This window comes from Thunnus maccoyii, chromosome 17, assembly GCF_910596095.1.
Source record: "Thunnus maccoyii chromosome 17, fThuMac1.1, whole genome shotgun sequence".
NCBI lineage: Eukaryota > Metazoa > Chordata > Actinopteri > Scombriformes > Scombridae > Thunnus > Thunnus maccoyii.
The window spans coordinates 5,682,928-5,970,517 of record NC_056549.1 but is presented as its reverse complement, the minus strand read 5'-3'; the positions used below and the strand labels follow the sequence as shown (position 1 = coordinate 5,970,517).

The window sequence follows — 287,590 nt, the reverse complement described above, 5'->3', positions numbered from 1 at the left end:
TGCACAGTATGTAATTCCAGTCGCTAGGGGTCTTTCAATCAAAACAATACCAAAAGATGGAGTGTGATGACGGTGTGAAGTAGCAAGGGATCATGGGAGTTGTTGTCTTCATTCCAGCTTCTACAGGATAGGATTACTCCAGTGTTCATTGTTCAGGATGTTTTTGCCGGGAGCCAATTATCCACAGAGGTCTCCTCCTCTCCAAAACAAACGGACCTGGTGATTACAGATAAAAACACTGAATAAAGCAGTTTCACCTGAAAAATCAGTGTCTCTCAGCAAGCACCTGATGTCCAGTAGGGGCTGTTAGCTGAGCTGCTGCTAACATTTGCTCTGTTTATTTCTCTTATAACGTGAGATCCAGACGTTCGGCAGGTTTCTACCGGGAGCCGAATTATCCGCAGAGGTCTCCTCCTCTTCAAAGATAAACGTACATGCAGATAAAAATCGGTAAAAATACTAATTAAAGCTGTTTCACCTAAAAAAATCGGTGTTTCTCCGATGATGTTCGGCGAGCACTGGACTTCCTGTAAGGGCTGTTAGCCAAGCTGCTGCTAACATTTGTCTCCATTTCATCCATTCCGTTTCCACAATGCAAATTAATGAGTTATGATAGTTTCCGCAGTTCCTTCATGATAATCTTCACGAGGAGCTAGTGTTTTGCAAAGAGCTTCCCATGAGAACAATGGCAGATAATGTAATACGCTGCCTTAATGATTTCCTCACCAAAAAAGGTCTTGAGTGGAAATGTGTGTGTATCCAAAGCCTGATATAATTTATACTTCCATTGTTGTCCAGAAACTATTAAAAACACATCAATGAGCCAAACCGCTGCACTGGGTGACATGTTCCTTCATTATGAAGACGATGGCAACTGTAGTTTGTCCCCGGAGAGGATGCCATACAAGGCACACTGAGCATGTGCGGGAACACGGTTCTGTTTACAGCTTCACTAACTTGTTGTACTACATATCACAACCTGCAGATTTTAACTCTCAGGAAAGATGTTCCTTGTGTGGCAGATGCCACTCAGCATGTGTACAATCTCTTGACTTTGTACTATAACTTCAGTAAACAATTACAATAGTTTTTGGACAACAATGGAGGTCTACAACAGAGAGGAATAAGATATATCAGGCTTTGGATGCACAAACAATACGTGTTAGTAAATCATTAATCACCAGCCATATTCTTTGAAATTCTTTCCGCTTAACAAGGTCATTATCGGTCCAACTGATCGGTGCAGTGAGCACAAAAGCCTTGGGATGTTTGTTTTTTTCTTACCTCTGAGATGTTGTGATTTTTTTTAAACATAGATGGAGCAGTTCAGTGCAGACGTGGGTATCCCAATGAACTGCATCTTCCCCATGAAAAACTACTCTGAAGAAATCGACCTCAACGATGACACTGACTCACTGATCCTAAGCGCGCTGAAACACATCATCAACTTCGGAGAAGACTTCATGAACCACAAAATGAATCAGGCTGAAGATTAACACAGATATACTTGAGGACAGCATAAAAAAGGCTGTATGTCATGACAAATGCTTTATTATCAAACAGGATTTATAACAGAATCTACATTACTTTATTACTTTTTGCTTGTTTGTATGAGGTTTCATTTGCTGTATTAAGACTATTATATGATGACTGATCGGTTTCACGTTGTTTTGCCCAAACATTGTTGAAACCCACAGAACTTTGTATTAATTTCTACATTTGCAAAGATACCCAATATATCAGGCTGAATTTCAAGGAAATGTGTCTAAAATGCTGAACATCTAGCATATTTCCATTTGATGTTGTGTTTTAATATTAGCATATTCACTGTGTAGCTTTAATGAAGAACTGGAACAAGCTGACAGACAATAAATCTGCTTTTTGAACCTTCAGCACAAATGTGATTATTGTTACCATTAAAATGTATTTTTTTAAGTGACATCTGGATAAAGGTACTTTATTTGTCAGTATTTCTGTATTTGGAAAGCCTTTTGGACCCTTTTAAATGGTTGTTTATCAGCTGGTTTGGCATTTGATTACCATCTAAACAACAGTCTATATAACAAATGCATGTCATCATTTTTCTAGCATAAATTCACCTCTACCAACAATAAAATAGTCTGTAATTAAATATATTTATATTTCATTTGTTTGACAAAAAACAGCTCAGAGTGTTAAAATAATTTTTAAAAAGTCATGTAACTGTGGGAGGTTCCATTAACTTATTAATATGGTATCAGAAATTAGTCATTCAAATAAATTTAAGCTTGGAGAAATAAAAACTCTTCATGACGACTTTTGATGAATTCAATCTGTAAAGCTCAAACAACATCCTCTGCCTCAGAGTTACAGACTGGAATACATCATGGCAATTTAAGAATGATTTTCATCCCACTGGTTGATAAATGCATTAATAATCTTTCAGCTTTTAGGGACAGTGCCCATCACAAGTAAACAACAATGTTCCATAAAATAGCATAAACCTCTTTCACTAGTCTGGTTCAATATAAAATTACAGCTAAAGCATTGCACTTACACTAATATACTTGAACATACTTGAAGGTGCAGCTTACCGTTATTTTTTAGTCGTGGAGGTTCAGTTTTCAAGGGCTGGTAGTGTGGAAAACAATAACACTGATATTTGGGATGGATTAGAGTGATGCTGGAGAGTCCAGCTTCATTAACTCTGTTAAAAGTGTCTTAGAAGGCAGAATGTGCAAATTGGCCATGGCGGGCAACACGGCACATGACTGTCTCACCAAAAAGGTACAGTAAGATTGATTGTGTTGATATTGAGAGTGAGAAATCATCCTGAATTTATCTAATATAAAACTTTGCCAAAGCACCAAATAAACTGTTTAAGGCCACCAATCTGTTGCTGTAGCAGCTTCTTTTTAAAGCACTACTGACTTCCTGTCTGTTGACAGGGGCCTCAGCCCCGAATATTGTTGGTCCTCAAAAACTAATATTTTTATGTAACAAAGCAGAATTTAACTTGGAAGGGTGAGAGATATGGCGCAGCACACAAGATGCATACAGGCCATGGTAATCAGGAGAGCCCCCTGTCCCTGTGTAAGAAAATGACAGTTCAATTTTGGCATTGAAAGTAAAACCTGAACTGAAAAAGGAAACACTGGTATTGAAACAGTTGAATTGGAAGAAGTTGTATTGGCACTGAAAAAAGTTCCCCTGAAAAATAAAACACGGACATTAAAAAAATTACAATCTCTCATGTTCCCTCACCCATGAAGACGGTGGTTACCGTAACTTGTCTAGAAACGGCTCCAAGAGTACGCTTTTTTTCTTGCAAAGATTCAGTTTTAACAATTATTTAAACAAAACTATGACACATTTTTTTATTATTGTGTGACACAGAATATAGACATACATTACATTTAAATGGTCAAAATCTGCATCTATGGCTGGTTAGTTCACTTATTGATGTTATCAGAGATGAGTCATTCATAAAAATGATGATAATAAGCTGTTAGTAAAGTTAACTTTCTGATAAATTAAATCAGTAAAGCTCAAATAATCTCCTCTGCTTCAGAAATGGACTTCTCTGCTCATCACAGGGTCACAGCACCACCCACAGGCTGAAATACATCATTACACCTTAAGAATAATTATAAAGCAACTGGTTAATAAATGTCATTAATTACAATTCAGTTTTTAGAGACATGATACCCCTGAGTCTTCTGCACTATGTACACATAGGGAATCAAATTTTTAAAAAATATGTAGCTTATGATACTATTACAATGCCCATCACAAGTAAATAGAGACGATAGTAAAGTCTTAATTATACTCAGCAGTGTTTTCTTCAGTTATTGGTGTCGGGGCTGGGAGGAGCACATTTGGTTATTAGCAATAATTGATCATTATCAAAGGTAATTCTTAATGATTAAATCGATAAAATTATTAATACGGATTAATAACATGCATAAAACAACAGCTGTAAACACACATGCAGGTGAATGTGTGTGTGTGTGTGTGTGTGTGAGAGAGAGAGAGAGAGAGAGAGAGAGAGAGAGAGACAAGATGGTGGACGTCACGTGAGAGTGAAGATGGCGGACATGACTACGGGAGGGAGTCACGTCACACAAGAATCAAAATGGCAGATGTGACCGCAGTGTTTTGGTTAGAGACAATAGCTAAGATGGCGGTGCCTACTCAGCATGGGTCTCTAGTCGCAAGATGGCGCCGACTGGAGGTTGGAGACTCTGCAATCACCCATTTCAGGGTGTGTGCTAACAAATACACGTCTGGTGGTAATATGGCGAAGGGCAGAGCGTCCCACATTATCTTTCCACCAGATGTGTGAATGGGTGTGAGTGTTTATGTGCGTGTGTGCGTGTAAGAGAAAAACGCCAGCTCACGGCTGAGTTCTGCAGCTGTGGGGAGAAAGCTGTAGTTGCTTTCTCACATAGAAAAGAGCATATATGGACAGTAGTCTATAACGCACGTTGTCTTGACTGTTGACCAACAAACCAACCTGCTGTCTCGCTTGTGGTGCCACAATACACAACAGTCCTGAGTGGGACAACACATATCAGCTTAGTGTGGTGAACACAACTAAACAAGCAGCGAGCATCGATGCTCCTCGGAGCTTAGCAGAGCAAAGGACTCGGAAGCAGAGCTTCCTGCGGCACGGCTAAAATGGAAAGGCAATGGGTATATCTGTGCGGCTGGCACTTATAGCTGAGGTGATGTCATGGCTGCATTTCCAGGACTGTGGTGTTTGAGCATCTCTGCCAATGAGAGACGAGAGTTTGGGCTATCCGAGATCTTGCACCAAGGTGCTAACTGCAGGGCAGGCTGGGAGTTGTAGTCTGTGTGAGCAGCCTTTTGTCGCTCTTCCTTCGTTACAGGGATTAAAGGGAAAAGGCAGCCTTGTGGTCATGTTTCCAAATTTACAAAGTGGGCCTGCCTTTGTCTGACCACATGGTTGAGGCCCAACAATGGGATAAACTACTTTGGTTGATATGTTTTTATGCTAGTGCTAGTTTATATCTCCTAATTGCAAGAATTTTTACTGACTTATGACAGTGAACTTTAGTTTGACTGGATTTCCTCAACAGAGCCACAGCAGGATGTATCATCACAGAGCTCCAGCAGAGGGCAGCATGCTGCCATTTTCTTAGTGCTCTGATTAATAGATGTATTCTTTGATTTTGAAACAGTAGCCTAATGTTGTTATTTAGCCTTTCTGAGGCTATTACACAGTTAAATAAATTAATTTTTTTGATGAAAAACTCATCACTTCATCCTGGCACCGGGCCTGCAGCTAACATCATATCAAACTAGCCAGCATGGTGTTATCACCACCAGCATGCTACTCATCCCACCAATCAACAGTCACATAATCACCCTCAGCTACCTCATCTTAAACCGGGCTCAGACTGCAGAAGTTTTAAAATCCTAACTGATTTTGAAAGTGGATTGCATCATGCATTTAAGAAGACAAACTAACCAGGAGTCTAACAATATGTTAAGCTAGCATGAAGTTTAGTGGTGATAATAAAAATCAATGTTGCTTCCTCTTTGAGTTTTACTGAAAATGTGTCCCACTATCTGTGAGGTTGTTTCGATCTGCAACATATCAGTTCAGACACAAAGACAAAACATCCTGATGAAAATGAAACTGAATGTGCAGTTTGTGGTCTGAAGAGAACGAGATGAACGTGTCTTCTGTCATGTGAGTCTACAAAATACAAGTACAATAGGAGTGGGAGGATCATTTAATATGTTAATTACTGTACTGACGTTACAGGAGACTATAAATTACCACACTTAGTCCAAGGCTCACATTCAGTCTTTGACTTTGTTCCAGCAGGACAACAACAACAACACAGGTAGAAAGTTTCAATCACATTTATCCTCAAATGTGTGATTAAATTATTGTTTCCTGTGAAAAGTTTTCTTTGTTAAACTGTTTTATGTTTGTTTTAAATATCAATATTGTGCTTATTGGTGAATAGAAAAACTAAACAAAATATGATCATTGTAAGAATAACAGGACAAAATTAAGTGTATTTGAAAAAGCTTTATAATTTTGACATTTTGGGTCTATTTAGTGTAATTTACTTTAGTTTGATTCATTTAAAGTCTGGTTTTTGGTCATTTCTTTTCTTTAGTTAATCATTTTTCTGATGATGAATGATTTCGATGTGTTTTATTCAGTGTCACTCAATATGACAGTTAATAAAACTGATCACATTTTGTACACTGATTAAGTTTATTAATTTGTACTATAACTGTCGATGGTTTTAATCAACTTTGAACCTGCAGCTACATTCTAAGTTTTTTAATAATGTGACTTTTTATATTTGCACTCAAAATGACACTAAAACATTTTTTATTTAGGTACAGAAAGATCTAATTTGCTGTTGTAGCATATTAGTAATGTTATTACAAGTAATTATTATTAATTAATTTTTTCCACCAAAGTGTAGCTTTACAGCAAAACCTAAATATTTTCTTCAATGATGAGTTTAAAACTTTTTGTGTGACTGTTTACTCTCCAGCTATGGGATCAAAAGGCTCTAAATCACCTACGCCGTCTCCATGTAAGACTATTTTTTAATTTTTAAATTCAAAGAAAATTGCTCATTGCTGCATGATGAAGGTATTTCTTCATAATCTTTTGTCTTATGTGAACTTGTGTCCTATATTTGTCAGTTCTCAACACACCATGGAGAGAAATAAACTGGAGGTAAGTGTGTCTCCACCTTCACAGCACAAACTGCACAAATTAACTCTGTAAAACTGCACTTTAGTTTAAACTCTAATGTGATGTTTCCTTCTCTGAGCAGTGACAAACAGAGCGCTCTGCAGTATGTGAAGAACTACAAACCTCACATTGAAGGTCGGCAGCTCAGGATTCTTCTTCATGGACCAGTTGGAGCTGGAAAGTCCAGTTTCATCAACTCTGTTAAAAGTGTCTTACGAGGCAAGATGTGCGCACTGGCCTTGGTGGATAGCACCTCTGCTGGCTGTTTCACCAACACGGTATGAAGCAAGTTTGATTGTGTTGATAAAGTAAGAAAACATCCTACAGGTAGTATGTCTTATAAAAACTTTGCAAACCTTTATGAAACTTGATTTAGCCTCTTGGCTCCGTATTATAGCACTGATAATAATAGTATTAATAACAATAATAAGATGTATTTGTAACAGGGAAATCACACTTTCTATCATATGCAAGACAACAATAGAACAATCCAACAATGCAACTATTACTCAGAAAGATGAGTCTATAAAAATGTGCAGCAGTGAAAATGCTGCACATTTTTATAGATAAGCTTTGACTGCTGAAGCAGCTACAGGAACCCACTGACTTCCTGTTTATGAACTGAACATCCTAAAGTGTTATAAAAGCATAAATCATACATATCATCTGCTGACATACAGGAAATTATTCTTCTGCCTCTGTGGTCTGGTTAAGTGTAGGCAACTAAAACAGCTTCAGTTAAAAAGAAAGAGAAGGTAGGAAAGAGTAGGTCTGTAAAGCACAGCTTCATACGTCCATCCATCCACCCGACTTATCAGTGGTAAAGAACTTGCAGCTGAGCACAAGCAGTGGACCGTCTGGAGACCTATGTCCACTGGAGGCCACTCGTCAGGAAAAATATTTTAGGTTCTTGAACAAATGATGAGTGCTGTCATTTCTTGTTGAGATCAGACTTACTCTTCCAAACTTCAGATTGAACCATTTAAAGCTTGTTACTCAGGTCTGAATCTCCAAACTGAACAGTGCCACCAACAGAATAGAGGCATTCACAGCTTTCCCTCATCAATGGAAACTTACTTCTGTGTTCTTATTTATGTTTGATGTTTTTTCTTTCTCTGCATAATTTTGACAATGATTACATACAAACAAGTGACCCAGGATTTTACAGGGAGCAGACCTTCTCATGACCTTCAGGGTGCTTTCACATTTAACCTGTTGACATGAACCTTGGGGTGTTTTCCTGTTCGGTTCGTTTAAGCTGTAGTGAGAGCTGTCAATCAAACTCTGGTGTTGACCAATTAGACCAAGACCACCTGAAAAGGTGGGTCTGGTTCCAGTTGGGCTTTGGCATGCTTTGTTTGTGGTGTGAAAGCAAACGGGACTATTTTGTGATGGTAAATATGTGATTTTATATGAGATAGAGAAGTAAAATTCAAGAAGTGCAGTTTATGGAGAAAGTAACAAAATAAGGAATATGAAAGATATGCTTGAGAAAAAGTGGACTTTGGTTAGGATCAGAAGTTTATTTATCAGCTTGTCCACCTCTTCAAACAGACAGGCGACTATATTACTGATGATGTTATCTGGCTGCTTCCTGTAAGTAGCATATACTCTGATGTGTGCATACACACACACACATGCACATATATATGCATAAATGTGTGCAGTATCCAAGCCTGTCATATCTCCCCCTTTTTTGTTTTTTTGTTGTTTTGTTTCTTTTTTTGTTTGTTTTGTTAACAGACAGACAAGGAAGGTATTTTAAAAAACAAAAAGATTCAATATTGCTTATTCAATTTTTCTGTGTTTGACAACCGTTAACAAACCCCATATCCCATAAGTCCACATGTGGCCTCAGAACATTATTTTACTTGTCTTCTGGCAGCAGTTTGCATCATACAAGGTATTTTTGAGATTGCACAGGTGTTTACTGTTTGACTGGGAACTGTGCCCAGCTTTTCAGAAACAGATCTACAAATATGGCCCAACCGTTGTCGTCTGCACTGTACACCACTGTAGAAATACTGGATTTAAATGTTGGTTTCTCCCCGGGAAAAGAGGTTCTAATACCAGGCAGACAGTAAACACCCGTAAGATCACAAAAATACTTGTGAAGTCAGTTTATGATTCCTCATTCTGTGGTAACTGAACGAAGTGTAGAGAGTTTAAAGGACCAGTGTTTAGGTTTTAGTGGCATCTAGTGGTGAGGTTGCAGATTGCAACCAACTGAATACCTCTTCCCTCAACCTCACCCTTTCAACTTTTCTACTGTAAAAACATGGCAGTGTAACATGGTGGGCACCGTGGAAGGGGACCCACTCCCTATGTAGATATAAAGGGTTCATTCTAACGTAACAAAAGTACAACAATTTTTAATTTCACGTGATTATAAACTAATGAAAACATACTTATGAATATTATATTCCATTTCAGTAGATCCCCTAAATCTTACACACTGGTCCTTTAAACCCTAAAAATGTGAACTAATAAAATTAAACCGATTAATCCGACACACTGAACTAATCTAATACTATTTACTTTATGGTAGCTGGGTTTTGATGTGTCTATTCTTGCTCTCTAGTGATCACAATAACTTCTCTTTTCTCCATTTGTGGTTGACAGTACACAACCTACAAGATCGAAAAGGAAACCCCGAACACCTTTCACCCTTTTGTCTTCAATGACATCATGGGCCTAACCGAAGGCAAAGGTGTCCTTGTGGACGATGTCAAACTGGCTTTGAAGGGACATGTGAAGGAGAATTACAAGGTATAGTCACTGCAAACACTGGAGACATTCATCAGTATAATTAACAAGATTATTTTGAATTAGAGAACCAGTTAGAAGTTTGGACACACTTTCTCATTCAAGTGAATGGGAAAGCGTGTCCAAACTTTTGACTGATACTGTATATGTTTATTATATTTGATCAAACATATTGCAGCTGCCATTATTTAGGTGGATTTAACTTTGTTTTCCAGTTCAATCCTGAATCTAAATTGTCAGAAGGCGACCAATTCTACAACGCAACAGTAAATCCCAATGATACAGTGGATGTCCTGGTTTGTGTCATTCCTGCCGACACAGCACATCTAATGACAGACAAAACTCTGCGGAAGATTCGGGAAATCAGGACAGCAGCCAGTCGACTAGGTGAGAGCACTAATCAATATTTCTACATGTAAGATGAAAAACATCATCTGAATGTGGTACCAGAATTTTTAAACACTCACCTGTATGTTTGTTTGTAATTTCCTTCATCACAGAGAACAGCAGCTGTAGTCAGTTTAAACTTATGTCAGTTATGGGACTCATTAGTTTTCCGTCTGTTGTCTTGGCAGGGATTCCTCAAGTGGCCATTCTCACCAAAATTGATCAGACCTGTCCTGAGATCAAAGAAGATTTAAAGATAGTCTACAAGTCCGCCGTCGTGAAGGAGGAGGTACATTAAATTCAATTTAAAAAAATATTTTGGTACTGTTAGCTAAACAAAAATGACATTGTCAACACCTTCAGTTTCACAGTAAACTGCCTTAATTTTAAAAGTACATGTCTGGCGATTTTCTATATTTTTCTTATTGTCAACAAATCTCATGTTTGGAACCAAACCAGCAATAAATTGATCTACTAACAAGTATTGTGTGAGTATCCAAAGCCTGATATATATTATTCTTCTGTGCCGTTGACCTCTGTTGTTGTCCAGAAACTATTAAAAACACGTCAATGAGCCAAACCGCTGCACTGGGTGACATGCTCCTTTATTATGAAGCCAATGGCAACTGTAGTTTGTCTCTGAAGAGTAGTTGCTTGTATGGCAAACAAGACTGAGTATGTGTGGGAAAGCACACACAATACTTGTTGGTAAATCATCAATCGCCAGCTATATTCCTTGAAATGATGGATTGATTATGTCTGGCCAATACCCTCTCTGCTTAATAAGGTCAATATCAGTCCAACTGATTTGATCGGTGCAGTGAGCACAAAAGCATTGGGGCTTTTTTTTTTTGCATCTGAGATGTGATTTTTTTATACGTAGATAGAGCAGTTCAGTGTGAACGCGGGAATCCCAATGAACTGCATCTTCCCCGTGAAAAACTACTCTGAAGAAATCGACCTTAACGATGACACCGACTCACTGATCCTGAGCGCGCTGAAACACATCATCAACTTTGGAGAAGACTTCATGAACCACAAAATGAATCAGGCGGAAGGTTCACACGGATATGCTTGAAGACAACATAAAAAAGGTTGTATGTCATGACAAATGTGCTATTATCCAGCAGGATTTATACATTAAAACAAACTACATTATTTGTATTACTTTTTGCTTGTTTGTATGCATTATCTATATGGTATCAGAAATTAGTTAAAAACTCTTCATGACAACTTCGAATGAATTCAATCTATAAAGCTCAAACACCCTCCTCTGCCTCAGAGTTACAAACTGGAATACATCAATGAATCAATGAATTACAATTTAGGGATGATTTCCATCCAAGAGCAAGCAGTGTTGAGGCGGTACTCGTCACACCAGAAAGTCAAATCAAATCTGCAGGAAGCTTTAGCAGGAGGCCACCACCGCTGGGTGGTGAGGACACTGGAAGTGTTGCTGGTTTTTCAGCAGCACTTCCAGTGTCCTGCTGTGCTTGTCAGCCTTCCAGAGGATCAGAATTTACATCAGGAATGGCTCAAATTAATTTTTGGAGACAAACTCTAAGCTAGTGACAGCTTTTGGAAAGCAATATTGCACTGACTTACTAATTTAAAACTAAAATCAATATTAATCTAATATAAATAAAGTGCACTATGTCTATAGTACCCTTAAAAAAAGAGTTACAAGATTCTCCTAAGAAAGAAGTTACTTTTATTGCACAGTTTTAAAATAATTTTGGCACATCAATCTAATGATCAGGCCTTCAGAAACAGCCATACAGTTACATGTACTAATTGAGCATAACTTTGCTAGTTAACATTCGCAAAGCTCACGTACATGTGGCTTGCAGTTTAGCATTAGGTTTAAGTTAACTGTGAAGCTTGCTTGTATCAATGACCACAAAAACAGTGTACCTGTTATATGGACTTAAGTGTTGGCTTCTAAGCTCAGCCCACCACATCAACCTGCTGGAGCTCACAGCAGTTCAGAAGATGTTTCTCCACTTTGCCCCAGAGCTGAATGGAAAGCATATGATGGTGAGGTCAGACAACATCACAGTGGTGGCCTACCTGAACAGTAAAAATACTAATTAAAGCTGTTTCACCTAAAAAAATCGGTGTTTCTCTGACGATGTTCTGCGAGCACTGGACCACCTGGAAGGGCTGTTAGCCGAGCTGCTGCTAACATTTGTTTCCATTTCATCCATTCCATTTCCACAATGCAAATTAATGAGAGTTATGATAGTTTCCTCAGTTCCTTCATGATAATCTTCACGAGGAGCTAGTGTTTTGCAAAGAGCTTCCCATGAGAACAACGGCAGATAATGTAATACGCTGCCTTAATGATTTCCTCACCAAAAAAGGTCTTGAGTGGAAATACTGTATAGGTGTTTGCACAGATGGTGCTGCATCAATGGAATACATTGTGGTGTTGTCAAACTGATCCAAGAGAGGGCGCCAGACGCCAAGTGGATGCACTGTTTCTTGCATAGGGAAAGTCTAGCAACAAAGGCCCTATTTACATCTGGTATTAACATCCATCTCGGGTGATCTGATCACAAGTGGACAGCTCTAAGTACATCTGTTTACACCTGCCATTAACGTCTCCATGCATCTCCACATGCGTCCTGAGTGACCACTTGTGATCGGCTCTCACTTCACCGCTCTATATGCAAATAGACACGTATATCATTTCATTTTCAAAGGCCAAATTTGTTCATTATTAACCGGCGGGAAGACCGGGTGTCCGCTCCGTCCAAAGTTGTGTTCAATATGCAGTGTACTCCCTCACGAAAATCAAATGCCCATCCTATCAATTTGCTCTAGTGCCGCATTGGAATGTGTATATATATACATATATATATATATATATAGAGAGAGAGAGAGAGAGAGAGAGAGAGAGAGAGAGAGAGAGAGAGAGTTGAACAGCTTTGGAAATCCACATTAAGCTTAAAAACACACAAATATAACACATAATTATTTGTTTTGCACCTATTAATATATAATAATTTAATGTTTATTCATTATCTAGTATTGTTTTTAATTCATAGAAGTGGCCTGAAAAAGATGTCTTTTCAACTTTGATTTTCAACCAAATCCAAATGTCATTTAGACGCCGGGTAAAGACGTCTCTTCAGTGATGTCTTGCTGGGTTTGATGGCATTTTTCAGTACTGTTACCTTTTAGCAGGTCTACAGCTCCTGAAAAAGACAGAAAAAGAAGTAACACGGGCTACAAAAGTGGGAAATATAAGCTTTCTTTCAGTACTGTATTCATTCAGAAAAAAACAAATATATCAAGTAAATTTTGACACAGTAATATTTTTATTGGCCAGCCAGCTAAATAACACACAAGCAAATTACTAACACTAACTAACAAGCTAGCAAAGGTAGTTTATTCATCAGTAAGGTTTAATAAATGTTGACAACCAACTATGGAAATAATTTTAAGTCAAAATTTTGGTGTTGCCAGTTTGAGCTGAAATGGTCACTTCATTAATTAATTTGTCAATCGACAGCAAATTAATCAGCAACTATTCTGATCATCAATCATTTGAGTTACTTTTCAAGCTAAAATGACAAACATTTGCTGTTACCGGCCTCTTAAATGTGAATATTTTCTGCTGTTCTCTGTTTTATATCATTGTAAATTGAATTTCTTTGAGTTTTGGGTTATTGGTCGGACAATTTCACATTTCTTTGTATTTCTTTATTATGTCAAATTTACCCCCATACACATTTCATTACCTTGCTGATAAATCCATAAAAAGAAAATAGGAGTTTACAGAAGTAGGATCATATTTATTTTCAGTTGCTGATTTATGATCTTGGAATAAAACGCAAAATGAACTTCTGTGTGTTTTCAAAATTAAAAACATCTGAATGTCACTGATTCAGACCAGCTGAGGAGCCTCTGGATAATAAAATTATCACAGTTTTTCTTTGTTAACAAATAAAACATGTCTGGATTGAAAACGTCACTGGTCTTCTGATTTTATTCTTGAAATCAAACATTATATGTAATATCAGGCTTACACCACATCGACTACATTCAGGCACTGCATTTGAGTGTAGGTCACCCATGTTTTTCACCAAGGGTATTGCAATTTACAGTGGCATTACACATACAGCCCAGTTTATTTTTTCTCCTTTTCTTGTCATGTTATTTTCTTTCTCGTTTATTTGGGGAAGTGGTCCTCAGATTTTTTTAACAATCAGAAGTGGGTACAAAAGATACAAAAGGTTGAGAACCCCTACATTAAGGTCTTTGTAGACTGTAATTGGATGGTCAGGGAAATAAAGTCACATTTGTTTCCACCCAATGTATTTAAAGTCTAATATCCACTCTCATTTTAGCTTTCGTTGGGACATTCAGTTCCCTAAATTCAAGGGAAATGAACTTGTCAAGTTGACAAGTTACATGGTTTAAAATAAACGTGGTTAAAAAAACCCAACACACTTTTCTGTGTATAATGTGTAAATCACACCTTCAAATAGAAAGTTCAGAGTAGAGACATTACAGTAGTGAAAATTAAACTGTGTTGTGTGGTTTGTGGTCTGAAGAGACGTGTACTTCAGTCACACCTCAGATTTTTAATCAAAGTGAAATCAAAAACAGGAGAAGTAGAATAATTTCATACTGTTTTTAAATTACACATTAGTATTTTTAGTTTACTCTTTTATTGTAGACATTTCTCCGACCAGTCAGAAGGCTCAAGATTCTTTCACTTTGTTCAAGAACACCACAGGTATGAAGTTTCAATCATCTATGTTGTCAAATTTATGGTAAATTGTGATCCTTGTGCTTATAAACAATGGTTGAACAAAACAACAACAAAAAAAATGATCATAACCAATAATCTGCAGTACTACATAGTGTTATACTCATGGATGTATTATAAGAGCTCTTATTATACATCCATGGTTATACTGACTGTAAAGGCTGTCGCTGGTGTCTTCACCATAGCAACGATCGCTGAGAATCATGGGTAGGCTAATGTAGTCGCTTCCGCTGTTGTACAAAAACAAAAAAGGGAAACAAAAAATGAATAGATCACGTGATTTTGTTTTTCATTTTAGGTTTAAAATGAAAAAAGGAAAAAACCATGTGACTTCCGTTTTTGGTTTCAAACGCAAAAACAAATTGGCTGAATGTCCGCAGACCTGTGCAATATTCAATCCAAAAAGGAATGACGATAAAATGAATCGGCAAAAACCAAAAACCGGCCGGGTTTGATTTTGTTTTTTGTTTTGAAACAAATAACAGATTTACCGTTTTTTGGGTTTTGAATTACAAATGAATTACGAATTATCCGATGATACCTGGACTGATACTGATAATGATAATGATCATGATAATGTTCGCTAGCGAAAAACAGGCCAAAAGCCATTAAAACAAAATGCACTGGAAAAACTGAACATCCGACTCATTAGTAAGTCTTTTATTACAACCAAACGGTGAACAAGACTTTTTTAGGCGCCCAAAATATTACAATTAACTTTCACTGAAAACACACTGTGAAATAGCAGCAGCTACGCCTATACGCCATTGTTACGTTACGTAATCAACATTGTCGTCATGGTAGCAACTTGCCAACAGGAGAAGCAGAAGAATCCATGTGAAAAATGTCAAACGGATTCTTAAGGGACATGTAAAAGACGGCTACACGGTACAGTTACTGCATTATTAAACTGACAATATTTAGTTAATCGTTTAAAAACAGTTATTAAGTTTGTTTTCTATTATAAGTGTATATATTATAATTCTAGTAACTGTGATCTTTTAATTAGATTTGACTTTGTTTTCTAGTTCAATCCTGAATTGAAGTTGTCAAAGGAAGATTGTTACTACACCAAATCCCCAAATGCCAACAACAAAGTGCATGTTCTGGTTTATGTAATTGCTGCCAACACTCTATCTCTGATGAATGATCGAAGGAAGTTTGATTTTGTTGATTAAGTAAGAAAACATCCCACATTTATTATGTTGTATAAAAACTTTTGCAGCAAAAGTTCTGGACAACCCTTCATTGTCTTGCCAAGCCATCGGTGGCACACCCACTGCATCAACACAGGCGGGACATTCAATTCAATTCAAACTTTATTAAGGACACAACTCATGAGGGGTCCATAGTAGGAATAAATACACCTATGTACATGGGTATCTACATTGCACCTGCTCAGACTAAAGTGTGTGCCCAGCCCCACTGGCTTGATAGGCAGCTTCATCTGAATGTCATGGTCCACTCAGTGGTCCAACACCGATCACTGTATTACTGGTTCCACTAGTTTTACCATTAGCCATTAATTAGATACTCCTTTGTTGTGAGAACTTTTCTTGACTTACATCCCTTGACCTAGGTTAACAAATGGGGAACATATAAGTTTTCAATATGAGTTTGTGTGTAAGTGAAAGAGTGCCGTCAGCTCCTTCTCAATAACTGCTGTTTGGTTGAACTGAACCCATAACACTGGGAAGACTCAACTGGGAAGACTCAACGTGCACCCACATACTCTGAGCCTACAAGCTTTAAGCATTGCCTTTGAGCTCTGGGAGGTAATATAGAGCACTTCTGGCAATTAAGACTGTATTTAAGAAGTCCTTCATCCCAAATCTTAACTCTGCAAAGTGACTGATGAGATTTAAGCCACAAACATGAACTGTTTTGAATGTGTAATGTGATCTTGTCTCTGTGTTTGTTACACTGACTGGTTCATTGTCTCTTTCTCAAGAATCATGTGTAGTGCATCTTCATGTTTTGGTGAGCTGAAGACAATGTTCCACCCTGGTGGAGAATAAAGATATATTTTATTCTATATTCACTTTTGTCTATAATATCACTAGCTAATACATGCTAACCAGCTAACTGGGCCTGGTGCCACAAGGGGGCTTAAGGGGGCTTAGTCCCCTCAGCTGTATTTTTTGACCCCTTTGTTTAAGCTGAGGAAAGGTAAGAAAGAATTTTGCTGGTTTATTTTGTAAGAATTTCTGCTGGTTTGGTGTGCAAAAGAATTACTTTGCCAGTATATTTTTAGGCTATTTGCTTGGGCTGCGCTGTCCATAGTCCTGAAACTGATCAGAGGAGATTGATAGATAGACAGACAGAGTTCACATCACTTAGTTCAGTTTCTTAACCTGCTTGCTTTTCAAGGTTGTAAATAGAACTTTCAGGCCTAATTAAATTTTTCCCCCCATTGTAGCAATCCACAGACAGAAGGGAAACAACAGGGAAGTGAAGGGACAGTCAACAAGAGAGAGAGAGAGAGAGCTGTAAGTTGCAAACAGCTGTTTCTACACTAATTCATAAATTCAAAAAATAATTAGCGCTCTGCTAGTGCTACGTACTTATGTGAGTGCTCTGGTCAATAAATGTATTATTTGCTTTTAAAATTGTTTTGCATCATGCGCTTAAGAAGACAAACTAACTAGCATGCTAACAATATGTTAGGTTAGCATGAAGTTTAGTGGTGATAACAATTAAAATCAATGTTGCTGCCTCTTTCAGTTTTATCAAAAATGTATCCCACTGTTTGTGAAGTTGTGAGCATGTTAAGATCTGCAACAGATCAGTTCAGACAAAAGACAAAACATCTTGATGAAAATGAAAATGCAGCTTGTGGTCTGAAGAGAACGAGGTGAACGTGTCTTCTGTCATGTGAGTCTACAAAATACAAGTACAATAGGAGTGGGAGGATAATTTAATATGTTAATTACTGTGCTGACATTACAGGAGACTATACATTACTACACTTAATCCAAGGCTCAGTCTTTCACTTTGTTCCAGCAGGACAACAACAACAACACAGGTAGAAAGTTTCAATCACATTTATCCTCAAATGTGTGGTTAATTATTGTTTCCTGTGATTGTTAAACTGTTTTATGTTTGTTTTAAATATCAATATAGTTTTTCAGCTTATTGATGAAAAACTAAACAAAATATGATAATTGTAACAGCAACATGACAACATGTATGTGCTTTATAATTTGAGATTTTGGGTCTGTTTAGTGTAATTTACTTTAGTTTAATTCATTTAAAGCCTGGTTTTGGTCATTTATTTTCCTTAATTAATCGTTTTTCTTATAATGAACAATTTTGATGTGTTTTATTCAGTGTCACTCAGTATGACGGTTCATAAAACTGATCACATTTTGTACACTGCCCAAGTTTATTAATTTGTACTATAACTGTCGATGGTTTGAATCAACTTTGAACCTGCAACTACATTCTAAGTTTTTTAATAATGTGGCTTTTTATATTTGCACTGAAAATTACACTAAAATATATTTGAATTATGTACAGAAAACCCTAATTTGCTGTTGCAGCATTTTAGTAATATTATTAATTATTATTAATTTACTTTTTCCACCAAAGTGTAGCTTTACAGCAGAACCTTAATACTTTCTTCAATGATGAGTTTAAAACTTTTTGTGTGACTCTTTACTCTCCAGCTATGGGAGCAAAAAATTGTAAACCAAATCAGCCGCCTCCATGTAAGACTATTTTTTAACTTTTTACAATTCAGCTCATTGCTGCATGATGAAGGTATTTCTTCATAATCTTTTGTCTTATGTGAATGTGTGTCCCGTATTTGTCAGTTCTCGACACACCATGGAGAGAAATAAACTGGAGGTGAGTGAGTCTCTACCTTCACAGCACAAACTGCACAAATTAACTCTGTAAAATTGTACTTTAGTCTCTACTCTAATGTGATGTTTCCTTCACTGAGCAGTAACAAAAAGAGCGCTCTGCAGTATGTGAAGAACTACAAACCTCACATCGAAGGTCGGCAGCTCAGGATTCTTCTTTATGGACCAATTGGAGCTGGAAAGTCCAGCTTCATCAACTCTGTTCAAAGTGTCTTACGAGGCAAGATGTGCGCAATGGCCTTGGTGGATAACGAGTCTCATGACTGTTTCACCAAAATGGTATGAAGCAAGTTTGATTGTGTTGATAAAGTAAGAAAACATCCCAAATGTAGTATGTCATATAAAAACATCACAAACCTTTATGAAACTTTATTAAGCCTCTTGGCTCCTTATTACAGAACTGATAGTAATAGTATTAATGTCAATAGTAAGATGTATTTGTAATACTATTATTTAATCATTATTAAAGTCAGCACACTGAACAGGGAAATCAAAGTTTGCATCATATGCAAGACAACAATAGAACAATCCAACAATGCAACTGTTACTCAGAAAGATGAGTCAATAAAAATGCGCAGCAGTGAAAATGCTGCTGCGAATAAAGTGTTAAAGGCCCCAAATCTACAGGAAGCTTTGACTGCTGCAGCAGTAACAGAAACCCACTGACTTCCTGTTTATAAACTGAACGTCCTAAACTGTTATAGAAGCATAAAATCCAACATATCATCTGCTGACACACAAAGTTATTCTTCTTCTTCTGCCTCTGTGGTGAAGCTCTGGATATGTTTAGGCAACTAAAACAGCTTCAACTTCTCAGTTAAAGAGAAAAAGAAACCTGCTTTGACTATTAAAGGAAGTAGGTCTGTAAAGCACAGCTTCATACGTCCATCCATCCACCCGACTTATCAGTGGTAGAGAACTTGCAGCTGAGCACAAGCAGTGGACCGTCTGGAGACCTATGTCCACTGGAGGCCACTTGTCAGGAAAAATATTTTAGGTTCTTGAACAAATGATGAGTGCTGACATTTTTTGTTGAGAGCAGACTTACTATTCCAAACTTCAGATTGAGCCATTTAAAGTTCATGTTACTCAGGTCTGAATCTCCAAACTGAACAGTGCCACCACACCATTTGTCTGTTTTTTTGGCTACTGTACGGGGGAAAAGGACCTGCTCCCTATGTAGATATAAAAGGCTAAACATACTTATGAATATTATATTCCATTTCAGTAGATCCCCTAAATCTTACACATTGGTCCTTTAAACCCTAAAAATGTGAACTAACAACTAAATTGATTAATCCGACAGCGTGTGGAAAAACCTAATTAATCTAATACTGTTTACTTTATGGTAGCTGGGTATTGATGTGTCTATTCTTGCTCTTTACTGATCACAATAACTGCTCTTTTCTCCATTTGTGGTTGACAGTACACAGCCTACAAGATGGAAAAGGAAACCCCAAACACCTTTTACCCCTTTGTCTTCAATGACATCATGGGCTTAAGCCCAGTAAAAGGTGTGCTTGTGGACGACGTCAAACTGGCCTTGATGGGACATGTGAAGAAGGATTATGCGGTATAGTTACTGCAAACACTGGAGAGTCAAAAGTTTGCACACACTTTTGACTGGAACTGTATATATTTCTTATATTTGATTACACATATTGCAGCTGTCATCATTTAGGTGGATTTAACTTTGCTTTCCAGTTCAATCCTGAATCTAAATTGTCAGAAGGCAACCAATTCTACAATGAAGAAGTAAATCCCAACGATAAAGTGCACGTCCTGGTTTGTGTCATTCCTGCCAACACAGCACGTAACATGAGAGACGAAACTGTGCAGAAGATTCGGGAAATCAGGATAGCAGCCAGTCGGCTAGGTGAGAGCACTAATTAATATTTCTACATGTAAGATGATACTTGAAAAACATCGTCTTAAAGTGGTAACCAACATTTTTAAATACTCACCTGTATGTTTGTTTGTAATTTCCTTCATCACAGAGAACAGCAGCTGTAGTCAGTTTATGTTTATTTATCTCAGTTATAGGACTCATTAGTTTTCCATCTGTTGTCCTGGCAGGGATTCCTCAAGTGGCCATTCTCACCAAAATTGATCAGACCTGTCCTGAGATCAAAGAAGATTTAAGGACAATCTACATGTCCGCCAATGTGAAGGAGGAGGTACATTAAATTCAATTTAAAAAAATATTTTGGTACTGTTAGCTAAACAAAAATGACATCGTCAGCACCTCTGGTTTCACAGCAAACTGTCTTAACTTTAAAGTGTATATCTGGCAATTTTCTATATTTTTCTTATTGTCAACAAATCTCATGATTGGAACCAAACCAACAATGAATTGATCCACTAACAAGTATTGTGTGTGTATCCAAAGCCTGATATAACTTATTTCTCTGTTGTTGTCAATAAACTGTTAAAAACACATTAATGAGCCAAACCGCTGCACTGGGTGACATGTTCCTTCAGTATGAAGACAATGGCAACTGTAGTTTGTAATTTTTAGACATCTATTTGTATCTCGGCCCCACAGCTTTCAGTGGCTTTATCTCAGCTACTTCAACAAATGCAGTAAATTTAAACATTGTCACTGAAATGCTGTTAAAACACATTCAGATTATGCTCCCTATTTAAAAACCTCACTTTCAAACTAAATTCTGCAACTGCACCACAATCCTGCTAAATAAGCATATTAACATATAATCTCCAATATTGTAGGAATTATGTTCCATCAGTGCGACCAATCACATCATGACTGATAGAGATAATTATTCATTGATCCCACGGATCTAAAGCTTCATACCAATTGTTTAAATTTAAACTGCGATTACACATTATGTGCAATAAAGATTTCAGGTCAGGAGATGCTCTAACAAACTGACACCTGTCTTGTGCACAGAGTCACAGTGTTATAACGGAAGGACATGCAGAGGTTTCATTCTGAGCTGAGGCTGAATTCATGCTGTGTAATATCTGAATGTGAGTGAAAAAAATGCTGTTCAAAGAAATGACTGATGCACATAAAAGCGGTAACTTTAGAAAGTCCTGAGTAACTAAGCTAATATCCAACCAGGATTTAGATTCTGACAGATAGTAAATCTCCGCTAATGAATGCGGTTTGATGCCATGGATGTATAAAGAGAACTGGATACAGCATCGAAGGCGGGGCCCTGTTCATTCCTATGAAAGTTGCTCAGTGGCGCATGAAGCCAAAAAAGTTCAACTTCTGTGTATAAAATAACCCAGATCTTCTGGAATCATTGGGCCCATAGAGCAAGCGCACTAGTGACTTTCACCGGCCAAGCTGGCTACTTCCTGTTTAGCCCTCTGGCTAACTTGAATAGGGATATACAATTCAATCATGCAGCTCTTTTAGGCTTTCGAAATGCGGACCGAATGGATCAAATTCTGATGGTGTGGTGAGTCATTTCACGGGGGTTGTGATTCTCAAAAAAAATTTATTCACTGATTTACGGATGTCTCTTTCACAATGTAAGTCTATGGGAAACAGTCTTTTTGGGCCCAATAGCGTCACGTGATGTTGTAATTACACAGTTTGGCCACTATGTCAAATTTGGCTTTACAGCCCGGTGCTGTTCCTGGGGGCTTGTTTGATACGGACTGAATGAATGAGGAAATGAAACAGCGTGTCTGGCTCTGTACGAGGGAGGAGACAGAGAAACGTTGTTCGTTGTTGACGAAAACTCAAAGTTTTCATTAAACCCGCTTTCTGAAACAGGCCACAGCTCTATGTGAAAATTGCCGAGATAACTTCTGTTGTGATTTGGCGATATATATAAAACTGATGTGAATTGAACCTGCAGATTTTTTTAACTCTCAGGAAAGACGTTCCTTGAATGGCAGACGCCACTGAGCATGTGCAGGAATACACAACCTCTTGACTTTGTACTATAACTTCAGTAAACAATTTTAACAGTTTCTGGACAACAACGGAGGTCTACAACAGAGAGGAATAAGAGGCTTTGGATGCACACACAATACTTAGTAGATCATTAATCACCAGCCATATTCTTTGAAATGATGGATTGATTATGTCTGGCCAGTACCATCTCTGCTTAACAAGGTCAATATTGGTCCTACTGATTTGATCGGTGCAGTGAGCACAAAAGCCTTGGGGCTTTTTTCTTTTAGCTCTGAGATGTTGTGATTTTTTTAAACGTAGATGGAGCAGATCAGTGTGAACGTGGGTATCCCAATGAACTGCATCTTCCCCGTGAAAAACTACTCTGAAGAAATCGACCTCAACGATGACACCGACACACTGATCCTGAGAGCGCTGAGACACATCATTGACTTCGGAGAAGACTTCATGAACCACAAAATGAATCAGGCTGAAGATTCACACAGATATGCTTGAAGACAACATGAAAAAGGCTGTATGTCATGACAAATGTGCTATTATCCAGCAGGATTTATAACAGAATCTACATTTCTTTATTACTTTTTGTTTGTTTGTATGCAGTTTCATTCGCTGTATTGAGACTAATATGTGATATAGTCTTTATATATATTATAATAAATTAAGGCTGATCAGTTTCTCCATCTCTCAAGTCACGTTGATTTGCCCTAACATTATTGAAACCCACAGAAATTTGTATTCATTTTTACATTTCCAAAGATACCCAATATATCAGGCTGAATTTCAAGGAAATGTGTTTAAAATGCTGAACATCTAGAATATTTCCATTTGATGGAGTATCATGTTTTAATATTAGTATATTCACTGTGTAGCTTTAATGAAGAGCTGGAACAATCTGACAATAAATCTGCTTTCTGAACCTTCAGCACAAATGTGATTATTATTACCATTAAAATGTTTTTTTAAGTGGTGTCTGAATGTCAAACCATTGGACTCTAAGGTAATTTTTCCATTTTTCATTCATTATTACCAGGCAACAAACGTTAATTTCAGAATGTAATAGGAAAGCCTTTTGGAGCCTTCTAAACAGTTGTTTATTTGCTAGTTTGGCATTTGATTACCACCTAAACAGTAATCTATATAACAAATGCATGTCATCATTTTTCTAGCATAGATTCACCTCTACCAATAGTAAAATTGTCTGTAATTAAATATATATATTTCATTTGTTTGATAAAAAGTAGTACAGAGTGTTAAGATAACTTTTAAAAAGTCATGTAACTGTGGGAGGTTCCATTAACTTATTTATATGATACGAGAGATTAGGTATTCTAATAAATTTAAGCTCAGAGAGTTGAAAACTCTTCATGACGACTTCTGATTAATTTAATCTGTAAAGCTCAAAAAAACCTCCTCTGACAGACTGGAATACATCATAACAATTAAGGGATTATTTTCATCCAACTGGTTGATAAATGCATTAATAATCTTTCAGCTTTTAGGGACAAAAATGTAAGTATGTGCCATTTATAACTATTATTGCCTTTAAATAATTTAGCTTCTAAAACCATCACAAGTAAACAACGTTTTCTTCCATAAAATCTAGCATAAATCTCTTTCACTAGTCTAGTTCAACATAAAGTTACAGCTAAAACATTACACTTACACTAATATACTTGAACATACTTGAAGGGGCAGCTTACCGTTATTTTTAGTCGTGGAGGTTCAGTTGTAAAGGGCTGGAATTGTGGAAAACAGTAACACTGATGTTTGGGATGGATTGATGTGATGATGGAACCTCCTGTGCTGTAAAATTACTCAGTTTTATCTCCTTGCTCTTTTGAAGTTATTTGAAATTTTGAAATTCGTGTCTCAAGAGTGAGGCAGCATTTGTCACACCAGAAAGTCAAATCAAATCTGCAGGAAGCTTTAGCACGAGGCCACCGCTGCTCAGCGATACGTTGAATGCTTACGTAACTTCTGTAGTTGGAGTTTGCATTTCAGCAAAGACAAGCAAAACAGGACACTGGAGGTGTTGCTGGTTGTTAAGCAGCTGAAAAGTCTTTTCAGCCTTCCAGTGGATGGAACATCAGGAATGGCTGAAATATTTATATTTATAATTTTTGGAGACAATCTTCCTTCTGCTATCGGCAAGTGGTTGTTTGTGTGTTTGGCACATTTTAAAGCCAACCATCTGCTTAATGAGACTCAGAATGCTGCAGGATTTTCATCTTCGATCTTTGGATGAAATTTTAAAACATGGTTTCTTTCTGTTACTCAGCTAAAGGAATATATCCATGCTAAATCTAAGCTAGCGACCTCTGGCTACATTTGAAAAAATGACTTTTACTTTAAGAGGAAATTTAGACAAAATCTTACCATTCTGAAACATCCTCCCGTAAGGGAACTTGCATTATTCATTGGGTAGCATGGGTAGGTATGGCTGGGGGTGAAGTGGGGTCACACCCCCAGCCAATCAGAGTAGGGGGTCTTTAATGCCAATTTTATGTAAATAGCTTCGGAAACAGCCCACTGCTAACTTCTGTTTGAATAGCTACTCTAAGCAATATTGCACTAACTTACTAGTTTAAAAACTAAAATCAATATTAATCCAATATAAAGAAAGTACACTGTGTCTATAGTGCTTTATAAAAAAGAGTTACAAGGTGCATTTTATGTACTTACAACAGTAACTAAAGTAAACCAGAGTTAGAGCCATAACCTCAGGTCTCCTTACTATTCTATCACTCCATGATACAGCAACCTACTGCTGGATAACAGCTGAAAACATAAAACCTTTCTCCTAGGAAACAAGTCACTTTTATTTCATGGTTTTAAAATAATTTTGGAACATCAAACTAATGATCAGGCCTTTAGAAACAGCTATGTGCTAACTAAGCATTACCTTGCTAGTTAACGTTAGCAAAGCTCACGTACAGGACGCTAGCAGTTTAGCATTAGGTTTTCTGTTCACTAAGTTAACTGTGAAGCTTGCTTGTATAAATGACCAGAAAGAACAGTTTACCTATCAATGTTGTATGGACTTAAATGTTGACTTCTGATGTTTTCTGTCTGATAAAACTGCATTACATGTGTTGAAAACTGGTACTTATGTATTGGCTGGATCCTCTCAGTCCTGCTAACACTTCACATGCACAGATGCATGGAGGTAAATGATTTAATTTTGAGTGCATAGTTGTGGAAACTAAGGAGGGCATTTAGTCTGCATGATAGTTTCTTTTTTGCACATGCTCTGCCCTCTAACAGGCTTCACTACTGAGAACAGATCACTGCGAGTCAAGTTTCACCATCCAGAGAGCTAAACCAAAACAGCTAAACAATGAATTGAAACTCACTATAAAGCTCTGTAAAGATTTTCTGTAGGTTCATCACTACAAGACACAACCAACACATTACACACTGACCGCTCAGACATTATTATCATGAAAAATATTGATTTAATCTAAGCTGCTTTAATCTTATTTTTGTTCTGGAAACAAATGTACTATCAGGGCAGGATTTCTGAGATGCTCTGTGTGGTCACCAGGTCCAGCTGTTGATGGTCTGTAAACAGCTAACAATAGCAGTTTTTCCCGCCTCCAGTCTTTTTGATATAGACTAAACATGTCCTGGGCCTTTCTCTGTACTGTATGCACAGAGATGAAACTCCATCTTTTCATACCAGTATTTCCCAATAGACTATGCAAGATTATTCCTAAAACACAAGGAGTAAGATGCAAGCACAACACATATTTAAAAGCATTTTCACACCCTATTTACATTGGATAATCCTTGAGTCTGTTGTATTGTTGGGATACATGTACCAATACCTGCATAACCTAGCAAGCACAGCTCTCTTGTGGTCAAAGAAGGTACCTGATGAATCCAAAACATGAAAAATATTTGGAGGTTTAGACTTTGTATGTATAAAGGCAACATAAGGTTCAAATCTTCCTGGCAGTACTTACATGTTACTGTGACCTCTAAATGGAGAATTACATAAATTCCTTGACAATGTTTAGTTTGGCTCATGGATTAATATTGTCAGAGAAATTACAGAGAGGTTCATTAAGTGTGCCTGTACTATCTAATGCCTGAGAGTACAGACTTAAGTTACCTTTAAAAGGTCAGAATCTGCATCTGTGGCAGGTTTTATTTAGGTTGTGAAAGTGTAAATTGTTCATGAAAACTATGAGAATAAGATTCTTATTTTGATCACTTAAATCTCTGAAGCTCAAACATGCTCATCTTCCCGAGAATTTGACTTTTCTTCACGTCACAGCGTCACATCAACACATCATTACAATTTTTAAGCAACAGGTTGATGATCAACATTAATAATAAAAATTCAAAAAATTGTGTCGCTGTATTTTTTACTTATTTCTCAAGTTATAGTAAAATGGTTGGCTTTCCTTTTATATATACTGTATATACTGTGTTAAACTACTTTAATACATCATATATGGCTCTTTGAATACTTTCAAATGTCGGAAAGTTCTTGGTATTGCTTGGATTGTTGTTGTCGTTCTTTGTCTTATGTCTAAAGAGTATCTGGATATCAGAAACTGCAACACCTACAGCAACCTAACTTGGAAGATATGTAACAGCTCAAACTAACTGAACCTTAAGGCCTGTAATGTGAACGTAGCCTAAGTCCCACCTGGACATCAATCATTCTCTGATACTTGCTGTGTTTTTGAGAAGGTTGAACGCAGACTTTATAATTGATGACATGGCTGTGTCACTCTGATTTAGTGGATGTGTTCTCATCTTGTGGTGCAGGCCATGGCCATTTTTGCTTAAGTCAAAAACACTTAAAAGTTTTGACATCCATCAAGTTTAATCCAATTTTCACCTAATTTCACACATGAAAAGTTTGGATCAAGCTGGACACAAGCTGTATTTTGAGTTTAAAGTTGTGGTGATGAAGCAAATTTTACATAAACTCTCACAAATAGCACAAAAGTTTTCTTTGTGCTATTGTAACCAAAGTCGGTGCACATGTTCACAGTCTGGTTCTGAAAACTCCCTGCAAAATCATTCTGCCTCAACACAAGGTCAAAAAAGGTTATATCTCATAATTAACTGAAAGATTTTCTGTTAAATTAATTTGGACGTGGTTGTGAATGATGGAAGCGGGTGGAATTTATATGCAAATAATATGAATTTTAGCAATAGTGCACTTGTAACCTCAAACATTTGTCAAGAATCATCTGCAGGTCATAGAGATCTTACAAAAGCTCAGTCCTACTAACACAGTGGATTTATTTAGACTGTGGCCTTTCAGAAAAACCACAACAGGATGTATCATCACAAAGCTCCAGCAGAGGGCAGCATGCTGCTATTTTCTGTTGGTTTTCAGTTGCTGCTGCTGGTTTAATCTTCTTCCTATTATCATAAATGTGCATTTGAAACTATGAACACACATTTCTACTTTAGAGGGAACACAGTCAGTTAATTGTATAATTTAAACCCCTTAATTATGGTAGATTGTGTTTATATTCTATCTTAAAGAGCTAAAACATTAGGATTTGATCTTTAAAAGACCATCGAGTTCATAAATGTTAAGCCAAGATCCTTCTTCTTGGAAGAACAAAAATACTCCAGAGGTCAAATTTGCACAAATAAAACACTGCAAAGATTTTTCTCCTGTTCAATGAGCACATGTTTCAAGATTTAGTGTCTATTTCTGAACTAGATATAATTTTATCATAGATACAGAAAACCTAAGGAGCATGTTTCAGCTTTTCAGAACGACATTTACTCAAGTAATTATTGTACTTATGTAAAATTCTGACTTTATACTTTATTCCACCACATTTCAGTTGGAAATATTGCACTCTTTACTCCACCACATTTATCTGACGTATTTTTAAAAATCTATAATTATCAAATAAAATACACTACATTTTTATATAGTAAATTAAACCACCCAGCAGTTAATATTAAAAATGACTACAGCATTAAAATGTAGCCTACATGTTACTGTATCAATAATATATATAATACAGTAGTTTAATATATAATAGTGTAACATTTTGGCTTCATACTTTCATAGTAGAGCTGCAACAATTAGTGGATTAATCAATTAGTCAATCGACAGAAAATAAATCGGCAGCTATTTTGATGATTGAATAATAATTTTTTTGGCATAATTTGGTATAATTGCCAAAAAAATGTTGGTTGCAACTTCTCACATGTGAGAATTTGAAGCTTTTCTGTCTCTTTGGGTTTTGGACAGTTGGTCAAACAAAAGTAAATATTTAAAGTCGTCACTTTGGGTATTAAGATATTAAAAACAGGCATTTTTCACTATTTGCTGACATTTTATAGACAAAACCATTACTTGCAATACATAAGTTGCAGCCTTATTACATAGTTTAGTATATTATAGTTATGGTTATATCTCTAGTCTCTACCTCATTGTTTTCGTATTTTGATTTATGTCACGTGGCTGCCGTAACACTTTAATTTCCCTTTGGGATCAATAAAATATTCTATCTATCTATCTATCTATCTATCTATCTGTCTATCTAAACAGTTTTTAATTTTTCCAGCAATATTTATATTTACTTAAAGTGAGATTTTGAATGCAGGACTTTTAATTGTCACAGAGTATTTTTACAGTATTTTTACATTTATACTTTTACTGCTGATGACCCATCTTACCTGTTCAGAGGAAGTGAAACTTCACGTATTGAACTGACTCACAGGAAACACAAGACACTGAACTGAATAAATGCACCGTTGCTGCAGGTATTGGCCCCATATATCAGTCTGACCCTGATTCGTTCGGCATGTGGTGTTTTCAGCAGCAGAACACTGTGTTTTCATGAGTATGTTTCTGAGAGCTGCTGCTGCTTTCTGACCCAGTTTCCCTGCTTGACTTGACTGGGTTGTTTCCAGCGCTGCTGTGGGAGGTCCCTGCACACAGCTCAGCATGCTCTCTCTCTCTCTCTCTCATGTGTAGGCAACGCTTCCCTTTTTTACTCCTGAAATTCTGCCTAAATGTAGTTGGTGTTTACGTGCTGTGACTGCAGTGAGTTTGATCTAATCCATGACACCAACTATAATAATAATAATGACATACAAGAATTAGGAACATTAGAGCATCACGTAGCACTGAGCCCATACATAAAACAGATGAAAGTGCAAGTGAAATGTATATATAAATAAGTAAAATGCATATAAAAGAAATGAGCTCATATAAAGGTAAAATTTAAGTAAAAGAAATAACCACAGTTGTAGACAAATAAGATGCAAATAAAATAAATAAGCTTATGTAAAGCAGATAGAATGCCAGTAAAAGAACAAACCTTGAATATAAAATAGATAAAAGTGCAAAATAAATGGAAGTGCATTTAAAAAATAGTAAAATAAATAAAACCACAAGTAAAATTGTAGTGAGAATGAAATAAAATAAAATAAAACATCATACACCATAAAATAGTAATATAAAAAGAAAATATAAAAGTGATGCAATAATGTAGAGGGATAACATTGTTAAGTGTCGTCCATCTTGTAAAAGTGAGTTAACATAACCTCATTACTCTTTATTTGTCCTGAATACATGCAAAGCACAAACATGTAAAGTATAGTAAATCTGCAAGTATTTTTCATGTCAAGTTCAATTCTGGTGAATGTTGACCAATAGCAAGCTGTCTCGGTCCAAAATGGAGGAAGCTATCGTAGCTTATTAGCTGCGTGTCACCATCAAGTGGCAACTACCGTGTTTTGAGGCTGAAGCACCTTAAATTGCCACCAACGGCTGCTAGATGCTCCTACTGACTCCCATTCAAAAAGCCTTACCAACATGCTTGCGTTGTATCAGCTCTCAGATATGTGTTGCTTTGGATAAAAGCGTCTGCTAAATGAAATTGTAAATTGTAAATTCTCTCTAGAAATACTTAGTCAATAATTTTTTCGACGAGTCAATCTCTAAATTCAGGCCCTCTAATAAGTGTGCTGGTGGTCATTTTAGAAATTATTGCTCCGTCAATAAGATTTGAAGACTAATAGTAGCTTCGATGTATGCTATGTGGGTGTTGATTGACAGCTGTGATTGACAGTTGGCTCACCTGCTGCTTTCCCCAGCTCCGGGACTCGCACTGAGTCAGACTATTGTCGCTGTTCCACTAAGTTTAAAGATGCCCTCCATCTACTCCTAATCCTTCTCCCTTATTGAAAATTCCAGTCTATAAATATGCAAATTTTTCATTTCAGAAGTTTAAATGTTGGACACAAGATGTCTCCTATTTTCACTGTGATGTCCATTCTCAGTGTTTGTGCACTGGAGGCTTCAGGTTTCCACATCACACTTGTGTAAACTGAATATTGGACCAGGATTGCATTCAAAACTAGTTGTGATATCACAAATCATGCTTGTAGGCCTTCCCCTTAAAATCAGATTTTCAATGAGCACAGAGAAACTTTCCACCTTCAGCAGATGACGGATGACATTCTGCACAGAGAAGCTCAAACATCTAACTGTAATAGGAAAAAGAAAAACAGTGGAGGGGGACTTTAATGTTACTTAATTACAATACCTGTGCTGTTAGCACAATTTAACCAAAACTAGCCGACGTTAGCCCAAGTGTGCACTGCTCAGTGTTCGCAGTAAGCTAGCGTTAGCTTCGGTCCGAGGTAGTTGGGCGTGTTACCAGAGTGTGAAAGGCAACACCTCGCACTCCTTACTTGGAAGGTCCTGTCTCCAAACGGAAAAGATGGCTCTGACCAGAAGCTGCAATGACTGGGCTTCAAACCAGCTCCAGTGAAAACCAACAAATGACACTTCGCTTCATCCATTTTATATATAGTCCGTGGTCACCATCCAGTCTTATTTAACCTCCTTTATCGGAGTATAAACTACTACACATGAGAAGAAACGTTTTCAATCAGTTGATGGTATACAAACATCTTCTGAATAGACTGTGTGAAGTTACTGTCCATTTAGCAACTGAAATAAGCTAATGAGATTTGCTAACTGACATTTAGCAATCTCAATAGCTCGGAGAGCTTTATGTTCCCTCTTCAATAACCTTTTATTGAAGAACAAGAAAATAGAGAGAAGCTCCAGGAGCTATTGTGACTCACTAGTGCTAACATGTTAGCAGTTAGCTGACCAGCTACAGCAGTTCACCAACTAGCCCTGCGACTAGTCTCTGTCACCAATCTTCCAGACCTCTTCACACAGACGAGTTAATGTCACTTTGTGGTGTGAGTGTTGATTGACATGTCATACTGGGTGTAATTAATAACGTGTTTCAGGGTCCTCGTATTGTGCATACTGATTTATGGTATTCTGTTATTCATATCCTGTTCTAATATCAGATGCTAAAAATGGTCAAAGTTCCAAAACTTATGGTGAACATATGTAGAAATGCTGCCTGCAAGTCAAAAGCCAGGGCTTCAACCTGCTCTCGACGCTTTGTTTTCAGCATTTTTTTCTACTTAAAAAACTAACTTAAATGGCTGTCCCTTCTGTCGTCTTTGTTGCTAAGGTTGTTGCTAAGGTGTTTCTTTGTGTTATTCACATTGTCAACTCTCATTTTTTGGATCAGATTCAGCTCCAACATATATGGATGTATTTGAGAAATTTTCATTTTGATAAAGGAAAAAAAGGAGTCAAATCCTGCTGCTATAGTTTGTTTATGTAGTCTACAGAGCCAGACAAAGCTTCCTGAAACTGACCAATCAGAACAGAGCGAGCTCATCAGGAGGAGGGCCTTAAAGAGACAGGAGCTAAAACAGCCTGTTTCAGACAGAGGCTGAACTGAGGCGCTGCATAAAGGGCCAGTATAAGATAAATAAGAGTTTTTATCCAACCCAACTACCAGACGTACTCTGCGAGTTTGAGCTTAACGGCTCCGGTAGCCAGGTGTTCTTTGCATGCTGGGATGTGAATGAACGAATTTCACAGTTGCTAGCAGCTACCCAGAGAATTAATTGAGGTCCGACCTGGACTAGTGAAACGAAGAACATTGTTTTTGGCCAGACGAACTTCTTCAGGACCTTCTTCCTGTGTTTATGTTCTCAATCCCACCCTAGACAAATCTGACTTTTCGCTGTGTGAAAAGAAACCAAACCAACGGGAAAGCGCACCGCGTTTACCAACTCATCCACTGATTCCTAGTTACAAAAACCGTCACACACAGACCTTCGCCCCTTATTACGGTCATTAGTAAGAAGGTTTCAGGCACTATTAAGGCCACAGTTTGCTTCAAACGAAGTGCTTGTCGGATCATCTGACAGCCTCTGAATCAGGTCTGACAGTTTAGTAACTTTTCGAAACTGACAATCACAGCCAATTTGGCAGTGACTCTCAAGCTGTCTTTGTTCATTCTTAACACAACTACTGCTGTCTCTTTTCATGTAAACTGTGAATGTCTTCTTGCTTTTTCACTGTTATGTATGATTGAAGTCTCGCCCCTCTTTGTGACAACACTTTCACCTTTAGACGTGGTCAGACGACACTTTGTACGAACTACTTTGTTTCGAATCTGACTTTCAAATACGCTGTTAGACAATTCAACAAGCACTTTGTTTGAAGCACTAAGGTCTTTACACTCTCCGAAAATATCATCATCGTATAATAGTCCTATAGAGACTTACAGTGTCTCATGTTACCCGGTAGTAAGTGTGCAGTGACCTTTCAGTGCAGTCTGGGGAAACGTGTGCGTAGGTCTGACTTCTAATACTTCTAATGGAGTTTTATGAGGTTGAAACAGTAAAACGTCCCATTTATCCGTCCATTTATCAGGCTGTGAAATTTAAGGAAGATGGAGGGAGCCAGTGACTCAGTAAAAAGAGGAGCGCAGTAGGCAGAGCATGATATGGGTCAATATGAGCTCCATTAGGTATATACTGTATATACTTATGATGAAAGAGTTATCCACATAGCACCTAATGTGTTATGAGGAGTTCAACCAAGTAAACATTGCTTCATTTTAAGGAGCCACAAACCAAAAAGGAAGGAAACCTCTGATGGGTATTTGCCTTTTGTCTAAATCTGCAACATTTACATCACATTTATGTCAATTAATGTGTATTTGAGGGCACAAAAAACGTTTACTTTAATCAGTGCTGATACAGTCAGTGGTGAAAGAGGGTTCCATGTTCCCTCGACTCTGAATACTTTATATTCTGCTGGGTTTCATCTATAGCAATGAATCATGTCATTAAGATGAATAACATATGTGGTAAATTTTATATTTGTATTTAATATGAGGATACGATATAGTATTATGTACAGTATGTAAGTATGGTCATACACATGTTCCACTTCTGATGATTTTTGAATAACCTCCTAATGGATACTGTATAGAAAAACAACTTGCATTTAATAGTGTAATAGTAATGTCAACATATGTGTAATAACATGTATGTATGTAGATACATATCGGTACATATGGAGGGTAAATATTCTGTGTATGGGTTCATGGAGGTTGTCAATCACAGCAGAAATGATTAGTCGAGTAACCGATCAAAACAAAGGTAATCAATCAGTATTTTCAAATTAAAAATACAAATAAATAACCAGTTTCAACTTCTCAAATATGAATTTTTACTGGTTTTCTCAGTCATCTATGAGAGTAAATGTAATATATTTGGGCCTTAAACTGTTGGTTGAACGTTTTCTAACGTTTTTATGAAAATAATCTTTTATTACAGCTTTAGTATGAATTCTACATGGTATGTGTGGGGGCACTGTATCTTGTTCATGTTTGGCACATGTATGGGGATTATTTAAGAGGTCATGGGACGTGTGTGTGTGTGTGTGTGTGTGTGTGTGTGTGTGTGTGTGTGTGTGTGTGTGTGAGTTTTCTGCCAGCAACCTCACTGACAAGACAGTAAAAGAGGGAAAGAAACTAAACTGATTTCAGGAAAAGCATTCTCTTGAGTATTAAGTTGGACTTTTAAGTCACATTTTTTCCACTTCTCTGAGCTCCGCGGTGCGTGCGTGCTCCAAGTCCACCGGGGTGACCGGGAGCAGCTGCCCGGGCCATGTGCACCTGTGCATGGCCACGCAAGTGGCATCAGCCCTGGTGTCAGACGGTGAGAGGGAGTCGTTGATGTTTCCCCAGACTGGGAGCACTGGTGCTTCTGCTGGAGCTGCACCATCAGCATGAATAATGTAGATCCTGGAGGAGATCCAAGCCCAAACACAGCTGCTGCAGAGGGTGAAACAAGGAGGGGAAGCGGGGATAAAAGTCCGGGGTCCATCTCAAATGTGACCGTCATGGAGACAGGGATGCTCAGCGGGCATAAAGTGAAAAACCTCGGCAGCAGCGGCGTCGGAGGTGCTCCTCCTCCTCCTCTTCCATCATCATCATCATCATCATCATCATCTCTCCACACACCTCCGCTGTTCGGCCAGTTCATCCAGCAGCACCATCACCACCACCACAACAACAACTACACCATAAACAACAACAACAACAATAACCTCCAGCAGGGCCAGAGAGAGAGACAACATCATGGAGGGGAAGAAAACATCCTCCAGGTGGGGAACATCCATCACCAACACCAGCTGAATAAAAGTAAAGAGGAGGAAGAGGAGGAGGAGGAGGAGGAGGAGCAGGAGCGGATGGATGCCAGCCTGGGATCAGTCACCAACACCACCAACAGCAACCCTCCTCCATGTGGGACCAGCTCCGAGTTTAATCATTATTATGGGAATGGAAGAAGAGGAGGGCCTTGCTTTGATCAACATGGCGGACAACAAAGCGCAGGGACTGGGGTAAAACCGGCGGCGCACTCGGTACACAGCACCATGGATCAGGTTCAAAACTCCCACGAAGGGTACAACAACAACAACAACAGCCCGTACAACCACTACCCGAACTACCGCCCTGGCTACGGGAGCAGCGGCTATGGAGGCATGATGAGCCCGTCACGGCAGGGGAGTAACCTGCTGGGCCCGGCCGCTGCTAACAGCAGCAAAGCGGGCATGAATGCTGCTAGCACCCCGGCTGGAGGTGGAGGAGATGGCGGCGGCAACAACGGAGGATTTCAGCGGTTCCAGCAGCAGCAGCAGCACCCGTCGGGAGCTACACCGACTTTAAATCAACTATTAACGTCTCCGAGCCCGATGATGCGGGGTTACGGAGGTGGATATCCAGATTATAATAATCCTTCTGCCCCGCAACAGCCGAGCATCGGTCCGGCTAAAGACACGGGCTCCCCGTACGGCTCGGCGGCTCACGGCTGGGGAGGACAACACAGAAACCACCCCGCCATGAGCCCGGGGAACAACGGGCAGGGCAGCGGCAGGTCTCAGGTGAATAACACGTTATTAAACTACAGCCTGTTGTAGTTGGCTGCTAATAAATGAATCTGAATAACGAGAAAGAGTCATTTTATTACGGCTAACCTGCGAGCTAACGTTATATCACAGTTAGCCGCTATGCTTCCACTGCAGATCATTTAAACAGCTCCACACACACACATTTGGGCATTTATTTACTATTAGGCAAATAAAGACTCGACTTTAATTAATAAGTTGCATAATCTACAATAAATTACAGCCATACTAATTAACAGTAAAGTAGTAAAGTCAGTGTTTCGATTCTGTGTCCAAGGTGACTCCGTGCGTAGCTTGCTAGGCTAAGCTAATATTAGCATTTTAGCTGTTGTGAACCGAGCCGCACAGGCCCGAGGAGGCTGTATGTATGTATATATGAAAGGCAACACGCTTTATTGTAAGCACCGTGATATACACTGTGATTACAATTAACTGTCATATTGTTAGATAAAGTTAGAAAATAGTGAGATATCTTGACAGGAGTTGACAATTAGCTGCGGCCGCCTGTCGTGTTTTGACAGCTCCATTCAACTCTGACATGAATTCACTAATCGCCTCGCATATGCTAATTATCTCTTTTTGAAGTATATTTTAGGTGTCTAGTTGTTTCCACAGCTGTTGTTTCTCTCTCTGTGATGCTTATAGAGGACCACAGAGAGGTAATTAAAGTTATATCAGCGGTGTGTGTTCCTGCTTCGCCCTCTTAGCTTGTGATCTGGCCGCAACTTTAGTTGGCAGGGAGCCCATTATGTCCCCATCTCCACACAGGAGCCCTGACCTTCACACATGCAGATTAGCCATGTGCCCATTACCGCCGGCACAACACTGGAGCTCAATATTCAGTATGCTCCAGCTGCTGCAGCCCGGGCCTGCTGGAGGCCTCAGCCTCGGTGCACGGCTCATGTCACCGGTCATTCTTGCTCAATCTCAGAGACAGATTACCACGACTGCTCATTAATAAATAGTGTCTTAAAACAATAGTTAAGTGCCCAAATGAACAGTGAAACATGTTTCTCTTGCTGTAATCATTCCTCCTGTTCATACTGACCATTAGAGGATCCCTTCATAATGCACTTACAGTAAACTGAATGTCTTTGAGTTGCTGACTGTTGGTTGCATCATGGGCTTTGGGAAACGGTGATTAATATTTTTCACCATTTTCTGACGTTTTATAGACCAAACATCTAATGGAAGAAAGTCATTGACTGATAAATAGATAATGGAAATAATCCTATACATTTCTGAATGCTTTTCTACAAAAATCTGCTCTGACTGAAGATGAACATATCAAACTCCAAGTCTTTCATGATAATGTTATTTGGGATATTTACAACCTTAAAACCTTAAAGGAGGGGTTCAAAAATTTTCAAGTCTGTCTTAAAACAACAGTCAGGAGCTCAAATGAACATTGAAACAGGTTTTTCTTGCTGTAATCATTCCTCCTGTTCATACTGACCATTAGTAGATCCCTCCATAATGCACTAACAATGTAAGTTATGGGGGACGAAATCCACAGTCCTTCTGTGCTAAAATGTATTGAAACGCACAATAGGTCATTTCTGCCGCTATGGGTCTCTCAATCAAAACAGTAACCAAAGATGATGACGTTGTGAAGTAGTGTGGGATCATGGGAGTTGTCTTCATTGTTAAACAACCACCATTACTGTCATCGCAGTCAGCTTCACCCGTTTAGGCTTCCTTTAGTGTTCATTGTTCAGGATGTTTTTACCAGGAGCCTAATTATCTGCAGAGATCTCCTCCTTTCTAAAATGTATGGACCCGGTGATTAAAACCAGTAAAACCAGTAAAAACTGAATAAAGCAGTCCATGTTAAAAATCAGTGTTTCTTTGACTCTGTTAAGGTGGACACAGGACGTCCGCAGGGGCTGCTAGCCAAGCTGCCGCTAACGTTTGATCAGCTTGTTTTTAGCTTAGGATTCCCTCAGTGTTCATCGTTCAGGAGGTTTTTACCGGGAGCCGAATTATTCGCAGAGGTCACCTCCTCTCTAAGACAAACGGACCTGGTGACTAAAACCAGTAAAAACACTGAATAAAGCAGTTTCACTTTAAATATCAGTGTCTCTCCGATGCTGTTCGGTGGACACAGGACGTCCGCCGGGGTTGCTAGCCAAGCTGCTGCTAACGTTTGCCTAGCATGTTTCTCTGATAACTTCAGATCAAGACGTCCAATGACTAAAATCCTTCATCCGATTAAAAGATTTCTTTACAAACAACCAAGATCTAAAAAGTGTATCATAAAAATGTGGCTTAAAACTGGATAAAAAGTCAGTTTATGACAGCCTCTGGCAGACAACCACAACGCTGTAAATGTGGCAGATATCCACTTGATATGACTAACTCAGACTGGTGAAGCCTCATATAAACTTCAAATAAAGTTTTAAACGCATTTTTATACAAAATGACTGTGGACACACTGTGGATTTTGTCCCCCATCACTTACATTGAAAGCTCATTTGAATGGGATCTTTTAATACCTAGTATGAACAGGAGGAATGATTACAGCGAGGAAAACCTCTTTCACTGTTCATATGGACACCTGACTGTTGTTTTAAGAGTTATGTTTAGTGTGTATGCCTTTTAATTTCTGTTAAACCGTTAGTCTGAGTTACCGTAATAAACAAGAATGCAAGACGCTTTTTCAAACACTTACAACAGATCTGTTAAAAACACCTGGCAAGATTCAGAGGCAATTATAGATCCAGTTTGTGCCTGTCGTGTATTGATTGACATTACAAGCCACCAGTCACAGTACTAAGCATCTGTTTTACTGAGAAGTGAATCCCTAACGATGATTTTCATTATCGATTAATCTGCAAGATGTTTCATTTCATTTCAATTCATTCATTCATTCATATTGAAACTCAAAGTGCTACAGTATTAATAACATAAAACACACATCATAAAGAAAATAGCAATAAGAGTTAAAATGAAAAAGCCTTCCTGAATAGAAAGGTTTTTAGGCCTTTTTTAAAAGAGACTAGGGTCTGTGCTGCCCTCAGATGGTTAGGAAGGCTGTTCCTCAAGCATGGTGCAGCAGAACAGAAGGCTTGATCCCCCATGGTGCGGGGCTTAGTACTGGGGGCTTGGAAGAGCAAGCTGATGGCAGATCTGAGGGTGCAGATGGAGGTTTTTGGTATGATCAGTTCCTGTAGGTAGGGAGGCGCCTGTCCGTTGATGGATTTGAATGTGAGTAGCAGGACTTTGTAGTCAATCCTGAAGGAGACTGGGAGCCAATGCAATGAAAACAGAACTGGGGTTATGTGTTCTCCCATCAGGATCCTGGCAGCGCTGCTCTGAATATACTAGAGCTTCTGGATGCTCCTGCCAGGGATCCATGTGAAGAGCACATTGCAGTAGTCCACTCTTGAGGAGATAAAGACATAGACAAGTTTCTCTGCATCTGACAAAGTTAGAGAGGGGCAGAGTCATGAGATGTTTTTGAGATGGTAGAAAGAGGTTTTGCATAGATGTCTTATATGGTCATCAAACATCAGCTGAGGGTCAAACCTCACACCCAGATTAATGACTGAGGACAAAAGGGGGATGTCCTGGCTGTCAAAGGTGAGATGAGTTATGAGGCAGTGTTAGTTTTGACAGAAAATTTTGATTTAGTTTTAATCATATATTAGTCATCTGAATTTTAGTTTGTATAGTTTTAGTTGAATAAATCTACAGTAGATTTAGATTTCGTCGACTAAAATCTAACAGGTTTAGTTAAAGTATAAGTGTATTGGGTTATTTAAATGTATCTCTAGAATTTCCTATTTATTTTCTTTATATACATCAACTGTATATGAATATGGACATCATGACAGCTCCCCAAAAGCGAAGCCAAAACGTCTCCATCGCCCCCTGGTGGCTGGCTGCAGTATAGGTCATAAATCCCGCCCTCTTCATGTTAGCGGATGGGACATGAGCCAAACTAAAAAATTAAAGTACACATCAAATAAGTTTTTCCCAAAGATAGTTTCTATCATTTTAGGTAGTTCTTAACATGCTGATGTTTGTCCAAGTGCTCATATTTCTGATAAGTTCATTTTTAATTAGTTATCTGACGACATAAAAGGGGGGGTGTGATGTCATGATTGACAGCTGTGATAGCCGCTCTCAAACCTCCGTCAGGTGGTGGGACGTGTCCCGCGGGCCGCCATCCCACGGCTCGACTCTGCTGTGTCACATAAGCAAGATGGCAGCTCCTGAAACGATATTTTGGCGTCACTTTTGCATAGTGGTAGGAAGTGGAGACACGTTGTCCATATTTATATGAAGTCGGTGATTTAGAGAGATTGCTTCACAAATGCACTATAGAGTCCTGGAGGGAACATCTATTTACCTGTTATTATGGAATGGTATTAAGGTTCGAACATGTAATACAGAAAAACAGTTTTAACTTTTGTGATATGAAACATGTCTCTATTTATCTGAAAATCAACTACAAATAAAACCAAGTCTCATATAAAAGAAACAAGAATATGGCCTTGCTTTTTCGCAAAAGACCATCTCAGACAATAACAAAATAACACCAGTGAGTATTAAGCCTGCTCTCCCTGAATAATTAGATATACTCTATTGTCTCCATCATTAGAACAAATTCCTCATCTTCATTCATTGTGACCAGTAAGCCTGTGCACCCAATCCGTGTTACTATGCCCTCCTCCTTGGTATGTTGTTCTTTAGAAGCACTTTTGTACTTAGGAGCACATAGAAGAACTGTGGAAATATTCTGCTGGGATGCTCTAGCATTATTTGCACTTAGTGGCCCATCCTTGTCATCGGAGGTCTTCTGTATCTGTGAAGTTGAATAGGGGGAAAAAGTTAGCTTTGCTTTTACTGGTGATTGTCACTCTGCACGGTTTACAAAGGATCTCGTTTTCCTTGACATCAAATGTGAAATTTATCCATATGTCTGATATCTTCCCAGCTCGTCTGTCCTTAGCATTTTGTCTTGTTTTTATTTGTTGATGAAGGTGTCCATAGATTTTGTAATAATTTTTTTTTATCTTCTTGTTTTGTCATTGACTGAAACTAAATTAACGAAATTAACTAATTAGTATGGGGGATGACTGAATCTGGTGTGGAGTGCCAATAATAAGAGCTTCAGTTTTGCTGCTGTTTAAATGGAGGAAATTTGTGCACATCCAGTCTATATCTCCTTAAGACAGGTGCTGAGGCCTGACATGGCTGCAGAAGGGCTTGGGGCAGTTTTGATGTAAAGCTGGGTATCATCAGCATATCATTGAAAGACATCCCATCTTTGCTGATGATACATCCAAAGGGGAGCATGTAGAGGGGGCCAAGAACTGATCCATGCGGAACACCACAGGTGACAGGGAGGGAAAGGTTGGACTGAAACCACTTAGGTGCAGAGTCTGACAGTCCAGTGGTGGTGTGGAGGCGCTCTAAGAGGACCCTTCATCCCCTGCCATCAGAGGGTCATTCACAACCCTGAGCAGAGCTGTTTCAGTGCTGAATGAAAACCTGACTGAAAAATTTCAAATAGGTTGTTGCTGTTTGCTGTTTTGATGGTCCTGAAGTTCAAAAGCAACCATCTTCTCTAACACCTTGGACAGGAAAGGGAGGTTGGAGAACTTCTGGGTCCAGGGTTGGTTTCTTGAGGAGGGGACGGATGACTGTGACCTTGAGGGCAGATGGAGCACTATCAATTTAAAGGGAGAGGTTGACAGTTTGGGTGATCAGGGTCTGAGAATGGGGATGTATGATTTGAGCAGAGCTGTGGGAACGGGGTCCAGGGCACAAATACTTCCTGAGGATTTCCTCAGTGTGGCTCTGCCTGATGCCAGTAAAATGGAGTAGAGGCGGCGAGCTACCCAGACAAAGGGTCGATGACAGGAGGAGGCAGAGAGGAAGAGCCGGACATCAGAGAGCTGATGTTGTTGACCTTGGCTGTGAAAAAGCTTTTCCAGTTCTGAAAAGGCATTTGACACTTAGGTTTAGTAGGGGATGACAGGAATGTCAAATCCATTAATTGGTCGGACATACCCAGATCATAGACCTGTAGGTTATTGATGTGGGTGGAATCAGTGATGACCAGGTCAGGTGTACCCCCTGGTGTGAGCAGGGGCATCAACATGCTGCTTCAAGCCAAGACACTCAATCAGACTCAGGAACTCCACTGCAACATTACAGGAGGGGTTGTCAACATGTATGTTCATATCAACAACAATGTCAATGTTGGTTGTCACGGAACAGATTGAGGTGAGGAGGTCATGTATCTCAGGGAGGAAGGATGTTTGGTTTTGGGGGGGGCCGGTAGATGAGAAGCACCGTCATGGAACATGGAGGTTTACATTTTAGAACAAGGCATTCAATAGAAGAAAGATCAGGCATTTTTGATTAATTGAGGGGTCGTTTCGTCTGTAAAAATGTCAGAAAATAGTGAAAAATGGACTTAATAATTTCCCAATGCACAAGTCGATGTCTGGTGTGGTGTGTTTTGTCTGAACAACAGTCCAAAACCCAAAGACATTCGGTTTATCATCATGAAAGACAAAGAAAACCATGAAATCTTCACATATGAGAAGCTGGAAATGGCAAATGTTTGGTATTTTTGCTTAAAAAATAACTAAAACCATTATTAGATTATCAAAATCTGTAGATTTCACATTTTCTTTATCTAAGTATACAATTAAATTTCAGCTAAGTTTAAGTTCAGTTAAATTTCAAAACTTCTCCACCAAAACATCACAGTTGTAAGAAAAATTCTCTTTGTGTGGATTGATTATCGATTTATTAAAGGTAATGGAGCTTTAATCTCTTACTAATAGAGCAGAGTTTTATGACTTATCTGAGATTCAGTCATTTCTCACACTGAGCATCGCTGTCAGCTGAGCCCCCCCTCTGTTTACATCTGGATTATTGATCAGGTCTTTCACAGCTGACCGTCCTTTCTGACAGCAGCCAGCTGTGTGGACTTGGCAGAGCTCCCGACCTGCTTGACTTGTTCTTATTTTTATTTACTCTCCTCAGCTGACTGATGGAAATGTGTCATCCACACTCACAGCAAAGATTAAAGAAGGAGCTTAAATGTCTGGATTTTTTGTGTGTGTGTGTGAAATTCATAAAAGGTTTCTATTTTTAGCCACAGCCGTCTGAGCAGCAGAGAAAACATCTGTTCTCACGGAGTCACTTCACACCTACTATTATGTCAGTGTGTCAAATACACTGTGTGTGTGTGAATATTAAAGCGTGCCCAGGCATGACTGTTGACTCCAGTTTGAAGTGGCCTCACAGGCTTTTGGATTGCTCATATTTTGTCTAAGTGCTGCTTCAGCTGAATCCTCTCTGACAGGAGAGTTTAGTCTCGGCTGTCATTTTTTGGCTCAGTGAAGCCCCCTGAGACCCACCTGATGGTACATTAGGTTGTGATGTGTTTACTGTCCTCCAGGGCTGCAATTAACCGCTATTTTCATTATCGATTAATGTGCAGGGTATTTTCAATTCATAGCTGAGTTGTTTTTTTCCATAAAATAGTGGAAAAATGGCCGTTACAGTTTCCTACAGCCCAAGTTGACGTCTTCAAATGTTGTGTTTTGTCCGACCAACAGTCCAAAACCCAAAGACATTTGGTTTACCATCACAAAAGACAAAGAAAACCATAAAATCCTCCCATTTGGGAAGCTGAAACCAGCAAATGTTTGGCGTTTTTGCTTAAAAAACTACTAAGCGGTTATTAGATCAGTGGTTCTCATACTTCTTCACATCAAGAACCCCTAAACTGACACAAATAGACCACAGACCCCCATTTCATAAGATTTTGTCCCAGGGTCCCCCATCTGGTAAGACTTTTGCTTTTAGATGTTTTATTACAGAAAGTGTATGAAACCCATGACCAGTATAGTCATACCCTTAAAACAAAAATGCCAAAAAAATTTGCTGGTTTCAGCTTCTCAAATGTTAGGATGCTTTTCTTTGGCATACATGACAGTAAACTGAATATCTTTGGGTTTTCGACTGTTGGTCGGACAAAACAAGACATCTGAAGACGTCACTTTTAACTTTATAAAATGATTGAAAAATTTATTTGCGCTGCAACTAAAGATTATTTTCATCATAGATTCATCTCATTCATTTTCTTGATTAATTGGTTTGTTGTTTGGTCCATAAAATGTCAGAAAATGATATTTTATAGACAAAACACTTAATCAAGAAAATAATTGACAGATTAATTACAGTTGCAGCCTTAAATCCATCCAATAGCTGTTGAGACATTTCACTCAAAACACAAATGTTAACCGCATGGCGGTGCTAGAGGAAAAGTCAAAGGATCATCAAACTCAGCAGGATTCATCCTTTGGGGGACCATGAATGTTTGTACCAAATTTCATGGCAATCCATCTGATAATTGTTGAGATGTCAGTGTTTAATAAAATGTACTGCGTAGCTAAAAATCAGACTGTATACCTGCATCACTGACAGATTAACTCATCGTCCAATCGTTTGTCTCCTTCAGGTGCCGCCTATGGACCCAATGACGATGAAGCGCTCTCAGCTCTACGGCATGAGCAACAACCCGTACTCCCAGCAGCAGGGGGCGCCGTACCCCGGCCAGCCCTACGGCTCCCCCTCCCCACACAGATACCCGATGGGCATGCCGGGCAGAGGGCAGATGGGGATGGGAGGGATGCAGTACCCTCAGCAGCAGGTAGGTGGCGCCTCGAAAAAACAGTTTAAACTGTGAACAAAATGTTTGTTTGTTTCTTTTAAGTTGAAGATGGTCGACTAGAAATGACTTTAAATGCAGCTCAGTGTCCGTTACGCTTAGATTTATGTATTTTTTCAGATGAAATTGATTGATTGATTGATTCCTGCACATGCTCAGTGGTGTCTGCCTTACACAGAACTACTCTCCGGAGACTGTGATCGCTGTTATTAGTCTTTGGAGCCGTTTCTAAACAAACTAACGTGACCAAACTCTTCATAATGGAGGATCATGTCACCCAGTGCGGCAGTGTGGCTCATTGATGTGTTTTAAATAGTTTTTGGACAACAACGGAGGTCTACGGCACAGAGGAATAAGATATATCAGGCTTTGGATACACACACAAGACTTGTTCAGTTCATTGTTGGTTTGGCTCCAAACATGAGCTTCGTTGACAATAAGAAAAACATAGAAAATTGCCAAAATAACCCTTTTTAGAAAGTCATGGCTACCTCAAGCTGCACTGACAGTTTGACCAGTTGAAAGCTCCTTCCTTGTGGCAAAACAAAATCAAACTGCTAATGAAGGCAGGAGAGCTGCTGTGTGTTCACAGTGTCTCTTGAAAACAATGACAGTCACGATTATGGAAATAGTTGGTGGTGTACGTAGTTAAAACTGTATACCGGCACAACTCTGCCATTGCATCTGTTTGCTGCCGAGCTGTTTTCTTCTTTCTGAGACCTGCTGTTGTATCATATGAGTCGTCACAGTCTGTCATGTTTGACTTCTTAACACTTAGAGCCACAGTTCGTCTGTTGTTCTCTGTTGAAACAGTCGAAGTAGTTTGTGTTTTTTTGACCTCAGTGTTTCCTGCCACAGTGAAGCTGGTATGAATGTCAGAGTTTCAGCTGCTGATTCATCTGCAGCGTCACCGCAGCACAACACAGCCATTGATGGTGACAGACCACATGGCTGCCGCAGAGCGAGCCAGGCCGGGCCGGGTCAGGCTATTCCTGGTGCAGACTGGGCTGAGGCTATTTTTAGACTCCAGACTGCTGGTTTGAGTCTCATGCTGAAATCTCTTAAGTTCATCAGGGTTTACTAGCGAACAGTGGTGAAAGAAGTATTCAGATCCTTTACTTAAGTAAAAGTATCAATACAGAAATGTAAAAATACTCCATTACAAGTAAAAGTCCTGTATGAAAAATCCTGCGTAAGTAAAAGTACATAAGTATTATTAGCTTGATGTAGTTAAAGTATTGCAGTAAAAGTAGTGGTTTGGTTCCTCTGGCTGATATATTATTATATATGACATCATTATATTATTAATACTGAAGCATCAGTGTTAGAGCAGCATGTTACTGTTGTAGCTGCTGGAGGTGGAGCTAGTTTCAACTACTTTATATACAGTTAGCTAGTTTAGTCCAGTGGTTCCCAACCTAGGGGTTGGGCCCCTCCAAAGGGTCAGCAGATAAATCTGAGGGGTCGTGAGATGATTAATGGGAGAGAAAAGAAGATAAAACAAAGTTCTGATACACAAATCTGTTTTCAGTTTTTGGACTTTTTCTCTAATCTTTGATTTTTGGTGAAATATTGGATCATTTGAACATTTATTGAAATGAAAGCATGTGAGAAGTTTAGAGGGAAAAATCACTATTTGGTGGAGCTGTTAACAACTCATAGACATGTGAAATGTGACCCCGACTACACACTGCTTTTTGTAAGAAGTCAAAAGCCAAAAAGGTTGGAAACCACTGGTTTCATCTTTAACAATGTGTTGTATTTTAAAAGCTTGTTATATTATCCATTGTGTCAAATCATCATCTGAAAAGAAACTAAAGCTGTCAAATAAATGTAGTGGAGTAGAAAGTACAATATTTCCCTCTGAAATGTAGTGAAGTGGAAGAATAAAGTACCATCACATGGAAATACTCAAGTAAAGTACAAATACCTCAAAATTGTACTTAGTTACTTTCCACCACTGCTGCCTCTGATGCTTCACAAACAAGAACATAAAGCAACATTTCTTTGGAAATGATGAACCAGAAAGAGAAATAATTTTCTCTTTGTCATGTGTTCATGTCTTCTTCAGACAATTTAAAATCTTAATAAAAATTCGGAGAGAGCTTTGTGAAAGTATTGGCAACACGCAGGCCTTAACATGAGTCTCAAAATCAGGTATGAACCACTTCCTTCCTGTAGAGTTGAAAGGTCGCTGTATGACAGTAACAGTGGATTTACAAGGTGGAAAAAAAAAAAAAAAAAAGTATTGAATCTTCCACACAAACATTCCTGCAGCACACTGCAATATTTTCCACCTCAGCGTGTGTTTCCAGGTGTTTTATGTGTAAAAAGTCGTATAAAGCCCTTTGTGTCTCCAGAGGGAGCTGATGTCACTGATGATGTCACTTGAGTCAGCGTCGGTCGGGGCTGAAGACTACAAAAGTAAAAACATCTGGGGATGTGGAGTTAGGAAGAAGTGAGGTTACCAGACCTCTGTAGCCCTGTAGCTGCTCATCTCTGCTGGAGGCTATGTAGATGACACTCCACAAATCTCCAGGTGCATTGTGGGTAATGTAGGCACCAGGTTTTGACAAGGAAGAATAATATGTGGAATAAAAAAGACGATATCTCTGGTTCTGCTGCATCAGTTTTTATTTTATTTATTTTTCATCCAAGGCCACATCTAATAATTATTTACCTTATCGATTAATCTCTTGTTTATTTTCTCAATTAATCGGTTTTTAATTTAGTCTCTAAAACATCAGAGTGAACAGTGTCCACCAAAATATCTTAGAGCACAAGGTGGTATCATTAAATGTTTTTTTTTTTGTCCAATAAACAGCCAGAAACCCCTAAAATATTCAATTTACTATTATGTAAGAGCAAGAAAAGCATCATATTCTCACATTTAAGAACCTGGAACCATCAAATCTTTGGCATTTTTGTTCTCAAACGATTATTTGATTATCAAATCAAACTCAAATCAAAGTTTATTTAGTGATTCTAAGTGCTTCACATATAAAAGCAAAGATTAATACACTAATAAAGTACAGGAATAAGTTAAGAATCAAGAGAGAAAACCCCGCCAAAAAAAACAGCTGCTGATTAATTTTCTTTTGATTGACTAATCAATGAGTCGGCTAATCATTGGAGCCTTAATTTCATTCTTTTTAAAAACTGTCTATAGTGACAAATACAATTCTAAATCTGTCTAATAAACTTTTAATATTCTTGCTTCAGACACTTCTGTTGTTGCTGAAATCGGAGGTAAAATGCATAATTTTAGACTCGATGATCGTCTTTCACACAATCATTATCCATCGTGGCTCAGCGGTGTACAGTGTGTCACCATGTAAACACAACTGTTCTGGGTTCAGTCTTTTCTCGTCTCTGTTTCCCTTTTAAACTTTCTAGTAAAAGTTAAAATACTAAAACAAATAATTTTCAGACTCGAGGAAACCTGACAGTTTCTGCTGTTGTTGAGCAGATTTCAGGTGAATCCTCTGCAGACAGTTCCTCTCGTCTCTGTTGTAGTTTCTCTTCCCCGGTCGTAGATTATACAGATCTGTCCCCCCCCCCCCTCGCCCGCCCCGCCCCCACCGCCCCGGAGCTTTACCACCTGCGATCCTCTGATGTCGTCTCACAGATTCCTCCGAACAGAGATTGTCATCACGGAGTAACGGCGCCGTTATTACATCATTACAAGCTGACAGCTTTGTTTCGTTCAGCCCGAGGGAACCGGTGTCAGTTTGTCATCTCTGCCGGCTTTCCCACCAGACCGAGGTAGATGAAGACAGCCGCAGAGGCACACAGAGAGAGAGAGGAAATGTAATGACTTTTATCTGAGCGAGGGCCCCAGATGGCCCCGGGACCGCTTCTTCATTAACTCTCTGATTCCAGATGAAATTGGATGTCGACCAGTCGGCTTCACCGCTCCACAGGTCAGATTGATTCTGGTTTCAGGAGGTTTTCTTTCCTGTTAGAGAACATTTAGAGACTCCGACACAAACCTTCCTGTGAATTCTTCCTTTACTTTAAAGGAGCAGGCTGACATTTTTGGGGAAATCCTCTTGTCTTACCTCTTTAATGGTCTCACCTAATAAAAAAGCACCAAAATCATATATTTATTTTCCTTTTTTTCCCAACAGAATCATGAAAAAACAGCTCTCAACAAGCACTAATGCAATCCAACACAACAGCTCTGCCATAAATTCTACTTTTATGAACGTTATACATTTTCAGTTTTTGTTGACATTGTCAGAAAGGTGATAATTCTACTTTATGTTTATTATTGAGGTCATAGTGGGTGGTGATGGTGGTGTACTGGAGGGGGGGGGTTGTCTATGTCAGAAGACGTCCCGACTCTTTGATATTAAAGAGTTTTGTTCCTGGAGCATCGTGGAACAGTGTGAGGCTTATTCCTGACAGAGACAGACGGAGAACACGCTGAACTCTCAGGGGAAGTCGGAGCTTTTCAGCAAATTAAATATTGTATATAGGTCGTTTTCCAGGAATACAGCAGAGAGTTCAGCAGAGTGGAAACTTTTAGAGAGAACATTCTCCTTTAAATCTGTTTTAATTAGAGCCTGAATGATATATCAGCTGACTGATATTATCGACCAGTATCAGCTCTATTAATATGTATGTATTAATGTGTATTACGCCATGATCGCCTTGGATTTTACTCACTGAACAGTCTGTATGTTGCAGCTGTTGGGCTCTACATCAAAATGTGTCGGCCAAATGGAGCAGCAGTACCTGACAAAACACTTTAAATCGTGTTGTGGAAGGAAACGACGTTAGCTTACAGCTGCGTCCCCTTAAACCTGGGATTTATTAATGGAGTCTGGCTGGACGCTCTTTGGTTGTATGATTGGTGGTTAGAGAGTTTAAACATATAAACGAGACAAAGTATTCATACAGGTGTGTTTGTAACTACCGAGCATCAGCACCGACCCCCCGGTCAGCTCACCCTGGCTGGGAGCCAGGTTAGCATGTTAGCCTGTTAGCCTGGATGCTAGCTGAGGGGGGCCTGTGCGAGCCTTGGTGGAACTCCAGGAGCGAGAACTCAGTGCACAAGTGGAGGAGCTGCTGGACATTTAATACACATGCGCTGAAGTGTAAAACAAGAGTTACCTCATGAAAAAAAGAAAAAACATGAACATAGCGTGGTCATGGCGGTTGCTCGCCATCCACCGCACTTGGCTTGGTGTCACAGTTGAGTTCAGTGATGCTCATTTTGCTGACGTGCATTTCCACTCTGTCGTCTTGTCTCCTCAGATGGGTTCTCAGTACACTCAGCAGCAGAACGTGGGCGGTTACTGTCAGCCGGGTCAGCCGCCATATTTCAGCCCCCCGCAGCAGCAGCCGGCGGCGCCCAGCCAGCCGCCGTACATGCAGCCCCGCCCACTGCCGCAGCAGGTACGACCACACTGAGACGCTTCTCTTTTTTTTTTTTTTTTTTAACACACACTCTGTTTTCTCAACTCTATGTTTCTGTAAATTAAACTTCCTGCAGATGTTTCACAATAAAAGCCTTTATAGGGAGGAGATTGTTCCCTCTGAACTGTTGAAGGCTTTTAATGTGAAAGAGATGGAAAAAGCTTCGAGTTTGCTTTAAAAACAATATAGTCAAATATGAAACTTAGATTTAAATAAAGGCCACTGTTATTTTGATATCTAACAATTCAAACAGGATCGACGGTGATGGACTCAGGCTCTGGTCAGTCAGTCTCTTCTCTCTCTGATCACAGCTCTGATATTTGTCCGCCTTCGTCCTTTGTCGCCGAGTTTCTGCAATTTTCTGGACCAGGCTGAAATAAAAGCGGGTATTTCGGGGGGGGGGGGGGGGGGGACGGCTCAGACGAGGCCTCCGGAGAGTTTAAAGTTACTGCTGGCAAGGCCGTCAGCTCTTCCTGCGGCGTCTTAAAACCCCAGAGACCTCAACAAGGTCGAGACATCCCTGACCGCGCTGCGAAAAAATGTCTTCACAAACCGATTTTGTCCCTAAAACGAGCAATGAATTCCACCAGTAGATTCAGATGATTCAACATCTCAGAAGCCTCCTTTCATCCTGTTACTTAATAGATGCTTTTATGCTGGAATAAACTGAAAACTGGGACTGATAGAGGTGAGAAACATTCAACACACAATCGATTATCGATCAAAAACAACTCTTTATTCAATAAATAGAAGAAGGAAGCGCTATCCTTAGCGCCTTCCTCTAGTTGACTGACTGGCGCCTCTGAACTTCGACACGAACCATCAGAGTGAAGCTAACTGGTGTCGATGAACGTCACCGTCTGACCAACAGTCTTCTGCCTTCATGAGAAGTTTCATTTATTGACGAGCATCACCGCGTCAGTCTGTGTAGTAAAAACACTAGATGTTGTTGTGGGTGTGATGGCATCAGAGGAGGGAAAGTTGTGTCAAAATGCCAAAAATATGATGGTTCCAGGTTCTTAAATGTGAGTATTTGTTGCTTTTCTTCATCTTAGATTATAGTTAATTGAATGTTTTGGGGGTTTTGGGCTGTATGTCGGACATTTTTGTGATGTTTTACAGATCAAACCGTTAATTGATTAATCGAGAAAACAATCGGCAGATTAATCTGTTATGAAAATGATCTAATTTATTGTCTCAAATGAGAAGGATTACGCTTCTCATGTACATATAAACATGCCATCAAATATTTTACTTTACTTAAATAAGTGGGATAGACAAGTAGCAACTAAAAAGTGGCCAAAAGCTGAAAGTCTTAATTTCTGCAGGACTTAAAACACAACAGATGATTCAAAGTGAGAGAAAAGAACACAAGCAAGCAAACTTTTTTTTTTCTGTAGCACTTTTAAAAACAGAAATTACAAAGAGGAAGGAAACGTGAACACAAGCCGAATATTTGAACTGATGATGGAGGCTGTAAGATTAAAAAAAAAGAGAAGAAAGAGAGAATAAGGAAAATAAAATCATTCATACAGGAGAAGAAAACGTCTTCGGTTAAATATATTTAATCAGTCGGTTCAGTTTGTGTTGCAGCTGCAGTGAAGTGTTGATGAAGGGGAAGTCCTGACCTTCAGCTGCTGTTTTATCTTCTTCATCAGCCCGCAAGACCGTATAAGCAGCTCAGCTGAGCAGAGACAACAACATGTAAAGGAAGTGAAGTGAACAGCATCAGTAGTTAGATTCACATCAACAGTTATTAACAGAATAATCAGCCTGCAGTCACACTGGAGGGAAAACTGGACCACAACGCACGAAGCTCGCACGCAGTCTGTGTTCAATCTTTAATGACTCTTTAACATCTTTTCACACCACGACACCTCGGCTTTACAGAGCTTTATAACGAGTTTCAGCTCATTGTTTAGCTGTCAGGCTGCAGTTTTACTGTTCTGGTTCACTCTCAGAGCTCTCGGCGACGTTTTCGGGCCGCAGCAGGCGGCTGTTTTCAGAGAAGAAGCTCTAAACACTCACTGTGCACTACCTGCTCAGCACCAAACGGCAAACAGACACAGTTAGCTGTAGACTAGCTGGTGAACATAGTGGAGCATTTAGCAAATAAAGAGCCAGATATTTCCCTCAGGAGTTGGTAGAGAGCAGAAACAGAGCTAAAAGAGAGTGGATATTAGACTTACAAGTTCAACCCATATCAACTTAAAAGATAATATTTCATCAGTGTTTTGTTAACTACTTGTTTCTGATAAAAACTAGTGGACGAAAACAGTTAATCTAGATTGAAATTCATAATTTTATCAGGCAGACCCATACAGCGGTCAGCGAGGGAACGTCAAACCAGATTAAAAACTCTGTATGCTGTGAAATACAGAGAGGTTTATCTGGTGGTGATAGGCTTAATCAGCATCGTGTGAACTCGTTTGGTAAAGGCTTGAATGTAACGGACGTTCATTTATATGTAAACTGCAGGTTTAAACAACGTTTTTGTTGTACGCGCAGAAAGAACTACAGCTCTCATTAAAAGAACTACAACAACACTCTCCTCTAAAGTCATCGTTCATGTTTGTAGCTGTAATCTGTGTAAAGACTTGTACAGTGTTCACTCCTCTCCGTCCTGCTGTTATTACAGACGTGTCTGAACTCGTCGTGACCCCTCCACTCACTTACGGACTTGTCTCCTCTGTCGAGCCTACAAATGTCTAGGATTTATGGGAAATGGTGTCTTTTAAAGGCTGCTAAAAGTATAATTATTGAATAAACAACAATATTAGATTGTTTTTCAGAAAACGCCCGTCCTTATCTGACCGTACGGATCGAGCCACACGAGATACTGTCTGGAAAAGTCTGGATTTTTACTTATTAGCAGAGTTTTACATGTTAATGAGATTTTTTTAATGAGGTTTTCTTACTTCTGGAGCAGAACCTGGATGTTCTGGTTTGACTTCAGCTCTCTGTAGTTGATTCCAGTGAGAATAAAAATGTTGCTCCAAGTGTTTCGCAGTCTGAACTTTTCCTCCCTTTCGTCTGCTTCGCCGCAGGAGGTGCCACAGGAGGCGTACGGGGGGCGGGGCCAATCCGCTGCAATGACTCCTGGGAAACCGAACCACGAGGAGATGAGTCTGAGCCAGCAGGAGAGGCCGTCCAGCCTGCCGGTGAGTTTTAAACCACAAGCTGATTTTCAGTTTTCACATTTATGATCGTATTCGAGTTAAAAACAACTGCAGTCATCAGAAGACGACATTTAAAAAAAATTACTGTGACAATGCAGGGTTTCAGCATTTTAGCCAAAATTAGAGCTGCAAAGATTAGTCGATTAATCAATCATCATCATCATTAATCATTTTCAACTTAAACCTCCTGAGGTCCCAGCAGCAGACAAGAGAAAGGCTTTTGTTTTGAAATTCCTCACAGTGTTTATGTGGTCCGTCAGTTTTCTTCCTCAAATCACCAAACTTTATTTTCAGCCCTGTTTGAGCCTCTGAGCTCTGACTTCCTGTCCTGATTCAGATAAACCAACATCATAAAGGGTCAAAGACAACAAATGTAAAGTTATGTCAATATCATTCACAAAAACTATGACGAAATGTGTTCGTCAATGACCAAGACGAAACTATGACGAGACAGCATCGACGTCATTAAACACTGTGATTATATCAACATGCAGTATTGTTTAGGAACAAAGGGGAGTAAAATGTTGTGTAAAAAATAAAAACTTTACCCAAATCTCTCTTTATTTTTGTTGAGGAGAGGAGACTCACAGGAGTTAGCGTTAGCAGCACGCTAGCAGAGCAGCAGCGATGCTCCATCTGTGTTTCTACACTGGAGGCGTTCAGGTGCAGTGTTGAGTGTAGGTCACCCACGTTTTGGAAGCATTCAGAGCCCAAAACACACTGACTGTAGTTACACGCATGAAAAGGGAAACAGACTTGAGGTCGTGTTTACGTGTATATAGTGCGAGTGAAACGTGAGCCATGTACACAGCTGTATTGATTAAAATAGTATTGTATAATGTTACTTATCATAGTTGTTGTTATTCTAGCAAACCTTGCCCTTTTTAACCTTTTAATATTGATGCCATGTGAACTAGCTTGCCAGACAGCAATTTTGTTAACCTTATGTCATTATTATGGGGCATAATTTCACTGACATCAGATCTATTTATTTTGTTATTTAATGCAAGCAGATCGCAGTGTGTGTGTACAGTATTCTTTTCAATTTTATGACTGAACTACTTTTATTTCCCTTTTTCAGAACAGAAAGGTAAGTTTGTCATGCAGAACCAAAAAACTGATTTGAAAATGTTTTATTGTTTTTTTTTTTTTTTTTTACAGCTCTCGTTGTTTTATAATAGTTTTAAAGGGAGTTTTGGGGCCTCAGTTGTCGAATCGTGTCGGTTCAAAATAAATATGCAGATCATTTCCATGTCTGGATGTTTTCCTTAAATTGATCCCATCAGACCAGACGCTTTCTGCAAAGCTGCCTTCTTAATCATTCAACCTGTGTTTTTTATCATCAGATAATGATGAGATACAATCTAATGTGAGAAGAATGACTGAAATGTTCAATATAATCTGATGGATAAAAAGCCTAAAATGTTGACAGTTTTCATTGATTAAAACTATACTTAAATACTTACTAATAGTCACTTTTATTCAACTAAAACTTGACTAAAAAAACAGTTTGAGGTTAACTAAATATGATAAAAACTAACAAGGACATTTGATAAAGGACTAAGACTAAATAAAGCAATAGCTGACAAAATTATAAGCATTATGTGAACAGAGGAGTTGTTTGTTTCCGTCAGACTCGGTGTTTGTGATTCAGACTCTGACTGTGCGACAGATTGAAGGGGTTTCAGACCTCTCCGCTGCCTGCAGACGCTGATTGCTCTGCAGCTCCTCGTTGTTGTCGATAATGTCGTTCGTCCTCTTTTCTCTGAAGCCGCGGGGATCACGCTCCGAGCGCCTGATGCGTCCCGCTGGCTCAGATCGGCTGAAGTGAGATACCGACGTGTCCTCTGTGACCTGTGTGAACACTCGCTGATCTGTCGTTTTCATTTAAAACATGTTTATAACGTGTTTTCAGCCCTGCGTTTACATGTGTTTCACTGAACCCTGAGCACAGGCTGTCAGGAGAGTCCTTAATTAATTTTTAATCTTTTTGATTATTCATTTGGTCTGAATAGAAAATTAATCGCTGACTAGTTTGATAATCAATTGATCGTTTTGAGTATTTTTTTAAGAAAAAATGCTGACATAATTTTTTTTTCAAGGTTCTTAAATATGAATATTCTCTGGTTTCTTTAGTCTTCTATGACAGTAAACTGAATATCTTCGTGTTGTGGACAAAACAAAACATTTAAGGATGTAAACTTGGGCTTTGGGAAACAGTGATCAATATTTTTCATCATTTTCTGATCATTTGTAGACCAAACAACTGACTGATTAACTGAGAAAATAATCAGCAGATAAATCGATAATGAAAATAAGTTTAGTTGCAGCCATAACAATAATAATAATAAAGTTAATTTATATACTGTAGCACAGTACAAAGTGCTTTACAAGAGCAGGCGTAAAAAGAACAAAGGATGAGATTAAGAAATACCCTAAAAAACACATACAACTCTGCATATATAACATTAAAAATGAATTAATAAAAATATAGTATATAATATAAAAATATATAATGAAAATATATAAATAACATGAAATAAATAATATAAAAAGATTATTAGACAGTTTTATAGTAAAAGTCAGATAGTCAAAAGACAGAAGACTATTTGCAACTTGACTAAAGTTGAAGGAAAATGTGTTTTTTAGATGTCTAGACAGCATCTCTGGAAGGTAATCAGAGTTGGGAATGCAGACGTTAAACAAAATGCTGCCCAAAAGTTATGATTTTTGCAATAATTTGGATGATTTAGGATAATTTATACCTATATCTCCATTCAGACAGGATCAACATCACAGGGAGGAGTTGGGGAATGAAATAATTGAACTCGTGGTTCTGGACGGCATTTTAACCGACAGACATTCAGCAGGACAAAGCCAAAAGAGACAAATGTCAAAACTCGTCCTCCTTCTCGGAGTCGTAACTCAGTCAAATCAGAACAAACAGACATGAAACACATATTGATATGATTCAGTGTGACTTACACTTCCCGAGGATATCATTATCTCTGATGTGCATCACCAATAAACCTCCATAAATCCGCTCAGGAATCAGAGAAAAGAAAAGAAGCTTCTGAACTTGCCTGAGAATCACCACATTTCTCAGTTTTCTTCAGTATCAAAGTGATCCAGTGATAGTTGTCTGTATATCCATGGCTACGCTGCAAACAGGAGCTGCTAACAGCTAATTCAGCAGACTTTTAATGGAGCCAATTAGACGAAATGTTAACAAACACAGTGTAAAAAAAAAAAAAAAAAAAAGGGCTTAAACTAGCGAGTTCGTTGGAAAAAACTAGGTAATTACAACTGTAATTTATTACTGGGATGGAGGAAAAAACCCAGAACAGTACAACAGACATACTGCATGTCTGTACTACAATCAGAATGATGTAAAGTTGACCATCTATTAAAATTTCTTTCCCTCTTTCACATTTATTTTTTCTCCTCTTCCATCTTTCTCTTCTTTATTTCTTTCTCTCTCTCTCTGTTTGTCTGCTCTTTCTCCCTCTCTTTCTCTTTGGAGCATCCCTTTCTGAAGTAAGGGTGCTGATGCAGTTGCCATGGCGACATGCAGAGAGGAAAATGGCTCGGTCGCAGGGAGAGAAAATAAATAAAAAAAACTTAGCAGAAGTCGGCTGCACCCGAAGGCCTCACAGACACTTTAATAACTTCACAATCTTCAGCTCCGACTAATGTTTAATTTCTTTTTAGTTTAAATATTTCTAACATGTGAAGCTGCCAGCTGATTGGTGGTTGGTTTAGTTTCGTTGACTGTCTCTCATCATCTCTGCTCAGATTCATAGTAATAGAATAAAAGCTCCATGTGCCCTTTCTCTGGCTTTAAACTGCATCATCATTATTTTTCATTTTTTCATTTTCATTTAAATAAGAATTCAAACTTCTGTTCAAACTTCTGTCTGCATCTGCAAATTTTATTTAGTTCAATTAACCCTTTAAAAAAAATGTAATGCCCAATTAGGATTAAAAAATGATCTCCAGCTCCATCAGTGTCTCTAGAAAATGAACCTGTTAGCATCTCATTTTGTTTTGTTTTTTCAGTAGTTCTCTCAGTTACAAAAGAAAACTGTTTGGCGGCTCGTTCAACAAGTGAAGTTGCAGGACAAGATGTGTGTTCATGTTCGTAAGTTAGATAAGTTAGATGAGAAGGAGACTTTAGCAGGAAAGCTAATGTGGGTTGTTGTTGAGAGTCTGTGGTTCTTGTGTTGTGTAGCAGGATGCAATCAGGCTCAGTGTGACCGTCTGCTCTGCTTATGATAGAACAACACGTTCATTCATGCAGAGATTTTATTTGCTTTATTTGATTTTATTTGCTTTATGGAAATAAGGACTCCAACTACGTAAGCAGATGATGAAAAGATATTTAATTGTAAAAATGTAAAACTAGGGGGCGCCATCATGAAATCCAAAAATTTAATATAAATTTCTGCCTTTTTGGTTTTGAGATTTTTTTCCTTAAAGGAGAACATAGGACGAGATTTACAGAGCAGATATGTTGCTGTAGTAGATAAAAAAAGCTGCAGTTTAATCGCAGTATGAAGTTATGTTGGTTTTTGTCCACACGTTTACCTGCCTGGTTTCTTTAGTCCTCTATGACAGTAAACTGAATATCTTTGAGCTGTGGACTGTTGGTCGGGACAAAACAAGACATTTGAAGACGTTGTCATGGGCTTTGGGAAACAGTGAGCAACATTTTTCACCATTTTCTGACATTATACAGACCAAACGACTGATCTATTAATCGAGAATATAATCAACAGATTATTATTCTTATACTTGCCTTGATACTTATTGAACTGGCTGAGTAGCAGCTGAAAATTTGAGAGATTGTGGCTTTCCTGAAATTTTAAAACTCTCTTTGATTAATATTCGTTTTTACAGACTGACTGACTTTACAGTTTTGATTTTCCTCTTTCTTTCATGGACACGTTCAGTTGGCAGTGTTTCCCCTAAGTTGACGGCTGAGATTGACACTAAAATGAGAATTAGCTGGTCCGCCTTAAAGGTTAGACCACCTTAAGTGAGCCTGGTCAGGTTAAGCTAACTACGGAGCTAACCTCCTTCACTTTCCCAGCAGTTGGAGAAGCAACAGACTTTTCTTGGTCTTGAGCATTTATTAACAGACACTCTGCAGCCTGTACTGAACATTTACTGCCAGACTGACAGCTTACCACTAACCTTTTCCTCTGCTCCTCGTATTCACCGTCACTTTTCTACCGCTCGCTCTACAACTCGCTCAACCACACAGCTACTCTTACAACAGCACCTTTCACGTAGATGTCCTCTGAAGAATGAAGAGACGGAGGAGATGACTCAAAAAACGATTCCACAATAACGTAGGATGATCGTGTGAAATTTCACCATGAATACAGGAAGAACACTGGTTGGTGCCGGCTGGTTTTTAAAGGATATATAATGATAACCTGTATTTATTTAATAGAAATCAAACCAAGTTTCCTCCGTCTTTACTGTCTGTGTCTCTCAGCTCTGAGCTCATTGGTTCCTCCTGAAGACGTAAATCTTTAAAAAACACCTCATAAATTATATAGTTTCATGTTTAAAAATATATATCAGGCTTAGGATACACTCTCAACATGTGTTAGTTCATCAACTTACTGTTAATTTTATATTTCATATCTGTGTTACTGTACGTGAAGGGTTGATAATGCTGCAACCACACACACACACACACACACACACACACACACACACACACACACACACACACACACACGCAGTGATTCATGCGCTCTCAGCCTGCATCCAGAGCCGCTGTGACGCAGAGCCAAGAGAAATATTTAAATTACAAAACAACAGTGGCTGACTAACAGAGGAGAGAGAGAGAGAGAGAGAGAGAGGAGGGATGGAGGGATGGAGGGATGGAGGGAGGAGAGAGGAGGAGGAGGTGTGGAGGCTGATTAAAGGAGTCTGGATGGAGGAAAACTGAGAGCTAAATCAATCCTGAAAGTTTCAGAATGACAGGAGGAGAGGAAAAGGAGGAAACTAAGAAGAAGGAATAAAGAGAGAAAGAGGAGGAGGGATGGAGGAGAAGGAAAGGGGAGGAGGACAAAGGAGGACAAGCAACAAAGGGAAGAAGGGGAATTGAGGACAAGGAAGGGAGGAGGAGATGGAGAATAAAGGAGGGGGGGTATTGAGGAGAAGGAAAGGAGGAGAGGAGGTGAAGCAGAAAGAGGGGGGGGGGAGGAAGAGAAAGAAGGCAGGAGGAGTGGAAAAGGAGGATGAAATAGGAAAGGGAATAGCGGAAAGAGGGAAAAGTTGATGAGGGATAGAGGAGAGGAAAACGGGGAGGAAGGAAGGGTAGGAAAAGAGGAGAAACAAGAGGAGATGAAAGAGGGAAGTCAAGAAAAAGGAGGAACATGACAAGAAAGGAGGTGATATCAGGAGGAAGAGATGAGTGAAAAGGAGAAAGGAGGAGGAGAAAGGCAGCAGGAGGGGAGGAAGAGAAGGAGACGAAGTAGTGGAGGAAGAGGAGGTAAAGGAAGAGGAGGAGGCACCAGGAGAAGAACAGACAGAAAAGAGGAGATGAATGTGAGAAGAGGAGGAGGACAAAGGGCAGGAGGAAGAGCAGAGATGAGGAGGTGAAGGAGGAGAGATGAGGAGGTGAAGGAGGGGAGGAGGAGGAGAGATGAGGAGGTGAAGGAGGGGAGGAGGAGGAGAGATGAGAAGGTGAAGGAGGAGAGATGAGGAGGTGAAGGAGGGGAGGAGGAGGAGAGATGAGGAGGTGAAGGAGGGGAGGAGGAGGAGAGATGAGGAGGTGAAGGAGGAGGTGAAGGAGGAGAGATGAGGAGGTGAAGGAGGAGAGGAAGAGGAGAGATGAGGAGGTTGCAGAGAAACTATAATTAGAACACACCCGTGTGTGTGTGTGTGTGTGTGTGTGTGTGTGTGTGTGTGTGTGTGTGTGTGTGTGTGTGTGGTAGCAGCGCAGCAGCTGATTGGCCGAGCTGTTGGCAAGGGGCGGAGGGAGGGAGGATGGGTTACTGCGCTGTGATTGGCTGGCCCAAAGCCCAGGGGCAGATGGGAGATTTCAGCGCAATGCTGCTCTCCTTCTTCTTCCTCTTTGACTCACCTCATCTTTTCTTTCCTTCCATCGTTTCTTCTTTTCCCTTCCTCTCTTTCATTCCTCTCCCTCTTTTTCTTTGACTCCCATCCTTCCTCCTTTCCTTTCCTCTTCCTCTTCGACTCTCCTCATCTTTTCTTTCCTTTCCTCATTTCCTTTTATCTTTCCAACTTCATCTTTTGACTCTTCCTCCTTGTTTCGTTTCCTTCCTTCTTCCCTCGTTTTCATTCCTTTCCTCCTTCCTCCTCACCTCTCCGTTGACTCTTACCCTTTCTTTTCTTCCCTCCTTTCTTCTATTTTCTTTTGCTTACCTTTCCTTTCCTTTCCTTCCCTTCCTTCTCTCCTTCTTCTTTGACTCTCCTCATTTCCTTTTCTCTTTCATTCTGTCCTCTTCTTCTGACTCTTCCTCCTGCCTTTTCTTTCCTTTCCTAATTTCTTGTCCGCCTTCCTTTTCTCCTTCTCTTTACCTTCCCCCTTACTTCTGTCCATCTCTCCTTTTCTCTGACTCTCCTCCTCTTCTCTGTTTCTTTCCTTCCTTATCTGACTCTCGTTCTCTTTTCTTTCCTTCTTTCCTTCATTATAACTTCAGGTCTTGACTCAGATTCAGACTTTTCCTTCCATATTAAAGTAAAGTTATTTTAGTCTGTACACAACAAACAGAAAGAGAATCATATTTCCTGGAAGCAACGATGTCATTCGGTATAAATTATATGAAAACAGACGTTTCTGCAGTTTCCTTGAAAGAGGAGTTCCATTTAAATCCAATTAAATATGAATTAATTATTAGACTTTATTATTTCTGCATGTGTGTTGACTTGTTTGTCGCCTGCAGACAGATTTCAGCTGCGTTCGGCCTAAAACACTTTTACAAATTAATTGGAATACGTTAATTGGAAGAGAACCAATTAAACACTGTCTGTACGTTTCATTTTCTCGTTAATTAGAAGCTAATTACGTCCTGAAACCATCCTGAGAAAGTACAGCTGCGTGTTTCCAGGAAATTATTACTATTATTAGAAAGTGTTGTTCTGCTTTGACTCCGTAGCTCAACACTTCGTTATATTTTAATTATTAGTTTATCGCCGCGTGTCCCTCCGCTCGCTGCTTGATAACTCCTCCATGTTTAATTGTTTAATTGGTTTGGCGAAGAGGCGGGCGGGGGAGGAGCGAGGATGATTCGCTTTCCGTGGAGGAAACACGAAGAGCGTCTGTGCTTCTGTACGTCGTACTGTGAAACACGGCGATTATCACCATAAATCACACAAGCTGCACGAGAGCCGCGAGAGGTGGGAAGAGTTCTGAAGTCGTTCTTTTGTTTCAGAGCTGAAACTGAACCGATCAGCTTCTTTTCCTTCTTTATTCTCTATTATTTTTCTTTCTTTCCATCTTTGTTTTTTTGTCTTTCTCTTTCACTTGCAGATGAGACACTTTATGTAGCTGATGTCCTTTGTCTGTGTAGCTTTTGTAGTGTTCAATAAAGGCCTTTGTAAAATCAAAAATCTGTCTTTCCATTGTTCCTTCTTTCTTTCTCGCTGTCTGTCTGTTTTTCTTTCTTTCTTTCTGCCTTTCTTTGTCTTTCCTTCTTTTTCTATTGTCTTTCTTTTTTTTAGCTCTCCATCTGTTTCTTTCTGTCTTTCTAACAGGGCTGCAACTAACAGTTATTGTGATTATCGATGAATCTGCTGGTTGTTTTCTCAATTAATCGTTTTAATTCTCTTTCAATTAAAAAAAAACAAAAACCTACATCCTCAATTTGTTTGTTTGGCCGACCAACAGTCCACAAGCTAAAGAGATCAATTTTCCGTCCATTGATTAATGTGCAGCTCGATACCCGAACACGAACAACCCTTCAGTCGTGACAGAAGCTGGATTTGAAACTTCTCCCTCACAGCTGATTTCATCGTTAGCCGCTGATGTTTTTTTCTGCATCGAATCCGACACTGAATCGCTGGAAAGTGCAGAATCAGAGCAGCAGCAGAGTTTCCACTCGGTTCTGTTGGGTTTTGGTTGGACTGTTTTCACCTCCTCGGCTCATTTAGGAGCTGCCGAACGAGGCGTTTATGATCCATCGCTGAAGTCTGGTCGGTGATCCTCCTGTAAGTCCGTTACGCCGTAATGTCGCGTTAAACGATGACTCAGAAATCCCACCACCCCGAACCCGCCGGATCAGACCGGATATATGTTAGGAAAGAGTTTAAACACAGTTCCATGACGCAGTAAATAAAATAAAACGAGCAGGTGTGTTGACGTGTGTCTCTTCTCTCTCTCAGGATCTTTCCGGCTCTATCGATGACTTGCCGACCGGCACCGAGGCGGCAGTGAGTTCAGGAGCGTTGGGTTCTGCCGGCGCTCAGGGCGACCAGGGAACCCCGACCCGCTCTCCCTTCTCCCCTCATGTCTCCCCCCGACTGCCCCCGCCCGCCAGAACCGGACCCTCCCCCTCCCCCTCGCCATCACCCGCCGGGTCGCGATCCGGACCGCTCTCCCCTGCTGCCAGCGGACCAGGTAGACCAGACTATAAACCTGAGATCAGGTTCTTTTATTAATCCGTTGAGTCTCACAGCTCATCGTATTAACACTCTCTCTGTGTGTCTCAGGCTCTCAGCTGACCCCTCAGGTCTCTGGTCCAGGATCAGATGTTGGTCCTCATTCTTCCCAGTCTGCCATGACTCAGGACAGAGGTAACACCTGTGTTTGAACATTTGAACATTTTGAATGACCTGCCAGAGGAGATCAGGGAAGTGAACACATGATCTTCTTTTAAGTCACTTTTATAGACTTGTCTTTTAGTTTACTGTTGAATTTATTATCTTTCATTGTATTTTATCTGTTTATTATAGTATTCTATTCATTGTTAAAAGTTAAAATTCGGGGCCAAGGATGTATCAAGTAAACAAGGATCCTCACAAGTATAGAAAGATAAACGTGTGTTTATCCGTCTTTCACCTCCTCTTTTATCTGTTGCTGTTTTCTCAGGTTTCCCTCCCTCCATGCAGCGTAGCACCCCAGGGCCCCAGTTTGGCCCCCAGCAGTCAGCACCACCCATGTCCCCTCACCCAGCACCTGGGGGCCCCATGCATCACGGCTCCTACCAGCAGGGAGGCCCCTCCTACAGCCAATATGGACCCCCAGGTACACACTGTGACCTGGAGGGAAAAACTGTTGTAAACATGACAGCCGACTGACGAATCAGCTGATAAATGACAAGAAGTTGAAGTTCAGAAAAGCCAAAGATATGTTTTGAAACTGTGTTATTCAAAATACAATCATCCAAATGTAAGAACTGCAACAGCTGCACATGGTTGAGGAGATGTTTGATAGAGAAAAACTCACAATAATCAGAGTTTATTGAGAAATGGGACAAATGGACTTCTGATGAAACCCTTTACAAAGACATTACCAGAACCTTTGTATGAACACTGAGATATATTGATCTATATTAAATATAGAGATATATTAATTTATATTAAATTAAAATCATTACTGGATTTTCTAAACTTTCAAATATCAATATCAGCCTGAAAAATGTGTCTCTAGTTAAAAAAAGTAAGAACAGTGAAATAAATGAGGATTTTATCAGTTTGTTTTCATTCTAACTTTATTTAAAGTATGTCAAGCTGACTGTCGTTACAGTTAAATCCTGAAACTATCTGATGTGTCCTCCATCTTGTTATCGTCTCTCCTCAGGTAACTTTCCCCGGCCCCCCCACTACGGTGGGGCCCCCAGTGCCAACTACAGCGGCCCCGGCCCGGGACCCGGTCTGGCTAATAGCCTGGGGTTGAACGCCAGCAGTCCCATGCACGGTCAGGGCCCCTCTACTCCGGCAGGTCGCGGACCCGGGCCCGGCGCAGGGGCCCGGCCTTACCCTGCCGGAGGCAGCGCCATGGCCCCCACCTCCCCCGGTATGCCACAGCCCGCTGGGCAGGGCATGGGGCCCCCGGGGCCCAACGGCAGCCGCAAACCACCTGAGGTCGGCCCCAACGCCGGGCCGAGTGCCAACTCTTCCTCCACCGCCGTTGCTGCCGCCGCCGCTGCCGCCGCTGCTGCTGCTGCTGCTGCTGCTCAGGGCAGGTGAGTCAAAGACAGACGGAAAGTCCAGAACATCCAGAAAAATTTAGGAACTTCACAGAGTCAGTTTAAATATTCACAACATATCAAGAAAAGTAAATGTGGTCGTGTGAAAAATGATCTTGCTATGATAAATGACTGTACAGTGTTTTTACATTTCAGTCTGTTTTAGAGGTTTTAGATTGATTTCCTTACCTCAGGGCAGACGTTGGTTTATTTAAAATCTATGAAAATCTCCTTGCAAAGACTTGAGACTTGCTTCAGAGATAATCCAACCTTTTATCAGAGAGCAGAGACTGTTCTGAGAACTCTTCAAGGATGATCTGAGAGATGACAAAGAACCAAATTTATATTTTCATTTTCAAAATGTCGACATATGAATCTTGTGCATCTTCTAGGTTTTATTTATCAGCAGCTGACTGTTAGAGCTCATTATTTGTATTGTTTTCAGGATTTGTACTAAATTGAAGACGTCAGATTGTTTCTAGTTTGATTGTTGAAGAAGTCATAATGTGGCCTGATAGTATTAATAATAGGGTTTGATAGCTTTTTATCAATCCCTTTATCAAATCTATTGAGGTTTAACTGAATTTCAACACTTTGAACCAAATCATAGTTTTTGTTGCTTCTTTACTTCCCTCCATCCCCTCCTCCAGGCCTCCCTTTGCTCATTCCCCCGTCTACCACAACCAGTCCTGGCCCGGGGGTCGACCTACCCTCTCTCCTACCCCTCACCCCTCTCAACCTCCTCACCCTCGCCACCATCATCCTCCTCCTCCTCCTCTTCCTCCTCATCACCCTCAGCAGGGCTCCAATTCTCAGCCCCAACCCGCCGTGCAGACCCCCCCTGAGCATTATGGGTAGGTTTGGTGTCGGATTGTCGGAGCCTGACGGATACAGAAAACGCAAGCCAGGTTTCCATCTAAATTTAGCAGAAATTTCAAATAAATTTTGAAGAATATTGGCAAAAAGAAAATTCAAATTGTTGTGTGGATATTAGGAGATAAACAGCTGGTGGCGCTAGTTCTCTGGTTGGTGCCTTTAAACCGTCGCAGAAGAAGAGGATACAACGAGATGATGTCATTTAAAGAGCGTCAGTTGAAGCCCAGCGATGGAAAACTCGTCGGGAATATCATCACTCCACAGAGATGTTTTTGTCAGTGACGTTTTAAGTCACATGCTAGTTTGTTTACATTTGCTTTTTATCCACACAACTACTTTTATATCTCAGACAACAGGAAACACTTTTTTGTTATGTTTGGATATTCTTCAATCGTTTTTTTGTTCCTTCAGTTGTTTTTTTTTTTTTTTGAACCCAAATTGAAAATCTGAATAAAAACAGGCAGGTAGAAACACACTTGCAGCCAGTCATGACAATTCAGTAAAGTCCAGAATTTTTTCTGAAGTGGCGCCTCATTTACCATCTTTGTTATTTGTAGTGTGTTGTCATTTTAGACAGAGCTGCAACAATTAGTCGATTAATTGATTAGCTATTTTGATAATCCATGAATCATTTAAAGGACCAGTGTGTAGGATTTAGTGGCATCTAGCGACTCTCCTCACCTCACCCTCCGCATCCAAACATGTAGGAGAAAGGTCCTCTCTAGAGCCAGTGTTTGGTTTGTCCACTCTGGGCTACTGTAGAAACATGGCGGGCTCTATGGAAGAGGACCAGCTCCCTATGTAGATATAAAGGGCTCATTCTATACACTAATTAAAACATACTTATGAATATTATCTTCCATTTCTGACAAGTCTGTTCTGCTAGATACCACTAAATTCTACACACTGCACCTTTTAAGTAATTTTTCAATCAAAAATGTCAAACATTTGAGGATTTCAGGTTTTCAAATGTGAGAATTTGCTGCTTTTTATGGTTCTTCCACTATAGTTAATTCTATCTTTATGTTTTGGACTCTTGGTCAGACAAACAAGACATTTCAAAACGTTACTTTGGGCTTTAGGTTTGGGTTTTCTTATTTTTTTAGACAAAGCCTGTTTTGAGGTCATGCGTCAGAACGTTTTCAGTACTAACTATAAGAAACTATGAAACATATGCGTACTGTTTCACTACGATCCACAAAACTATTCACAGGTGACCTGAGCTGATGTATTTGACGGTATAAATGATACCACATGACTGTTATCGGTCAACTGATTATCATCAACTATTTGGCCCATTTGGTTTATTCTCAATGAAAGCTGGATTCCTGGTAGCGCTGTGTGACGAGTATGTGTCAGGCTCTGGATAGACACAAAGAAAAGTGTTTGGGATGTTTTACTAACCAGACCACTTCCTGTCCTCTGACTGGTACTGCATGGCTTCAGAGGGGCTGCTGATGATGTGTTTCCTGCATCAGGAAATAAAACTTTTATTTTATCCACAGACGCTAAAGCTTAATTTATACTCAGTCAGAGTAAAACTGAACAGAAACTCTGAACAGTTGTGTCTTGACAAAGCAGAGACATAAACAAACATACAAATTTACACCTATAAGCCATTTTCTACTGCAGGAAATAAACAATCCTTATCCTGGTACTTCCCATAATCTTAATTATTAAGAACTCTGTGAGTCTTCAAGTGTAACAGTGACGTCTGTCCTGAAGCTTGGCAGCTATTGGTATGGTTTGTAAAATACAATGGAAAAGGAAGGCCGAATGAACCTCCTTTGCCCTTTGTTGTGATATTATGACGTTACATCTGCTGGACCAGTCATAGTTGACAGCACTGCACTTCCCTTGAAAGTACCTGAACTTGGATTTACTGAAGTATCAGAGATCAACTTTAGCTCCAGGAAGTCCCAAAGACGTCACCAGAGCGGATAGAGAACAGTGAAAACGAAAGCAGAACCAGTGACAATAGATAAACCTCACGTCAAGTTTCATAACAAAATTCTGCCTACGTGACATTCTCCATGAGTCTTATTGAAAAGGCTTAATTTCTGTTGAGATATGGGAATGAAATTAAGCTGAACTGATCAACGGCTGATCACAAAAACAAAATGATGCAGCTAAATCATAAAATGTAAGCATCACTCAGCTGGCAACCTGAGACGACCATAACAGATCAAATAAACTCTTCAGTTCTTTCTTTCTCTCTCTTTGTTTCTCGGCCGTCATCCAGCAGCACCTTTTGTCTCCTCTAACTGCACGGAGTCCCGGAGACGGACGCTTTATTCCTCATCTTCCACAGCGTAACCTTCTGCATGCGAGCCACTGCCTCCTCGGTTTGATAATTAAACCTACTTTTTCTTCTGTGGTGTTCAGGCAGGGCAGCTTCCCGGGCATGGCACCAATGGGAGGGATGGGCCCTGGAGGCCCAGGAGGTCCAGGAGGTCCTGGAGGTCCCTTCAGCCAGCAACCAGGCAGCAACTCTGGGAGGATGACGCCACAGGGACACCCCTACAATGCCCCGTCCTCAGGTAAGATTGTACAGCCCACTTCCTGTCAAAATTGATAGATGTTCCCTTTCATAAATAAACTCATAATTTATCTTTCAGGCCCCATGATGATGCCAGCGGACGGGATGGGCGCTCATCCAGATGCCAAGCAGAGGATGGAGCTCAGCAAAGAGGGCGTCGGTCCTGCCACTGAACCACCCAAACCCAAGGTGCGTCCTTTGGCTTTTTTTTTTTTTTTTTAACCTATCGCAGCAGCTGTTCGCTCTCACTGTGCAGATTTTTGCTCTTCTAGCATGCTCTAACAGATGCATGTGTGCTGAGGCGAATGCAAGAATGCATCTTAACAGCACTGAGACAAGTTTTTGGGAGATTTTTTTGGTTTTGACTTTGACCATTTTCATGCCAAAAACAACTCAGTATTTTCCCCACAATTTGATTTGACATTTCAGATGATCATGTAGAAATATTTTTGTATTCTTGTGAGGAATCGAATCAGAATCTATCAATCAACGTGCAACATGGTCACAACAATTTAAGAGCAGAAATCCAGCCACTTCCTCGACCTCTTCTTGGAGGATCTTCTTGTTTCCTGGCCTGATGGGACATTTAGTCCCACCCGTATATTCTGGATCTGCCACGTTGATCTAGGGTGTCCTCCTTGTTCCCAACCTGAATGGGGCAATCCTAAGTCTTAGACTTAAAGGTTCTGATCCACATCCCAGCTGCTTTACATGTTGTCAATCACCCCGGACCACGCTGGAGGTCACAGGTCTATGGAGTCAACCCACAGGTACTCCCTTAAGACACTGGGGGGGAAATTTTCACAAGCCTTATTCAAGTTCACAAAATTCATGTAGACTAAATGTGCAATCTCCCATGACTCCTTCAGTATCCTTACAGGATTTAAGAGCTGGTCCATTTCCTAAGACAGAGTCTGCATTTCTCCTCCCGAATCTGAAGTTTACCAATCGACTGGAGCCTCTTTTGTGGCACCATGGCTTTCCCTGAGCAGTGGTATACCCCAACGGTTGGACCAGATCCCCCGGTTCTGTTTTTTTTTTTTTTTTTTTAATGGGAAACACTAAGCTTGCCCAGTGTGAGCTGGGATAGGTTCCAGACCCCTGCAATCCTGCACAGGATAAGCAGGAATAGAAAATGGATGGATGGGAACCATCAACCCCATCTGCCAGTGTATAAGCACTGTCCCTTACCTCCATGCAACATGGAAGAGGTGTGTCAAGAGAGCCCAGCAATATCCAGAGAATTCAGTTTCTGAGGGTGAATCTCACCCAACTTTGGCGCAAAATGTACCTCCTGCACAGACGGCACATCAATCAGATTCAGGACATTTTCAGGAGTGTTGAGGTCAGCAGTTATCTGCCTAAAGATCACTTGGGCAAGATCTAAGGTAGGCATCTATTGTAGCGTTGTCAGAACCTCTTTCCAACCAAAAGTCCCTCTCCATGGCCTCCTAGAACTCCTCTCACACCTGCATTTTTCTTTCTGTAAATGCAGAAGCCTCCTTTGACATCCTCCTCTACATTGGTGTCAACCAGCATTTGTTTTTGGCACTAATGGACCTCTGATGACAATTCAAAGCAGATGCGTCCACAACGGAGGATTCAAGCAAGGCCTTCCCCAGGGGAGGTAGTTAAAGACCTCATGGACAAGGGCCTCAGTTAAATCCCCCCAACTCAGGTCTGTCCTGCAGCCTCCCCCATCACCTGATCTGTCTTAACATCAGGTGGTGATCAAATCACAACATCACTTGTGTTTTTCACATGTATATCCAACTTATATGTCCAAAGATAGAGTGATAACCCCACTTCACTCCAACCTTTGTAGTTGCCAAGAGCACCACCTTTGCATGCGGTCCGACTGACAATACATCGGACCCCTGCACTTTGCCTTGTAGGTGTTTGGCCCACATGACTGAAATCTGAATGAATTCATCGTTAATAAATGCATTGTGTGCATCGTTAATAAATTACCACATGAACGCCACACTTCAATGGTGATGGCAAGAATAGCCTGCATGGCGGTATCTTTATTAAAGTGAATTAGTGATGAATCACCCTCATGCATGAATCATACATTAACAATAGCCTAATTTTACACATTTGATCCATGATGATGAAGATACAGAAAAATAGAAATTCATGGCAAAAATAGAGAGACCCCCCAAAACTCCACAGATCATGTTTTCAGGGGGGTTCATGTCTTATAAAGAGGAGCCAATCTCCCCCTCCATCCCCCGTAGTTCGCACCCTGCCCACACTTTCTGTGACGAGGGAAGCCAACAGGTTAATGGCAGAAAGAGACGTCGGCATGACCGTAAACAAGACTCAAAGAGAGATTTTGAGAATTACAAAAACAGCTTCTGTCAGACTTTGTAAGCAACTCGTAGAAGAAAACTGTAACTCAGGTTGACATGTGAACTTTTTATTGTTCCCACCAGGAGAGGTTTCACGAAGAAAATGATTCCCCAGTGCTTTTTTTTTTTTTTTTTGTATCTTCCCAGTTGGTTCTCTTCATTATAGTCGACAGTATTGATCAAGGTGTTTCCAGCAGCCTGGTGTTCGTTACACCTGTCATTACTGCGTTTGGATTTGGCTGGTTTGGAAGTGTTGCATGAAACCAAAAATAACCAGTTTCTGCCATAAAGACTCAGTTCCTCCAACGCTGCTTTCTGTTTGGATTTTTCTTCTTCTTCCCCTGCTTGTTTCTTGTTTTTCTTGTTCAGTTCACACTCAGCTCAGCAGACTTCTCCTCCTCGCTGCCTTCTTTTGACTTGCCTCTCCTCATTATCCAATAGTGAAGAGTCGGCCTTGATCACAGATCCGTGTGGCGTTCAGGGTTACGCGAAACGACTTGACTTTGTCTCTGCTTTGACTCGAGTTCACTGGATGAGAACTGGCTGCTTTGTGTCTGTAGTTTATTGCCGAGTTGCTGCTCATTTCTCCAACTTTCTGTTTTGTGCTGAGGCAGTTTGCTCATGGTTTCATACTCCATAAGTTAGGTGTGTGTGTGTTTTTTTTTTGTGTGTGTGTGTGTGTGTGTGTGTGTTTTTTTTTCGTGTCAGCTGTCAGAATAGATGTGAAACAAGAGGAAATGTGAGCAGTACAAAAGTTCAGCTAGCTGTTAAAGTTCACAACAATTTCACAACAGTTTCACTTTGACTTTAATTTAATTCTGAACTACTAAAGGGATTTAAAACACTCATTTGAACTGTGGCAATAACTCTCATTTAGTCTCACATTTATTATAAGAAAGAGGCCTTTATACCTTAAAGGTTTTCTAAACTGATCAAGGTGAAATGTAAATAAAGTCATTTTAAGGGATTTAAAACATTTTTTTAGATCATTAACAGTCCTAAATGTTGCTTTAGCTCCTCACTCTGCTCTTATATTAACGACTAAAGGCTGTAATAAATTAATTTAAGGTTTATTTAAACAGTCTGTCCGCTTTCAAATTAAAGTTTGAGACGTTAAATACAGAAGTTTATATTATAACATTATTATAACATTAATGCATTTTCAGGCTTTTTAAGGGAAGTTTGTTTGCCAGTGATTGTTTTTAATCTGTTTTTATAATGAAGGCGTGACATCCATTGTCCAAAATACCTAATGACATTTAAGAAGAGGTTAATCCAACATTAAGATCAACTAATTGATCAAAGTATCTATATGATAACACCACACATAACACATACCGTGAAAATAAAAAAAAAAAGAAATGTTGCTGTAATCTATAATTTTTAAAACAAGTTTAAAGGTGTGAGGAGGTTTTTTCTGAGACTTGACACCTGCAGCCATGACTGCTGAATGGATTATATGTTTGCATTGTAATCTAAAGTGCCGAAACAACACAACAAAACAGTGCAGCGACGAGACAAAATAGTGCAAAGACAAAACAAAACAGTGCAAATACAAGAAAAAAACAGTGCGGAGACAAAATGGTGCAAAAACAAGACAAAAACGGCGCCATCAGTGCAAGTATGTAGGATGTCAATATTGTGAAACATGTCAGAATCATCTCTCGTGGTCGGTTTTATTTTATTTGAACAGTAAACTGCTATTAAAAGTTCTTCAGCGAGTTATGAAGATGTTCAGACCAGAAACAGCAGCTGTTAAGTCGTCGTTAACCAGCCTCAGTCAGACGTCGTGAACCTGCTTGCCGGTGGTTGCTTCCTGTCTGCTGTGTGATGTCACGAGGCTGTCAGCTGACCTCCGGCGCTCCCAGCTGCTAAACGCTAACGCCGCTCTCCTGAGCTTCTGCTTGTTCGCTCTGTGAATGTCCAGCTGTGTGTTTGCTCTGCGAAACATGAAAACTTGAAAAAGAAGAATTATTTTTCTTACTACCTGGTCGCCATGACTACTCCCCCTCACCACTGGATTATTTCTGTGTGTGTGTGTGTGTGTGTGTGTGTGTGTATGTGTGTGTTTTGTATCACAGGACAGCTACAGGTCTCAGTGTGTGTCCCAGCCCCCCACCCCCTCCCCCATGTCCCCCAGCTCAGCTAGTCTGTCCTCCTGTCACGGGGAGGACAGTGATAGCATTAGCAGCCCTGCCTGGCCCAAGACACCGACCAGCCCCGTAAGTGCCGCAAAAGCACAACATCCATTTTTCTTATTTTTTTTTTTTTTTTTTTGGTGTATCTTTCAGGGTTCTACGGTGTCTAAATATGACTTTTATGCTACTTTTTTTTGACAGTTTTTGCCAAATTTCGGTCACCGTAGAGCCCTGTGTATTACTGCTGCTGTGTGAAAACCTCGTAACTCCAGATTCCTTTGTTTGCAGCCTCAGTTCTAGTTTACATGGTTTGTTTCGGTTATTTAATGCACCTGAAGTCAGTGATCTCTCTCAAAACTCTTCAGGTGATGTTCAATCTGATCAATTTGATATTCTCTATTTTACAAAATGTGATTTTTTTTTTTTTTGGAGATGCAAGGTTTTCATCGGACTAAGCAGCAATGTGCTTGCATCTGGTCTTTATTTTCTGTTTCCTTTTTTGTAAATATCAGAGTCCAAAAGCTGCTGTGTGATTGTAAATGTTTTGCATCTACTGTACATGTGATTGTTTACATGTTAACTGTGAGACTTTCTTATTAAAAGGCAGCGAAATCTTTAAAAACTAGACTTTTTTTTAGGTTTTAATCTGCTGTTAGATGAAAGGGACAAAGGTTATCAGCATCAGGAAAAGTGAATAAAACTGTAAATGGTGTATTTGAGGTTTTGAAGGACGGTTCACAATTTTTCCAGGTGTGTCTTAAACCAGCAGTCAGGAGTCCATATGAACAGTGAAAGAGGCTGTAATCATTCCTCCTGTTCATACTGACCATTAAAAGATCCTTCAAATGTGCTTTCAATATAAGTGATGGAAGCCAAAATCCACAGTGTGTCCACACAATCATTTAAAAGTTGATGTGAAGCTTAAATGAGGCTTCAGCAGTCTGAGTTAGTCATATCAAGTGGATATCTGACACATTTACAGTCTTTTTAGCATCAAATTCCCTCTTTGTGTTTCCTCGGACAGTGTTTCCCTGTTGAGCTGCTGTGGAAGTATAGTAACAAAAAGAGGGACTTTGGCACTAAAAAGACTGTAATTTGAAAGATATCTACTAGATTTGATTCATTTGGATGCTGGAGCTTCATATTAGCTTCAACAGGAGGAATGATTACAGCAAGAAAAACATGTTTCACTGTTCATTTGGGCTCCTGACTGTTGTTTTAAGACAGACATGAAAAACTGAATGCATCCTTTTAAGGTTTTTGAGGTTGTAAATGTCCAAAATAACTTTCTCATGACAGACTTGGAGTTTGATATGATCCCCGTCTGTGCAGAAGAAAAACATTCAGAAATGTTAAAGATTATTTCCTTTATTGATTTATTTGTCAATTACTTTTTTCAGTTAGACTTTCGGTGTATAAAATGTCAGAAAAATGCTGATCACTGTTTCCTAAAGCCCAAGATGCAACCTAAAATTTCTTTTTTTGTTCCGAGCAACAGTCCACAACCCAAAGATATTCAGTTTACTGTCAAAGAAGACTGAAGAAACCAGAAAATATTCACACTGGGCACAAACACACCAGAGCTTGTGTCAGTCTCATTCATTCATCTGTGTTAAATTAACGTTGGCAGCAAAGAAAATCAACTTGACAAACATTGTCACTCAGATTGAAGCTTGATGACAACAGCGAAGCTACTCTGAGCTCTCCGACTGGTGAAGGGAAGGTCGCGTTCGAGAGTCAAAACAGGAAGAAGCCGTCACTTATGTGGGTTGTATATAATCATTGTTTTGCAGGAGAAAATTGATGTTAAGGCCTCTGCTTGGTTCTGTCCGCGGCTGAAGATTGGCTCCTGGTCTGTGTGCGCCCAACATTTCTTATCAGTATTCTTTTGTCCAGAAAACACAATCTTCATATTTTAAACTGCCTCCTGAAGGGTAACAATTTAGAGGAAATATTTACAACATGTCTGCTGTTTTTAAATTGTGGTTACAGAGTCTCATTTTTCAAATCCTACATTTAAAAATAAAGACACTGTAGTAAGTTTTTTTTCTTAAATTAAATGTACAGGAGTCTGTGGGTTTTTCCAGGGTGACTTTCCAGTTTACTTGTTATAAATTTGTCCACAATGCAAATCATACTTTCAGAGTTAAGTGGCTGCGAAAGCGTGACTACGGCTGCAGCAGATAAGGTGTGCACCACCACCACCACCACCCACTACGACCTTGTTAATAATCATAAAGCAGAATTATCACCTTTCTGACAGCGTCAACAAAAACTGTATAAACTTCGTAAAAGTTGAATTTATGGCGGAGCTGTTGTGTTGGATCGCATTAGATTGAACAGGTGCTCCAAAGAAAGTGCTCAGTGAGTGTGTGTGTATATATCACAATATTAAATTAAGTACGGTAATAGTGGCTGTTATACAATGTAATGCAATCCAATACAACAGCTCTGCCATAAATTCAACTTTTACGAAGCGTCGACATTTTCTTTGGCTTTGTAAAAGAATTCATGGCAGAGCTGCTGTGTTGGACTGCGTTAGGTTGCACAGGTGTACTCGGTAAATGTATTTTAATAATCGTTCCAGTCGTTTTTCAAGCAAAAATGCCAAATATTCTCTGGTTCCAGCTTCTTAAATGTGAGGATTTCCTGTTTTTCTTCCACATATATGAATATTTTAAGGTTTTGGACTGTTGCTCAAGCAAACTGAAGGCATCATGTGGGCATTTTTCTCAACATTTTATAGACCAAGCAGGGAATCGAGAAAATGAAAATTGTTACTTAGTTGCTGACCTAAATGAGAAAGTCTCTCTGACTGTCGTCCTCCATGTTTCAAGCTCTTGACTGTTGGTTTCTGTGTGACTCTGTTCAGCTGGGATAAGTGTGGTCAAACCTCTGGTTGGTTGGTAAACTGTTTTTTTTTTTTTTCCCCACGCTGGCTGTGACATGATGAAAACCTTCCTTTGAAGTGGCATAATGGGTGGTTTTTGGTCGTATCGTGCCGTCTTCTCTTGTGTTTCGATCGATAAACTCAAACTGACTGTGGTCTCCGTGTCTCGGTCTCTCCAGAAGCCCAGCGTGGCCACCATGACCAACGAGAAGATCACTCGGCTGTATGAGATGGGCTCCGAGCCGGAGCGGCGGCTGTGGGTGGATCGCTACCTGTCCTTCATGGAGGAGAGGGGGACGCCCGTCCCAAACCTCCCCGCTGTCGGCAAGAAGCCGCTGGACCTCTGCAGACTCTACCTGTCTGTCAGAGAGATCGGAGGGCTGGCCATGGTGAGATATCTGGAAAACTTTTTCATTTTATCCTCCTTCACTTTCTCCTTCATCTCCTTCTCTCCTCCCTGTTTTCCTTCATTTTTTTAAATAAAACTTTTGGACCTTATCTAGTGTATTTACAAAAATATATATTTGTTTTTGCCACATTTGAGTCATTTGATTATTGTTAGTTTTAGTCAACAAAAATGAAATACTAGAACTTTAACTAACGATTGCTACTTCTCTCTGTTTTATATCACTATAAACTATATATTTGTGGACTGTTGCTCAATGAAAACAATTTGCAATTTGAATATCTCACTTTGGGTTGTGGGCAATTTGGTGGGCATTTTTCACCATTTACTAACATTTGATACACAAAATAATGGAAATAATTGTTTGTTGCTACACTAATTCTAAGGCTACAGCTGTTTTGTTGCCTCTCTGTCTAATTTTCAGTGGGTTTGTGGATGAATTTAGTCCATAAATTTATTCTTTCATTCTTCATCAGGTGAATAAGAACAAGAAGTGGAGGGAGTTGTCGTCCCTGTTGAACGTGGGGACGTCCAGCAGCTCTGCCAGCTCTCTGAAGAAGCAGTACATCCAGTACCTGTTCGCCTACGAGTGTAAGGTGGAGCGAGGGGAGGAGCCTCCACCTGAGGGCCTGGGGCCCGCAGGAGACGCTAAGAAACGTCCATCACCCCAGACCAAAGTCCAGCCTCCCTCCCCAGGTAAGGAATCTCCTGTTCTCTTTTAGTCCTTAACAACTGCACAAAATGACTCTCAAGAACCCTGTGTGGGGTTTTGGTACAATGTTCTTACTCCTGTTTACAGGTACTAAAAACTGGAAGTGTATTGAGGTGGACTCCTCCTCGTTGGTATTAATACTTTCTAACTCTCCACAGTTTTCCAGCAGTGGACCAGCTGACAAATATCACCAAGCATTGTGGCTCTTTCTGTAAATATCTCATCATGCTTAACAAAGCTGCAAGCAGCATTAATGTAAAAGACACCTCTGAATGTCAGACAGCCAGCAGTGGACCCAACAAGTACTAAAAACAAGAAATATATGAAGGTGGACTCCACAAGCACAAAGAACAAGAAGTGTATTAAGATGGTCCCCACAAGTACTAAAAACAGTCATTGTAATAAGATGTACCACACAGGCACCAAAAACTGGAAGTATATTTAAGGTGGAAGCCACAAGTACTAAAAACAAGAAGTGTATGAATGTGGTCTCCACAAGTACTAAAAACAAGAACGTGTCCCCACAAGTGACAAAAAAACGGTGCAAAAGTTCTCTCACATTTAGATTTGAAATAATATTTATGTTCAACAGCTGGGGTTGAATGTTTTTTTTTTTCAGGCATGTGTGACGACTGGAAAGACTGGTCCTCATAAAGTCACCAAAACACAGTTGGTCCCCAAAAATGGGAAGTGTGTTTGTGGTTGAATATGTGACTATAAATGTTCTGGCAGTTTTACATGTCGTCTAATGTTTGAATAAAAGCCCTTAAAAGTCATCACATCGATCTGATGAGGTCGAACCTGTAACCTGTTCTCAACAATCTGAACTGAATGTGTCACATTAACATAAAGACTACAATTACTATATAAATACTATTAAGATAACTGTAATAAATGTCTTACTTAAATAAACCAGGAAAAGCTGTCAATGACCCATTTTACATTAGCAGGGAGTTTCTTCTCAATTCAAAGCAATCTGTAAAAATTATTTTTTTACCGTCACGATGCAGGAAAACAAAGGTATGAGAAGAAAACCAGTTGCCTTCCCCCTCTTTGCTTTCAATTTCCATCCGTCATTCATATCCAGTAAAACACATATTGCATGTGAGCAGATAGGACTTACATTAACATCCCAAATTTAATGTCTAATCATTACGTTGACGTTATAAAACAGGAAGCAGAAGCCTGTAAACTAGAAACTGATGAGAAAATACAAATGCATTTACTGTGAGAAGAGGAGGCGAACATTGCTCACGCTCATGATGATCATTAATTAAGGCTTCGACATCAAAATAAGTTTTAAAACCTGTCAGTGATGCAGCCTGCGAGAGAACCGAGAACTCTTCTTCTTCGTTTGTATTAATACATTGCAACAGTGACAGCGTTTCCTTTGACAAATATCACGAAGCGCTGTGGCTTTTTCTGTAAATATCCTGTAATGTTTTAATAAAGCTTCAAGGAGCATTAATGTAAAAAGACACCTCTGAATGTCACAAAGCCAGCAGCGTTACAGATTCACTGTGTGAAAAAGGGGCTTTAATGATGTCAGATTGCCACCGGTAGGAATCCCTTCATCACACACACACACACACACACACACACACACACACACACACACACACACACACACACACACACACACACACACACACAACGCTGATTATGTAACTGAGAAGCAGAGTGAGTTGTCAGGCGGGGGAGGAGAGTGTGAATATAAACACCAGTGACCTCAATCTGACCTAAATTCCCACGATACCTCCCTCCCTCTCCCTCTGTCTGAACACATACTGTACAGCAGCGGCTCTCAAACTTAGTTTACATCAAGAACCCTTTAACCTGATCCAAATTAGACCACTGACCCCCATTTATTAAGACTTTGTCCCAGCGTCCCCCATCTGATGATAAGATTTCTGCTTTTAGATGTTTTATTACAGAAAGTATATGAAACCGGAGAAGACAGTGGAGAAAATGTATCACATCTCTGTCCCGACAATCCTAAACAAACGCTACAGTCACACAAGTATAAAACACTATAAACACGTTAAGAGTCGATCTGTAAAAACATCAGTCATGAGTTCATATCTGAATAGATTTTAACAATATTTTAAGTCTGATTTTAAAAATGCTGTGTGCAGCGTAGTTCCTTATTTCCATTGGTATTCCAAATGTAATTTACACACACATTTAAAAACATATTTTTAACTTTTTTTTACATCTTACCATATGAAAATGAAATGTGTTTTTTTGAGGAAGAGAAAATAAATGCATGTTGAAACCAAACTTCAATGACCGCACTCTGGCCAGTTAAAGGACGGTTCACAATTCTTCAAGTGTGTCTTAAAACAACAGTCAGGAGCCCAAATAAACACTGAAACATGTTTTTCTTGCTGTAATCATTCCTCTTGTTCATACTGACCATTAGAAGATCCCTTCATAATGCACTTACAATGGAAGTGATGAAGGACAAAACCCACAGTCCTCCTTCTGTGCAACAAATGTATTTAAAAGTTTATCTGAAGCTAATATGAAGCTTCAGCGTCCAAATGAGTCGAATCAAGTAGATATCTTTCAACGTTACAGTCTTTTTAGTGCCAGAGTTCCTCTTTTTGTTACTATACTTCCACCGCAGCTCAACAAGGAAACACAAAGAGGGAATTTGATGGGCACCTGACTGTTGTTTTAAGACAGACTTAAAAAAATTGTGAACCTATTCTTCAAGGCTAGCTGGTGGGATAGCCTTTGCTAAAGGTAGTTTACACAGTAATTGTAATTTCTTGTTTTGTGTAATTGTAAAAACTTATATTTAACATCAAACATCTTAGTTATTGAGTTTGTTTTGCTATATAAATTAAAAAAATAAATAAAAAACCTCTGTTTCTGTAGTTACTGCTTTCTGTTTTTGTACAGCAGGATAATGCTGCAGTTATGATCTAGTCTGCTGGTCTCCAGGAAGTTGTTGGTCCCTAGAAGGATGGGGGAAAGAAAGTGGACCCCACAAGAAATAACCATCCTGTTGCAAAAGTTCTTCCAGTTGTTTAATATTGCATCCGCTTATTTCTTATTTTTAGGCATGTCTGAATAACTGCGGCGTAAAATTACATGATGACACGTAACCATTGTTCTCAGCAGGTTTTCTGTCTGGTCTGTGTCTCTGCAGCCAATTCGGGCTCCCTGCAGGGCCCCAACACCCCTCAGTCCAGCAGCAGCTCCCTGACTGAGGCCCCCGGAGACCTGAAGCCCCCGACTCCAGCCTCCACCCCCCACAGCCAGATGGGCCCACAGCCTGGAAACAGGTAAGGGAGAGGCCGAAATCTCACATTCATCTGGTCAATCTGAATGATTAATTCTGGAGTCACTTACCAGCACAGGAACACATATCTTTATCTCTTTGTCCTTTCTCTCTTATTACTACATTTTCTGATGTATCTTGGTTCAGTTTGAAAAAGATACAAACTCTGCAGTCTGATGTCAGAGATACAGTTCATACAAAAGTCAAAGTAAATATATTTGAGCTCGTTTGACAGAGATATAAAGATGAATGTCATCTGCATATCAACAACTGGCAGTAATATCATGCTTGCTCTAAAATTAGCACATATAAACTAAACTGTAGAGGACCCATGGTCGAGCCTTGTGGCACACCGCATCTAAAATAAACACAGATGAGACACCCAGAGGGACAAAACTATTCAGATTTTTAGGATAAGAATTAATGTGGGTATAAAATGGAAACATGAGGCGGAGTGACACATATTAGTTTACCTCTAAACAGTAATTTTAATGGTTCCCATCAAGTTGCCTTATTTCAAAATAATGAATATGTTCATAAATAAGCTTTTATAACACTGCAGCATGTTTTCTGCATCCCTGCTGTGCACACAGCTGTTGTTTTAGAAACCCAAGAGAAAGCTTGTCAGTACAATACTGAATCTGCATGTCACAGGCAAAACACCTGTCATAGAGCTGCAACTATTAGTTGATTAATTGATTAGTTGCCAACTATTAAATTAATAGTGAACTATTTTGGTAATCGATTAATCATTTGGAGTCATTTTTTAAAAATTCTTTGATTCCAGCTTCTCAAACGTGAATATTTTCTGGATTCTTTAGTCCTCTATGACTAAAACTGAATATCTTTAAATTGTGGACGTCACCGTGGTTTATATTTTTCACCATTTTGTGACATTTTCTGAACCAAACAACTAATCGATTAATCGAGAATATAATTGACAGATTAATCAATAATGAAAATAATAGCTAGTTGCAGCTCTAGTTTTGGACCAGACATTTTGAAAAGTCACGATGGGCTCTGGGAACTTGTAATGGACATTTTACAATTTGCTGACATTTTACAGACCGCACAGATAATCAGTTACTTCAGAAAATAATCAATAGATTAATTGGTAATGTTAGTTGCAGCCCTAGTCTACAGTGCAAATTTTTCAGCACTGCAGAAAAAATATCGGCATGGAAATCAATGTCCACAGTGACCTTCATGTATCTGGAAATTCTGCGATTAGGTTTCAAAATCCTGAGGGAGTGAAACTCTCAGCATAAAAAAACCCTCTAATTTTGTTCTGTGCACGTTGTCTGAATGTTGTCTGAATGTTTCTGCTGTGGTTTATGTTCAGGAACATGGGAGGAGTGAGCGTCCAGGACCCGTTCTCTGAAGGAAGCGATCCAGCCTTCCACAACAAGCGAGGCCCGGGACCCGGCGGCACCCCCTACCAGCAGGGAGGAGGTCCTGCAGACCCCTCAATGAGGATGCAGTACGACGCCAACAAAGACCCGTTTGGAGGACAGAGGAAGGGTGAGTATGCCATAAACACAAAATGCTGAATGTCCTGTTGTTTCCAGAACGCAGGTTATAAACATTTTACACAACAAACTTTAAATGTGTACGTATGAAACCCTTTATTAAGAAATGAAGAACGTTGTTTTCTTTTCCTGAAGAAGAGTGGAAATCATTAGTTCAGTAAAGAGAATCATTAATACTTTATACCTCAACTATTTATCACGAATAATCAGTATATAGATAGTTAATAAATTGTATGTAACACACTATAATGTAAGCTATAATCTGTCCTCCTGTGGACACTCAGAAGCGTTTGCTGCTGCATAAACAGAGAAACAGTAAAACACAGTTGTAATAATATAAAATATGTATTCATAGGAGAAGTTGAATTGTTGACAAGTACTGTAAATGAATAAACACTTATAATTAGTTCAGTTTTCATGTCACAAGTGCTGTGATTTAAATCATAAATTCCGTAATTAATACTGTCTTAACAACCTGTAGGAAATTAAAGTTTATGTCTGTGACTATTTGATTTTACTGGCTACAAGAACATCTTTCACCTGCAAATGTACTCACCGTAGTTTATTAACATTAATTCAGTGAGTTGGCCAAAAAATAAAACACGAATCTCAGCTGCTGTCTTGTTAATATTCTCTCTATTTCTGTGGTTCATCAGTTTTTTTTCTATATAAAGTGTGTTTAACATTTTTAAAACGGTGATAAAACATGTAAAGTCCCACTCGTATGTCAAATGATGGCTTTTCTGAATAGTCTTAACACAGTGGTTGGCAAATAGTGGTCCTCAGGCCAATTCCGGCCCTCCAGAAAAAATATGTGGCCCCCCAGCTCTGTGATTGGTTGTCCCTCCAACCCCCCAGAGTGAATCTAACATTGTTTTAATTCCACAACTTCAGCCTATTTGAACAGATTTGTCCTTATAAAGAGACAAATAGATGGCGGTCTTTGAATGTTGTGTTGATGCCTTTTTTTTTTGCCAGTTCATATATTCACTGTATGAGCCCAATTAGTGTTAAATGAAGCTGTTACTCCTTTAGCCCTCAGTTACAAATGGGGAAAAATAAAAATGAACAAACAAAAAATAGAAGCTCGGTTCCACTGTGGTGGTTAACGGCCCCACAATGAAAAATCCTGAAAGAAGTGGCCCATAGTTGAACTTTATTGCTGATCCCTGGTGTATCTTATCCTGAAAATAACAGTACTTGTAGTGAGTCAACCATAAATATATAAAAGGAGCCAGTAGAAAACCAGCAGTTCTCTGCTCTGGCCAGTAAAGTACCAGTTTCAGTTCCAGTTTCCTTCATTGTTCAGTCACTGGGAATGACTGAACTCTGCTGCTCCCTGGTGGTCAAAGCCTGAACCGTCTTACTGTCAGGTTCATATCAGGGTTGAAGAAGGTTTTTCAGTTTTTAGTTGAACTCATATTGCATGAATGTTACATCACCGCTGAGCGTTTTCTACATCAGGTTTTAGATTGAGTTTCTTTCTTCCAGGCAGCCGATGTTTCACTGCATTTCTGTGAAAATGAGCCAACAGACATTTAAAACTTACTGCAAAGAGATCGACCGCAGTAGCATTTTAAAATTACATAATCGTAATGTGGTGACGCACTTGTGAGTGTAGTAAGTCTCATAAATTTACTACACATCGACTAAACATGAAGAAGATAAAACATTTACAGGTGAAGACGAAAAAGATTAAAAATAAAAAGGTCACAAATTAAAAATAAAAGTAGTGTATTAATAAGAAAACATGCTAATAAAACTTTTTTTTAAATTATTTTTAAACATAAATAGACGAGGAGGGAAAGGGGAATCAACACAGTACAACCTGAATCACATCATATCATCCTCACATATAATATATATACATATAACGTCCTCCAGGCAAAACAATACAAACTACTGGTAACAAACAGAAAGAACTCACCGCACATTAATAATTAACACTGATAGTTTGTACCAGAAACTAATAAACTAACACAGAAACACAAAATCAGAAAAAAAGGACAAGAGAAAAGAAAATACTCATTTTTAATTTGCACCAAATGAAGTCATCTCTTCTTCCCTCTCCCTCTTCAGGTCCAGGACCCGGCGAGGCCTTTGGTCCTGGCCAGATGCCCAGCGGTGCCATGCAGGACATGTACCCCCGCGGGCCGCCCTCGGGGCCCCTGACAGGGATGGGCCCCAGGCCCCAGTACCCCTACGGCCCCGGCTTTGAGCGGAGGTAAGATACTCACACTGAGGACTTGAAGTTCAAAGTAGACTCTGATGTCAATCAAGACTGTAAATGTAAGAAGTGCTCAGTTGAAAATGAGTCGCTGTGTTTTAGAAATTCTTTCTGCAACTTAAAGCTGATTTTTTCAAGACAAAACTTTATTTTCCTTCCTCTGAGAGATTTGGAAAGCAGGTAGAGTTTATATGAGAAGTCGTGTTGCCTGAATAATCCTCCCACTTCTAAACTCTATATCTGTATCTATATCTAAAAGTAATGAACCGTTTCTTTAAGTTCCTGTGTGCGTTTGTGTCCTACAGACCGGACCATGCGATGGGGCCGGAGGGAGGAGGGCAGAACAGCATGGGTCCCTCTGGAAACGAAGTCGGCATGTATCCCGCCAACAGATACCCCCATCAGAGGTAAGAGATGAGCCGGGAGAGAAGAAATGTGTTTTTCAAGTTTGTTTAGTTTTGTTTTCTGAGTTGTGGAGTATAAATAAAGTTTGAATATAGTTTTTTTTCTGACGTCTCTCCATCTCTTCAGGCACGGACACGACGGCTTCGGGCAGCAGTTTCCTCACAACATGGCCTACGGTTCCCATCAGCCCCTGTACTCTCAGCAGCAGGTGAGTGCGACACGTCCGACTTTACAAGACAGTAGCTGAACAATACTTATAATTGTATATTTATTTATATTCTCTAAATCATTTAACATAAAATCTAAATGTTTCTAAGTCAAAATGAACTTTCCCAACATCACCAGTGCAGAAAAGTAGCTCTGCGTCTCGCCCTATCAGGACGTACTTTAGCTAGTAGCGAGGTGAAATATGTCAGGGAGCTCTGTGATTGGTCGTCCCTCCAATATTAGTTAAGGAAGCCACAATCTGGCTACACTAACACTAACCAATAAGAGGAAGAGTTCTTATATCGATAAATGAGGAAGATAACAAGACTAGCGGCCTAAGAAAGTGTTTGTCTTCACTGTTTGTCTGCAGGGCTACAAGCGTCCGATGGAGGCGATGTATCCGCCCGCTAAGCGTCATGAAGGCGAGGCGTTCGGCGTGCAGCAGTTCGCCTCCCAGCAGCCCGACATGTTTGGCCCCTTCGGGGGAGGAGGAGCTGGCTACATGGGCCCTGAGCGGCGGCCGGTCCAGGGCCAGTACCCGTATCCATACAACCGAGAACGCCAGGGCCCCCCGCAGCACAGCGTGATGGGCCCAGGAGCTCCGGCGGTGTCCAGTGGACCCGGAGAGGGGCCACAGGCCAACATGTGGCACCCCAGGACAGATATGGGCTTCCCATACAGCCGGCAGGGCCAGGGGCCCCCCTACCCCGGCATGGGCCGAGGGGACGACCAGGAGGGCAGGGCCCCCCAGGACAGCCAGTGGCCACCCAGTCACCCAGGGCAGCGCCAGCCACCGTACCCCCCCCACTCCTCATCCGCCTCCTCTTCCTCCCCGTCCATGCCCCCCCTCCCCTCCAGACAACCCCCCTCATCCTTCCAGGCCACGCCCATCGTCCCTAACCATGTGACCCGCTCTCTCAGCCCCTCCTTTTTCCCCCGGCCCCTGGGGGGCTCCCTGTCCCCCAACAGCGCCCCTTACCTGCCCTCCATCAAGAAGCCGGCCCCCAGTCCAGCACCCGGTCAGGGCCCGCCCCCCCTCCACAGAGACGTCAGCTTCCCCCCCGGCTGCACCGAAGCCACGCCTCCCAAACTGAAGCCACGACGCCGGCTCACCGCCAAGGACACGGGTCAGACCAACATACACGATCAGACCAACATACATGATCAGACCAACATACACGATCAGACCAACATACACGATCACACCAACATACATGATCACACCAACATACATGATCACACCAACATACATGATCACACCAACATACATGACAGGTGAGATACTGTTAATGACTGCCTTCTGTCAGCTGAAGTTCTGAATTTGTCCTATCAGGGACCCCGGAGGCTTGGCGGCTGATGATGTCACTGAAATCTGGCCTATTAGCAGAGAGCACCTGGGCTCTGGACACCATCAACATCCTGCTGTATGACGACAGCACCGTGGGCTCCTTCAGCCTCACGCAGGTACGACACACAACCAAAGCATCACCATAACCATAAACCAAGTCTTCACCCAAAATTTAATGATTTACGTTGTGAGGACTTGATTTTTGTCCTCAAAAGGAAGGCGAGTCCCCAAAATGTCCTGTAAACAGGTTTATGTTCCCATAAGTCATGACAAATACACACACACACACACACAGTTACTGTAAACTGAAGACGCTGTTCAAAACATCAAACTGAATATGTTCTCTATGTGATAATATTTAATTGTTTCCGTGTTAATTATGAAAGACAACAGTCGATCACAGTGAGGACGCTTTGTCTCAGATGTTTTCGTTCTCTCCTCCTGCAGCTGCCCGGTTTCCTCGAGCTCATCGTGGAGTTTTACCGTCGCTGCCTCATCCAGATCTTCGGCATCCTAGGGGAGTACGAGGTGGGAACGGAGGGTCAGCGGACCCTGCTGGGACCCCTCCCAGACCCTCTCTTGGAGGAGGAGGCCCTCAAGGAGCCACCAGCCAAGTCTAACAGCCAATCACAGGAAGATAAGAGGATAGCGAGGAGGCCGGCGGAGGAGATGGAGGAGCTTCTCCTTCCCGCTGCACCCGCCATCAGCACCGAGGAGACGAAAGACGCAGCCGCTGTTGTCAAGGAGGAGCCAGCGGAGCCTCGCCCCCAACAGGCCAGCAAGCACGACAAGCTGCCAATCAGGGTGGAGGAGACGGGGGAGGAGTGGCAGCAGGTGGAGGAGCGCTGGGCCGAGCTCAGCCGCCCCAACGGCTTCATCAGCGGCCTCCTGCACTGGAAGGCCGGAGGAGGAGACTCCACCACTCACATCCAGACACACCTGGAGCCCCGAGTAGGAGGCTCCGCCCCCCCAGGCCCGCTGGAGAGAGAGGGGAGGGGGGGAGGAGAAGAGGGGAGGAGTCAGGAGATGGGGGGAGGAGCTGCTGGACAGGAGGAAGCAGAGGAGGGAGGGGAGGAGAAGAACCTGCCACAACAAGGTAAAGGGGGGGATGATGTCAAATGATGCCTTGATCAGATATTTTCTGATTTAAGTCATTATTATTTTTGTGTTAAGTCAAAGTTTTTGTACAAAGCTGATATGAGGTTTGACTTATTTTTTGTTCAGTTTTTTGTAGACGAATCGGGTATGAGATAATATTAAAAATATGATAACTAATAATACTAATTACTAATTTATTGTTGATCATTTGATTGATGGCACAGTGTTAGAAAATATACTGTTTGTTGTAATACAGTTGTTGCACCACTAGGTGGAGCGCTAACTGTTTAATGAGAGTTAATCTGAAGTCTGTTCATCAACGTCAGTAATTTATCACCCTTGAAGCAGGCGAATTGTCCCTTTAATGGTGCATCGTCACTGGAAACCAGTGGTGGTAAAAATGTGAAACCAGTTTTGATTCTTCATTTTAAATTTTAGATATCTGCAGCACTTCTGTGGTTATAAACATTACGTCATCAGTTCTCTTACTTTCTTCTATGTGTTCTTTGTTTTTCAGAGTGCAGAGGTCAGAGGTCACCGGCGTCTCAGAGTCCCATCAGCCAGCTGGAGGACGAGCCTCGCTGCTGGGACGAGGCTCCGCTGTCCACCGCGGAGTCCTGGCAGGACTCGCTCACCAAACGCTGCGTCTGCATCGCCAACATCGTGCGCGGCCTCTCCTTCGTCCCCGGCAACGACGCCGACATGTCGCAGCACCCCGGCCTGGTGCTGATCCTGGGCCGGCTGGTTCTGCTGCACCACCACCACCCCCGCAGGAAACGGACGCTGCCCACCTACCAGCGGGAGGAGGAGCAGGGGCTGGCGTGCAGCCGGGACGAGTGGTGGTGGGACTGCCTGGTGGCGCTCAGGGAGAACACGCTGGTGACGCTCGCCAACATCGCCGGCCAGCTGGACCTGTCGCAGTACCCCGAGAGCATCTGCCTGCCCATCCTGGACGGGCTGCTGCACTGGATGGTGTGCCCGTCTGCCGAGGCCCAGGACCCGTTCTCCTCGGCGGGCGGCTTCTCCTCGCTCACGCCGCAGAGACTGGTGCTGGAGTGTCTGTGCAAGCTGAGCATCCAGGACTGCAACGTGGACCTGCTGCTCGCCACCCCGCCCTTCAGCCGCCAGCAGAAGCTCTTCTCCACGCTGGTGCGCCTCGTGGGCGAGAGGAAGAGCCAGGTGTGTCGTGAGATGGCGGTGGCCGTCCTGTCCAACCTGGCGCAGGGCGACCCTACAGCGGCGCGGACCATCGCACTGCTGAAGGGCAGCGTGGGAACTCTGATCGGCTTCCTGGAAGACAGCGTGGCCATGGCTCAGTATCAGCAGAACCCGCACAGCCTACTGCACGCCGCTTCGCCACACGAGCCACCCAGCATCAACATGATGTGCCACGCTGCCAAGGCGCTGCTGGCCATGGCGAGGGTGGAGGAGAACCGGACGGAGTTTGTTCTGTACGAGAGCCGGCTGCTGGACATCTCGCTGTCAGCCGCGCTCAGCTCCTCGGTGGCAGCCATCATGTGTGAAGTACTCTTTAAGATCGGCCGCTCGTGACACGAACACCGCCACGGAGCATGCTCAGTGACGCTGGAAGCAGCTCTGCCCATGTGACGAACTGGCTCCTATTATATTTTTATTTAAAGAACAGAACGCAAAGGTTTTTACATACAAATGAATATATATAGAATATATAAAGTTCCTCGGCTCCATCTGCAAATGTTTATTTGGGATTTTTAAGTAATTTTAATACAAAAATATTTAATACTTGTATTTTTAATTTTCTATTCTTTTGTCAGTTTGTTTTTTTTGTTTTGTTTTAACCAAAGTGTGTGACGGTGGAGAACGCTCGGGTTCTGGCTCTTCGATGTTTTTTAAACAGACGTGGTCGTTTCTTTATGTTTGCGGGGCTGTTTTTTTGGGGGGGGGGCGGGGTTAGTTAGATTCTGGGGGCGTGGTCAGATTTATTTAAATAGTGACACATGTTGTAGATAGGCCTCTCTTTTCTCATGTGGTGTGACAGAGAAAACACTGATGTTCAGTCATGTACTTTGTTCTGGTGCAATAGGACTTCTCGGTTTGTTTTGGGGATTTAAATGTGAATTATTTGGCCATCTGCAGTTTGACCATCAGTATTTTGCCGAACCACAGCAGTATCCAGCGAAAAGGGGGCTGCGTCACTTTTTTTTCTGTTTTTTAAGAACTTTTTATGTCTGCTCCACCAATCAAATCTAAATTTCCCTCCACTGTCATTGTCCTCCTGTAAATAGAAGATGTACATTTGAGCTCCAGCAGGTGGTGTCATGACTCTGACGGTAGCTGGATAATTAATTAACGGTTGTCATTTATAATCACAACTCTGCTCACCTGAAGATTCAGTTTCTCTCTTCCCAGCAGGTGGAGACATTTTCTTTTTCTGTATTTAAAGTAAAAAAAAAAAAAATCTCAGTTTCAGGATGTTTTTTTTTGACAGATGATGTGGGTCTGATTTGATGGACTGTATGTACAGGAGGTCGGGGTGCGGGACTGTACTCATTGCTAACTGACACAACTTCAAAACAGTTATAACAAATGTAAAGAGAGAAAAAAAAAGAAAATCTCTACATCCAGAACGTCTCCTGTTTGATTTGACCGTCTTGAGATCTTCAAATGTTCCACAACATGTTAAAGAATAAACGTACATGAACTCTGGTTGAGCACTGTGAACGCAGCTCTTGGCTGGTTTTGTGAGCGGGGTCGAACAAAATATTTACTTTATAGTTGAAATACAGAAAGTCTTGATTTATTTCTGTCTTTAATCCTGGAACTAAAAGTCTCCAGTCACATCAGTGGAGGCCTCATTACACATGAAATAATACAATTTATAATTTTACCAAAAAGTTGTAATATATTTGAGATTATTTTACATATAAAAAGTCAATATTTTAAGATTAAAGTTATACTTTTAAAAGTAATGTCACATTGAGAATTGTTATAATTTTAAAAGTCATATTTGAAGAATAAAGTTAAACTTTTAAAAGTAAAATAAACATTTTTAAAAAGTACATAAATTTACACATAAAAAGTCTGTATTTCAAAAATAGTCATAAATCTACATGTGAAAAGCCATAAAATTTTAAGAATAAAGTTATTCTTTTAAAAGTAATGTCATATTCTGAGAATAGTTACAATTTAAAATAATAGACATAATATTTGAAGAATAAAGTTAAACTTTTAAAAGTAAAATAAACATTTTTAAAAAGTACATAAATTTACACATAAAAAGTCTGTATTTCAAAAATAGTCATAAATCTACATGTGAAAAGCCATAAAATTTTAAGAATAAAGTTATACTTTTAAAAGTAATGTCATATTCTGAGAATAGTTACAATTTAAAATAATAGACATAATATTTGAAGAATAAAGTTAAACTTTTAAAAGTAAAATAAACATTTTTAAAAAGTACATAAATTTACACATAAAAAGTCTGTATTTCAAAAATAGTCATAAATCTACATGTGAAAAGCCATAAAATTGTAAGAATAAAGTTATTCTTTTAAAAGTAATGTCATATTCTGAGAATAGTTACAATTTAAAATAATAGACATAATATTTGAAGAATAAAGTTATACTTGTAAAAGTAAAATAAACATTTTTAAAAAGTACATAAATTTACACATAAAAAGTCTGTATTTCAAAAATAGTCATAAATCTACATGTGAAAAGCCATAAAATTTTAAGAATAAAGTTATACTTTTAAAAGTAATAAGTCATATTCTGAGAATAGCTACAACTTTAAAAAATAGTCATAATATTTGAAGAATGAAGTTATACTTTTAGAAAGTGAAATAACATCTTCAAAAAGTACAGAAATGTACACGAGTTATATTTCAGTCATAAATCTACATGTGAAAAGTCATATAAGACTAAATTCACTTTTATGTGTGAAAAGTCACATTTTTACACAAAAAAACTATTTTAAGAATAAAGTTATAATCTTACAAATAAAAAATCAATATGACAAAGTTGTAATTTTATGAGGAAAAGTCATAATATGTCTGTTTTATGACACAAAATTACTGGAGAAAGTCATAATTCCATAATTCTCTGATAAAGTTACGATTTGTCAAGAGAAAAACTCATTTGGAACGTAAAAGCTGAAAGACTCACCTGTTCACAATTAAAATCTCAAAATATTACAACTTAATTAGTAATATTAAAAAAATCTTAATGTTGTGGCATTTTTCTCAAAATTATGACTTTATTCTCCTGACATTCCTCTCAAAATATTTCAATTTTAGTCTTTATAATGTTTTTTTTTTACTCTCACAGTAGTCATAAAACTTAACTCTCTGTACGGTGGCCACTTTAGGACATTTTAGGCTTAGCTTGTCAGGCTTAGTTCTACGCTATCAGACTAATTTTGACTTTGTCAGGCTCGTGTGTGCTTTTGGTTCAGCTTTGTTTGAGCTGAATGCTAATGTTGGAACATTAAGATGCTAACATTTGCTTCCAGTTTAAATCACAACAGAGGTTAGCGGGCTAACAGGCTAATGAGGCTCAGCTGTGCTTTGACCTGAGGTCCAAATTAAAACACTTTTCTTTATAGTAGAAACACAAAGTTAGCGAGTGTTAATATTAGCATTGGATGCTAAAGTTAGTATTTTAAGATAGTCACAGTTGGCCTGTTTATCGTAATGCAACACTCACATCCTAGCTTTGTATGAGTATCATGGTTAAATGCTAACATTAGCTTATTAACATGCTAACATTAGCTAGTTAACATGAACTCACTAATGTTTTTATTGGAGTTTTGATCACTGGGGATATTTATACAGCTGCTGTGATGAACTTCAACCCTCCTGAAACTTTATATTCTTTAAAATAACGATGATGAAAAAGGAAAATATTTGCTTTCATCATTTTTTCACTCCTCCAGCTCCTGTTTGTCTCCACAGATCTTCAGTTTCATCATCAGTCTGTGATCTTCAACTCGCTCCTCTCCTCGTAAAATCAGTCTACTTTCAACAAATGGAAATTTCTTACATTTCCCAGAATGCCTTTCTAGCACCAAAGCTCATAAATGTGACGCTAATTCTCAATTCCTGAATAGTACATCAACTAAACACCAGGATGTAGAAGAATAAAAGCATGACTTCATGTGTTCAAACGATGGCTCGTTTAAAGAGTTAATGAGATAAAATCTTCACAATATATTTCCAGTCCAGACCAGTGACTAAGTACATTTACTCAAGTAGTCTACTTAAGTACAATCTGGAGGTACTTGTACTTTACTTGAGTATTTCCATTTGATGCTACTTTATACTTTCACTCCACTACATACATAGTACATATACTATGTACTACATATGTATACTATATATATCAGTCAGAGGGACCAAACCACTACTTTTACTGCAATACTTTAACTACATCAAGCTCATAATACTTATGTACTTTTACTGTAGTAAGGTTTTTTATGCAGGACTTTTACTTCTAATGGAGCATTTTTACATTGTTGTATTAGTACTTTTAGGGAAGTAAAGGATCTGAATACTTCCACCGGCAGTTCAGACACGACATGTAAACACCAACATGTTTATATTTAGAGTCGTGTTGTTATCAGTGTGAAAGGTCATCACTTTGATGTGAGACTCGTCGTGACGGCGTCTTCGTTCTGTCCGTCTGAAGACTGAACGCAGCAGCAGCAGAAATAACTGCATTTCACACTGCTGCAGGCTGAAATATTTATAAACCAGACTATTTCTGTGAGGCAGGTTTCACTTTGCAGCTCTGGAAACATTTTTACTAAATTAATCTGATGGTTTCTACAATTTAAAAAAGTTTCCAGGTTTTTTTTACAGTATGGAGACAGTTGATGGTGGAAGAAGTACTCAGGTCAAGTAAAAGTACCAATACAGCAATGTAACAATACTCCATTACAAGTAAATGTACATAAGTATTATCAGCAAAATGTAAAGTATTGCAGTAAAAGCAGTGGTTTTGCAGAAAATCGTGTGGCTGGTATATACGTTTAATAAAGTATATTATTATTATTACTGATGAGTTGGTGTATAAGCAGCATTTAATTATTATTTGTTCTTCTGAGGAGCTGCATAAACAGCCGATATGAGACAAATAAGGAGTTTTTAACTGTAAATCATGCAAAGATATTCCAGTAGAAATATAAATAAGAATATAAATATAGACCTGGAAGAATGTGTCCTTTAATCCTTCTATACAAATGTAATAACAGCAGTTGGTCAGCAGATGTCACCAATTTGAGTATCTAATGCTTCTCAACAGTGATTTCAACTCAACTGCTTCATTTTGATCCAGAGCTTCAAGAGAAATGTGCTGAGCAGTCACTATTATCATTATTATTATTATTATTATTATTATTATTAAATAAAGTAAAGGCTTCACTTTACAGTGATGTCATAGCTTTAAAAACAAACCGCAAGAAAATGTGAATTGTGAAGCTAAATTTGATTTATTTTATATTTATTGAGATATTTTAGAAAAAAACTCCAAATAGAAACAAACCAGCTCACAAGTGAAACATTCAGAGACACAAAATTAACACATTTGTCATTAAAATAAGAAATGTTTTTATATTTATTACATATTAACATTTTAAGATGCCAACATTAGCTTTACAAGCATCCAACAGACTTTTAACTTACAGCATGAACCAGTAACAATATTCCAGCTGATCAGCTTCCAAACTATCAATCACATTGATTTCTTTTTGTTTATTTCTATTAAAATCAGTCTGTGAAGAACTGAAACTTACTGACGATTACATCCACTTTTATTGTTGTCAAAATTACATTATTGTTGTTTGGCATTTTCTTCGTGGTGCGTTCAAGGACACGCAACGTGTGGGAAATGATACCCGTCCTCTGAGAAGATGGGAAACATGACAGTTGTGAAAACACTGATTTGTTTTCAGAGAAACTTCATTTGTCAGATTTTACTCGAACACACCACAAGTCTTCAAGCGACGCGTTTCGTCCTTTCAGTCCGACAGTTCAATCTTCACCTGTTGAAACCGACCAAAAGACACCGACCTCCGAGCCGCGAGAGCTCAGTCAGACAACATCTTTATAAACTGGAGAAACACTGGGAACCAGAAGTGAAGATAAACTGGTCCAGAGGATTCTCCGGTTTCTGCAGCCTCCACAGAAATCAACACAAACAGTCTGAACAGCTGCTGCAGCTGTAAATTCTGTTGTTTTCAGTCTTTGTGTCTCGTTCGTTTGTCACTTGGACTTGAAGACAGAGTCCCAGTCCAGAGGTTCAGATCCAGCAGCCTCGGGGGTCTTCGGGATGGACGGGAAGAAGGACTGCATCTTCTGTCTGAACTCTGACAACTGAAGAGATGAAAATCAGTCAGAAAACTACAAACTTTTGTCTTTAATTGGTAAAAATACGTTCAGTAAACGACATCACTTCTGGTTTTGGCTGTTAAACACAATTAAATTTCATAAAATCTATTTTATCTCTTTAGAGATGTGAGAACGTGGTGAACTGATCCTTTAAGTTCAACTTGTTTCTGACGTCATTTTTATCAAAATATTTTCACTTTATTCTTCTTGAGAATTACAGCTGAAATTTTCACAACTTTTCTTGAAATATTTTGACTTTTTTTTTCAAAATATTTTCATTTTATTCATATTCTTGGAATTTTAGGATTTCTCGAAATATTCCAACCTTTTTTTTTCTTTAAATATTTAAACTTTATTTGTAAAATTTTACATTTCTCAAAATATTTTAATTGTATTTTCACAATTTACTATTTTTTTCTTTAAAACATTTGTACTTCATTCTTGAAGTTTTTCCTCTTGAAATATCAAGAATATCAACTTTATTCATGAAATTTTATGACCTTTCTCAAAATATTTTGACTTAATTCTCATTCTTGAAATATGAATATATGAATATATTAAATATTACAGCATTTCTTTAATGTACTTTATTCTTGTTATTCTTAAAAATGAAGGACTGTAATCTTGAAATATTTCAACTTGATTCACGATGTTTCTCAAAATACTGACTTTAAAAATATATATTTTCTCTATAAACCATCTTTAAATTTCTGGACTTTTGATCAGTAAATATTTCAGCTGTATTCTCACAATTTTACAATTTTATTCTTGAAATATTTTGACTTAAAAAAACAGATTTTTACTTTATTCTTGATATTTAATTCAATGTTAGGACATTGAAGTATTTCATCTCTATGCTGGAAATATTATTATTTATTATTATTATTGAAATTGTTTGACTTTTTTATTAAAACATTTACTTTTCTTGCAGTTTTACAATTTTTCTTGAAATATTTCAAATTCAGTCTTGAATTTTTACAGCTTTTCATTCTTTTTTAGCATTTAAAAGTGTTTTAATAGTATTAAAATATTTTCTCTTTAATCTTGAAATCTCTTTTTTTAGCAGTGGTTTATTTATGGGATGTTTTTTTGGAGTAATTATTGTTGGCACCATGAAGAGATAAAACTGTCAGCTGGAGGTCATTTAATCCTCCACAGTCTGAAGACTGAAGCATGAAGCGTCTGGTCGTTTGCAGACTAACGTGTTACATAACGAGTTGCTGTCTGACAGTAACAAACACATCAAATTCATTACTGCAAGAACACATCAGTGAATTGTGGGTCTGCTGATACGTACGCTGTGAACTCCCAGGGCTTTCCACACACTGAAGCTGAGCAGACCGACTCCACACCAGGCGTACAGAGAGCCCCAACCCAGAGCTCTGAGGGCCAGAGACGCCCCGCTCTCCGGGACCGCCGCCGTCGCCATGACGCCCTGCGGAGGAAACAACGACATCAGGAACCAGAGAAATAAACAGACGTTTAAATCATTTCTGAAAACTCACTTTCACTAGAACAAATAATGTCATCAGTAGTTCTGTATCTAATTTTTTAATAAAAGTCTCATCAGGACGAAGAAGAGGTCAGAATATTTGCAGCAGTGATGGAAGAAGTACTCAGATCCTTTACTTCAGTAAAAGTACCAATACAGCGAAGTAAAAATACTCCAGTACAAGTAAAAGTCCTGCATGAAAAATCCTACTTAAGTAAAAGTACATAAGTATTATCAGCTTGATGTAGTTTAAGTATTGTACTTAAGTACAGTACTTAAGTAATGTTACTTTCCACCACCGATTTACAGACACATAATTAACTTTTAATACGACATTTTCTGTGTCTCAGAGGTCAAAGGTCAGATTCCACAGAGCTGAGGAGGAAACATGTTTTACATTCTGAGCTTCATCAGGCTGAATGTGATTAAACTTCATCAGTTTTCTGAAGAAAAAAAAAAAAGTTCAGTTTCTGGAGTTTTTTGCTGCTTTTTGAGTCACATGAATACAGAGTCTGTCTGTGACCTCTGACCTTTGACCCTGACCCTGGTATGTAGCAGAATTATTCTACTGTTGACCTCATTTTAGGTTTTTATTTTAGCTTCAACTTGACTTTTCTTAACTAACTACATCTGAAGAAAAGAGCAGCAGAGAAAAAATAAAACAAGGCAGAAGCAGAAGAAGAAAAAGTTCATCTGCAGTTTAAAAGTTTAAATTTTCTATATATCAAATATAGAAAACCATGTGCATTAACTCTCATTCAACAACTCATTAACTCTTTCATATAGAAAAATATAAATCTAACATGAACAAACAGCTATAAATATATAAATGAAATATAGAACAAATGATGTTATGACATAAGATGGAGCAATAGTGTAATAAATTATTTTAATGTAGGATAGGGTAGTGGTTCTTAAAGATAATAATAATAATAATAATAATAATAATAATAATAATAATAATAATAATAATAATAAAGATTAATCGAATACATTTTAACCTTAACAGGAGACTTAATCGAACAATAAATAACAGAACAAACTCAGAGCAACTAATACAAATAAAATATATATAAATATTAAAATTTAAAAATACAACATAATACAAATAAAAAGTGGGCAGCACATTTTCACCATGATAAAAAATATAAAAAAATATTTACTTAATATTCCTTTCAAATATGGATTATAAAAGTGACAAATATCCACTAATAATTATTACTCTTGATCAATAACGCTGGTTATTCAACTGAAAGTGTCAGTTGTACGGAGGCTGAAGTGTGTCACTAGAATAATTATAGACTATTGTGTCAATTAATTGATTCATTAAACTAGCATTTAAATTAAGTATGACTAAACTCTGAAAAAGTAGAATAATAAAAAATATAAAATTAAAATAGTTCCAGTTCCTCATTCTGTCTTTAATTGATAAATTAATAATTACATTTTAAAATTGAATCACAAAACTTAAGACTTTACTTTTTGTTATTTAATTTCCTGATTGTGTCTGAACATCATTTTACATCTTTTGTTTCCTGCTTTTACATTTACAGTTTCTATTTTAAATATAAATGTAATTAAACTCATTTCAAGATTCGTGTCCAGATACTTTTGGCCACATAGTTGTTATAAGACAATGTTAATATATATAAATATGTGACTCAAACACTGTCATAAAGTCTTATTGTCCAAACTGTTTAAAATCAGCAGTTTTCATGAAGCTCCAGTAGAAGCTTCAGAGGCAGAAGTGGAGCGACGCAGCGACTTCGACACCACGTGCGGCTCCACGTTTAATCACATTTCACATTTTTAAAATTTTAGCTCAGTCCTCCGGGGGCCGAGGGGCTTCGACGTAGACGACAAAGACCAGTCTGTGACGGAAATAGACTCCGGGAACAAGCGCCCCGTTGTCCCCTGACGCTAAGTTTATCTCGGACACAAACAGGCCGCTGGTGTCCGTGTGCGTCATGTTTAATGGGATCCTGTGAGCAGCCAATAATCGCACGGTTCCAGTTAACAGGATGAGATCAAGTCCCCCAGTTTGAGGCCGTGGATTGAAAATGCTGAAATTTCATGGAAAGTTTCTTCTGCGGACTATTTTCGGGTCGACCTCTGGAGGAATGTGTCGCGACGTTTTTTTTCATCACGTCTGCACCTGATGAGTCAGGAGGTTAAAGCAGACGTCATCGCGGACGCTTGTTGTTGTTTCCAATCATTCGACGGCGCTGCAAATGAGAAAAACTAAATCACACGGCGGCGTCAATAACTCGCTGAACTCCATGTAAACAACCGTCGTTCGCTTCTCGCACACAACCGTAGATACTTCAACTATCAGCTTGTGCTGCCTGAGAGAATTAGTCAATTAAAGGATTAGTTTGATCAGTTTAGTTTTAATTAGCTGCAACTAAAGATTATTTTCATTCAGAGCTGAAACAACTAATAGATTAGTCAATCAACAGAAAGTGAACTGGCAACTGTTTCCATGATCAATTCATCGTTTCAGTTATTTTTCCTGGTAAAAAATGCAGAATTCATCGTTCCCAGCTGCTTTATTATGAAGTTTTGTTGCTTTTCTTTGACATAAATGACAGTAAATTGAATATATGAAGGTTTTAGACTTTTTGTCGGACAAAAAAGGCAATGTGAAGACATTTAAACCAAACGATTAATCGAAAAAATCATTGACAGATGAATCGATAGTGAGAATAATCATTGGTTGCAGCCCTACTTTCATTATCGATTAATCTGCAGTTTATTTTAGTCAATACAATGTCCAGCTCCGACTCCAATGTGACGTCTTTAAATTCCTTGTTTTTCCTGAAATCCCAAAGAAAAGCAGCAAATATTCACATTTCAGGAGCCGAAACCAAAGAATTTTTAGCTTTTTTGCTTGAAAAGTGAATAAAATGATTAATAAATTATCAAAATAGCTGCTCAACTAATTGTTGCAGCTCTTAGTTAATTGATTAATACTTCAAGTCATTTCTCACTATTTTCTGACATTTAATAAACCAAACGATTAATCGATTAATTGACAAAATAATCAACAGATAAATTAATAATGAAAATAATCATTAGTTGCAGCCTTATTTCCATTATCTGCAGATTGTTTTAGTCTATATAATGTACCAGAGTCCAACGTGACGCCTCGTTACAATCATATAAAACAGAGAAAAGTCCTCAAACTGGAGAAACTGGAGGCAGAAAACGTTTTGGCATTTTTGCTCAGAAAACAACTGAGATAATTCACAGATCAATAGTTGTCGATTAATCGTCTGTCCATTGACTTTATCAATGAATGTTTTGCACTCTAATGTTTAATGATACAGTTCAGGTAATCGAGGAACATTGACGATAAAGCGTCCGTCCATCAGTCATCAGAAAAGCTAATTTTGTCATCTGTGTAGTAAAAACAGCAGGAAGGATCCTCTTATAATGTGGAGCAAATTCTGAATGAAAAGCGACAATGAAGACTTGATTTTCTCAACACTCCTGCAGGAGGAACTTTACCTTATTAAACCAGTTTGGGCTTTTTTTTTTGGCCAGCGCTAACGTGGAACCGAATCCTGCCATCATCCCTGCAGACGCCACCGTGGTCAGGAACGCTGCACCTGCACACAGGAAGTCAGGTGAGAACTTGAGCGACACTTTCAGTGAAAGGAAATCTGTGGAAACTCATCCAACTCTTTTCTGGGAACTTCAGAAATCCTGAACAGAGAACATGATATGACAGGAAACAGTCAAAAGTCATAGTTTAGGGCTCATGTGGTTCAGTCCATAACCAAACAAACATTAAATTGTACAGTTTTTGAATGTAGTCTGGCGTCACAGTATCTCTCCATGACTGGATAAAGAACATACATGTGCAGAAGGAAACTACAACCATTAAGGAAATAACATATCAAATGAAACCAACTTTAATAAGATGTGAATCTGTCAAGACTCCATTACAATATTTGACCATTAAAGATCCCTTGGAAAGACGTCTGACTTCACAAAACATGATACCAAACTGGTCTGCAGCCACGTTTTCATTATGGACTCACATAATTGAACAAGCAACACTTCCTCCATTGAGAAAATGTAAAAAACTGGTAACCAGTGCTCTGTCCAGCACAGTGTATCTTGGCGAAAAAAGACTTGGATGAACAGAAAACAATACAGATATAGAAGCTGAAACAGTATTATAATGAGGACTGCTTGGTGGATTATACTGAGCCGAAATGAGCAGAAGAACTTAATGTTTCAGAAATAAAGTCTAGTTATATTTTATGTCTCATGCGGAATTTTTGACAGGTACAGAAACCTTAAACTGTGAAAGTTTTAAATGGAGTTTGGCGTCACAGTCTCTCTCTGCACGACAAGAAGAAGATAATCTGTGTAGGAGGAAACTACAAATCCAGAAACGACCCTCTGATGTTTTAACAGGTTATGTTTGTTTCTCAATAACCAAATATACATTAAAATGCAAGATTTTTACGCGGAGTTAGCTGTGATAAAGAGGGGACACACACAGGTCGACATTGCAGTGACCTCAGAGTGAAAAACGCTGTAAAATCACAACAAACGGCGGAACCTGCCGACTGCTGACGTCAATATTAACGACAAATTAACCGGTTAATTTACTATCTTGCCTTTTAACATCTGTAGTTTGGCCTCGTCGTCACTTTCTGCTCCATCTCCCACATTTAGAGCCGTGTTTTCATTAACGGCTGTCATGTTGCTTCGGGTCCGTCTGCATTAAATGTCCGGTGAGAAACAATCCCGCTAGGAACGTGAGACCGTCGTGTTTTTACTCAACAATAATCTGTAGGCTGAGAGTAGAAAGTGTTGACTTACAAAAATATATTTCTTCTTACTTTATGAAGAAGAAAATACAGCATGTGTTTTATTTTAACGGTTTAAATCGAGTTTCTGTTTAAGAAACTCTGATTCTGTTAAAAGAATCAGAGTCCTGAATCAAAGATCGTCTATAAAACAGAATTTTGCTCACAAGAGGAAGAAACAAAGAGGTCTCACTCCGTTTCCAACAGCAGACAGATTTAAGAATTATTACAGAATTAGTGTTAGTGTTTATGAAATGACAAACATAAACTAATATTATAATAACTTTATTTGTATAGCACCTTTCATGCAAAGAAGCAGCCCAAAGTGCTTTACAAATCAAAATCAAATGAAAATAAACAATTAGTAAAAAACTTTGACCATAAAAATAAACAATAAGTGACAGAAAAAAACAGTGTGATCAGAATACAATAAATTAACAATGATCTGCATGATTTTTATATTGTGTAAATAACAATAACAATTTCAAAAAATAGTAAAATATTGTAAAACATTAAATAGAATATGATCACATAATGTGGGTATATGCATGGCTTTTGCAAGAATATATTTTTAATAATTGATATGACTTTTAAATTGAAAAATGTAGCTTGTTCATACATTTTATAAATTTTGTATTGTAATGTGAAAAGCGTAGGTGTGATAACCTCTGACATCAGCCCATAAATACCTTTTCCATCATTATTATCTCTTTTTTACATTGATTTACTGGCTGTGTAAACACTTGGGAAGATTTCTGTGCTATTTATCAAGTTAAAAAGCAAAACATAATGGAAAATGTGCCACTTTTCTCTCTGTAAACTGAATTTCTTTGTAGTTTTTTAGACTGTTGGTCAGACTTTAAACATCACTTTTGGGCTCCGAGTGAATGATGGTTAGCGATGGCAGAACTCAGATCCTTTACTTAGTAAAAGTATCAATACAGCAATTTAAAAATACTGCATTACAAGTAAAAGTCCTGCATGAAAAATCCTACTTAAGTACAGTAAAACTACATAAGTATTATGAGCTTGATGTAGTTAAAGTATTGCAGTAAAAGTAGTGGTTTGGTCCCTCTGACTGATATATTATTATATATGACATCATTAGATTATTAATACTGAAGCATCAGTGTTAGAGCAGCATGTTACTGTTGTAGCTGCTGGAGGTGGAGCTACTTTCAACTACTTTATATACAGTTAGCTAGTTTAGTCCAGTGGTTCCCAACCTAGGGGTCGGGCCCCTCCAAAAGGGTCACTATATAAATCTGAGGGGTCGTGAGATGATTAATGGGAGAGGAAAGAAGAAAAAACAAAGTTCTGATACACAAATCTGTTTTCAGTTTTTGGACTTTTTCTCTAATCTTTGATTTTTGCTGAAATATTGGATCATTTGAACATTTATTGAAATGAAAGCATGTGAGAAGTTTAGAAGGAAAAATCACTATTTGGTGGAGCTGTTAACAACTCATAGACATGTGAAATGTGACCCCGACTACACACTTTGTAAGACGCCAAAAGCCAAAAAGGTTGGAAACCACTGGTTTCATCTTTAACAATGTGTTGTATTTTAAAAGCTTGTTATATTATCCATTGTGTCAAATCTTCATCTGAAAAGTAACTAAAGCTGTCAAATAAATGTAGTGGAGTAGAAAGTACAATATTTCCCTCTGAAATGTAGTGGAGTGGAAGAATAAAGTAGCATCACATGGAAAACTGTACTTAAGTACAGTGTTTGAGTAAATGTGACTTTGTCACTGCGGTTTCCTTTTTTCTCTACAGTGTGGTTCATCGCGTCAATAGAGGATCTGTGCAGTCCGGGACGCGGAGCTCCAGCGGCTCTGCGGAGGATCAGGATGCTCCACACGTCCTCCTCCTCCTCCTCCTCCTCCTCCTCCGCCTCCTCCTCCTCACCGACAGACACCATCTGAACCTCCAGCCGCTGCCTCCTCCGCTCCGGACCGTCCGGCTCCGTCTCACGTTCAGAACCGGATCTTTTATCCCGGGATATAAAAGCCGGATTATGTGATCGGGACGCAGCTGGGCACGAGGCGGGGGTGTTGTGGTGGCTCGCGATTGGATTTTTTTTTGGGGGGGGGGGTGGGTTTGGACCCTCGCGCGCGTGCATCAGACCACGAGTTGGTGTTTGTTTACAGAAAATTACAGAACAACAGCAGGATTCATCTGAAGATTTGCGGACCCTGAACGCACCATATTACCTGTAATCTCTGCGGTTATTCACCTGTCTGCTCACCTGTGAGGACACATGTCTCAGATGCATCATGCGGTTCTGGAGCAGCAGCAGCAGCAGCCGGGTCAGTACAACCAGATCTGCACCCGCAGCAGCAGCAGCTCCTGCCCGGCCACCGCCGAGACACTGGAGCCGTCCTGCCCGGCCCAGAGGAGCCGGAACCCCCGCAGGAAGTGGCAGGTGTTCCCGGGGAGGAACCGGTTCTACTGCGGGGGCCGGATCATGATGGCGAGGCAGACCGGGGTGTTTTACCTGACCCTGGTGCTCATCCTGCTCACCTGCGGCCTCTTCTTCACCTTCGAGTGAGTCAAACACACACTTTTTTAATTTTGGGATTATTATCTGAGATTTAAACCCAGTTTGTGTAAAAAAAAAAAAAAAAAAAAAAAAAAAAATCTCTCTTAAAGTCTCAACATCAGCTGTGTGACCTTTGACCCCAGCTGGAGGTCATGATGTCAGACAAAAAAGAAGTTAATAGACAGATCTTGATGTAAATGGAAGATGTTTATAGGATTATAGGATTCTGATAAAATATTAAATATAATAATAATATTCTGTGATGGAAACTGATTTTTAATCTTAATTTCTCTTCAGGAATTCAGACTATTTTTAACAGATTTTTTATTATTATTTATTTATTATAATTTAGTCCATAATCAGATTTATTTGTTTATTTTACTGTTTTGTTCTGGGGGTTTTGTTTATTTTATTTTCTTTATTGACTGATGACAAGTTTTTCCACTTGTAAAAAAAAATTATTCTGAGGGGAAAAAAATATTTTTTTATAAGAATTCACTATTTTCACAGAATGTTTATTTTATTTCCATAATCTGATTTTGTGTTTATTTTTCTGCTTTATTCTGAGGTTTTGGAGTTTTAAAAAAATCTTATTTATTTATTTTTTTGTTTGTTTTTTGTTTGTTTGTTTTGTTTTGGTTACAAGATGGTAACCCGCTAAATCTTTCCACTTGAAAGAAAAAATGTTCACCATTTTTTTCTTACCCATCTCTCACGTGGAAATGAGGCTAAATCCCCAAAAATCTGTATCAGATCTCTTATTTATGTTCTGATATTTCATGCACAAACACTATCGACTAAACATATTCACAAGTTTCAGTAAGTATAATTAATATGCATCTGGGAAGGTGGAAAAAATAAACAAGTAAATAAATAAAAAGGGAGGAGGGGAGAAAGGTAAATAAATATGCATAAACATCATCATGAAGATATGATCAACTGTATACGAATGAAATATAAAATATGAACGTCTAAATCAAAAACTTATGATGTATGTAAATTTGCTTTGTTACAGTATTTTGCTTTTGAACAGTGAACAGTTAATTAACGGTTATTTTAATGTTACTTGTGCTCATGGGGTGAGTTTATAATGTTTATGATGACTTCATCTCACATGTCGTCTTCACTGTTGTAAACAAACCGAATCTGAATCTCTGCAGCTGCTTATGATGAAAGTTAAATGTCATGGAATTAACTTTATTAGTTGTGTATTTACTTTATATCTTCTAAAATAGCTTGTTGTTGTTGTTGTTGTTGTTGTTGACGTTAACCTCATAAACCATCAGATTAATATTTCCATCAGTCGTCTCATTATGTCGCTGTAGACCAAAACTAACTATTATTTTCATTATCGATTAATCTGCCGTTTATTTTCTCGACTGATCGATTAGTTGTTTGGTCTGTAAAATGGTGAAAAATGTCTCAAAGATCAACACAAACGTCCTCAAATGTCTCATTTAGTCCACAACACAAAAATATTCAGTTTACTGTCATGAAGAACCAGAAAATATTCACATTTCAGAAGCTGAAACCAGAGAATTTTGACCTTTTTTTTTCTTAAAAAGTGACTCAAAACGATTAATCGATTATCAAACTTGTTTATCCAGTTAATTTAATAGTTGACAACTAATCAATTAATCAACTAATCATTGCAGCTTAACTGCAGACATGATGCCAAAACATCCAGTGAAGAAATCTGCAAATTAACTTTAACTATGAAGTCTGCTTTTATATAAATTAGTATTTAAAAGGTGAAAAAGTTATTTTTTACTTTGCTCCAAGTTATTTAACCTGCAAAAAGTTGTAAAAAGCTTCAGAAGTCAGAAACAGGTTTATTAAGTAGGTTCACACATACAAGGAATTTGCCTTAATGTTGTTGCATAATAATCAAAATATATACAAAAATCAAGAAATCGTAAATAATATGAAATAGAAATTTACATTAAAATATGCAAAACATGTTCTAAATGGAAAAAAAGCAAGTTTAAAGTTTAGATTAAAGAGATGAAATGTGCAAAATATTGAGCAGGAATGTGCAGATGTTCATAGTGTAAACAGTATATACAGATGTGCAATTAATAATAATAAAAGTTTAACCTAATGTGCCATGTTAGAGGAAATAAATATAAGATTATGTGATTTTACGTTAATGTAGCGTCCAGTGTCTGTGAGAGGGAGAGACTCCATGTCAGTCGTCCTTAGAAGGTTTTTAAAAGTTGTATCAAAAGTGTTGAATATCGTCTGTTTCCTGCTGTAAACAGAAACATTAGTTGTTTTTTGCAGCTGTATGTTAGCAGGCTGTCGGGAAACGTTCCACATCTGTAAAGTGAGACCGCTGACAGCAAACACTGTCACTACTGCAGCTAGCGAGTTTAGCTAAAACTTCAAAAACAGATCAACTAAGACAGAGTTTTGTTCTTATATGCGACACGAACTCCGTCACAAAGATAAAACAAGAAACAGAAATCTTGATGTTTGTTTTATTCTGTGAAAGCTACAGTTTTTTTTTTTCCCTTGCAGACTGTGTTTCAGTTCTCTGATTTGTTTCAGTGGATTTATTCACAACAAACACGCCGACACAGCGCGTGATTGATGTTGTGTGTGTGATCAGGTAAAGGTTGTCAGTTTCAGCTCCGCCGCCTCCATCATCAGAGCTAAATTTACCCTCCGAACGTCAGATCAGTGCGAAGACGCTGTTTCTCCTGAGACGCTCAGATCTGTTCTGGGTTTATTCTTCTTTAACGGACACGTTCACAGTTTCTCAAATGTGTCTTAAAACATCAGTCAGGTGTTCATATGAGCAGTGAAACAGGTTTTTCCTCCCTGTAATCGTTCCTCCTGTTCATACTGGCTGTTAAAAGATCCCCTTCAAATGTGCTTTCAGTATAAGTGATGGAGGCCAAAATCTACATTTTGTGCATTTAAAAGTTGTTGTGAAGCTTATATGAGGCTTCAGCAGTCATATCAAGTGGATATCTGACACATTTACAGTCTTTTTAGCATCAAATTCCCTCTTTGTGTTTCCCTGTTGAGCTGCGGTGGAAGTATCGTAACAAAAAGAGGAACTTTGGCACTAAAAAGACTGTAACGTTGAAAGATATCTACTTGATTTGACTCATTTGGACGCTGAAGCTTCATATTAGCTTCAGATAAACTTTTAAACTTTTAAACAGACTTGAAAAATTGCGAACCTGCCCTTTAAAGAAGCATTTTCAAATAAAAGGCAGCATTCAGACTGTCTGTTTGATGTTGGAACAAGAACGGGCCCCTGAGGTGAAACCCCCCGCCGTCCGTGACCCCCCTTGAGTATTTGTGTTTCATGAAGTCCTGAAAACATCAGAGAGGCTCACGTGATTGGCCGAGACCTTCAGGAGTGTTTTGATTGGTCCCCGTCTCTGTGTCTGCAGCTGTCCCTTCCTGGCGTCCAACCTGACCCCGGCCATCCCGGCGGTCGGCGGCGTCCTCTTCATCTTCGTGATGGGGATGCTGTTCAGGGCGAGTTTCAGCGACCCCGGTGTCCTGCCCCGAGCCACGCCGGATGAGGCCGCCGACCTGGAGAGGCAGATCGGTAACCATGGAGACACACATAAACATACACACACATTAGCTCTGGACTGTGCTTTGAAATTAGAAATATTCTCATTCTTGTGTGGTTTTTATCTGCAGTCGTCGCCTTAAATTGACTTACAAGCTGTTACTTTTAATATTTTGACTCTTCATCAGTTTTTTTTAATCTTTACTCTTCATCTCATCGTCACTTATCTTGATTGTTTCTTTTCTCGCTGCAGCTTTTAATCGCCGTCACTCATAATTTCTTCACATCGCCGTCAACATTCATCACCGTAAAGCTGGATTCATGCCCGACGTAACAGAGTAACCCATTCACCCAGACGTATCAATCAAAGTAATTATGATGAAGACTTATCAGTAATTAAAGTGAGAGTGATGGAAAATGTCAGTGAGACACTAACTGACAAAAAAAAAGTTTGTATGAAAGGAAACATTATCGGTGAATAAGCTGCGTCATGTTTGGTCTCTCTGTGCTGATTTGCATCAAGGTTTTCATGGGAAAAACATATTACTAAGATAAATTTGTATGTGCAGAAAATTCAATGATAAATAAATGGTTTGACTTTGTTTGGATTAATAAAAAAGGTCATTTTGGCGTAAGTGTAACCTCAAAGTGTACATATACATTCAGAACAGGTCGTATCTGATGGTTGTATGTGAAAGAAAACCCTAGAAAACCAACGTGTAGACATCAATTATATGAAAATAGCATTTCAGAAGCAGAGATACACACTTCTCTGTGTGACGCTGTGACATGAATCCACTAAGTTTATAATGTTATACTTTTAATATGATATTTGGATGTCTCTGAGGATCACGTAAAACCACAGATTGATTGGACTATTAGGTTACAGACTTGAACTTGTGACCAGGAGGTTGTCGGTTCGATCCCTGGAAAGTGAATAAGCGGCGCTGTGAAAACTTACAGTGATGATAAAAAAAAGGAAAAGTAATGAAACATATCGTAAACAGTGATTTAAAAAGTTTCAGCGTGAAAAGTTAAAGTTTGGCCAAAAGACAAAGTTAAACTGTTCTCGTCAAACTTTCTTCTTCTTTGTTACTTTAATCGCAGTTTTTATACTTTTAATCGTCACTTTTAATCCTCGTTGTTCTAGTTTACGTGTCTGTTGAGGTTTTTTGTTCTTATCAGATGTAAAAGTCTGTAGATGAGCTGGAGAAGCTGCTCTCTAATGATACTGAGTCATCACATCCACTCACCACCTCCTCCAGACACTGTGTGTGTGTGTGTGTGTGTGTGTGTGTGTGTGTGTGTGTGTGTGTGTGTGTGTGTGTGTGTGTGTGTGTGTGTGTGTGTTCAGTCACATGTCATCTCTCCGGTATTCAGACCTCCGCTCTGTCAGAAGTCTGTCTTGGCGAATCAGTCGTTTCCACAGAAACTGAACGTCACTGCTGGAAACTCTCTGATCCATTTCTGGAAACCTGTTATTATTTTTTTTTTTCTCGTTTGTTTGTTATTTATTTATTTTCACGGCGGATACAGAATCTGCGGAGCTGACCGAGCTGTCAATCACCACAGAGCCTGGAATGACCAAATATGGTCCATGTCTGGGTCTGTCGGCAGGAAACGAGCTGGATCTTAAACACACACAGACGCAGGATAGAAACAGTTTTATAGAAGTTATACTGTGACGCAAAGCTTGAAACAACATCCTCACTTCCTGTCTGACAAACTAAACTTAAAACTGATTCCCAAGTTTCAGCTCATTGTTTATCTGTCCGGCTGCAACTTTACAGTTTTGGTTCACTCTCAGCGCTCTCATAGCGTCGTTTTTGGCCGCAGCAGGCAGCTGTTTTCAGAGGAAAAGCTCTAAAAAGTCACTATACACTACCTGCTCAGCACCGAACAACAAACAGACACAGTTAGCTTAAACTAGCTGGTGAACATAGTGTAGCATTTAGCAGCTAAAGATCCAGATATTTCCCTCAGGAGTTGGTGGAGACCAAAAACAGAGCTAAAAGAGAGTGAATATTGGACTTACATTCACCAGGTGGACAGAAACACGACTCCAAATGAATCATAAAGTTGCTCCATAACTGCTGGATGTGGAAATAAGCAACTGTTAAAAGCTGATGATAAGTCAGTGTTGTGTTCACTGCTTGTTTCTGCTGAAAACTAGTCGACCAAACTTCAGTTAATGCAGGTTTTAAAGTTCAAAGTAGAAAAATGCAAGTTAAAAACAGTGTGTTTGTGTTTGTGTTGTTCAGACTCGGCAGGCTGCAGACCGCCGCCCCGCACCAGAGAAGTTCTCATCAACGGTCAGACGGTCAAACTGAAATACTGCTTCACCTGCAAAATCTTCAGACCGCCGCGAGCGTCACACTGCAGCCTGTGTGACAACTGTGTCGGTCAGTTTTTATTCATCTTCTATGTTCCTTTCCGCACAAACAGAACCTTTGACTTCTATGCTCACGCTGAACTTAAAGCGGTCGGCTTGTCCGCTAAAATCTATTCAGACAAGACGTCCGAGTCCTCAACAATGTTGACAAAAAGAGAGACAGGCAGCGTTACTTTCTGCAGTTCTATAAACAGAAAGTAAAGATGCAACAATCTGATGTGAGGTTCAGTTTTATATCACAGTGTCTCAGTCACACTACAGTTTAACCACAATATGTCAAACATACTCCTGTTGCTGCTCAAGCTGCAGACAGACATTAAAATTTCAAATCTGCCAGATCGTTGATCGAGCAGATGATTAAAGGAAAGGTTCACAATTTTTCAAATGTGTCTTAAATCAACAGTCAGGTGTCCATATGAACAGTGAAACAGGTTTTCCTCGCTGTAATCATTCCTCCTGTTCATACTGGATGTTAAAAGAAGCTTCAGATGAACTTTAAAATACATTTTTGTACAGAAGGAGGACTGTAAGTGCATTATGAAAGGATCTTCTAGTGGTCAGTGTGAACAGGAGGAATGATTACAGCAAGAAAAACATGTTTCAATGTTCATTTGGGCTCCTAACCGTTGCTTTAAGACACTTGAAAAACTGTGAACTCGTCCTTTAATCAGACATTGTGATCTCAAAGAACAAGCAAACTGGTACAAGACTGCAACAAGCAAATGATTATTTTCCCAAATTAATCGTTTTGTCTATAAAATGTCTAAAAATAGTGAAAAATGTCTGATATAATGTCTTAGAGCTCGAGGTGACGCCTTCAAATATCTTCTATTATCTGATCAAAGCCCAAAATCTAAAGATACTCAGTTTGTTATCATGTGTGACACATAAAAGTTTCAAATTCTTATATTTGAGAAGCTGCACAAGTTTTACACTTTTTGATTATTCGATTATCAGAATAGTTGCAGCTCTAAATGAATCAGGGGCGACTAGTTGAGGGTTAAAGACTGATGTACGGTATCAGGTTTTACTTTTTTATTGACAGGATGTTTTCTAGTAAAATAAGAAAACTAATAAATTCCATTCAGCTGATATAAAAGTTTTTACCGTGTGATTTTGAATATTTCTGTAAATACAGCTTCTCATCTTCTGTTTCAGTTTTAGAAAATGTCAAAGCTCATTTCTTTAAATGTTTCTGTCTCAGAGCGTTTCGACCATCACTGTCCCTGGGTGGGGAACTGCGTCGGACGGAGGAACTACCGCTTCTTCTACCTGTTCATCCTCTCGCTCTCCTTCCTCACCATCTTCATCTTCGCCTTCGTCATCACCCACGTCATCCTCAGTGAGTTACGCCGCCCACCACTGCGGCTGCCTCCGCTCTGTTTCTACTGTGATTCACTTATTGATTTCTGTATAAAAACAATCAGCTGCTCTGTGTTTCTCTGTAGTACTTTTGTCTCTAAGTCATGTTTTATTATGTGATACAGTCAGATCCTTTTCAAATTCATGTTGTCCAGCTACAGTTTCATTTTATTCCACATTTTAAAGGTCATAGCGAGTAGGTTATGTTAGATTTCAGTCCTGTTCGGCTCTGTATTGAAGCGTCTGTGTGTTGCAGCTCTGCAGCAGCTTCTCATCTGTGTAATGAATGAGACGAGGTCATCAATCCTCCGTAGTCCCGCCCCCTGCCCTGTGATTGACAGGCTGTCAGAGAGAGGCTGACGCTGCAGTCTCTTCCTGTTTCCAGATACTGATCGATCCTTTCAGAGCAGGACACCGTTCATACTGACTCTGCTCATTACTCAGAGCAGTCAGGAGATCAGACGTGTTATTATGTGCACAAAACACAGAGTTTTATCAGTAATCAGATTTCTTTATCATCTGCCATATATTTAAAGGCGACAAATTATGCTTTTTTGTGATTTTCTGTTATTTAAATACTGTTATGATATCAGATATCTGTACTAAACATGGTCAAAGCTCCAAAACCTGAGGTGAACGTATGTAGAAATGCTGCCTGCAAGTCAAAAGCCAGGGCTTCAACCTGCTGTGAACGCTTCGTTTGTGACGTTTTGTTTGACATCGGCTCATCGCATACACTCAGAAGCGGTCGCCCGTTCTGTAGTGTTGGTTACTAAGGTTGTTGCTAAGGTGTTTCCATGTGTTTTTCACTCTCACAGATCAGATCTGATTCAGCTCCAACATGTACGGATGTATTTGAGAAGTTGACATTTGGAGTAAAGAACAAGAAAAAGGAGTGAAATCCTGCTACTATAGTTTGTTTCCGTAGCCTCTGGAGCCGGAGGAAGCTTCCTGAAGCTGACCAATCAGAACAGAGTGGGCTCATCAGGAGGCGGGCCTTAAAGAGACAGGAGCTAAAACGGCCTGTTTCAGACAGAGGCTGAACTGAGGGGCTGCATAAAGGGCCAGAATAAGATACTGCCCTTCAAGCAGTGAGAGTAAAGACGATTAAATTATTTTATCCCCATTCAAGTTAGCAGAGAGATAACTGGAAGTCAGCCAGCTCGGCCAGCGGAAGTCTCTGGTTGCTCATTCAAACAGCCAAAATGTCCCTCCTGACATGAGATTTAAAAACTCTGTATACAGAGAGATTTATCTGGCGGTGATAGGCTTAATCATCATTGTGTAAACTCGTTTGGCAAGGGCTTGAATGTGCCCAAGAAATCACGTTTTGTGGTGATTGTGGTGGACGGCTAAGAATACTACGATGCCTTGTTGATCCGAGCCGTAGAAGAGAGAGAACTGTGAGTAACGTAACGTTGTCTATGAGAAAAATGAGCAGGATTTTTTACTTCTGAACCAGCGGCCCCTGGAATATCTTCTCTGATAACTTAATGTTTAAACTGTGAAGTCAAATTGGAAAAATTAGTTTTTCCAGCAACAGTCATGAGTCAATGCATGGCTTTCCTCTCTCTCTTAACTAAATAGTCCCTGATCACTACTGCACTGCTACTTGATGATGAAATTGACTAAATATTGAATGAGATGAATTATATCCCTCTCTGAAGGTTGATTTTCATAGAAATAAAGTAAATCCACGGCTGCCCAGACAGAAGAGTAAAACCCATCATTGATTTTGTGTTTCTGGGTCTAGAAACACTGACCGATCCTCCGTGTCACACTCATTGACCTAAATCTGTGCGTTCGGGCTGCTGATGCTGTTTTCCAAACAGTCAGAAACTGAACCCTCGGGCTGCTTCAGATTCAAAGTCTTTACAACCGGCAGACTGTCTGAGATAAACCCGTGTCTTCCTCTGAACACTACGCTGCTTGTTTTCTGTTTTTAGCAGCAGAGCTATAAAAAGATCCAGCTAAGTGTCGTGACTTTGATCTACAAGATGTAAATTTAGAGAGCAGAAGCTCTTTGTACTGGCAAGTTCAGCTGGGGATGTTTACTCTTGCTGTCCCACCAGAAGTGTGGCCTCGAAGGCAACCATCAATCTAAAACTTTGGTTCGGGAACGAGCATGATTTCCATGAAAGTCTCTGTGGATATTTACAGTTCTCAGAAAGTAATTTCTAATGATTTTGGTGACCTCTAGCGCCAAGTCAGGATGAAATTTCCTACTTGCAGCTTTAAGCTCACATTCCTATACAGCTCCCCCTTAGAAACATGCATGTTTAACACAATTTAGCTACTTGAATCTTTAAAATATTGAGGATCTTGAGTTTATCACATACAAACTCAGTCTGAAGTGACACATTCACTACCACAAATTTAAATTTATTTTTAATGTATTCCCCAGTTATAGGTGTGTTTGTTCAGTCTTCACATAATATTGAGTATTCAATTTCTCCAGTTTGGTTTTGCTCTTGATTTATTTCTTTGTTTCTTCAGAGTTGAGAAAAATATGGTGGGTAGTCATAAAGTTTCTACGCACTTTTATCATCTCCAGAGGATGAATCCTGAGGTCAAAATGTTGACTTGTTGCCTCAGATCAAGACAGTACAACGGAGTATTGGGGCCACAATTAGGATAACAAATCTGGGATGATTATAAAGTTGTAATATTACAAAAATGAAGTCATAATTTTGCAAGAAAAAGTCATAATATTGCAAGATTTTAATACAAATACAAGTTTAAATAACTGTAGGCTTCAGTAGTCTATGGACTATCTTTAAACGCTGAAACATGCACATCTAATCCAGTCAACCTATAAGTATTATCACAATGACATATTACTCTCAAAGCAACCAAATCTTTTATGACTTTTTTCTTGTATTAAAACTTTTTTTTCTTGAAATATTACAGCTTTTTCCCCAGAAAAATTCTGAGTTTTTTTTATCGTAATATTATGACAATTTTTTTTCTAACTAAGGTTCTTACTCCATCTTATGTCAGAAACCTCCACAACTTAAATTAATTCATGTGTATGTATGCCACAAGACAATTTTCATCCATCCAACAGGTTCTTAGTGTTGCTTATATTTGCATGCCTTTTGCACGTAATGCTAAACTGAATAACGTGAAAACACACTCTGTGTCCTGCAGGATCGAACCGGACAGGTTTCCTGAGTGCACTCAAAGACAGTCCGGCCAGATATCCTTTAACTGTGGAGAGCCAATCAGAAACAGCCAATGTCTCTGAGTTGAGTTTATGATATAAAGCTGCATTAATCAATATGTTTTATATTAACATTGACTGACAATGTTGGATGGATGTTTGCCAACATTTTAGCCTCAACTACTTTATAAGCTGATATTATGTCAGATGTTGTGTTTACAGCTTGTTCTGCTGCCCCCAAGTGGATCAAAAGATTTTAAAAATGAAAAATTAATTTAGGTCTAACAAAATTGAAAATATAAAGGACCAAGAATCGAACCATGAGGAACCCCACATCATTATTGATACTATTAATGGGTCGATTATGTTGCTGTGTGTCTGCTGTTTGCGAACATGTTAGCCACAACTACTTTATAAACTGATAATATTACAGATGTTGTGTTTATAATTTGCTCTGCTGCCCCCAAGTGGACAAAACTTTAAAAAAATAATAATAATAATTTAGTTTTAACTAAACTGAATATATAAAGGATCAAGAATAGAACCCTGAGGAACCCCACTAGTCATTATTGGCACTGTTAATGGGATGATCATGGTGCTCTTTGCCTGCTGTTCACTAACATGTTAGCCACAACTACTTTATAAGCTGATAATGTCAGATGTTGTATTTACAGCTTGTTCTGCTGCCAACAAGTGGACCAAAAATAAATGAATGCAGCTTTAATGGCTGGACAGACTGAGAGATGCCTCTTATGACTTTAAGCTTCATTAAGGCCTTTCATCAGACACACACACATAAACACACACTAAGTAAGTTCATACACAGAAATAATCCATACTTTCAGCCCATACACATGTTTACATAAGCATTTACTTTCTGGTTACATCTCGTCATGCAGTTCATCTTTGCTGCATCTTAATGTTGCCACAGCACAGACACAAAAAATCAGAAGAGGCCATAATTTCTCTCATACACTTCCTCTCCCTCGTTCCCCGTGTAGGTTAATATTGTGTGTTTGTGTTTGCATGCAGCTCTGATAAATCAATGACTCTGACACAGTCACCAACCACAGGTCAATAAGTCCCATAATCCATTGCCAAGGTCAAACCCCTGTCACATGCTCTGGGGGCCACATTTAGATTAATCTCTCTTCACTCTTCTACTGTTTTCTGTTTGTGTCTACTGGAGTCACAAGCTAATAACTGTAATCCTCTTTCTATAATAGTTACTGACAATCCTAGCCCATTAACCTCAGTGTCTATGGATCCCCACATGAGGAATCAAACCATCACCCTCCCCTCCAATAGATCTCCGACTAATTAATCCAAATAGTAAATTATGTTGGAACCTTAAACAGGATAATGTGATCATACCTCTGCCTTCTACTACCAAAGGACGGGACCTGAAGATACGATACGTTATAATGCAATGCACTACGCTATGATATGATACCATACGCAACAATACACTACACTACAATATGATATGATACACTATGATACTATAGGATACGATACACTATGATATGATACAGTACGATATGATACAATACACTACACAAAGATTTGCTACACTACTACGACTTTATTGTCAGTTTATACTGAAATTAATTTTGCGTCCTTAGTTCAGTTTTAAGAGGTTGACACATAACAAATCAAACAATCGTAACATCAAAAATAACACATCATATCCTCTGGATTCAGATCTCAATTAGCAGCACGCTGATCTTGGTTAAGCAACAGGATAGACTGGTATGAAAGAGTTTTAATGGAGGGACTCTAAATCGTCTGTTAGAGGGCGGGACTTCTCCGTCTAAAACATACGAGGAGTCAGAGGACATGCTGTTACTAAGTCTGAGCATGCTCTTGTTGTGATCTACTTAAAAGGAATGTGCCACAGGCTGGCCAATAATCTTTGCACAAATTCAGAATTGGTTGTATAGTTTAGTTTAAAGTTTCACAGATTGGCTGCTGAACCGGACTGTACTGCAGTACAGCATAACACTCTGAATAATAGATTTAAACAGAAAAATGATCTGACCACTGGCTCCAAAAGATCTGAGTCTACAAAGAAAGTAAATATGCTGCTGTATCTTCTTACAAATGAATTTTATATGAGGCATGACAAAAGAAGTGGCCTTGGATAATGTACAGTAGCATATCTAGCTGCTTCATTTATTCTTTTGCTACTTACTGTAGACTGAATACTTATGCTACTGACAGTGAAGTGATGAACAAACTGAAAAGCTCTGAGGCTCATCAGTACTTCAGTAGTAATAAAGTTGGACGTGTTTTGTTGAAGGTTGAACAGAATCTTATCTATCTCAAAGCAGAGATTACTAGAATACTAGAAACAGTTGGAAACAGCTAATCTAGCTAGCCGAGGGTAACAAAGCCTACGTACCAGGACCTCTAAAACTCACCAATTAACACTCAACTTAACCAACTGCTATATGTTTATTGTTTAAGATTGATTTCCCAAAAATCTCTAAGAAAAGGGGAGACACTTGTAGCACAGCGTTAACTCTTGCAGACGCTAGTTCAGTAAAAAGAATAATTGGAAGTTGCGCCTGTAATTCATGCAAGGTATCATGGGGCTGGAATAAGGTTAATAGTAAATTTTATGGAGCCTGGCATGTGTCATAGCAAGAAATATGCAAAAATTATGAAACATTTTGTCATTTTAACATATATTAAAAGGATATAAAAGATAACATAACGTTGAAGAGGAAAATCTAATGTACAGTATCCAGTGTCTCCTTAAACCCAAGCTGCTCATTTAGATTAGATTAGTTCCACTGCCTTATTGTGAACAGGATTTAGCTGTGTTTGCGTGTTTACTTTGACATCCCTGAAAACGTTTCTAAGAACAACTTATGTGTTTCCTGATGAGGAAGATTGTGTAATACAATTAAAAGCTCCAGAATAGCTACTAAAGGACCATGTGGTGAGATTGTTTTGCCAGCGTTTAACGTAATTCTCTGTGAATTGGTGTTTTGTTTTTGTCCATGACACCTGTGGGGCTCCATAGGGTTTTAAAAAACTGCATCTGTGTAGCACAAATGTAAACTTAATTTATTTTAAATCCTATTTATAAAGATTTTGGACAACACCCAAAATGGAAACATATTGACTGTATAACCTGCATACTTTATAACCTGCATAATGTTCAGCTACAGAATGATGTGTTTTAGTTGTATTCATATTTTCAAACTGTTATCTTTGAGTAACTGTGAGCTCAGAGTTTGACCTTGACTCTGGTCTGCACCGTCCTGGAGGTGGTGGTGTGTTTCTTCTCGGTCTGGTCCATCGTCGGTCTGTCGGGGTTTCACACCTACCTGATCAGCTCCAACCAGACCACCAACGAGGACGTGAGTATATGAGGCCTCAAACTGTGGACCGGGGACCACTAGGAGGTCCCTGAGAGGGCTCCACGAGAACCAATCTGATGTCACTGTGACTGAATATGAAAGAGAAAGTTTAACAGTGGCTGTTTTGATCTGAGTGTGATATTTTTGGTGATGAGGAAGTGAACCAACACTCTTCTCTTTGTTTCTGTCCTGGTTTGGTCTGGTCCTGGTCCTGGTTCAGATTAAAGGGTCCTGGTCCACCAAGCGAGGGAAGGACAACTACAACCCCTACAGCTATGGAAACATCCTGACCAACTGCTGCGCTGCTCTGTGTGGACCACTGCCTCCCAGGTCAGTAACGTCCTTTAAAGCACTAAAGCAGCACTAAACTCAGGACTAAACGCTGCACTAACAGGCCCAAATCAGGAATAAACTCAGGACTAAATTCTACACTACCTGGACTAAACTCAGGTATACCAGGACTAAACTCAAGATTATCAGGACTAAATTCTGCACTACTCGGACAAAATTTCGGACTATCAGGTTTAAACTCAGGACTAAACTCTGCACTACTAGGACTAAACTCAGGACTATCAGGACTAAACTCAGGTCTACCAGGACTAAACTCAGGTCTATCAGGACTAAACTCAGGTCCACCAGGACTAAACTCAGGACTATCAGAACTAAACTCAGGTCTACCAGGACTAAACTCAGGTCTAACAGGACTAAATTCAGGTCTACCAGGACTAAACTCAGATCTACCAGAACTAAACTCGGGTCTACCAGGACTAAACTCAGGTCTACCAGGACTAAACTCAGGACTAAACTCCGCACTAAATTTAGGACTAAACTTGTGTCTATATTCAGGACTAAACTCAGGTCTACCAGGACTAAACTCAAGACTAAACTCCGCACTAAATTTAGGACTAAACTTGTGTCTATATTCAGGACTAAACTCAGGTCTACCAGGACTAAACTCAGGACTATCAGAACTAAACTCAGGTCTACCAGGACTAAATTCAGGTCTACCAGGACTAAACTCAGGTCTACCAGGACTAAACTCAGGACTATCAGGACTAAACTCAGGACTATCAAGACTAAACTCAGGACTAAACTCAGCACTAAATTTAGGACTAAACTCGCGTCTATATTCAGGACTAAACTCAGGAGTAACAGGTCTAACCTTAGCACAATCAGGACTAAACTCAGCACTGAAGTCAGCACTAAACTGGTCTAAATTTAGGACTAAACTAAAAACTATCAGGATCAAAATCAGCACTAAACCACATGTAAAAAATAGAAACCAGGTAGTTTTCACTGTCCTCTCTGGTCTTTAGTGGAAGATTAGGATCAGTCTCAGATTGTGTTGAGGGCTGAGATATTATGTGTAATAAATCTTAAGAAGAACATTTTGCTGTCTCTTTGTGAAGTTTAATTGGCAGTAGCATATTAAAGTTTGATTGACATCCGACATTACGTGTATTGTTTCAATTCCTGTTAGTATAAAGTGGTAAAGTGTATTGATTTTTTTTTTGTATACTATCTGCTCAAACAGTAAACTGTGATGATATGAACCAGAATCCAATAATAATTTAATTGTGTTTAATCTATGAACAGAAAAAGTGGATTTAAGGTTTAGTTATTCTTGAAACATATCTTTTAAAATCCAGACTCCACTGTTAGTCATTCAAAAGCAACACTCCGAATGTGTGTTGCCAAAGTTAAAAATTCATTGTATTTCATTCCTCACATTTTCATCATCCACTGTTCCTGCTGTTGTCATGTCTGCTTTATGTTTCCTTCAGCTGGTCGCTGGAGATCAAAATATCAAACCAAAACAGCTGCAGGGCTGAAACTCTGAGTTGCCAACTGAATCCACATTATGTCACATCACTCGGCACTTCTGTCTTTCTCTGCGATTCTGTTTTTTCTTTCCATCATCTTCCTTTCCTCCTCTCTCAGCAGACAGACAGTGTGTTTCTGTGTTTAATGAGGACAGCTTTCAGTTGAGACCTTCCTTGAAGTAATTACACTTTTCCTCCTCCTCCTCCTCTTTGTCTCAGAGAAGTCAAGTCAGTTTTATTTATATAGCGCCAAATTATAACAGACTTTATGAGTTTGAATAAGGGCACTTTTCACATAGAGCAGGTCTAGACAGTACTCTTTAATTTACAGAGAACCAACATTCACTCATGAACAAACAGTTGGCGACAGTGGCAAGGAAAAACTCCCCTTTAACGGGAAGAAACCTCAAGCAGAACCGGGCTCTGGGTGAGCGACCATCTGCCTCTACCAGTTGGGTTGAGAGAGAGAGAGAGGGAGAGAGCAGGAGGAAAGAGAGCATAGCACAATGCAAGCTCCACATACCAATGTATAGTAATAATAGTAATAATAAGACTAATAATAATAATTGTAGCAGTGGGTGTTGAGCAGGATCACGGGGGCAGTGGGTGGCTTGCAATCACAGATCCAGTTTCTACTAACCTGACGCGAAAATTACTTGGTAGGTGATTGGATGAACCATCCGTCTATCACCGTCTACTCTGGCTGTCGTTACACCTAAACCACGCCTGTAGCTGCCAGTAGTTCCTCACTGGACGCTGATTGGTCTGAACCGCTGTTGGTTCGGCCACAAGTGTATAACTTGAAGCCTGACGAGATGGATTCTTGTGATCGAGCGAGTTAGTAACATGACTTAATGGGACATGAATGCGCACAGATGGAGATGGAGAAGAGGAGAGAGGAGCTCAGTGCATCATGGGAAGTCCCCCGGCAGTCTAGGCCTATAGAAGCATAACTAGTGGCTGGTCCAGGGCAAGCCAGAGCCAGCCCTCACTGTAAGCTTTATCAAAAAGGAAGAACAGCCTCTCTCTGCCGTTCTCCTCCACAGACATCAATGCTCTCTGTCGCTGCTGACAAGCCGAGCTGCAAAATTAATCAAAAAACAATCAAAGTCACAGTATGGATCGCTGGAGAAGAATCATGTCTGCCTCCTCGTCTCTGCTCTCATCAGCTCTTGTGTTTCCGTCTGCACAACTTCTCTGTCGTATATTGTCATTACAGAGAGTCTGAGGGGATATATGACCCGTCTGTAAACCTGCGTGGTGATTCTCAGACACTTTGCCAACATTCTTTATTGCTTTCTCAAAGTAGCTGATTCGTCCAGTTTAACTCAGTTGGTCTGAAAATTCATGGGAGCAAAGTTTATTAAATGAGGTTTGGAAAATTTAACAAAGGGGTGGATTTTGGGGTTTGAACCATCCCTAGAATATTCAAATATATCTTAAATGTTTAATAGACAATATGTGGCTAAAAGTACAGAATACGGATATTTGACACTTGAATAAAATATGTAAATGTTGGGCCATATTCAGCCCTCCAGCAAAAATATTTGTCCCACTGATGAAAGCAGAAGTTTCGACTTTCATAGTTTACATCAAAACAAACTAAATCTCAATGAATATAATCGTGATACAGCTAATCCTGCCCCCACATCAGGAGAGGCATTAACAACATGGTGTCACTGTGCTGTTTGAGCAGAAATTAAGGCTAAAAAAAACCCCAGAAATGACACTTTAATGTGTGAATTCTGACGCTGTTTCAATTTCACAACTTGGACCAGAACAGATTTGTCCTTCACAAACACAAATTGGTGTCAGTCTGACAGAAACAATATCTTTTTGTTTCTAAGACAACAACAACAGAACTTTCAATCACCCATAAATGAAGCAGGACGCTGTTTATCGTGTGGATAACCAATAAAGTACGTCTCTAGTCTCCAAGTGCAACACAAAACATATATACACGTATGAGTCATTTTTAGACAAAGTAGGATTAAAATAAGATGTTACCCCTCACTTACTGATATTAAACATGGCATCAGATACAATCATAAACTCTGTTAGAAATCTATTGTATTCTTAAATTAATTAAAAGAACTAAACTTAACATATAGGTTTTTTCACTGCACTGGACATCTTGAAAAAAACTGGACCATGGTTGAACATAACTGCTGACCCTTGAAGTATGTTGAATAGCACAACCTCAACCAACCCACAATCTCTCATTGAGCCTTTCTTTCATCTGTCTTTCTGAGAAAATGAGGTGTGTTCCTGGAGTTTACTTTCCATATTCTAAGAAAAATTGTCTCCACTACAGCAGCTGCTATCAGAAGTTGCAGCTGCTATCCCCTCAAATGCCGCTATAGTGCAACACTTAAGGTAAAAAGTTGCAGGGGGTTTTCTGTGAATCACAGTTTTCATGTGTTCATGTCAACAGCAACAGTGAACACAACAGCAGTGAGCACGGTGCCAAAGCTTTGGGTCCATCCTGTCGGTCCTGTGGGCCGCCACTGCTTCAACTTCGAAGGGTTTGAGCCGAGCCCCTCGTATTTATGGTCCGCAAAACTGGTATTTTAATGTAACAAAGTGGAACGACAGGGGGGAGGGGGAGAAATATAACAAGACGCATACAGGCCATGGATGTATTACAGGCAGTAAAGTTACTGTTTACAGTGAGCACAAAAGCTTCAAATTGAGTGGCTTTAATTAGCAGAGGTGTGCACACACAGAGCTCTCCACAAACATAAACCAACTTTCATGTATTTTGCTTCTTTTACTTCTCTAGTATTTTGCATCTATAACATAATCTACTAAAATGTCCGTCAGAATAAGCTACAGCTATTAATGTGACTCAGGCAGGTCTGAAACGTGTTAGATAGTCTGAATTTTACATTAATGTCATTGAAGTGTCACTGAATGTAATCCAGGATGTTGCAGAAACATCAATACTGATGTTGTTTGTTGCCCACAGCTGGCTGCATTAGATTCTTTCTTTTGACTTTATTAAATACCTGCAGCATCACGCAGCAGCTGAAACTATAAGTGTCTTTAAATTGAGAGAGTAATGTGCGCATTTACGCACATGGCACAGCAGCGGTAACTTCGTTAACACCGGATCGGTCAGGATCTGATTGTAATTAATTTTCTGTGTTCTGCTACACATCTACACCGTTGACTGTACACAAAGAGGTCAATTGTTACACAAAGATTGCAGGTTTATATGGTGGAATTGTTTGTAACAAAGCAGCCCTCATGAATGAATCCTGAGCTCCAACAGAGCTGTCAGGACATATTTATTTTAAGTACCTAAAAGTCCAAGATAAGCCTACCACCCCACTATCCCACCCTACTGTATACTTGCTACTTTATTCTTCCACTCCACCACATTTCAGAGGGAAATATTGTACTTTCTGCTCCACTACATTTATTTGACAGCTTTAGTTACTTTTCAGATGAAGATTTGACACAATGGATAATATAACAAGCTTTTATAATACAACACATTGTTAAAGATGAAACCAGTGGTTTCCAACCTTTTTGGCTTTTGAAGTCTTACAAAAAGCAGCGTGTAGTCGGGGTCACATTTCACATGTCTATGAGTTGTTAACAGCTCCACCAAATAGTGATTTTTCCCTCTAAACTTCTCACATGCTTTCATTTCAATAAATGTTCAAATGATCCAATAGTTCAGCAAAAATCAAAGATTAGAGAAAAAGTCCAAAAACTGAAAATAGATTTGTGTATCAGAACTTTGTTTTTTCTTCTTTCCTCTCCCATTAATCATCTCACGACCCCTCAGATTTATCTGCTGACCCTTTGGAGGGGCCAGACCCCTAGGTTGGGAACCACTGGACTAAACTAGCTAACTGTATATAAAGTAGTTGAAACTAGCTCCACCTCCAGCAGCTACAACAGTAACATGCTGCTCTAACACTGATGCTTCAGTATTAATAATCTAATGATGTCATATATAATAATATATCAGTCAGAGGGACCAAACCACTACTTTTACTGCAATACTTTAACTACATCAAGCTCATAATACTTGTGTACTTTTACTGCAGTAGGATTTTTCATGCAGGACTTTTACTTCTGGAGAATCAGAGTACTTCTTCCACCACTGAAAAAAGTACAGCTCCTACAAACATTTACTCACGTCATCATAACTTGGTTTTGTCCATATCCATAAAATTCACCAACACTCTCTTCTGATGACAATTTTCTAACGTTTTAGCTTAAAAAAAATCTAATTAAAAAAATCTAATGAAAATCGTGATATTGATTTCAACAATAGTGGCCAGTCCTGTGTGTTCACATTATTTTGTCCACCCCCTGTGTGACTGAGAGCTTTTATCTCTAACCCAGCGTCTATCCACAGGAAAAAACAAAAAGTGTTATTGATTATCTATTGACTGATTGATGAAGCCTGACACAGATAAAACAAGACTCTTGAGTGATTTGAGTGATGATGGATGACAGCGAGCGAGCCGCCTGTGGGAGGATGTGAGAGAGAGAGAGTGCACGTGTCAGCAGAGGATGAAGATGTAACTGCTGATGATGAGAGGATAACGATGATGATGATAATGAGAGGAAGGTGGAAGAGATGTTTGTTTTCCAGGCTGAACATATGGACACAGACTCATTACACAGTCTGTGTGTTGGGTCGTACCAGCTGGTGTGTGTGTGTGTGTGTCTGTTATAGGCTACTTTCAGGGACACATTTCAGAATAAAGACCAGTTAAGTGGGGACGGCTTGTGCAATTAGGGACAAAAGCCGTGTCCTCAATTGGTAAAACACTGATTTTTGGGTCAATGGTTAAGGTTAGGGTTAGGATTAGGGTTATCAATCAAATCAAATCAAATTAATTTATAAAGCACATTTAAAAACAACAACAGTTGACCAAAGTGCTGTACAATCATGATAACAAAGGCCATGAAAACACAATTAAGACGCAAAGACCGGTTTAACAGACAAAAGAGACATTTCTTGGTTTTAACACACCGAGTATAAAGCCAAGGAACAAAAATGAGTTTTAAGGTAGGTTAGACAAGTGGTGGTTATGGTTAGGCTTAGGGTAAGTCTCCAGGAAATTAATGTAAGTCTACGTAATGTCCCTAAAAGTGACCTAAGCAAACATGTGTGTGTGTGTGTGTGTGTGTGTGTGTGTGTAGTCTTCATGGGGACCAAAGCCCGGTCCTAAAGTCCAAAATGTCATATCTGAGGTGTTGGTTAAGGTTTGGGTTAAGTTGTCCACAATGAATGGAAGTCAATGTAATGTCCTAACAAGTGTAGCTGTGCAAACTTGTCTGTGTGTGTGTGTGTGTCTGTCTGTCATAGGCTACTTTCAGGGACAAATTTCAGACTAAAGACTAGTTAATTGGGGACGGCTCGTGCAATTAGGGACAAAAGCCGTGTCTCCAATTGGTAAAACACTGATTTTTGGGTCAGTGGTTAAGGTTAGGGTTAGGTTAGGTTAGGTCAAAGTTATGGTTAGGCTTAGGGTAATACTCCAGGAAATGAATGTAAGTCTATGTAATGTCCCCAAAAGTGACATAAGCAAACGTGTGTGTGTGTGCGTGTGTGTGTGTGTGTGTGCGTGTGTGTGTGTGTGTGTGTGTGTAGTCCTCATGGAGACCAAAGCCCAGTCCTGACATCCAAAATGTAATTTCTGAGGTCTTGGTTAAGGTTTGGGTTAAGTTGTCCACAATGAATGGAAGTCAATGTAATGTCCTAACAAGGATAGCTGTGCAAACTTGTGTGTGTGTGTGTGTGTGTGTGTGTGTGTGTCAGAGTGTTTGACAGCTTATTAACATGTCGGCTTCACCTGCTGCTGACACCCCCTGAGTGTTGGGGGATGACAGGTGGTGAGATCCATCTGCACAAACATGAAAAAGGCTTTTTTTTTTTTTTTTTTAGGTCAAGCAGAGAGCTTTGGAGTTCCTGCTGTAAAAACCTTGTTCATGTTCTCATAGAAAATGTGAGGTGACGGACAGAAAAATCATCTGAACAGAAGATGAACAGCTGTGTTATAAAACATCTGGGTCATTGACAGAAAGTCAAAGGTACAAGACTGTGGACATAAAAACTGAAACTCTCAAGGTGCATTTTAGGAAGAAACTGTTGTACTGTTGAAGTGAACGGTGATGTGTTGACTTACATACTGAAGTAGGGCTGCAGCTAGCAATTAGTTTCATTATTGATTAATCTGCCAATTATTTTCTCAATTAACCGATTAGTTGTTTGGTTTAAAGAGTAACAGAAAATACAGAGATAAGCAGCAAATCCTCTAACTGAAGAGGCTATAACGAGCAAATTTTTGCTTGAAAAATGACTCAAACGATTAATCGATTATCAAAATAATTGCCGATTTAATTTTCTGCCAATCAACTAATCGATTAACTGACTAATCGTTGCAGCTCTATACTGAAGTGGATTTGAATGGTGATGCGTTCACTTACTGTTGTTCAATGGTGATGCATTCACTTACTGTTTTTCTTACTGAACTACATTTGAAAGGTGATGCGTTCAGTTGCTGTTGTTCATTGGTGATGCGTTCACTTGCTGTACGTACTGTAATCAATTTGAATGGTGAATTGTTCACTTACTTACATAAATATGTTTAGGGACCTTTGTTGATTGTCATCCCCCTCCTCTCTGTTTCCTGTCTCTCTCTTTACCTTCAGCTGTCAAATAAAGACAAAAATGCTCCAAAAAATGTAATCTTGAAAACAAAAAAGAAGCGCAAGAACTTCTTAGTCAGAACTAAACAAAATTATTAAAATCAGCAACATGATATGTGATTTCCTACAACATTGTACCCCTCCGGCCAGCATTGTGCAGCATCTCTGGCCATAATGCTTGTTGCCTGGCAACATCACTATGACGACAAGATTTCAGGAAGTGGAGCACCCTGGTGGGACTAAGGTGACCATGAAGTGCGACGTCAACGTCACCCACCCACCTCTCTGTGTCTCTACTGTCACTGTCAAATAAAAACACCAAAAGCTGTCTTATGAAATATACATGTGTGTATATAAAAGGGTTAAGACAAGAAGTAAGATCCAACATGAAGCAGAATTGATTACTGAGATTCAGTTTTGCAGCTCACTGACTCATCTCAACGTCTCTCTCTCTCTCTCTCTCTCTTCTTGTGTCCCAGTTTGATTGACAGGAGAGGCCTGATCCAGTCTGACACGCCGCAGACCGTCTCTCAGTCCAACGGGACCAGCGGCGGTGGAAGTTACGCCTCCACTCAGCTCCACAGTCACATGGTAGGTGGAGGATGACATCACTCCTTGCTGTATGTAGGAGGACGGTGACAGCTGATCAATACGGACATGTGATATATGATATAAATCATCAGGACGTGGAGGAACAAATCTGGTCCGCTGAAGAGAAGCTGCAGTCATAACATTAATAATAATAATAATAATAATAATAATAATAATAATAATAATAATAATAACAACAGTTAGACAGCATCTTGTAGCAAAATCTTTTATAATTTTGCAGATTACAGGTTATTCCTTTCCAGCACTGTGGTCAGTTCAGGCTTTGTAGTTTGGATTTGACTCTAATAAGCTTATTTTGAGCCGCCTGAAGCTTATTTTTTTAATGATTTATAGAGAACTGCTGCACCAGAGGGGATACCAGAATTGAAATAAAAACCCAGCCTGAGGTTTTTTTTTACTGTTGCAGGGTTGTGATTTGTGCTTTTCTAGACAAGAATTTAATCTTTTGACAAATTTTTAAAGTGCTCTTAGTGCCACGGCATCTCCAGAGAGCTGATTAAATATTACCTAAATAATAAAACAGTAGTTCTGGACAATCTGGAAAGAAAATCACTAAACTATTTTGAGAATTGATTAATCATTTTGAGTCATTTTTAACAGATTGGTTAAGTTTTATGGTTCCACGGAAAATAATCGTTAGTTGCAGCTCAAACTAATTCACATTTTGCTTTGCAGTTGTAACGCTGTAAAGGAAACATTCTTACTGTCTGTTCTCCTGTGAATTTAAATGAATATTTAGCTTTTCTTTAAATCTGTCCTCAGTGTGATCAGGATCAGTGCATCCAGAGCACCAAGTTTGTCCTCCAGGCAGCAGCCACCCCTCTGCTCCACAGCGACCCCGTGGTTCTGGCCCCTCTGCCGGGGAAGACCACCACCCTGGGGGGCCCCTGCGCCTACCTGGCCCCCACCCAGCCATCAGTGCCGTCCTGCGGCGGAGACGTCCTGACCCTTAGAGACGCCGCTGCGGACTCCCACTGCCACCACCACCTCCACCACCACCACCATCACCACCACCACCATTTCGTCAGCCCCGAGGAGACGCCCTGCACCACGCCGCAGGGCGCCCTGCCCTGCCCCGCCCACCTGCCCCCACATCCACACGCCCACCTCCACCCCCAACCACTCCCACCTGTCCCCACCCCAGCTGCCCTGTACGACCCCGCCAGCCAGGACGCTCTGCATGAGGACTCTGTGAGAGGACTGGTCAAACTCAGCTCCGTCTGACCACATCATGTTTGTTTTGATTTGATCGCCACAGAGAGTCGAAATGAAACCGGAACGAGAAACATTTGTAGTAACATAAATAACTAAAAAATCCAGCCTTGGAACAAAACTTTACTCATAAAACATCTTGAAGGACGGGTTCACAGGTTTTCAAGTCTGTCTTGAAACAACAGTCAGGAGCCCAAATAAACATTGAAGCATGTTTTTCTTGCTGTAATCATTCCTCCTGTTCATACTGACCATTAGAAGATCCCTTCATAATGCACTTACAATGTAAAAGATGGAGGACAAAATCCATAGTCTTCCTTCTGTGCAAAAATGTATTTAACAGTTTATGTGAAGCTAATATGAAGCTTCAGCGTCCAAATGAGTCAAATCAAGTAGATATCTTTCAACGTTACAGTCTAATTATTACTGAATTCCCTCGTTGTGTTTGGACAGTATTTACCTGTCGAGCTGTAGTCAAGGGACAGTAACAGAAAAAGGAAAGTTTTAGTGAAAAAATGTATTTAAGAGTGTATCTTTATCTGTCCAAATGAGTCAAAGTCCAGTGCCAAAGTTCCTCTTTTTGTTACTATACTTCCACCACAGCTCAACAGGGAAACACTGTCTGAGGAAACACAAAGAGGGAATTTGATGCTAAAAAGACTGTAAATGTGTCAGATATCCACTTGATATGACTAACTCAGACTGCTGAAGCCTCATATAAGCTTCACATCAACTTTTAAATGATTGTGTGAACACAATGTGGATTTTGGCCTCCATCACTTACATTGAAAGCACATTTGAAGGATCTTTTAATATCCAGTATGAACAGGAGGAATGATTACAGCGAGGAAAACCTCTTTTACTGTTCATATGGACACCTGACTGCTGTTTTAAGACACCCTTGAGAAATTATGAAGCTGTCCTTTAATCTGCTGTCAAACTGCAGCTTGACCAAAGTTAGATTTTGTTCTGGTTCACTTCCTTTTTATGTTTTTTTATTTTTTAACCATGTGTTTTAACCTCTCCGGGATCCTCTTTCCTCCTTTTATTGTGCTCTTCTGTGCTCTTAATGAAGTAAAATTATTAATATTTTACCCAGAATAAGCTACTCCGGTACCAAAATGGATGTGTCCACCTCCCACTGCAGTCGCACCAGGACCAAAATCAAAACGATGGACCTTTTTTTTTTTTTTTTTTAACATCCAATCAAGCAGCTGATCAAATCGACTTATTTGTGAAAGTTTTCAGTGTTAATGTGGGATCTGGAGAATCAACATTTTTGACTCAACTTGACTCTTTTCGTTTGATTCGACAGACAAACATGAAACAGGACCGAGTTTCCCCAAAAACATCTGCAGAGCCGAGTTCATCAGTTTGTGTACATGAAAGCACCGACACTGCCAGCTAGACTTCACCTCTTTAACACTGACGGACCCTCCTGAGGCTCCAACATCATTCAAACTCACTAATTCTAGAGGGGACCCAAAGGTTTATGTAGGCACTGAGTAAGTCTGACTGAATTTGGGGAGAATTTTTATGAAATGATGCAAATGAAAACACAATATTGCCAAAAGAAAGGACTGTGTCATCCACAGAATTAGGGGGAAATCTTAATTTTAAAGTAAACAATAATATTTTGAACAATAGCGTTCCTCTGTCTTTGACGCTGTGATTAATCAGTAATTAAAATTATTGTTAGTTGCAGCTCTATATGTGTGTGGAAAAAGTGTTTATAGTCACTGAAAAAGGGGGAAAGTCAGAGCTGAAAAGGTGAAGATTTTGTGCTTTAAAATGCCTTATTTTTTATTTAATTAAAGGAAAGGTTCATATTTTTTAAATTCTATCTTACGCCCAGATATACAGCCCATTGACAGAGTTAAAGGTTGCTGTAATTGTTCCTCTTGTCCATCCAACAATGAGGGACAAAATCCAGAGTCCTCGTTCTGTGTTCAGCCAAAACTGATATGAAGCTTATATGAAGTAACGTATTGTGTTTCCATCCACCAGTTTTTATTTGCATTTTTAATTTGCACATAAAAGAAATCCTGAGTAGAAATGCAGAAAATTTTTTAAAAATTGAAATATGTGTAAAAAAATGTGTTTCCTGTTGTCTGAGGTGTAAAAGTAGTTGAGTGGATAAAAAGCAAACGTAAACAGACTTAATGTGACTTTTACGTCACTGAAGAGCTGAAAACATCAGATCTGTGTGGAGAGATGATGAGGAGACTATAACCTTCCTCAAATGAACACATGAAACAAACAGAAATGTCATATTTCCATCATGTTTTCCATCATTTGAGCTTCTGACTGCTCCTCTTTTAATGACATCATCTCATTGTGTCCTCTTCTTCTGCAACGGTTTAACGTCACTGACTGGAGAATTAGCGCCACCAGCTGTTTATCACGTATTCACACAACAGCAGTGGATGGAAACAAACCTTAATTTGCATTTTCTTTTGCTGATTTTTTGGGAATTTGTTTAAAATGTGTGCTACATTTGGATGGAAACTTGACTAATGTATTTTAAAATAATTCCTTCTCCATCTCTTACACTGGAATCACGTTGGGAAATAATTTCTTTACAGCCAGTATCAACAAGAGGAACGACTGTTTCATTGTACATGCAGGCATGTGAGTATTGTTTTAAGGCAGATTTGAACTCAGATCAAGTCCACCCAGCAGTGACGTATGAAGCTCACATGACCTGGTTTTTACTTACTGATGCGCTTCAGGCACAAAAGTCTGGACATGACCTTTTTTCTTAACAGGTCACGAATGCTCAACTGAGCGCTGCCTTCTGGGAATTGCAGGCGTAGAAATACGGTGCAGCTTTAAAGTTCAAGCAGAGATTAAACTTTGGTGTCCAGATGCTGACGGGACGGCCGGCGGCTGCAGGACTTTGTGAATCGTTCGTCATGTTATCTCCACTCTGGTGATGATGTATCTTAGTAACAGATGTTGTCATTCAATCAACTCTGGAGACATGGATCTGCTGATTGGATGACTGTTAACGTCCAGTCTGTGTGCCACTTTGCATTCAGTCTAATAATAAAGAAAAGAAAATAAAAAAAAATAAAAAATGTAAAACACACATGCACTGATTGTGATTATGTGCCAAGTATTTGTCATCCACCTCCAGCTGTTGCATTAACAACTGTGGATTTCAATAAAACATGCTTTTTTTTAATGCAAAAGTCTCTTTGTTTGTGGTTTAAAGCGCCGGTTCCCAATTCTCAAAGCATTATTTTATATTTTTCTTACAGTCAACAAAACCAACAATGTGTTAGTCTTAGTACTTTTTGTCTGTGGCTCTCAGGAATATTTCTGCAGACAGATGTGGTTTCATTTCCGGACCAAAATAATTGAAAGTGAAAATTGGATCTTCAGAAAAAAGAAAAAAAAATTGATTGCAAAATTGTAATAACATACAATAACAATGGAAATATGCTGCATGGTAGAAGACGTGTTCAGATCCTTTACTTCAGTAAAAGTACCAACACAGCACTGCAAAAATTGTCCATTACAAGTAAAAGTCCTGAATGAAAAATGTTACTACATTAAAGTACATAAGTATTATGAGCTTGATGTAGTTAAAGTAGTGCAGTAAAAGTAGTGGTTTGGTCCCTCTGACTGATATATTATTATATATGACATCATTAGATTATTAATACTGAAGCATCAGTGTTAGAGCAGCATGTTACTGTTGTAGCTGCTGGAGGTGGAGCTAGTTTAAACTACTTTATATACAGTTAGCTAGTTTAGTCCAGTGATTTCTGCTGAACTATTGGATCATTTGAACATTTATTGAAATGAAATCATGTGAGAAGTTTAGAGGGAAAAATCACTATTTAGTGGAGCTGTTAACAACTCATAGACATGTGAAATGTGACCCCGACTACACACTGCTTTTTTTATGACATCAAAAGCCAAAAAGGTTGGAAACCACTGGTTTCATCTTAAGCAATGTGTTGTATTTTAAAAGCTTGTTATATTATCCATTGTGTCAAATCTTCATCTGAAAAGTAACTAAAGCTGTCAAATAAATGTAGTGGAGCAGAAAGTACAATATTTCCCTCTGAAATGTAGTGGAATGGAAGAATAAAGTAGCATCACATGGAAATATTCAAGTAAAGTACTAGAAATTGTACTTAAGTACAGTACTTACAGAGTAAATGAACTTAGTTACTTTCCACCACTGTTTGTGCTTATTTGAGTGAAAGAAGCTCATCCGGCCGTTAGGTGGCGTCTGACTGCTGACGTATGTTTACAGCCTCTGTCGTTGACTCCCCGGGCAGCCAATCAGAGCTCTCGCTTCGGCAACAACCTGGAAACAGTTGCTATGCGAGCTTCGCCGGCAGGGGAGAGAAATCCTTCTATTAACCTCCGACATTAAAAGTGAAAATGAAGCTTAAATTTGTGCTTCTGAGACTGAAACCTGAACTAATGAAAGGTACAACACATATCAGTTCATCAGAGACACAAACACACAAGAATTTAGTCTTTAAATCGGTGTTTAACCTGTCAAAGTGACAACTGACGGAATGGAAAATCACCAGGATGTGCTCCGTTTGTTGTCTGATACTTTGGGCACTTTTTACGCTAAAACTGTTAATTTCAGCTCTGGTTCTCTTATTTAAAAATGCACATAATATTTCGAAATGCAGAGTTTAAATAAACGATGTGTAAAATGATTTTGGCGCTAACTTGTGACTATGACAACGCCTTTAGATGACTGTAAACAACAACAAAAAAAGCGCGGCAGCGGGAAACAAACTATACACTAGAAACGGGAAATAAACACTATAAACACCGTTAGACACATCTTATGCGACTTTATTAAAACGTAAATGAAAACAGATTCGTGTCAGACATGTTAAAATATCGATATACAGTAAAATATTGATTTAAAAAGACGTTTACAGTTCATACACACATCCAGTCTAGTTTAAAGGAATATAGGGTTAAAAAGTGTGTAAAACCGAATTAATGTAATCGATATAGTTAGTAATTATTAACTATTCCGACCACTTATGTTTATATAAAAGTGTCACTCATCTACAGCGACTTAAACGCAAATTAAACAAGTTTTAACATTAAGTGTCATATCACGGATGTCAGTTCTACGTTTGGCGAAATTAACATTATTTTTAACGTCATGACACTGTTTCCTAACCATAGTTTAATCGTTTTAAAGTGAATAATTTATGTTTTCTTTGTCTAAATTTGAAAGGTTGCATAAAGCTCATTTTAATAGTTTTGTAACATCGGTTTCGGGCAGTTTTGTAACCCCGCACAGACAAAGCCGTTTGAATTTCCCGCAGCAGTTTGGGCGTCACGTGAATGCGGCTCGGAACCTCATTGGTTCCGTCGCTGCGTCAGTTTAAAGAGCCAGCACGAGCTGCGTTTCTATTGGTCCACTGTATTCTGGCGCCAAGATTTCAATAAAAAGGCGAGCGGACAAGAAAAAGCGCTTCAGTCTCTGTTCTGTCTCTGTCTGCTGCCAGTTAGTTTAGATCCTCTAGTTTCTTTTTTTTACCTCTACTTTTAACTTCTTAACTTATATTTTTATTTATTCTGTCCGTCTAAACTTGAGGAAATCAAAATGCTTTCTGCTCGCTCTCCACTTTCCGTCAAGAATGAGAACAAACTCAGCAGCGAGATCAACAACATGTCGCTGGACAAAGAAAACACGGTGAGACCAAACTGACCGAAACACTCATGTTTGATGTTAAAACGTTAAACGGCGGATTTAAGCGAATATTCAGGTTGTTTGTAAGTTAAAACTCTCGGAAGTCGTTTCTCGATCAACTCAGTCCCGCAGCCCGTTGATCCAGATTTAATCAGGGTTTCCTTTGGCTGCTGTGATCAACTAAAACGTATTAATGAAGGACTGAAACTAGTTATTGATCACTAATATCTTCTCTTTGACCTTTCAGCCTCCCAGCCTGAACAACACCCGCATCTTGGCGTCCAAAACCGCGCGTAAAATCTTCGACGATGCTACGGTAAGTGAGTCAGAATCTGCTGAAAGCTTCAAGATTTGAAGCTGCCTTGTTAAACACGCTGTCTGTGTTTGTGTTAAACTAAATGATGGATAGTTTGTGGTGTTTTTCTGTGTCCATGTGGCGCCTAAAATGCCGATTCTGGCGCCAACATGGACAACAATCAGCTGTCACTACCGGTACCACTATTACTGTTCAACCACACCATGCACCAACTACTGCAGCTGATATTTACATGTTAAACAGTTTCACAAATGTGTGAAAGCTTTTTACTTTGCTTGCAACCAAATGTCAGTATTGTGCAAGCTTTTGTACACTGCAAAGATTTAGAGTTTTACAATATTTCTATTAGAGAAAATAAACATGCAGTGGAAATATTTATCTGATTGTATCATTATTACTTTAACATCTGGATCTACAAGATTCTTCCTTAGACATAACTTAACTGTCTTGATGTTTACTGTTCAATGTTTTTGATATTTTAATCTGGCTGAATAGAGCTGCAACAAGTTTTGCAGAACCTTAATGACTCTACAAGACTACATCTTGATTTGCTAGAGCCCGCTGTTTTGTTTAGTTTTTTTGTTTGTTTGTTTGTTTGTTTGTTTTATGAATGGTCATTCGATGGAGAGAGTGATCAACATTTTCCCTCATTTTCAGACATGTTATGGGCCAAACAATTAAATGATTATAAAAATAAGCGTTAATTGCAGCTCTAAAATGTGTAGTAATGTATGTTTCTTGTGTATTTAACCTCCTCAGACAGTTTGTAGTTTACGTTCTTGTGTCTTTTTTTTCCCAGCCCAAAGCTGTGACGAAGAGCAGCAGCAGTGAGGAAGAGCCGCTGCTGAAGGAAAACCCTCGTCGCTTCGTCATCTTCCCCATCCAGTACCATGACATCTGGCAGATGTACAAGAAGGCTGAGGCCTCTTTCTGGACCGCAGAGGAGGTAAACATGAACGCCAGCCGCTCAGGCATCACAGCTGGTAGTTGGTATAAAACAGTTTTTTATAGCCAGCAGCTGTTGCATGATGGGACACTGATGTCGTGTGTTTGTTCAGGTGGATCTGTCGAAGGACCTGCAGCACTGGGAGTCTCTGAAGGATGAGGAGAGGTACTTCATCTCTCATGTGTTGGCTTTCTTTGCCGCCAGCGACGGCATCGTCAACGAGAACCTGGTGAGCACCTCCGACTCACTACGGCCCATAAACATGTCACTAGGACTGATTATTGATCCATTTTTACTGTTTGCCTGTTTTCTCATCTTGTTCTCCGTGACCACCAGGTGGAGCGCTTCACCCAGGAAGTGCAGGTGACAGAGGCCAGATGTTTCTATGGTTTCCAGATTGCCATGGAGAACATCCACTCAGAGATGTACAGCCTCCTCATCGACACATACATCAAGGACGCCAAAGAGAGGTGAGCTGCTGTAGTCTGATGGTGTGTTCGCTGACCTGTTGTGTGATGGTGTGTTTGCTGAATTGTTGTGTGACGGTGTGTTTACTGACCCTCAGAGAATACCTCTTCAATGCCGTGGAGACTCTGCCGTGTGTGAAGAAGAAGGCCGACTGGGCCATCAACTGGATCGGCAACAAGAGCGCCAACTATGGTAAACTGGCTCACTGAGACTCAACATGTAGTTCGTGTTCCTGGATGATCAGGTATGATATTGATCACATATCGGGTATTGATCATCACTGTTGTTCCTCCACTCCAGGAGAGCGTGTGGTGGCCTTCGCTGCCGTGGAGGGAATCTTCTTCTCTGGTTCCTTCGCTGCCATCTTCTGGCTGAAGAAGAGAGGCCTGATGCCCGGCCTGACCTTCTCCAACGAGCTCATCAGCAGAGACGAGGTGAGTCTTCCACAGGAAGCTGACAAACATGAAACGTCGTCTCCATGCTGTTAAAGCGTGCGGTGGTCTGACTGTGTGTGTTGCTGCTTTCAGGGTCTGCACTGCGACTTCGCCTGTCTGATGTTCAAACACCTGCTGAACAAACCGTCCGCAGAGACTGTCACCAGCATCATCAGGAACGCCGTGGAGATCGAACAGGTGGGTCAGCAGTGACATGAGCACATGAACGTGACGATGTCAGCATGTCTGTCTGGTTGTCTGGTCGACTCTTTCGCTCACATCCTTTAACTCTTTGTGTTCAGGAGTTCCTGACAGAGGCTCTGCCGGTGAAGCTGATCGGGATGAACTGTGAGCTGATGAAGCAGTACATCGAGTTTGTAGCCGACAGACTGATGCTGGAGCTCGGCTTCTCAAAGGTAACTACGTCTAACAAAGTCCCAAACAAAGACTTTAACTGGACTGTAGAGCTGCAACGATTAGTCGATTTAGTTGTTAATAATTATTGCTGTAATTTATATTTTCTTTCATATTAAACGTTGCATTTCCAAAATTCAAAGTCACTGCTGAACGTCAGAGAGCCCGGCAAGTTTTACTGTATTATCTACACTCATTCATGACGTCTTATCAGATGTGATAAAAGCTCAATTTCACAAAGCAACTATTTATCAAATAATAATCTGCATGAGCAACAGCACCAAGAAACCTCGACACTTGAGCACTTTTGCAGCTGAATTTGAGATGAGACATCTTTGCATTAAAGTCCAATAGGGCTGCAACTAAAGATAAAAGATTTTCATTATCAATTAGTTGTTTGGTTCGTAAAATGTCGATCATTGTTTCCCAAAGCCCAAGATGACATCTTCAAGTGTCTTGTTTTTTCCACAACCCAAAGATATTCAGTTTACTGTCATAGAGGACTAAAGAAACCAGAAAATCTTCACATTTAAGAAGCTGGAACCAGAGAATTTGGACCCCTCTTTAAAGAATGACTCAAAGCAATAGTTGGCAACTAATCGATTAATCTTTGCAGCATAAGATCTTTGTGTCAGTGTGAGGATCAGGTGTGTGATGAGGTCTGCGATGATGAGCAGCGCAGGGGTACGGACCTCAGCCAGTGATGGGGGCTGAGTGCTGCTGCAGACGCTCTGATCAGAGGACGTGTGGTTCACTGACAGACGAGCAGCAGCACGAAACAGACGCCTGTCTGAGCAGAACATCATCACACACTTTCTCAATCATTAAAGCTGGTTTAAGATAAAATAAATAAATAAAAACCTGAATGAAAATGGAAGAAACCTCAGGAAGAGCAACAGCAGACAGACAGGAAATAGATGTTGTGTGAACAGAATAAAACAAGAAAGCAAAATTACAGAAATGCAGCCTGAACAAACAGGATAAATCTGTATTTTACCTCCATGTTTTTCAGCCTTCAGTCAAACCTAACAAAGAACACTAAACTCTTGTGTCTCTGCAGATCTACCGGGTGGAGAACCCCTTCGACTTCATGGAGAACATCTCTCTGGAGGGAAAGACCAACTTCTTTGAGAAGCGTGTGGGCGAGTACCAGAGGATGGGCGTGATGTCCGGCCCCACAGACAACACCTTCAGGCTGGACGCAGACTTCTGAGGACCGAGGTGGACGGACCAACACTCAGACGCACATAGATGATTTTCACTTATGAAGCAGGAAGTTTAAAATATCACATTGGGCTAACATGTCAAGTTGGACTTTCTATTTCAAACAAATCCATGTTGACCCTGTGATGGACTCTACCTCTCACCCAGTGCATGCTGGGATTGACTTCAGCACAATAAGACCAGAAGAAGAATGGACTGATTCTCACTACTATACAGAACATTTTATAACATTTCACAGCTGCTGAGCTGTGATGAAATCAATCAGACTATTGGAGCACTGCAGCCTGTTTTTTGTAAATAAAGTTTGTTTTTAGCTGTATTTTGTAATCTTGAGATTTATATTAGTTATTTTATATCAGTGTGGTGTTTTAGGATACTTTATTGTATTGAATTGCACAGACTTCTGTGTTTTGACATTAAACTTATCGGTACTGTAGTTGGACGCTTTGTTGTGGTTTGTTTATGTTTTAAAAAGTTTAAAAAATGAGAATAGGAAAGAAATTGTCCGGTAATGTTCATTCTCAGTGTTTGTGCACTGGAGGTTTCAAGTTTCCACATCACACCAGTGTAAGTTGCATACTGGACCACAATTGTCTCCAAACTAGTTGTGATGTCACAATCACACTCATGTCAGGTTAACTGCACATCATCTGCACAGTGAAGCTCAAACATTCAATTGTCAGAACAAAGAGAAAAACATACTTGATTGGAGGGACTTAAAGGTTTATTTCTCAAAAAACAAGCAAGCAAACAATAACATAAATCAGGGTTCCTATTGCGTCTCGCGCCCACCCAGGTGCATGCTGGTCTTATACCTACCTGCCTACCTACCAATATAACCTCAGGTGTCCATATTGTTACCCACTTCACAAAACAATATACTAGTAAACATGCTAAACAAATAATTAAACCAAACAACTCAAGAAAACGCTATCAAAATCATAAATATCTAGAATAATCTATTATCATTATTATTATTATTAAAGCAACAAACCAAACTAAATAGCTGCTACATCAACATGCTCACAGTGAGAATGTAAGCATGTTGATGTTTAGCAGGTATAACATTTACCATGTTTAGTGTGTTAGCATGCTAACATATGCTAATTAGCACTAAACACAAAGTGCAGCTGAAGATGATGGGAATGTTGTTAGTTTGAGGCATCTGGTCACAAACTGAAGTGTTTTGACCTCATGATGGTGCTAAAATAAAAAATGTTAGGAAATCAAAGTTATTACAGTTTATCCAGAGGGGAACATGAACGTCTGAACCAAATTTCATGACAATCCATCTGATAGTTGTTAAGATATTTGAGGGAAAGTGTTGAACCTACTTACAGACATTATCCACAGAGCCGTGCTACTAGCAGGGCTAAAAACTACAACACTGTAAACACTAAGAGCATCTTTTACACACAATGGATTACAATAAAGACCGACATGAACAGTAAATATAAAGTGTATTGAGACAAAACTGTTGCACAAAGTGAGGAGGTAATAAAGTTACGATACAAAAAACTACTTGAACAAATTTAAACACTTATAACAACACTTCAGTGTTTTTGCAGCTTAAAATGCAGCAAAACTGTTGATGCAAAAGCAGCTGAATGTTCAGCTTTTAATATTTTTTCATATAACTAATTTCTAATAGTCTAATAAGTTCACTAAAAGTTATCTGAAGGTTACACAAAAATAACCTTCAGAGAACTTATAGGGAACTTTCCCTTTAGATTCTCTGAAGGTTTTTTTTTTTTTTAAAAAAACCCAGGCAACCTTCAGGGAACATTCTCTGAAGGTTACACAAAAATAACCTTCAGAGAACCTTTAGGGAATGTTCTATAAAGGTTATTCTTGACAAAATCTTCAGAGAACCTGGGTCTGGGGTCTTTTGGTTAGGAAGTCCAGTATCCAGTTACAGATGGAGGTACTGATGATGAGGTCACTGAGTTTGGTGATCAGTTTGAAGGGAATGATGTTGTGTTGAAAGCTAAACTAAAGTCAATAAACAGCATTCTCACATAGGTATCGTGCTTTGTATGCAAAGATAGTATTGTGTGTGTTTAAAAGGTAATAATTTGACAAATTGGTTTGTCTCTTTGCACAGTGAAACTTGTGAAAATTGAGCCAAAGCAAAATAAAATACTAAATGGGGGAAGGGGGAGCATATATAGGCTGAAAAGAAGAGGACCCGGGATGGAGCCCTGCGAGACGCCGCACTCTACTTTGTGTCTGCTGGAGTGGAAGTGTGACAATGAAATCTCGTCTACGCAGGTAGGATTCAAACCACTGGACAACCATGCCAGACAGGCCAGTTTCTTAGCCTGTCGAGAAGAATCCCATGATCTACTGTGTCGAATGCAGAGCAGTAGGACTGAGGTTTTGACGTATGAACACTATGAATACTATATTTTAAGTCAATGTGACACATAGGGTATTTACGTGTCTTTTCCCACTCAATAGTAATATTATTCTATGTGTATGAAATTGATCAATTTAATGCGTCACTGATTTGAGTAAAGGCACGAGAGCAACTGTGTGTATATAAACTGTGGGTTTGCGCTGCGTTCTTCAGTTGGCAGTTACACACAGTTACACATAGAGTAAAGCTACTGAGGACCAGCAAAATCACCATTTGTTTTCATTTATTCTTTCAGGTGAGTAAATATGATCTAAGCACCTTCAGATTTTATCAGTAGTCTACCCTTAATAGATAATTTGTTTATATAGTTTGTATTGTGCTTCGTTATATTGTTTGAGGGAACTGTAACGTAAGGTAACTTGGAGTGGATGCAACCGTCACTAAAGCCAACGTTGCTCCTCAGGGATTGAAGCTGTTATTTCTCTAATTTTGACAATCTAACCTGTGAAAACACATTAGCTAAAATTGTAAGGACTATAACTGTCGGAAGCTGTGTTTGGTTTTGTTTAAATATATTGAATTGTAATTTAACGGGTTATTGTTTGTCGAACGTTTGAGCTAAACTAACATACGCTAACGTCAGTTGTCACTTGTTGCCATAGCAACGGTAAACATTCACGCACGAGCTAATAGGATGTAAATAGAGTGCAGAATCAAGCTTCATTATAAATATAGCTAAAATAAATAGTAGATTGTGTGATTTTAGTAGTTAGTAAACCTATAGAAAAGAGCTTAATTTGTAATACCATTGAATTGATTGTAATCTTTGGGTTCATATATTGTTTTCTATAAAATATACTAACAATCATAAGAATTGAAGGTCAATGAATGAGTTTTAATACCTTTTGATATATTAGAATTTGTCATTTCTAATACTTTATTATAAGCCCATTTTATGTTTATTGGAATACAATACTGTGATTGTTGCCACGTACTGTATATTTTTCTTAGCTAGATGAGTTGGCAGTTACACATAGAGTAAAACTACTGAAGACCAGCAAAATCACTGTTTGTTTTTCTTTTATTCTTTCAGAATAAAACCATCGCTCTTTTTAAAAATATATATGTTCATCCTGAGTCCAGTGTAATTCATGGGTGCAACATCAACATTATTTTAATTTCACTCAGTAGTTTTTAGTTTGTTTTTATTTCATAAAGCAACAGCTGTCAGTCACATAAGCGAGATTTGGATTATTTCACAGTTTTATGGTGATATTATACAGAATATTTTGCCTTAAATATAATTTTGAACACTTTAGGTCTCCATACTGGCCAGTATGGACAGACAGGAGGAATGATTACACACACCAACAACTCTTTACATGTACATAAAGACACATGAGTACATTAAGAAAGAGACAGCTTTTACTTTAATGTATTATGGCTTCTATTTAATTTATTTAGTAATTTATTTTATGAATTTCATGTTTTAAAATGTTTTTCTCCCTTTTAGAAATCTTGATTATGTAGGAAGGATTCAAACACTGGACAACCGGCCAGACAGACCAGTTTCTTAGCCTTTCCACAAGAATCCCATGATCCACTGTGTCGAATGCAGTTAGGACTGAGGTTTTCAGGTATGAACAATAGTATTTTAGTCAACATTATTTTTATTTCACTCCGTAGTTTTTAGTTTGTTTTTATTTCACAAATCTACCTTTCAGTTCAGTTTTTATAACTTTGTTGATGTCTGACAGCAAAGATATACAACATAAACAAACATTTGATTAGATTTTTTATTTTTGTTTTGGAATTTTTGGTTGTTTTGTTTTGGATTGGGGGTTAGGTTTTAGCTTTTAGTTGGGGGTTTAGGTTTTAGTTGGGATTAGGATGGTAGGTTTTGTTTTAGTTAGGATTCCGTTTTAATTAGGATTAGACCCGGGCTTAGGTTTTAGTTGGGATTCGAGCGGTTAGATTTAAATTGGGATTAGAGGGGTTAGATTTTAGTTGGGATTAGCAGGATTAGGTCTCAATCGGGATTACTGGGGTTAGGTTTTGTTTTAGTTAGGATTTAGTTAGAATTAGACCTTGGGAAAATCCATGCAACAGGCGGAGGAGCCACCGTGCTGCCCTTGACGTTTCTCACAGCGGACATTTTGACTGGTGAAACACAAGCGGAGCTGTACTCCAGTTACATGCGGCTCACTGACACATCTACCTGGAACACAGACGCTGCTGTTATATGTCAAAATGCCCGCTGTGACAAAGGTCTATTAGCTACATTCATCCCACTAATCTTTAGCTGGGTTTAGAGGGGTTACGTTTTAGTTGGGATTAGGGGGGTTAGGTTCTAGTTGGGATTGGGTTTCAGGTTTTAGTTGGGATTAGAGTGGTTAGGCTTTAGTTGAGATTAGGGGGTTAGGTTTTGTTTTAGTTGGGATTTAGTTTTAGTCATCGCTGGTGTCCATGAAGCACAGCCTGAAGGGCTTGGCTAACGCCTTGCCCACGGCTGTAAAGAACCTGGCCACCTTGGAGTTCTTAGGAGGCGGGTCTACGAGCGTGTTCAGATTGATGTTTAGATATTTCACAACAGCACAGGCGAAAGACGGATCATCGGTTGCCATCGCCGCCTCCACCAACTGTTTTGGAGAGTCATATTGCTGAAGAAGGTCTTTGATCACCGCCTTGTTGATCTTCTTGACATCCTTGGCTTTTGTGATGGAAGGAACCATGATGATGCCCTCTTCTTGAGCTTTTTGTGAGACACGGTTGATGATGGCTTTGATATCACCAGTCTGCAAATCTTTCTTGGCTTTCCACGGCATTCGGCCAATCAGCCTCGTGACCAGACCCCCGACAAGGTTGCTGGTCAGCCTGTCTCTTGATGACAATGAGAGACCCTTACTGGAAAGTGGCGCCAGAGTGGAGGAAGACGCCGCAGTGCCAATATAGAATCCCTTTGTTTCCTCCCAGACTAAATCGGGTGTTGTCTCTCGCTGAGGTATTTTCTGGGAAGCCAAAGTCCGACTATCAACATGTAGCCGGACATTCAAGTGGTCACAAACGTCATCGCTGAAGCAGAAGTCACTTGGAGTTAATTCCTCATATGTTGTAGAGGGTGTTGTAGTCAGTGTCTTGCTGGTGTCAGGGGACTCTGGCCCAACGAAGATCACTTCTTGTGAAGTCAGGGTTTCAGGGGACTCTGGCCCGACGAAGATCACTTCTTGTGAAGTCGGGGTTTCAGGGGACTCTGGCCCGACGAAGATCACATCTTGTGAAGTCGGGGTTTCAGGGGACTCTGGCCCGACGAAGATCATTTCTTGTGAAGTCGGGGTTTCAGGGGACTCTGGCCCGACGAAGATCACTTCTTGTGAAGTCGGGGCTTCAGGGGACTCTGGCCTGATGTTGTCTTCTTCTGTTGGGGTCAGTGATCTTGTTATCAGGTCATCGATCTCAGCAAACGCACCGCACACTTTCTCGTCGTAACTTGTTTTCACTGACGGCTCTTTCTCCAGCCAGTGGAGCATCAGCTGACAGAACTTTCCCACTGCGTCCTCTGTCATTGCATACAGGACTTCAGGAGAAAAGTTGGGGCGAGTGGTGCCCACTTTGAACCTGCGCTCCGAGATGACAGAGTCAGAGAGACTTCTTCCCATTGGCAGGATTGGGATCTGATACATCTGGCCATTCATAAGGTGATGGTACATTTTATCCGTCAGTTCTCTTGAAAACTTCCTGATCTCTTCAGCGAGCGCGGCGTTTTCCAGTTTGTTGCTGGCACATGTTGCAGTTTGCAGGTCTGATTTATTAAACAAGTCCTCAACTTCGTTCTTGATGGTGTCAAAGTCTACCGGAGGAGATGACAGATCTCCGAAGCTGGTCATTGTAGTTCTGCTGGTGGGTCTAGACTCAGGCCTGGGAGACTCTGGAATAGCCCCAGGCAAGGTCACCTCCTCGACTTCCTCCATGATTCTCAGCAGAGACCTGCTTGAATCCTGTTTCAGACTAACGACAAAGTCTGTGTCATTGCACTGAAACGCGCTCTTCAGTTCTTCCATTGTGGTCTGGAACTGATTTCTGGCAATCTTAAAAAAGGTGTGTTTATGCAGGACTTGTATGGCGTCTTCTGACGGTATGACCTGTCCGGCAAAAAAGTCCCTCACCTTATCGAGGGCGAGTCTGATATTATAACGAGGTCTGGATGAGCTTCTCTCACTGCAACAAGTAATATCTCCGAAGACAGGATGCTGCAGGTCTTCACTGATCATTGTGACGATCTCAGACGCTGCATCATGAGCCTCCAGAGAGTCACTGAGTGGCACGAGAGCAGTTTCAGCCTCTTCTGTGTGGCTCACTGTATCACTGGACCATTTTTGTAGGATGTCACTCACTGCTTTGGTCACTGAGGGGACGCTGATGTCAGAGTTGATACTCTGAATGGATTGACATCTCTCCACCTTAATGTCTTTTGGGCGCAAACACGGCAGTCCCAAACACTGGGAGTTCATCCTACATAAGAGTCCTTTGAGACAAGTGAAAGCATGACTCACCATGCGATGAAGGTTCCTGCTGTTGGACATGGTGGGGGGCACGTACACGGCCGGCTCTGATGGCCAGCAGGTGCTGTTGGCGGCGGTGGATAAAACAGACCTGATTCTCTCAGACACTTCTTTTTCAATTAGTGTTGAGAGTTCTAGGATGCTCTGACTTCTCACTTGTGGGACGTCAAGAGCAGTTGAGAAACACTGGGAGAGGGAGTCTCCCAGGTGAGTATTGTATGTCTCCAGTTCAACTGGAGACGTGGTGTTTGAAAGGTGCTCCTGAAAAACGGGCACCACAACTCTCAGCACTGCCGCTGACAGTGCTTGGACAATTTCAACAAGCATGTTGACAAGAGTGGCCTCTGTGGCCGGGTGTTTAATGCCTGCAGCCAACAGGATCCACTCTGCCGGCGATATTTGGTCAAAAAATCTGTTGACCACAGGAAGAAGAGCCTCCGACGTAACCATGAACGTGTTCTGGGATCCGGAGGGGCTCATTGTGGACACAGACATCTTTCTGGTGTTTTGTATGATGCTCAATAAACTTGTTTGAAACTTTCTGTTTGTTGGGTCTCTGGAGTGTTAAGATCCTCACTGTGTGCGTGGGGTGTGGTCTCAGAATCACCTGTGACGGCTGAAAAGTGAATTTATACCGGATTCCAGCTGTATACCCAAGTTTCTGTGGCTTTGATGCGCCACTTTAAATTGAGATGAAAACAGAGATCAAAGCGCGTGTCTTCTAAAACACACATCAAAGACAATCACAGAGAGAGAGAGAGGTGATGTCATTGGACTAATGGCCGCGGCACTCGTCATCAAATTCTCAGTCCGCGCACCACCTGTGCGCATGCGCCGCGCATGCCGGTGTGTGTTTTGGAGTTTGAATGAGAGAACATGCAAAGAAAAAATATCTACATGTTTAAACAAATGTAATTTATCTTGTGGACACAGGAGATCTGACAGGATCTTTTCTTATTTCTCCATAAGTGTGTTTTATTTCAGCCTTCCTTCGCTCAAATGGATCGAAAACTGGCTTTTATGTGCGCCACGTTTCACACACAGGATCAATCGAGGTTTTATTTTCCTCATCACATCAAACAAGTAACTTAAGTCCGTTTTGAGAATACAATAAATGTGAATCTGATTACTGATAGCTCATTTTTTCACTCGCTTCTTTCTTCTGGATCATATCAGAAAGCTGATCTTCAGCTGGAAACCTGAGACTTCTGTGAGACTTGACTTGACTTGAGTCTAGAAGGTAAAAAAAACTGAGGAGATTTGACTTGGTGACTCCTGAATATTGAAAAATGCCTCACTGAACGTTCTGTGCCTTTTGGAGCTTTTTGTGTCAAACTGTCATTAATAATTAATAACAGAACGCAACGTTTCTACAACCTAATGCACACTTTGAGTTCTGGCACCGGAATAAAACGAAGAAAACTCAGATGAGAGAAGCATTTTATTAAAAGCAATAATCACTTTATCTAAACACATACACGAGTAGCTCAATAGTTTTCTCTCCTCTACAGTAAATCGACAATTTTCCTCCTGAGTCCGTGAAAATATGTTTATACAGAAATCACTTCTGTATCTGCTAATTCCTGCTTTAAGGTATTAAAAAAAGCCCTTTTTCGTTTTGGTAAAATATTTAAGAGTATTATTAATGTGTTTTCACTTATTTATTGCACTAATTATTAGAAACGACACATTTTTCATTTGTTCATTTGTTATCAAACCTGTTTTTAACAAGAAGTCGGGGGGTGCTGCCGCCTACTGCGGGGGGAATTTATGATAAAAATGTCTAAAAATATCTTTGCGATCTCCCATAGTTTAACTGTTACACACCCGTCACCTGTACGTAACGGCTCGTGCGTCTCATAAACACAATCAGGACGCTGCGTTTTTTTTTCTGCTCATCACTGAAAACGTCCTGTCAAAAAATTATAACCACTATCATGAAAATATTCCAACAAATGAACGATAAACCATAAACTGAGTGTCTAGAAAATGTTGATTTCTTCTGGTTTAGATAGATATGTGTGTAGGTGTATATGTATATTTTAGGATTTTATTGGGAACCTTCATCAGAAAACATGAAAACAGATGAGACACTTACAGACAAAACCACTGAATGATATTAAAATCAGAGAAGTATAACTAACAGTATTCTTTCACACAAACATTACTAAACTATTCTTATTGATATCCACTTATATATATTCATATAAAGTAAATTCATTAGCATTTTATTTGCTTTATTGGCTCCATACAATACTGTGCTTTGCTTTGATTGTGATACACATTTAGGAACGCAGATAGATATATAAATCGTATTTTGATTTCAAACAAATGTAAATCCCTAGTTCAGCTATTCTGTTCACTTTTCACTAAACTGTCTGTGTGTCCACAGTGAAGATTTCAACAGAAGAAGAAGAAGAAGAAGAAGAGTCACTTGATCAGACATCTGGAGGAAGAGGGAAGACGCCACACCAGCTCCTGTAGGTTAGTTTATTTGATCTGGTCACATCCCAACATTCAGTTTTATTAACATCTTCACACAGTATGTTAACAAGAGTGATTAAAGATGCGCAGACAGGAGATCAGTTAGCAGTTCGATGTGTTTTCTTGGTTCGAGCTCGTCGAGACATTTCAAAATTTCACTTGATTTTACAATACTTCAACTCCGGCTTCAGGTTTGAGATCCTCTTGTGATAAAAACTCACATTATGAACTCAAACTTTACAGTCAATAAAAATTAAAACACTTTCTTCGACAGATTTTGTTAAATGTTATTGACTTTGGCGACGGTTAATAATGTGACGTCAAGCATTTCCTCACACTTTTATAAATACTGTATATTAATACATGTAAAAAGATGCAGGGGTCATGCAGTCAGTGGGGAGGGGGGGGTCAGAGGTCAGAGGTCAGAGCAGCTTGACATCCTGCAGCGTGACGTCTCCCACCACCTCCAGCTGGGTGATGCAGCTCAGGTCCTGGACCCGGTGTTTGTAGTCCAGCTGGTGGAACCCGTTAACGGCGACTCTGAACTGCTGAGAGTCACACAGGATGATCATCTGGACACAAAAACACAACATCATCATTATTATAACTATAATAAAGTTTACATATATAGACGAGTGAGTGAGATGTGCTGTTTTTGTGCCTTTAGCTGCACAAACGTAATAAATGGAAAGTGTTTATTATCTCAAGAAGGAAACCTCCCTGTTAGAATTAGCTGTTAGCTTCAGAGCCCTGGACTTTATGTAGGAGGTGGATGATTTTGTATTGAAACTGCAGGAAGACAAGCTTGATTTAAAGAGGAGGTTTACTAGTTTACGTCTTAAAACAGATAAACCTTTAATTAAATTTTTGTGCAGAGGGAGGACTGTGGATTTTGTCCCCCATCACTTATATTGGAAGCACATGAAGAAGAGATATTTAAATGGTCAGTATGAACACCGAAACCTGTTTTAATGTTTATTAGGATGTCTGATTCTGTTTGTATAAAACTGTTCTGCCTGTTCATGACGACATTTAAAGGAATTTTTTTTAGGTGAAAAACATTCAGAAAACGTTAAAACGCTGAGACGAGTCTCTGATACCTCGAAGTACTGTCCCGCAGCGAAGGGGAAGCCGCTCTCCAGCTGCGTCTCCTCGGGGCCCCAGCAGCCAGACAGGAAGGAGTTTCTGATGAAGACACGTTTCTTCAGACGAGGGTTCAGATGAAGAGCGATGTCGCTGCCGCCGGACACTCGCAGGTTCACACCGAAACTGAAACACGACACAGAAAACTTTTATCATCTTAAAATATTCAGGTGTCTTCGAAAGATTAGAGAACATTTAGATTTATAACACCTGTATGTATAAATGTCTACCTGGGTTTTAATCTTGTTTTATAAAAGCTGTAGGTTACCTTGCTGCGTTCTGATTGGTCTGTCCTTTGATGGTGATGTTGCGTCTGTTGCTCAGACCTTTAACCAGCTCACCTCTGAAGGGAACACTCTGCCAAAAACACACCAAAAAAGACTTCATCAATCACAACATCACAGACACTTTTAGATTATTTTTTTTATAGATTAGATTATTTCTTATATCGAACATGTTAAAATAACAAAATAAAATATAGGCAGCGAAACAAAACAAAACAAAAAACAAAAATAACAGCAAACTTTCAGTAAGCGAGTGGGAATAAATATAACTTGCATAGAAACAATGTCAAAAAGACACTCTGTATGACATCATATTATTCCACCTCTTTGTTCATTCGTTCTATGTCTGTTCAATGTTATTTTTTAAAGATTTGTTATTTAATGTTCTACATGTTTTCATGTCTTCACTACAGTTGTTGTGTAGATTAACTCCCTTTGTTGTGATACAGTGAAGTTGTGCATTTGTCCTCACTAATTGTTTTTTGAACATACATGTTCCTCTGACATCATATTTACTTTCCCTCATTTCAAACAACCTGACTTTTAAAGGATCATTCAGGCTATTTTCTTTACTTTTCCTCTTGTCATCAAATCTCACGTTTGGATCCGACAATGAGCTGATTCACTAACAAGTATCGTGTGTTTAGATCTTAAAGATCTTCTTCAACTGATCTGAAAACATGAAAATCCCCAAAAACTGTTTGACTGAATTCTCTTCTTCACTATCAGAAATTAAAACGTTGACTTCTGCGTTTATTTTCCTGCCGATACTTGTTTAGTTTTACTCATGTAGCACCTTTAAAAGAACTGATACAGAGGAAGGAAACGAGGATTTTTAAAGTAGCAACAAGAATTTACCAAACAGGATGTGTGTTTATCTCCAGATTAGTTCAAGAAGGAACAATAAGAAAGAGCATCACAGCCTCAGAGTCGTGTAAAAATCACACAACAGTAAAACTCACCATGTCACCTGACGAGGACGTTATCGTCTGAAAGAAGAACAAACAAAAACCTGTTTAAACTCACATTAAATAAAACATTCTTCCAAAATAAAAGAGCTGCAACTATTAGTCATTTTACACCATTTTCTGACATTTTATGGACCAAACGACTAATTGATTAATTGATAATTAAAATAATCTTTAGTTATTTACATTTTCATCCCTATGCTTTGTGTCCTGATGACACTTTTAAGATGTCAAATATTAAAACAAATTCCAGCTTCTTAAATATGAATATTTTCTGGTTTCTTTCATCTTTTCTGACAGTAAACTGAATATCTTTGAGTTTTGGACAAAACAAGACATTTGAGGACGTCATATTGGGAAACGTTGTTCGACATTTTTCACCATTTTCTGACATTTTGAAAATCAAACGACTAATTGATTAACTGAGAAAATCATCGACAGATTAATCGATAATAAAAAATAATTGTTAGGTGCAGCCGTACACTTATTGGTTTTCTTGCATTGCAAAAAATTACTCAAACCTAATCTATTATTAAAAGTAGTTACAGATGATGTTTTTGGTGATCGACCGATGGAGCTCTACATTCTTCCAAAATGAGTTAGTGATGCTAACTAAATGTTTATTTGTTACTTTATAGTTTCTACTGTGATATTTCTGTTATATTCTCTTATTTTCTATATTAATAAAAGTTAAGTAAAAGAAACGGTGAAACATTTTCTACAAACTCCACAACCACAAATATTCAACAGATTAGCTGCTTTCAGCTTCTTAAATATGATGATTTGAAGCTTTTCTTTGTCCTACATGAGTGAATATTTTAGATCTTTAATCAGACAAAACGAGACATTTGAAGACGACATTGTGGCCTTTAAGATATTATAACATACATTTCTCACTATTTTCTGACATTTTATAGACAAAAAAACTCAATAATAATAAAAATAATCGTTAGTTGCAGCTCTATAAAAGTGTAGCTGATTGAAGAGCTGCAATAATTAGTCATCAATTAGTCAATCAACAGAATATTAATTGGCAACTATTATTTAATTAAATTTTTGTTTTGGACTGTTTGTCGGACAAAACAAGACATTTGAAGACGTCGTCTTGAGCTCTAAGAAATTATAACAGGCGTTTTTTTAACTCATTTGACATTTTACAGACAAAACGATTAATCGATAATGAAAATAATAATTTCTTGCAGCTCTAACTGATAGTTTCTGCAGTAAATAAAGAGTTTCTTACATTCAGCTCTGAGTCCTGGTGAGTCAAACTGGCTGCAGGAGAAACTGAACTCTAAAAGACAAAACAAAACATCTCGTTCACCTTCATCAATTTCAACTCAAACTTTCACAGACAGTTTCTTATTAAATAATCACACAGCCTTTGTGAAGATGAGCGGTTGTTGTGTGCCAGTCTAGTTTCACGGACTCACAGGGCTCGGGAGGATGCCGATCGCGTCCACTTTGACCTTCCCAGAAATGAGCAGAGTGTCGACCCGCTCCAGGTCCAGTCTGTGTTTATACTCCAGCACGTGAGCTCCGTTCACAGCCACCTGCAGCCCGACAAACACACAACGATCTGATTAGTTCCAGTTAAAAAGCTGTTCGTTGTCACCACACGACAGCAACACTGAAGGAAGAATCTGTAATACAAATGTAAACAAAAGAGCTTTAAAGAGAACTCCAGTGATTTAGTTTATTATTATTTTATTGTTGTTAATTATTGGATCAGATAACCTGACTTCATTCTCTAGTTTGAGTCAAATTCCCCAAAAAACTGGATCCTACATTTCCCATAATGCAACTGGACGTCTTTCATTATGCTACAATCCACTGCAAGTTGGTAGTTCCGAGTCAGGATTCCTGACTTATTTGATTGATTTTATTTGACAATTTAATTTTAAATTAAATTTGGGGGGGGGGGGGGGGGGGGGGGGGGTCAAGATGGGGGGGGGGTCAAGATGGCGGATCTGACGAGGCAAGAATGACACAGCACATTAATGAAAATAATAATAAAATACACTCAGCAAGTTTTTCACTGTATTAACAACATCGATCATTACCTCAGCGCCACTCCGTTAATAAAACCAATTACAAATCTCGTACATCTAACGTAAATACATCAGTAAATCTAAATGTGTCCTGGTGCATCTGCTTGAACAAAAACATGGACAGAAGATTTAAAGTTGTAACGTTTTGAGAAAAACGTGATATTTCAAGAAAAAAACCTGGTTAAGTTTTAATATTGTGAGAAAAACTTTGTAATATTTTGAACATAAAGTCATAATTTTTTGGGAAAAGAGCTGTAATATGAGAATATAAATTGTAAATATTACGAGAAGAAAGTCATAATATTTCAAGAAAAAAGTTCATTTTAAGACTAAAGATGTAACTATGAAAAAAGTGGTAATATTTCAAGAATAATTCATATTAGAAACGTAATATTCCGTCGTGGTAAACAGGTGAGAACAGTCAGATTTTAAATGTCAATAACAAAACACAATTTATCTGATTCGACTATTACTGACCCCAACGAATAGTAAACTGATGTTTAACTGTAAAATCAGTGGATTTCTTTAATGTTTTCAGATTCTGTTAATGTTTGTTTACATCAGTAATGTTTGTAAACACAGCAAACAAACAGGCTGATGTCATCAAGGTTTTTCTTCTCTGATCACATGTGAGACTCTTCATACCAGATGAGTCAGCCATGTTGTTCCTGCAGCTGCTCGTCTCTCACCTTGAACGTGTCCTTGAGGACGAGGATGATGAGTTCGAACGTGGCCCCGGCAGCGAAGGGCATCTCGTACAGGATCTCCTCTTTGCCCCAGCGCTCCTTCTCCAGCGTGTTGCAGACGACGCTCTTCTTGTTGAACCTCGGGTTGAAGTGAAAAGCCACGTCGGCCCTCGGCGTCACGCTGCTGCCGCACGTGAAATCTAGCTGGAACCTGCGAGACAGCGCAGAGGGCAGCAGGTGAGCTACTGAAGCAGAGCGATGACGGAGCGACAGGCAGGTAGGAGAGGTGTGTTTTTATGGTTTTGTGTTGTGAGTTCACACCTGTCAGCTTTAGGCGGCACAGAGCCCTGAACGAGAACCATCTCCCCCGGCAACAGACCGCCCAGGATCGTCCCGGCGAAGGGGATCGCCTGTGGAGGAAGTCCGGAAAGTTAAGTTAACTTTTCAGTGATTGACACAAAACTGAACAGCTGGAAACATCTGCTGAGATCCAAGAAGATTCAGGAGAAACATTTTAAAGCTTTTTAAATCAACGATAAAAATGACTGTTTAACGAGACGCAGCTCTGAAAACAGTTTAAAATCATATCTGGACTCCTGAGAGATAAAACCAACAGCAGGAAGCTTCAGTTACATTTACTGAGATGCTGAACACGGATGTCACTTTATACTTCTACTGTTTTTTCCCCCAAAGGTTAATATTTCCCTTATTACCTTCTTACCAATACAAGTAAATAAACCTGCATCGTGTTACTGGAGCTGTATTAAACTTTTAGGTGGCAAAAATGAGCTGTTGACCCCCGTCTGTGAACTGTGAATATATTAGTTAGTGATCAGTCAGTAATTAATTAGTTCTTACTTGATTAAGCACAATTTTATTTAGTAAAATGTAACAAAGGATTATTTCTAAGAATTATTTTCATTATCGGTTAATCTTTTGATCAATAAAACGTCAGTAAACTGTGAAAAATGTCCAAGTTGATAAATGTATTTTCATATTTTAACTGTTAAACTGTCTGCTCTTTCCTTTAAAGAAGTTGTTAAGCACTTGGAGTTGCATTTTGTGTATGAAAGGTGATATAAAATAACGTTTATTATCATCATTATTGATTTATTTTAACATCTTTTTTTCAGATGTTTAATTACTGTCATAGAAGAAAGAGAAAAGAATCAGTGAATATTCACATGTGTAAAGCTAGAACATGTTAATTGTTTTGCTTTAAAAAACAAATAATTAATAGATAATTAAAAGACCTTAAAGCTTTAACTGTGATATCTGTGTTACTGCTTTGTCTTGTGGGAGAGATCATGTATCTTGGTTAAATCAATATATAAATAACTCTAAAAGAAGAAGAAGAGCCTCAGGATCAGGTGATAAAGCAGCTGTTTCTTTAAAGGCCAAACTTGATTTTCTGTTTAACTCCTGAACATCTGGAACAGTCGCCCTCGTTTTAATCCAGCTTTGTTCTCTACGTTTATATCTGAGAGCTGCTGCAGTTATCAGTTATTTTACAGCTGAGAGGAAATTAGTAGTAAGTAACAAGGTACAAAGTAACAAAGCACATATACTCAAGTATTGTGCTTAGGTACAATTTTGCTTCGATCATTTTGATTTGATCATTGTAGTAACGTTTTAATGAGCAGTTTACTGTTTCAAATGTTAACTGTTTCAACTCTCAACATGGCACCAAAAAGATTAAACAGAACTAAACTCCATAAGAAATTAGAGCTATTTTAAATTCCCTGCGTGTCTATGAGATACTGATCCGCAAAATAACTAAATCTTAGACGGTTCACAAACTAATAGGAACCCTTCTTACATTCGGCCTACGTGAAATACACCAGATTAGGATCACATACAAATAAATTACGTGTAATTAAGAGTCCTCCTGTATTATTCGTCCACTAAACAGCGTATTAAAGTAGCAAACTTAGCCGAAATAAAGTTATATAGTCGGTGTGGTGTATGTTGAATTTACCAGGAAATCCTACTTAATAGATACAACTACTTAAGTCGTGTTATATAAGAAACTTTCACGTTAAATATTCATTATTTTGTGCAACTGATGCAACGAATGTCGAGCGCTTAGCTGAGATGCTAGCTAGCCTTCCCGCTGTCATATCATCGATAAATTACCAATTTAACGGTCATGACAACAATGAAAATGAGTGCAAACAGTTGACTGTGTGTAAGATATAAACAGAAGGCATCTCACCGGGTTTAAAAACGTTTGTTTCGGGTTTGAAATGGACATACTGCAGCAGAGTAACAGGGATCCGTGGCTACTTTGTTTTATTTACTTCCTCATCTGACGTCAGCAAGGATGGCGGTTACAAGGATGAGACAAGGGCGGGTGAAAACTTGATAAACATTACGGGTCCAAGGGATATAAATGTTTTTTTTTTTTTTTCAAATCACCTAAAGATATTTTACACCGCCTCTACGTAACATTAGTTAACTCCTGTTTTTACTGTTAATACGCAGGGGCATGCACGTAGTCTGCTCCGGCATGATGACGTAGCTGTCCGCTCCTGGTAGTCTGAGCGTTGATTCAGTTAAGTTTCAGTTTCCAGTCTTATGAGTCCAATAATGATTAATTGACCATGACCTAGTTTACAGCAACTCATGACTTGTTTTATCTTTATCTCCCAAAAACAAGTCAGCAGGATTTTTAACATGAAAAGATGAGTTCATATATTAAAAAAAGGATAAGTTCACAACTTTTCAAGTCTGTCTTAAAACAAGTCAGGTGTCCATATGAACACTGAAAGGTTTTCCTCCTTGCTGTAATCATTCCTCCTGTTCATACTGACTATTTACAGTCTTTTAGCATCAAATTCCCTCTTTGTGTTTGCATTATGAAGGAATCTTCTGATGGTCAGTATGAACAGGAGGAATGATTACAGCAAGAAAAACATGTTTCAATGTTCATTTGGGCTCCTGACTGTTGTTTTAAGACTTGGAAAATTGTGAACTTTTATAGGCCACACACACACCTAATCAATTAATCAAGAAAATTAATTATTAATGATAATAATCATTACTGGAAACAGCTGGTCCAAAAGACAAAATCCACCTGCCAACACCTCTAAAGCTCACTCATTAACATGTTATATCTCATTTGCTTAATCTGTACAACAAATGTAAAAATGACAAGTTGTAGTTTTATGTTGGACTACTTCTTAGTCGGGAGCAGAAACCTCAAGAAACAAAATAAACGTATTTCCCAAAATGTCAAATCTTCTCAGCTGTGTTAAAACAAGTTAACAAGCTGTAATAAACTGAACCGAGGCCTCCACAAACACAGTAAATGTGACTTTATTACAAAAAACACTAAACCATTCTGTACAAATTTAAACTAAAAAACACCATATTACATAAGTAGATAGATTTTATAAAACAAAACTCTACAAAGTTAGTTTACATACAAAAAGAAAACAAAAATAAAACCAGAGTTCTGATCCAAACGTTACAGTTATCTGTTAACAGCAGTTATCCAGATAAATCAATACGTCTGATTAGTTTGGACAGATCTCTGGGCTGCAGTGCCCTTATCTGTATTCTGACTGGCTGAAAAGCTCATTTATTAACTTAACCACCTGTAAGCGAACACCCAGCATCCTGAGATGCATAAAATAGGTCCTTAGTCCTTTACAATAGTGACAGTTCAGAGTCAACGCTCCGCTCAGGAGGAGCAGCACCGACGAGTCAAAGTCTCAAGAATCAACTTCTGACTGAAATATGTGTCTGAGTGTTGGTCCGTCCAACTCGGTCCTCAGAAGTCTGCGTCCAGCCTGAAGGTGTTGTCTGTGGGGCCGGACATCACGCCCATCCTCTGGTACTCGCCCACACGCTTCTCAAAGAAGTTGGTCTTTCCCTCCAGAGAGATGTTCTCCATGAAGTCGAAGGGGTTCTCCACCCGGTAGATCTGCAGAGACACAAGAGTTTAGTGTTCTTTGTTAGGTTTGACTGAAGGCTGAAAAACATGGAGGTAAAATACAGATTTATCCTGTTTGTTCAGGCTGCATTTCTGTAATTTTGCTTTCTTGTTTTATTCTGTTCACACAACATCTATTTCCTGTCTGTCTGCTGTTGCTCTTCCTGAGGTTTCTTCCATTTTTCATTCAGGTTTTTATTTATTTATTTTAAAAAGGGAGTTATTCCTTATGTCAAGGGTCTAAGGACAGAAGATGCTGTATTGCTATACAGATTGTAAATCTCCCTGAGGGAAATGAAAATTTACTCAACGTGGAGGCTGTCAATTTTTGGGCCAATTCATGTCCTGAATATCAGGAAACAGGAAAAACATACCAACAATTATTTGATTCAAGCTACTTTGAAGTTGTTAAATCATTATATAAAATCTATATAATCACAGAAGTTTCATATAATTTTCTTCCATCAGGACAGAAAAGTTTCTGCAGCAGAACTTCATTTTTAGGTTGTGACACAGTTTATGGTTTAAAGGTTGTGAGCCGTTTAACTGAAGTGATTTTTACTTCTTGGATTTGTCTTATCTGAAGGATTGTTATTTAAAAAACAAAGTAAGACACAATGTTCTGTGGCAGTTTGTGTTTTTTTCTTATCTTAAACCAGCTTTAATGATTGAGAAAGTGTGTGATGACGTTCTGCTCAGACAGGCGTCTGTTTCGTGCTGCTGCTCGTCTGTCAGTGAACCACTCGTCCTCTGATCAGAGCGTCTGCAGCAGCACTCAGCCCCCATCACCGGCTGAGGTCCGTACCCCTGCGCTGCTCATCATCACAGACGTGTTTTGTCCCCGACTTAAAGATATTCAGTTTACTGTCAGAGGACAGGTCATATAGGAGGTGACAGTTGACTGCGTTGACAACTAATTTTAATTGATTAATTGACTGATTGCAGCTATAAGTGTATTTTCCATAATGTCAAACTTTTGCTTTAACACCGCAGAGTCTTTGTTCCTTTATTTTCTGTCAGTTAATATATAGAAAATTAATTAATAACAATATTAGTCGTCATTTTAAGTTACAAACACCAAATTCTTAATGGGAGAATTTGTGACATAATCTAAATATTTATCATTATATATATTTATCATTATTTAACTGACTAATCATTGCAGCTCTACAGTCCAGTTAAAGTCTTTGTTTGAGACTTTGTTAGACGTCGTTACCTTTGAGAAGCCGAGCTCCAGCATCAGTCTGTCGGCTACGAACTCGATGTACTGCTTCATCAGCTCACAGTTCATCCCGATCAGCTTCACTGGCAGAGCCTCTGTCAGGAACTCCTAAAGAGTTAAAGGATGTGAGCGAAAGAGTCGACCAGACAGACATGCTGACATCATCACGTTCATGTGCTCGTGTCACCGCTGACCCACCTGTTCGATCTCCACGGCGTTCCTGATGATGCTGGTGACAGTCTCTGCGGACGGTTTGTTCAGCAGATGTTTGAACATCAGACAGGCGAAGTCACAGTGCAGACCCTGAAAGCAGCAACACACACAGTCAGACCACTGCATGCTTTAACAGCATCGAGACGACGTTTCCTGTTTGTCAGCTTCCTGTGGAAGACTCACCTCGTCTCTGCTGATGAGCTCGTTGGAGAAGGTCAGGCCGGGCATCAGGCCTCTCTTCTTCAGCCAGAAGATAGCAGCGAAGGAACCAGAGAAGAAGATTCCCTCCACAGCAGCGAAGGCCACCACACGCTCTCCTGGAGTGGAGGAACAACAGTGATGATCAATACCCGATTTGTGATCAATATCAGACCTGATCATCCGGGAACATGAACTACATGTGGAGTCTCAGTGAGCCGGTTTACCGTAGTTGGCGCTCTTGTTGCCGATCCAGTTGATGGCCCAGTCGGCCTTCTTCTTCACACACGGCAGAGTCTCCACGGCGTTGAAGAGGTATTCTCTGAGGGTCAGTAAACACACCGTCACACAACAATTCAGCAAAAACACCATCACACAACAGGTCAGCGAACACACCATCAGACTACAGCAGCTCACCTCTCTTTGGCGTCCTTGATGTATGTGTCGATGAGGAGGCTGTACATCTCTGAGTGGATGTTCTCCATGGCGATCTGGAAACCATAGAAACATCTGGCCTCTGTCACCTGCACTTCCTGGGTGAAGCGTTCCACCTGGTGGTCACAGAGGACAAGAACAAGATGAGAAAACAGGCAAACAGTAAAAATGGATCAATAATCAGTCCTGGTGACATGTTTATGGACAGTAGTGAGTCGGAGGTGCTCACCAGGTTCTCGTTGACGATGCCGTCGCTGGCGGCAAAGAAAGCCAACACATGAGAGATGAAGTACCTCTCCTCATCCTTCAGAGACTCCCAGTGCTGCAGGTCCTTTGACAGATCCACCTGAACAAACACATGACATCAATATCCCATCATGCAACAGCTGCTGGCTATAAAAACTGTTTTATACCAACTACCAGCTGTGATGCCTGAGCGGCTGGCGTTCATGTTTACCTCCTCTGCGGTCCAGAAAGAGGCCTCAGCCTTCTTGTACATCTGCCAGATGTCATGGTACTGGATGGGGAAGATGACGAAGCGACGAGGGTTTTCCTTCAGGAGCGGCTCTTCCTCGCTGCTGCTGCTCTTCTTCACGGCTTTGGGCTGGGAAAAAAAAAAAAAAAAAAAGACACAAGAACGTCAACTACAAAACTACAAACTGTCTGAGGTCAAATAAACAAGAAAACACAATTTAGGGCTGCAAGGTTTAATTGATTCTCTTGTTCCAGCTTCTCAAACATGCCAGTTAGTACTCGATGATATATTCACACTCCACTATCCATCTATTTATCTGGTTAATTATATTCTTAAAAAAAAAAAAACAAACAAACAAACCAAAAAAACAGAAACAGAAAAACAGTGAGATCTAGGAATTTGCCCATCAAGGCAGTTAAGTTATCTCTAATGGAGAATCTTGTAGATCAAGATGTAAAAAAAAAAAAAAAAAAAGTGTATGTGTGTGTATATATATATATATATATATATATATATATACATATATATATATATATATATATATATTTATTTATTTATTTCCACTGCACGTGTATTTTCTCTTAGATAAAGATTATAAAACTCTAAATCTTTGCGGTGGTAATGCACATTTTGGACAATTCTGACATTTGGTTGCAAGCAAAGTAAAAAGCTTTCACACATTTGTGAAAGAAATAACTATAATTCCTACAGCATTTATCAACATTGAGACAGTTTAACATGTAAATATCAGCTGCAGTAGTTGGTGCATGGTGTGGTTGAACAGTAATAGTGGTACCGGTAGTGACAGCTGATTTTTGTCTATGTTGGCGCCAGAACCGGCATTTTAGGCGCCACATGGACACAGAAAAACACTACAAACTGTCCATCATTTAGTTTAACACAAACACAGACCGCGTGTTTAACAAGGCAGCTTCAAACATTGAAGCTTTCAGCAGATTCTGACTCACTTACCGTAGCATCGTCGAAGATTTTACGCGCGGTTTTGGACGCCAAGATGCGGGTGTTGTTCAGGCTGGGAGGCTGAAAGGTCAAAGAGAAGATATTAGTGATCAATAACTAGTTTCAGTACTTCATTAATGCGTTTTAGTTGATCACAGCAGCCAAAGGAAACCCTGATTAAATCTGGATCAACGAGCTGCGGGACTGAGTTGATCGAGAAACGACTTCCGAGAGTTTTTAAACTTACAAACAACCTGAATATTCGCTTAAATCCGCAGTTTAACGTTTTAACATCAAACATGAGTGTTTCGGTCAGTTTGGTCTCACCGTGTTTTCTTTGTCCAGCGACATGTTGTTGATCTCGCTGCTGAGTTTGTTCTCATTCTTGACGGAAAGTGGAGAGCGAGCAGAAAGCATTTTGATTTCCTCAAGTTTAGACGGACAGAATAAATAAAAATATAAGTTAAGAAGTTAAAAGTAGGAGTAAAAAAGAAACTAGAGGATCTAAACTAACTGGCAGCAGACAGAAGCAGAACAGAGACTGAAGCGCTTTTTCTTGTCCGCTCGCCTTTTTATTGAAATCTTGGCGCTAGAATACAGTGGACCAATAGAAACGCAGCTCGTGCTGGCTCTTTAAACCGACGCAGCGACGGAACCAATGAGGTCACGAGCCGCATTCACGTGACACCCAAATTGCTGCGGGAAATTCAAACGGCTTTGTCTGTGCAGGGTTACAAAACTGCCCGAAACCGATGTTACAAAACTATTAAAATGAGCTTTACGCAACATTTCAAATTTAGACAAAGAAAACATAAATTATTCACTTTAAAACGATTAAACTATGGTTAGGAAACAGTGTCATGACGTTAAAAATAATGTTAATTTCGCCAAACGTAGAACTGACATCCGTGATATGACACTTAATGTTAAAACTTGTTTAATTTGCATTTAAATCGCTGTAGATGAGTGACACTTTTATATATACATGAGTGATCGGAATAATTAATAATTACTAACTATACAGACCACATTAATTCGGTTTTACACACTTTTTAACCCTATATTCCTTTAAACTGGACTGGATGTGTGTATGAACTGTAAACGTCTTATCAACATTTTGCTCTTTTTTCAGTGTTTCAATGCGTCTGACGTTTATCTGTTTGTCTTCACGTTTTTATAAAGTCGCATAATGTGTCTAACTGTGTTCAGTGTTTGTTTCCCGTTCATAGTGTATACTTTGTTTCCCGCTGCCGCGCTTTTTTGTTGTTGTTTAGTCATCCAAAGGCGTTGTCACCTTCACAATTTAGCGCCAAAATCATTCCACACGTCATTTATTCAAACTCTGCATTTTGAAATGTTATATGCATTTTTAAATAAGAGAACCAGAGCTGACATGATCAGTTTTAGCGTAAAAAAGTGCCCAAAGTATCAGACAACAAAAGGAGCACATCCCGGTGATTTTCCATTCTGTCAGTTGTCACTTTGACGCGTTAAACACCGATTTAAAGACTGAATTCTTGTGTGTTTGTGTCTCTGATGAACTGATATGTGTTGTACCTTTCATTAGTTCAGGTTTCAGTCTCAGAAGCACAAGTTTAAGCTTCATTTTCACTTCTAATGTCGGAAGTTATTAGAGGGATTTTGCTCCCCTGCCGGCGAAACTCGTATAGCAACTGTTTCCAGGTTGTTGCCGAAGCGAGAGCTCTGATTGGCTGCCCGGGGAGTCAACGACAGAGGCTGTAAACATACGTCAGCAGTCAGACGCCACCTAACGGCCGGATGAGCTTCTTTCACTCAAATAAGCACAAACAGTCGTGGAAAGTAACTAAGTTCATTTACTCTATAAGTACTGTACTTAAGTACAATTTTGAAGTACTTGTACTTTACTTGAGTATTTCCATTTGCTGCTACTTTATACCTCCACTCCACTACATTTCAGAGGGAAATATTGTACTTTCTACTCCACTAAATTTATTTGACAGCTTTAGTTACTTTTCAGATGAAGATTTGACACAATGGATAATATAACAAGCTTTTAAAATACAACACATTGCTAAAGATGAAACCAGTGGTTTCCAACCTTTTTGTCTTTTGACGTCTTACAAAAAGCAGTGTGTAGTCGGGGTCACATTTCACATGTCTATGAGTTGTTAACAGCTCCACTAAATAGTGATTTCTCCCTCTAAACTTCACACATGGTTTCATTTCAATAAATGTTCAAATGATCCAATATTTCAGCAAAAATTAAAGGTTAGAGAAAAAGTCCAGAAACTGAAAACAGATTTGTGTATCAGAACTTTGTTTTTTCATGTTTCCTCTCTCATTTATTTATTTATTTATTATGTATTTATTGGGACCACGTGCAGTGTTAAATGTTAATATTTGATGTACTATACCAGAGTTATCGTATAGCTAATTTTCATCTGCAGCCCCTTAGACAGGTCACAATTAAAACATATAACAGCACAATAACAAAACAGTACAAAGCTCAAAACACACCGGACACATAATACAAAATACAAAGCTACACACAATCAATTAATTAATCATCTCACAACCCCTAAGATTTATCTGGTGACCCTTTGGAGGGGCCCGACCCCTAGGTTGGTAACCACTGGACTAAACTAGCTAACTGTATATAAAGTAGTTGAAACTAGCTCCACCTCCAGCAGCTACAACAGCAACATGCTGCTCTAACACTGATGCTTCAGTATTAATAATCTAATGATGTCATATATCATAATATATCAGTCAGGGGGACCAAACCACTACTTTAACTGTAATACTTTAACTACATCAAGCTCATAATACTTATGTACTTTTTACATGCAGGACTTTTACTTGTAATGGAGTATTTTTATATTGCTGTATTGGTACTTCTACTGAAGTAAAGAAGTACTTATTAGAACATACAGTACAATATAGCGAAGTATAGTCTCAAGCATGACCATAGAGTTGAAAATAAGTTTCAAATCTGGGGTTTATTACAGGATTTTTACGGTTAAATGAATGTTACACAGGTTTTTCTTGTCACTCAGTGTACAGGACTCTAGTAAATCATGAGCTCTATGAAAACACTCACAAAAGTCAGTTTTTTTTTTAGAAATAACTTGATTTTCAGTGCTAATGCAGCAGTTTCCTCGGGTGTTTCTTTTTGAATTTGGGTCATAGCTATAACCTGACCGTAAGGTTTCTAGGCTGCTTTGCTATATATAAGCACACATATCGTCCCGTATATGAAGTTTCTGCTCGACGAGGAAAGGATCTGTGTACTTACATGCGGATATATTTTGATCAAATATCTGTTTCTCTCATTAAAACATATGTGTGCTAACATATTACGGAAATATTAGTTTTATAAATATGTAATAATACTGCATGTATTTCTGTGTTGTTTTAAACACTAATATGTATTTGACAGTTTTATGTAGCTGCAGTACCGCTTCCTGCCACATGACGTCACTGTTGCTAAGGTTACACCGCCTCCAGTCGAGTCTGTTTTTGTTTTTTCATTCATTTTCTTTGGCTGCTACTGAAAGTCGGTCAGTAAGGCAAGTGGGCGGGTGAGTCGTTAGCCAATGACGCTCCCTCCTCACATTCCCGGCTCAACGTCGGCCGCTCTCATTGGTCACACCCCCTCAGCGCTGCCTCAGGATTGGTTGAACGTTGTTACCGGGGTGGTGCGGGGAGAGAGAGAGCCGTTGTATAACACAACACGTAACAAGCTCGTTGTCGTCGAGCAGAAACTTCATATACGGGACGATGTATGTGTTTATATAAAGCAAAGCAGCCTAGAAAACGGAATTAACCCCGTTTTCTAACCGCACAGCAGAGTTACCCGCCTTTTTTACGGTCACGTTATAACTATGACCTAAATAAACAAAGAAACACCCGAGGAAACTGCTGCATTAGCACTGAAAATCGAGTTATTTCTCAATAGAACTGACCTCTGGGAGTGTTTTCATAAAGGTCATGACTTACTCGAGTCCTGTATACTGACTGACAAGAACAACTTGCGCAACATTCATTTAACTGTGAAAGTCCTCTAATAAATCCCACATTTGAAACTTATTTACAACTCTATAGTCAAGCTTGAGACTGTGCTTTGTTATGTTGTACTATTTTTTCTACTAAGTCCTCATTTACTTAAGTAAAAGTACCAATACGGCAATGTAAAAATACTCCATTACAAGGAAAAGTTTAGTCCAGTGGTTCCCAACCTAGGGGTCGGGCCCCTCCGAAGGGTCGCCAGATAAATCTGAGGGGTCGTGAGATGATTAATGGGAGAGGAAAGAGGAAAAAACAAAGTTCTGATACACAAATCTGTTTTCAGATTGTGGACTTTTTCTCCAAGCTTTGATTTTTGGTGAAATATTGGATCATTTGAACATTTATTGAAATGAAACCACGTGAGAAGTTTAGAGGGCAAAATCACTATTTGGTGGAGCTGTTAACATCACATCAACATAAACATCTGAAATGTGACCCCGACTACACACTGCTTTTTGTAAGAAGTCAAAAGCCAAAAAGGTTGGAAACCACTGGTTTCATCTTTAACAATGTGTTGTATTTTAAAAGCTTGTTATATTATCCATTGTGTCAAATCGTCATCTGAAAAGCAACTAAAGCTGTCAAACAAATGTAGTGGAGTAGAAAGTACAATATTTCCCTCTGAAATGCAGTGGAGTGGAAGCATAAAGTAGCATCACATGGAAATACTGTACTGATTATAGGTGATTACAGGTATTGATTATATTGTTAGGTGTTATACTGAACCGTTTATATATATTTGTAAGTGGTTTTCCATGTTTAGAAAACGTTGAACAGGATCATTGTATGGAGCCCATCAGAAAACAATGGCAGAAGGATGTAGAGCAACAGACAGATGATAAGAAGAAATACTCCTAATATTCTTAACTGCTACACTGACGGAGAGGCGGGGTATTTTTAAACTCTATGTATGAAATGTAACACAGAGGCTGGTTGGTATCTACATCCATATGTTTTAGAAATGTCCAAAGATCCAGAACTTTTGGAGAGAAGTGAAGGACGAAATAATCCATATTACTATTCAATGTATACTAGCAGCTGACGTGGACAGTACTAAACATAGACATGATGCTACACTGATCAGGATATTGTTGTATACAACAAGGAAAGTGATTCTTAAACACAGGATCTCTGGACATTCCCACATTGGAGGACTGGCACGGGGAAATATTGAAAATACAGCCTCTAGAAAGACTAACATTTGCCCTGCATGATGATTTCTGTGGATTTATTAAGATCTGGCAACCCGTGGTCGACGTGTTGGATCCTCTTGGACTCAGCTTCATTCTGGCTGCTGGAGGGACAGACTGGCAGTGAGCAGCGGCCGCACACATGATATATGTTAGCTGAAGGTTAGTATGCCCAATTTGTGTATGTGTGTACAGTTTCAATTTCCTCTTCCACAAAATGATCATACACAGAATATTAAAATATTCTTACGGTTTGCAGAAGAAAAGTAAAACAAATACAAACTCTGAGCTAAGAGGAGTTACAGTTCATATAAAGATTTTAAACAAAAAAACAAAACAGGCATTTATATATTTTTTTACAGTCTTTGGTTTTCAAAGTCTGAGACTGTGGGCCTCCCATCAGACAAAGCTTGGGAAAAGGCGACTCCTCACCCTCCTTAGTTTACTGGCGTAGCTTCGATCAATTCCTGAATGCCTGTGGGATCATGATTGCTATTTGAAACTGTAAACACTCAACAATTGAGCCAAGATAGTCTAATATTACTGTTTGACATAACATCAGACTATACCAAATACATTAAAGAAGTCTGTCCGAAGGAATTTATTAGTTTGATTCTGGGAATGAGGGAAAAAAACAGTAAAATTCCCCAAACTACTGTATCTCTGAACTACCTCTTTAACCAAATCACACACATTTAGACTATTCTACATGATCTCCTTTTCATAACTGATGTAATTAATAATAAAATATTTTTTCACTTCCCTTCACTGAGCCTCCCCTGAAACTGTTTGGAGCCTCCGACTCTGAAAACCTCCTGATTAGTGGGAAATCAAATTGAATCAATGTCGTGTTTGACCTCCTTTGTGTAAACCAAGAAGTTCAGCTCTTTACCTGTAAGATTTGCTTTTAAAATATGAAATTTAGCCAATGAAAGTAAAAGATTTGTAATATATAGCTGATTTTTCAATTAAGAGTTATCTTATTAGTATTCCAAACAGTACATGTTTTCTACAATAATATAACATTTTCATCAATATGGCTGTTGATGAACATACACGTTATTCTCACAAAAGGGCAGCACCAGAGCAGCTACAACAAAATGAACAACTCATATCAAATGTGTGTGTGTGTGTGTGTGTGTGAGTGGAGTCTATGTTATTCTGATTTGATATTCCTGCTGAGTTCTTCCTTTTTTTTCTTCTATTTGTTCAATTGCTTTGTACGAAAATGTGGATCTGTCAAATATGGACGCCAGTGCAACAATGCAGCATATTTGCTGTGATGTGACAGAACTGCAAAAAAGAATTTTTCAGTTGGGAACATTGAAAGCACAAACTCCAGCCTCACAACGCATCATAAAACTAAATCAACATACAAACTAAAGTTGTGGTTTCTTTTCGGTGAAGTTGTATTTATTATTATTTACATTACAGGTTTCCATCTTTCTGGTCACTTAAGTGCTGTATGAGTTAGTTCTGATGCCATTTTTCCTTCCTAATACCAATTTCGATATCTGTACCTGCATATCGGCTGATACTAAGTACTGATCCGATATGATATGATTGCGATCTTTCATGTGATTCATCTTCAAATGCTTTATAAGATTGCTGGTGTTGAAAATGGAAACACTAGCTCTGCCCCTCCAAACTGAAGCCTTACACATTGTACACGTTGCCTTTTTACTGGTGGGACTTTCCAGTGTAAAATATTATACTGATATTTTTCTAACAGCTAACGTTACACTATTTACCAGAGATCAATTCTTCTTCGCCACTCTTGAACAGTAGTTGCCAGCAGCTGCACGGTGCAGCTTTCGGTTGCAAAACTACCTTAAAGTTTATTAATAAATTAAGTGGTATTGGATTGGTGCGTAGACTCACGTACTCGCCGATAACCGATCCAGCATTTTAGGCAGTATCGGAGGCATTTCCGATGCTGGTGTTGGTATCTGATCAACTCTAGTACGAGTCACATTGTTACTGTGTATTTTTGGCCATTTATTATTTTACATAACACAGATATTTAGATGTTGGACTGACATCCATTTGAACATCTCAACAAGCGTACTTCTTAAAATGTTAAACTATTCCTTTAACTCAACTGATTAGATTTCTGACAATAAAATGATCTAGAATTAGCTTGATCTAGAATTTCCAAGCGTTAAAAATATCACTTGGCGAAGTGAAGCACAATGAAGAAGAACAAACTGCAAATTAGCTTGTTTTCGTGGTAAATTTTTATTATAAAAGCCATACTCTTCACCATCGCTTACAGGCAAATGTTCAGAAATGGGATTATTCCGATATAAGCCGTTATTATTAAGAATAACATTTAATAACATGAGGTATTTTCTTACTGGCTACACTATGGGCCAAATCAAGCTATCAAAAACAGCACTTTTTCCTCAACAAATGTTTATTAAATAATAATAATAATGTGTAAAGCAAAGATAGTAGGTAGTATCACAGTGAGGAATACTGTCCACTGACATTTTTAAAATATCAATAACTCGTACTGTCAATAAATGCAGATTGGAATACACGTAACATTCATATAGATATCAATATATGTACAATATTTACAGTCACAGACAAACAGAAGTAGGCTAATAATAGAAGCACGATACAGAGGCTTTGGCAAAAAAAATAAAAAGAGTGCATACATTTGCTAAACGTGACATATACACATGAAGTAAACATGATTATACACGGAGAGAGAGTACAAAAACAAGCAAGATTAAAAAAATCTAGTGCAATGTCAGGTTTTTGTTGGTTTCTGTCCGTGGATGAATAGCAGCCTGTCGCCTTCCTGTCCTCCTCCTCCTCCTCCTCTTCTTCTTCTTCCTCCTCCGGTGAGTTTGTGGTTGTTGAGAATAAAATGTCCTGAGCAGGGCGGGAAACTCGCTCTGTCCTCTGCAAGCTGCTCCGGCTACGTCTACACGACTTTAACTCAGAATATCTCAACTCAGATAATTGCAGGTGTTAAACAAACACTTAAATCTTAATAATTTGAATAACTGTGGCTGGTATTTTGTTCTAGACGCTTGGTGATGCAGTTAATACTCACAGGGATAGTTGATGAACAACTATAGCTGGCGAGCTAACCGAACTGAGCCATTAAATTCTGACATTTTGTTCTCAGGATTGTTTCTCATTTCATTAAATTAATAGTTATTATTATTATAAAGCTCTCCAAGCTAGTTAGCAAGCTCTACCAGTTTAGTTTTGAATAAGGACAGTTTTTAAAAAAACCCTCATTAGAAATATTTCTCCGGATGCTAATGTAGCTTGTAGCGTGTTCGGTATGTCAGAAATTTTTTTACCCAGAATGAAATAACTGTTGGATGTATCGCCATGAATTTGTTTTAAGACATTCATGTTTTCCAGAGGATGAATTTGATCCTCTGACTTTTCCCACTTATCTTACATCTCAACTCATGACAGATAGCTCCAAAAATGACTTCCAAGCTACATGCTAACATTAGCATGCTAGCATACTAATCATACACATATTAACATATTAATGTTGGCACATTAGCATGTTTTTGTTTACTAAATATCAGCCTGTTAGTATCTTGACTGTGAGCCTCCATCAACACTTTACAACATGTTAACAACGTTAGCATGCTAATATGCTAACTTGAGCATTCTGGTCAAAGTCCAGCTTAGTCTGACAAGCTGAGTCTGAGATAGGGTTGCCAACCATCCTGTAAAAATACAGAATTGTCCTGTGATTGGAAACTTAAAGATATGTTCGGTATCGAGCTGATAAGGAACACGCTTTGTTCTTTGTTGTGTGGACTATTTTGGAAAATTAGACAAGGTAAGCATGATATTTGTTTGTAAATGTGTCACCATATTCTGTAATTCTACTGCTTTTCTCTGCTGGGAAAAGATTTGAATAAATATTTGTGCGGACCCTGGATAAGACTTCTCACAACCATTTTTATGATATATATTTAGATAAGTCGATTACTGAAGGGTAATGCAGGTGTGAGACCCGTCGTTTTGGACAAAATGAGCATTATGCAACAATCATATATTTGTTATAAGTCCACAGTAGTCGGAGCTCCTTAGTCTGAGGTCATATAGACCTCCACCCCTCCCCCCGCGTTTCGTATTTCCATTACAGGAAGTTGGCAGCCCCAGTCTCAGATGTCCTAAAATGGCCACTGAAAGGAGGCTGATTAAAAACATCACCTTTGACCAAACTTTACAATTTAGCTTCACTAAGAGTAAAAATCTTACATTTGTAAAGTTGTGTCTATATTTTTCATACGTAACATCTTCATTTTCTGGCGTGTACTGAGAATTTCAGGCTCAGGGGGGCGCTGGTGTAAACTGTAATATTATGTTAACTTTTAATGTTGTGAAGACCAGTGAGAGAAACCTCCAGACGCTCTGAGTCCAGATGGAAGTTGGCAAAATACAAATAAATACAGATACAGTAGAAACAGATAAAGAGTCAGACAGTGAGCGCTGTCGTTGGTTTCCATGCCACAGTTACATGTTTGACATATGTTTAAGACGGCCATCTTAACCAGAATTTCTTAATACGTTTGTTTTAACGACCTTGTTCTGAGGTCTTTCTGTAAACGTAGCCGGAGCTGAAACTGTGTTCAGCAGCTGAATGTGATTTGTAGAATAGAAAAGAGCCTCCTGATGTGGCTGCTGGAGCTGATTGAAACAACCAATCTCGTTCAGCCTGTAAGTGTCTGGCCGGCGGCCGTCCTCCCCCCTCCCCGGGGTCCTGAGCTGGCCCTGTGGGCTCCTGACTGAGTCTGTTAGTTGGCTGCGGGGACCAACACGCCGACAGGAAGCACGGAGCCTCTGTTTTGGCCCTTCGGCAGGGCCACTTTGTTGAGGTCACAGGATTCGGTGGGCCACGAGGACGTCCTCTTGGTTGTCATGTGCCGCCGGGTGTGTTTAGTTAAGTGGTCGCTGCGCATGAAGCGCCGGTCGCACACGTTGCAGACGAATTTCTTCTCTCCGGTGTGCGTGCGGCGGTGGCGGGAAAGCTCATCGGAGCGGGCAAACTTTTTGTCGCAGCCCTCCCAGTGGCAGCTGAACGGCTTTTCACCTGGAGAGAAGAGAGAAGACGAAGTGTTAGTTTACAGGACGATTCTCCAAAGTCACAAATAATAAATCACGTTTCTATATTGATTATTTTAATGAAATGTTTAGTTGATAAAACGTCAGAAAATGGCGCCAGGTGACGACTTCAGGTGCCTTGTTCTGTCTGACCAACAGTCCAAAAGCCAAATATAGATACAGAGGATACAGATATTGGATATTGGCACTGATTTCACTGTTTGATCGGATTTTGATTGAGAAAAATCCTGCTTTAATTAGTTTCGATTGGATTCCTGACAGGGTTTCCCATACGTTCATTTATTTGTGGCGGCTCACCACAAGATCAACACTGACTGCCACATATTGATTTTCTATTTTTTTTACTATTTAAAAAGGGTAAAATCTTGTTTTATCGTAGAGCTGCGTGCAGTGCATTGATTCGCTCAGCCCCTCTTTGCCCCGCTCTCTCGCTCTCTCTCACAAACACAGTGACAACGGACCGGTCTGTGAGCAGCCCCTCCTCTCTGCACTCTGAATCAAAACAGGATCATGTGCACGAGGAAGGACTGTTGTTGGCTTTTCCCTGTGAAGGAGACGGCCGACCGAGTTCCTGAACAGAATCAAACTGGAGTTCATGAACTGTTGATATCATGAACACCTGCACAAATTTGTCCAAAACTGATGTTAACAACTTAACTCTGATAAGTTCATCTATTTATATTCTGAAGGCAACAGTCAGAATACAGCTGTATGTTATTTGCAATAAAGCACCTTATGTATGGTATTATTTGATAATTAATTTAACCCCCTTAGATTCAGTTACATCAGATAAATATCAATTTTGTATTAAATATAAAAGTGAATTCATCCTGAGAACTAGAATTTCTTTTTATTCTACAAGTCAGCAACAGTTTTCTATCTTGTTTCAACTGCAAATCACAATCAAACAATCTTTTTTTTCCTCTCGTCGTAATGAGAAAACAGAGAAAAACAAGAAATCTTCACATTTGAGAAACTGGAAACCAGAACATGACTGGCATTTGTACTTGATAACTGACTATCAAAATTGATTAACCGACTTATCATTGCAGTTGTAATCATATTTAAGTTTCCGTTTACAGTCAACGGTGTTCTGAGATTTTACCTGCTGCTCATCCACTGTTTTAATTGTAATTAATTTCCTGTTTTATTTTTGTTTCAAATCTCTCTTTTGTCTCTTAAAACAGAAATCATTTCTGCTGCTGTATGTTTTTATTTTGCATCTGTGTTTTTCATCTTTTGTGAAGCTCACTGTGCTGCATATTTTTGTATGAAATGTGTAAATAAAGTTTTGTTATTGAGGAAAATAGAAGAAATAAGATCTCTGGAGAGTTTTGAATGATGTGTTTGACTCCTACCTGTGTGCGTGCGCAGGTGAGCCTTCAGGTGTGAGCTCTTGAAGTACGTCTTCTTGCAGCCGGGGAAGTTGCAGACGTAGTTTCGTCTGCGGGAGAAGTCGGCCTGCGAGGCGCCGCCGCTCGCTCCGGACGGCATGTAAACCGGAGCCGGGGCCAAGGGGAGGAGCTTGGTGTTGCCCAGGGTCATGACAGTCTGCGGGCCCTGTGGCGTCTGGGACACGGGTGGCTGAGGAACCACGAACATCACTGTCCCTTGCGGCACGGCGGAGCCCACCAGCAGAGGCTGGGCGAAGCTGGAAGGAGACTGGGGCAGGATGGGTTTGGGCCCCCCCTGAGTCTGCACCTGAACCGGAGCCTGGACGAAGGCGGAGATCATCCCCGTCCGGCTGCTCACCGGGAAAACCTGGCACAGGACCGGGGAGCTGGAGACCGGAGAGGAAGAGGAGGAGGAGGAAGACAGCGGGGAGGAGTGAGGAGGAGACGCCGAGGATGGCGGAGAGGATGTGAGGCTGTGAGGACACGAGTGTGGTCCGTCCTTCTGCTGCCCGCTCTCTGGAAGTGTCTCTGGAATTCCCGGCTGTGGCGGCGTGGAGGTTTCTGTCGACTGGGCGGCGGGGGGAGGCGGAGTAGGAATGGTGAGGCTGTCGGCCGTGTGGCGGATGACGCTGGTGGCCATCGCTCTGCCGGGCGGCGCCACAGAGGACGACTCTGTGTGAGGTGGAAGTGCTGAGGTCTCTGACGTGACGGAGCAGGAGGGTCGGGGGAGGCCGGTGTGGGAGTCACTGAGGAGGGCGGGGCCGACGGCGAGACCAGGGCGGGGTAAGAGTGGTCTGGAGGCGGGGCTAAGAGCGCAGGTGGTGGTGAGGACAGCGGTGGTGGAGGCCTCGGCGAAGCTCGGACTGTGAGGTGGAGTCATACACTGATGGAGGAAATAACAAAGATCATAATCAAACTTTTTATTGGTACAATTATTGTTTTAATGGTGAGAAAGGTAATTTTATAGTTAATTAACCTCATTAGAGCTGAAACAATTAGTTGAAAATCAATTAATGTCACATCAGGCTCTGAGAAATTGTGATTTTTCACTATTTTGAGGCGTGTCCAAGCAAATTAAAACACAAGTTACAGATCTGGGAGTGATTTTAGACTCTGATCTTAATTTTATTATCCATTTTAACAACGTCGCAAAAACAACATTTTTTTTCATGTGAGGAACAATTAAACTGTTTTTAACTCAACAGAACGATGCTGACATGTTGATACACACTTTTATTACAAGCCACTTAGATTATTGCAGCTCTGTTTTTACTGGTCTCCCTAAAAAGTCTTTAAGAAAATTACAGTTAATTCAGAACGCAGCAGGATATTAGACTAATACAGAAAACACAGATCAAATTATGGTTCTGCTCACATCACTGCACATCTGGATCTACTAGAATTGATTTTAAAGTCCTTTTATCTACAAAGCTTCATAACCTGCAACTTCATATATAATAGCGACTCTCAGATTTTCAGCCGCTGTTCTTTAGTTCCTCAAATGTCCCACAATAAATGTGGTGAAGCTGCTTTCTGTGTTTATGGTCCTAAACTGTGAACCGTCTCCCTTCAGACCTTAAAACAGCAAACTCCCTCAAAGACATTAAAGACCGATCTTTTTAATTTGGCCTCTAATTTTACTTTTACTGGTAGCATTGTTAATGTTTTATTGTATTGTGATCAAACTGTTTTTGTTTGTTTTTCTCTCACTTATTGCTTATTTTATCTTTTAATAACTTATTGATATTGTTTATTTTCATCTGATCTTGTTTTGTTAAGCATTTTGGGCTCCATCTTTGCATGAAAGGTGCCACACAAATAAAGTTATTATTATTATTATTATCTAATAGACCACATGATTAATCAAGAAAATAAACAAATAAACCAATGAATAAATAAAGTAAATAATCATAAATTGCAGCCCTAATTGTTATACTTGTATTTTATTATCTTATATTCATCATTTTATACTATAAATTATGGTATTATTGGTAGTCGTACATTTTTCTTTGCCAGATTTACTTAAATTGCTTAGAAATGAAAATTATTATAATTATTGGTATATTGCTATAGTTAATAGTTTAATCATTACTTTTACTGTCACCATTTGCCAGTATGCAGAAGCAAACGTGACACAAGGATCAATACGTTTCTAATGTTATTGCTGCTATTAGCTCTTAATTACTGTAACAGTGAGTCAGTTTACAAAGTGCTTCAATAATCAAATAAAAGTAAAAATCAGAGTGAAATACAAACTACGAAACAAACAAAAAAACATGGAGAGACGCACTTAATGATAAAAGTAAACGGGAAAAAAAAGAAAAATTAAGTGACAGACACTAAAAAGTTTTACAAATTAGTTTCAGAAGATATTTATATTGTTTATTTTAAGCATAAATAACAGAATAAAGAGGAGTAAATTAGCTTATAATTATATGATCAACAGTCATTTATTTACATATTTAGTGATATTTGACCTGTTGGGTGGTTTCTTACCAGCGAGGACAGAGCGATCAGGTCCTTGGTGTCTCCGCCCTCCGGGTGGAGCTGGATGGAGTCACAGGAGTCGGAGGTGGGGGTCAGTGGGCGGGGCTTGTGCGACCTTTGACCCCAGAAGCTCATACTGACGAGTGCCTCGGCGGCCTCTAGGTCGTGATACTCGATGCTCGGCTTCTGCTCCATGATCGCCACCGGCCATCCGTCCGTACAGTCGACCTGACGAGGACAGGAGGTCAAAGGTCAGCCTAAATCTGCTGAACGTATCTAAATGATTTTCTTTTCTCACTCAAGACAATAAAAATCAGCCGATATCAGCATTTGTCAGCCGATAAATGACAAGAAACTGAAGTACAGACGTGTTTTAAAGCGGTGTCACCCGTCAGTTTGTCCACCAGAGAGTAGTGACACGTTTATTTTTAGAACTGATAGCTAATAATAATAAAAATCATTGTTAGTTGCAGCCCAATTAATTTTATAAATGTAAAACGTCCCATCCTGCATGTTTCTTGGTCGTAATTGTTTAACGAATTAAAGTGAACCTTATCAAAATAATGTATTTATATTCTGGGTTGTGTACAGAAAATTCTCATCAATATCAGATGTTTTAATACTAATATCAGTATCGGCCCAAAAAAGGGGCAATAGCCTACTTGACAGCAGCAGCAGGGATTCGTTCGCCTGTATGTGATGTTTACTGTGACCAGTGGTTCCCAAACTCTTATAGACCCCTGATCACGGCACCCCGATCCACCCAACCCCCTATATAACTTTTGATAATTTAATATTAAATCAGTATTAAGTCAAATAATAAAAGCTCATTCTCGATCACTCAAATGAAAAGTCAACAAGTGCTATGCAGAGACACACGACACAAATATGAATGTGAAACCACGACAATGATCCCTCCTGCAAAACTCCTGAGTGTTGCGTTGCTATGACAACCGGCAACAGTGAGTTGTCATGTCAGCTTTTTAATAGTCATTTTGTTATTGCTTTTTTTTTTTTACTGTAAAAATTATTTTTTGCTGTAATTTTCTTTCTTTCTTTCTTTTTTATTTAGGATTACTTAATTTTGTTTATATTTTTGACTGTTATGCACAACAACAACAACACCACCAAGGCAAATTCCTCGTAAGTGCAAAACCTACTCGGCAGTAAACCTGGTTCTGGTTCTGAATCTGAAATGTTATCGAAAACTAAAAAAAGTGATTTTGTGGTGGTTTTGACGCTTTAAAAAAAAAAAGATGCATTCACAGTTTTACAGCTGCTCCTTTTCCAATGATTGTGTGTGTGGGAAAAATGCTTTCTGAGCCAGTTTGCATCACGTGACGAACCAAGAAGTTGTAATTACAAGGTTTGGCCACTATGTCAAATTGACTTCACGGCCCGGCGCTCTTCCTTAAAGGGAGGTTGGTCATCACAGCACCCACTTTGGGAACCACTGGTCTATGTTCTTCTTCTTCTATTCTTTCTTTCTTCTTCCTTTGGGAACGAAGGCACACACTCATCTAATTACCAATGATGTCACTGTTTTCCCCACTTCCTCCTGTCTTCTGAGTCGTACCAGCGTGTCAGAAAGAAAAAAAAAAAAAGATGATGAATGATACTAAAAAACAACGCGAGGCTGCACCGAGGTGAGAAATAAAAATTACACCCAAATAAATAAACGTGACGGGGGGACAAAGGACAAAGTTGGCTGGCATCTGGCGAATGCTCAGCTGCACGTACAGGAAGGGTGGAGGGAGGGTGAGAGAGGGGCGAGAGACCTCGATAGATAAAAAAGAGAGAGAGAGAGAGAGAGAGGGAGAGAGAGAGGGAGAGGGGCCCCACTGCAGCGGGTGCACCCAGAGTCTCGACCTGAGGGAGCCGAGGGGAACCTCCCCTTCGCCCAGAATAGATGACGGGAGGTGGCGTGCCAGATATGACACCCCAACCCCACCCCCCCAACCCCCCCAAAAAATAAAAGCCCCGCCCCCTCCTCCTCCCACATTAACATGCACAGACTCGCCCCAGAGAGAGAGAGAGAGAGAGAGAGAGAGAGGAAGCTCCTAACAGGAAGTATAGTTGGAGAAAACAAAGTCAATCTGTTGCAACAAACACACACTAACACACACACACACACCCACACACACACACACACACACACACACAATCTTGTTCTGCACACACTCGAGCACTGTGATTTCCCACGCGCAGGATCACATAAACACATCACACAGCAACACATAATCAGATTACAGCAGCAAGAAACAATGCAGACGTTTATTCACCATCACTTCTCGCAGGAATTAATGCAATCTTTAATTACTCTTATTTAAATGATTATTATCATGTAACACCTGTTTACAGCTGCACACCAATCAGCCCAAAAGGGATTTATTGAATGAAACTTGACTGATCACTCTTTCTTTTTTATTTCATGTTTTGTGTTTATGATTTTTTTTTCAGTTTTATATGTTGGTTTTTTTTTTCATGTCTTTGTGGTCCTGTCGTGTTGTTCTTCTCTGCTGTCTCTTTGTTGTGCTCAGCTGCTGTTTTTTTTCAGGGATGCAGCTTTTGTGAACAAACTGAGCCTGAATTAAGCAGTTTTTTAATGTTGACATTCAAATTTTGACTGATAATAAGGAGAGATTTTGGCACTGGAGTGGTCATTTGAGTCATTTTTTGTAAGCAAAAATGGCAAAAGCAGTCTGATTCCAGCTTCTCAAATGTGAATATTTGCTGTTTTTCTTAGATTTCTATGGCAGTAAACTGAATATTTTTAGATTCTGGACTGTTGGTCAGACAAAAAAAGCAAAATGAATATGCAAATGTGAGCTTTAGAGAACTGTGACAGACATTTACTGACATTTTATAAACCAAATGATTAACTTATAACAAGAATAGCCTATATTGAACAAATTATGGTTACAGCTTCACAGATATGAACAATAATTTTCTTTTATGTGTCCTATTAAAAAGAAATTAATGTTTTTTTTGACTGACAGTCAGATTATTATCATATTTTAATACTAAACTTTAAGGACTCTGTTATCTTCCTACGTACTTTCTGATTCGCCTCAAATAAGTCATCAACAAAGAGAAACATAATTAGCTGCAGCTCTAATATTAAGGTTAAATTAACCCTCCCACACACACACACACACACACACACACACGCACACACACACCTCACAGCCAGTAATGATCCAACAACAAAGACAATCAACTAGAATCTGATTCCTCTTATTAACAATCAAAACTAATCAATCACAACAAGCAGGTGCGGATTAAACGAAAATAAACATGACCTGATCAGTTTAGGATAAAAGTGTCATGTTTAAACTTTGTGATGGAGCGATGCATTGCAGTGATGCAACTGTTGTGAACACACACACACACACACGCACACACAGGAGACACTGGGTTCAGTATGACCTCAAATAAACCAGCCGACAGCGCCAAAATAAGACAAAAACAGCTCACCTGAAGCCCAGGTTAGAGCCCCAGCAGCTGACCTGAGACCAGCGTGTGTCGGTATGAGCATGCAGGTAACGGCTCAGTTTATAATAACAGCAACAACTTAATGAAATAGCCGCCGGACAGCCGTTAAACCGCCGGCTTGTTGGCCGTGAAGCGGACTCACCTGACAGGAGCGCTCCGCCGTGAAGCTGAGCATGAGGAAGAGTTAAAAAATGTGCGACAAATTCAAAATAGAGGCAGAGACAGTAGCGGGAGTGCGAGCAGTCAATAATAAGCGCTGAGCCTCTGCCAGCAGACTGGCTTCAGCTGAGTGGAGCCAAAAAAAAAAAAAAAAAAAAAAAAAAAAAGAAAAAAAAAAAAAAGCGAAAAAAAAAAACACAGAAAAAAAATTCAGAGCAGTCTGGCGGGTGGTAACACGCAGCCAATCACAGGCAAAGGTGTAGCGAGCTTCGACCAATGGGAGGTGAGGCGGTGCGTGATCAGGACGTGGGCGCGACGCGATTGGCCCGAGGCGGGGTGCGTGGCTGTCGGGGGGCGGGGCCGCGGAGTCAGCGGTGTCAGAGTAAACCCGGTGAACCCGGCTGCGCGCTCGAACTGGGGGAAAGGTTGGGAAGCAGACAGGCGCGAGGCGGGACCGCGACACACGCGAGGACGCGCGCGCGCGCGAGAGAGGCATGTACTGAACAACTGCACATACAATATGATGTATAGACACGTGCACTGTTAACAGAATGAATGAAAGATCACGTGAAATACAATAAAATATGTGGTTATTTATCAGAAAAATATTCACAAACACAATTATATTGATGTTTTTGTTTCTTTCCTTTACATGTGGATGTTTTGTTGACCATGAAAAAATGTGCTTTATGTCTGAAACAAGATATTAATAAAAATATATGTCGTCCATTGAATTGTATTCAGACATAATTATGTTGATGTTTTTATGTTTTTTGATGGGGTTTTGTATCCTAGTCCTGAAGAATCGAGGTTTAAATGGTTTGAATGACATGAATTAGAATTTTGGAATATTGTGATAACACAAAATATGAAATATGAAATAAAATATGTGTTGTCAATTGAATTAGCTCTTAATCTTATAAAAATGTATTCATAAACACAATTATATTGATGTTTTTGTCAATATAGTATGTTTTGTTGGGATTTTGTACCCTGGTCACGAAGGAACAATGTTCTTTATGCCTGAAATGACAAACAAACTAACTTTGAACAGTCTACATCATATTAGAGTATTATGGTTGCTCAAAATATAAAATAATAAAAAAATATGTCATCAATTGAATTAGCTCCTAAATTATATAAATATGTATTCTGACATAATTATGTTGATGTTTTTTTTATCTTTACATGTTTTGGTTTTGTATCCTGGTCCTGAAGAATTTAGGTTTTTATGGTTTGAATGAAAAATGCGAACTTTGGAAAATTATTATATCACAGAATATAAAATATTTAATAAAAATATGTGTTGTCAATTGAACTAGCTCTTATTTTTACAAAGATGTATGCATAAACACAATTTATGTTTTATGCTCTAACTGTCCTGAATAGGCAAGTTTTTTTCTGGTTGAATTTGAACTTCAATGCTCATGTAATATATAAAACATGACTGAGTTGAATAAGAGCTAATTCAATTGACAGTTGAATTAGCTCTTATTTTTATCAAAGCTGACACAATTAGTTGATTAATTGATGAGTTGATTGACAGAAAAATAATCTGCATCAATTTTGAGTATGATTTAAGTCATTTTCAAGCAAAACTGCCCAAATGTTAATGGTTTCAGCCTCCTCAATGTGAACACTTTAGTCCTCAGTGAATACACTGAATAACTAATCTGAATGTCAGACAAAACAAGCAATCTGGATATGTTACTGTGGCCCTGAGACTTAATGATGGTGCTGTAGTCGAGAAAATAATCAGCAGATGAATTGTTGGTTGCACAGTGACAGTTTCTGCCTGTGTAAATACAGTCTAGTGCTGCAGTCAAGTGAAGCAAATATGAGACTCATGTAAAATGTAGATGTAAACAGAAGTGTGTGAGTGCAGGAAGAGAAGTGATAGCTGGGTAAACTACAGTAGGACTTCTTTATTTTTTTTCCCAGTGCAGATTATAAACAACATGCATGCAGATTGCAGCTTGGACACACAGTTTTCACTTGCTTTAAATTGTAAAAAAAATTACATCTTCAATTTGAACAACAGTCCAAAAGGCAAAGAGTTTAAATTCACAGTCACATATGACAAAGAAAAGCAGCAAATCATCACATTTGAGAGGCTAAAACCAGAGAATATTTGGCATGTTTGCTTGAAAAATGACTTGTTGCTGCTCGATTAATTGTTGCAGCTCTAGTCCTGAACAACGAAGGAACGAAAGAAGTGAGGTCAGAGATATAAAAACATGTAAAAAAGATTGTAAATGATTGTGTCTTTCACTGGTTAGATTCAATAGAAACTCATTGGTTTTGTTCTTTTGGAGGCAGAGAGGTTCCTACAGCTGGATAAAAGACAAAGATGCAGCTGTGTGTGGAGAAAAAGATCATTAAAAAGAATTATAAAACATGACAAAGAAAATTAGTCATCCTGCTCCTTGTCTTTAACCTACATACACTGGCTGCAGAGCAAAGAACTCCAGCAGAAGAAAAGAGGAAAGTCCACAAGGTTTTTTTTTTTTTTTTGGGTGCAGTCCTGCATTTTTTTTCTCCCTCTTCACGTGCATGCATCGACTCAAGACTTGTGCACATCAAATTCTGTCAAAGGGAGAAACAAAAAAGAAACGAAATAAAGATAAAGAATCAAGGAGAGACTGACAGGGAACAACGTGAGAAACAAAAGCTCAGATCCTGCAGCTCGGAGGCCCTCAACATATTTTCTTATTGTCTTCTTCCTGTAACATTTTCCTCTCTGCTCTCTTGTGAGTCCAACTACCTCTCCTCCCTCCTCCTCCTCCTCCTCCTCCTCCTCCTCCTCACCCCCTCCCCACCGGGCCGATGAACCCGGGGACTCCTATGCGTCGAGGTTGTAAACAGCCTCTCCAATAAAGAATTCCAGGGCGGGGCTAGGAGGCAGCCGGAGCCCCCCTCTCCTCTCCACCTCCATCCTCTCCTCCCCCCCATCCTCCACACGCCGGCCCAGCACCGGCTCCTTTGTTGTGGCTGCATGTTAACCCTTTAAGCTGGAGGCTGGAGGTCGAGCCGCGCTGCCACCACCACCATCATCATCATCATCATCTTTGTGACATGAGCAAACAGTGGAGGGAGGGGAGGAAGGAAGGTGGAGGTGGGTTGTGGTGGTACGTCATCCTCTCTGAGATACAGGCAGACAAAGAGCTTGTTTCATTCCTCGCTGTTTCTGCAGCGGGGAACGCAGCTCCCAGTGATGCTTCATGTGTCTGTGTTTGACTGACAGCCGGCCTCGGCTCACCGGTTCGCCTTAAAACACCTTGTTGGCGGCCGCTCGCTGGCTCGCGCACAATCCAGATAAACAGCTTCGTTACTCAGAGTGAATCAGCTCAACGTGCTGCAGAGAGAGGTGTAAACTAAGCATAGACACACTCACACACACACACACGCATAAAGAGGAGAGAAAACTGGGACAAAAGCAGGATCTGGCAGCAGGCAGGGGTGACGTGAGTTCATTTTGATTTCCAAGTTCAGTGAGGTTGTGAAATAAAAAAAAAGAAAAAGAGAGAGAGAGAGAGAGAAAAAAAAAAAAAAAAAAACACAGGCGGTCCGTCCATCCATAAAAAACAGTTTCCAGGCAGAAAACACTCCCAGACTAGTGGAGGAGGAAATCAGAGGCAGAGGAGACGGCCAGCTGTTTGCAGGATGAAGTCAGAGCGAAGAACCTGCAGCAGAGGTGCTGCAACATTATTTACTGTTACCTAGATCCTGACCTTTATTTCTTTTATTTTAGACACTGTTCTGCTTTCAAAACAGCTCCCATTCTTCTCTTTCTGTAAAGTTCAACATTTTGGGAGATGTACTTGTACTTTACTTGAGTATTTCCATGTGATGCTACTTTATACTTCTACTCCACTACATTTCAGAGGGAAATATTGTACTTTCTACTCCACTACATTTATTTGACAGCTTCAGTTACTTTTCAGATGAAAATTTGACACAATGGATAATATAACAAGCTTTTAAAATACAACACATCGTTAAAGTTGAAACCGGTGGTTTCCAACCTTTTTGGCTTTTGACGTCTTACAAAAAGCAGTGTGTAATCATGCAGGACTTTTACTTGTAATGGAGTATTTTTACATCACTGTATTGGTACTTTTACTTAAGTGAAAGATCTGAGTTCTTCTTCCACCTCTGAAAGTGATGATCGGATATCAATCTCATGTCTGTGGTTAGCGAAGCTTAGCATGAATACTGGAAGCAGGTGGAACCAGCTAGCTTGGCTTTGTCCAAAGTTAAACAAAAACACCGCCAACACCTCTAAAGCTCATTGATTAACATGTAACTCATTTGTTTAAACAAACAGCAATGTTTGTGGTTTTAGGGGGAGTTACATGTTGGAACAATTTCTTGAAGGATAAGGGGGCGTTCAGACCGACATCAGCTCTCCCATTCATTTAAATGGGGACAGTGTGTTTACGCAGCGGTCAGCAAAAGTTGAACCTGACTCAACTTTTGCCGCAACCTGATGTCATCCAGCAAGTTGCCGCATCGGCCTATCACATACACACAAGTGCACATTCCTGGTGGATGACTTTGTGATGTGAACACTGTTTTTGACTGTTTACCTCGAGATCGAATTGTTCTCTGGAAGAAAAGAGCCTGTGAATTGATCTAAAACAGAGATAAAATATAGAAGACGGGTAAAAAGTCTTTCAGGGTTACAGACGTGGCCGAAATTATTGGTACCCTTTAGAAGTGGTAAGAAATAATTGATTTGAAGTAATACTGTAAGCAGACTACTGTGTTTTAATTAGTATCACAGGTGTTTTCAATCTTATAATCACTCATGCAGCCAGTTTAAAAAGAGAAAATTACTCTCTCTGCTGTTTGATGCCACTGTGTGCATCACATTGAACACGGAAAACAGAAGGAAAACTAGAGAGTCTGAAGACATTAGGAAAAAGGTAATAGCCAAGCATGGTCAACGTAAAGCTGACAAGACCATTTCCAAAGAGCCTGATGTTCCTGTGACCACTGTTGCCAATATTATCAAGACGTTTAAGGCCCATGGAGCTGTAGCCAACATCTCTGGCTGCAAGAGGAAAATTGGCCTGAGATTGAACAGAAGGATCGCTCAAATGATCGAGAAATAACAAAGGAAAACTTCAGTACAGATCCAAGCTGATCTTCAAGTTGAAGGTACAATAGTTTCAAGTCGCACCATCCTTCGCTGTGTGAATGAAAATGGGCTCCACGGTAGAAGACCCAGGAAGACACCACTTCTAAGAAGGAGACAAAGAAAAGCCAGACTGGACTTTGCCAAAATACATGTTGACTACAGTCCTTCTGGGAGAATGTGCTTTGGACAGATGAAACAAAATTAGAGGTTTTTGGTAAATCACACCAATGCTATGTTTACTGAAGAAAAAATGAAGCCTTCAAAGAAAAGAACACCGTGCCTACCGTGAAACATGGAGGAGGCTCAGTGATGTTTTGGGGTTGCTTTGCTGCCTCAGGCACTGGGCGCCTTGAATCTGTGCAGAGTGCAATAAAATCAGAAGACTATCAAGGCATTTTGGAGCCAAACACACAGCCCAGTGTCAGAAAGCTGCTGCTGTCTTCCAGCAGGATAATGACCCCAGACATACATCTAAAAGCATCCAAGAGTGGATGAGAAGAAAACGTTGGACCGTTCTGAAGTGGTCTGCTATGAGTCCTGATCTGAATCCCATTGAACATCTGTGGAAAAGAGCTGAAACTTGCAGCCATCAAACCTGAGAGAACTGGAGCAGTTTGCTCTAGAAGAACAGGCTGAACTACCAGTGGAGAAGTTATTGGTACCCTTTATCAGCTTATTCAGATTTATAGAAAGCGCTTGACTGCAGTTATTGCCTCCAAAGGCTGTGCTACAAAATATTAAGTTAAGGGTGCCAATATTTTTGTCCATTTTCATTTGTTTTATTGTATAAAATAACATGTTAAGTTGTAAATCAAAAGCAAAGTTTCAGTTATATTCAATGTGAAATAAAGAATGATGGATAGCATAGACTTCTGCCAGTTTCAACTTAATACAGAGGTGGGGGGGGTACCTATATTTTCAGCCACGTCTGTATTTGTATTGTCTCACACGCTGTACAGTATTTATGGAACATGATGTCTTTATCTGAGAAACAAGGGGAGAAAAAAAATTAACTGGCATTCCTCAAATACGCTCAAACACAGCAATCTGAGGTGATAATTGGCTGGCTGTCGTCATGGAAACGACGGAGCGGTGTGAAGCCTGGTGGGTTATTACCTCGGACCTGAGCCCGTCTGACAGGACAGAGTAGAAGAGAATAGAAAACACAGTAGAACGGTGGCTTTGTGAGGTCTAATCTGAGCTTTAGACTTTGATAGGACATCTGAAAACTGCACATTTTGTAGAAAGTTAGGACATCTTTGGAAATTTAATGTTCTTTAGAGAGCAAGGACATTTTTTTAAAGTGAGAACATGTTTATAAAGTCAAGTTGAAAGGGAGTACAGTGAGGACAGATTTGGAAAGCCGTGACATTTCTCATAACTTTTTCATTTCTCTTTTTTTTTTTTTTTTTTAAGAAAGTTAGGACATGTTTATAAGGGAGGACATGTTTACAAAATCCGGACATTTCTGGAAAGTCAGGATATTTTTGGAAATATAATTTTGTTAGACAGCAAAGACAGCTAGGACATTCTTTCAGTCGGGGCATTTTAGGTCATTTTGGAAACTGAACACTTTTTTTTAAGTGAGGACATTTTTGGCAATATATTTTTTTTTAGAGAACAAAGACATTTTTCAATGTGAGGACATTTTTAGAAAGCAAGGACATTTTGGGAAAGTCAGGAGGACATTTGTAAGGACATTTTGGGAAAGTGAAGCCACTTTTTGAAATGGGAAGATGTTTCTGGAGAGTGGGGACTTCTTCTGAGGTCAGTTTGAGGGTTTACACCTAGTTTAGCGTTAAGGTAGGTATGTAGGTTGCAGGTTAAGGTGAAGTTTTAGGAGCTCAGGAATGTGTTATGTGAGTGAGGGTCCTCACAAACATAGAACACAAACGTGTGTGTTTGAGGGTTTGTTCTGCTGCTCATCAGCAGTCTGTCTGGATAAGAGCTTCAGTTAAATCACCACACAATGTAAATACGTCTGAAAGGCAAATAAATCCTGTTCTGCTCTGCGTGTGTATGTGTGTGTGTGTGTGCGTGAGGTCGTGACCCACCGTGGTAGCAGCAGTGCACATTACTGAAAGGTCAAAGGTCGTTCCTCCCTCAAGACTTCCAAGAATCGTATCTCCAGGAACTACACCCCACCCCACCCCACCAAACACACACACACACACACACACACACACACAGTTTGCGGCTACGACTGACAGCTGCTCACGTTCTTGTTCAGACTTTACCCGCTCTGCTCACCAGTTTCATGTTCGATCCGTTAACGACGCATAGTGCTGTTTGAAAATGTTAATCCCATCCAAAATCAGTTTTTAAGTGTGTTTCACTCGTCGGTTAACTGTTAACAGAACCTGAAGCATCAGTGATGTTGCTATGGTTACCGTCATGTTAATTAACTTGATTCCGACTGATTTAGGACAACAAAAGCGCCCAGCATCATACATATGACTGCAGCTTAATTTACTTCCTGAGTTTAGTACCTAAGTTTAGTTTATTTCTTGAATTTAGTTCTGAGTTTAGTTCCTGAGGTTAGCGTCTGTGTGTAGTTCCTTAATTTAGTTCTGAGTTTAATTCCTAAATTTAGCCACAAGTGGACTCTGAGTTTCGTTCTGAATTTAGTTCCTTGCTTAGTCCTTCACTTTACTTCTGAGTTTCGGTTTTAAATTTAGTCCTTAAGTTTAGCTTTTGAGTTAAGTGAGTTTAACCCCTAAATTTAGTCCTTGATTTTAGTTCTGAATTTAGTTGTTGGGACTCAAAAACCTGAGAGCGTGATCAGCACAGCAGATGTGACTTCCCTCCAAAGCAAACAGCAACGACCTCACCGACCAGGAACACACCCACACTGAGTATGTGTGTGTGTGTGTGTGTGTGTGTGTGTGTGTGAAGGGGGAAGGCGGGGGGTGTCCAGATTGGGTGGGGTCAGTGGAATGTAGGTCACGCTCCGTCCGCCATCCAGGAAGAGGCGGGTGGTGCGGCGAGCGTGCCGTCGCTGCACACTGAAACTCACAAGAAGTTTTTCTTCTTTTTTTACAGCAGAGATGAAAACACACCCTGAATATGAACAGAGGTCTCACTTGGTCCCTGCATGTGTAACCAGAGCTGGAAAGTAATAATATGGATATATAAAAGTACTGAACTTTTCTGAATTCACATTTTATATTGAATAGGAGATAAATATGTCTCCTCAAACCTTTCACATCTTCATTAACAGTGGTGGAAAGTGCATTTACTCAAGTACTGTACTTAAGTACAATTTTGAGGTACTTCTCAGTAATATTATGGCCGATGAGCTGTTGTCGGATGTTTACATTTTTCATTCGTATCGAACCGTTCATTCGTATCAAAACCGAGATAGATACCGAACCGTGGATTTTACAGCCGTATTCATTAAAGATTAAAATGTATTAAAAACATTTTCCTGCTCACCGATCCTTTCACTCACAGCCGATGATGTCGACTTTAACAACTTCTCACACACGCTTGATTCACCACAAAATGTGTGTTTGCTGCTGACTTCAGTGAAAGGGATGATGGGTGTTTTGTTTTTTTGGGGTTTTTTTGTTGTTTTTTTTTGTTCCTGAGGCGGCTGATTCCAGACCAGCAGTCAAACATCAACAAACACTTCCTGTATGTGGCTCTGCACTCATTTCCTGTCGCACAACTAATGTGTCATCAAAAAAAATCCTTTTCCACAAAATCATCCAAAACCACACACACACACACACACACACATACACACACACACACACACACATTACATGAGTAAAATGTTCCACTCAGCGCAGTAATAAATGCAGTCAGTATGCTGAAGAGATGAAATACTCACTGCTTCACTTACATACAATTTTTTTTGTTTTTTACAAATGATTCTGAACTAAGAAGGATGTTTATGTTATAAATAGTTCAGTTTTAGTCTTTTTACATTCATTTAATTATAATGATGATGATATAATAAACTTTATAATAATAATTATTTGAACAGCACTTTTCAAAACAAAGTTACAAAGTGCTTTGCATGGTTAAACATTTAAGTTCTACAATTAAGCAGTGAAATCAGATAATTAAAATAAAACTACACTAATACTACACTAATAATAATACACTAATACTCCTAGTATTAGTGTGTAGCAGAGCCTACAAACTGTTGTTTTTCTGTCAACGATATGTTTGTTGTTTACATAACTCACAGGAAGACAAAATGTTGTCATACTGGTGACTTCATGGAAGCAGGAGGATTTTCCAGTTCTGTTGTTTCTCCATCATCTCCGACTCTCCTAAAGTAACGCAGCTGCAGGCGACCGGTAAGCTACGCCGTGTCGTCTGTGAAATGTTGTTTATTTTCTCCTTCGGACGCACGCCAGACACATGAAAGTAGGCGGGAAAAAAATACAGGGAGAATCGCTGATCCTGCTTTTGATTTCGACGGTGAAAATCGACAGCTCGTTTCGATCAATTTTCAATTTAGAATCAAAAGTGTGACACCTCTGAAAAAACAGACTGATGTTCAAGTCAACGATTCAAGACAACACAGATATTTTCAGGCTTCATCTTTTTCAAAATAAATTAAACTATTTACATTTTGCTTTTGAGTTTTTCCTTTCTGTAACAAAAAATGGGCCAAACTGTAGTTAATGATATAAAAATAAAAACACACCTCAGTCTTTTGTTGTCTGCTGACCTGACTCTGTGACCTGCTCTGAAGAATGACCACTTCCTGTCAGACACAAACAGGAAATGACCTCTTTTGTACTGAATGTGTGTGCGTGTCTATAAAGCACTCAGGTTAAATTCAGACTGCAGCTTGTAACAATCATTATTATAATAATTTAACTTTGTTTATCTTTCTACCTGTTCTATTTAAAAGTGTTTTCTTCCTGTTTTCTTGTTCTTGAAGGGAAAGTTTAACCTGTTGACGGTCCTTTTTTTGTTGTTTGTCAGACTCAAACACACGGAATAACTCTTGTTATTGTTGGCTGCGTCGCCTTCATTGTTGAATTCTGACATAACTTGAAACTGTCTGTGTTACAGGATCAGTTTAACACATTTTTATCTATGTTAGCAGGATGTTAAGATATGTGTTAAATACTGTACAGAGCTTGTTTTAATGTATGTTTGATATGTTGTGGTTGAACCCTGGGTTTTGACTTACAGGCAAGTTTCTACATACGTTCACCTTTTGGAGCTTTGACCATGTTTAACATCCGACATCAGAACAGGATATAAATAACAGAAAACAACAAAAAGCAGAATATGTCTCTTTTAAATTCAATATGTTTGACTGAGACGCTGTCATAGAAACTAGATTATTAGATTATTGATGACGCTGCCGTCTTGTTTGAATGGGGGTAAAAATTGAAAGTTCTGTTTGTGCTGAAAGGAAGATTAAGACCTCCAGTGTGAGTTAACGACACAATGGACAAGATTCATACAAACAAACTGTCTGTACAGATTCAGAGGTGTTGGTAGATTTATTTTTTTTATATTTGGACAGAGTCAGGATAACTGTGTGTCTTTATTTCCAGTCTTTGAGCTAAGCTAAGCTAAACAGGAGAAAGTGAGAGGAGATCGTAAAGCCAGTTTCATGTTAAACACTGAACTTGGTGACCTCAAACGGCAGCCGACACGTGAGAGAATATAAACACACTCACACACATTCAGCCAGAGTATGTGTCTACGTGTGTGTGTGTGTGTGTGTGTGTGTGTGTGTGTGTGTGGAAGGGCGGGACTTCACTACCAGCAGCACGTGTCATCTTGTTTATAGTTTTCAGTCAGCTGGGCTGCACCGAAAACAAACACACACATACATAGTGGTGGAAGAAGTACTTACATCCATTACTTCAGTAAAAGTAGAAATACAGCAATGTAAAAATACTCCATTACAAGTAAAAGTCCTGATACACAAATCTGTTTTCAGTTTCTGGACTTTTTCTCTAATGTTTGATTTGTGGTGAAATATTGGATCATTTGAACATTTATTGAAATGAAAGCATGTGAGAAGTTTAGAGGGAAAAATCACTATTTGGTGGAGCTGTTAACAACTCATAGACATGTGAAATGTGACCCCGACTACACACTGCTTTTTGTAAGACGTCAAAAGCCGAAAAGGTTGGAAACCACTGGTTTCATCTTTAGCAATGTGTTGTATTTTAAAAGCTTGTTATATTATCCATTGTGTCAAATCTTCATCTGAAAAGTAACTAAAGCTGTTAAATAAATGTAGTGGAGTAGAAAGTACAATATTTCCCTCTGAAATGTAGTGGAGTGGAAGTATAAAGTAGCATCACATGGAAATACTCAAGTAAAGTACAAGTACTTCAAAATTGTACTTAAGTACAGTACTGGAGTAGATGTACTTTCCACACACACCTTTTCTATCTTTAGCTTCTCATATCTCTTAATATCAAGCAGTGTTGAAAAGTAACTAAGTATATTTACTCAAGGATTGTACTAAAGTACAGTTCTGAGGTACTTGAACTTTACTTGATTACTTATGTTTTATTTTAATTTATACTTTATACAGGAAATATTGTACTTTTTCACTACATTTGTTTTACAGCTATTAGTTACTTTGCAGATTAAAACTTTAAATAAATTACAAATTATATGTGTTATATATAATTATGATGTAAAATACTATTAGAAGATATAGATTCTTATATGTATTATTAAACATCATCACTGTATATAAAATAGTTTACCTGAGCTCCGACTTGAAAGTGCTGTTTACAAGTACATCTTGCTAATAACGTTTCTCCAATTTTACTAAAAGTTTGATATTATATTGCAGTATTACTACTTTAACTTAAGAATCTGAATACTTCTCCCACTTTCCTTCACTTTTTTTTTTTTTGCATTTTGTGCCTTAAAACTTTCCTGTGAACTCTCTTAGGATGAGGAAAACATCTTTCATACAGTCATTTTCTCAAGTTTCTGCCTCTCAGGAGCTGAAATCACAGAAACAGACAGAAACACAAGACTGTGTTTTGTACTCTGGGATGACTTTAAAGGTTATTCAGTGATTTGGCAGATTTATTCTCAGTTTTTTAAAAATTTAATTGAGACATTTTTTGAGACACTGTAGTGGTAAATGATTTGAATACAACACATTAAAAAAAATAATGTGTTATATTAAAAATACAGCACATTACTCCTGTACTGAAAACGCTCCGCTGGCTCCTTATACAGTATAGTATTGGTTTCTATTGATTTTCCTGGTACAGTATTGGTTTCAAAGTATTACTGCTTGTTTACAAGACCCTAAATGGTGTCGCACCTAAATATATTTCTGACCTGCTCATTGGCTACAGACAGCCAGCCACTAAGATGGCAGAGATGATGTGAAGGATCTATATCAGATCCCTCAGATCATCCAGCATGTGTCTCCTTACTGCACCCAAAATTAAATCTAAATGTAAATGCATTTATTCACTATGATGTTGTTCTCTGGAACAAACCACCTGATGAACTGTATCTTATTTTAAAAGCTGTCTTAAAACATTGCTTTTCTCTCAGGCTTTTGGTGGTAAGTGTGTGAGGACTGTTGTAGGAATAATAATCAAAAATATCCGTACAACAACTTTAATTATCAATTTTTGTTGGTATAGAAAGTTGCGTCAATCAAATGTGCTTCGTGGCCTTTTAACTTCCTGTGAATGATTATGATTGACTCTGAGCACATTTAAATAGAGCTTGTTTGACGCGCTCATCCGACCCAGCTACAAACTCTACAATGGGAGAGTCTGAGGAGCTCAGCGCAGATCTGACAAAGCAGATCATTGACTAGAACAAGTCAGGAAAGTCACTTGGAACCATTTCAAAGCAGCTACGGGTCTCGAGATCAACTGTGCGAACAATTGTAGGTGTAAAGTGCAAAGCGGGGTTGTGTCGGATCTGGAAGAAAGCAAACTATCACCTGCTGCTGAGAGAAAATTCGTCAGGACGGTCAAGAGTCAAACCAAGAAACACAAAAAGCAGGTCTGCGATGAATTAGAAGCTGATGGAAGACAGGTTTCCACAGTCGAGCATGTTTTACATCGCCATGGGCTGAGAGGCTGCCGTGCGAGAAGGAAGCTCCTCAGAGGCTCGGCTGAAGTTTGCTGATCACATAGAAAGAAATAAAAGGCCTGCTGGAGGGAAGTTCAGATGAAACAGAAATTCAGCTATTTGGCCACAATGACCAGACATATGTTTGGAGGAGAGAAGGTGAGGCCTTTAACCCTCAGGAACACCATAACTGCAGTCAAGCAAGGTGGTGATAGTGTTTATTATGATCTGAGGCTGTTTAATAATGAAGAGGGAGGATTCACTCCACATTCTTCAGGAAAACCTACAATTATCAGCTAGAAGTTTGGATTTTTTTGGGTGTTTGAACAGGAGATTGACCCCCAAACACACATCAACAGTGACTGAGTCAGGATAGAGTTCAGGTTTTAGAAACAAGTGTCAGAAAGTCAACAAATTTAGTTGAACTGCACCAATTCTGTCATGTGGAGACGTCAAAGATTCAACCAGAAGCTTGTTGACGACTACAAACAGCTTCTAACTGAGGTGAAAATGGCCACAGAACATTATACCAGATATTATCATTACTGTATGGATACTGAACCAGCAGCTTTGGTCTCATTTTCAGAAGATTCATAATAAATTCATAATAGAACCAAAATGCATGAATGTTTTTTTTTATTGTGACAAAGACGTACTTGCTCCAATCATTACATCACAGAAAAATAAGAGTTGTAGAAATAATGAGAAACTCATACATGTTCTTTACACGTATACTGTTGACGACAGTGTGTGTGTGTGTATGTGTGTGTGTGTGTTATATGGGTGGCTGAAAGGTTATTTTATGTATGTGGAGTATTTTATATGTGTTTTCCATCTCATTTGTTGAATGTTCTCTGTGTTTTACTGAGCTTATCTGTGTATGAAATGTGTTATACAAATAAAACTGACTCGGTTTGATAAATTAAAAAAAACATGTTAATATTAATAATGCTTCAACAGGGTTGTTGCAGTGATTTTTATGGCAGCGTGAAAAAAAAGTGCTCAGTTTCTCGATATAACAAGAAAACTTTCTTATTCTTTTTTTTCCCCATAATGAGCAGAAAAACATCGTTTCATAACGAGATGCTGATTCACTTTAAAACGAGCACGTTCTCTCGTTTTTTGCAGCGTGCTGTTTATTAGGTGCAACGTTTCCACTGTGACTTCCAGATATTACATCAATTTTTCTTCTCATTAGGAATGAATATATTCTTTTTTCCCCCTTTTTCTCAACTATCTTTCCATCTCTGCACCAACATCTTGCACTCATTTGTCATTTTATTTATTCTGTCTGTGTCATGACGTCCATCCACCCTGTTGGTCCTTTTCTTTTCGTTTTAAAGAGAGAAAATAACTGATTATAATGAAAAAGGTGTTTGAAATATTAGACTGTATCTGTTTCTTATAAAAACAGCAGCATTGATCAAGTCTTAATTTCTTTTAGGGCAATGTTGATCAGTAATAGAATGGGTTTTGCACATATATCATGGGTTAGGGTTAGGGTTAGACCAGACTCTATGATCTATTTGTATTTTGTTTAGTGTGAAGAAGAGCGTGAAGCTTGAAACGTCACTGGTGGATGTTTTAATAATGCAGCTACAGTTTGGGAACCTTCATCTTTCCTTGTTACAGGGATAAATAATAAAAAATACTATGGTTTCTTTCAATAAAAGCACATTTAATTATAAGAAAACTTTTATCATTATAAAGAAAAAGATGTTCCAAAATACATTTTCTATCTATAACAGGAAACGTTTTCTTATTAGAACAGATATGTTTTCTGATTAAATGTGAAGCATCATTTTTACGTAGAGTGGCAGAAAGGCTGCAACTAACGATTATTTTTATTATTTTCATGTAATTCAAATAAATCTTCAGGATGTTAAATTATGGGAACTGAAAGTTTAATCTATAATTATGCATAATATTTTATAAGTTGATCATGTTTGGTTTGTAACTACAGCTGTTGAATTAATGTAGTCGAGTAAAAGGTACATGTACTGAAGTACTGGACTTGAGTAAAAGTACTTTGTTACTTCTTCACCGCTGATCTGATTTTAGATCCTTTTCTCCAGACTACGACAACGCAGAACTGCCACCTACAGCTGCAATGATCGGTCAATTAAGTGATTAGTTGCAAATTATTAAATTATTATTACTATTTTGATAATCAATTAATTGTTTTGAGTTGTTTTTTTAAGAAAAAAATGTCAAAATTCTCATTGCAGCCTCTAAAATGTGAATATTTTCCAGTTTCTTTAGTCTTCTATGACAGTAAACTGAATATTTGACGTCTTCTCGGGTTTTGGGAAACAGCGATTGAAAGTTTTCACCATTTTCTGACATTTTGTGGACAAAACAACTGTAATGACAATAAAAACAACTAATTAATAGACACTAAAAAGCTTGAAATTGACAAAAATTTATATTAAAAAGGAGGGTTTTTTTGTTTGGTGTGAAAGTTGATCTTGGAAATAGTCAATTAACATAAAAAACGTAACTTAACTCGCTCTCAGCTGCATCTCACAGTTAGATTTCCTTTTTGAAAATGAGTCAATTTTAACATCAACAGTTTAGATTCCTGAGACACAGATATTTTAGGCTACCAGACAGAAATATTGTACTTTTTACTCGACTACATTAATTCAACTGTTACAACTTATAATATATGATGCATGATTATAGATTCAACTTTCAGGCTCCATAATTAAACATCCTGAAGAAGAAGGCCTACATTAATTTTTCATTTTTGATATTTTAATTACATTTTCCTGACAATAATGATATACTTTTTACTGAAGCAGGACTTTAAAAGAGTATTTTTGCTACTTTTATTCAAGTAAAGGATCTGGACGCTTCCTCCATCGCTTCTCCGATGTTCGTCACACAGCAGAACAAAAATGTTAGTTTAAAGCTTGTAAGTTATGTTTCCAAGATCAACTTTCACACCGAACAATAACAAGTCTTTTTTTACCAGTAATTTGTGTCATCTTTTATCTTCTTACAGTGTCTGTTAGCAAACACAGAAATCACAGATATCTGCTTCTGGTTGAAGCAGAAATATGATGAAATGTTTTATCTTTTATAAACTTATAAGTTAGTTTCAGTCAATCAGATAAAAATCAGATTCCTCCTCAAATATTAACGCCATCCTCCAACATTTTTGACATTTTTCAGCGTGTCTGCAGTGATTTGGTTCGTTTATTTGTTTAACCCGATTTTATCCTGATATCTTGTTCACACTAATTATTATCTTTTGTATAAAATAATAAAATATCATCTCTGTGAGACGTTTCTGCTGCAAGATTTTAAAAAAAATCTTCATGTGGATTCAAACTTATCTGACTGAATATTTTATCATTAACTGAATCTGATTTACAGGAAATATTCAACGCAGCAGTTTTGATAAAACATTTTGTGCCGTTTTTTGTTTTTTTCCCCCTGAAACGATGAGTCAAATTATCAGTTAGTGATCAACGAAAAATGAAACAACAACAGTTTAGATAATCAATTAACAGTTAAAATCATTTTTTAAAGGAAAAACTAACAAAATATTCTCGCCTTCCAGTTTCTACTTTTCTGTTTTATATCAATAGAAACTGAAATATTTTGGCTTGTTGGGAGTTTTCGTCAGACACAAAACAAAACATCTGAAGACCATACGGCCATTTTTCATAATTTTCTGTAGAACAAATGATTAATCTATGAATCAAGAAAAGAAATAATCAGATTTAATGATAATGAAAACAATTGTTAGTTTCAGCCCCAGTGCGGACTTCAAGAATTAAATCTAGTATTTAATTGAATATGTAGTATATAATTTGAGAGTATATAAATGAATAATTCAAAGAACGTAATCATTTATAAATAAGTTATTGAAGAAGAATTTATGAAAACTATTTTATTTTAAGTATAATGAGATTAATTCTCCTTCAGACGACAGAACAAAATAATATTCTTCTATTAATTCTACACAAGAGGATTTATTTTGATGAGGAGTTATTAGTGAATTATTTCTTTTGGAGAATTTTAGTTTGGTTTATGGATATTTTTTAAATATATTTATAAAAAAATAACACGTGCGACTTTGTCAAGTAAAGAACGATGAAGTTTGGACTCGTTTCCATCGTTGTTCTTTGTGTTTTTACCGTCCAGCAGCCGTTTATTGAGATGACGTAAATATTAGGAAATAAGAAGGAGTGTGTGTGATATTTAGTTGGGAAACACCCTGAAATTAGCTTTTAAATACTAAAAGGAGAGAAAATAAAAAATAAGAGCAAAGAAAACTGAATCACGGACAAACAAAAGAAAATATCAAAACATAATATTTTTTAAATTTACCAATGTATTAAGTTATAAAACCTCTTGCACAGTAGATAAGAGACATAAATGCAAATACCTTGAATTTAATGAATTAAAAGAGCAGATTTTTAAAGCGATCGGTGTTTTTTGATGCGATGTTATCAGTCTGTTCTTTTCTCAGGTTGCAGGATGGATTTAATCAAAGCTGCATGAAAGAATCTGCTGCGTTGAAGGAATGTTAAGCCCATCAGAGACATTCAGGCTTTTTACATGTTTCTGAACAAGTGGTCAGAGTTTTATTTATTTCATGGATAGGACAGAAACACTCCCTGCTCTAACTTTCTTTTTTTCTTACATTCATCCATGTTGGCTTCTTGGATTTTCAAATATAAAAGATCAGCAGTTTGGTGAATCCTCCTGGACAGCGTCGTGATCACAGATGTTTGCTTTTCAGGAACTGAGCGCAGCCTCTCAGTGTGTAATCTGGATGTTTTCCAGAGTCTTTTATCAGCAGTCTGACAGCCGCAGAACCCGTTTCTAAATTAGGAAATGTGTTTTTTTTTCCACTCATGTTTTCTTTTCAGGTTCTGGAAAAAGAGCCGACCAGCGACTCGACTCTCTCTCTCTCTCTCTGAGTGTTGTTCTGACATTTTCCAGTCTGACGAGGATTGTTTTCAGAGTGATTAAAGCATTTTCATAGACTTACCCCTCTCAGACTGAATCAGCAGTTTCTCTCCGACCTGTACGAAACAAAAAATAACACAAAAATCAGCAGAAAGGACCGAGAAAAGGTACAGAACTGTAAAAGGAGGGAATCTTACAAATCTGAAAACTGTGAAACCGCTTCACGTCGATCCTTTTTATTTTTTCCTGCCGCCAGAAATCAAGTTTCACCCGAATGTAGCTCAAATTTTAACCAAATTTCCAGAAAATCAATCATCAAAATCATTAAAAGTTGATGTGAAGCTTATATGAGGCTTCAGCAGTCTGAGTTAGTCATATCAAGTGGATATCTGACACATTTACAGTCTTTTTAGCATCAAATTCCCTCTTTGTGTTTCCCTGTTGAGCTGCAGGTGGAAGTATAGTAACAAAAAGAGGGACTTTGACACTAAAAAGACTGTAACGTTGAAAGATATCTACTTGATTTGACTCATTTGGATGCTGAAGCTTCATATTAGCTTCAGATAAACTTTTAAATACATTTTTGTACAGTGTGGATTTTGTCCCCCATCACTTACATTGTAAGTACATTATGAAGGGATCTTCTAATGGTCAGTATGAACAGGACGAATGATTATGACAACTCATTGCAGAAGAAGAGGACACAACGAGATGACGTTATTAAAAGAGCAGCAGTCAAAGCTGAAACGATGGCAAACCATGTGGAAAATGTGATGGAAATATGACATTTCTGTTTGTTTCACGTGTGCACACAGACCCGATGTTTTCGTCTCGTCAGTGGTTTTCAAGTCACGTGGTTCATGTACGTCATCTTTCAAGTGTTTGCTTTTTTATCCACACAACTACTTTTACACCTCAGACAACATTTTGACCTACTTTCTGAATTTCTGGCGTTTCCTCTCAGGTTTTTTTATGCATAAATATGAAAATGAACTCAGTTGTTTACATGAAAAGTGATGCAAGTAGTTGTGTAAAGAATAAAAAAGAGAGATTTCAGAAGCTGTTTTAGCTTGTTTTAGCTTTGTGTTGAAGCATTTTCTAGCTAATCCAATGAGATTTTAATTGATTGTATTTAGTAGGACATATCAGCTTTTAAGTTGATATGTTGTATGTAGCTCTGTTTTTCCTCTCTACCAACTGCTGAGGGAAATATCTGGCTCGTTAGCTGCTAAATTCTCCACTATGTTCACCAGCTAGTCAACAGCTAACTGTGTGTGTTTGCAGTTTGGTGCTGAGCAGGTAGTGTACAGTGGCTTTTTACAGCTTTTTCTCTGAAAACAGCTGCCCGCTGCGGCCGACAATGACTCTGTGAGAGCTCTGAGAGTGAACCAAACCAGTAAAGTAGCAGTCGGACAGCTAAACAATGAGCTGAAACTCATTATAAAGCTCCATAAAGCCGAATGAAGCTGCAGAGCGGCTGATAATTCTCTGTGGGTTCATCACTACGAGCCACGAGCAACAGCTCAGCTAGACAAATATAGATTATAGAAGCTTTAAAAGGAAACTTAATCTTTCGGCCGGTTATCATTGGACAGTGATGACCTCACACGTTTGTTATGGAAGATCCACGAATAAAACAGAAGTCCAACAATAAAACATCTCAGGTTCACATCAGATTAGCTGTTCTTTCCAGTCACCTTCCTCCAGGATTCATTCAAATTTATCTCGGTAGAATTGCAATGATCAGTCGATTAATCAGTCAGTTGATCAAAAGAAAATCAATCGGCAACTATTTGGATGATCGAATAATCTTTTTTGTTTTTTATATGCCCAGACTGTGCTGTTTCAGCCTCTCAAATGTGATGATTTAATGCTTTTCCTTGTCACATGACAGTAAAACTGAATGTCTTTTGGTTTCAAACAAAACAAAACATTATTATAACGAAATTATGAGGGATGTTTTTCACTATTTTCTGACATTTTACAGACAAAAAATATTCATTGAGAAAATAATTGGCAGATATATCAATAATGAACGCAATGTTCGTTGCAGCTTTATTTCTAACTTTGTGTTTTTAATATTAAACATTCAGTGTGTGAATATTTCACTTATATAGTCTGCACATCACATTACAGATTCTGGTTTGGTATTATTTTAATTTATTATGATTTTTTTTCGTATTATTTGTAGAATGAATGTAGCTCAACTGTCTACGAAATAAAATTGTAACATTTAAAAAATTATATTTTCATTTCATGTGTTTTTCTTGAGTTTATTTTAATATTTTTCACCATTTATTCTTCCGTTTGTTCGGACAGTCTTTGTTCTCTCGTCTGCTGCAGCGACCTCATTTTCCCTCTTGGGGTCAGTTAAGGTAACCAGATTTTTATTCAAATTAAAGCCCAAACAGAAAACTTAAAAACAGATAAAAAATAAAGTAATGACGTTAAACTGATGTATAATCTCATCTGAAACATGTCATGATAAATTCTGTCACATTAAATCTGTTCAGCTGCACACAGACGTGAGCTGAAGGGGTTTTTTTTTGTTTTTTTGGGCGGCCGCCATGTTCGTCCCACTGTTATGTGCTGTGGCTGTTGCTAGGTGACTGTAGAGCGTTGGGCATGTTGCCATGGCAATACTATAGGGAGCAGCTTTACGTTGCATCACCTCGGCGGAGGGAAACAGCATCTCTTTGTGTTTCCTCCATGTCCTGAGATGACTCCTGTCCTCACTAAACCTGCTTTACATTTCACCTCGAGTGGCTTTAAAGTCTGAAAAGAAACACTTTCACTTCGTCGGCTTCAGACTGAAACATTCACACCTCAGATGATTTGTTTTAGTGGCAGGGGTGATTTTGGACGCCATGAAAAGATATCACCATGGGCCCCACCACCCAACCACTGCGGGCCATGCCAACCCAATCCATTCAAAGCTTTAAATAACTCCACCATTGCAGGTTTTGCTACTCTCCTGTAGTCCAAAACTTCCTGTATGATATTTACTGACAGTGAGCGTGACCATCTTGAAAGAAAAATGACAGTATATGTCTAAAATTCAGACTGGCAAAAACGACCTATAGTTACATTTGAGTGACCGTAGTAAGCGGCTGAAGTAATTACGACCCAGGGAAGTGACAAAGATCAGATGACGTTAATATAAGGTGACTTCCCTCTCAGGAGGAGGCGGGTTGGGTGGATGGCTGGATAGTTAGATGGCAAAAAGTGGGGTTAGCTGCAGGAAACCACTGTTCAATTCCTGTTTCAACTGCTTTTCACTTCCTGTTTCAACCGCATGTGTCATGCTTTCAACCGCGAGTCAGGACATTTTTTAAAAAAAACGTAACTTTAAGGAAGTAATAACCGCATTCTCTAACCCTAACCAAGTGTTTTTTGTGCCTAAACCTAACCAGATGTTAACCACAGTGTCATCACATCATAAAACATCATTATTTCCTAACAGGAATTTGTAACGGTTTTGGAAAGCTGCACATTACGCTCATAACTGATGAGACACTTATTTTGCTGACCCAAGATAAAGCACATGATCTGATGAGACATCTACTCAAGATAAAACAAGGCAAATATAGTATAATAAAGGTCATAGATCATAAAATTGGGGATTAAATGAATTACTTCAGTCACACAGCAGTAAAATAAGCATGATAATACACAGTCTAACATTTCTATTTATGTTGTATAGGTCAGTTGGTTAGTGAATTTCCATTTCCATCCACAATTTTGAGGCATTAATCAGTAGTAGTAAGATTACTTTTACTGCAATACTTAAGCTGATTATACTTATGTACTTTTGCAGGACAGTAAAGGATCTGAGTACTTCTTCCACCACTGCCTTTAATGTTAGTTTCCTGTATGTTGATGTTAGTTTTTTCTGTATGTTGATGGTACCTGTTGGTTGTAGCACCACTGCAGTGCTCAGTCTCAGTCTTCCTCAGTGTGAATGAAGCTTTTCTCCCTGTATGAATCTGATAAGATGGACTCTGCTCCCTCCTGCTGGACGCTTTGTGTCATTGCATCTCTGATCTGCTTCGTTCAGCCTGGAAAACAAAGACAAAGAGAAATAAATATAAATGTAAAAACAAAAGGAAGAATTTAATTTAGTTTTTGATAATCTGTGCTTTGGATAGGATGTGTTTAACGGTAACCGTTAGTTACTGTTGATACAGGAGGGCTAAACCATAACCGACGTTTAAAAAGTAGACTGAATGGAGGCAGATTTACCATCAAAATTCATAGTAATTTTTGAAATAGTGAGTCCGTGCTTTCAGACAGAAGTAACGTTACACCTTTCATTTTCCATTGACGACCGTTGAGGGACCAGTGTGTAAGATTTATGGGGATCAATTGGCAGAAATGGAATATAATATTCATAAGTATGTTTTAATTAATGTATACTCACCTGAAAATAAGAGTCGTTGTGTTTTCGTTAACTTACCTCAGAACGAGCCCTTTATATTTACGGAGGGAGCGGGTTTTCTTCCACAGAGCCCGCCATGTGACAAAAGTCTTCTGATTTATTCAACAAGCTGCCCTAAATCTGAAGAAATTCAGTTTATGATGCTATAAAACAGAGGAGAGCAGCAAACTGTTACATTGAAAACGCTGAAACCAGATAATATTTGACAGAACCCTACGCTGCCCTTAGTTACTGTTGCTATGGTGGAGGGACTAACGGTTACCAACGTTTAATAAGTTGAAGGTGACAGATTTACCATTAAAATTCATAGTATTTTTTTATTTTATTTAAGTCTTTCCTTTCAGATAGAAATAGATAAAGTAATGCTTTTAATTTTTTTTTTTTTTTAAATTTTACCGACTGTAATGGCAACTGATGCTAGTAGGTAGCGACCTAGCTAACTTGAACTCCATGAGTTAGTTGAAAACTGTCTCTAGTTGAATTTTTAATGTCTCTAGCTGACTTGTATAAAAATAAGAAACCTGCAAACTAGTCTCAAATATGAATGTGGATGGCTTCATACATGATATGCTCAACAGTGAAAAGTGCCAATCAGGATTCCCCTCAAAAAGTCTTCAAATGTCTTGATCTATTCAACAAACAGCCCTAAATCTGAAGAAATTCAGTTTATAATGATATAAAACAGAGAAAAGCTGCAAATTGTCACAATGGAGACGCTGGAATCAGAGAATATTTGACATTTTTACTTCATAAATGACCGGCCCTTTCTGGGCCACAACATCACCCTTAGTTACTGTTGCTATAGAAATTTTACCATCAAAATTCATGGTAATTTTTTGGAAAAATTTGTCTTTGATTTCAGACAGAAGTAAACAAAAGCAAGCATCTCATTTTTAATTGATGACTGTTAGTTTTACTGAATGTAATGGCAACTGCTGCTATAGCTGAGTTGGTTGAAAACTGTCTCCAGCTGACTTGTATGAAAATTAGCCTTCAAAATTAGTCAAATATGAATTTGAGTGGCTACCCAGCAAACAAACGCACACAGGCCTCCCTGTGGGACAAAAAAATGTTTTATCATTATAGATGATCTAAGCAGGGAAACTCAAACTTTTTTATTTAAGGTCCACATATGCATAATACTGTTACGTAAGATCAGAGGTCTGCAACCAGCAAAATGTAACACACATATAAATGAAAGTCATTAAGTCATCCATGACATAACAACATAGCAGCAGTTTTAATATTATAGATAGTAAAAACTTGTCTGATGAGTTTTTTCACAAAAAAGTTCAATTACCTTGTTAAAAAAACTCTTAAACCGTCATCTCTTCCTTCTCTGGAAAAATCCAGAATCTCTGAATATGTAAATATGGTTGATTTCTTTCCACATCACACTTGTGTAAATTGCATACTGAACCACAATTGGCTCCAAAATAGTTGTGATGTCCTAAATCCTGCGGGTGGGTCCAGATGTTAGACTGAGATTTAAGGTGAGCTCAGAGAACAAACTCTGCACTATGAAGAACAGTAATAAACACATTTTTTAGCAGAAGGGGACTTTAAATATTCCTGAGCTGCCATCTTCAAGCCTTTTTCTTCTTTCCTGTTGCCACTTGGAGGTTTTTCATCTGGTTTCTTCAGTTTCTCGTTCTCTCTGCTGTATCCTCGGTGAAGTCCTGGTCCGTGTCCTGGTCCTGGTCCTGGTCCTGGTCATCCTCTTCCACAGGTTTTCAGTCTGTTGTGTTTTGCTGCCGAGGACTCGTCTCTCCACCGTCAGCACCTCCTCATACAGGTAGGCCGGCTTCACGTCCAGCAGGAAGGAGAAGAGCTGCAGCAGCCAAACGAACGTCCTCGGCAGCGTCGGCTCAACCTCCGGGTAGTGACTCCTGCACTTCCTGTAGAGAAGAAGAAGAAGAAGACAACATCAGCACCAGAGGAGCCTCCACACCTGCAGCAGCTGGAGGACACTGATGTGAGAGGTTACCTGCGTTCGCAGGGTCTGAGTGGCGGATGCCAGTATGTTGAGTTAGAGGGCGTCAGGACATCGTGTTTCAGGGTCAGGACGGCGTCCAGCTTCTTCTGGTGAAGACTGGGACCGTCTGCTCCGTCCTCGTCCCCCCAGCAGAACCTGAAACTGGACGGACCGACGCACTGGACACCTGCCGGCCGAGAGGACAGCTTCTCGAAACAGATCTGCACCTGCTCTGCTATTCCTGCACACACACATTTATTCATTGATTTGTAGATCAAAACAAAATTAATCAATCAATTAGAAATTTCAACAATATTTGATGGTTACAGGTTCACAAATGTAAGAAGTTGCTGCTTTTCTTGGTCTCAATTTTAGTAAATTGAGTATTTTTAGGGTTTGGACTGTTGCTCGGACACAATGACATTTAATGACAACTTGTGCTCTGGAATGTCTGGAAATTTTTTTTTAAATATATGTTTACTATTTTTGGAGAGCATAGAGGTAAAATGAACAAACATACAAACAAGCACATCAATATTAACTACAATAACCACTGTCATTAATTAAATACAAAGCAGTTTTTCTTCAAAGAGTACTAAAGTGTAAATACACAGTCAAAAAAGGTATATACACAGTTTTACATTGGACACAACACATTAGTTCTTACCCTAAAAACCCAAATGTAACCCGTTTACTATTATGTATAATGAAGAAAAAACTTTAAATCATCACATTTGAGAAACTGAAACCACCAAACTTTTGAAACTTTTGCTTAATAAGCAATTATTTGATTATCAACATTCATCTTCAAAACTTTAAAATGTGTTGTAGAAAAATTCATCCACCGATGAAGACCATGTGATACAGTTGAAAGCTCCCAAACAAACTAGTAAGTGAGCTAAGACGTTTTCGTTGAAAAGTTTTATTTGTTTAATTGCGACTTTGTTTCAAACTGTGTTTAATAGTAAATGGTTTTGTGTCAAAGTCCAGTTTAATACTATTTTTAAAATATTTACATTTTCAGTATTTACTGTTGCGTTCACATGTTCCTAAATAACCAAATTACCTAAAAAACAATTTACACACACAAAACTTAGGGCTTGTAGTTCCAGTTGCTTTATGACTATTTATTTCTCCTTAAACTTATTTTTATTCAGTTTTTTATGTATTCTTTTTTATATGTTTGTTTCTCTTAAAGAGTTTTATTTTTTAAATTTTTTCTTTGTTTCATTATCTTATTGTTTTTCTTTATTTTTTAAGACATTTGTCCTTTTTCTCTTTATTTTATTGTTTGTCCTTTATTCAGTTTTTATTTTTTGACAGTAGGTGTCAGTTATTGTTTCAGAATTATTTCAGAATCTTACTTTTCTGCTTCATCACGACCCATTTGTTCTTCTTGTTCAGGTGCAGAGGTTTCTTTGCCTTCCACTGTTTCCTGTGGACGAGAGAATTAATAAATATATTAGTGATTAAAAAACATTTTGTTCTCAAACGCACACCAAACTCAATCAATAACAAACAAACATTTAAAAAGCTTAAACATGCCTTAGTTATCACATCATACACCATTAAATGTCTTAATTTAATGTCGCCAAGTTCCCTTAATGTGTAAGATTAGAGCGCAGGACTGTTCTTTGTTTTCTTTTATTTAAGGATTTAAGGATTTCGGTTGTTTAACGTCTGAACTTGCAGATATTTCCAGTCTGCGTTGTTCTTGTGAATATTTTAACTTTTACAGCAAGTAAAAATGTGAAGAAAACATTCGTATCGATCACATATTGAAGCCTGTAGACAAAGTTCAAGTTTAAAGATTGTAGCCTTGTGAGACGCTGATGAAGTGATGCAAAACGTTTTGAATGTAAATGAAGGTTAGTCTCTGCGGACGTGACGTCTCACCTGGCGGCGTCCTGGTCTCTGCTCTGCTGAGCTCGGAGCAGAGCGGCCTGCAGCAGCCGGTACCACCTCCGCAGGTTAAACATGTCTCCTGTCACACAGCAGAGACACCAGAACACAATCAATCAACCGGAGAGTCAGAGTCAATACACAGCTGAGTGATTTGATCAGTTATTGATTGACACTGAAATATGATGATGTAATACTGTAATCAAAGTGAAGCACACACACACACACACACACACACACACACCTGGTTCATCCTGCTCGCTTGCTTCACTGGATAAAATCCTGAAAGACACAAATCAAACTGACATGTTCATTTGGTTGGTACGGAGGCCCAGAAGGCCAAAAAGATCTTGTGCTGGGCTGCAGCCAACGATTATTTTCATTATTGATTAACCTGCTGAAACTTGGGGCTAGAAGTGCCGGTTGCTTTATGGATGTTTATTTATTTTTTCCTTTTTAAAAAAAAAATTGTTTTTCCTTTAACTTAAAATTTTTATTTATTTTTGAAATAAAAAACTTCTTTTTTTAATATTTCTCTTTATTTTTTCCCTTTACTTTATTTTTATTTATTTATTTACTTATCTGTATTTTGTTTCTCTTCATTGTGATCAACATTTTTCACAATTTTCTGACATTTTATGGACCAAATGACTAATCGAGATAATAATCAACAGATTAATAAATAATGAAAATAATCGTTAGTGTCTGATGTCACATCAACGTCAGAAGTCTTCTCCAAAAAAACTGATTTAAAGGATAAGTTCGGGCTTTTTAGAGTCTTCAATATAATACTGACATGCTCATAGCAAAATCCAAATATCTAGAGCTGGAACAGTTTTAGTCGTCCTCTGACTCATCCTGAACAGACTAAATGATGACATGAATCATGACTTGATACCTTCAAAGACTTACGCAAATCTCAACTTAATTGATTTCTTCTCCTGCAGATCCAAAAATCAATCCTGACAATCAGAAATATGTAAATCAGAGTTACCACTCGCTGTGGTCGTCCAGGCCGAAGAGAAGCTTCAAGGTGACGATGATGAGGGCGGCGGCCTGCATGTCGTACTGCGGCAGGACGGGATGAGACGAGGGCTCGAACGCGTGGAGCGTTTGATCCGCCATGCCGGCGCGCTCCATCAGCCTGCAGACCCACAGGTGGAGCTCGTCTGTGAGGAAGAGAAGAAGAAGAAAAGGAGAATCAGGTTTAATGCGGGTGTTACAGATGAATATGTGTTGTTGGTATCGTCTGCAATGTGGTGCAGGTGTACCGGGCAGGTTGGCGTCGGTCAGGTAGCGCACGCTGAGCAGCGCCGGGTGCAGCAGACTCTGCCTGCTGATTGGAGGAAAAGCAGGAAGCTGCAGGAAGAGAGCCAGATTCTGAGCCTCCTGATGCACCGCCCGGTGAGACGGATAGCTCTGCAGAAAAATAACTAGAGTGTCAGAAAAACTAGAAACTTCTGAATTTAAATACTTGTATTTTCTTTATTTGTGTTTATTTCTTCATCCAAAGTTTATCTGAAGCTAATGTGAAGCTTCAGAAACACTTTTAAATGCACAAAATGACATTAATTAAAAAAGCTGCAGCTCGATTTTCATTTTATTGCTAAAAGTTTGATTTCTGACCTCGACTCTGAAGATGAGCGAGTCTTTTCCTTCCAGCTTCATCTCTTCAGGAAGTTCTTCGTAAGCGTTCACATACGGGACGTGTCCTTCTTTCACCAACCTGAAACCAAACCATCAACAAACCGATCCAGGACTTTCCAGGACTACACCTGCATCGTTTCAGCTCTGTTACGACCGGGTGTGCTTGTTACCTGAGCAGGTCGCTGAGCGTCAACGCCTCACGGCACCAGATCAGAGCCAGGTGGATCAGAGCCAGAGTCTTCCTCAGGGTCATCAGACCGCGGCCCCGCCTCAGCCGAGCCGACAGGTAGGCGGTGGCGTCCACCGAGCCCGAGCACAGCGACCATTCACTGGAGTTCTCTGCAGGGCGAGGGGCGGAGTTAAAGGAGTATTTCACCTACTGCAGGACTGAGCTGTAAAATACTTTTCATCAGGACTTTTGTCCACAAATACAAAGAAGCTGATTTCATTTCTAAAAAAGGAGATTAAGTGACTCATTTAAGCAATAAAATAAATAAGATTTATATGCATTTACACACTTTTTCCCCTGAAAACTTTAAATCAAATCAATTATTTAAAGAATATTAAATAAAAAGTATCTTAAAATTCACATCGCAAGAGAAAAACGTGGATTTTTTTTTTAAAAAATGAACAAAATTGACTTTTAAAATGTATAAAACACACAGACACAGAAGGAAAACCTTAATCCAGAATATTATTATATCTATCTGGCCTTAAAAAGCACACAGTCAACAGTTTTTGTTTTCAGGTCCTCTCTACCTGCGTTTGATCCGGCCGTGCTGGGCGGGTGCGTCTCACCATCCGTCTCGCTGGCCGACATGATGGAGGACTCAGGCGCGCTGTCCGACTCTGAGTCCGGACCTCCCTGAGGAGAGAGAGAGAGAGAAATATAAAATACAGTTAAGTAATTAAAACAAAGCAAATATAAATAGACAAACAGACAAAGTTACTTTGAGTTTGATTCTATAAATATGCATCTTTAGTTGGGATTTAAACATGGTGACAGAAGATCTGACGGTGAGCAGCAAACTGAATCCATTCAGGCTCAGATTCTCTGTGCAAACCACTGAATCCCCCACAAAGTATCAATATACTATATATTAGAGCCCGATCGATATATCACTCAGCTGGTATTAACAGGCCCATCACACATATATCAGTATCAGCGTATATGTTGTTCGTTAGGTGCCGATATTAATAAATAAATACATTTTTAAGTTATACAGGCAGCATTTTATGTATGTTTGATCCTTTTTCTTAATTCAAATTCAATATATACAGACATGTTTTTTTAAATTTAGTTATTTATAATTATTAAATTCCCAGTGAATGTTACTGTGTTCGTGCACTGATGTCATTTTCTACAATAAAATTTATTGTTAATTTATTGTTGATAACCACATTTTACTCCCTAATATCAGTATCAGCCCAAAAAATCCAGTATCGGTCAGGTTCTACTGTATATATTGATAGATACTGTTTTAAATATCTGATTAATTATTATCTCCAGTTCACAGAGTTCTGATTATGTTAATACACACAGATTTTATCCAATGAGGATAAATGATTTAAACTCTGGAAATGTTGAATATCTGAAAGCAGAACAAAAAAAGCAGAAACTCTTGAGAAGGTTGTAAACATCCTGAACAGCAGCTCTGATCATGTGACTGACGTTTAAAACACCTGAACATGTTGGTAGTTTGTGAACGCACCAGTTTGAACTTGGAGCTCCTCACTGGGTTGTTGGTATAAGCCTGCCGACTCTTCTGCAGGTAGAGTCTCCACAGCGGACACAAAACCTCGTCCTGAAACGACACAAACACAGAACAGATCAGAGTTTTCTCCTCTAACTGTTACTTTAGCTTTAAAAGAAGGATCAGGATCAGACCTTGAAGCCAGGGGAGACTCCCAGTCTGAGCAGAGCGTCGGCCTGGTTTCTCAGGATGAACTGGAAGCCTTCACAGATCATCCACACACGACCTCGCTCTGAACAAAAAAACCACATCACATCCTGCATTTAACAACACGAATTAAACAAAACTGATGTGACTTTTTTTTAAAAATCAATATTTATAAATTAGCAAAATTTCTGCTCATGTTTCTGTGGATTTTAAAGGAAGCTGATTTAAGATGATTAAATTATTATTTTTGACTATAAAGTGTCAAAAAATGTCGTTTAAACGTGTTTAAATGTTTTGTTTTGTCCGATTAACAGTGCAAAACCCAAAAATACTCAGTTTATATGACAAAAACAGAAAAAAGTAGAAAATTTGAGACATTAGAGAAGCTTGAACCAGAGACTGAGTTGAGTTTTTACTTAAAAATGATTAAAATATAAATCAATCATTACATAGAATCAAAAATTAAAAGATTAATTGAAGTATATAAGTACTGTATAAAATAAATATGTTATTAATCACTGAGCTTCAATAAATCTTTCATTTTTCTGTCTGTTTGAAGTTTTAGACCCCCAGCACGCTTCAGTGAAACACAGCTGACGTAAGTTTTTTATTTTTGGCCTCTGTGAGACTCCGTAGTTTGGGAACACTGACCAGTCTTCTTGTGTCTGCTTCCTTTGCTGATGGTGGAGACCCGGGTGGATCCAGGAGTGAATGTCAGATCCACCACCTCTTTGGTTCTCTGAGGATGTTCGGACACATTCACACAAGTTAAAAACAGGTTAAAAACAGGTGATAATCAGCAGGTCAATAGTGCCAACTGCTGACAGACTGCAGTACTGCAGCCTGATGGGAAACGACAGCTAGTTATCAATCATTTGAAAAGACAGACGCTTTGAATCACTGTGAGATATTTATGTCACTGAATAATGCGGATGGGATTATTATTAGTGTGGTATTCTTTGCCCTGAGAGAATAACCAATCAGATGTCCCGATGATGTCATGTTGTTATGTACTGACATGTTGATAGATGTTAAATAAAGCATTTGTATCCTGCATGTCATCGGTGTCAGAGCTTTTATGTTTCAGACACTGAGAGCGTCATTATGATAAACAGATCAATTATTGTGTCAACACTGTGGAGGTAAACAATATGATCACTAGGGCTGGGCAATATATTGATATTATATCGATATCGTGATATGAGACTAGATGTTGTCTTGGATTTGGATATCATAACATCATGACATGATGTGTGTTGTCTTTTCCTGGTTTTAAAGCAGCATTACAGTAAAGTAATTTTCTGAACTTACCAGACTGTTGTATTATTTGTCTTTACCCACTTAGTCATTATATCCACATTACTGATGATTATTTATCAAAAATCTCATTGTGTAAATATTTTGTGAAAGCCCCAATCATCATCCCTAAAATATTGTCGCAATATCGATATCGAGGTATTTGGTCAAAATTATTGTGATATTAGATTTTGTCCATATCGCCCAGCTCTAATAATCACATGACCATAACAGAACATATAGAAACATGATTCATATTTCCCAAATATTAGAGATACGGCCAAATCATAAAATAAGTGTGTGAATGATTATAGATGTCTTTGAAACAGAGTAGGAGGCCTATGTTTGTATTTTTTGCTTTTTTGTCAGATGATAAACTGTTCTGAATATGTGAAGCACATAAAAAGTTAAATGTTGTATTTACAATGATGGGAGCTAATTAACAGTGTTTGGATTATTCTTCTAATAAGATACAACAAAGGTTTAGTTTGTTAAAGTCGCCTCATGTTATTCTGAGCCACAGTGAAGAAATCAGAGTGTAAAAGCATCGACGCTGTCAGGAAACACTTCAGGAATCAAAGAAACTCAATTAAAACACAGCTAAAATAACCATCATGTGTTTAGTGTTTCGTTAATTATCCCTCCGGTCGTTAGCTCTGTTTGAAAAGTGGACAGAAGCCTGGAACAATAAAATGATCCTACTGATCTATAAAAATATATGTTTTAAAGCACAAAGTGGACAGAAGAAGGAATGATGACTCAATGTTTCCAGTGATCTGATTGGTCAGTGGTTGAGATGTTGACAGGTTTTTATGCTGAACAGTTCAATTTAAGTTACCATGGTGATTTATCCCTGTTAAAAGTGGTGCCTGAAAACCTGAGTTAAGTTAAAGATGGCTTGATGTTATCAGGCCCCAGATCAGCTGTTATTGTTGTTGTTGTTATTTACCTCGATGACGTTGTGGCAGGACTTGCAGTAGAAACGACCCTCATCTGAAACTCCCCAATCCACCGCCGAACACTGAGCGCAAGGCTCCCTGAAGCCAGCCTGAACACACACACACACACACATAATAAATTGCTATGTGATTCACAAGTGGCTCATTTCAGAAACTGTTACCTCCTGTTAATTTGGGTTTAGGGCTGTAACTAACAACAACTAACAGCATACATTTGCACAACAAAATGATGAATTGATTATTAAAATAGTTGGTGATTCATTTTCTGTTACTTAATGGACTAATCATTACAGTTCTATTTGGGTAATAAGTAGAAATATTTAATGAGTTTACTGGTTGATAGAAAATTGCAAAACTTCAAACACGAACATCATATCAGTAAAGCTAAAGAAAACAAACTACTTCATTTCAATACTTTTCTGACATATTAAGATCTATAATGTTAAAACATCTTCTTAAAAGTATTTTAAAATAACACAGATAAAACGACAACCATTAACTTCCACAAATGTAGCAGAAAAGGCCACCAACAGACTTTAAATAATAACTTTTGGCATTTTAACACCTCTTGTCAACACTTCATAGATAAAATGGAAAATGGAAATTTACTCTTCCCTCCCTTATTGGAAACTGTAAATCCTTTTTGAGTGGGTTTAAAAGCTTTGTACGGTGAAGTGAGATCTTCTGCTAAATCTGGCTACAAAAATAAGTACATTTAACTTTAAAGTTTTATCGTTTAGCTTATTTTTGAATCCACATTACTACAGGTTCAATCCGGGCTGTATTAAAACGTTTGGTTGGTGTAACAGTTAGTGAACATGAGCCGATAGTTAAACTGGATCCTGTAGATAATTAAAAATGTCTAAGTTGTGTTGTGTGATGGTTGAAAATTGTTTTACACGTAAAATAATATAAAACCGGTAGATTAATTAATGGAATCCGGTGTTACGCCAAATACACGTATAAATTGATTATTAGCTACGACCGTTAGCGACTAACTTTAACTTTTCTAACAGAAAAGTGCAGCATTAATTACCGTGTGCTCCTCGTCCATGTTCACTTAATTAGAACCGATTTAACGTAAAGATTTCATTTATTTGCCGTAGTTCGTCCGTAGATCCACATGTAGCCGGTTTGTTTGGGAGTTTCTTCTTCTTCTGCTGTGATTTCCGGGTCACTGACCGCCACCACAGCGCCCCGCTGCCTCCTACAGGCCGGAACATGAACTGCAACTGATTTTACTCCATGAAGAAGTAGAAGTAGACAGATGTTACTGTAATTTAAAATATTTAATAGTTAGAAAAATATATGTTTACTTTATCTAAAAAAGACAGTTTAAGATTTTATTTTCTGTGTTATGCAAAAATGGGTGTTAAAAATCAGCTTTTCTGAGTGTAAAATATGGATTCATACTAAAAGTAAAAAAAGAAGTTCATTATACTGACATCACACTACATACACAAACTGACACGACACAAATGTAATCTATGTATATTCACTTTCAATGCAAGTTATATTGACCTCAAAATCTCTTAAAGACAATAAGCCTTTTGAACAGTTCTCTTTTTTATTGTTTTTGTTTTCTTTAAGTCAATATATCTTTATTTTATAGTATATTGTCTATATACAACAATCACTGACAACATTAGGGCTGCAAATAACAATTGCTTTTATTATTCAATTGATCTGCGGAATATTTTTAATCAATTCATCATTTGGTCAATAAAATGTCAGAAAGTCCAAGGTGTGTCAATGTCTTATATTGTCCAAATATTATATCGTCCCCAAAATATTACATTGACACTAATGTAAGACCAAGAAAAGCAACAACGTCTCAGATCTGAGTGCCTTGCCTCTTACAGAGTGTGTGTGGTGTCTAATAATGAGTTTATTTTAGTTTAGATTGTGTTTTATGGTGTGTTTAACTCCCTGCAGGTTTTTTTGTTTTATATGGAGGACGGTCAGTGGTGGACAGAAACTAAGTACATTTACTCAAGTACTGTACTTAAGTACAGTTTTTAGGTACTTGTACTTTACTTGAGTTTCTCCATTTGATGCTACTTTATACTTCCACTCCACTACATTTCAGAGGGAAATATTGTACTTTCTTCTCCACTACATTTATTTAACAGCTTTAGGTACTTTTCAGATGATGATTTGACACAATGGATAATATAACAAGCTTTTAAAATACAACACATTGTTAAAGATAAAACCAGTGGTTTCCAACCTTTTTGGCTCTTGACGTCTTACAAAAAGCAGTGTGTAGTCGGGGTCACATTTCAGATGTCTATGAGTTGTTAACAGCTCCACCAAATAGTAATTTTTCCCTCTAAACTTCTCACATGCTTTCATTTCAATAAATGTTCAAATGATCCAATATTTCACCAAAAATCAAAGATTAGAGAAAAAGTCCAAAAACTGAAAACAGATTTGTGTATCAGAACTTTGTTTTTTCTTCTTTCCTCTCCCATTAATTATCTCACGACCCCTCAGATTTATCTGCTGACCCTTTGGAGGAGCCCGACCCCTAGGTTGGGAACCACTGGACTAAACTAGCTAACTGTATATAAAGTAGTTGAAACTAGCTCCACCTCCAGCAGCTACAACAGTAACATGCTGCTCTAACACTGATGCTTCAGTATTAATAATCTAATGATGTCATATATAATAATATATCAGTCAGAGGGACCAAACCACTACTTTTACTGCAATACTTTAACTACATCAAGCTACTAACACATATACTTTTACTGTAGTAGGGTTTTTCATACAGGACTTTTACTTGTAAAGGAGTATTTTTACATTGTTGTGTTGGTACTTTTACTTAAGTAAAGGATCAGAGTACTTCTTCCATCACTGAGGACAGTTTCCAGTTCCCTGTGATGTACTCTGTCAGTGTTTTATTGGTTTTCAGCTCTACATATATCTTGTAGTAAAAGCGGATTTAGATGAGCTCAGATGTTATAAATAGACCGTCCAGATGTCTCTCTGTTATTCTCTTACATAAGATGGACGACAGACACGTTTCTCTTTTATTTCGTTCAGTTTCTGTGTTTATTTGAGCAGCTTTAACACCTTTTTACACTCAACACTGTAAAAAATCACGTCAAATTACTTATTCTTTTTTAATGTCGGGGTCTTTTTGGATTCCAGCGTGTTTGACTCAGAAGCGTCAAGCTCGACACAGTGAGAACAAAACATGACGGCGGGTTGTAAAAACAAAGCTGGGACCTTTAACACTTACATTAACACATTTAATGCTGTTATACATTAACGTATTTTTACACCAAACATATTTAAATTTGACCACTTTAATCAAATTTATAGAGATATATAAAGTATTCAGCATTTCTCAACTGGAATTTAATTCCATGATGAACAATGTGAAACAGTTTCATAAAGGTAAATACATTTTATAAAACATATAATTTAATGAGTTAACTGAATAAATAAAACATGAAATATTTATTTCAAATAATTAAACTTTTTTTTTTTTAATTTAATTGTTTGTTATTTAAAGTTGTGTGTGTGTTGGGAAAACTTGGATTTAATATTTTATTTTTTATTTTACTTTTTATTTAGCTTATTCATTCATTAGGGCATTTTTATCTTTGGTGCTGGATTTCTTTATATTTTTACTTTTTTGTATTTACTTTATTATTCATTGTCCTAATTGTATAATATTATTTGTATTGTATCTATTTTATCTATGTTTACTTGTTTTTATACATTTATTAATGAGTTTATTTATTTTAGTGGTGTTACAACTGTTTATTTTCCCCAGAGGGGCAACTAGTTGTCCAGCAGTAAAAACAGTAATAACATAAGATCAAAAACACCCAAAGCAATTAAATACAACATATAATAAAAAGACAAAAACATAGACATAGACATAGCGTACATAATATTTACCCAGCGTGGTTGGGTGGTCAGACTGATATGACCTTTTTTCTACTGGAGTTTAACAGTAAGCGTATAAAGGAGTGTTTGTATCTGTTGATTTTGGTTTGCAGGTATTTGAAGGAGGAACCTGAAGGCAAAGTCTGAGGGGGGGACTTTAGGGTTTATATTTATTTCATTTTATCTTATTGTTCAAGCTTTATCGACTTTGTTACATTTTAAACACTTAAAGTACTCCTCCAGTCAAAAATATGTTTTTCTTCTTGTTGCTTCAGTTGGCTGTTTGAGCTTCTCTGTGCAGAGTTTGTTTTCACATTCCTCTGCTGAAGGACAAAAGTTTCTCTGAGCTGATGGAAAATCTGATTTTAAGGGGCGGTCCTACCTGCATGATTCATGACATCACAACTAGTTTGGAGCCAATCATGGTCCAGTATTCAATTTATACAGGTATGATGCGGAAACCTGAAGCCTCCAAGTAGGAGGAGAAGTAGGAGACATCTTGTGTCCAGCAGTTAAACTTGTGAGATGAAACACATTTGCATATTTATAGATTCTGGCTTTTTTTTTTTAATGAGGGCGAAGGAGGAGATGCCATTTTAAGGATTTTAAGGAGATAATTGATCCTCTTTTATGGAAAAAAAAAATCTGACACAAAATATTATTCAAAGAAAAGTATTTTATATAAACATCTTTATCAAGATTTTACTTAAAGCTTGTATCATGAAGACAGTTAAATGTGCCCCCGAAGAAGAAGAAGAAGAAGAAGAAGAAGAAGCAGCAGCAGGAGAAGAAGCAGTTAGATGTACCATGGATGTATAAAGAGAAATAATATTGTAAGAAACCAGACATTTATATTAATTTAGATGATTAAAATCACATAAAGTGAATACACCCATGGATTTATCCCAGAAGAAGAAGAAGAAGAAGAAGAAGAAGTAAGAAGAAGTTAGATGTACCCATGGATGTATAAAGAGAAATGACTGAAAATGAAATGATATTGTAAGAAACCAGACATTTATATTAATTTGAAGGATTAAAATCACATTCTCTTTATATATCCATGATTTACCCTCAAAGAAGAAGCAGTTAGATGTACTTCCGGCCTGACGCTCCTGCTTGTTGCTAGCTTGACTCACTCGGCAGCTGTCCGTCTTCCTGGTTCTGCGGACTGGAGGCGTTTTTCAACCAGTTTCTAAACAAAACAAAGACAACAGCTGGACGAGATTAACTCCACTTTAACCTTAAATGTCTTTTAAAACTCAAGCTTTTTTAAATCCAAACTGTCGTTAAAGTGTTAAATCTGATGCGTCGAGACGTTTAGCCCGAAACAACCCGCGACGACCTTTTTTTTTCTCCATTCAGTCCATCCATCAGTCAAATCGTCAAACATGAGACAGGAGCTGGTTTTCTTCACTGTTTTCATCGTTTTAACGGGAGCAGCCATCTCTCCGCCTGCAGACACACAAGACCATGAGTACAGTAAGTGTTTAAATGCGATTTTCAATCCTCTAAATTAATATATGGTGTCTTACAACTAATGTGAGTTTAAGTAACGAGCCTGACTTCAGTTAACAGTCACGAAAAAGTAGGTAGTAGATGTGGAAGCCATTTTCTGCCAGAAAAAGACTGAATTTTGACATTCGATGTCAAAATTATGAGATAATTAAAGTATTTGAATTTCAAAATCAAAATTAATAGATAGAAAGTTAGAATTTGTACTTTCCATGTCAAAATTATGAAATAAAAAGTAAAATATTTTGGTTTTAAAGTACAAAGTAGAGCATAGGAAGTCAGAATTTTGACTTTAAAACTCATAATTATGAGATAAGAAGTCAAAATATGATCGTAATCTCCTAATTTTGATTTACCAAATCAAAGTAATGACTTTTGGAGTGAAAATAGTGAGATCATACATCAACATTTTGACTTTCAAATCATAGTTTCTAATTTTGGGATAGTTGATAACAATTTATAATATCTTATATCCTATGTTGTACGAAAATACAATCTACAATATTTTCTTACTACTTACTTACTACTTACTTACAATTTTCCATCGTACTATCTCACAGTTATTAGATAACAAATAAAATATTTGAGTTTTAGAGTAAAAATTAGGGCATAGTAAGTAATAAAAAAGTGAAAATGGGATCCTCAGTCAAATGTCTGGTTCCTTACAGCTAATCTGAGCTAAAGTAATAAGCCTGACTTCAATTAACAGACACATAAAGCAGGTAGAATATATGGAAGCCATATTCTGCCAGATTGATCTCAATGAGACTAACGGAATAAATACAATTTCTTCTTCAGCGTCTCTCAGGTCGATGCTGGACGACTTCGACGTGCTGCCTCTCTCCAGCCTGCAGACTCACTCCGTCCGCCGCCGCCGTGACGTCCAGACTCAGACTCACGTAGAGAAACTGCTCAGCTTCGACGCCCTGCACAGGTCAGACTTCATACAGCTCAGTGTCAGTTTGATTCATGTAATTCGAATGTCCTACTTACGAGTACGTTTGTGTTTGCAGGCACTTCAGACTTTACCTGAGGACCAACGACGAGCTGTTCACTGAGGACTTCAGGGCCGTGGTCGTAGACGAGGACGGCCGAGAGCAGAGCTACCCGGTCAACAGACACAACTACTTCACAGGACACGTGATCGGTAAGACTGATCAACCTGAGTTATCAAATCTCATGTTTGGATCCAAACCAAGAATGAATTGAACTATATATTCTGTGTGTATCCAAAGGCTGATACATCTGATTCCTCTGTGCCGTAGACCTCCCTTGTTGTCCAAAAACTATTAAAAACATGTCAGTGAGCCACACTGTTGCACTGTGTGACATCTTCCTTTATTATCATGAACACACACACACACACCGTCCTGCTGCCAGAAATACTCACTAGAGCAACAACAGTGGATTTATCTGCTGCTGGAAATAGTCCCCAACAAATCCTAATCATTGTGAACGTCAGACTCAGTAATTTATATCATGTAATGTAGTGAACATTCACACCAGCAGACATGTCTGAACATGTCCGCCTGTACAGACACCAGATGTAGTATTAACAGAACTAGAGCTGCAACTATAGATTATTCTCATTATTGATTAATGTGCTGATTTTAATGTGTTGAAATTGTGAAATACGCAGTTTATAATTCTGCAGAACCCAACGTGACGTCTTATAACATCTTGTTTTGTTCGTCCAACAGTCCGAAATCCAAACATATTTAGTTTGAAGCAGCAAATCCTGACATTTAAGAGGCTGGAGGCAGATCATTTGTGCCGTTGGGAACCAATCAGCTTATTGTTGACCGTAAGAGAAATACAGAAAAAACAGCAGACTGATCCTTTAATTCTTTCAGGGGAGGAAAATTCTCGTGTTCACGCTCACATAGACGACCACGAGTTCTCAGCTCACATCCTGACGGACGAGACAGAGTACAACATCGAGGTAAAATACAAACACTGATCATCAATCTGTAAGAATTTGATTGAAACATAAAAATAAATCCAGATGTGAGCTGCTGCACTGTCTCTTCTCCCTTCAGCCTCTGTGGAGGTTCTCGTCGGCGCCCCCTGATGGTCGTCTGCTGATCTACCGCTCAGAGGACATCAGGAACCTCAGCCGGCTGCACCAGCCATCCGTCTGCGGCTACGTGGCCTCTGACCCCAGCCTCCTCCTCCCTGAAAGCGTCAGAGTGGCCATGTCGGAGGACCGAGAGGAAGAAGGTCAGTGAGTGTGAACACAGACAGAACGTGACGTCTGTGGTTCATATGAAAGAAATGTCTGCTGCATGTGTGATGTGATCATAAACAACTCTATATTCTGACCTCACTGACCCATTTCTGATTAATATATTCTTGCTATAATAGCTTCCTTTAGTTTTTAACCTCACACAGATCTTCCTCAGACTCACAGTCACCAATCACTTTATTAGGAACACCTGTTCAAACTAATGCAATCCAACACAACAGCTCTGCCATTAATTCTACGTTTATGAAGCTTCTACATTTTCAGTTTTGCTGACATTGCCAGAAAAAGTGTTTGTAATATTTTGTCCACTTATTTAACATACATGAACTGTTGTATTGGATTGATAAGTGCACCTGATAAAGTGGTCGGTGAGTTTATATCCACCTGTTGAAAATAAGATATACATATATGTATGTATGTATATATATGTATATGTATATGTGTGTGTGTGTGTGTGTGTGTGTGTGTGTGTGTGTATATATAATAAGATCAAATATCAAATACCTGCATAACTAATGACATTCCCATCAGCCTCAGCTGTACTTATGTGTTTTGTGCTAATTAGCAAATGTTAGCATGTTAGCACTCTAAACTATGATGATGAACATGGTTCCAGGGCTGCCACTAACAAGAATTTTCTTTATCAATTAATCTGCTAATTATTTTCTTTCTGGAACCAGGATGATTAATTGAATAAGACTGCAGCACTTTCTGACGTGTGTTTTATATGTTGTTACCTGGTCAGAGTCTCTGATGAGAGGGAAGCGTCAGGTGCACGACCACAAGAAGAACACTTGTCCTCTGCTGCTGGTAGCCGACCATCGTTTCTTCAAACACATGGGCCGTGAGGAGGAGAGCACCACCCTCAACTACCTGGTCTCTGACTTCTCACCTGGACATTAATCATCACTGTGTTTCTATGTGCTCAGTACAAACTCCGCTTCACATTTTAACCAGTTTTGACTTCACTATAAACAGTGTGAACATCCCAGTTAACCATCCCGACTGTGTTTTCAGATTGAACTGATCGACCGCGTGGACGACATCTACAGAAACACGTCCTGGGATGATGAGTTCTCTGGTTATGGCGTCCAGATCCAGCAGGTGAGGAGCATGATGGGAAAAAGGAGCTGGAACAACATTTAGACCACGTGTGTCATTAAAATCTCAGAAAGAAACTGACATTAGTTTAGAAACTTAAAGAATTCCTGGTTATATTTCACTTATTATAATTTGTTTTAAGGGTTTTACTGAATCCTGCATAAACAAACCTGAGAGCTCCAGCACACATTTTGTCATCCAACTTCATAATCTAATATTTCTGATTTGTGCAAGGAAATCTGTAATGAGAGCATAAAGGAGCCCTGTGAAGTTTTCTTTTAAACAAACCAAAGTTGTGTTTATATTCAGTGTTACTCACAAAAACTCAGTGTGTCTTTGAGGTCTAACAGAAAGTGCTGAATACATTTTCTTCCTCGTAAGATATTTGCAAAGCTGATTTTTAAAAGTATTTTAAATCCTGCATTGTTTACATCCACTAATCTGCAGCCACTTGTAGATCAGTGGAATAATGTGAAACCATTGGCAGGACTGTATATCACATCATTTGTGTGCATGAGTCAAACATTGACTCATTTGTAAAAATCCTCTCCATAGAGCTACTAGAGGTCAGACTCTCCACAGGGAACCTATAAGTGATTAGTTTAAATGATCTAACACTGTCCTATTATTCTATAATCAGTTTGTAATCAATCAGAATCAGGCTGAATGGACAAAGTGTCTCATAAACAGGTGGTGAGTTATTAGAGGTGGATGACGCTGACTGAATCAGGGTACAGTTATGTAATAAAATGACAGTATCATCCTTGTGTTTAGACTGTGATGTAAATGTAAACTGTGCTGCTGTGTTTCTGCTGTCAGATCATCATAGAGAAGACTCCGACCCCCGTCGCTCTGGGAAAAAGTCACTTTAACATGCAAGGAAGTCCAGCGGAGGGCAGAGACGTCTGGGACGTCAAGAAACTTCTGGAGGTAACATCTGTCAAACGCATGCTAACATGCTAACGTTAGCCACTACTGGATGTTAAAGATGCAGTGAAAAAAAAACATTTTCTATGTTGATTTTGATGCAAAACTTCACAATTTTAAATGCTGGTGTATTAAATCTGGTGTTATTCTGTATTTTATATTATTATATTATTTAGTTTAGAGATGTTAAAGTTTAAGTCTGTCTGCTGTTAGTGCGTCTTTCAGTACTTTCCTCCTTCCTTACTCTGTCAATCATTCCCAGCTTCAAGAATATTGGTTCCTACTGAACATCAAATATATATCAGCTCACAAATATATAGTTTGATGTTTAAAAAGGCTCACTGATTTCCTAAAACAGTGGATCACTGTACTTTTTATCAAACAAACAGGAGGAGATAGTGCATTTGTTGGGGACTTTTTCAGTGGTGCTCTGTGTGGGAAAGACAATATCACAAGACTTCTTGTTTATCTTAAATCCTGAGTGTTGGATCTCTGCTGCTTCGTGTCCTTGCAGCAATTCAGTGTGGACATCGCAGAGAAAGCCTCCAACGTGTGCCTGGCTCACCTCTTCACCTATCAGGACTTCGATGAAGGCACTCTGGGTCTGGCCTACGTCGCTCCGTCCAAACCGGACATCCCTGGAGGTCTCTGCTCCAAAGGTGAGTCCTGCTGCTTCACTGAGTCCTCGCCTAGTTACTGGAGATCATTTTAAAGAATAATCCTGGTTGTATTAAAATGTTTTCATTCCTCAGGGTGTCCTTCATCTTCAAACGAACAACGAATGATCTACCTCAACACGGGGCTGACCAGCACTAAGAACTATGGGAAGACCATCTTGACTAAGGTGTGCCAGCTTTGTGAATGCTGTTGTTCATACAGTGACATTTGTTTTTGTAATGTTAATTTTTGACATTTCTGAAGGCATTTTGAATCTGTTAAGTTGTTTTGATCAGAGGATCTTTGGGTTAAATGTTAGCAAGTGAATTGAAAATATAAAGGACCAATAATAGAACCCTGAGGAACCCCAGAAGTAGTGATTGATACAGTTTATGGGGTGATGATGTTGCTGTCTGCTAACATGTTAGCCAGAACTTCTAAAAGGCTGACAATATGTCAGATATTGTGTTTACAGCTTGTTCTGCTGCCAACAAGTGGAAGTTCTTTTGATGCAGATACCAAAATATACTTTTTTGATACCTCACTTTTGAGAAATATAAACATTTTTCAACAAAACCCCTTTTTTCTTTTAACAAAAGTTGTCACAAACAGCTGTACAGGAACGGTGCCTCAGTAAGATGCATTTATAAAATCGGGAATATTTTGTTGTTGTCTCCACAGGAAGCAGACCTGGTGACGACTCACGAGCTCGGCCATAACTTCGGGGCAGAACACGACCCCGACAACATCCCGTACTGCGCCCCCCGAGAGGACCAAGGAGGCAAATACGTCATGTACCCCATCGCTGTGAGCGGGGACCACGTCAACAACAAGGTGCTGCCTCCTGATTTCTCCTTACTGTTACAAAAACAGACAACATGTGACGCTGTGAGATACAAAACCTGAAGCTTCAGCTGAAATATGTGTCGTTACTCACATGTTTTTACTGTTTGATAACAGAATTACAATCAGTTTTATTAGCCAAGTATGCAGCATACAAAGAATATTTCTTGGTGTAGAAGAATTAAGAATAAAAAGGGAACAAAAGTTAATAATATATAATGAAATAAATAAAATAATATTAAAATTTAAAATCTATTTGCACTATGGTATGAACACAGAAATGAGGTGTATGAAACATATGAAGGTGACGAGCAAAATAAACGTGACACATGCAATAAATAATTAAATTATGTAAAAAATTATGTAAAAAAATCTAAAGTCCAGTTTGATGACAGTTCAGTTCAGAATGATGACTAAGTGTTTTCTGTGTGTGCAGCTGTTCTCTAACTGCAGCAAGCGCTCCATAGTGAAGCGTCTGAGGTCGAAGGCGGCGTCCTGCTTCAAGGAGAGGAACACCAACGTGTGTGGGAACTCGCGGGTGGAGCTCGGGGAGGAGTGTGACCCGGGACTGCTGCACATCAACTCGGACCTCTGCTGCACCGCCGAATGCAGGCTGAGACCCGGAGCTCAGTGCAGGTCAGAGACGACGCAAAGCTGCTGCAGCACTGCTCAGAGAACATATGACATAATATGCAAGAAGGAACAACGAAGCGTGCATCTTCTGCAGTTAAATGTTTTTAATGCCAGATTAACACCAGATGGTGGTATTTTCCAAAAATTTAGGTGCATCAGGTTCAATTTTTCATTCATCCCATGTGCAATAAGTGCTCTTAATTCTATACATTATAAACTTCTTGGTTCTTCACACAGCTCAGCACTTTACTTTTCTTATCTTTATTCGTTTTGTTGCTAATTTCCTTGTTTTTAACAAACATCCTTAGTGTATAGTAGCAGCACTTTTAACGTTTGAGTGTTGTGTGTTTTTATGCTGCCTCGCTGCAAAAGTAAATTCCTCTTGTGGGACAATAAAGATCTGAGCAGGAGACATAAATATACTCTACTGGGAACATGTGTGGACAACGGTTAAAGATTCACTGCAACAGCATTGTTACCCAGTTTAAAGAGTCTGTTCACCCACAACACAAATTACATAAATTATCTCTTCTCCTTCTTTCAGTGATATCTATTTAGAGAAATAGTTTTATGCGTCCAGGTTTGGAGATATCTGTCTCTGAGTTTGATGCCTCCACCACAAAACCACACCTTTTTCCTTCCTTTTGATAGTAAAAGATTATTAGACTATTAGTAACACACACCAAGAGTTGTACTGAGGTGTTGATCACTGAAAGTAGACTTGAAAGCAGGAAAAAAGTGTTGTACACTCTGGCTTCATATGCATTTCTGTATAATTTAGATGAGGTTTCGGCACTCAGCCCTCCTTTAAGATCAACAATCTAATCACCATCAGATGTGTTTCTAGGGTGCGGCCTACATAAAACACCCGTGCCTGCGTCCCACGAAGGCCTGAGGGCTGAAACGTCATCTAAATAAAAGAGAAATGCATACGGAGCCAGAGTGTGTGATGCTTTTTTCCTGCTCTCAAATAAAAGACTAAAACGTCAAAGGGCATCTGCAGGTGTTTATTTTTGTTATGTTTATGTTTTTCTTTGACACTTAAAGACTTGAAGGCATCTGTTAAAGTTTCTCTCCTCCACTCTGCTCATCCAACGTCTCTCTGCTCAGTGACAGAAACAGCGCGTGCTGTAAAAAGTGCCGGTTCGAGTCTGAAGGCGAAGTCTGCCAGGAGCCCATCGACGCCACCTGTAAAGGACACTCCTACTGCACAGGTCAGCTGGATTACTCACAGTTCTGTCATTTCCTTATAATTTCCTGCGAAGTTTCCTGGAAAGAAATATGAAATCTGGTACAAATTACACAGAAAATACTGAAGATAAGTTGTTAGATTGGTACATTTTCAATTAATTAATGCTAGTTAATAGTCAGTGTAACAAATCATCAGGTCAGCTGAACAAATATCATACAGTCAGAACAATTAGCTTTATTTTTATCTTGAATTTTAGTCCTTAAATAAAGTGTCACCAGGCTTTGAATGACTCAGCCAATCAGATTTGAGGACTGGTCTTCAGTGTGTGTGTTTGTGTCGACAGGAAACAGCAGCGAGTGTCCGTCGCCGGAGAACGCTCCAGATAAAACGGTGTGCTTGGACAGCGGAGAGTGTCTGAACGGAGAGTGTATTCCTTTCTGCCAGGCCGTCTTAAAGCTGCAGCCCTGCGCCTGCAATGGTACGACTCTCCAATGCCCCCCCCCCCCCCCCCCCGAGGCGGGAAACTCAGGAAAATAAATAGATGTTTAATGATGAACTCTCTGATTAAGTTTTAGCTCCCAAAAGCCTCAAATTTACCTTCAGTGGACTGTTGAGTGTGCTCTGAAATTTTAGCTTTTCACTAGTTGATGGAAACAAATCAGGGTGAAAGTTAAAGGATCAGTTCACCTAAATTACAAAAACTGGTCGAACTTCTTTTATCCTTTCAGATGGTCAATCTGTAAGATCTTCCTTTATTGATCGGGAGCTTAACAGTGTGCAGACATCACTTCTTTGTACTTGTTGTCGGGATTTGTGCACACTTGATCCCTCGTCTGACAAATTGATAATGCACATAAAAACAGATGGATGGAAATGCATTTACTGTTTCTGGAGAGAGATGTTACTGTTATTTAATTTGTTTAATGTCATTTTAAAACTTGGTGAAAAGAAACAAAGCTCAGTTGTATTTCATTTTCTGAGGATGAATAAAAACCAAAAGTATCTGACTGGAGAGACAACCAGAGGAAAAATAGGTTTTCATGTAATTTGGGTGAAATGATCCTTTAATATTTAACCTTTTATTTCTACCTTTTTTCTGTTAAATTTATTTTTAAGTTAAATTTTAATGAATTCAGTTGTTTTCATCACCTTTGTTACAAGGTGGATGTTAAACTCTGAGTGCAGTTTGTAACAGCTGCAGTAAATCGTCTTAATCTGCTTCTTTCTTCTTCTTTATAGAAACAAACTCGTCCTGTAAAGTCTGCTGTCGGAGCAGCAGCGGCGTCTGCGCTCCCTACCAGGATGAGACGGGCCACTTCCTGTTCCTGCGTAAAGGAAAACCCTGCACTGTGGGCTTCTGTGATGGAGCGGTAAAACGATTCATCAGCACTTTGTCTCCTAAATTACTTTTCTCTGTGACATTGGATCCAACAAACTCTCTTCACATCACAACGTTCATCATTAGCTTCATTGATGTTCCTAAAATGTCCATATCAGTGACCTGTTCTGCTGCGTTTGTGGGCAAGTTTCATACATAAAAATGTTCCCAAGGAGTGAAAACAAGACTATGAGGTTGCTGCTGTCAGAAATCAGCAGACACATTTATCAGTGTCGGTAGTCGTGTTAGAGGAGCTGAAACAAAGGCTTCATGAGTCCTGAGGTTACGGGGAAAGTTAAAGGAAACTTTTTATAAATAGTAATCTATTAATAAACAATACAAAGCAAAGTCTTAGCACTCTTTACAAACCACTTTCAGATTTGCAAAACAGTTATTTTATTATTGTTATAAAAGCTGCATCCAGACCACATTAAAAAACACCTTATTTACATTTGTCTAACCTGGACTAGAGTCTCCAGAGAGTAGTCCTGTGTAAGGCAGACGCCACTGAGCATGTGCAGGAACGTGATTCTTTTTAAGGCTTGGTTTGTACTGAAGGTCTTGAGAGATTTATAATCTAACATAAAGGTTGTGATATGTTGCACAACAAGCTAGTGAAGCTGTAAACAGAACCGTGTTCCCGCACATGCTCAGTGGCGTCTGCTTTTACACAGAACTACTCTCTGGAGACTGAAACTGATCGCTGTTATTAGTCTTTGGAGCCGTTTCTGAACAAACTAACATGACCAAACTCTTCATAATGAAGAAACATGTCTCCCAGTGCAGCGGGTGTGGCTCATTGATGTGTTTTTAATAGTTTTTGGACAACAACAGAGGTCTACAGCACAGAGGAATAAGATATATCAGGCTTTAGATACACACACAATACTTGTTAGTAGATCAGTTCATCGTTGGTTTGGATCCAAACATGAGATTTGACAATAAGAAAATTATAGAAAATCACCAGAATTATCCTTTAAATCACTTGAACATAAGAATAAATCTGTTTGCACTGTTTTTGTTTGAAGTGGTGTGAATGTTTCCCTGCCGTTGGCTCTGATCTCCGCAGGGGAAGTGCATGAAGCAGGTGCAGGACGTGGTGGAGCGTTTGTGGGATTTCATCGACAAGCTGGACATCAACACGTTCGGGAAGTTTCTGGCTGATAACATCGTGGGTTCAGTGGTGGCGTTCTCGCTGCTGTTCTGGGTTCCTTTCGGCATCCTGGTTCACTGTGTGGTGAGTCTGTGCTGGTCCACACCTCAATCTGTCCAACAGTCCAGTCTGAACTACTGGGAATGACCAGTCCCAGTACAGAGAGGTCCTGTTCACAGTTATGAAAACATAAACACACACAGACACTAGACACAAGATTTACTCAGTTTCTAATCAGAAACTTTTCTAGTTATTGTGAGATATTTTCTTTTTATGACTAGTTTAATAACAACATATCACTTTATCTTTTTATATCAAAGAAACTTTTCACACTATAACAAGATATTTTCATGTTATTCTGAGAACATTTCTCAGTATTACTGGATATCAAATTAACCTTTTTTTCTTGTTATAACATAATACTTTCCTTTTATTTCACAAAATAAAAGTATCTCATTAAAACAAACTTTTCTAATAATGTGTAAAGAGACTAAAGAGATGATATTGTTACATCGACTAGAAAAAGTGAAAATTTCAGGCTTTTATACTTTCATTAAGTTTTATTTCATGTTGGCGATGAGATGTGAAGTATCATATTATAACCAGAAAAGTTTGTTTTAATGAGACGTTAATTTTGTGAAATAAGTTAACTTTTGTGATATAACAGGATAAGGTGACATGTTGTTACAACAAGTTTCTTGTAACAGCGGAACAATTTGTTATCAGTAATAACAAGAAAATATTACAGAAGCCCAGAGCAGCCGTGCTTGCAATTAGTTTTTAATGCTGTTATCTCGAGATAACGAAAGGTCGATTTCTCAAGGTAACGACTTTTGTTTCCTCTAGATAACAGGATCATTCTGGAGAATTAAAAGAACAAGCGTCTGGTTCAGTTGATCTCACCTGATTTCAGCCTTCTAGATCAGTCATAACTGTCGAGGAGGATTCGTCCCTAATTCATGAAAGAGTTTATAAAAGTAGTAACTATGAGCCTTATTAACTAATGACTCATTATCTCCATATATCCAGCTTTTAGTAAATAACCTTTATTGAATAAAATACGACAGACGACATCAGATGACAGATGACGGCAGTGAGTTTACATACTGTCATGACGTCTTGTTCTGAATCCTTACATATGAAACAATGTCAGAGTTGCTCAGCAGATGTCGCCGTTTTGACTTTAACAAACGCTTCAAAACTGAACAAATTCAACACAACTGCTTCATTTGATTCACTGCTTCAGAAAACTTCGTTTCTCTTATCACTGACGCCGTCACGACACTTCTGATGTCTGATGAACATCGTTAGTATGAAGAGGAAACGACCTTTTGTGTGTAGCGGGTTGATTAAAATAATTAACTTGTGATCTTGAGATAAAGGCACGGCTGTTCTCGGCTTCCGTAAAATACGTCAGAACGTTAAAACGAGAAACCGAGCAACTATGTTTTTTGTCTCCGTAACACAGAATTATAGAAAAGTTCAATTTTATACGTCAGGATTGAAAAAACATTTAATCAGAGACGACATGAAACATCTTTTTTATTTGTTTTAAGATGATGTTTCACTGTGATGTCGTGATGTGTTCGAGGCTGCAGGATTTTAGGATTATACAGCTGATCGAGGCTGAAAACCAGACTGTCTCATCCTTTTAATGCACTAAATGTTACTAATAATTTGAAATGAATTTAACATCCAAAGAGATTGTGAACATCTTGATATTCACAGTATTAATTAGTTTTCATTATGTGTAGTAATTCAGAGTGAATGTGAACAAAATGAGTCTCGGTTTAGTTTTTTCTCACTTTTCATTTGTTTACTTTCAGGACAAGAAGCTGGATAAACAATACGAACAGACCACCAAGTCTCTCTTCTTCCCCAGCGTAAGTGTATATAGTGTATATGTTAAAGCCTGTTAGATATAAATCATCTCTTCTGTCAGGCAGACGTTAGTTTCACTTCATTTCTGTGAAAATCAACTCACAGAGAGAAAACTTAAAACTTCTCACGGAGAGAAAATCCATCACAGTCGACTTCGTTTAGTTTTCAGAGGTCAGAGTTACAGTTTGTTATCATCTGTTGATTTGCAGCTGTGAGCGAAATTTTAGAAAACAAAATGTGCCAGAAACTGTGTGTTTCAGTTTAACAGTTGATTTTTTTTGATTGTCTTCTGCATTTCAACAGCTGGTCAGTTTTGTTTTTTTTCCAGATTGTCCTTGAATGCACCACCAAAAACTGTTGCTGCTCAGAAGCTCGTAGCAATAATATTATCACTGTGATAAAAATGTGATTTTATCATGAAGTTGATACACAGAACTTTAGTCTGCAGCAAATCTGAAAATCTATTAATCATTAAATTTTTCAAGCAAAAAATCCCAAAACACTCATTTCAGCTTCTTCAATGTGATTTTGAGCTTTTCTTTGTCTTATTTGACTGTTAAATGTTTTTTAATATTAATACACTCTAATATTTTGGGGGTTTTGACTGTTGGTCACACAAAACAAAACATCTAAAGACGTCAACTCTGCGAAATCTTCTGAACATAATTGTTAGTTATAACAAAGCAAGTTTCAAGTTTCTGCAGGTTGATTTTTTTATAGAAATTAAATGAAAATGCTTCAGTTAATGAACTACAACATGAACTTATCTTGGCATTGAGTACTTGTACATTATTACTAGATACCAAACTCTTCAGTTTTTACAAGAAACAAACCATTATAACTTGTCATAACAAGAAGCTAATGAAATTATGTGATATAACAAGATACATGTTGTTATAGCAACAAATATTGGCAGATTTGACTTTATTTGATAGTGACAATAAGTGTAGATAAAATAACTTTGACTAAAACATAAAGTTTCTCGTCTGCAGCAAGTTCTGAGTCTCTGCAAGTTGATTTTTTTAAAGAAATGAACTGAAAACAATAAAAATTGCTCCAGTTAATAAACCAGAACATGAAAAATGGCGTTCTGCTCCTTTAATTGTGTTATTTTTTTCCCCAGAATGCCGAGCTCCTGAGCAGCCTGGAGTCTGCATCTGTTCGGATCTTCAAACCTCCTCACTTCTCCACCACCTCCGCCGCTCTTCGCTTCCAGCCATCCGGCCCCCAACAGACCAGCACGCCTCCGGTCTCCGGCCCCGGCCCCGACTCCGCCCCTGTCCCCGCCCCCACTAACGGCCACGCCCCTCTAGACAGCCCCCGCATGGCCACCATCGAGGAGGACCCCAGCTTCGACTCGCACCTGGACGAGGAGGCGCTGGAGGAGGCGTTCAGCCGGCCGGGCGGCTCGGCTCCGCGCTCCTTCGAGGACCTGACGGACAACAGCGTGACGGGACGCAGCGAGAAGGCGATGTTGTTCAGACTGAAGAGGCAGCATCAGATCGACACCAAGGAGACGCAGTGCTGAGGGGACGATCCGGGACCAGGACCAGGAGTCTCAGATCCTCCAGTTCTGGTGGAGAACGACTGTATGTCTGCAGAGAACTAAGAGGAGTTTTTACAGTTTTTTAACCTCTTCCTCTCCGTCCTTATTTTGGAGCAAAACCTAAAATGACACCCGAATCAAAACGTCTGCAGCTCCTGAACCACGGTGACTATCTGCTGAAATAAGGTCTTTCCAGGGGAGGAAACCTCCAGAAGTTTCTTGTGAAAGTGTCAGAAACACTCGGAAACAGAGCAGAAAGTCTTTGAAGTCAGTAAAAATTGAAAAATCTCGTCCTCCTAAAATGAACATTTTGTTTTCAGCCAGTCAGCAGGCTGTAAACAAAAGCCAAACATCTGAAGAAGATAACACACAGTATGACAACTCAACAGTGTTTTCTTTCTATGAAAAGGTTCAGGCAGATTTCCAAAAAGGACATTTGGAGTCTCCATATTTTTGTAAACAGGAGGTCTTCCTGGTTGGAAGACTGGACACTGGCGTCCCGGTGGAGTTAATGAGGTTAAATCAGCTCCGTCATTAAGAACACTTCACTGTCACATCGTTTCTGCAGTAAAACTGATCACTTGTTCAACAGAAATGTTTCTTAAGTGTCACGATTCTCCATATTTTTGAGATAAGATCAGATCAGAAAAGCTTTACATCCTGTTGGCAAGTGATGTGAGCAGGATAACATCCGCTCGTCGGGTATTAATCCTCACATGTAGTGATGTAAGAAGAAAATGTAGAAAAAAGTGGCTGCAGCTGCAGATCTGTTGGTTTTGCATGTTGCAGCCTGTTAAATATAAAGGCGGACGTTAGTTTCACTTCATTTCTGTGAACAGAGAGAATCCATCACAGCAACTTCAGTTTAGTTTTCAGGGTCAGAGTTACAGTTTGTTCTCATGCTGTTGGTTTGCAGCTGTGAGCAGGAAAACACGCAGCAGCAGCAGCAGCAGCAGCAGCAGCAGCAGCAGCAGCAGCAGCAGCAGCGTCGGCTCAGGTTTCCTAAAACTGCTTATTCTGAACATCAGATGAATAATCTGGACTTCAACATTTCCAGAAACTGTTCGCTCAGTTCAGCAGTTGTCGTTTCACAACCTTCACGTTGGATTATTTTCTGTCTTCTGCTTGTCAACAGCTGATTAGTTTTTGGATGTCAGAGTGTCTTTGAATGCACCACCGAGGACCCTGAAGTTCAGATCAGAAAAGAACATTTTTATTGTTTATAACAGCATAAACTGTCCGTCCTTCCTCGGCTTCAGGATCCGTCTTCCTCAGATCTCACGTGGACCCGAAGCTGTTGCAGATGGAGCTGCGTATCGATCCAAAAACGTTTCTGACATTAAAAAGTTATCAAGCCATCGAATACTTGATCAGATTCTCAGGCATAAATATACCAGAGCTGCAACTAACGATTCATCTAATATCAGTTTGGTCTCTAGAACATCAGAAAAAAGCAAAACGTCCGTCACAGTTTCTCAGACTCGAAGGCGACGTCGTGTCTGACAAAGAAAAGCTTCAAATCATCACTTTTGAGAAGCTCGAATCTGTGGAGGTTTTTTTACAATTTTGCTTGAAAAATGACCGAAATGATTAATCGATTATTATTATAATCAATAAAATATTTGTAGATTAATTTTCTGTTGATCTACTGATAAATAGACAAATCGTTGCAGCTCTAAATATGACTCATCGTTTGTGTGTTTAGAGTCTAATGACACTGACAGCTTTTCACTGCACCAGCAATAGAAATACAAAAAAAAAACAACTGAAACTTTCTGGACTTTATCTTCTGTATTTTATTGATAACAAACGATTTTTTTCTGCTTTTTAAATGAACATAAAGAGCTTTAAAAAATGATTAAAGGAACGTCTGATTATGTAAAAGTCAAACTGCACTGAAAGTGAATTTTACAGCTTCAGCAAAAGATCTTTTTTGTTTGTTTTTTATAAAATGTAAAACTAATTAAAACTAAAACTGATCTGAAGGTTTCTGTTTTAAAGTCTCTCACTGGCCACTGAACCCAAAAACCTGCCAGTGTTTGTGTATTTGTGCCTTAATCAAGACTTTATGTGTAATTTAATGCTGCACAAACTACTCAGATATATCACAGTAATGTATTATTATTCTTAAAGACACAATATGTACAGTTTTTATGTGATTATTCAGTTGCCAGTGGAAAAATTGTTGAACTTGCTGATGAAAAATTGAGACAATCACAGTCGGGATGCGTTTCTGGTATCAGATCTACAAAACGAAATGTCGTGGTATCACCCGCCGCTGAATCCTGGTTAAATTTGTTACAGTTTATTTATTGTTTCCAGACAGATGTTGACTCAGTGTCAGTTTTAATATCTACCACTAGGAGTCGCCAAAGTCTTGTGTTTAAATCTGGTGTAAAGTTTAAACCAAAAAAAGAGATTTTTACAGCTTTTATCAAACCAATGAAAACAGTTTTTTTGATGGGAGACATTTTTTAAGTGTTATTTTTTTGTGCTTAAGTCTTGTATTTTATTATTATTTTAATTGCCAGTCGGACTGTCGTTAAATTCTTTATTATTTTTTAAATGACAATCAGCCAGTACTTGATCACCTGTGCCTTCTCTTCTTCTGTGGTATTCGAATGCACTAGTCAGTATTTTTAATGTCGCGTGATGTTTGTGTTTGTTCGCCGTGACGTTTCTGTGTCGTTATATGCAGACGATCATTTATTCTATTCTGTTAAATGTTACGTTCACTGAGTATTAAACCATCTAAAGGTCTGTTTGTTGTATGTTTACGTGTCGGACCGACTGATGTTCAGTGAGTCTGATGTTGTGTTTACTGTCTGTTTTTAATGTCTGTAAAGTCTGTGTTTGAACTGATGAGAAATAAATTGTTTAATAATTCTTAAGAACGTTCTGTGAAGTGATTTTACATCCATGTGTTGTCAGTCTGCATCTAAAGGAATAACAGGCAGAATTTTCTCTGGACTTTTTGTAAATACTATTTTAATTCCCTCCAACTTTTATTTTGTTTGATTCATTTATTTAAAATCTCTGTAAACAGCCGTCTCAGCTCTAAATTGATCAAAATGCTGATATTTTCATCTCTGAAAAAGGTTCATCCAGGTAAAAAAAATATTTTTAATCTGTTTTTATTTACAGACAAATCTCTTAAAGAGACTCTCAAATAGACAATCAATGAAAGATAATGCAGGAGAAAAAACATGCAGCGCTCTTTGTAGTTCAGATGTAATAAAACATTTTAGTGTCAAGGTTCATTGTTGACATTTAAAAATAGTCGTTTGATTTTTTAAAAGTATTGAGGACACTTTGGCTGATTTTTGGTTTAGTGTTTTATAATGTATGTGGCTTTGTTTCATTATTATGATGGACAGCATGAAAACCAGTTTAATCATAACTTTAAGGCTGCAACTAAACTATTGTTTTCATCATCGATTATTGTTGATTTATTATTTGGTTTATAATACGTCCATCACAGTTACGTTTTCAAATGTCTTGTTTTGTCTGACTTAAAGTCTAAAACCTAAAGACAGAAGCAGCAAATCTTCAGATAAATGGATTATTAAAATAGTTGCTGATTAATTTTCAGTCAGCTAATTGATTAGTTGTTTCAGCTCTTCAGTATTAGTTTGCTACACAATATACACTTGAAACTCTAAAAAAATGATGAATGGAAATAACTTTTCTTTACTCTTTTTAAAGGGAGGAAGGCGGGTTGAAGAAACTTTATTTAGTGGTAATTAGCAAACATTAGCATGCTAACATGCTAAACTATGATGATGAACATGGTAAACATTAGCATTTTAGCATTTAGCTCAACTACAGCCTCACTTAATCTTGTTAGTTTGACAAAACTGTCCCTTTTCAAAGTCCACTTACTAGCATTTTCCAGAGCTTTTAACCATATCACAGTTTTCATCAGTGGAGTTTATTCAGCTGACACCGACATGTGACCTCAGTAGCTGCTATGATATCAGATTTGATACGTTTTCCATTTTATTTTATTTGTCAGATGTATTTTCATTACTTTTGATTCGATTCAAAGCTCTGGAAGAAATGAGTTTTGTTAAACTTCCTTTTATCGAAGGACAAGAAAGAACTTTGATGCCTGATACTGTTGGTATAATTAATAGTATTAATAGTATAGTTATAGTATATTAATAGTATAGTATAATATTATTAGTCTTTCTGTTCTAAAACTGGGGTAAGTTTTCAAACAGTTGATGCAAAATGTCAATTTTTTACTTTGTTAAAGTCTTAAAGTCAAAACGTCAACTAGAAACAATAAAGTTCAGTAGAATCAGATTTATCTTCGAGGAAAATGACTCAAAACTCTCACTGAACAAATGTTTACAAAGAAATTTATTTTATTTTATTCTTTTCAAACAGTTCAAGTAGAAAAACAATCAGCTGAAACTCATGATCCGTCCTGAAGATTCCTTTGGAATCGTGTTTCCAACAAAGAGTCCGTCTTTGTTAAAAAAAGTTCATCATCATCATCGTCATCATCATCTCTCTGTGGACACAATGACGTCAAACCACAGAGCGGAGAGGAGACCGCCGTCCCCCGCTGATGACATCACAGAGTGGGCGTGGCCCGTCAGAAGGTGGGGCTGAGGGCGTCGTAGAGCCGATGAACGGCGACCTCCACCATCTCCCGCAGAGTCTCGTCCTCTGCACACGTCACCGACTGCAGGTCAGGACACAGAGGTCAAAGGTCACACATGATGAGATGACATCACCAGCAGACAGACAAATAAACTTTATATACAGCAGTAATTTAAATCAGCAGGAACGGAGCTAATTTATATAAAATGTTCAGAGTTTTATCGGCTGCTTTGACCCGTCGATGTACCTGCCTGCACGTTTAGTTTAAAAATAAAACTGATATGTTTTTAAGGATTTACGTCGTCAGTAGGAACCAATGAGCTTCAAGCTGAGAGATGCAGAGTAGGGAAGTAGGAAGGTATTGAGGGACGGACAAACATGTTGGTGGTTTGATTCTACATGAGATTTAATGACAATAACTAAAATACAGAATAACACGACTGATTAATTAACATACAGTAGTTGATAACTTGCTTACTGTAGGTATGTTAGCATTAACGTTAGCATGCTAACACACTTAATTTAAAGCTGTCAGATGAAAGTAGAGTCCAGATTGAAATGTCCTAAAAAGGCCACCATACAAACATTTTCCTCTGACGTGTTTTTTAACTTAACTTACTCAGTATGTATTATCAATAACTTCTCTGTATCGTGTTGTTTGATTGGTGGATGTGTGTGTATTAATTATGTTGCGCACCATGAAATTTATGTCATTTTATTCTAATTTTAGGTTGAAAATGACACCGTGACTTAACACTGGCTGATTTAGTTATTTTTGTTGATTAATGAGTACTGTTCCTGTCAAATAAATAAATAAATAAATGAAAATTAAATAAATGAAAATTAATTGGAACATCCCCTCAGGATTAAACAATAGTTGTCTCATAATGTTTCATTCATTTTCACAATTTCTGTTGTGTAATAAACTTTTTGCGTTTGTTAAAAAACGTCTTTAAGTTTAATTACATTAATTAAATGATATTTTTTCATAATATATGTGATTGTCTTACTTATTGTGTATTTTAAAGATTATTTTTGTCATTTTTTTGCCTTTATTGGATGGCGGGCAGTGAAGAGGCAAACAGGAAGAGATGAGTACGACATGAAACAAGAGTCCCTGCTGGAATCAAGTGTGTGTGATGATCGTTTTCTGTAAATTAAATGTCCTGTTGTGATCTTTCCTGAATGAATAAAGCTGAAAAAAAAAGCTTTTAGGACAGTTTAAAACACAGGAAATCAAACATAAACACTCTCGGGAGGTCTCACTCTGCTCAGTTTTCGTACTCACTCTGGTTTCTGGGTCGACGGACGCGGTGACTCCGTCCACCGTCACGCTCATGTTTTTACCGTCTTTGAAATTCACGCAGTCGTCTCCGAACATGTCGCTGCAACACAAACACCAATATTCAAGTTAGTCTGCCAGTACGTTTGTTTACATCGCTTCATTCAAGTTTTTTAAAGCTATTTTGAGAATAAATTAAATTTAAGTGACTGAATGCAAGAAAAATTTTCATCTAAAGTTTTACAATATATATTTTAATAATCTCTTATCATTTCCCTGTTCGAAATCTCTCTTACAAAAGGTTTGTTTGTTTTAAAATGCGGGGAGTGCCAGGTGGGCGGAGCTTAGGAAAACATCTGGTTGTTACAGGTAAAAAAAAACAAACAGTTTTCTGATATTTCTGCTGAACACAAATAAAACAAACATGTGAGTGAAGTTTACTCACTGCAGCATGAGCACCAGTCTCTCCACGAACACGTCCATGTCGAAGGTTTCACGTTTGCCTTCAAGAACTGAAACAAACAAAGAGCCTTTCTGTTAATCACTGCACTATATATACAGTATAGATGTAAATCTGCAGCAGTGTGTGTGTGTGTGTGTGTGTTCTTACATTTCTGTGCGTTGGGGTTGGACTGGACCTCCAGGACCACCGTAGCGACGGCGTCGGCGTACATGTCGTTGAGCGGGTTTGCGATCCACTGAGGACAAAAACAAAAAAAACAAACTCCATTTAAACCTGATATTACAACAGTTCACTGAGTGTGTCAACATCGTTACCTGCGACCGCATCCTAAAATATCTACAGACTGACTGACTGACTTCAGAAACGTGAGAAACGTGACTCTGACCTCCAGCAGCACCATGCCGGCTTCATGGACCAGAGTGATGCTCTTAAAGATCTTGATGGTGATCTTCTCCGCTCCGTCCACCTGCTCCACGTCTCCTGCAAACACACACACACACACAAAACATGAGCATCAGATTAGATTTAACGCTGTAGCTGCAGCATTACTGGACGTTACTGCTGTCAAACAGATTTACAGGATAAAATAACACAGAGGAGAGAAATGTTAAAAGGTAGAAATGATTTTAGAACATTTTTGAGTTTTCATCAAGGTTTCAAATAAAGCTGAAACGATTAGTTGATCAACTGAAAATTAATTAATCATCTCAGGACTCTAAACACCAGGAAATGAAAGATCAGCGTCCATGAATGTGATGCTGCTGGTTAAAAAAAAAAAACAACCTGAAAGTGATTTCCCCACGGGGACAAATAAAGTAAATCTTGAACAAATCTGATAATCCGTTAATAATTTCTTCTTTTTAAAGCAAAAATGTCAACAAAAAAAAAGGTTTCAGCATCTCAAATGGAATATTTGTATGTTTTCTTTGTTTTAAGTGAATATTAAACTGAATATTTTGGGTTTTTGGTTTAAAAACAGAAAAAAATTACATTTTAATTACAAAAGAAAAAACAAAAACAAAACGACCAAATACAAACACACATGGACGGTACGCCAGAGGTTACAGACATAAAGCAACAACTGTTCTACCTACAAGGTTTCAGGTTTCTATTTCATTGTATTGGCTTTAATATCTTGAACAGTCAAAACTCTTCTTAACTTAAATGTCTCTTATTTATATAATCTTTCATAAAATAATAAAGTGTCCACGATCCATCTGCTGCTGCAATAAGAACTTTTAATTCTTAATTCCTTCATCTTCATCTCAGTTTGTCACATGCAGCTCTTCACTGTCTGGAAATGTTGTGATTATTATTTATTGTGTAAATATGTTATGCGTGCTGTATATATGTTTATATAGTTGGATAGTGATTACTGAGCGTTTTCTTCTGTCCTCTACAGCAAACACATCACACCGACTTCGGTCACGTTGACATTAAAGTGAAAAGAAGTAAAGTGAAGTAAAGATTGATAGACCAAACCATTAATCTATAAATCTGAAAATTATTCGATAATAAAAATAATTGTTCATTGCAGCCTGAGTTGCAAATCCTCCAGAGCGTAACTGTTCTCATCCAGTAAAGAAACAGAGGCTTGTGAGGTGCAGGTGAGGTTTCAGGTCTGCTGGACTCACCTGCGAGGCTTCGCAGCTGGCTGACCAGCAGCGAGATGGGTCCGCTGTAGGGGATCGCCTGACTCTGAGTCACCGTGCTCATACACAGATCTGTGTAGTCTGAACAAAGAGAGGAAGACAAACACCGAGTTAGGAAACAACGAGGAAAAACCAGGGAACCTGAACGCAACACACAGGGATGCGTTCAGGGACACCGAGAAGCAGGAAGACAACAAATCTTATTAAGAGACGAAAACTAAAAAAAGACATTTTTCTCCTGTGAGGAGAGCGGACACACGATATCTGTTAGTGTTAGATATTATCAAGAATGAATTCAGTAAACAATAAACAACAATAAACACACACACACACACACACACACACACACTCAGGTACTGACTGGAGAGGTCGCCGGGCGTCAGGATGTGATAGTTGAAGTTTCGTTTGACGAGGATCCCGGAGACCCGCTGACCCTGAACGCACTTCTTATCAGCCAGAGAGCCCATCACCTGCAGCAAAGCATGCTGGGAGTTAACAGGGCTCAACAACAACACACACACACACACATCATACCTGGCAGCTCATTAAAATATAATAAACACTGTTGATTATCAAGTTTACAATATTTTATCTTCATGTTTGGATCGTTCATGTCATTTTATAAAGATTCTCAGAAAATAAAGTTTCTAATTTGTTATTTTTATTATTTTATGTGAAGCAATTTGTAAATAAGTAATAATTAAAGCATCAACGATTAGTCGATTAATCAGTTAGTTAACTATTCAATTAATCGGCAACTATTTTGATAATTGATTAATCATTTTGAATCATTTTTAAGAAAAAAAAAGTCAAATTTCTCTGGTTCCAGCTTCTTAAATGTGAATATTTTCTGGTTTCTTTCGTCCTCTGTGACAGTAAACTCATTGTAAGACGTCATCTTGTTCTTTAGGAAACAGTGATCAACATTTTTCACCATTTTCTAACATCTATAGACTGAATGACTGATCGATTAAGTTTAAATTCTGATTGACGAGAATCTTCAGGAACCTTTGCGAGTTTCTCTCCTCTGAAGTTGAGCGTGACGGCTTCGGTGTTTCTCGGGTTGTGGACTTCGATGTCGACCTCGTCGTTGTCTTCGTACTCGCGGATCAGAGCCGCCTTCAGACGAGCCATCTCGTTCTGTTCGCCGTGGACCAGAATCTGAACACGACAGAGAAACACATCAAACACACGAAGCTTTATGGAGCCTGATGTTAATGTTCACATGCTTACAGTTATTATTATTATTATTAGCATATTAACATGTTTATATTACATTTAACACTTTAACAAATGTAAACAGCATCAACATATCAAACGTAATTTACTGTTAATTGTTCATATTTTCAATACTCTATAGTTGATACTTCCCCGCCAAAATAAAAGAAATTTACAATTAATAATGTAACTGTATCTGCAACATCGCTGCACAGGAAAAAACAAGAAAAAAAACTAAATTTGTTTAAGAGAAATAAAACAAATAAAGAAATCATGTGTAAATAAAAAAAAAAATCAGAGATTGAGAATAAAGTCAGACATTATTATTAAATTATTAATTATTATTAAAATAATTATTATATAATATTATATATTAAAATAAAACATTTTCTTTAATTATCACTTTTTTCTCAGACATTCTTAAAATTTACAACTTTTTTATCTCCGTTATTATATGAAGGACTTTTTAAAATAAAACATTTACGCACCACGTGAGGAGGTTTGAGCGCTCGGATGAACTCGCTGGTCTGCTGGTAGTCGGTGTGAGCGGAGAAGGAGATGTAGTCCACCGACATCTTCAGAGGAAGCTTCTGACCCGACATGGTGGCGATCTCGTCAGGCTCCGTCATGATGTGCTGAGACATGCACACACAAAGTTATGACATCACTTCCTGTATAGCCTCTGTATCTAAGTACAATCTCTCATTCAGTGTTTTTTACATTGTTTTGTGAAAATGTGAAACGTGCAGTTTACGTTTTATATTTTAGGACAAATTTACTCAACAAAACTTACTTTTAGAAGTTGAAACCTTCAGTGATTTTAACAAATTAGAAAGAAATTTGAATAAATATTAAAATTAGTCATATAAATGATGTATTTGCAACAACACGTTCATCACTTGATGATGTTTTTAGTTTATATTATATCTACAATATTAGTTTATTGTAACTAAAGCCTGATTAATGCTTTTAAGGTTATGTGTAAGCAATTCACTGCACTTATATTAATTATTGATCATTTATTGATGAATCACTTGATCTATAAAATATCAGATTAGTGAAAAATGACAGTAAGAATCTTCCAGAGTGTCAGGTGACGTCTTCAGATGTCTTGTTTTGTGCAGCAAACAGTTTAAAACCCAACGAGATTCACTTCACAGTGATATAAAACAGTGAACAGAAGAAAAGTCTGTGATTGGAGAATATTTATATATATAATTACTTAAATAATTAACGGAAACATGAAATCGCCCCCCCCCGGTGGACATTACGATCTTGGGTCCGAGGGGCTGAGCTCACCTTGGCGAGCGTTCCCTCCACACAGTATCCGGCGATGATGACGCCGTTACGCTTGTCGGTGCACCAGCTCTCGAACAGCTCTCTGGACAAACCGCTCTGCATCATACCAGGAGACGCCATCACCACACTGGGACCGATGTCGTCAAAGTGATCCATGCTCTAAAACGACGAATTAACAATGTAAATAACACTAAACACAGATCATTAATTCAACAATCAGACGGGATAAAAACGCGCTCGCTGACCTTCAGGTTGCTGATGTGTTTGAAGACAAAGGGGTTGTTGATGTTGATGGCTTTGCGGATCTTGTCGTTCATGGCGTTGATGTAGGTCTGGTAGACCGCCATGCACTTCCTGGCCAGAGACGAGGCGTAGTAGATCGGGATGTCGTGGAGCTCCGGGTGGTTCTGCCAGTACTCGTCTAGATCACACACACAGTATAAATATACACTTAGTACTTATTATACTCACTTATTATACTCACAGTACACATAGTAAATATACTGTATATGTAGGATTTTAAGATCGGGTCAGAGGTGAGTTAAGGTTTTAATTCTGAGACATTTTGAGCAGAGAAGAAGATTTTTTTCAAGCACATAAATTAAACTATTATCACAAAATGAATCATTTAATTTGAGGAAACTGAAATTTGAGATTAACACATTTCTTCTCGCTGTTCTGGAGCTTTTGAACGTTTCACTCCGGCTTCCTCTGCAAATTATTTGAAATTGAATTTGAGGTTTGGTGCAACATCTAATTTTGAAGGGGGTCGTCTGACACGAAAAACCAATGAATGAAATGTTTTTCTAAAGTCGACGTATAAACTAAAAAGGGAAAAAAAAAGAGAGAAGAGGAAAAAAAAAAAAAAATATATAAAAGTGTTTTAACTTTGAAAATATTGGAGCAAATTTCCATGCAGACGTTGTTTTGATTAATCGGCCACATATTTAAAATCTGCTGCAAGAATTCTCTAAACACAATAAGAGTTAAATATTATAACATTTACTTTAAGGTGGATTTAAGTGTCTTTTATCATCACTGCTACTTGATTTGAAATGCATGCTGGGATACTTGTTTACCGCCTTCAACTAAACATATGGAGCTTAAACACTTTGAGGGACTATTTTTAGCATTTTGTATTCGGCTGTGACTTTATGACCTTTCACATAAAGAGAAAGAGAAAAAACACAAACTAATTCCACTCAGTAAATATTACTCATCATAGTTAACTGTTTGTTTACAGTTAGTAAACAACAATTGAAACCTATGAAAAGTCTCAAAAATAATATAAAACCTCCAGCAGTGGATGTCAGATCATCACATGATGTTTTCCAGCTGTTCCCTCCTCTGTTTTTCTTCTTCTCTTTATCATATTTCAGCAGCTGGACGCTACGAGACACGTAACGCTGCTCTCTACATGTGCAGTGACCTCCACCCACAGCTCACTCAAAAATCCACTATATCTAATAAGCATTTTATCCGGTTTGAGTGACTGTTTCAGTTTCCCAGTACGAACACACAACAGACTCAAAACCTGTTTAGGATTAGTTCTGAGTCTGGATTTGGGACTCGGTGTGAGTGTCGTCTCACCCAGGATGAGCAGCAGCTCCTGAGCTCGTCCCAGAGCGAAGACGGGGATCAGACAGCGACCCTCTCTGTTCACAATGTCGTGGACGGTGTTGCAGAAACGAGCCTCCCTCTCCTCCCGCTTCTCATGGATGTGAGTCCCGTAGGTCGACTCCTGACAGACAGACAAGACAAGACAGACGCAGAATTTCACAAATTTTTCAGGTACAAGTCTGGTGACAAAAAAAACAAACAAACTATGAACTGATCTAATTAAAAGTCTTGTCTAGAGCCTGATATGTTTATATTTTGACTCCATCACCACACACACTGTCCTGCTGCCAGAAATACTCATTAAATCACCAAATATGGATCCATCCACCGCTGAAAATAGTCCCCAACAAATGCACTATTTTGTCCTGTTTGTTTGTTAAAAACTACACTGACCAGCTGTTTTATAACATATTTGTGAGGCATTTTTCTCACAGCTTCCCAATCGATGCGGCCGGTTGTGTCGGCTGCTTGGAGCTCCGTCTACCTGCTCAAATGTCTAGTTTAACAGTGAAACTATATATTTGTGAGGTGTTTTTAAATATCTACATCTTCAGTAGGAACCACTGAGCTGAGACACAGACAGAAGAGGGACGGAGGAATAAAACCAGACTTAATGTAATGCTGAGAAATGTTTCTGTTGATGGTTTTTCTTATTGGAGGAAAAACTGAGCTACTGCAGCACAGATGTAAAGCGGGAACATCTGGACGACGTAGTTTACATTTACATATAAGTATGTAAAACAGCATACGTATAAATACCACAGTGCACAGTATAAATACTCAATTATAAGTAAAAGTCCTGCAGATGAGGTTTTATTTAGGTGTTATCATGTAAATGTACTTAAAGTATGAAAAGTCAAAGTACTGACGGTGATGAGGATGTCTGGTTTAACACTGGGAATCTCTGCTGCCATCAGATGTCGGTCCTCCTGACGGGAGAAATCTCCTGTGTACAACAACTACACACACACACACACACACACACACACACACAAAGTATTTATCTATAAGCATTTTAGAAATAAGAAAACACTGATAAATCATGTGACCAGCGCGTGTTACCTTGACGCCAGCGATCTCGATCATGAACATGGCGGCTCCCAGGACGTGGCCGGCGTGGTAACACCAGAACTTGATGCCGGCTACTTCCTTCACCTCGTGGAAGTTGATGGTCTCGATCTTCTCCATGCTCTCCTCCAGGTCGGTCTCTGTGTACAGCATGTCGTCCGCTGAGATGTTACTGCAACGACAATTCACCTTCACTGAACCCGAACGTCTCTGCAGATACTTTTAAACGATCATTCAGATTATTTCTATATTTTTCCTGAGATTCGCTGACAATAAGAAGAGTATAGAAAATCGTTAGACATCACTCCTGATATTTTGACGGCTCCTACCTGACTTTGACGTAGTCAGACAGCAGCCAGCGGTAGATGGCCTTGGTGGCGTGCGTCATGAAGGTGCGTCCTTTAAAGCTGGTCTTCTGCAGGAACCAGGGCAGAGCTCCACAGTGGTCCAGATGGAAGCTGAGGGAGGAAGTGGAAACGTTTCAACCAGGAGTTATATGTTTGTCTGTGAGTGTGTTCACTAAAGCTGGGAAATGTAGTTTCAATCTGTTTCACAATATGAATACAAATATTTTTCTGATATTTTTTCTACATATATTACCATAATCTGTTGAATTGTCTATAAAGTCACATATAACATGATGTTCAAAGCAGTGAATCGTGTTCCTCAGTTACATCAGACAAAACTTCATAAGTGTAACCAAAAACTTTCATAACTCATATCAGTCAGTTTAAATTAAAATAGCTTTGAATCTTTAATTTGGACAAAATGTAGCAAGAGAATGAATTAATGTCAGTGTCATTTGTTCACGTTTATGTTCATTCTGTGTGTTGTTTATTCATATTCAGGGGTTAGAGGTTGTGTATATCTGTCAGATGAGCTGAACTCACTGGCTGATGAGCAGCAGGTCGATCTCAGCCGGATCGATCAGGTCGATGTACGGCAGAGCGTCCATTCCCTCCAGACCAGGATGGATCCCACAGTCCAGCTGAACGACGAGAACACACACACACACACACACACACACACACACACACACACACACACACACACACACACACACAAATGTTTTACACACTCTGCAAACAGGCAGACTTTCAGGTTTACATCTGATGTGATGAAGGACAAAACAAAGGAAGAAGTGTTACCATGATTTTTCGCCCCTTGAACTCCAGGATGATGCAGGATCGTCCAACCTCCTGTCCTGCTCCTCTGTGTACACACACACACACACACACACACACACACACACACACACACACACACACACACACACACACACACACACACACACGTTCAATCTCATGTCTGACTAACATCTGACTTACATCCAGGGCTTCGTTTCCCAAAAGCATCTTAAAGCCTAAGATGACCGTCAAATCCATCTTACGAACTTTCTTCAGTTTAAGAGGTTTTTTTTCCCAAAAGCGTCAAACCTGAAAAACTCTTAAAGATGATGTTAAATTAACGACTGACTCCTAAACCCTCGCAGGAGGCTGAGAGCATCTTCAGGAACCAAAACTGTTACATGTTTGATTTATTTAACTTTTCAAAACGTATATATAATAACTATATGTATACATTACCGACCCGAACAATAACGTACATATAATTTCACTAATCAATCAGATAATCAATTCTGAATTTATATAGGATCCACTGAGAAGCACTTGATGTCTGTTAATTAACAAACGCATGTTGGTGGAAGATAACAGCAGTTGTTATAATAAGTTTAAAACCTTTATTTATTAAAGCTAATTGTTACATCTGGTTGATGCCGAAGTGAAGAGTGACCTGTAAGGATTCGTTAAAACTCTTAAAAAGTCAAGTTTAACTCTGTATTTGCGTTTTTTAACAATAAAAACTCTTAAATGAGGAACTTTCTGAATGGAGTTTAGTTTGCGAGCGGCTCGCTGGTTAAAAAACATCCGTGATTAAACTCACAGCGGGCGGATGAGCAGCTGGTCGCTTTCCTCCGCAGGAACCGTGCTGTCACATTTACGTTTCGCTGCCATGTTTACTTTAATAAACCCGACAGGTGTTTAACAAAGAAAAAAATTAACTCATAACTTTGCTAGCTTTGATGCTACTCGCGCGGAAGCTTTGTTTACTACGTCACTTCCTGCTCGCGCTAAAATCTCTCCGTGTTCTGCGAGTAGTTGTGCTTTGGTTCCGTGTGATTTTACTTCTGTTTTTCTGTTTTAACCAGCGTACTTTTCCGTCTGAATGTCTGTCTTAATGTCTCGTTAAACAAATAAAATCATACATTAACTTTTCACAGGATAATAATAATGATAATGATACATAAACATAAAGAAAGTCAACCTGCAAGGTGCATTATGTTGGGAGTGTGAACCACAGTCTCAGATTTATGGAAGAAGTTTCAAATCCATGAATAATGAGAATTCTTAAAATATCTTGATTGTGAGACTAATTATAAGATATTACGTCATCATTTCAATTTAGGAGGTCAGATTTATGTGCTATTAGTCATAATTTAGAGTTTTGAAGTTCTATTCTTTTATCTTCCTCCTTAGTTTTCAGCCTTTTTTATATTTTCCTGCCAGCTTCCATAACATGAGACCACATGAAGCTACCGACACCACTGGATAACCAACCAAATCATTTAAAGTAAATGTTCTTTGGTGATTTTTTCTTTTCTTTTCTTTTCTTTGTACTTTTCATTGATTTTAATTAAGTGTAATCCTGATACGTTGAAAATAAAATGCTGTTTTATCCCTATTTATTCTGAAATGTCAAAATAAAACATTTATTATTTTGATTCCATGAGGCATGTTAACTTTGTGTTTTAAAAAGTGAATATAAATAAAAAATATTATATCATCAACTGATCATCTTTTGGACTTTTGGTCAGACAAAAACCAGACATTTGAAGACTTCACTTTGGACCTTGGATAAAGAAAATAATCATTATTTGCAGCCTTAAAGAAAAACAGAGGAAGGAAAGAATAAAGGAAGAAGAGAAGAAATAAAAAGATGGCGGAGATGGGAAAAGAATGAAATGTTTATGTATTATGGGAGATCAAAAGAGAAAGAAGACGTCTTTCTTTGTAGCATCAGAACAGTTCATTTAAAGAACATAAATACAGAGTTTCTGAGTGTTAAAGGAGTCGTTTCAAATGTTTTAATGACACTGTGCTCAATAAGAACATGAGAATACAATGAAATCAAAGTGGAATTTCACATTTTACCTTCCAGTTAAATCTCTCAGATAAACTCGCAGCGACTCTTCAGCCAACATGTTAAAAATAACGATAAACATCATGTTTCCGTCCGTCTGTGTTTCCAAACCTGAGTCATAAACGTGAACACATTTATACAAAGACAACACAGATTTCTGTGCTTCATCTCTTCTGTTGATGAGTTGGAATATTTCTGGGCTGAAGAGAAGCTGTAACGTCACAGGTTTGACACCTGGACTGTCTCTTGACCTCTGACCTTTTCCTGTCAATAAAAACTTAATGTAACCCTCCTCCTGTGCTGGACTGTTCTCTCCAAACATTCAGCCTCCTGTTTGTTGTGTTGATTCCTGAGTTTGTTTTTCTCCACAGAAGCAATTCAGCAGCTGATGCGGGATTGTTTTGCTCAGTTAAAAATCACACAAACACACACATAGCAGGAACTGAAGGTTGTTATTAAGATATTTTGTCTTTACTTAAGTCTCTAATTTAGCTCTGAACATCACCGTCAGAGCAGAAGATCTCAATTCAAGTTCTGTTCATGTTTGAATTGAAGGCTCCTAAACACTGTATGATAACAGCCAACTTACAAGTTCATCGAGTCAAAAAAATGCATGTCACATGACTGTTGCATCTCTTGTTTCCTGTCGCTATAATAGAGACATGAAATGCCTCCCAAAAAATTAAACAAACTGTCATTCTGAGCAACCCTAAATCACCAGAGAGAACATTGATTTTGGATGATTCTGCTAAAACAGATTTTTTTAAACCATTATTTCTGTCAGTGGACGAGTCTCACAGAGAGATCAAGGAGCACCACGTTGCTCACACGACTCATCATCAACTTTCATCCAGGACAGAAATGACACAATTTCTCAAGTGTTTCTTGTCAGGCGTCCATATGTACAGTAAAAGAGGTTTTTCCTCGCTGTAATCATTCCTCCTGTTCATACTGGATATTAGAAGATCCCCTTCAAATGTGCTTTCAATGTAAGTGATGTGGGATAAAACCCATCATTGTGTTCAAAAATGCATTTAAAAGTTGATGTGAAGCTTATATGAGGTTTCAGCAGTCTGAGTTAGTCATATCAAGTGGATATCTGACACATTTACAGTCTTTTTAGCATCAAATTCCCTCTTTGTGTTTCCTCGGACAGTGTTTCCTTAAAAAGAGGCACTAAAAAGACTGAAACGTTGAAAGATATCTACTAGATTTGACTCATTTGGACACTCAAGCTTCATATTAGCTTCAGATAAACTTTTAAATACATTTTTGCGCAGAAGGAGGACTGTGGATTTTGTCCTCCATCACTTACATTGTGAAACTGTCCTTTAAATTTCCACCATAGTAGCTCTAAAGTTTTCCTACTCTGTCTGACAGTGTTATAAATATTCTGCATCACGTTGTTGCAGCTCTTTGTTGTGTTTTTATTTCATTTATTTCCCCAAAGTTCAGCCTGACAGATTTAGTATCTTTGGAAACGTTGGGATTTCCTCTAGAATTTAAATAAAGTTCTGCAGGTTTGAACAAATCACAGACAACAACAACATGAGTTTGTAAAGACGGAGGAGGAAAAGTGTGAATGGAGCTGGCAGTCTGTGTTTTGTTTTGGTTTCCGGTCGAGCTGCAGCTCTGAGTTTCCCAGCCGATCCAGAGGAGGGTCTCTTTGAGTCTTTGTCTTGCTGGTGAACAACAGGAAGTGAGCAGTGACAAGGTGTGACGTCACTCTGTGATGAAGTGAACGAACGTGGTGGGAAACACTCCTCGTCTGGTTGGCTCTCCTTCGATGTAACCAACCTTAAACACAGCAGAGAGGAAAGTCACAAATTAGATTAGCATCACATCTCAACCACCTCCTCCTCTCCATCCTCCAGATCTCTGGACTCTACCGCACAGTGGTACAGTTTTGAGGTACTTGTACTATACTTGAGTATTTCCATGTGATGCTACTTTATACTTCCACTCCACTACATTTCAGAGGGAAATATTGTACTTTCTACTCCACTACATTTATTTGACAGCTTTAGTTACTTTTCAGATGAAGATTTGACACAATGGATAATATAACAAGCTTTTAAAATACAACACATTGTTAAAGATGAAACCAGTGGTTTCCAACCTTTTTGGCTTTTGACGTCTTACAAAAAGCAGTGTGTAGTCGGGGTCACATTTCACATGTCTATGAGTTGTTAACAGCTCCACCAAATAGTGATTTTTCCCTCTAAACCTCTCACATGGTTTCATTTCAATAAATGTTCAAATGATCCAATATTTCACCAAAAATCAAAGATTAGAGAAAAAGTCCAAAAACTGAAAACAGATTTGTGTATCAGAACTTTGTTTTCTCTTCTTTCCTCTCCCATTAATCATCTCACGACCCCTCAGATTTATCTGGTGACCCTTTGGAGGGGCCTGACCCCTAGGTTGGGAACCACTGGACTAAACTAGCTAACTGTATATAAAGTAGTGTAAACTAGCTCCACCTCCAGCAGCTACAACAGTAACATGCTGCTCTAACACTGATGCTTCAGTATTAATAATCTAATGATGTCATATATAATAATATATCAGTCAGAAGAACCAAACCACTACTTTTACTGCAATACTTTAACTACATCAAGCTCATAATACTTATGTACTTTTACTGTAGTAGGATTTTTCATACAGGACTTTTACTTGTAATGGAGCATTTTTACATTGCTGTATTGGTACTTTTACTTAAGTAAAGTATCCAAGTACTTCTTCCACGTCTGCTGTACAAAAAGACTTGACATGGTTCATATTTACACATCAATAATCAGCGTTTCCCTGCTTCCAGTATCTGTGCGAAGCTAAGCTAACTACTCACCCACCACTCGCTGTCCTCCTCCCCCTCCACCACGATCACCTCTCCCTCTTCGAACGTCAGCTCATCTGGATTATCAGCTTTACAGTTGTAGATGGCTTTAACCCTCTGAGGCTTCTGCTTCTACACACACAAACACATTTATTTATTCATACCGTACATACAGTTCAGGTTTGGTTGGTTAAAAGACGTTCGATTATATTAGTGCTGCAACTAACGATTATTTTCATTATCAATTAATCTACAGATTACTCTTTGATTAATTGATTAGTTGTCTGGTCTATAAAATGTCAGAAAATAGTTAAAAATGTTGATCATCATTTCCCAAAACCCAAGATGCAACCTAAAATGTTTTGTCTTGTTTTGTCATGACCAGCAGTCCACAACCCAAAGATTAGTTTACTGTCATAGACGACTAAAGAAACCAGAAAATGAGTCTGGGTCTCAATGAGTCTCAAAACGATTAATCAATTATCAAAATAGTTGGTGATTAATTTTCTGTCGATCAACTAATCGATTCATCAAAGGATTGCTGCATTAACAAATAGCTAAATGTTTTTCCATTACTGGAATGAGCAGATTTAGATATATTGGATCTTGTTTCTGAGGGTGAAGTGAACCTCAACTTTAACTTAATGCAGAAAGAAGAAATGAAGACAACGGTAAAAGAGGATATCTGTGTTTCTGCTGCACCTCCGTTAGTGCTGGTTTTGTGTTTGAGGACTTACAATGACGGCGGTTCTGGGTTTGGGTGTTGGAGGACCAGAACTGTGGGGGGATTTGGCCTGAGAACCTACAGGGAACAAAAAAAAAGGATTATGAACAATCCCATAGAGTTATATAATTATTATAATTATTTTGGGCTGGATCATACAAATCATATCTGTGTGTGTGTGTGTGTGTGTGTGTGTGTGTGTATACCTCGTTTATCCACAGATCCAGTCCTAAGAGGCGGTCTCTGTGGAGGACTCTTCCCTGATCTGAAATCAGACCAAATAAAGTCAACTGAGACTGTAAAAACTTTTAATCAAACACACTGATTCTCATTGAATTTGACCAGTACAGACCAGTACAGACCAATACGGACTGGGGCTGTCACTTTTTGTTCCAAATTCAAACTGTTGTTCGTACGTGGGGAAAAATTCAAACTGTAACAGCCTGTTCTGATTTAAAATTTACAGTCTATAATGACAACAGACCGTCTGAAGTAATTTGCCTTTTGATCCAGCAGAAACTGTTCTTAAAATTCACTCTCAGCTCGACCCGTCGCTCTTTGACCTCATCAGGAAACATATTAATAAATAAAAAACGGAGGACACCAGCGAGCAAAGCCGTGCTGATCAAATAATCATGACACAGAAGAATCTGAAAGACAGTGTGTGGAAGTGTTTTTTACACCGTAGACGGCAAAATTACCAACAAAGTTCAGACTGTTTGCCAACTTTGCTGCCTTATTCTACAACGACAACAAATCTGAGAACTCAGCAGCTGGTTTAACACACAGGTGAGGCAGCGGAGGCATCAAACTAACGGAGCAACGTCAACTCTACAACCCGGTTTGTCACAGTGCAACCTCAACACTCGTAATACAGTTTCATGACACCACACAGTAAAATATAAAGACTGTACTGAACGATGAGACGCTCTCTGACCGCTGACATCGCTCTCTTTATACGCCGACGACAGTAAACTGTATCTCACATTACAGTTAACGGGTTGAGTTTGAAATAATTCACACAAATTACTTTTTAGTTTGAATTTGTTCCAACTTGACTTTTTCAAAAAGTGACAGCAAAACTACAGACCAGTACTGACAAAATACAAACAAGTACACACTAGTACAGACCAGCAGAGATTACTACTGACCAGTCCTGCCTGGTGACGGCCAGTACAAAGTAGTACAGCCCAGTACGTACCCACTGGGTGATTTGGGTGATGGCTTGGGTCCCAGCGGTCTGCTTGGCTGGTGGCCGGGGACGGGCGGGGGGAGGGTTGGAGCTTTGTGGGGAGGTGGTGGTGGGATGGAGGACGGTGTAGGGACTGGAGGTACTGGGACAACCGGAGGGACGGAAGGGGGTCCTGCTGCTGAGGGAGGAGGCAGAGGAGGGAGGGGGGTGTTCTTGGCTGACAGGGTCTTGGTCTCCAACGTGCTGGACCTCTTGTTTACTGGAGGAGGAGGAGGAGGCGGAGGAGGAGGGGCTCCTGGGAGTACTGGGAGAAGAGGGACCATTGGATTTATTTAACCAGTAGACTTAAAATCAATAAAACACAACAAAAAGTTAAAAAAAAGTAAATAAGATGTTTGTCCCACGATGAGAAAACAATAAAATTATCACGTGTCACATCATCAGTCTGGAGTCAGAACAGTGACTCAGTTTTATACTGGTGACCAGAGTCCAAACAATATTTATTTAATATTTTAATTGAAATTAAAAAGACTTAAAATAGACTTCAAAAAATGTGAACTTGTACTTTAAATACACAGATTGCACATTTGACACTGTGATCATGATGTGCTTCACTGTTGATGCTGTTTCTGTCGTTTCAGCTTCTAACACTTTGCTGGAAGTTTTATTTGTGTTAATTTAAGCAGACAGGAAGTGACACTCACCGTACATGGAGGCGTTTCTCTCGGGGGTGTGCGGGTTCGGGGGGTCGGAGGACGATCGCTGTCTTCCTACAGTGTCCATGGCAGCAGATTTGCCGTGTCCTGGTCCTCCTGCATGGACACAGATTCACACGTCTCAGCTCGTCATTGTTTTATTCCAAATAAAATAGACAAGTTTTGCTCAGAACTTAAGGCAAGGCAACCTGGTTTGTACCCCCACTGTAATGTTTTTTCAGACTTTTTGTAGATAAGTTAGTTAGGTATTTTGTTTGTTTTTATCTTAAATAGAGGAGTTAGTTAGGCCAAGTTATTTTTTATTCATTTTTTATAGTTTATCCTGTTCCTCCCACATTTAGAGAACCTTTTTAGTTAATGTAAATAGTAAATAGTAACATTTCATGACTTATTCTACTGTGATGTTTTTACTGTTTCTACTTTGTTATTGTTAACTTTATCTTTGATTGAGCTGTGTCAAAGAGGAATTTCTGTTACTATGTGACAAACAATAAAGTTTCTTGAATCTTGATAAATAACACACAGTTACTGTTATTTCATCAACTACTTTGTTGTTCTTTTGTTCCAGTACTGTCTCCGGGTCCCCATGTAGGGACGTAACATTTGGGGTGTCCCAGACGGCTAGTGGTCTAAGACGCATGTAATCACAACGTCCCTGGTTTGATACCAGATGGGGATCTTTATTGCATGTCACAGCCCCGTTTCTCCCTACATAATACTGTAAAATGGGGTAAATATTTCTTCTGGTGTGCCTCAAGGTTCAATCCTGGGCCTCATTATTTTCTGCCTGTACATGCTGAAATTTGGCTCCAAAAACATGAAATCGGTTTCCACCGCTATGCAGATGACACACAACTCTATATGTCTGCTACAGCTGATGATTTGAGCCCTGTTGACAATCTTGTAAACTGCATTTCATAATCAGGATCACAGATACAAAATGCTTTCCACAGTGTCTGACCTCTGTGTGGTCCTCTGGGCGGCAGCGGAGGTGTTGGGCCCGGCGGCGGCAGGTTGAAGTCCATCATGGTGCCGTAGGTCTCGTTGTTGATCATCATGCTGGGCACCTGAGGTCTCTGCTTGTCCCGCGCCATGCTGGCGGCGTCACGTGCCAACACCGCCAGGTTGGACTGCATGGAGCCGCTGCCTGATACGAAGCAGCTGACCGGACGCTCCTCACGCCGGTTAGGGATGGGCTGCAGGACACACAGAAAACCCACCGTTGAAGATCATGAACATGTCTAACTGTGTGATGCAGCGTCAGATAAAACTACTCACCTTGTCCTCCATCTCGTCCTCGCTCTCATCTAGGTCCTCGTTTTGGAGACGCCACTCATACTCAACATGGACGTGGACGTTAAACTTTCCTGTCTGAGCCTGAGTCAACTGAAACACAAACACAGGTGAATTAAAAGTGCTTTAAATATGACTGACAAGCTAATAATAATAATAATAATACAATAAAAACAGCAAAATAGTTGGAGAAATAAAAATCTTAAAAAATGAATAAAAACATTGAAATAGTTAAAAGACAAAAAACTTTGTGTTGTAACAAGTAACAGCAAAAATCTGTGACAAAAAAAATCTCTGAAAACTTTTCCAGAGCAGAGATTATTTTGTCACACATGCTGTTGCAAAAGGTCAAGAATGAACGTCCCTGCTAAACAAATGTCAGTCTGTCAGTTTTTTGAAGTTTAGTTCATTTCATTTTAATGATTACTTTACGTCTTTTTTGTATTTAGCTTAGCTTAGCATAGTTAGCTTTATTTATCCTATCTTTCCTTAATTTACTTCACTTTACCATTAAAGTCAAGTTTGTGTAATTTGTAAGGTTAAATTATATCTTAGCGTATCTTTAGCTAACCCTTAAATAATTAAGATCAGTGTGATTAAGCTAATTTGAGTTTTGTCAAATTTAACATATAAAATATAAAATTTAAGGTCATAAAGCTAATTGTAGCTTCTGTGCTGATGAGATAAATAAAACAAAGAGTTCTGTCTTTCAGAAAGTCTCACCAGTTCTTCACACTGAGTGTGTCGGAGACGTTTGGCGATGTCCAGCGGCGTCTCTCCGGCTTCGTTTGCTGTGGAGACAAATTTATGAATGAAGCAAACATATTGCCACCTTTAATGTGAATAATGCCATGTTCACATTATATTTTTCAGACGCTCATGTCAGTCTCCTAGTTGTGACTAAATACCAGAACACAAACCAGGTTCTTGTGGCTTATAAAGACTTAAATGTTGTTCATCAGTATCGTCTGTTTGTGTTCTTACTGATGGAAACTGAAGCTTTTCCTCTCAGCAGCAGTTTGAGACATTCGCTGTTGTCGGTCAGACAACAGTAGTGCAGCGCTGTGCTTCCTTTGGTCGTCTGCTTGTCCAGGTTCCCACTGAAACACAAACACACACACAGGTTAGGATCACTATTGATGTGAGGACACGCTGCATTCACCACACACTAACCCCTGACAAGTCAGGCCCACTGTAACATACTCAGTGTCTGTATAAACTGCAGCTCTACACTGCTGCTGTTGCAACATTGTCACAACAGCATTTAAAATATATGGTCAACCTAGTCACTACATCACCAAACATTTAGCACCACATATTGTGAAGACATGTGGATGAACTTCATTGTACCATTTCCTGGTGTGACCTTTTACTTTCTCTCCTCGCCTGCTATTGTTCTAATAAAACAACACAGCAGTGCAGTCGTGTTTGCAGTCAGCAGGATTTTAACACTATATATATTTTGGATGATTCTGACAATGGTGAAGAAAAGTCAATCAGAAACTGTCCAGTTAAAAAAAACAACAACTACAAGGTAAAAAGTTTATGTCTCCCAAAATGCCATCTTCTCAGGAATAACTGATAGTTGAAATTAAGTGAGAACATGTAAATCACTTAAACTGGAGATACAATTCATCATCAAGTTTACACTGCAGCTGTTACCTGTTTTGGGCGAGGAAGTCGACGATGTGGAGGGAGTTTCTGTCGACCATACGGACCGCCAGGTGGAGCACTGTCTCTCCAGGTTCCTGACAGAAACAGAAACACACTTTCAGTACAACAACAATAACAAGACTCACTTAAATGGAATGATGGAAAATTCAACATACTGAACAGTGGTGGAAAGTACTGTACTCAAGTACAATTTTGAGGTACTTGTACTTGAGTATGTCCATGTGATGCTACTTTATTCTTCCACTCCACTACATTTATTTGAGAGCTTTAGATACATTTCAGATGAAGATTTGACATAATGGATAATATAACAAGCTTTTAAAATACAACAAATTGTTAAAGATGAAACCAGTGGTTTCCAACCTTTTTGGCTTTTGACGTCTTACAAAAAGCAGTGTAGTCGCGGTCACATAATTTATTAATTTATCTTTTTTTTTTTTTTTTTCTTTTCTCAGTGTTTTTGTGGTCTAATTTTAAGGGGGTGTATTGGGTAGCTGGGGGTTTACGTTTTTTTTTTTTCTTTCAGTGAGCTAAATGTTAAAAATTATAAATAAAACATGCAAAATTAAAAACAACCTTTCCTTATATTTCCTCACTTTTTTAAACTTCTGTTTTGCTGTTCTTTATGTATTACCACACTATGTACAGTATGTGTGTAACCACAGTTAATTAAAGCCATGTGTGTTGTCCTACGTGTTCGTTGGGCTGTGGGCTGGCCTCCATCAGGTCCACCCCCTCGGCGTAGACCTGGATGAGCGACAGGATGTTTCTGTTCCTGACGGCCTCGTACAGAACCTGCAGCCTGGACGCAGCGTCAGCACATCGCTTCTGGGCGAAGCGCTTCTCCGTGTACTTCGCCGTGATGTAGTCCTTCCTCATCTGCCTGGAAACCAACAACCAACCATCACTTCTTACATTTGTTTTTCTCCACTAAGTTTCACTTTACCTTCATGAAAGTCTGAGTACAAAGAGTAAAACAGAGGAGGGAGGAGAAGGAGGTGTGTGGCTGTCACTCACATGTCACTGCTCGGATCAGGTTTGGTTACATCCTGCGCTGACAGGTCGGCCTCCATGATCTCGTTGAAGTTGGCATTTCCCACGTTCTTAGCCAACTAAAACACAACATCATCAACATCCTGAGCCACAAACAAAACACTCACATCCTCATGCTTTGTTTTTGTTCCACAAGCAGCTCTGACTCGTCTGTGTGGACACATTGAAACATCCAATACAACAATCCTGCTACATGTATTTACTCTGAAAATCTCTTTAAATGCTCCTCAGTGCAAAACACAGCAGATATATTGAGGTCCATGCTACTGGAAATTAATTTATAATTTCATTTTTAAATGTGGGTTTAAAAAGTGTATTTCTTAAATCAGTCTTTCTTAATTTTACATTTATAATTTATTTATGTATATATTTATGTTCATACTACGGAAAATGTTACATTTTTAAATAAATTACTAAAACACATGGTAAATTTTATAAATGTTAAATGATAAATTCTAAACAATTTAAACTAATAATTGTAGCATATTAATTAAATATACAGTATATTCAGTTACATGATGAAAAGCTACAAACTGAACTGGAAAAAACAAAAACAAAGATCTAAAATGAACTAGAAGGTGGAAAAACAGAAAAAAATATGATATTTCAAGAATTAAGTAATGATGTTTTGAGAAAAAGTTGTAATATTCTGAGAAAAAAAGGTGTAATATTTTGGTAAAAAATTAACAAGACAAAAGTCTTGATAATAAAGTCACAATATTACATTGAAAAGGTTTGAGAACAGAAAGTCAAATGAAAATGTGAACTTTCTTCTAAAAATACTTTTTTGTCGAAATATTTGGACTTTTTCTTGTAAATTTTCAATTTTAATCTTGAAATTAATAATTTTTTTCTCAAAATATTTTAACTTCATTGTTGAAATCTCCTTTTCTTTTTTTAAAATACATTTCTGACACTGTTGTAGAAAAACACAAATTAATAAAACATTTAAAAACCAACAAACACAAAACTCTTATTTTCTCTTCATCGCTCTGATTTCCGTTACTCATCTGGCGACAGTGAAGTGGACTCACCAGCAGCTCGGAGGTTCCCAGGACATCCAGGTCCAGACTCTGGATCCTGGAGTAGTGGACCCCCATCTCCCTGTGGATCCCCGAACACTCGATGCAGATCAGCACCCCGAGGTTGGTGGACAGCCAGGTGGGACCTGACGGGGACAAGCAAGATGGTGGTTGGTGGTTTTAGCTCTTTAGCCTATGTGACATCACAGGATCCTGTTCTTCATATTCAGAAGCTGAGGCCTTTAAAGATTTCTGTATTGATCGTTACTGGTGTCCTGATTTAGTGCCTGTATCTGAGGTATTTGAGGCTCTGATACAGACACAGATGGAGACCAGGTGGAGATTTCATTCATCAACACTTCACCCAACAAATCCAGCTGCTGACAGACGGCTCGGCTGAAACTGTGAACTTCTTGCAGAAGCGACTCTACAGTGAAACTCTACTGTAGTTTCTTCCTTCTGAAACTCATCTGACCGGCAGGACCAACAGCTGAGGAATGCACATGTCTCTGCAGCTCGAGTAAAAGTAAACACCAGGTAACAGGTGACCTCAGTCACTTCTTTAATCTATTAACAAGTTGTTATTGAGCTCTGACTTTAGCAGAACTGATGGTGTGTTCATTTAATTCATCACAAATTCCAACACTCATCATGTACTGTTGTCATTATTATTAGTAGTATTACATGTAGTAGTAGCAGTATTTATCATAAAACTAAAAATAGCAGTACAGTTACTACTAATAACAGTAGTAGTAATAGTAGTGGGAGTAGAAACAGTAGCAACACGAGCACTAACAATGGGAGATGCAGGTGTGCAATTAGCACCACTTGAAGTAGTAGTAGTAGTAGTTGTAGCAGTAATCTATGTAGCAGGAGTAGCAGTAGCTGTAGCAGCAGTAATGGTGGGAGTTGCAGGAGTAGCATTAGCAGTAATAGTAGCGACAGAAACAATGTGGAAATAATAGCAGTAGCAGGACTATCAAAGGCTAGTCACAGTAGTAGAAGTAGTACTGGCAGCAGCAGTAGCAGTAGTAGAAGCAGCAGCATTAATAGTACTAGTAATAGTAGTAGTAGAAAGTGTGGCAGTAGAAGCAGTAGCAACGGCATCAGCAACAGCAGTACTAGTAGTCCCCGTACTGGTAGTAAAGGCAGGTGGAGCAACCTGTAGCAATAAAAACATTTGCAGTAGCAGCAGTAGTAACAGTAGTAGCAACTGCTGTAGTAGAAGCAGCAGTAGTAGTGACAACAGAAGCCGCAGTACTACCAGCAGTAGTATTGCGACTGTGGCTCAGGAGGTAGAGCAGGTCGTCCACTAACCGGTTTGATTCTGGGCTCATACATTCTGCATGTCGAAGTGTCCTTGGGCAAGATACTGAACCCCAAATTGCTTCTGATGGCTGTGCCATTAGTGTGTGAATGGGTGAATGTGATTTGTAGTGTTAAAAGCACTTTAAAAGTGCTTTGAGTGGTCAGAAGACTAGAAAGGCGCTATACAAGTACAGTTCATGTACCATTTACTAACAGCAGTAGTAGAGTAGCAGTAGCAGTATTACTTACTAGCAGCTCCACAGTCGCAGCAGCTGTCGTTGCCGCTCATCCTCTTCACCTCTCCTACGATGGCTTTGGTCAGCTCCTGAACAATGTTGTTCTCTCCTTCATCTTGGTCTCCTTTAAACGCCATGTTCAACGCCTCCTCTTTACTGTTCTGCAGCACCGACACCCAGCTGAAAAACACAAAAACATTAGATTAGATATAGAAAAAAAAAAAGGAGGTCAGAGGCTGAACTGCAGGTCAAACTACTTACATCTGACACTCGGCTTCATCCTCAGCTTGGAAATGATAAGTTCTGTCGTCTGAGGGATGAAACAGAAAAGAAATGAGACACAAAGTAGTTCTGTATCGACATTAGATACATTTTTTCTAGGACAGGAGAGCGGGACGTGTCTGCAGCTTACGTGAGAACAGATCGAAGCTCTTCTTCTCGTCTGGGTTTCTCTTCACCTGACAGGTGAGCAGGTTGAGTTTGGCTGGAGGTCTGTTAGCCTGAGAGACAACGAGAGGACAGGAGGGTGAGACGGCAGCAAGAAGTCATACAGAACTTGACTAATATAGACATCCAAAGGCTCTTGGGACGGTAACGTAGGTCCTGTCCCCAACTTTGGCCCAAACTGAAATGTCTCAACAAATTTTCCATCAGATTGTAAATTCAGTATAATGTTCATTTTTACAACATTAAATCCATCATTACACCATGTTATATTAACCACTCTGCTGAGACTTTCTATTTTTAACAGGAATAATGTTTTCAGACTGTAAATACTGCCAGTAATTTCTTCTTTGCTGTACTCAGCAGCTGGTAGCCCCTTAGCAACTGCTTTCACTTTATAATTATCACCACATTATCGCAACGATCCGTGTATGTTTTGCCTGCCTTGTTATCTTAATAGAAAATCGCCCAATCTGGCAACATTTCTTGGGTGTAAATTTTCCACCCCAGATCCAGTTATTTTCAGTGTGTGGTGACAACCAATCAGGGGCCACCAGGAAAAGCCGAACATACCACACACATACCGCCACCGGGCGCAGAGAAGTCCGCCCTTCGGCACACAGACAAAGACTGTAGGCAGCGCTTTTTCATAGGTCATTGAAAGTTCTTGTAATTATGTATGATTTAGCAACAACTCACACACACACACACACACACACACACACACACACACACACACACACACACACACACAATACAACAATAAGAAAAAACATTTTTCATTGAAATATGTAGGTAGGTATTCATGGTAGCTGAAAATTGGTCAGGGAAAAAGGCAAAGTTGAACGCCTGACATGATTATTATTGTACTGATGGAATTAGTGCTGTGGAAATTGACATAATAATAATAATAATAATAATAGATTTTATTTATAGACGGTTTTTCAAGATACTCAAAGACACACAAGTTAAAAAAACATCATCAACTTTTTAAAAAAAAGACACTAAAAGCACAAAATAGTCCATTAATCATACACTAAAGCAGTTCTAAATAAATATACTAAATTAATAAAATTAAGTTTGTATCAACTGGGGAACAGCAGATATTGGATATAAAGGCCTGCTTCTCTGTCACTGAAGTAAATAAAGGCCCTGGACACTCCTTGGGAGTTTGTGATAATAATTAGCATGCTAACATGCTAATAAGATTGTGAACATTAAACCTGTGCAACATCAGCATTGTTACTTTGTGCGTGTTAAGCATGATGTTAGCATGTAGCTCGTTATTTCATGTTATTAAAGATTCTGAGAGCTGAAGCAGGAGAGAGGTTGAAAGTGAGCTCAGTGTGAGGATTAATAACGTTTTATATAAGTAACCCCCCCTCCCTCCCTCTTCATGATCTATCAGTGTCAGATTTAAATCAAAGCTCATCCTCTTCCCACCCTTCTCTCTGTTATCCTTTTTCTTATGCTCTTCCTTCTCCTCCTCTTTCTCTTCCTCTGCTTCTTGCTCTGTCCTGATCGGCCGTTTGACTCTTCGTGTAAAAACTTCAAAATGAAAAAAAACAGAAGAAGGAAAAAAATAATAAGAAGCTAAATAAAAAAAAATAAAATAAAATAAACGTTTCCCTGGCCGCCATATGGAGACTTTTTAGTGGACATGCAAGCAAGCAAGCAAGCAAAGTTTATTTATATAGAACCTTTCACAAACACCGGTCACAAAGTGCTTCACAATCAAAGAAATGAAATAAAATAAAATAAAATGCAATCAGAATAAATAAAAAACAAAGACACCAGATGAAATATACAAGGAGAGCAGATAAATTAAGATAAAATAGCACATACTACCCAAAAGCCTGTCTGAACAAATGGGTTTTTAGCTGCTTTTTAAAAGAGTCTACATTATCCAAGGACCTTAAGCTTGTTGGAGGACTATTCCAAAGTTCACGGGCTGCCGACTGGAAAGCATGATCTCCCCAGGTCTTAAAATGTGTACGAGGTACACTTAGAAAGCCCCGGGTGGAGGACCTAAGAGCTCGACTAGTGGTGTAGGGGTTCAGAAGGTCCGTAATGTACTGTGGAGCCATGTAGGGCTCTATAAGTTACTGGAAGCCACTGCAGTGAGATTAAAATAGGCCTAGCAGCAGCATTTTGGACACTTTTGTAAGCAGTGTATGGAAGATTTATTAAGGCAGGTAAAAAGAGAGTTACAGTAGTCCAAACGTGATGAAATAAAAGCATGTATTAACATCTCCATTTAATTTCTTGATACCACAGACCAGAGTTTGGCTGTTTTTCCAGTGAAAGAAACAAGATCGAGTTAGCGTCCTACCATGCGCATCAAAACTCAGGGATTGTTCGAAAATTACACCAAGATTGCGCAGACAAGACCGGGAAGATGAGGATAAGGCACCAAGGTTCTGCCTGATTGATGACTGAAGATTATAAGGGCCAAAGATCAGGACTTCCATGACATCCAATTCCTAATTGTGTTTAAACAGTTGTTAAGTACAGAAAGTTTGTGAAGCTCATTAAGTTTAAATGAAAAGTACAACTGGATGTCATCGGCGTACAAATGGTAGGAGATGTTCTTGAAACTGCTGATGATCTGTCCCAGTAGCAGCATGTATATGGAGAATAAAATAGGTCCCAAGACGGATCCCTGGGGGACACCGCATGACAAAGCTGCAGTGTCTGACACAAATTCACCTACAGAGACTGACAAAGATCTGTCTGTGAGATATGAGGAGAACCACTCCGATGCAGTCCCAGAGATGCCCACCAGGTGACATGCAGGAAGGAGGGTGGAGCTTCACATGCAGGAAAACCAATAAGAGAAGAGGATGTGGCATCTTACCGTGCCGTGGCAGATGGTCAATAAACCGTTCTTCACCGAGCACTTCCTCTTCTGCCACACCTTCCTCAGTCTGAGGCGGAGACACATTATTGATTATTTGTACCTCATGTGTACAAGTTCAACAAAGCTCATGCATCAGTACGACATCACCAACATATTAAAATAAAGTAAATGTTTGTTTGTTTGAAAGCTCTACAGAAAGTTATTTTCCTGAGGGATTCTGGGATATTGAGTTCACTCACCCCTCACTTCTCTTGTAGAGGACTCCGGAGCGTTCGGTGCCGTGAGCCTTGTTGCCCTGCAGCTGATGGAGGCTGTATCCTGCGTTCTGCTTGGCCTGAGCGTCCTGTGACGACACAAAGCCAACAGTAAACCTTCATATTTATACTCTATTTTTATTTTATTGGTGCGACATACGATAAGACAGTTGGACAGTGTCAGAACATAGAGACGTTAAGTTTCCAGTAAAACAGTTCGGGACATTAAACAGTGTGATGACAGTTAAGGTGTGACAGGCTGAGCTGTCGAGGTGTTAAACTGCCGTGATGTTTGTGAAAGTGTTTGGTTTGGTTGAGTATGTTAGAAGAACCAAATGTTAAAAGAACCAAACACAGGAGAGAGAGTAGTAATGAAATGGACAATAATAATAATAGTCATATACAGATACAGTACATGCATACTCTAAAGTAATGCTAGCGCCCCCTGGAGCAGTGGATCTATGGGGGCAGTTGTAGAGCCATTGCAGGGAGGGCATGTGGAGCGCTTCTGAAGTTAAAGGTGCAATAAGTAAGAATCAGAAATTCCTTCTCATTAGTGACACCGGTGGCCGTTAAGTGAGCTGCAGTCAGCATCCTGTCACGTGTGCTCGCACTCTGTCAGCGCGAGCGAGCAGCGGCGCTAACATTAGCCAGCTAAAACCTATTATATCACAATATATTTCACATGCTTTGCAGTAATGTTAGCTTAACTGTCCAACAGGAGGAAAGCCAGGGGGTTGGACATTAGCGGACTCCATTTCTAAGCTAATGTTAGCTAGTGTTGCACCCTGTTGGCGCTGTGGGGGGACGGGAGAGAGGCAGGGCACTCGGGAGCGCGCATAAATGTTACATCCTTTAGATTTTCCTGGCAAAACTGTCCCGAGTCCTTTACATAGAGATCAATCCACAGGGTGTTACAGGCAGCCGAGAAGGTCGGTGAAGGTCTCATTTTATTATTTCTTCACATTCTGTTAATAATTTTTGTTAATTTTTGAAAGTTTTAAACTAAAATTCTTACATAATTTTTACATATTGCACCTTTAAATAAACCTGATTCATGAAGGAACAATAATCAACAAAGAGTACAAGATTCAGGTGAGCAAGATTTATTCAGACAACAAAATAGTTTTGACGCAAAGAAAATAAAAAACGGTGATGCTCATCAATACACCAACAAAATCCTAAATATGACAAAGATTAACGTTATTCTTAGGTTTACAATCTTTGTGCCTTTTGTGTCTAAAACTCTGGCAGCATGTTAACATGCTCAAAATAACAACACTAACATGCTGATGTTTTTTCATTTCTTCCCTGTTAACGCTCTGCATTTAAAAGTTGATCTGAAGCTTGTATGAGGCTCCAGCAGTCTGAGTTCGTCATATCATGTGGATATCTGACACATTTGGATGCTGAAGCTTCATATTAGCTTCAGATAAACTTTTAAATACATTTTTGCACATAATTGTGGATTTTGTCCCCCATCACTTACATTGTACGTGCATTATGAAGGGATCTTCTAATGGTCAATATGAACAGGAGAAATGATTACAGCAAGAAAAACATGTTCACTGTTCATTTGGAGACCTAATTATTGTTTTAATAGAGAGACTTGTCCTTTAAACTCATTATATTCACTTATAAAAAGAATTGATGTCCCTTTGGGCAATTTAGCTGATAAATAAAACAAAATGAACATACAGAGAAACCCAAAGCCTGATGCAAAAGAAACATTTTCAGTGTAAGAATATGAGTACATATATTATTAAGTTTCTCACCTCTTTATGCTCAGACTGCAGCGAAGCCTTCAGCACGTCTCTGAGCTGAATCAGCTGTTTCCTCTCTCCATCCTGCGTCTGTTTAATCTGATGAACACACAGCAAGAGACGGTATTATAATAAAATAATATATATACAGAACCAGTCAAAGGTTTGGACACACCTTTCCGTTCCCCTGAATGAGAAAGTGTTTCCAAACTATAACATATTATTTTCATGCTGCACTGTACTAAACATCTTAGACTCTTCTCACCGCCGTCAGGTCTGTGGCCAGTTTCTCTACGGAGGGTTTCAGACTCTCCACGGCTTTCAGTCCGTCCTGGAAAAAACTGAACACACGACACCAGAAAAAACTTTAGTGGAAAATTAGAGGAGTTTTTGCACCAAAATAAATAAACACACTCTAAAAAAAATGTGCAAAATACATGATACACCAAACGATATACCGAAATAAACAAAAGACTAGAAAGCACAAATCTCTAAATGTTTATTAAATTAGTTCCACACCATCATCTGCTGAAGGAAATTCAATTTTGTGGAAACTTGAAACAAAATAAAACAATGTAGAATTACTTGATTACATGTTTATAGATTTGATACTCCATGTCCATGTTTCTTGTTTTATTACTATAACTTTGCCTCTAAAGTAAGTTTGACACTTGTATTTATTCGTTTATTCACAGATTTCAGACAAAATTATTAAAAGTTGGATATTTTCTTGCTGTTGATGTGAAGAAACTGAATGATAAATGGTGTCTGGTGGTTTCTGACTGAGATAAACATGCTTTTTAATGATTTTTAAATCATTTTTTGTAGAGTGACGTACTTGCACTGAGCGTGGAAATACTTGATGAGGTTCTGGAGAAAGTCGACGCCTTTCTTCACTTTGATCTCGTTCACTTTCAGGAGATACTGCAGAGAAAAACCAGAGAGAAGAACATTAATCTGCTCCTCCATGTAGAAGATCCTGAAGTTTCAAAATAAGAGCGGCTAAATGTTTTATCTGAATCTGAAGCTAATTAAGAAGAAATTTAAGGGAAATCAAGAAACATTAAGGCTTCAGTGTTTTTAATTTTACACATTTAAGAAAACATGAAACACTTTCTCTAACTTTTTCTATAGTTTTACACTGTAAAAAACACAAGAATCATGTGACCTCTGACCCCGTGGTGACCTTACTTCACACATCTGAAGCTGGAAGAGTCGTCTCTCCTTCTCCATCTCCTCGGCGATCTCTCCTCCGCTGAACTCGGTGCGAATCATCCCATGTTGCTTGGCGTGTTCCCGCTTCTCCTTCTCGATTTTAGCGCTGGAGAGGTCAAAGGTCAAGTTAAGACACTGAAAGATAAAGTACTACATCTTATAGTTCTAGACATGTGTGTAAAATGTTTTTTTTTTTTTTTTATTATATAGTTTAATTCCGGCAATAAATCTTCTGAAACATGACTTTGTCTAATAAAGTGTACGAACGTGACTAAAAAACTCCTGAAACAAACTGAAAACAGTAACAAATCCAAATATTACTTGAATTGTCTTTTTATTTTCTATCTTACAACACTGGAATTGTTTTTTATCTGTTTTCTTATTGTGTGATCACTTTGTGACTTGGGTTTTAAAAAGTGCTTTGTAAATAAAGATTAAGATCATTATTATTATTGTTATTATTATCATTAAAATCTGAGACAAGCTTAAAAAGGCTACGATAGAAGAGTGGAAAGGTACGGAAGTCAAGAGCGGCTGTGGTTGCAATAATTTATTCTTATCCATTATCTTGAGATGATTATCTTTAAAAAAAATAAATAAAAACAACAAAAAACAAAAGATTGTTTTTTCAGGATAACAAGATGATTAACTTGTTATCTTGAGAAAACGATATTTTGTTTTCTTGTGGAAAATATAAAAGTATTCAATTATCTCGAGAAATGTTGTTTTCCCGAGATAATAGTTATAATAGATAATAGATAGTTAACCTGTTATGTACAAGAAAACGACTCCCGTTATCCCATGAAAATTAAATTATTAGCTCATAATCATAACAAAAATAATCTATACATTTTTGCTGGGTAACTACGAATAAAAAACTACAAAAAACTACACACTAGAACAAAAGAGCTTCATCTGGATGTTCGGTGTCCACGTCATGAAGATTTGGGAACAATTTAGCAGTGTGTGGGTACTCTTTTGTCTCTTTTGTTCTTATAAAGTAAATATTTTGTTCTTTTAAAATAAAATTATTGCAACCACTGTCGTTCTTGGCTTCCATAGTAACAACAGAATACTTTGTGTAATCACTTATTAATTATTAGAGATCTTTTTTTGCAAGTTATCTGATCAAGAAAGACAAATTTAACATCAATCAAGCTGTACGTTGATGCAAAAAACAAAATCTGCAATTTTACTGTTTTCTTAAATAAATTTCAGGTTTCTGTCGTAATTTATTGTCCAGAGTTTTAAGAACTTGACACCTTTGAAAGTGGAATTACAGGTCGTTTCCTCTTTGGCAGATGTTTTACTATTTGAAAGAAGATAAAAAACATGTGTGTTTTATTATTATTCATATTTAAAGGGTCATGAAACTTACGAAACTCAAGCATGAAGCTTTCAGAAATAAAATGTAAACATGAACTCTTTCTAAGACTTTAACCAGCAGATGAAGTCGTCTGATTTAGTTCAGAAAGTGTGTGAAGTGTTTTCTTACAGCTTGGTCTCATAATCCTTCCAGGCCTTATCGAACGGCTTCTTCAGATCCTGACGAGACAAGAGACGTCACAAACCGTCATATAAGACTCTGACCAATCACATCAAAGCTCTGAATCACAACAACAAACAAAGACAGAGAGGACTTTGACCTGTGAGTAGCTCGGGAACTATTTCATGACGATAACACGGGGAGTGTGTGAGTTTCTATAAACTGATAAAAACACAGGTGGGAACTCAGATCTGAACTTTACTGCGCTGGACTTTGACAGCCGCAGAAAAAGAAAACAACGTGAAGACAAAAGCCAGCTTTCAACATTCATACGTTGTTTCCATCCACTCATGTTGTGTGACTATTAGGAGATAAACAGCTGGTAGCTCTGATTCTCCAGTCGGTGCCATTAAACCACTGAAGAAGAAGAGGACACAGCGAGATGATGTCATTAAAAGAGCTGCAGTCAAAGCTCAAACGATGGAAAACCGTGTGAATATATGACATTTCTGTCATGTATTCATTTGAGGAAGGTTAAAGTCTCCTCATCACTCTACACAGATCTGATGTTTTTGCCTCTTCAGTGACATTTAAGTCACATGATTCATGTACGTCATCATTTATTCAGTCTGTTTACGTTCGCTTTTTATCCACACAACTACTTTTACAGCTCAGACAACAGGAAACACTTTTTTGAGCTTTTTTTCCAATTTCCGTTGTTTCCACTCAGGTTGTTTTACGCGCAGACTTAACATGCAAATAAAAAACACACATATTCATACAAATCACTGACAAAAATCCAAAGATGCAGAGAAAAAAAATATTCACTTCATCATCATCGTCTATGACAGTAAACTGAACATCTTTGTGTTGTGGACGAAACAAGACATTTGATGATGTCATCATGGGCTTTGGGAATCAGTGATCGACATTTTTCACTATTTTTTGACATTCTACGGATCAAAAAACTGATCAATTAATTGAGAAAATAATCGACAGATTACCTGATAGTGAAAATAATCCTTAGTTGCAGCTCTACTGCAGATTCCCATAATTAATATTTCTCATCGGCATATTTGAAGCACGTTTTTATGATCATAAAGAAACAAACTAACTGGTAATTTTCTATTTTTTCAGTATCTTTGGGTTTTGGACTTTTGGTTAAACAAAACAAAACATTTGAAGTCGTCACCTTGGAGTCTGAGGAGGAGTAACGGCCATTTTTCTTTCTATTTTCTATATTCTGACACTCAACGACTCAGAACAGCAGATTAACCGATAATAAAATAAACCACATATCAGCACACTTTTATTTTAAACTGTCTGGTTGTGAGAAGCTTTCAGATTGACAAGAGGAAGTTGAACACAAACCCCTTTCACTCCTTTCAGGTCTCCCTTCAGCAGGCTGTCCAGAGGGAAAGTGATGATGTTGTTCATGTTCTGCAACTGTAAACAGGAAGTCAGGTTAAAATAGAAGCGAAGAGTCAAGAGCTGGAGTGTTATATAAGCTTCCTCTAATGTTCAAACAGGGAAACTCCGACTGTACTGAGTCCAGTAACGCTGCGTCATCGGCTCATAACAGTCAGATTCATGTGCGCAGGGTGTTCCGTCTCTCACCAGGTTTTTGAAGAGCGCCGCCAGCTCTTTGGTGAAAATGGCGAACTTGAGGAAGGCGGAGCCGACGTCGGCGTCCTCTCTGCTCACGCAGTTGTCCCCGAACTTCTCCATCGACTGGATGAACTGCTCCTCGTGTTCCACATGAGCTGCAACACACACACAGAAAGGCCGACGTGTCTTCAAGCTGTTATACTTTCAAATAAAAGCTTCATATTTAAAGTGCAGACGTGACATTTCACCCTCAGCTAGGAAGTAAATATGTGTGTTTCCTCCAAAATATTAAACAATCTGTCAGTAAGATGGATTTCCGAAAAAAATAAAAACAGTTTTAGTTTTGTTTTTTTGGCAACTAAGCGACACAAAACTTCAGAAGATGTGAAACCACGAGCTGCATTCACTCATCAAACAGCTGCTTCATGTTATGTTTTGCGGTGTGGATTAAGGGGTCAAAGGTCAGCGCGTTTAGACAGACAGTGAACTGTCAGTGAACTTTCACATGTTACTTTAACGACAGGATGATTTCTTTCATTTCTTCTTCTCTCTACTCCCAGACTGATTTTATTCCAAAAACCGCAGCACATGAAAGCTCGTCCGCATACTTTTGGCCACACACTGATTTTAAAGTATTGTTTCTGGTTCTCTCGCCAAGAACAAGTTCATGTTTATTATCAGATTTGAAGCAGAACTTTTTTTTCTTTTTATTGTTTTAATGTCGTGACACCGGTCTGAAGAACAGATCCTTGTGCCAAAAGTTATTTTAAATATCAATCAAACACAAGAAGTTTGGTTTGGTCTCTTGTTCCTCTCGGTGTCAGCAGACGGTTCAGCTGTGGAGGTCGGGCGTCTCTCCCTCGGCATGCTGGGACAGGAGAGCGGTATGACAGGAATGTTTGGGAGGTGAGACTCCACCTGCCTGAACACTAAACGCACCACCAGCTGGGTTCACGACTCCACCACGTTTTAAGTGACCTGACGTTTGTAACTGACACAAAGTTTCAGGGACTTAAATTCCAGTTTTCACTTGAGATGTGTTGATCCAGTTTTAACGCTATCTGCTAAATCTGATCAGTACTTATATTGATCTAAAAGACACAGCTGATCAGGGCGTTCTCAAGTTACAACCTGTAAATGAGACGATACAGAACTAAATTCATCCAAAATTATTATTATTGTGCAACAAATGCTCAATATACAGTAAAAAATAATCATATAAACAGCAGCAGGAGATACGGACGTTATTTACTTTATTTTAATCACTTATTTTATTGTATTTGTGTTGTAAAATATATATTACTCCTATCAATTTGTTCTTGTTTTTATCTACTTCATATGTTTTTTATTTCACTCTATTTTATGACTATTATTTAATATATTTTATCACATTTTCATATTTTTTATTTCTCATGTGCATTAGTCTCAAATTGTTTTACACTCTTTTTATCGTTTTGTCATCTGTGAAGCACTTTGAATCCCATTAACCTGTATAAAAAGGTGGTATACTAATAAAGTTTGATTGATTGATTGATTGATTGATAGATACACAGTGTTGATATGAACTCTTGAAGGTCCTGGTTGCAAACTGTTGACGTGAAGCGATCCTCTAGAGAGAAGATGTCTCACTCTGTTGGAGTTGTTGGAACTACAGAAACACTGATTGTACAGTGATGTGATGGAGTGGAGCTTCTTTCCTCACAGATGATCTTTAAGACGACTAATCGATTAATCTGATCGGCCCTGATATGGATCATTAGGATCAGCTCTAGTTGCATGTATGAGAACCATGTTGATGAGACATTCTGAGCCTTCATAAATATACTGACAGTGCAACAGGGCTGCAACTAATGCATATTTTCTTGATTAATCGATTAGTTGTTTGGTCTATAAAGTGTCAGAAACTAGTGAAAAATGTCGATCAGCTGTTTCCCAAAGCCTGAGACGACGCCCTCCAATGTCTTGTTTCATCCACAACACAAAGACATTCAGTTTACTGTCATAGAGGACCAAAGAAACCAGAAAATATTCACATTAAGAAGCTGGAATCAGAGAATCTGGACATTTTTTTTCCTTAAAAAATGACTCCAAACGATTAATTTAACAGTTGGAAGCTAATCAATTAATCAACTAATCGTTGCAGCTCTACAGTGCAACATGAAAAAGCTGATATTGATGATTCTTTGTCTCTCCTATTGTGAGTTTGAAGGACTACAGTTCCCATCATTCTTTGGGTGATGCAAACAGTGTTGCCACTGAGTCAGCAGTTATGTGGGCTTCATCTTTAGTCCTATTGTTGTATTGTTGTATTGTTGTTGTATTGTATTGTTGTTGTTGTTGTTTTTCAGCCTATATTTTTTGACATTTTGGAAAGTCAGACAACCATCACTGAATTTCTTTGATACTGAAAGAAACTTTTAAACATTAAGAACAACCGAAGAACACAAACTAAATGTTATGCAACACTTTCGTGTGTGACCAGAGTGAGTTAAAGGCAGACAGGAAGTGAGAGACAGTTTGTGGTGAGACATGTTAAATATTTTTGGACAGATTGAGGTGAAGCTGCTTCACTCACCAAGACCAGACGTGTTGATGGACTTCACCGACTTCTTGATCTTATACAGAACCGATCGGTCCACATCCAGAGCCTGAGGACGACAAACACACAGACTCTGTTTGATTCTTCATGTTTTATGATCACATTTAAATGACACCACCAGTGTTTTTGCACGTTGTAGCTGGAAACATACATTCACACATACTTTATCAGTTTTTTTTACTGATTATCTTCCTTCCTTTAATTTTAATTCGATGAAAATCAACCCACAGAGAAGTGAAACCTGCTGGTGATAGATAAGCTGTTTTTGTAAATGATGCCATGAAGCAGAAACTGGTTTGAAAACCATTGATATTTAGCCTACGAAAGGATAAAAGTGACAGTATTCTCTATTGTTTTTCTTCATTTAATTGTCTGATCAACATGCAGTGCTTTCCTGTCAATTCTCTGATGTCAGAGTGTCTTTGAACGCACCGATATTTTCTGAAAAAGGTCAAACTTTCTGCATTCATGCCGTCATCAAAGAATTTTAGAAAATATTTTTTTCTATAAACTGTAGTTTAAGTGGTGATAATCTAATTCTGAAAAGTAAAGTCGACTTAACTCTATGTAAGTTGATTTTCATAGAAATTATGGTGAATATTATATGTAAAATGATCAGAAGGGAAGTAAAAATAATTTTTATGGTATTTTTGACTTTATTTGATAGCAGAAAGAGATGAAACAGAAAGACAGAGGTGGTGATGAACACTGAGGTTACACGGTAACAGAAGTGAAATAGATACAACAGGACAGCTACAAAAAAATCAGGTGAATAAAATTAGACCTGCCAACTTAAGAATATGTCTGTAATGTTTATTTTAATATCACAAACCACAGCATTTAGAGCTCGAGCTAGTGTGCACCGCCTGTCAAACCTGACCAATGACCTTTATACAAAAATACACATGAAATGAAACAACATGCAAAAAATGATGTGAACCTGACACTGAGACCAGCCGGTTACCAGCCGGGATCCTCAGCAAACCCAAGACATGTTTTAATCAATATAAACTAATGTGAATAAATGGTTACTCGTATATATTTGACTCGTAGCCTTTTTTACACAACAACACAAGACTAAAACTGAATAAAAAGTCACCGTTCAAAACAACAACTATGAAGAAATGAACAAATAAAAATAGTAAATAAAAATGTGAAAGACAAATGAACTAATGAGTGTTTAAAGGAGCTGCAGCATCTGTGGCGTCACACACTGCAGCTCCTGATTGGTCAAACAGTCTCCTCCCGCAGCCAATCATATCTCTTGTTCAGAAGTTGATTTGTCGCTCTGCCGTTAATAAGAAGCGTCTTAAATCAGTAATTTAATCAATGCTATCTGATTAAATTCATCTACAATCTACTGAGAATGAGACGAGAAGCAGCAACAAATTGCACACGTTTATGAAAAAGCTAAGCTAACGTAGCATCTTTCCTGTTCCTATCAGTCAGTTCAGGATTAATGTCGGCAGTCAAACATCTAAATCTTCCTCTAGCTGTTGACTAAATAAATATCACCATGATATCTCATGTTTGAGCTTCTCCTCTCAACATAAACCCACACAGTGAACAGCTAGCTGTGCTAATGCTAATGCTAATGCTAATGCTAATGCTAATGCTAATGCTAATGCTAGGTGAGCAGGCAGGAATCTTCTGTTCAAACAAGAGCCAGTCTGTTGTTTCACTGCAGAGGAACACTAACCTGTAACCATAGTAACTAGACTGCAAAGATTGACACAGCTGTAACCATGGTAACTGGACAACAACAAAGATGGACACAGCTGTGACCATGGTAACTGGACAACAACAAAGTAGGACACAGCTGTAACCATGGTGACTGGACAACAATAAAGATGGACACAGCTGGAGCCTCAAAAATGTTTAGAAGGTTAAAAATGCAAAAAAAATGTTTTTGTAACTAAAACTAATAAACATTTTCATCGAGAGACTAAAACTGAATCAAAACCAAATGCTTAAGTCTTCAACTTCACACAACAACACTAAAAGTTTCCTGTTTTATGTTGAACATTTTGACAGTAACATCATATTCCAGCTGTTAACTTCTGCTGCTGCCTTTCATAAATCATAATTTGGCAAAGTAGTTAAATCTGATAATGTGTCATTGTCCTGCAGGCCGAGCAGAGATACTGAACAGTAAACAGTTTGTCACAGACATACAAACAAATCTAAAAGCAACTTTATTGAAATGACAAGATCACACTGATAAAAGCCTTCTATGTACAGTCACTGTTTGTGTCCTTAATGTGCCCGCATGTAAAGTTTGTTGAGCCTCATCTGATTAAGTGAAATCATGCAAATCCGACTGTAGTTCAGCTGATACAAACAAAAAACAGAGACTGGAGGAGTCTGCTCCTGCTTGTCTTCCTGAGTTTATTCACTGGAGTTAAAACATCAGAGGAGCTCGACTTCCAACTAAACAGAAGTTATGAGGAATGAAGAACTTGTTAATTAGATACAGCGCCGTCTGCTCCGTCATCACTTCTCTAACTGAATTCTTTTCTATTCAAACTAATTTAACTCAATTATTTTTTCTCATAAAGGCCGCGCCCGACACTGCAACAAAACATACAGGAAAGACGGATGTGAACGGGCCTGAAACTAAAAACCCGAAATATTGAAAAACGGCTGTTATAATTTCCTAGAGCTACTGTACCTGAACGCCTCCTGTGGAGACACAAGATGCAGTCAGACCAGAATCTACTTGGTGAAACTTACTCGCATGTTGTGGCCCAAAGCGGACGGGACAGGAAGTAGCGTGTGTAGAGTTGTAAACATATACTGCAGAAGCTAATAACACCAGTCGAAAAGAATCTACAACGTTTTACTGTAAATCAGCATCTCTTCTTCTCTTTTATGTTTTGCATTATTTCACTCTGCAGTCATAAAACAAGAACATAAAAGATATTTTCTGAATACCTGGTCATCTTTCAAGCTAACATTTCCCGTTTACAACTTATTCAAAACGCTGCTGCCCGGTTATAAACAAGGTCCAAGAAACGAGACCACATCACCTCTATCCTCGCATCCTTCCAATGGCTCCCCGTTCATTTCAGGATCAACTTCAAAATCCTTCTAACGGTCTACAAATCTCTCCATGGTCTCTCCCCTACATACTGTATATCTAAGAACTTCTCAGCACCGCCAGACCCCTCAGATCCTCCCACCGTGGCGTGTTGGCTGCGGCCCGTCAGAAACAAAGGCTTTTTCTGTAGTCACCTCTCAGCTCTGGAATAACCTGCCAGAGGCCATTAGACAGACTGAATCTGTTGGTGTTTTTAATATGCACCTCAACCTCTTAACATCCACTGGGTTGCCGGCGACCTGCTTAAGCTTAGGACGTTTTGGAGAGGTTCGGAGACACCAGTGACATCACAAACTAAAAACTCACTCCCCTTAGGTTTGGCCTTGAGGTCTGGAATTTTATACAGGTGCGGCTGACAAGATGTAGAAGGTATGTGGTGATTTGCATAGTTCTGGCATAAAGCGTGTCCTAGTTATTGTTATTCAAATATGACTCATTACAGACGAGGACCAAGAACACTTTTCTGAGCCAGATTTGAACTGATGTAGTTTTGATTTTGTTTTAGCCACATGCTAAACAAGCACATTTCCAGAAACTAGAGGATGTTACTTTTCAAATGAAGCCTAATACACAAACAGTTCTCTGTTATAAGCTTTTCCATTTGGGTATGCCAAATAATTCCAAAAAAACGGTGGATGTTCAGAGGCTACGACCCACTTAAGACCAACAACATCTGTTATGCACATACAGCATATGTCTTTATGCTTGTATGTGTAAACATATGTCTTTCTTTGTGAAGCATGTTGGTGCAAAACCTGTTTCCTTTTTTAAAGAGCTGTAGAAATTAAATAAATTTGAAACTTGAAACTCCAACTTCTCTCAAACCAGCTGGACATCAGAGAACCTCGTGATTTCAAGAGTCAAAGTTCATCCCGATTGAAGTGAAGGAGGTGCTCAATTCAGAAGTGTCTCGCCCTGTTCCAAACAGACATGAATGGGGAGCAAATTTCACTGTGACTGCATCAACAGAGCTGCTGCTAACATGCAGGCGTGTTATTTCATCTCTGCTCTGCACACTGTCAGAGCTGCTTTATCAGCTCCACCTCAGTGTTTCATGCAGCCGCTGTGAGTCACAGCTCATTGACTCAGTGCATGAAACATGCAGAAAGTCCGGATGCTCAGTTATTGTTTTACTGACTGAACAATTTTCACAAACCGAGGCTGGTTGACATCCGTCCTAGAAGCTACACGCTGAGCTGGTTTTCAGAATCTGGAATGAAATGAAAAGGAACAGTTTTCCTCTTCCTCTGATGGCAGAAAACCAGCCTGACACGAAGACAAGGCCGACTCTCTCAGTGAGGAGTCAATGTAGAAACCAAAATACAAATGCAAACCAGTCGCAGACTTTTTAGTCACTCCTGCATCCAGACCTATAGTCCAAAATCCACAAAGATATTCAGTTTACAATCATGTAAAACTGAGAAAAGCAGAAAATTCTCATGCAGCAGAAACTGACACAAGAGAATAATTATTAAAAAATTTCACCTTTAGTTCCTGGAAATCTTTCTAAGACCTCCATAAATCCTCAATCACCACCTGAAAATCCTTAAAGGAGGCCTGGAAACCCTGGAGCGACACTTAAAACCCCCTAAAGGTCCGCTGGAACACAACCCTACATACAGTAGAGAGAGAGAGATCTGAAAATGTTTTATCGGCTGATGATCAGTCTATCTAGATAGATGCATACAGACAAGATAGATACTTAAGATGTTTCGATTCTTATCCATAATTCAACACCATCAGATAGGTGTCTGATTGTCCCAAATTTATTCTGGAGCTTGACAATGACCCAAAACATCCAGCCAGAGTCATAAAGAACTATCTGCAGCAACAAGAAGAACAAGGAGTCATGCAACAGATAGTTTGGCCCCCACAGAGCCCTGATCTCAACACCATGGAGTCAGTCTGGGATTAACATGAAGAGACAGACGCAACTAAGACGCCGAAATCCACAGAAGAACTGTGGAAACTTCTCCAAGATGCAGGAACAGCCGACCTGCCAACCTGAAAAACTCTGTGCAGGTGTACCGAGGAGTCTGGTGTCTCCCCGTCCTCCAAAATCCTCCTCCCACAAATCACCTTTTTTTTGGGCCTCTTTTCAAGAACCAAACAGCCTCCTCGAGGACATTGGAAAAACCATTTGGAGGACTTTAAAACCTTGATACACCATTCTAGAAACCACTCAAGAAGACACAAGTTCCTCAAAGACACCTGAAACCCTCACCTGACTTTCAGATCGCTCCCAACAGCTCTGATCATTTTCAGGTCTGGTGTTGTGCAACAACAAAATTTTTGAAGAAAGCTGAACTTCCTCAGTGACTCATGAAAAATACAAGAACCTAAAAACTTAAAATTTTACAGATCACATGATTAATCTACAATGATAATGACTGTTGGCCGCAGCTCAAATTGCGCAAAACAATACTTCTCTCTAAGTATCACACTACAATTATTGCAATAATCATGAAAGTTTCCTAAAATCCTACTTTTAGCGCTAAAATATAGTTGAATGACGTCACACCATGATCACCTTGGAATTTATTCACTGTACAATGATCTGTATGTTGCAGCTTTGTTGGACTGCATAAGAAATAACAGTTTCAACACTGTGAACAAAAGCAGGTTGTTCAAAGTTCAAGACAGTGTCTCTTAGATCCTATATACACTTATTTATAAGCACACAGAGCATAATAACAGGTAGCTGATACTGTATACTTAAAGGCAGAGCTGAAGCTAACCAGAGAGGAAGAACACGAGCAATCTTGACACTTATAAGACTGAACACCAGTAAGTTAGCCACACTTCAGTGGCTTGATGACTAAGTGTTAATGTATTAAGTCATGTCTAGAGTAGCCAGAGCTGGACAGACAGGAGACTGGTTCTCTGGTTATTCTGCATCTGTGTGACCAGTACTGAACAAAATCAAACTGGGCAGAGAATAAGCAGGTTCTCTCAGGAAAGTAAAAACTTTTAAAAATGTAGCTGAAGAGAAAGGATTTCCTCTGTTTACTGTAATAACACTGATGTCTGACAATGAACAACGAGGTGATTTTACCCAACATGTGAAGCCAACATGATACACTGAGCCTAATTTTTACAAAGGGTTTTGATGTTGATGTTTTATGTGTTTTACAGGTTCCAGTTTCTGATCACACTTGTGTCTTTTTCAATGTTTCTCTCTGTACTCAAAGTGTTCAGATCCTTATCGCTGTATTGACACAACTGCTGGCTGTGTTTATCTTATATACTTGACTCATGTAGTACAAATTCTGATTCCCTTAATCATCTCAAAGACAATCTGAATAGTACCTTACTCATAATGCTCGACTACTCTTACAACCAGAAAACACACTTGGATGAAATCAGTGCCATAGTTTTCAGATGACACTTAAACAGATTTGTAGAAAGCTTGAGCACAGGTGGCGCATGACAAAACAAGGGATTTTTCGCCTTGCCTGAGTTAAGAGTTTTAAGAGGTATAAACGTGCACTTTCAGCTGCTAGGACAGCATATTTCTTTCACTTTATTAACATTAATAAAAATAATCCACGGTTCCTGCTTGATACTGTTGCTAAACTCACACAGAACATCCCTGCCAATAGCTCTTCACTCAGTGCTGATGCTTTTCTGAAATTCTTCACAAATAAGACTCAATTAGAGATAACGTCACTGGTCCAAACTCCTCTCAGAATGACAGCTATGAACTCTCCAACGCTTTGATGGCTGCAGGCACTGTGACTCGGCACTCTTTCACAGTTTGAAATAATTTCCCCTGAGGCCTTTACCAGCCTGGTAGCTGCTTCCAAACCTACAACCTGCATATTAGACCCAATACTGTCTAATCTTTTTAAGGAACTGTCTCCTGTTTTAAACAGTCCTATTCTTGATCTTATTAATAAGTTGATTTCCATGGGCTCTGTGCCCTCAGCTTTTAAAACTGCCGTTATTAAACTGCTGCTTAAAAAACCTAATATTGATCCACTGATTCTGAACCATTATAGACCAATTTCCAATCTTCCTTTTGTGTCGAAATTACTTAAGAAGGCTGTCGCTGATCATCAACAATCTTTTTGATATATTTCAATCTGGCTTTCGGTCTCATCATTCTACTGAAACTGCCTTGACCAGAATAATCAATGATCTACTAATTATTGTTGATTCTGACTTAACATTGTTGTTGCTGCTTGTTGACTTGAGTGCAGCTTTCTACAACGTGGACCACTACATACATCTAGGCCACTCGTAGAAGCATATTGGTATCCAGGAGACGCTGCTCTCATGTATTCATTCATATTCATCAAACAGAACTCAACATGTAAATTACAACAATACAATCTCTGAATATTCTGAAGTTTAGTTTGGTGTACCCCAGGGATCAGTCCTTGGCCCTATGCTCTTTTCTATCTATATGCTTCCCCTTGGTGACATCATTTGCAAATATGGTATTAATTTTCATTTATACGCTGACGATACACAACTATATGTACCTGTAAAACCAAATGACCCTTCCCAGCTCCTTAATTTAGAGGCTTGTTTATCAGAAATAAAAAAATGGATGGGTATGAACTATTTGTGGTTAAATGCTGATAAAATAGAGTTATTAATTGTTGGACATACAACTACAACATATGGGCATTTATATGAGAACTTGAGTGTTAACATTGATGGCTGTATTACTTCTGAAAGTTCGACTCATCAAAAATCTCGGAGTGATTTTTGTTTCTCATCTGACCTTCCAGTTTCATATCAAAGCTATAACCAAGACAGCATTTTTTCATCTTAGTAATATGGCCAAAATCCAACCTATTCTATCAATGTGTGATGCTGAAACCTAAATCTATGCATTTGTATCTTCCAGACTTGATTATTGTAACGTCCTTTTCACTGGTCTTCCTAGTTGTGCTGCTAGAAGCTTGTTCAGATTGCTGCCGCCAGAATCTGGACAAAAACTAGAAATTTGACCATATACAGTAACATCCATTCTGGCCTCTCTTCACTGGTTACCAGTGGAAGCTAGAGCTGATTTTAAGGTTCCCATTTTAGCTTTTATGACATTGCGTGGACGTGCATCACCTTACCTATCTAAACTAATTACACTATATACACCGACACGCCCTGTTTGCCCTATCGATGCTGCTCTCCTGGTCCTTCCTTCAGTTAACAAAAAATCAGCTGGTTTCAGAGGATTTAACTCTTATCTCTGGAATGACTTTCCTTTACGTGTTAAAGAAGCACGTTCAGCTGAAATCTTTAAATCAAGACTGGAAACATACCTTCATTACAGCCTCCCCATAAACTCAGTCGGGTCCATCACCTTTTAACATCCCTTAAGCAACCATATTAAAAAATATAGCTGTTTTAACTCAATTTTCATTATTTTATTTGCTTGCTGTATGTTGATTCCTGTGTATTCTCTTTAATTCTAACGTGTTTTTGGATCATGCTGCATGGTGATTCTGCACTTTAAATAAAACTGATTGATTAATTGATAGATGTCGTAAAGATTCACAGAGCAGCTTCAACTCCTCTCACATGGTGGCTCACTGCAGACAGACATGTTGGAACAAGACTGAAGCACAGACGAGTGTTAAAACTGAACATGACTGAGAAGAAGAAGAAGAAGAAGAAGAAGAAGAAGAAGAAGTGGAAGGAAGGAAGAAAGGAAGGAAGGAAGAAAATGACAAATGTGGAGATAAGAGGAAATTTTAAAATAAAGAAACTAAGAAAAAGAGGTGAAGCAGAGAGGATTTAGCAGAGATGAAAGGATAACTCTGAGACACTGTGAAGGAGATGGAGGGAGAAACCGAGTGAGACCAGTCGTGTTGGGACTCGAACAGACGGGTGAGGCTCCTTCATCGCCTCGGGTCTCCTCCCAGCATGCAACAGGAGGAGGAGGACACAATAAGCTGTCCGGGCCTGTGCTTTCTACCATCTATTCAAAACACTTTACCAGGCCTGTCATTAAAATATTCTATGCAAGTGTAGAAAAATGTATTTGATTGTTCTCAAAGGTGTAGTAATACTGAACATATACCTGACTACACTTAAGTGTACTTGACTGTGCTATTTTGAGACACTATTAAAGATCAGGTTCACATTTTTTATAGTGGGTCTTTAAATAACAGTCAGGTGTTCATATGAACACTAAAAAGGTTTTCCTCGCTGTAATCATTCCTCCTGTTCACACTAGCTATTAGAAGATCCCCTTCAAATGTGTATTATTATTATTTTTATAATTATTATTATTATTATTATTACTACAGATTCATGTTTGTCTGTTCAAAGCTTCACTCTGTATCTCATTTCTTCTCGTGCTGCTTTATCCTCTGACCAGTGGTGGAAAGTAACTAAGTACATCTATCAAACACTGTACTTAAGTACAATTTTGAGGTACTTGTACTATACTTGAGTATTTCCATGTGATGCTACTTTATACTTCCACTCCACTACATTTCAGAGGGAAATATTGTACTTTCTACTCCACCACATTTATTTGACAGCTTTAGTTACTTTTCAGATGAAGATTTGACACAATGGATAATATAACAAGCTTTTAAAATACAACACATTGTTAAAGATGAAACCAGTGGTTTCCAACCTTTTTGGCTTTTGACGTCTTACAAAAAGCAGTGTGTAGTCGGGGTCACATTTCACATGTCTATGAGTTGTTAACAGCTCCACCAAATAGTGATTTTTCCCTCTAAACTTCTCACATGCTTTCATTTCAATAAATGTTCAAATGATCCAATATTTCAGCAAAAATCAAAGATTAGAGAAAAAGTCCAAAAACTGAAAACAGATTTGTGTATCAGAACTTTGTTTTTTCTTCTTTCCTCTCCCATTAATCATCTCACGACCCCTCAGATTTATCTGCTGACCCTTTGGAGTAAAGTAGTTGAAACTAGCTCCACCTCCAGCAGCTACAACAGTAACATGCTGCTCTAACACTGATGCTTCTGTATTAATAATCTAATGATGTCATATATAATAATATATCAGTCAGAGGAACCAAACCACTACTTTTACTGCAATACTTTAACTACATCAAGCTCATAATACTTAAGTACTTTTACTGTAGTAGGATTTTTCATGCAGGACTTTTACTTGTAATGGAGTATTTCTACATTGTTGTATTGGTACTTTTACTTTAGTAAAAGATCTGAGTACTTCTTCCATCACTGCTTCTGAACTTTGACCTTTTAACTACTGGTTCCTCCTATCAGGACGTTAGAAAATATGCTTCATCATCATCGCTGTATTGCAAAACAAAGGAGCTCAAAACTCTTTCAAAATGTTCAAGAGCAGCTGTTACACCATGAGGAAGTATCTCTCTCTGTTCCTCTTTTTTCAGTGAAAAACGGACACATTTTTCTAGTTTGAAATGTGTTGAGATGGACATTATCTATATTTTTATGAACAGAAACTCATTGTACAGCTTGTTTTCTATCTACAGGAGCAAGATTTATGGTCTCAGCAGCCTGACAAACACTTGAATCCATAGTTTGCATAACAGGAAGTAGTCACAACCCAGCATAAGTTTAAGGAAAAGCAGAATTTAAAGCCAGCAGAGTAAAACAATGCCTTTGGTGTATACAATTTGTGTGACATTGCAGTTTTCAGGCCTCACTCTGGTCAGTGGAAGCCTGTTTAACACCTTTATTTATCACAGCACTACTGGTGACAGTCTGAATGCAGTTTATTTCCCTCTCTGTGTGCTTTCTTACCTCCTCCAGAGCTGCCACTGTGTTCCTACAGTGGGACATCCGAGTGGTGAAGCTGGAGGTGGTTGGAGCTTTGTAGTCCTCATTAGTCTCTGAAATAAACTCTGTGACACTGATCAGCTCCGGCATGATGAGCTCTAAACAAAACAAACTGTCCTAATGTAGAAAACCCCGTAAAAAAAAAAAAAAGTAAATACTATACTGTCTGATCCGCAACCTCAGGTACAAAAACACCTGTGAAGTAATCCAAAGTGTCAGAAACTACAGATCCGCTCCTGTGTGCAGAGATCAATTCTCCTCATCGCTCAAGTGTTAAATCAGATTTTAAATCCTCTCCGGGTGACATAGTAAAGTTGTATTTCCATGTTTTTGTTCCGCAGAGGTGAGGCCCGTCACATTCCTCCGTCCTGCTGCTGCTGCTGCTGCAACCACCTGAGGAAGCTGCTGAGAGAGGCGGGGCGAACAGAGCACTCACTCTGCTGCTGTTTCCAGGCACCAGAGTGAACTCACACACGTGTTTTTAGGCAACGCCCTTAATTCAATTAAACTTTATTGTGTTTGAAGTTGCTTACAACATTTTCAGGGGTGTTGTTAAAGGTGCACTATGTAGGATTTGGCCAGAATTTTAGTTTAAAACATTCAAAATTTAACTAAAATTAGTTTTGACAGTCAAGGGCAATAGTGAGTCACTGTAGCGTCCAGTTTGCCTTCAATCCGAGGATGAAGAAGCAGCACTGCCCCCCCAAGCTGGTAGTTCCAGGTCTGAAAAGTGAAGCCAATGTGGACGTGCATTAAACCTGCATTCTCTATAGTCGCTGGCAGGGGGCGACTTCACTGGCTCCAGGAAGAAGTCAATTATCTATGAGAAAGTGACCCTATTTCTCACTTGATTGTATTGTTACCTCAGTAAACAGTTTCCTAATGAGTTTATGGTCTCAATCGCTAGTTTAAAGTCTTCCTCAATACAGCATGATGTTCATTTTGTAAATTATGGTCCCATTTAGAGTGAAATGGACAATAAAGCAGTGTATGCTTTAGGGCGTGGCTACTTTGTGATTGACAAGTTGCTACCACGGCGTTGCGTGAGGTGCTGCAGTTGGACCCTCCTCAGCTCCACGCTCTCGTCCAAATATGGTTACCACTCATCACTTCCGGCTCCAAAAACCAAGATGGTGACGGTCAAAATGCCAAACTCAAGGCTTTAAAACGGGTGTTTTCTGGTGATATGCTGCCCTCTATTTGTTTGATGCAGGTGGCCAAATCTTTTAATTTAAAATATTATGCATGTTTGTAAAAAAACAATGGATTGTAATTCTTTATTTTACAGGTCCCTTAATTTTGTACAATTTTCCTATATAATTTGCAGGTATTTAATGGTTAATTTTTAGGACATTTTACAGACGGTGGTAGAATTTGGTACAATTTATTAAAAAAGTGTTAAGTTGGTTTATTTAGTGACTCACATTTGGTTTCATAGCTATATACACTGCAAAAACTTCCCACTTGAAACATTACAAAATGTTCTTTGAACTAGTGAAATTTGATCATTTCAAGCAAGAAAATCTGCCAATGGGGTAATAAGTTTTCTTGAAACTATCATAAAAATATAGCCGCTATCCAACATGATGTAACCTGAAAACTAGTTTTTGAAAAGACTGAGATTTGAACCTGTTTGGCTTCATATAAGAAATCATAAATTCAAGTTAAAGATCTTTGAATCTAGATTATTTATCTTCAAAGTCACCTCAGTTTATGAGTTTATGAGTTGTGACGTGTCTTAATCAGCAGGCTACCAGGGTCTTCCTTTTAAATGGGCTCACTTTAGGAAATAATATCTTTAAACACTTTAGCAGAGGTCTGATTTTTGAAATGAGGAAAGCTGTCTTGTTTTCTCATAATGGAGATGTAGGATATTGCGTGATAACGGTGCAATCCACTTGTCAGACTTGTTTCCTGTCAGTTTGAGTGGAAAAAATAGACTGAACACCTCACTAAGACACATTAAGACCAGCTTGATAAGGTTTGATCATCCTTAAAATAAGATATTATAACTTTCCTGAATTTCCTATATAATTTAAATAGTATTTATATAATATTAGTTTTTTTTCAATAAAAGTAGCTGTTGTGTACCTGTTAATTCTCAGCACATTTCTTTTAAAGGGTTATGTAATTTGGTAGTATACAGGAAATGTGCTCATTATAGTGTTTTCAAGAAACAACCTAATATACTGATATATTGTTATAAACACAAAACTACGCACTGAAAACTACATATTTTATGTCAGTTAAAGGATTATTAATAATCAGATTTATTAAGATTTTTTTGCAAATGAACAACTGTTTATTAACCCAAATACAATTAATAGGCACTTACTAACTAAACCAACTTAACACTTGTTCTGTTTTTTCTTAAAATTCGCACCAAACATTCTGTAAAAGGCCTAAAAATTAACCATTAAATACCAGCAAATAACTCCGAACTCCAAATTTCCAGGAAATTTGTATAAAATGAACAGACCTGTAAAATAAAGTGTTACCAAATGGACTTTTAGCATATTATCGATGCATAAGTAGTGCAACAAAAGATAACTTAAAGTATATATCTAGAAATTTTCAATATTTTTCTTAATGTCAAACAAATCTCATGTTTGGATCCAAACCAACAATGAACTGATCTACTAACAAGTATTGTGTGTGTATCCAAAGTCTGATATATCTTATTCCTCTGTGCCGTGGACCATTGTTGTCCAAAAACTATTAAAAACACAGCTGTACTGGGTGACATGTTCCTTCATTATGAAGAGTTTGGTCATGTTAGTTTGTTTAGAAACGGCTCCAAAGACTAATAACAGTGATCACGTTTTCAGTCTCTGGAGAGTAGTTCTGTGTAAGGCAGACGTCACTGAGCATGTGCAGGAATGCAGTTTAGTTTACAGCTTCACTAGCTTGTTGTGCTACATATCACAACCTCTTAACTTTGTATTAAACTTCTTTGAGAAATTAACAACATCGGGTTCACAGTCTGATCAATATCAGAAAAGCATGAAAAAATTGAATAGATTGTTCACTGTAAAGAGAACCAGTGAGACAGTGAAAACGTGATCGCTGTTATTAGTATTTGGAGCCGTTTCTAAACAAACTAACATGACCAAACTCTTCATAATGAAGGAACATGTCACCCAGTGCAGCGATGTGACTCACTGATGTGGTTTTAATAGTTTTTGGACAACAACGGAGGTCTACAGCACAGAGGAATAAGATATATCAGGCTTTGGATACACACACAATACTTGTTAGTAGATCAGTTCATTGTTGGTTTGGATCCAAACATGAGATTTGTTGACAATAAGAAAAATATAGAAAATTGCCAGAATTAGATTATCAGAAAACTTAGGACTTGGAGTGGATGTCATTGCAGACATGTTGTGACAGTGCAGAGAGCACATTTTCTCTCTCTGTGTTTTTCAGAATGAGTGGTTTAAAGGTTATATTAGGTAGTTTTTGTTTGTTTGTTTAACAATGTCACTTTCACAGTTACAGTATTTCACAGAGCCTAAACCCCTTGTGGGTGGTTGAAGCTCAACGAGGGCCTTGGCCTAACTCGTGTATGTTAGCTTGAGGAGGAAAAACTTCCACAGGACAAAACAAGTATTTATTCCACAGTTTATAGTATCTTCTTACAGGAGTATTCAAAGCCAAGTTCTCCTAATCAGCAAACTGTACTATGGTAAGAAAACCGCTTGGCTCGGTCCTTACTAGAGCCTCAACTCTGCCAAACCACAGGTTCACCCCAAGCGGCAACCTCTGGGGCTGTAAAATGAAGCCAATGCAGAAGTGCCAAAAACTGCAGTTCCTTGAATGGCCACTTGAGGCTCCAAAAGTGAGTCAATCCCCATAGACCCTCATGTTAAAATGCCCAACTTTACAGCAGAAATAAACATGTTTACAGCCTGGTACAAAAAATGGTTTTGGTCTCTACAGCTAATTTCTCCTTTCATGACAACTGTACAGGGGGTGAATTTCTTTATAACTCACCCGTTTAAATTTTATTAAGCCGTAAAGTTATGCTTAATGAAGGACATGGCTGCTTTGAGTGACAGGTCCGCCAGCCGCTAGGTGGCTTGTTTCAGCCATTCGGCCCACCTCTTTGCCCATTTTTGATTGGCTGGGAGTTAGGCAGCGTCTCGCACTGCCAAGATGGCGACGGCCGGAGCGGCTCACTTTGAGCTTCAAAACCGCTCTTCAGAAACCAGCTTATGACGTCATGGTAACTACGTCCATATTTTTATACAGTCTATGGTTCACCCTAGTAAAACACAAGGGACCTGTATCTCTTAAAGTGACGGTAACCTACTTCACTGTCACTATCACACTTACATCAACATCAACTAAATCAAATGATTATTAGCTGAACTTTAACAAATTACTATTAATTAACTTATTCAATGACTTATACGTAATCTCAATTTACATGAGCTGTTTAACAAAATATAGACTCCGTTTATTTACTGAACTAAACATACAAAAATGAAACTTGGCTCCTACACCCCTTAAAGCTCCATCATGGTCCAGTTCATGTGTTGCAGGCATCACTCAAGACATGTAAATAATAAACCCCAGAAGTTATTCAAATCAGGGCAATCAAAGCATGATAAATAATACATTAAATGTTCATTGCAATCGGGCAAAATGGGGATTCTACAGTGTAATACCTGTAATTCACCTTTAAAGGAGTTTAATTTCTCAACTACAAACATTTTGCTGACCATTTGCATTCATTCCAATTTGAAAAGTCTGTATTGCATTATGTTACAATAATGTAACTTGGACAAAATGAATGCAGACTTCCATCAATCTGTAAATCAATCAGTCAAACTTGACTGACAACTATTTGTCTGAAAAAGACAACTAGTTGTGCAGAAAACCTTACAAAAATAAAAACACAAGTTTAACAGTTTAAAAGTAAAAGACATTATATTAAATATTTAGAATTTGGGTGTTGACTGCGTTTATATTAATTTCTTTTTAGAGTCTCAGGAGCCAAAACAAGTGATGGAAAGTGTTCATTTACTCAAGTACTGTACTTAAGTACAATTTTGAGGTACTTGTAACTTTACTTGAGTATTTCCATTTGCTGCTACTTTATACTTCCACTCCACTACATTTCAGAAGGAAATATTATGGTTTTGACTGCATTTATTTATTTGACAGCTTCAGTTTGTTACTTTTCAGATTAAGAGTTTTACAAAAAAAACATGTTTATAAAATCCAGCACATTATGAAAGATGAAACCAGTTTTCCCAGTGATTTCAGCAGCTGTCTTCAGTCAGCAGTGTGAGTTTCTCTAAACAGGAGGAGACTCTCCCTCACATAGAGGACACAAACACACTGAAGAACCAAACCAGAACCCAGGAGGTGAAGGTGAATCAGCAGAGTGCCAGCAGGACACATACACTGCTACTCTGTTAGAGATGAAGGAGAACAAAGGAAAGAGGAAGGCCACAAGCGTTTCTGCTTGTGATGGACAAGTAATAACCATTACACAAATAATTGTACATCACATGCACATCAAGCACAAAACAATGTAACAGTTCTACCAATGTAATTTCTAAAAAAATAATAATTATGATAGCTCTATATAGTAAACACTCATAGTTGCCACAGCCAGTGTTTGGGTTTGCCAACTGTATTACATAATATGGTTGGCAAAGTTAAATACAACCCCAGGGCAATTTAATCTGCCCCTAAATATCATTACCACTGGTTTCCTGTTTGTTTTGTTCAAAGTAAATGTGATTTCGTTAGTATTAACATGTTTAGTTCTACATAAACTATATATTCCGCTATATATGCCACTTTAAATGGATTGTTTGCAGTGTACTTGGTGAGCATGTGGTGTAAATATAGTACAACATATTATGTGTTCAGTTTTATTATATGTATACGTATGTTTTTATGAGTCATGTCACATTTCCTGTGTGAGTGGGGGCCGAGCAAGAAAAAGTGAGCTAGCGGGAGCGACTACAACAATGAGAAATGTAGTAGCGAGAGATTTACGGTGTCAAGTGTTTGCAAGTTATTGAGCTGTAGAGACTGAAGCATAACACTGCAAACCAGTGAAAAGCCGGATGTATGCACTGTGAGAAGTAAATATTGATGCAGTAGCTGACATTGTGTACTTAGCCTTTCCAGCTAGCTAGCTGCCCGCTTGTGCATAAAATGTTTTTGTCCTGTGTTTTGGGAGACGTGGAGGTTGGTGTTGGCCCAGAACTGAAGGAGTTGACATCATTTTAGGAAAATGACCTGGTAGGTGATCGTGTGTAGCCAGATTATAGACCAGACAGTCTACAAATACCTGATGTGTCAATACAACCAAAAAAGACGTGTGCTTTCACCTCAACATTAGCACCAAATAAAAACGGTCAATAATGTCATTAAAATAAAAAGATTAGCATAAAAACTCCCTACCAGATAACAATGGTTAAAGAAAAGTAGCGCAAATTGTCAGAGAAAACGGTGAGATGTTCATTACAAAATGCTTGCTAAGAAATGCTAACGGCATAAATACATAACTCAGATATTTCCGGGAAACACATGCAAACAACCATTCCTTGTTAACATTGTGAAGTAAATATTTTCACATCGTGTCAGCTAGTGTTGTAGTGTGTAGCGACAAGCAAGACGTGGTGGAGGCAATTTGTTTTCTTCCAGTATGTCTTCACCTTTAGAAAAATGAATAAACACACAATTTATAATTATATAAGTGCAAGAACTGATCAGTTTTCTCTACTCTTTTAGACCATAATGTGGGGAAATTTTGGGAAATACAACTGTTTTGAAATGAATAAAATGTACAACAAAAAATAGATAAATATAACTGAGCAGTTGAATGTGTTAACATGAAAAAATATCCAAATTCTTAAGAAAATTCCTGGCTACAGCCTTTCACCTCTAAAACCTGCACAGTTAACATTAACTAAGACTTCCTCAACTTAATAAACAAAATACCGGAGTCATAAAGGCTGCAAACGTCAGGGAATCAGTTCTTAAACCTGCTGACGTTTTGATTCGCCACACCCTGACTTCCTCCTGCACTCACAGTGTTATCAGGCGTCAGCCACCATTCCCACCATTATCAGTAATTTTCCATGAGAGAACTGCTGTGTGTTGATCATGGCAGTGCATTAAGTGCATTAACGGAGGGACAAAATGAACATATAACCTCATTTTGTAAGTGTTGTGCTCTCATCTCAGCACTGTCACATAGAGGACTTCATGGGAACCCTATTGACATATAAACTCAACTTAGTTATTAGTGGATAAGAACATTTACTTAAGTAATAGTAGGAATATCACTGTATGAAAATACTCCATTACAAGTGAAAGTCTTGCATTCAAAATCTTACTTAAGCAAAAGTACATAAGTATTAGTAGCAGAATGTATTTACTATAAAGTATCAAAAGTAAATATCATTATGCAAAATGTTTAGTTATGTAAGCAGCACTTTTACAGTGAACACATAGAAGAAGTTTCACATATAAGTTAGAAATATAGATCTGAAAAGTAGCTAGTAACTATATTTGTGAAATAAATGTAGTGGAGTAGGAGTACAAAGTGGCATAAAATGGAAATACTCATTAAATTACCTAAAAATTCCACCACTTATCTAAATAAACCACATGTCATTTGATGTGAGTTATAATAAGAAACATTTAAGGAATTTACTGATAGCGGCAAAGACAAGCAAGCAAAAACATCTGTTATTTCAGAAAATGATTTTTTCAATCTAAATCTGGATCTGAGTTAAAACACACATAGTTATGAGAAAACGATAGGAGAGGACTTACTGGAAAAGGAAAGGATAGATGGACGTGACCGCTGACTTACAACCTTTCAAACTGATAGCTGTGTTGCAAACCATGAACAAAATGCCTTGAGATTTTGCAGAGTTGATATGTGCATGTTTCTTGTAAATTTGGTTTCAGTTGCACAATACGATCAAAGGTGACGGCAGTTTATGTCAAATAAAAGTCATGAATACAACAATCCAGACTCCAATTTAGCCTCAGGGTTGCTAAATGGAAACCAACCCTGTCTCCTGGAAATTACATTCAACCACATAGTGATGACAGGAACTTTTTAAGCCCAGCCAGGAAAAAAGTCCAGCACATAACCAGCTGTAAAACCACAACTTATTGTTTTTATACCGTGATTGTTGTATGAGTTGAACAAACAAAATATAATTGTGCTAATTAGTGAGCTTTAAAGGAGGCTTTTCTAACCTTCGATGCACACATAGCACTTGTTAATGGATCAATTCATTAGTGATTTTGGTCTTTTTGCGGGATTTGTTGACGATATGACTGATCCCCATAGATTGTATATAAAGATGGAGGTGGTGAGGTATGACATCACCTGTTGGTTTCATTGGAGCTGTTTTGAAGCCCAGAGTTGCTGCTTATGGTCGGTGCCAACTTTTCTGTTCAGAGCCACAACCTTTCACGCTCTGGAAACACGCCCCGCTACCTCGCACACAAGCTAACGCATGGATGTATAAAGAGAACTGGATACAGGAATAGCGCCAGGTTTTGAAGCAAATTTGACATAGCGGCCAAACCATGTAATTACAACGTCACGTGATGCACACTGGCCCAAAAAGACTTTTTCCCATTGACCTACATTTTGAAAGAGACGTCTTTAAATCAGTGGATACATTTTTTTTGAGTGTCACAACCCATGAAATGACTTATCTCACTATCAGAATTTGATCCATTTGGTCCGATCACATTTCAAAAACCTCGAAGAGCCGCATGATTGAATTGTTTCATCCCCGTTCAAGTTAGCCGGAGGGCTAAACTGGAAGTAGCTGACTTAGCTGGTGAAAGTCACTACTGTGCTTGCTCTATGGGCTGCA

General features: G+C 38.8%; 13 protein-coding genes, 1 long non-coding RNA gene and 2 other non-coding genes across 28 annotated transcripts; 8 read left to right on the top strand and 8 right to left on the bottom strand.

The window, feature by feature from the left end:
• The first annotated feature begins 5,292 nt into the window (after positions 1-5,292).
• On the top strand, positions 5,293-11,904 carry LOC121882853 (interferon-induced protein 44-like). 2 transcript variants are annotated; one of them, XM_042391322.1, is made up of 8 exons: positions 5,293-5,855; positions 6,528-6,569; positions 6,682-6,715; positions 6,816-7,011; positions 9,356-9,502; positions 9,715-9,886; positions 10,075-10,175; positions 10,770-11,904. In XM_042391322.1, exons 2-8 carry the CDS (start codon positions 6,530-6,532, stop codon positions 10,962-10,964), a joined length of 885 nt encoding a protein of 294 aa, XP_042247256.1. In that variant the 5' UTR covers positions 5,293-5,855; positions 6,528-6,529; the 3' UTR covers positions 10,965-11,904. The 2 variants fall into 2 exon arrangements, with proteins under 2 accessions (XP_042247256.1, XP_042247257.1); XM_042391323.1 differs by lacking the exon at positions 5,293-5,855 and having other exon boundaries at positions 6,302-6,569.
• Positions 11,905-13,933: 2,029 nt separating this feature from the next.
• On the top strand, positions 13,934-24,121 carry LOC121882854 (interferon-induced protein 44-like). 2 transcript variants are annotated; one of them, XM_042391324.1, is made up of 8 exons: positions 13,934-13,955; positions 14,574-14,633; positions 17,086-18,515; positions 18,616-18,811; positions 19,959-20,105; positions 20,237-20,408; positions 20,609-20,709; positions 22,728-24,121. In XM_042391324.1, exons 3-8 carry the CDS (start codon positions 18,460-18,462, stop codon positions 22,920-22,922), a joined length of 867 nt encoding a protein of 288 aa, XP_042247258.1. In that variant the 5' UTR covers positions 13,934-13,955; positions 14,574-14,633; positions 17,086-18,459; the 3' UTR covers positions 22,923-24,121. The 2 variants fall into 2 exon arrangements, with proteins under 2 accessions (XP_042247258.1, XP_042247259.1); XM_042391325.1 differs by lacking the exon at positions 13,934-13,955 and having other exon boundaries at positions 14,048-14,633; positions 17,086-17,691; positions 18,335-18,515.
• Positions 24,122-31,820: 7,699 nt separating this feature from the next.
• On the top strand, positions 31,821-88,920 carry arid1b (AT rich interactive domain 1B (SWI1-like)). The gene is made up of 23 exons (XM_042390096.1): positions 31,821-35,703; positions 44,219-44,410; positions 49,691-49,831; positions 52,900-53,013; positions 62,398-62,632; positions 62,725-62,808; positions 63,104-63,259; positions 63,815-64,199; positions 64,853-65,056; positions 67,464-67,618; positions 67,697-67,806; positions 72,053-72,193; positions 75,179-75,388; positions 75,882-76,101; positions 79,275-79,410; positions 80,749-80,927; positions 83,015-83,159; positions 83,468-83,569; positions 83,694-83,775; positions 84,145-84,901; positions 85,108-85,238; positions 85,570-86,162; positions 86,733-88,920. Exons 1-23 carry the CDS (start codon positions 34,549-34,551, stop codon positions 87,769-87,771), a joined length of 6,666 nt encoding a protein of 2,221 aa, XP_042246030.1. The 5' UTR covers positions 31,821-34,548; the 3' UTR covers positions 87,772-88,920.
• A 3,860-nt stretch (positions 88,921-92,780) lies between these two features.
• Positions 92,781-99,831, bottom strand: tmem242 (transmembrane protein 242). Its single transcript, XM_042390432.1, has 4 exons — positions 99,711-99,831; positions 98,587-98,687; positions 94,882-95,019; positions 92,781-93,569 (listed from the first exon to the last, which is right to left on the bottom strand). The coding sequence occupies exons 1-4, from the start codon at positions 99,793-99,795 to the stop codon at positions 93,459-93,461; spliced, it is 435 nt and encodes a 144-aa protein (XP_042246366.1). The 5' UTR covers positions 99,796-99,831; the 3' UTR covers positions 92,781-93,458.
• Positions 99,832-102,153: 2,322 nt separating this feature from the next.
• Positions 102,154-126,786, top strand: LOC121882288 (palmitoyltransferase ZDHHC14-like). The gene is made up of 9 exons (XM_042390430.1): positions 102,154-102,452; positions 105,855-106,015; positions 108,244-108,384; positions 109,579-109,716; positions 112,887-112,935; positions 116,168-116,270; positions 116,491-116,600; positions 125,251-125,362; positions 126,146-126,786. The coding sequence occupies exons 1-9, from the start codon at positions 102,166-102,168 to the stop codon at positions 126,605-126,607; spliced, it is 1,563 nt and encodes a 520-aa protein (XP_042246364.1). The 5' UTR covers positions 102,154-102,165; the 3' UTR covers positions 126,608-126,786.
• Positions 126,787-132,049: 5,263 nt separating this feature from the next.
• On the top strand, positions 132,050-136,522 carry LOC121882289 (ribonucleoside-diphosphate reductase subunit M2). Its single transcript, XM_042390431.1, has 10 exons — positions 132,050-132,287; positions 132,532-132,600; positions 133,400-133,546; positions 133,659-133,775; positions 133,883-134,016; positions 134,112-134,206; positions 134,315-134,448; positions 134,542-134,646; positions 134,751-134,864; positions 135,923-136,522. Exons 1-10 carry the CDS (start codon positions 132,198-132,200, stop codon positions 136,073-136,075), a joined length of 1,158 nt encoding a protein of 385 aa, XP_042246365.1. The 5' UTR covers positions 132,050-132,197; the 3' UTR covers positions 136,076-136,522.
• On the top strand, positions 135,523-135,661 carry LOC121882967. The gene has a single exon (XR_006092196.1). It is a non-coding gene; the product is annotated as a small nucleolar RNA SNORD94 (small nucleolar RNA).
• A 1,846-nt stretch (positions 136,523-138,368) lies between the features above and the next one.
• LOC121882565 lies at positions 138,369-150,690 on the top strand. Of its 6 annotated transcripts, none has more exons than XR_006092114.1 (6): positions 138,369-138,740; positions 139,959-140,082; positions 145,397-145,484; positions 146,364-146,431; positions 146,609-146,744; positions 150,609-150,690. It is a non-coding gene; the product is annotated as an uncharacterized LOC121882565 (long non-coding RNA). The 6 variants fall into 6 exon arrangements; XR_006092111.1 differs by having other exon boundaries at positions 145,397-145,488; XR_006092113.1 differs by lacking the exon at positions 146,364-146,431 and having other exon boundaries at positions 145,397-145,488.
• lgals8a (galectin 8a) lies at positions 145,481-153,301 on the bottom strand. The gene is made up of 9 exons (XM_042390911.1): positions 152,836-153,301; positions 150,942-151,030; positions 150,624-150,831; positions 149,317-149,436; positions 149,127-149,177; positions 147,878-147,904; positions 146,900-146,988; positions 146,589-146,757; positions 145,481-146,060 (listed from the first exon to the last, which is right to left on the bottom strand). Exons 1-9 carry the CDS (start codon positions 152,872-152,874, stop codon positions 145,911-145,913), a joined length of 942 nt encoding a protein of 313 aa, XP_042246845.1. The 5' UTR covers positions 152,875-153,301; the 3' UTR covers positions 145,481-145,910.
• Positions 153,302-153,922: 621 nt separating this feature from the next.
• On the bottom strand, positions 153,923-158,642 carry LOC121882918 (ribonucleoside-diphosphate reductase subunit M2-like). The gene is made up of 10 exons (XM_042391434.1): positions 158,388-158,642; positions 158,073-158,141; positions 157,083-157,229; positions 156,855-156,971; positions 156,608-156,741; positions 156,418-156,512; positions 156,176-156,309; positions 155,978-156,082; positions 155,774-155,887; positions 153,923-154,548 (listed from the first exon to the last, which is right to left on the bottom strand). The coding sequence occupies exons 1-10, from the start codon at positions 158,475-158,477 to the stop codon at positions 154,396-154,398; spliced, it is 1,158 nt and encodes a 385-aa protein (XP_042247368.1). The 5' UTR covers positions 158,478-158,642; the 3' UTR covers positions 153,923-154,395.
• Positions 155,248-155,386, bottom strand: LOC121882969. Its single transcript, XR_006092197.1, has one exon. It is a non-coding gene; the product is annotated as a small nucleolar RNA SNORD94 (small nucleolar RNA).
• Positions 158,643-165,514: 6,872 nt separating the features above from the next.
• klf11a (Kruppel-like factor 11a) lies at positions 165,515-198,842 on the bottom strand. 6 transcript variants are annotated; one of them, XM_042390251.1, is made up of 7 exons: positions 198,525-198,842; positions 197,978-198,126; positions 194,151-194,184; positions 185,754-185,813; positions 172,303-172,521; positions 169,771-170,689; positions 165,515-168,380 (listed from the first exon to the last, which is right to left on the bottom strand). In XM_042390251.1, exons 5-7 carry the CDS (start codon positions 172,486-172,488, stop codon positions 168,085-168,087), a joined length of 1,401 nt encoding a protein of 466 aa, XP_042246185.1. In that variant the 5' UTR covers positions 172,489-172,521; positions 185,754-185,813; positions 194,151-194,184; positions 197,978-198,126; positions 198,525-198,842; the 3' UTR covers positions 165,515-168,084. The 6 variants fall into 6 exon arrangements, with proteins under 6 accessions (XP_042246185.1, XP_042246184.1, XP_042246186.1 ...); XM_042390250.1 differs by lacking the exon at positions 185,754-185,813; XM_042390252.1 differs by lacking the exons at positions 185,754-185,813; positions 194,151-194,184.
• Positions 198,843-199,606: 764 nt separating this feature from the next.
• taf1b (TATA box binding protein (Tbp)-associated factor, RNA polymerase I, B) lies at positions 199,607-209,362 on the bottom strand. The gene is made up of 15 exons (XM_042390247.1): positions 209,223-209,362; positions 208,177-208,275; positions 206,583-206,670; positions 205,919-206,016; positions 205,743-205,835; positions 204,790-204,895; positions 204,201-204,369; positions 204,010-204,109; positions 203,655-203,802; positions 203,378-203,552; positions 202,628-202,665; positions 202,378-202,465; positions 201,846-201,916; positions 200,494-200,722; positions 199,607-200,404 (listed from the first exon to the last, which is right to left on the bottom strand). The coding sequence occupies exons 1-15, from the start codon at positions 209,238-209,240 to the stop codon at positions 200,134-200,136; spliced, it is 1,791 nt and encodes a 596-aa protein (XP_042246181.1). The 5' UTR covers positions 209,241-209,362; the 3' UTR covers positions 199,607-200,133.
• Positions 209,363-213,475: 4,113 nt separating this feature from the next.
• Positions 213,476-227,223, top strand: adam17b (ADAM metallopeptidase domain 17b). Its single transcript, XM_042390936.1, has 18 exons — positions 213,476-213,568; positions 214,400-214,535; positions 214,615-214,748; positions 215,455-215,543; positions 215,641-215,821; positions 216,592-216,722; positions 216,864-216,950; positions 217,767-217,877; positions 218,389-218,533; positions 218,627-218,718; positions 219,213-219,365; positions 219,811-220,010; positions 221,118-221,221; positions 221,543-221,677; positions 222,439-222,569; positions 223,647-223,814; positions 225,557-225,613; positions 226,735-227,223. The coding sequence occupies exons 1-18, from the start codon at positions 213,478-213,480 to the stop codon at positions 227,137-227,139; spliced, it is 2,550 nt and encodes an 849-aa protein (XP_042246870.1). The 5' UTR covers positions 213,476-213,477; the 3' UTR covers positions 227,140-227,223.
• A 4,281-nt stretch (positions 227,224-231,504) lies between these two features.
• Positions 231,505-242,524, bottom strand: LOC121882947 (cleavage and polyadenylation specificity factor subunit 3-like). Its single transcript, XM_042391497.1, has 18 exons — positions 242,315-242,524; positions 241,519-241,582; positions 241,261-241,358; positions 240,700-240,828; positions 240,365-240,542; positions 240,172-240,261; positions 239,273-239,423; positions 237,928-238,103; positions 237,683-237,841; positions 236,872-237,018; positions 236,174-236,326; positions 235,527-235,635; positions 235,148-235,246; positions 233,899-233,993; positions 233,661-233,748; positions 233,496-233,562; positions 233,057-233,153; positions 231,505-231,850 (listed from the first exon to the last, which is right to left on the bottom strand). The coding sequence occupies exons 1-18, from the start codon at positions 242,383-242,385 to the stop codon at positions 231,761-231,763; spliced, it is 2,061 nt and encodes a 686-aa protein (XP_042247431.1). The 5' UTR covers positions 242,386-242,524; the 3' UTR covers positions 231,505-231,760.
• A 2,307-nt stretch (positions 242,525-244,831) lies between these two features.
• asap2b (ArfGAP with SH3 domain, ankyrin repeat and PH domain 2b) lies at positions 244,832-279,603 on the bottom strand. The gene is made up of 28 exons (XM_042391163.1): positions 278,679-279,603; positions 267,831-267,903; positions 265,265-265,410; positions 265,019-265,093; positions 263,657-263,706; positions 262,138-262,267; positions 261,785-261,870; positions 261,212-261,287; positions 260,959-261,045; positions 259,169-259,272; positions 258,927-258,996; positions 256,038-256,125; positions 255,887-255,935; positions 255,639-255,805; positions 254,094-254,227; positions 253,024-253,118; positions 252,700-252,889; positions 251,995-252,080; positions 251,317-251,432; positions 251,056-251,123; positions 250,318-250,425; positions 250,001-250,235; positions 249,028-249,135; positions 248,333-248,627; positions 247,338-247,396; positions 247,145-247,209; positions 246,420-246,539; positions 244,832-245,368 (listed from the first exon to the last, which is right to left on the bottom strand). The coding sequence occupies exons 1-28, from the start codon at positions 278,802-278,804 to the stop codon at positions 245,294-245,296; spliced, it is 3,081 nt and encodes a 1,026-aa protein (XP_042247097.1). The 5' UTR covers positions 278,805-279,603; the 3' UTR covers positions 244,832-245,293.
• Positions 279,604-287,590: the final 7,987 nt, after the last annotated feature.

Coding starts and splice junctions, on each gene's coding strand:
- LOC121882853 (XM_042391322.1), top strand. CDS start 6,530: ATGGGATCAAAAGGCTCTAAATCACCTACGCCGTCTCCAT. Junction 7,012..9,355: donor CTGGCTGTTTCACCAACACG/GTATGAAGCAAG, acceptor TGTGGTTGACAG/TACACAACCTACAAGATCGA. Junction 9,503..9,714: donor ATGTGAAGGAGAATTACAAG/GTATAGTCACTG, acceptor TTTGTTTTCCAG/TTCAATCCTGAATCTAAATT.
- LOC121882854 (XM_042391324.1), top strand. CDS start 18,460: ATGTGTGTCCCGTATTTGTCAGTTCTCGACACACCATGGAGAGAAATA. Junction 18,812..19,958: donor ATGACTGTTTCACCAAAATG/GTATGAAGCAAG, acceptor TGTGGTTGACAG/TACACAGCCTACAAGATGGA. Junction 20,710..22,727: donor CCGCCAATGTGAAGGAGGAG/GTACATTAAATT, acceptor TTTTAAACGTAG/ATGGAGCAGATCAGTGTGAA.
- arid1b (XM_042390096.1), top strand. CDS start 34,549: ATGAATAATGTAGATCCTGGAGGAGATCCAAGCCCAAACACAGCTGCT. Junction 63,260..63,814: donor CAGCCAATATGGACCCCCAG/GTACACACTGTG, acceptor GTCTCTCCTCAG/GTAACTTTCCCCGGCCCCCC. Junction 75,389..75,881: donor AGATCGGAGGGCTGGCCATG/GTGAGATATCTG, acceptor ATTCTTCATCAG/GTGAATAAGAACAAGAAGTG.
- tmem242 (XM_042390432.1), bottom strand. CDS start 99,795: ATGACAGCCGTTAATGAAAACACGGCTCTAAATGTGGGAGATGGAGCA. Junction 98,688..99,710: donor CAAACTACAGATGTTAAAAG/GCAAGATAGTAA, acceptor TCCTGTGTGCAG/GTGCAGCGTTCCTGACCACG. Junction 93,570..94,881: donor AAGCCCTGGGAGTTCACAGC/GTACGTATCAGC, acceptor TCATCTCTTCAG/TTGTCAGAGTTCAGACAGAA.
- LOC121882288 (XM_042390430.1), top strand. CDS start 102,166: ATGTCTCAGATGCATCATGCGGTTCTGGAGCAGCAGCAGCAGCAGCCG. Junction 108,385..109,578: donor CCTGTGTGACAACTGTGTCG/GTCAGTTTTTAT, acceptor TTTCTGTCTCAG/AGCGTTTCGACCATCACTGT. Junction 112,936..116,167: donor CTCAAAGACAGTCCGGCCAG/ATATCCTTTAAC, acceptor TCTGGTCTGCAC/CGTCCTGGAGGTGGTGGTGT.
- LOC121882289 (XM_042390431.1), top strand. CDS start 132,198: ATGCTTTCTGCTCGCTCTCCACTTTCCGTCAAGAATGAGAACAAACTC. Junction 134,647..134,750: donor ACGCCGTGGAGATCGAACAG/GTGGGTCAGCAG, acceptor CTTTGTGTTCAG/GAGTTCCTGACAGAGGCTCT. Junction 134,865..135,922: donor TGGAGCTCGGCTTCTCAAAG/GTAACTACGTCT, acceptor GTGTCTCTGCAG/ATCTACCGGGTGGAGAACCC.
- lgals8a (XM_042390911.1), bottom strand. CDS start 152,874: ATGTCCATTTCAAACCCGAAACAAACGTTTTTAAACCCG. Junction 149,178..149,316: donor TCGGCATCCTCCCGAGCCCT/GTGAGTCCGTGA, acceptor TTTGTCTTTTAG/AGTTCAGTTTCTCCTGCAGC. Junction 146,061..146,588: donor CTGCGGGACAGTACTTCGAG/GTATCAGAGACT, acceptor TTTTGTGTCCAG/ATGATCATCCTGTGTGACTC.
- LOC121882918 (XM_042391434.1), bottom strand. CDS start 158,477: ATGCTTTCTGCTCGCTCTCCACTTTCCGTCAAGAATGAGAACAAACTC. Junction 156,742..156,854: donor GCATCGTCAACGAGAACCTG/GTGAGCACCTCC, acceptor TGTGACCACCAG/GTGGAACGCTTCACCCAGGA. Junction 156,513..156,607: donor ATCAAGGACGCCAAAGAGAG/GTGAGCTGCTGT, acceptor ACTGACCCTCAG/AGAATACCTCTTCAACGCCG.
- klf11a (XM_042390248.1), bottom strand. CDS start 175,963: ATGCTCAGCTTCACGGCGGAGCGCTCCTGTCAG. Junction 172,522..175,930: donor CGGCGGAGCGCTCCTGTCAG/GTGAGTCCGCTT, acceptor TGTCCTCGTCAG/GTCGACTGTACGGACGGATG. Junction 170,690..172,302: donor TGATCGCTCTGTCCTCGCTG/GTAAGAAACCAC, acceptor TTCCTCCATCAG/TGTATGACTCCACCTCACAG.
- taf1b (XM_042390247.1), bottom strand. Junction 202,466..202,627: donor AAGCGAGCAGGATGAACCAG/GTGTGTGTGTGT, acceptor GCTGTGTGACAG/GAGACATGTTTAACCTGCGG. Junction 201,917..202,377: donor AGAGACCAGGACGCCGCCAG/GTGAGACGTCAC, acceptor TCTCGTCCACAG/GAAACAGTGGAAGGCAAAGA.
- adam17b (XM_042390936.1), top strand. CDS start 213,478: ATGAGACAGGAGCTGGTTTTCTTCACTGTTTTCATCGTTTTAACGGGA. Junction 219,366..219,810: donor GGGACCACGTCAACAACAAG/GTGCTGCCTCCT, acceptor CTGTGTGTGCAG/CTGTTCTCTAACTGCAGCAA. Junction 221,222..221,542: donor AGGACACTCCTACTGCACAG/GTCAGCTGGATT, acceptor TTGTGTCGACAG/GAAACAGCAGCGAGTGTCCG.
- LOC121882947 (XM_042391497.1), bottom strand. CDS start 242,385: ATGGCAGCGAAACGTAAATGTGACAGCACGGTTCCTGCGGAGGAAAGC. Junction 240,543..240,699: donor TCTGACTACGTCAAAGTCAG/GTAGGAGCCGTC, acceptor TTGTCGTTGCAG/TAACATCTCAGCGGACGACA. Junction 238,104..239,272: donor GGAGCTGCTGCTCATCCTGG/GTGAGACGACAC, acceptor TGTGTGATCTAG/ACGAGTACTGGCAGAACCAC.
- asap2b (XM_042391163.1), bottom strand. CDS start 278,804: ATGCCGGAGCTGATCAGTGTCACAGAGTTTATTTCAGAGACTAATGAG. Junction 265,411..267,830: donor CATCAACACGTCTGGTCTTG/GTGAGTGAAGCA, acceptor TGTGTGTTGCAG/CTCATGTGGAACACGAGGAG. Junction 248,628..249,027: donor GAGAAACGCCTCCATGTACG/GTGAGTGTCACT, acceptor CTCTTCTCCCAG/TACTCCCAGGAGCCCCTCCT.